This window comes from Panulirus ornatus, chromosome 57, assembly GCF_036320965.1.
Source record: "Panulirus ornatus isolate Po-2019 chromosome 57, ASM3632096v1, whole genome shotgun sequence".
Lineage (NCBI taxonomy): Eukaryota > Metazoa > Arthropoda > Malacostraca > Decapoda > Palinuridae > Panulirus > Panulirus ornatus.
Window position 1 is genome coordinate 23,395,220 of NC_092280.1, and position 288,358 is coordinate 23,683,577.

The 288,358-nt window shown below is 43.5% G+C and overlaps 13 protein-coding genes and 3 long non-coding RNA genes across 32 annotated transcripts; 9 read left to right on the forward strand and 7 right to left on the reverse strand.

Moving 5' to 3' along the window:
- Positions 1–2,478: 2,478 nt before the first annotated feature.
- LOC139766280 (organic cation transporter protein-like) lies at positions 2,479–56,538 on the reverse strand. The gene is given in 13 exon segments (XM_071694718.1): positions 2,479–2,619; positions 8,071–8,255; positions 9,355–9,462; positions 19,945–20,063; positions 27,477–27,601; positions 29,851–29,968; positions 32,439–32,565; positions 32,568–32,606; positions 32,775–32,929; positions 37,205–37,308; positions 43,950–44,187; positions 44,475–44,642; positions 56,430–56,538. Coding segments are annotated over 12 exon segments (1,605 nt in total). The 5' UTR covers positions 44,621–44,642; positions 56,430–56,538.
- Positions 56,539–58,217: 1,679 nt separating this feature from the next.
- Positions 58,218–69,416, forward strand: LOC139766281 (L-fucono-1,5-lactonase-like). The gene is made up of 7 exons (XM_071694719.1): positions 58,218–58,375; positions 58,561–58,719; positions 65,941–66,017; positions 66,821–66,984; positions 67,598–67,759; positions 68,086–68,152; positions 68,904–69,416. The coding sequence occupies exons 1-7, from the start codon at positions 58,336–58,338 to the stop codon at positions 69,093–69,095; spliced, it is 861 nt and encodes a 286-aa protein (XP_071550820.1). The 5' UTR covers positions 58,218–58,335; the 3' UTR covers positions 69,096–69,416.
- Positions 69,417–71,271: 1,855 nt separating this feature from the next.
- LOC139766283 (uncharacterized) lies at positions 71,272–82,925 on the forward strand. Of its 2 annotated transcripts, none has more exons than XM_071694722.1 (6): positions 71,272–71,409; positions 73,124–73,216; positions 73,775–73,998; positions 77,089–77,140; positions 79,166–79,699; positions 81,768–82,925. In XM_071694722.1, the coding sequence occupies exons 2-6, from the start codon at positions 73,144–73,146 to the stop codon at positions 81,917–81,919; spliced, it is 1,035 nt and encodes a 344-aa protein (XP_071550823.1). In that variant the 5' UTR covers positions 71,272–71,409; positions 73,124–73,143; the 3' UTR covers positions 81,920–82,925. The 2 variants fall into 2 exon arrangements, with proteins under 2 accessions (XP_071550823.1, XP_071550824.1); XM_071694723.1 differs by lacking the exon at positions 71,272–71,409 and adding an exon at positions 72,306–72,435.
- A 3,840-nt stretch (positions 82,926–86,765) lies between these two features.
- On the reverse strand, positions 86,766–98,613 carry Arp10 (Actin-related protein 10). The gene is made up of 8 exons (XM_071694721.1): positions 98,404–98,613; positions 97,135–97,287; positions 96,265–96,373; positions 94,753–94,928; positions 91,849–91,964; positions 90,732–90,961; positions 89,841–90,042; positions 86,766–88,093 (listed from the first exon to the last, which is right to left on the reverse strand). The coding sequence occupies exons 1-8, from the start codon at positions 98,490–98,492 to the stop codon at positions 87,957–87,959; spliced, it is 1,212 nt and encodes a 403-aa protein (XP_071550822.1). The 5' UTR covers positions 98,493–98,613; the 3' UTR covers positions 86,766–87,956.
- Positions 98,614–104,884: 6,271 nt separating this feature from the next.
- On the forward strand, positions 104,885–110,646 carry LOC139766460 (uncharacterized). Its single transcript, XM_071695146.1, has 4 exons — positions 104,885–105,425; positions 106,499–106,598; positions 107,654–107,814; positions 108,266–110,646. Exons 2-4 carry the CDS (start codon positions 106,517–106,519, stop codon positions 108,494–108,496), a joined length of 474 nt encoding a protein of 157 aa, XP_071551247.1. The 5' UTR covers positions 104,885–105,425; positions 106,499–106,516; the 3' UTR covers positions 108,497–110,646.
- A 1,072-nt stretch (positions 110,647–111,718) lies between these two features.
- LOC139766461 (uncharacterized) lies at positions 111,719–113,705 on the forward strand. 3 transcript variants are annotated; one of them, XR_011716904.1, is made up of 4 exons: positions 111,719–111,868; positions 112,504–112,595; positions 112,732–112,898; positions 113,332–113,705. XR_011716904.1 is itself a non-coding variant. In XM_071695147.1 (4 exons), the coding sequence occupies exons 2-4, from the start codon at positions 112,514–112,516 to the stop codon at positions 113,554–113,556; spliced, it is 483 nt and encodes a 160-aa protein (XP_071551248.1). In that variant the 5' UTR covers positions 111,720–111,868; positions 112,504–112,513; the 3' UTR covers positions 113,557–113,705. The 3 variants fall into 3 exon arrangements, 2 of the variants coding, with proteins under 2 accessions (XP_071551248.1, XP_071551249.1); XM_071695147.1 differs by having other exon boundaries at positions 111,720–111,868; positions 112,723–112,898; XM_071695148.1 differs by having other exon boundaries at positions 111,760–111,865; positions 112,502–112,595; positions 112,723–112,898.
- Positions 113,706–114,652: 947 nt separating this feature from the next.
- Positions 114,653–117,907, forward strand: LOC139766463 (uncharacterized). Its single transcript, XR_011716905.1, has 3 exons — positions 114,653–114,765; positions 116,151–116,295; positions 116,603–117,907. It is a non-coding gene; the product is annotated as an uncharacterized lncRNA (long non-coding RNA).
- Positions 117,908–121,740: 3,833 nt separating this feature from the next.
- LOC139766464 (uncharacterized) lies at positions 121,741–124,097 on the forward strand. The gene is made up of 4 exons (XM_071695149.1): positions 121,741–121,899; positions 122,670–122,771; positions 123,230–123,363; positions 123,698–124,097. The coding sequence occupies exons 2-4, from the start codon at positions 122,681–122,683 to the stop codon at positions 123,794–123,796; spliced, it is 324 nt and encodes a 107-aa protein (XP_071551250.1). The 5' UTR covers positions 121,741–121,899; positions 122,670–122,680; the 3' UTR covers positions 123,797–124,097.
- Positions 124,098–125,889: 1,792 nt separating this feature from the next.
- Positions 125,890–129,312, forward strand: LOC139766465 (uncharacterized). Its single transcript, XR_011716906.1, has 4 exons — positions 125,890–126,023; positions 127,958–128,059; positions 128,512–128,597; positions 128,923–129,312. It is a non-coding gene; the product is annotated as an uncharacterized lncRNA (long non-coding RNA).
- A 9,902-nt stretch (positions 129,313–139,214) lies between these two features.
- Positions 139,215–148,898, forward strand: LOC139766466 (serine protease Hayan-like). 4 transcript variants are annotated; one of them, XM_071695151.1, is made up of 11 exons: positions 139,216–139,425; positions 140,298–140,534; positions 142,003–142,122; positions 142,401–142,550; positions 142,743–142,813; positions 143,461–143,506; positions 144,323–144,473; positions 145,583–145,690; positions 146,396–146,550; positions 147,451–147,623; positions 148,456–148,898. In XM_071695151.1, exons 2-11 carry the CDS (start codon positions 140,453–140,455, stop codon positions 148,633–148,635), a joined length of 1,236 nt encoding a protein of 411 aa, XP_071551252.1. In that variant the 5' UTR covers positions 139,216–139,425; positions 140,298–140,452; the 3' UTR covers positions 148,636–148,898. The 4 variants fall into 4 exon arrangements, with proteins under 4 accessions (XP_071551255.1, XP_071551252.1, XP_071551253.1 ...); XM_071695152.1 differs by having other exon boundaries at positions 139,216–139,420; XM_071695153.1 differs by having other exon boundaries at positions 139,217–139,425; positions 142,006–142,122.
- Positions 148,899–152,612: 3,714 nt separating this feature from the next.
- Positions 152,613–156,861, forward strand: LOC139766284 (uncharacterized). 2 transcript variants are annotated; one of them, XM_071694725.1, is made up of 4 exons: positions 152,613–152,784; positions 154,492–154,650; positions 155,132–155,245; positions 155,876–156,861. In XM_071694725.1, the coding sequence occupies exons 2-4, from the start codon at positions 154,566–154,568 to the stop codon at positions 156,031–156,033; spliced, it is 357 nt and encodes a 118-aa protein (XP_071550826.1). In that variant the 5' UTR covers positions 152,613–152,784; positions 154,492–154,565; the 3' UTR covers positions 156,034–156,861. The 2 variants fall into 2 exon arrangements, with proteins under 2 accessions (XP_071550826.1, XP_071550825.1); XM_071694724.1 differs by having other exon boundaries at positions 152,627–152,783; positions 154,482–154,650.
- Positions 156,862–159,605: 2,744 nt separating this feature from the next.
- On the reverse strand, positions 159,606–167,778 carry LOC139766285 (melanization protease 1-like). The gene is made up of 11 exons (XM_071694726.1): positions 167,614–167,778; positions 166,292–166,508; positions 165,417–165,530; positions 165,079–165,249; positions 164,759–164,889; positions 163,897–163,939; positions 163,506–163,635; positions 162,541–162,648; positions 161,805–161,959; positions 160,032–160,204; positions 159,606–159,908 (listed from the first exon to the last, which is right to left on the reverse strand). The coding sequence occupies exons 2-11, from the start codon at positions 166,371–166,373 to the stop codon at positions 159,732–159,734; spliced, it is 1,284 nt and encodes a 427-aa protein (XP_071550827.1). The 5' UTR covers positions 166,374–166,508; positions 167,614–167,778; the 3' UTR covers positions 159,606–159,731.
- A 4,915-nt stretch (positions 167,779–172,693) lies between these two features.
- Positions 172,694–184,864, reverse strand: LOC139766286 (venom protease-like). Of its 9 annotated transcripts, none has more exons than XM_071694728.1 (13): positions 184,575–184,864; positions 182,434–182,622; positions 181,833–181,949; positions 180,828–180,944; positions 179,367–179,483; positions 178,969–179,214; positions 178,693–178,754; positions 177,871–177,913; positions 177,557–177,686; positions 176,481–176,588; positions 175,277–175,431; positions 174,615–174,787; positions 172,694–173,462 (listed from the first exon to the last, which is right to left on the reverse strand). In XM_071694728.1, exons 2-13 carry the CDS (start codon positions 182,510–182,512, stop codon positions 173,283–173,285), a joined length of 1,527 nt encoding a protein of 508 aa, XP_071550829.1. In that variant the 5' UTR covers positions 182,513–182,622; positions 184,575–184,864; the 3' UTR covers positions 172,694–173,282. The 9 variants fall into 9 exon arrangements, with proteins under 9 accessions (XP_071550829.1, XP_071550828.1, XP_071550830.1 ...); XM_071694727.1 differs by having other exon boundaries at positions 184,474–184,864; XM_071694729.1 differs by lacking the exon at positions 184,575–184,864 and adding an exon at positions 183,009–184,444.
- A 3,681-nt stretch (positions 184,865–188,545) lies between these two features.
- Positions 188,546–190,859, reverse strand: LOC139766467 (uncharacterized). Its single transcript, XR_011716907.1, has 4 exons — positions 190,732–190,859; positions 189,914–190,012; positions 189,230–189,354; positions 188,546–188,988 (listed from the first exon to the last, which is right to left on the reverse strand). It is a non-coding gene; the product is annotated as an uncharacterized lncRNA (long non-coding RNA).
- Positions 190,860–194,174: 3,315 nt separating this feature from the next.
- Positions 194,175–196,408, reverse strand: LOC139766468 (uncharacterized). Its single transcript, XM_071695155.1, has 4 exons — positions 196,320–196,408; positions 195,571–195,704; positions 194,905–195,041; positions 194,175–194,625 (listed from the first exon to the last, which is right to left on the reverse strand). Exons 1-4 carry the CDS (start codon positions 196,361–196,363, stop codon positions 194,530–194,532), a joined length of 411 nt encoding a protein of 136 aa, XP_071551256.1. The 5' UTR covers positions 196,364–196,408; the 3' UTR covers positions 194,175–194,529.
- A 3,696-nt stretch (positions 196,409–200,104) lies between these two features.
- Positions 200,105–212,894, reverse strand: LOC139766288 (trypsin-1-like). Of its 2 annotated transcripts, XM_071694738.1 has the most exons (10): positions 212,748–212,894; positions 209,924–210,113; positions 208,951–209,109; positions 208,651–208,739; positions 206,184–206,220; positions 205,943–206,042; positions 204,420–204,527; positions 202,633–202,787; positions 201,880–202,055; positions 200,105–201,189 (listed from the first exon to the last, which is right to left on the reverse strand). In XM_071694738.1, the coding sequence occupies exons 2-10, from the start codon at positions 210,009–210,011 to the stop codon at positions 201,025–201,027; spliced, it is 1,077 nt and encodes a 358-aa protein (XP_071550839.1). In that variant the 5' UTR covers positions 210,012–210,113; positions 212,748–212,894; the 3' UTR covers positions 200,105–201,024. The 2 variants fall into 2 exon arrangements, with proteins under 2 accessions (XP_071550839.1, XP_071550838.1); XM_071694737.1 differs by lacking the exon at positions 212,748–212,894 and having other exon boundaries at positions 209,924–210,128.
- Between the last annotated feature and the right edge of the window lie 75,464 nt (positions 212,895–288,358).

The following is a 288,358-nucleotide window of genomic DNA, read 5'->3' on the forward strand; positions in this document are numbered from 1 at the left end:
TCCTCTGGTGTCCCAAGTTCATCACCTCTGAGAGTATGGGACCTAAAATCAAATAAGAAATTTTATGGAAAATGCATTCCAATTGTAAAAAGCACATTTAAATTCTCATCATGAACACTGCCTCTTATAATCATCAAGGGTGTGCAGAAAAAGAGAGTGAACAGAGAAGGATCAAAAGAAAGACAGAGACAATCTGAGATGAAAGTTGGTAACAGACAGGATTAGCTTGATGAATAATACTGTTCATATCTGCTGTGATGCACAACATTCAACTTTGAGTCCTATGTGTATCTAGTACTGTCCAGTTTCTTTTAAACATCTGCACATGTTTTGTATTTGGCTTGCAAATATTTACAAATGTTTTGTATTGGCTTGAATAGCCTTTCCAACTTTCTTGATGAGGTCTCCTATATTTTTGTTTTGTATCTTTTAGGGAGGAGCCAAGAAGTAATTTCACCTTAAAGCCCATGTCATCTACTGGCACTACCTTGCTTCAGAAGAACTAGGGAAGAAGGTATAGAAAAAAAATAAAAATCTCTGGTATATTTCAAGGTATTATTACAGACTTAATTACAAGATTCCCTCCTTAAAGAAATGCTTTCTGGCCAAGCACACTGTCTCATACACTCTTAATTAGTTGCTAAGCCAGGACTATCATATATATTTCTTTGCTTCTTTCTAGGGTTTGTATGCAGCCACCATTACACTGTTAACCATCCCATGATTTAATTTCCATCAGGTTCTATTTTTACCACTTGTGAATACTAACTAAATCACTATACATTTCTTTTTGGCCTTCTGAGAATATGGCATTAATAATTCCAACAACAAATGCCACAGCCTGGAGAAACTCACTGGTAGAGAGATGGCATGGGATGACTTAAGATGCCTGGTTGGACATTCCTTGACATAGGAACTGGTGTCATCCATGCTCGGAGACTGAATGACACCACTGGCACTGGGGGTGCTTATACCCATTATTAAAGTAAAACTACTGATTGAATATTGTCTCACTTTCCCTTAAATCATCGTATAAATCTTGAAAATAATATATATTCATTTATCATACTTTGTCGCTGTCTCCCGCGTTAGCAAGGTAACGCAAGGAAACACAAAAGAATGGCCCAACCCACCCACATACATATGTATATACATACAAGTCCACACACGAATATATACATACCTATATATTTCAACATATACATATATATATCTTTTCTTTTTCTTTCAAACTATTTGCCATTTCCCGAGTTAGCGAGGTAGCGTTAAGAACAGAGGACTGGCACACATGAAATGACACCCCCCTCCCCCCACACAAGGTAGCACTAGGAAAAGACAACAAAGACCACATTCGTTCACACTCAGTCTCTAGCTGTCATGTATAATGCACAATGGATTGGACCAGGGTATGTGAAGCATCCGAGATAAACCATGGAAAGTTTTGTGGGGCCTAGATGTGGAAAGGGAGCTGTGGTTTCGGTGCATTATACATGACAGTTAGAGACTGAGTGTGAACAAATGTGGCCTTTGTTGTCTTTTCCTAGCACTACCTCATGCGCACATGGGGGGAGCGGGGTGTCATTTCATGTGTGGTGGGGTAGTGGTGGGAATGGATGAAGGCAGCGTGTAGGAATATGTACATGTGTATATATGTATATATCTGTGAATGTATATGTATGTATACGTTGAAATGTATTGGTATGTATATGTGTGTGGGTGGGCGTTTATGTATATACATGTGTATGTGGGTGGGTTAGGCCATTCTTTCATCTGTTTCCTTGTGCTACCTTGCTAATGCGGGAGACTGCGTCAAAGTATAATAAATAATATAAATAATATCATTATTATCATTAGTAGTGGTAACAGCAATAGTAGTTGTAGCAATAGGTAGTAGTAGTAGTAGTAGTAGTAGCAACAGTAGCTGGCATAAGTTAGAAGTATGCACTGAAAAATATAACTATGAAAATTAAAATCAAATACCAATCAGCTGATAATTTCTATGACCCCTGCAATTCTTAATACCAGACACTTTCCCCTATCATATGTCTTGATGCCAATCATATACAGTAAACCCTCAATTTAACAGACCAAGCAAATAATAATACATCAATTAATAATAATGAAAAAAATCTCAAAAGCCACATTATGCGCATTTCATATCGCACTTGTTTTGGGTAGCATGGGATATAATCACTTTGTTTTGGTTTCACTCTGCCTCAAGCTATCATGCAGTCAGGTTGTACACAAAGAATTGCAACTATATTCATTAAATAATTTTGCAATCCTTACAATTCAAAATGGCATCAAGTCACAGAGGAGTTAAAAGAAAGCATGTGAACTGTATATTGTATATTGTATTAAAAAAAGGCCCATAGGTTACATTCCATTTAATGGACTTTCGGCATCGTGATACCTCCTCCCTCACTATTAGTCTGTTAAATTGAAACTTTACTGTATGAGCAAAGAATCATGAGGAACTTACCTTCCAAGATGTAAAGCATCCTCCAAAGTCTCAGGAAGCTTGGTCTTTAGTGTTTCAGGCATTATCATGTTCAGTATACCAGCAATAAATGACAGCCCACCAAACACTATCATTGGAAGAGGGCCATATATCAAAGCCTAAAAAATAAGAAATAAAAAAGATGTTAATTTCATTACAATGATCAAGTAAATAATGAAAGGGTAAGAGAGATGTGTGGTAATAAAAAGTGTGGTAGAGATATCAGAAAAGGGTGTTGAAAAGATTTGGACATGTAGAGAGAATGAGAGAGGAAAGGTTGACGAAGAAGATATATTAGTCATAAGTGGAGGGAACAAGGAGACTGGAAGAACAAAACTGGGGATGGAAGGATGGAATGAAAAAGAATTTGAGTAATCAGGGTTTGAACATGCAGTGGGATGAAAGGCATGTATACAATAAAGTGAAATGAAACGATTATACTGGGGTCAATGTGCTGTCAATGGATTGAACTAAGGCATGCAAAATGTCCAGGGCAAACCATGGAAAGGTCTGTGAGGTCTAGATGTAGATAAGGTGCCGTGGTTCCGGTGCATTACAAATGAGAACTTGTGTATAGAAGTGAGTGGATGACGCCTTTCTTCATCTGTTTCCAGGCACTACTTCGCTGACTTGGGGAAGTTTGGCAATCAGGTGTTGGGGAGAAGAGGAGCATACATATGGTATAATTTCTTCCTATTCTTTTATGCATTTGTGCTCTTTCCTGTAAGGTAGGGTGGCAGTGGGACTGGATGAAGGAGAGCAAGGATGAATATGTTCATGTGTATATATGTTATGTATGTATGAATATATATATATTCATAGTTATTTATTTATTTTGCTTTGTCGCTGTCTCCCGCGTTTGCGAGGTAGCGCAAGGAAACAGACGAAAGAAATGGCCCAACCCACCCCATACACATGTATATACATACACGTCCACACACGCAAATATACATACCCATACATCTCAATGTACACATATATATACACACACATACATATATACCCATGCACACAATTCACAGTTTGCCTTTATTCATTCCCATCGCCACCTCGCCACACATGGAATACCATCCCCCTCCCCCCCCCTCATGTGTGCGAGGTAGCGCTAGGAAAAGACAACAAAGGCCCCATTCGTTCACACTCAGTCTCTAGCTGTCATGCAATAATGCCCGAAACCACAGCTCCCTTTCCACATCCAGGCCCCACAGAACTTTCCATGGTTTACCCAAGATGCTTCACATGCCCTGGTTCAATCCAGTGACAGCACATCGACCCCGGTATACCACATCGTTCCAAAACACTCTATTCCTTGCACACCTTTCACCCTCCTGCATGTTCAGGCTCCGATCACTCAAAATCTTTTTCACTCCATCTTTCCACCTCCAATTTGGTCTCCCACTTCTCCTCGTTCCCTCCACCTCTGACACATATATCTTCTTGGTCAATCTTTCCTCACTCATTCTCTCCATGTAACCAAACCATTTCAAAGCACCCTCTTTTGCTCTCTCAACCACACTCTTTTTATTTCCACACATCTCTCTTACCCTTACATTACTTACTCGATCAAACCACCTCAAACCACATATTGTCCTCAAACATTTCATTTCCAGCACATCCACCCTCCTGCACACAACTCTATCCATAGCCCACGCCTCGCAACCATACAACATTGTTGGAACCACTATTCCTTCAAACATACCCATTTTTGCTTTCCGAGATAATGTTCTCGACTTCCACACATTCTTCAAGGCTCCCAGAATTTTCGTCCCCTCCCCCACCCTATGATTCACTTCCGCTTCCATGGTTCCATCCACTGCCAGATCCTCTCCCAGATATCTAAAACACTTTACTTCCTCCAGTTTTTCTCCATTCAAACTTACCTCCCAACTGACTTGTCCCCCAACCCAACTGAAAATCTTGCTCTTATTCACATTTACTCTCAGCTTTCTTCTTTAACACACTTTACCAAACTCAGTCACCAACTTCTGCAGTTTCTCACATGAATCAGCCACCAGCGCTGTATCATCAGCGAACAACAACTGACTCACTTCCCAAGCCCTCTCATCCACAACAGAATGCATATATGCCCCACTCTCCAAAACTCTTGCATTCACCACCCTAACAACCCCATCCATAAACAAATTAAACAACCATGGAGACATCATGCACCCCTGCTGCAAACCAACATTCACTGAGAACCAATCACTTTCCTCTCTTCCTACTTGTACTCATGCCTTACATCCTCGATAAAAACTTTTCACTGCTTCTAACAACTTGCCTCCCACACCATATATTCTTAAGACCTTCCACAGAGTATCTCTATCAACTCTATCATATGCCTTCTCCACATCCATAAATGCTACATACAAATCCATTTGCTTTTCTAAGTATTTCTCACATACATTCTACAAAGCAAACACCTAATCGACACATCCTCTACCACTTCTGAAACCACACTGCTCTTCCCCAATCTGATGCTCTGTACATGCCCTCACCCTCTCAATCAACACCCTCCCATATAATTTCCCAGGAATACTCAACAAACTTAAACCTCTGTAATTTGAGCACTCACTTTTATCTCCCTTGTCTTTGTACAATGGCACTATGCAAGCATTCCACCAATCCTCAGGCACCTCACCATGAGTCATATGTACATTAAATAACCTTACCAACCACTCAACAATAAAGAGTGAGTTTGGTAAAGTGTGTGAGAGAAGAAAGCTGAGAGTAAATGTGAATAAGAGCAAGGTTATTAGGTACAGTAGGTTTGAGGGACAAGTCAACTGGGAGGTAAGTTTGAATGGAGAAAAACTGGAGGAAGTGAAGTGTTTTAGATATCTGGGGGTGGATTTGGCAGTGGAAGGAACCATGGAAGCGGAAGTGAATCATAGGGTGGGGGAGGGGGTGAAAGTTCCAGGAGCGTTGCAAAATGTATGGAAGTCGAGAACGTTATCTTGGAAAGCAAAAATGGGTATGTTTGAAGGAATAGTGGTTCCAACAATGTTATACTGTTGCGAGGCATGGGCTATAGATAGAGTTGTGCAGAGGAGGGTGGATGTACTGGAAATGAGATGTTTGAGGACAATATGTGGTGTGAGGTGGTTTGATCGAGTAAGTAATGAAAGGGTAAGAGAGATGTGTGGTAATAAAAAGAGTGTGGATGAGAGAGAAGAGGGTGTTTTGAAATGATTTGGTCACATGGAGAAAATGAGTGAGGAAAGATGTGTCAGAGGTGGAGGGAATGAGAAGTGGGAGACTAAATTGGAGGTGGAAAGATGGAGTGAAAAAGATTCTGAGTGATCGGGGCCTGAACATGCTGGAGGGTGAAAGGTGTGCAAGGAATAGATTGAGTCGGAACGATGTGGTATACCGGGGTTGATGTGCTGTCAATGGATTGGATCAGGGCATGTGAAGCATCTGGGGTAAACCATGGAAAGTTTTGTGGGGCCTGGATGTGGAAAGGGAGCTGTGGTTTCGATGTATTACACATGCCTGAGCCAGGTACCCATTCTACTGATCAACCCCTGAGGGTAGATGAACAGCTGGGGTGATTGTGGCCCTTCTGCCATAATCAGGATTTGAACCTATGCACTAAACCCTGGTCAACCTGTGAAAGCATCACAGTTGGGAACACTAGCTGCTGCACCATGGGAGTGTTAGACATGAAACAATATGTCACGAAAACTAGCCTTTAATAAAGGGATTCAATTGCTCAAATTCTGACAATTCAACCTCTAACAGAGTTTCAAAGAATATAACCCTTTTACAAGTCAAAATATAGGTGTAACGGGAGTCCCGGAGTTATGAACATCTGATGTACAGTCAACTGTACTTACAAATTAACTGAAATAAAAATCAATAATTTCCTCTCTTACATATGAACAATCACTCATACTTAGAAACCATGGAAGTCTTTTGTTCATGGCATGCATCTACTAGATGATCCCAATCCTGACCAAAATAAACACTCCACTGTTCATCACCATTTTGTAAAGAAACCTGATCCTCCCTTTGTTAACTGGCATATTTCCCTACTTTTGAGATGTAATTGATGCTGGTACACTGAGGGAGCATTGAAGCCTAACCCAATAGGTGAAGCTAACTAAATTAAAGTGGTCTACGACGGGTACAACTCCAATACAGACAGGGCACTCGTTAGGCCTTAACCATACTTTGACTGGGACAATCACAAAGGATAAAGTAAGAATTACTGAGCATGTAAAGGGATGTGTAATTATGAAGTTCACCACAATTACTAAAAAGAGGATCAGTGTCGTTGCTGAGAGGAAGAAACTTCTGACTGTGTGGCCTGAGAACCATCATCAGCATCTTATCTGTTAGTCACATCCTGGTTCCTGAGAAGGCTTAAAGATTCTATAGATCCTTGAGGGTTAAGCATGGTGACATTACTTGTGACAGTGAGGACGTCATAGTTATCAAGAGATGGTTGAATTGCAGGGCCAATTTGCACATAGTAAAATGAGTAGGGTTATTGCTCATGCTAATGTTAAAGCAGCTAGTGTGTTTCATAGTCCTTCAGCTGTCATAATTAAGACGAGGGATTATTGGCACGTGCCTGTCAAGTGTTTAATGTGGATGAGATTTTCATTAGCTATACTCACTTCAGATAATGATATCAACATGTATTATTACTGGCAGCATAAGAATATAGTCTAATTTTCTGCAAATTTTCAATACAGAATCTCGTTAATCTTTTTCATACGTACTTGATCATTGTTTCCTACATTGGCGACACAGTGCCAGGAACAGACGAAGAAAAGCCATATCAACTTACATCCATTCTTTAGATGTCATGTGCACTGCACCGAAATCACAGATCCCTATTTACAACCAGGCTCCACAGATCTTTATATTTCCTGAATTATGAAGATTTCAACATACGAACAGAGCCAGGAGGCAGAATTTGATTGTAAGGTAGGAAAAAGCAGTACTGTATCATCTTTTATCTCTTTGCCTATGTTTGATATCACTATAAACAACAAAGAAGCTGACAACGTTCCTTGTAGCACATCTGATACCACATACTCTACATAATACATGCACACAAAAAAGTCCACAGAATCTATCTTAAAGCACCAGCATAAAAGAACTATCAAGGCCCTTAATTCACTTCAATGAAGATCCCAATGGCAAAGCACATTTTGTAACATAAACTTTCTAGGACAACAGAAAAGGAGTATATGAAAACCTAACAAATAAAGCATCAATAATAAAAGTGTGTTTGAGCCTTACCTGATCATGTTTCACAATCAACATCAAACACAATCAAACTTAACCTGCCTGCATTTACCCTAACTGAGTAGGATAGGTTGCAAGATACAGCTATCAGTTGCTAATGTCCACTAATTGCTGGCCTACCTGTCATTTCATTACCTTAGACCTTTATCTTTTTGTCAAATCTTCTTTTAGCTTGCCCTATGCTGGAAGAACAAAGGCTACAACTATGACCAAAACAGACAAAAAGAAAATACTTTTCTCTGAAAAGTTATTACACTTGAACCTTATTACAGGAATAGATTAGTACTCTACAGCTACATTACAATACTTACCAAGCGACTGGAGAAGGGAGCCAACATAGCACCTATACGGGCAAATGTGGAACACAACCCAACTACAGTGCCACGAACAGAAGTTGGGAAGATTTCAGATGCAAACACATAAATGATAGCAAATGCACATGTTATGAAGCACTTGCCAAAAAGAGCTGGTATCAACACATAATCCTTGCTGTACTCTGCAAAAGAAAGAAAAAAAAATGAAGTATGAAATATTTTTGTTGGCACTGCAGATCACTCTGATAAGAATGCTTTAAAATCATGAATCATAAAGTATTATTCAAATAGCATAAAAACTAAAGACAGGAATACAAATGACTAACAGCATAACTGAAATACTGGCTCCAGCACATAAGGAAAAGCAGACGTGAAGGACGTATCAAACCATCTAACAAAAGGGTGACAGCAGAATTGCATATCCTCATTTCCTTCTTCCCTGATAATTTTCATTCATTCCTGTCCATACCACTCCTCCTTCCATGTCCTCCCATAACTTGCATTCATCCTTTCATTTTTCACTCCATACACTCTGCCCAAGGATATACGTTTCCCAATTCCCAGCACATCAAAACTATAATTTAAAATTCTCCCACAAACTTCCTTTCTTATTCTCACCAGCCATCTGAATGCAAATCAAAACTATAACTCAAAATTCTCCCACAAGCTCCCTTCTCTTATTCTCACCAGTCATCCCATTTGCATTCAGTGCCATCAACTTTAATCTTCATCTCTTTTACTCCCCAATATAACTGGTAGACTCTAGTACCACTTCTTAGCCTTTTGTGACTCACCCTTGATAGGCTACAGTCAGAAGGCAACAGGGTTCTAAAACTATCAGAAAAACTAAGAGCCCCAGCACACCTCAAGTGTTTCTCTGTATTTGAAAAAGAATGCACTACTACAATTGCCCTCATGGAGTTGGAAAATACCTTACCTTTCTGTTCCAACCATAAGGATGCAATAACAAGGTCAGCACAAGGAGGCAGGGTGAGACTTGGGTCCTCCAGAAAATTAGAGTATCATCTTGAGGCACCAATATTCAAAACCTTTCCCAATTTTGAGCCTGAACTGCATTAGCAGGACTTCCCAACCTCACTGGTTACAATACTGCCACTGTGCAAACCATTGGCAGTATCATAATCACCCCCCACCACATACTGACCTCAAACATTTCACTTCCAACACATCCACCCTCCACCACATATCCTCATATATTTCTTGTTAGTAACCAAATAAGATGGCTATACTAACTTAATACATTAGATTTTTGGAACTTACCAGAAACAAACCCTGCAACAGCACATGATATGCCAGCCAGTACCAAAGATACAGCCAGTGAGCCTCTTCTACCCCACATACTCATACCAATCCATGCCAGGGTATATCCTGAAATAAAAGTTAAAGCTTTTCACTTATGACCATCTTGATAAAACAGTATTGTTATATAACTACAGTGTTTTGTGCAAGTTTTGCAAAATCCATACTTTTGACTATCATTTCTGATGCTTAAAGTATTATATTCAGCAATAAGATAAATCAAATAAATAAAATTCACTCATTCTCACAACTCTACACTTCACTGTTCTATTTAGGGATCCAATAACTATTCTTCCTTGTGCTGCTCTCTCTCTCTCCTATATCTCCTTCCATACCATCAAACTTACCCTTAAGTAGCTCACAACTTTCCATAAAAATCACATTTTCATAAACTTTTTCTAATGCATAAGGTATGCACATAGCAATACAAGACAGCGGACTCCTCCTCCACATATTTCCAGACAAGTTACCACTGTATTTCATTATAAATACTGCAAAATACTTTTATTTCATTATAAATAATGCAAAATACATTTAGACATTACTCAAAAAATGCTTGAAAACGTGGGAATTCTGCAGAACTCAAATGCCCTCTTTTGGAGCTGACCCCTTACTTTACAAGTTATGAATTAGGACAGACTAAAGTTCGGGAAATTAGTTAAGAATTGGTTATATCAACATCAACTTTGACTTGCAATTGCTGGCTAATCTGACTTATTGTTATTCTAATCTAATGCCAGAAGACTGTGGAAATTGGTTTATGGAATGACTCAGACTCACTTAATATTTTCTTGGTTAACGAAATTAGAATAAAGCTGGCAGTTTTCCAGTGTACTGAGGTTTTGCTTGTAATGAATTTAATGGAAACAAAGTCTGAAAAAACTTGTATTTAAAACAATTATGAACCAAGAACATCTCAATGTATGTCTACTAAAGATTACTTTTCAGCCTTATAAATATCAACATAGTAAAATGAACCTTAAAATATCAGTATGTATCTAGGTATATGCTCTTTCAAATTATCAAAAATAAAACTAAAAATGGTGATATATCTAACAACAGAAAAAATATACAAATAATTTTTCACAAATCAAACACAAAATAAAGGGACTAGTTATACAGCTGCTGCCCAAAACACAACAGGGAAAATGAATATCTACCTGACTGTTGGTTTACATAGGAAATAATAATCAAAACATATTTTTATCCTTTATTCTAGCTTTGAAAATATAGATCAAGATTTGAAATTTGAAATTCTACAAGCCAAAAAACTCTCAAAATCCATAGACAAGTGCATTTAAAATTACTTCTACTTTCAATAAGAGCTCCCAAAGTTGGCAACTTTGAATTACACAATAAAAGCCTGTTATCATAATTTTTATTATTAACATTATGACATATAATCGATGTTTCCCGCATCAACAAGGTAGTGCCAGGAAACAGGCGAAGAATGGCCCATCCACTCATATACACATATATGTAAATAAATGCCCACATACATATACATATCAACATATACATACAAAGACATTACATATATATACATGTACATATCCATGCTTGCTTGCCTTCATTCATTCCTGTTGCTACCCCGTCCCACAGGAAAAACAGCATCGGTATCGCTCTGCTTCAGCAAGTCAGTGCCAGGAATACAGACAAAAAGGCCCCATTCATTCATACTCCATCTCTAGCTGTCATGTGTAATGCCTGTTAAAGAACAAATGAAAAAGAATTATTTGTTTTTATACTCGACTGCCATTTCCCACTCAAGCAATGTTGTGCAAGGAACAGAGGAAGACAAGGCACATCAAACAGAGGAAGACAAGCCACATCCACTCGCATCTATGTTCTAGCTGTCATGTAATGTACCAAAAATTCATCTCCCTATCCGCAACCAGGCCACACAAACCCTTCCATGGTTTAACCCGGATGCTTCACATGCCCTGGTTCAGTCCACTGACAGCACGTCAACCCCAGTATACCATATCGTTCTAATTCAATCTATCCCGTGCATGCCTTTCACCCTCTTGTACTTTCAGGCCCCAGTCACTCAAAATCTTTTTCACTCCAACCCTCCTTTTCCTATTTGTTCTCCCTATACTTGCTCCCTCCATGTCTGACACATATAACCTCTTTGTTAGCCTTCCCTCACTCATTCTCTCCATAAGTCCAAACCAATTTAGCACACCCTCTTTTGTTCTCTTAACCAAACTCTTTTTATCACCCCACATCTCCTTTACCCTTTCATTACATTCTCAATCAAACCACCTCACACTACATCTCATTCTCAAACATGCCATTTCCAACACAACCACTCTCTTCCACATAGCCTCATCATCTGCCACCAGTGCTGTATCATCAGCAAAAAAACAACTGACTCACTTCATCAGCAAAAAACAACTGACTCACTTCACAAGCCCTCTAATCCCCCAAAGACTGCATACTCACCCCTCTCTCCAAGACTCATGGTGACATTACACATCCCTGCTGTAGACCAACTTTCACTTGGAACCATTAACTCTCCTCTCTTCATATTCGCACACAAGCCTTACACCCTTGAAAAAACTTTCAATGCTTCTAGCAGCTTTCCTCCAACACTATGTATTTTTCAGACTTTCCACAAAGCATCTCTATCAACCCTATAGGATGCATTCTCTAGATCCATATATACTACATGCAAATCTATGTTTTTCTAAGTATTTCTCACTCATATTCTCTAAAACAAACATCTGATCCACCCATTCTCTACCTCTTCAGAAACCACACTCTTCCTTCCCAATGTGATGCTCTGTACATGCCTTCACCCTCTCAATCAAAACCTTCCCATACAACTTACAAGGAATATTCAAGAAACTTATCCTTTGAATCTCACCTTTATTACCCTCGCCTTTATGCAATAACTATACATCCATTCTGACAATCCTCAGGCTCCTCACCATGATACATACATACATTGGAAATCCTTACCAACCAATCAACAACACAATCATCCCCTTTCTTAATAAATTCAACAGCAATGCCATCCACTCCAGCAGCCTTGCTGCATTTCATCTTATGCAAGGCTTTCACCACTTCTCTCTTCACTGAACCACCTCCATGACTCTCCCACTTTGCATACCACCCTAAACAAATCACTCTACCATCAAGCATATCTAACAATCCTTCAAAATACTTGCCCCATTTCCTCCTCATTTCATCACTTCCCCTTTTGCCCCCTTCATCAATGTTCCCAATTGTTCCCTTCTCTTTTGCACATTATTTACCTCCTTTCAAACATATTTTCCCTAAAGTCTACTCACCCCAACTCTCATTTGTCTTCTTTATCAAACCCTACATCTTCATCCTGAACAGATGCTGCTTTTCTCTTATACATCTTCCATTCATTTGCACTCCTTCCCTGTAAATGCAGCCCATGTGCTTCTCTTTTCTCTTTCACTGGCAACTATACTTCTTCTTCCAACCACTTGCTACCCTTTCTAAACTGCCCACCTCCCACTTTTCCCATGGCACATACATCTCTAGCACATGCCATCACTGCTTGCCTAAATACCTCCCAATCTCCACCCACTCCCTTCACTTCATTTATTCTCACCTTTTGCCATTCTACACTTAATCACTCCAGGTATTTCTTTACTGAAGTCTCTGTTCCAAGCTCACTCACTCTCACCACTCTCTTCTCAACTATGTTTCCTCTTTTCTGAAAACCTCAACAAATCTTCACCCTCGACTCCACAAGATAGTGATCAGACATCCCACCACCTGCCCCTTTTTTTACCTTTCAATTAATATGTAATCCAATAATACCCACTGACCATCTCTCCTACTCACATATGTATATCTGTGTATATCCCTCTTTTTAAACCATGTATAGGTACACCACCAACTTTCCTGCACTCTTGGTTCTAATGCCTTGCCGAATTAACTATTTTGCCGGACTAACTGTGGTCACATAATAATTCATCAACACACCTCTAACCCACTAATTATACATCTCCTATGTGTCTAAAGTATACCATGGACTGCTAGAAATTTAAACAAATATTGAATGTAAATTGAATAAATAAATTAAATGCATTATACACCTACTCAGGACTGAGGTGCTCCTTAGCTACGAGTTTTGCAAATTCGTTCACATACTCAGCAGCTCCTCTGTGGCCTGCAGACCACTTTTCTCCGCACACTTTATTCATGGAAACTCCATTACACTTCTCGAATCTTCGAATCCATCCTTCACTATAGTCACGCTCATGTTGTAATCTAAATTCTTTATATAAAAAAACTTAGCCTGGTCCAATATCATGCTACCTGATAAGTCCACTCCATCACTGCGAAACTGTTGAAACCATTCCATCATCACTCAATCATGCTCAGTACTCTTACCATCTTTCAAAGTTTTTCTAATCATCATTTGCTTCTTGGAATCGCTGTCAGCATAGAATTTTAATATTTTCTCCCTTTGCTTCTTTATATCATAAACAGTTGATGAACCAATACTGTAGATGTCACACAGCTTACTCGATGAAACACCATGGTCCATTTTCTTCAACAGTTCTACTTTATCTTGGATCAATATGGATTGGTATTTACATGTGACACCATGACTGACACTCTTATATGTCTTAGAAGCCATAGCTAGTGTTAAATTTAAGCAAAATAAGCTAAGAATCTCACAGAATTGCCGTATCATTGCCAACAAGTACAGTATAAAATATGTAAATAAGCGCACCCTACACACAACAGCATCTGTGGACGCCCAGTAAACTAGTCTGGTGGCCGCGGTAATTTCAAATTCCCTTAAGTAATCTTGTCCGGACTTAAGAAGGTGCTGAACCATCAGTTGCTGGATAATCAGTGGTGTACCTGTATTCCCAATCACTGTTCCTTTTTAAGCACACAACTCCACAAGCTGTTCAACAGTTCCATTCATGAAACTGAATTCCCCATGCACCACAATTATACCCTCAAATTGCCACATTTCTTACCTTTGCATTTCATTCATCCATCAGTAATGCCCGGTCTCTTATATTAAAACTACTGTCACACTCACTCAACTGCCTCTTATGATCTCTCTTTTCTTGGCCAGCTGTAAAAGCACTAATAATCACCCCTCTCACTCCATCCTTTTTCAATTCTATCCACATCAATCTAGAAATTACTTCCTTTCACATATTACCCACATCAATCTAGAATATAGTTTCAGTAGTAATACTCCTCCTTCCTTAGCTCTTGTCCTGTCACCAACCCTTGACTTTACTCTTAACACATTTCCAAACCCAAAAATCTACTGTACTTATGGGTTTAGCTTTGAAGTGGCCTATAAAGGAAATACCACAAGATGCTTATTTGCATACTCTAATTAATGAATTTGAAAAGATGCATCACCACTCTCTAAAAAAATGGTAAAGTATTCAACCTAGTGTAACTACTATAAGAGAAAAGAATAACAAAAACTTAATAAATAATAAGATTAACATCCATTTGAGAAGCAAAAATGTATCTTACTCTTGTCTAAAAATATGTGAAAAAAAATAATGGAAAGTGTTTGTAATATGAAAAAATGGAACATGTTTCCACCACACATAATCCTTTATTCAACGTTTGAAGGAATGTGTCAGGAAACAAAGATATTGCTCATTCTATTTGGCTATCACAAAACTCCAATGGTTGAGTGTTTACTGGTATTTCAAAAGTGTTAGGTGCATGACTAGCACAAGTTTTAAAATTTCAAAGCTTAGCAGGAGTGCTCTGTATGAAGTTTTACATTGCTAATCACTCATAGTAATGAACCCTTATCAATAAAGCATCATTATCTGACACTCCTATTTGGCAGCGGGAACTTTTCCTCTAGTCTGATGCCATAAAAAAGAAATAATGCATCCTCCTTACTCACTGCCTCCCCAACCTTGCCAGTCACTGCTTCCCATCCTTCTGTCACTGCTCTCCATTCCTCCCTCGTCACTGCTCCCTACTCTACCCAGTGACTGCTCCCTCAGTCTCCCTGATCACTGCTTCCCTACCCTCCCAACTCATTGCTCCCTCACTGTCTTCACTCACTATGTTCCCATTCACTGTTCTCCCATCAACCAAACTAAAAGCTCCTTTACTCTCTCCACTCACTGTTCTCCAATCCTTCCTAATCACTGCACTTCTACCTGTCTTACATTCTGTTCCCATTCCTCTTCATTTACTGTGCTCCCACTCTCACCACTCACTGCTCCCTATTCTCACCATTTGTTGCTCTACCCCAATCTCCTTACCCAGTGCTCCTATATCCTCCCCATTTGTCGCTATCCCCGCCTTGTTTACCAAATGCTCCCTGATCCTTGCCTCACTGATCCCCCACCTCTCCATTCAATGTTTCCCACTTTCCCCATTTACCATGTTATAAACCTTGATAATCTGACATTTCATATATGAGGGAATATCTTAATGTTTGCACAGTATTGGGATATCTTGGGAATAAGCTTGTAAATAGCATTAATTATGCTTACTGAAAGGTGCTCACCTGCTTTGCTGTCTTATCATAAAAAATATACTATAGGAATTACAGAATTGCCACCCAGTCACCACATCTATGTAATGTTACCAGTAACTCCAGACTGGCTCTCTGATAAAACTGGCCAACAAAACTGAACATTTCTTTCTCGACAAGGATACAGTGTAACTTTTCTAGATCTATTCCCAATGCAGATTATGAGTTTCTAGTCCATTTTAGTATGACACATCTCATTTTCTTTCTATGGATACATACATTTTCAGTTCAAGTGCAGCTACATGATGCACATGCGAAGGTAAAGTGATAATTGTAACAGTTAAAACTTTTTATTGTAAAAATTCAGTATTCCTAGGTAGAAGCTATACAAAGATATTATCCAGAAAAAAAGCTGAAACTCTGAGCTTTTAACCTTCTATGGCACTCTTCACAAGCAACAAGTGCTGAGCTTTGGATCTCCTATGTTGCTCTGACTTAGGTTCATCCATGTATAACATCCAACAGTAATATGCAAGCATTCCTTCATTCCAGAAACCCTGGTATTGATGCTCCATCATGCTGATGCCCTGATGGAAGTGCTCTCCTGGTTCTTCAGACATTTCTCCAAAGTTCTCCAAAAAAACATCCAGATGTGAATGGAAAAAATGCACCTTCTGTTACATCATACATCCCATAGCAGCATAGGATTTCAGAAGTCTTTTCACATCACCTTCAAAATTCAGAGATCTTGTTTCCCAAGAAATTTTCACATAACCAACCAAAAGAGTTCCATGACTCTAGCTCCAAGTCATCAAGATGTGTGCTGAAACTGTGGTCTTTCAGGAGTTCCTTTATCTGAAGACTGATGAAGATGCCTTCTTTCAATTTGGCCTCAATGATCTTCAGGAATTTTTCCATCACACACCTGGATCCTTTCAAGTTTCTCTTGGATAGTGTTTTCACAAATTGCTTCATGAGACCAAGCTCTAAGTGGAGTGGCGGAAGTGGAACATTTTGTAGATCAACCAGAGGTATATCCTGGACACTTGAAATTCCTAGCTCACATGATCTTCGGTGAGGCCAGTCCAACTCCATATAATGCCTGGAAGTTGTTCGACTATCCCAGAGACATAAAAAACAGCAGTATTTCATGAATCCTGACTCCATTCCCATCAGCAGTGCGATCACTTTCAAGTCCCCACATATTTTCCAGCTGTAATTTTTGTATTTCACGGCATCTAGGAGTGCCTACATGTTTTCATAACACTCATGTGCACTGAATGCTCTACAGGAATGAAGGGTTTCCTGATCTCATTTTGGAGCAGCACCGCTTTCAGACTTTTCTTAGAGGACTTGATGAACAAGCACCATTGAGAGGGCTCATGCTCTTGGGATAAGCACTGGAAAAATGCGTCAATGTTGTTACAAAAACAGGGTGGCCCATCCATGGAAAAACGAGAAGTAAGAGTCTGACTCCTATTCCTGAAATAAGTAATGAGAGCATCCTTCTTATGCAGACATTTTTCTTTTAGACAAGATGCTAAAGCTTCAGCTTTATCTTTCGGCAGTGCCAAATCCCTCATGAAAAGTAGATGGAATACAAGGAAACAGATTGCAATTTTGAAATCAATGTCCAAGAGTAAATCAAGTACACCACAAGACGTGTAATGAAAATTAGTTGACGACCAGTGTAACTGAGGATTGGGCCCGCTCAAGCACCACTCTTTCCAGACACTGCTGGCATTTTTTTAAAAACACTGCATTGGGGAACTTCCATTAAATCAATGACTGTGGTTACTCTACATATGTTTAGAGCCTGCAGTGCAGCACTTTTCAATAAATTGGAAAAATCTTAAAATTTGAAACATCATTTTCTTCCCCCATATACATATCGATAAAGTGACACATTACTTAAATATGTGGTAAGCTTGCCAAATGAATATGAGTTCAGGTTGCAGCAGTCAGCCATAAAAATATCCCTCCTAATGGCATATGTGTACATCTCGTCATGCAATCATACTATTACTTCCAGTAATGTATGTTCCAAAGCAACAAACAAACTAAACACCCTAGAGATTAACTGGTACCAAATTTGGAAAAGATGGAAAAACCCTTAGTACTCTCAATAAACAATTCATCAGCTCCACTCTAACCTTCATCTGCTATATCATCAACCCTAAAAAAATGCAAACTTAACAAAGCAACAAATCACAAAAACAGAGCACTCAGAAAAATCAGTGACTGTCTAGCAAATACAAAGATTCAATACCTACATAAGTAAACAAAAATTCTCCCTACATAATTCCACCTCAGTACGCTTGGCACTCAGACTCTTCCCATTCAAACTACTCCATAATTAACCACTAACCCCCAAGTAAAAATAAAAAATTTACTCAAGTTCACACTTCAGCAAGCTATACACACAAATCCCACTACCCCAACAAACACAACACTGACAAAACACATACACAGTAAAATACCTAAACAAGCACTAAATAGTTTGCCTTCCTCCCAACTCAGTCTTGAACACAATCCTAATACACCCACCTGAAACAACACTTCCCAGATATGTATGAGTTACAATTTCTCATCCACATTCTGGACATCAACCCTGCCTGCAACATTATAAACACCAATTAAAGGTACCTTAAGAACATTCATGTCCATGAATGAAGACACTGAACACTTGCTATTCAATTGTCCTGCCCTTATCCCGCAGAGACATAACAAAGTATTACTGGACCTTATGACTTGTAGTCCCACCCATTTGGACACAGCCGACTTACTGAATGCAGCAGGGGCCCCGAAAGACGAGGGAGCTTCCAGGGCAGGAAGGTAGGTAGGCAGATATACATCTATATACATTATCTACATGCATTTTCTTTGCAGCCTGAGCAGCACAAAACTGATATTCTATCCTCTGAGGCATTTTGATGGTTACTGACCACCTGAGTTAAAAAGGGTAAAGAATGTGGAAACATTGCTTGAGTTGCCAGTAGTTATTTTCTGACTCATTACTCCACTAGTTATCATGCCTAAAATTTTTAAACACCTCAGGGACAACCATTCACTCATTTGATTATCTGGCTGTGAACCATCATTTCAAAAGGGAGGCACACCATCTCAATCCTCACAGCTTTTATGATTCAGAAATAAAAAGCATTCAAAGAAGAGATTTTGTCAATAGACAATAATCTAAATCTTGATGTTGGATTCTATATACTAAGTGAATTACCAAAAGTCACACTGCTGTCTTTAAATGAGATATATGTTTCATATACTTTACAATGAATATACTGTTCCTGATTTTAAGGCAAAAGTTTCAATGAACCAATTTTGTATAATGGCATTTGAGATGATGCAGGGGGGTCACTTTTGAAATGTAATCTCAAAAAATAAGAGTTTTACAACATATTCGCAAAGATACTGATTCTTTAAAGAAATTTTCTAGCTCCTCAATGAAAAAGTCATGTTATCCAACATACTGAAGGATAACTATCAATATAATGTTTAATTCCCCTTAATGAAGAGTCATCAGGAGCTATAGGTACCATTTATCAATGGCTGTCCATTCAATTACTGAACTATCATCCCTCTTATTCACACACCTAAATAGAAAAACAATTCTGATTGTGATATTTCTTTTGGTAACCTAATAAGTATGATGAAAAACAGAAAGTGTTGCATCACCTATCATTTTCATCTGTTCAGCCAAAGTGCACTATCAACACACTATGTGTGCTAGTAGAGACACTAAGGACTAAGGAAAGCACTTCTTTCAAGTGTAATGACATGTGATTAAAAGAATCTATGGAAGTTGGTTGCTGGATCACCTGTTATCACTTTCATTTGATTTTTTTCAGCTACTATTGCTAATGGTTGTCCATGTGAATTGTAGCTTGTAAGTGTGTGGCTGTAAAGCCTTTATTCTCAAAATAACAAAAAGAAAAAGTCTAATCAAAACTGTTTTATTTAGCTTTAATTAAGAAGACTTAGGATGTATTCATTTGTGTATAAAGAGAGGAATGAGTTATAGCCAGGGTGATAATAAACAAAGAGAAACATTATAATAAGCATACCTGGAAATTCAACAAGAGAGGTAAGTATGAAGTCTACATATGGCCTTGACGAGCTATCACCACTTCCAAGGTCAGAGGCATTCAAGCTCAGCCCAAAGTACACCAAGGTTGTGACAATCCTGGTAATGGGCCACATACATGAAATGAAATACTGATATAGAAACACACTCTGTATATCATTCTTTTTCTTACATTCTAAAGTTAAACCTCATTAAAACAAAGCTATTATAGAGACTATGCACTGTACTGGAAGAGAGCCTCAGATTAGTAAGTCAAACTGCTAAGGTTTGTAGTGAGAAGAAAGTTGATTATATATCATATATGACATGAACTGTGGTGGCTTGGAGTAAGAAAAACAGCACTGGTTTCCTGGCGCGACCTTGCTGAAGCAGGGGATAGCGATGTTGTTTCCTATGGAGCAGGGTGGCACGAGGAATGGATGAAGGCAAGCAAGTTTCAATATGTACACGTGTATATATGTGTATGTGCATTTATGTGTGTATGTATGTATGTATGTATGTACGTATGTATGTATGTATGTATGTATGTATGTATGTATGTATGTATGTATATATATATATATATATATATATATATATATATATATATATATATATATATATATATATATATCTTTCTTTTCTTTCATACTATTCGCTATTTCCCACGTCAGCGAGGTAGCATTAGGAACAGAGGATTGGGCCTCTGAGGAAACATCCTCACCTGGCCCCCTTCTCTATTCCTTCCTTTGGAAAAAAAAAAAAAATAAAAAGAGAGAGGGGAGGATTTCCAGCCCCCCGCTCCCTTCCCTTTTAGTCGCATTCTACGACAAGCAGGGAATATGTGGGAAGTATTCTTTCTCCCCTATCCCAGGGATAAAATATATACAGGGGAGAGAGAATACTTCCCATGCATTCCTCACGTATCGTAGAAGGCGACAAAAGGGGACGGGAGCGGGGGGGTTAGAACCCTCCCCTCCTTATATTTTAACTTTCTAAAAGGGGAAACAGAAGGAGTCATGCATGGAGTGCTCATCCTCCTCGAAGGCTCAGATTGGGGTGTCTAAATGTGTGTGGATGTAACCAAGATGAGAAAAAAGGGAAGATAGGTAGTATGTTTGAGGAAAGGAACCTGGATGTTTTGGCTCTGAGTGAAACGAAGCTCAAGGGTAAAGGGGAAGAGTGGTTTGGGAATGTCTTGGGAGTAAAGTCAGGGGTTAGTGAGAGGACAAGAGCAAGGGAAGGAGTAGCACTACTCCTGAAACAGGAGTGGTGGGAGTATGTGATAGTGTAAGAAAGTAAACTCTAGATTGATATGGATAAAACTGAAAGTGGATGGAGAGAGATGGGTGATTATTGGTGCACATGCACCTGGGCATGAGAAGGAAGATCATGAGAGGCAAGTGTTTTGGGAGCAGCTGAATGAGTATGTTAGTGGTTTTGATGCACGAGACCAGGTTATAGTGATGGGTGATTTGAATGCAAAAGTGAGTAATGTGACAGTTGAGGGAATAACTGGTATACATGGGGTGTTCAGTGTTGTAAATGGAAATGGTGAAGAGCTTGTAGATTTATGTGCTGAAAAAGGACTGGTGATTGGGAATACCTGGTTCAAAAAGAGAGATATACATAAGTATACGTATGTAAGTAGGAGAGATGGCCAGAGAGCGTTATTGGATTACGTGTTAATTGATAGGCGCGTGAGAGAGACTTCTGGACGTTAATGTGCTGAGAGGTGCAACTGGATGGATGTCTGATCATTATCTTGTGGAGGCAAAGGTGAAGATTTGTAGAGGTTTTCAGAAAAGAAGAGAGAATGTTGGGGTGAAGAGAGTGGTGAGAGTAAGTGAGCTTGGGATGGAGACTTGTGTGAGGAAGAACCAGGAGAGACTGAGCGCAGAATGGAAAAAGGTGAGAGCAAAGGACGTAAGGAGAGTGGGGGAGGAATGAGATGTATTTAGGGAAACTGTGATGGCTTGTGCAAAAGATGCTTGTGGCATGAGAAGTGTGGGAGGTGGGCAGATTAGAAATGGTACGGAGTGGTGGGATGAAGAAGTAAGATTATTAGTGAAAGAGAAGACAGAGTAAGAGAAGACAGAGGCATTTGGATGATTTTTGCAGGGAAATAGTACAAATGAGTGGGAAATGTATAAAAGAAAGAGGCAGGAGGTCAAGAGAAAGGTGCAAGAGGTGAAAAAGAGGGCAAATGAAAGTTGGGGTGAGAGAGTATCATTAAATTTTAGGGAGAATAAAAAGATGTTTGGAAGGAGGTAAATAAAATGCGCAAGACAAGAGAACAATTGGGAATATCGGTGAAGAGGGATAATGGGGAGGTAATAACAAGTAGTGGTGATGTGTGAAGGAGATGGAGTGAGTATTTTGAAGGTTTGTTGAATGTGTTAGATGATAGAGTGGCAGATATGGGGTGTTTTGGTCGAGGTGGTGTGCGAAGTGTGAGGGTTAGGGAGAATGATTTGGTAAACAAAGAAGAGGTAGTGAAAGTTTGTGGAAGATGAAACCTGGCAAGGGCAGCGGGTTTGGATGGTATTGCAGTGGAATTTATGAAGAAAGGGGGTGGCTGTGTAGCTGACTGGTTGGTAAGGATTTTCAACGTATGTATGGCTCATGGTGAAGTGCCTGAGGATTGACGGAATGCATGCATAGTGCCGTTGTACAAAGGCAAAGGGGATAAAGGTGAGTGTTCAAATTACAGAGGTATAAGTTTGATGAGTATTCCTGGGAAATTATATGGGAGGGCATTGACTGAGAGGGTGAAGGCATGTACAGAGCATCAGACTGGGGAAGAGCAGTGTGGTTTCAGAACAGGTAGAGGATGTGTGGATCAAGTGATTGCTTTGAAGAATGTATGTGAGAAATACTTAGAAAAACAAATAGATTTGTATGCAGCATTTATGGATCTGGAGAAGGCATATGATAGAGTTGATAGAGATGCTCTGTGGAAGGTATTACGAGTATATGGTGTGGGAGGCAAGTTGTTAGAAGCAGTGAAAAGTTTTTATCGAGGATGTAAGGCATGTGTGCGAGTAGGAAGAGAGGAAAGTGATTGGCTCTCAGTGAATGTCGGTTTGCGTCAGGGGTGCGTCATGTCTCCATCATTGTTTAATTTGTTTATAGATGGGGTTGTTAGGGAGATGATTGCAAGAGTTTTGGAGAGAGGGACAAGTATGCAGTCTGTTGTGGATGAGAGGGCTTGGGAAGTGAGTCAGTTGTTGTTCACTGATGATACAGCACTGGTGGCTGATTCGGGTGAGAAACAGCAGAAGCTGATGACTGAGTTTGGCAAAGTGTGAGAAAAAAGAAAGCTGAGAGTAAATGTGAATAAAAGCAAGGTTATTAGGTACTGTAGGGTTGAGGGACAAGTCAATTGGGAGAAATACTGGAGGAAGTGAAGTGTTTTAGATATCTGAGAGTGGATTTGGCAGCGGATGGAACCATGGAAGCGCAAGTGTCACAGGGTGGGGGAGGGGGCGAAAGTTCTGGGAGTGTTGGAAAATGTGTAGAGGGTGAAAAGATTATCTCGGAAAGCAAAAATGGGTATGTTATATGGTTGCAAGGCGTGGGCTATAGTTAGGGTTGTGTGGAGGAGGGTGGATATCAGAAATGAGACGTTTGAGGACAAAAAACTCTTGCATTCATCTCTCTAACAACCCCATCCATAAACAAATTAAACAACCACGGAGACATCACACACCCCTGTCTTCCTACTCATACACATGCCTTATATCTTTGATAAAAATTTTCACTGCTTCTAGTAACTTAACCCCCACACCATATACTATTAACAGCTTCCACAAAGCATCTACATTACCTCTATCATATGCATTCTCCAGATACATAAATGCTACATAGAAATCCATTTGTTTTTCTAAGTATTTCTCTAATACATTCTTCAAGGCAAACACCTGATCCACACATTCTCTGAAACCACACTGCTCTTCCCCAATCTGATGCTCTGTACATGCCTTTACCCTCTCAATCAAAACCCTCCCACATAATTTCTCAGGAATACTCAACAAACTTATATCTCTGCAATTTGAACACTCACCTTTATCCCATTCACCTTTGTGCAATGGCACTATGCATGCATTCTGCCAATCATCAGGCACTTCCCCATGAACCATACATACAATGAATATCCTTACCAACCAGTCAACAACACAGTCAACTCCTTTTATAATAAAATCCACTGCAATACCATCCAAATCCACCGCCTTGCTGGCTTTCATCTTCCACAAAGCTTTCATTACCTCTTCTCTGTTTACCAAACAATTCTCTCTGACCCTCTCACTTCGCACACCATCTCAACCAAAACACCCTATATCTGCCACTCTATCATCAAACATATTCAACAAACCTTCAAAATACCCACTCCATCTCCTTCTCACTTCACCACTACTTGTTATCACCTCCCCATTAGCCCCCTTCACCGATGTTCCCATTTGTTCTCTTGTCTTACACACTTTTTTACCTCTTTCCAAATCATCTTTTTTTTTCTCCCTAAAATTTAAAGATACTCTCTCACCCTAACTTTCATTTGCCCTCTTTTTCACCTTTTGCACCTTTCTCTTGGCCTCCTGCCTCTTTCTTTTATATATCTCCCACTCATTTGCACTACTTCCCTGCAAAAATTGTCCAAACGCCTTTCTCTTCTCTTTCACTTACAATCTTACCTCTTCATCCCACCACTCACTACCCTTTCTAATCTGCCCACCTCCCACCTTTCTCATGCCACAAGCATCTTTTGTGCAAGCCATCACAGCCTTCCTGAATACATTCCATACCTCCCCCACTCCCCTTACATCATCTGCTCTCACCTTTTCCATTATGCACTCAGTCTCTCCTGGTACTTCTGCACACAAGTCTCCTTTTCAAGCTCACTTACTCTCACCAATCTTTTCACCCCAACATTCTCTCCTTTTCTGAAAACCCCTACAAATCTTCACCTTTGCCCCCACAAGATAATGATCAGACATCCCTCCACTTGCCCCTCTCAGCACATTAACATCCAAAAGTCTCTCTTTCATATGCCTATCAATCAACATGTAATCCAATAATGCTGTCTGGTCATCTCTCCTACTTACATACGTATTCTTATGTACATCTCTCTTTTTAAACTAGGTATTCCCAATCACCAGTCCTTTTTCAGCACACAAATCTACAAGCTCTTCACCATTTCCATTTACAATACTGAACACCCCATGTACATCAATCATATCCTCAACTGCCACATTACTCACATTTGCATTCAAATCACCCATCACTATAGCCCAGTCTGATGCATCAAAGCTGCTAACACACTCACCCAGCTGCTCTCAAAACACTTGCCTCTCATGATCTTTCTTCTCATGACCAAGTGCAAAGTCACCAATAATCACCCATCTCTCTCCATCCACTTTGAGTTTTACCCATATAAATCTAGAGTTTACATTCTTACACTCTATCACATACTCCGACAACTCCTGCTTCAGGAGTAGTGCTACTCCTTCCTTTGCTCTTGTCTTCTCACCAAGCCCTGACCTTACTACCCAGACATACACATATATGTATGTGTATGTGAGTAGGAGAGATGGTCATAGGGCATTATCAGACTATGTGTTAATTGATAGGGATGGAAAAGAGAGACTTTTGGATGTTAAATGTGCTTAGAGGGGAAGCTGGTGGGATCACTATTTTGTGGAGGCAAAAGTGAAGATTTGAAGAGGTTTTCAAAAAACAAGATAGAATGTCAAGGAGAAGAAAGTGATGAGAGTAAGTGAGCTTGGAAAGAGAACTGTGTGAGGTAGTACCTTGAGAGACTGAATGTAGAATGGCAAAAAGTAGGAGCAATGATATGATGGGAGTGGGTGAGGAATGGAATGAACGTATGGAAGCAGTGGTGGCATGTGCAAAAGATGCATGCGGCATCAAAAAGGTGGGAGGTGAGCAGATCAGAAAGGAGAGTGAGTGGTGGAATGAAGAACCAAAGTTGTTAGTGAAAGAGAAAAGAAAGGTGTTAGGATGATACTTGCAAGGAAGGAGTGCAAATGACCGGGAGATGTTTAAGAAAAAGCAGTAGGAGGTCAAGAGGATGGTGCAAGGGTTGAAAAAGAGGGCAAATGAAAGTTGGGGTGAGAGAGTATCATTAAACTTTGGGAAGAATATAATCATGTTTTGGAAGGAGGTAAATAACATGCATAAGACAAGAAAACAAATGGAAACATCAGTGAAGATAGGAAAGGGTGAAGCAATAACAGGTACTGATGAAGTGAGGAGATGGAGAGGGTATTTTGAAGGTTTGCTGAATTGTTCGATGATGAGTGGCAGATGTAAGGTGTTATGGTTGGGGTGGTATGCGGTGAGAGAGTCAGGGAGAGTGGTTTAGTGAAGACAGAATAGGTGGTGAGAGCCTTGTGGAAGATAAAATCCTGAAAGGCAGTGGGTTTGGATAGTACTGAAGTTGAATTTATTAAGAAAGGGGGTGACTGTGTTGTAGACTGGTTGGTAAGGATATTCATTGTATATATGGGTCATGGTGAAGTGCCTGAAGATTGGCAGAATGTATGCATAGTGCCAATGTGCAAATGCAAAGGGGATAAAGGTAAGTGCTCAAACTACAGAGGCATAAGTCTGTTGAGCACTGCCAGAAAATTGTATGGGAGGGTACTGACTGAGAGGGTGAAAGCATGTACCGAGCATCAGATTGGGGAGGAGCAGCATGGGTTCAGAAGTGGTAGAGGATGTGAGGCTCAGGTATCTACTTAGAAGAACGTGTGAGAAATATTTAGAAAAACAGATGAAATTGTATGAAGCATCTATAGATCTGAAGAAGGCATAAAATAGGGTTAACAGACATGCTTTGTGGAAGGTCTCAAGAGTATATGGTGCGGAAGGTAAGCTACTAAAAGCAGTGATAAGTTTTTATCAAGGGTGTAAGGCATGTGTACATGTAGGAAGAGAGGAGAGTGACTGGCCCCCAGTGAAGGTCAGTCTGCAGCAGGGGGTGTGTGATGTCCACATGGATGTTTAATCTGTTTATGGATGGGGTGGTTAGGGAGGTAAATGCAAGAGTTTTGGATAGAGGGGGAAGTATGCTGTCTGCTGGGGACAAGAAAGCCTGGGAAGTGAGCCCGTTGTTGTTCGCCAATGATACAGCACTGGAGGCTGATTCAAGTGAAAAACTGTGAAAGTTAGTGACTGAGTTTGGAAAAGTGTGTGAAAGAAGAAAGCTGAGAGTAAATGTGAATATGAGCAAGGTTATCAAGTTCAGCAGGGTTGAAGGACAAGTTAATTGGGATGTGAGTATGAATGGTGAAAATTAGAGGAAGAAGTGTTTTAGATATCTGGGAGTGGACAAGGAAGCAAATGGCACAATGGAAGTGGAAGTGAGTCATAGGGTTAACCCATGGTCAATTACACCAAATCTGTCCTGTATAGTGGAATATGGCCTGCTAATTGCTTTGCTGAAAAAAGAATTCTGGTAGAAATTCTACTACAAAAATACTATGAACTAAATCCAAGGGTATAAAAACTTACCAAATAAAGAACATAGCGAATATTCTACTACATAATAGAGGAGTTCGTAAAATGTCCAACATAGTGACTGTCTTTGCATGGGCAGTAACTACATCAATGTCAGCTGAGGTTTCATCATTGTTACCCTGTTGAAAAAATTCTTGTTATTCATCCAAGGAAATTATATGTCAATGATTGAAAGTAAAAGAAGAAACAGACCATGAAAGACACTGAGAAAAGCGGTGAGTGAACAGGTTAGGCTAGACATATTTCAAAAGAAGGCTAGACATATTTCAGATGAAGAAGTCAGTACATTCATTTGTGATCATCAGCAAAAGTGGAGCTTTGTAAGAGAGTAAAAGGAATGAGTGGAGAAGTTAGTCTCTCTAAGCAAATCAACTTGCAGTGCACACAGCATAATCATTATCCTTTTTTTAATGCTGAGGGCTCCAATCACAGACAAAAGTCCACATCATGGCCAGGCCTTAATTGAAATATACAAAGCTTAATGAAAGGGAAGCAAAAGAGATAAGGGAAAGTATGCATGTCTTTCAAATGTGCCAAGCCATAGTTACTGGGAAAGACATGAGAAGGTAGAGTTCCATGGCTTCAAGGTGTTGGGAAAGAAATAGTTATCAAAATGGCCCACCCTTGAGTTGCCAACAGCCACACTAAAAAACCATTGCAATACCACAGTCTTGGCATACTCCCACTCATACAATCATTAATTCTGAAATAAGTGATGGTTCAATCTCAAAAGCCCTTAAAAGCATTCAGCAGTGTTCCACGCAGTACTTCTCTTGCATTTAGGTTTTTATTTGCAGTGCCAAATTCAAAATGAATTTACTAACCCTTTCAGTGATATCATCACCAATCTATGTGCATACAGTAGGGTGCTATTTGTGTCAACCTACATATGTAATTTCCTGCCACCTGTTAAATTCCACATGCACTGTAAGCTCTGTTGGGTGGCCTCAGATGGCAACCTAAACAAAGCATGAATCACTAAAACCTGCCTTGGGTCCTTAGTAACCAGCTAGTGACCATGGTGGGTAATTGTATGCCTTTTATTTGGACTTGGCACATCTTTGGCTCTCACCATGGCCCATAAGACTTACCACTGCACCCATGCCATCCTACTTAAAGTTGGCCAATCTGATAGAAAAAAGAATTTTCCTAAACTAGGAATGCTTAACTCTTACTTCAGAGTAAAATTTAATGGTTTTGCTAAAACAAAAAATGCAAGCTTAGAACTGTCCAATCTAGTAAACAATATACATTCCTAAATGAGGAATGTTATACTTTAAGTCATGAGAAAAGGTAATCACTTTCATAGTCCTGTAAATCTCTCCAAAAATCAAGGAAAAACTTTTGTAAGCACTGGGGTAGAAAAAAAAGATCCACAATGAAAGGTTTAAATTGCTCAGACATATTTGTGACAAAAGTTGCACAAAACCTTTTAATTTAAGGTATGTTTAATAATCTACATTTTTTTTAGTACAACTTGTAAAAACTAAGTCCCATCATCAAAAAGCTGCATGCACTCTAAAAAGCCCAGTGGTTCATTAACGGCCATGACGTCACACCAAGAAAGCTAACTTCTATGCAGCCATGTGACCCACACAGCATCAGTGATGGCTGTGTTTGGGATGTTCTGATACCTTGGAAACCATTACATTTTTCTACATTTTGGTAGTTAGATATCTTATTAAGCTGTATATGCATTTAGTTCCACAAGATTCTCACAGCTACAAAATGGTGAATGACTAGTTAAGCATGGTTGTGTTGGTATAAAATTGAACACACACACACCTATAAAGGAACCATCTGATTAATTCCATAAGTTATGCAAAATGAGCAATTCAAATCTACAGTAATGTTTACTGTAAAGCTTTACACAATACATCGTCTGTGTATTTTATCTCATTTCTAGTTTTCCCATTACTGAGTAATGCATCTGTCTATTTTCTTCTCACTTCAGGTTTTCCAATTATGGTAATGTGAATACATCCAATTTAGATATGAGAGTCAGACTGCTATTCTGACATGAAGTCAGGCTGTCAAACTTTCTTCCCCAAGTATTTCTCACAAACCTTCAAAGTAAACATCTGGTTCATACATCCTCTATCACTTCTGAAAACACATTTCTGCTCCCCAATCTCATGGCCTGTGCATGCATACACTCTCCTCTAACATATAAGATACAGAAAAGTAAGAGACATTAGCAAAACTCTGGCACACCAGGAACTGACTGTCTGCCAGCTGAAGCCTACATTTCAGCCATTCAAAGTGGATGTGCCACCCACCTTCATGCAGACTTAATTCTGGGTGTTAGAAAATATAAGACATAGTAAGAAAAGGGTGTATCACAGAGTATGAAGTAATAAACACATACCTGCAACAAGTTCGGGGGAATGGTTTTGCCATTTCCTCTAGCAACTTTCTCTAGCACTATCATCACCTCCTGGTTTCTACCTTGTGCTTGTAACCATCGTGGAGATTCAGGGATAAACCTGAAAGGGTATTTAAACTAGTGATGGTATGAAAAGCAAAACTGATCACAATGAAAAACTGTTCTGATGTGAAATTTAATTCACAATTTTCAATATTTCAGCAAATGTAGAACATGCAAGAAAAGCTTTATTACCAAGGATTTAACAAAATGGAAAGATATTGAATCTAGAATTTCTAATATCTCCCAACACAAATGTGCACTGAAGTAACCAGGATCCATATGAACTGGACTACTCTCTAATAATCTTGCTCTTACCACTACAAGAGTTACTATCACTGCAGCATAAGTGATGTTTAGTTTTTCTGGCTACACTTCAGTTGATACCTGCCACTATAGTGATATACATTCATTACATGTGCTAAATTGGAATTTCTCTTGATTTAAGAGGCAATCTACCCCCTTAATTGGACATCCCCAAAAAATCTTACTGTTTCATTATAAAGTGTGATGTCTGATAAATAAACAAAATCACTGGAATTACCTATATATGTCTAATTCTATAAATAACATATTCTTTCAGGGTGAGTAAGTTCTTCTCTTCATACTGCACTTAAAAATTCATGCTGATTCGAGTGAGAAACTGCAGAAGTTGGTGACTGAGTTTGGAAAAGTGTGAGAAAAGAGAAAGTTGAGAGTAAATGTAAATAAGAGCAAGGTTATTAGGTTCACTACTGTTGAGGGACAAGTATACTGGGGTATGAGTTTGAATGGAGACATGTTGAAGGAAGTGAAGTGTTTTAGATATCTGTGAATGGAATTAGCAGTGAATGGAGCCATGGAAGTCGAAGTGAGTCACAGGGTAGGGGAGGGGATGAAGGTTCTGGGAGCGATGAAGAATGTGTGGAAGGAGAGAACATTATCTTGGAGAGCAAAAATGGGTATGTCTGAAGGAATAGTAGTTCCAGCAATATTATATTGTTGCAAGGCATTGGCTCCCTATCCACATCTAGGCCCCACAGACCTTTCCATGGTATATCCCAGATACTTCACACGCCCTGGTTCAGTCAATTGACAGCATGTCGACCCTGATATACCACATCATTCCAATTCACTCTATTCCTTGCACACATCTCACCATCCTATATGTTCAGGCCCCAATCGCTCAAAATCTTTTTCACTCCATCCTACCATCTCCACTTTGGTCTCCAACTTCTTCTTGCTCCTTTTACCTCTGACACATATATCCTCTCTGTCAGTCTTTCCTCTCCATATGTCCAAACCAATTCAACACATCTTCTACTGTCTCAACTACACTCTTTATAATTCCACACATCTCTCTTCCCCTTTCATTACTTACTTGATCAAACCACCTCACACCACACATTGTCCTCAAACATTTCATTTCCAACACATCCACCCTCCTCTGTACAACCTTAACTATAGCCATGCTTTGCAACCATATAACATTGTTGGTACCACTATTCCTTCAAACATACCTATTTTTTCTCTCCGAAATAACTGTTTTCACTCACTCTTCATCGCTCCTAGAACCTTCACTCCCTCCCCTGCCCTATGACTCACTTCCACTTCCATGGTTCCATTCACTGTCAAGTCCACTCTCAGATATCTAAGGCACTTCACTTCCTCCAATTTTTGTCCGTTCAAACTTACATCCCAAATAATTTGTCCCTAAACCCTGCTTTTATTCACATTCACTCTCAACTTTTTCCTTTCACACACTCTTCCAAACTGATTCACCAACTTCTGAATCAGTAACCACTGCTGTATCATCAGCAAACAACAACTAATTCACTTCCCAGGCCTTCTAATCCCACAAAGGCTGTATACTTGCCCCTCTTTCCAAGACTCATTCATTTACCTCCATCACCACTGCATCTTTAAACAAATTAGATAACGATAGTGACATCACACATCCCTGCCGCTGACCAACCTTCTCTTGGAACCATTCACTCTCCTCCCTTCCTACCCATACAAATGCCTTACACTCTTGATAAAAACTTCTCACTGCATTTAGCAGCTTCTATCCCACACCATATATTCTGCAGACTTTCCACAAAGGATCTCTATCCCTGTCATTTGTCCTCTCCAGATCCATAATTGCCACAAACAAATCCATCTGTTTTTCTAAATATTTCAGTGAGGTAACCCCAGGAAATAGAAGAAGAAAGGCCACATCTACTCACATCCATACATGAGCAGTCATGTGTAATGCACCAAAGCCACAGGGTCCTTCTCCACATCCAGGCCCCACAGACCTTTCCATAGCTTACCCCAGATGTTTCACGTGCCCTGGTTCAATTCACCGATGGCACAATGATCACAGTCTACCAAATCATTCCAATTCACTCTATTTTGTGAATGCCCTTCACCCTCCTGCATGTTCAGGCCCTGATCACTCAATTTCTCATATCTGACACTGCTTAGGTCAGAGAAATGCCTGATAATAAAGCTCTTTAAAGAAGTCTGAGTACAGAAATTTTCTATACATTGCATTTATAAGATCTTACCACCAATAAAATATGAAGCAAGATACTGGTACAGAAATGACAAGCTGTGTCATCCTCCAGCTCTTGAGCCACCACGCCAAGAGACCAAGCAATACCTCTCCAAATGCGTAAAAATATTCTCCAAGAACCCACACATCACACGCTTGTCTGGTCCCACAAATTCCATTCCTGAAAAAGTTATATAATGCATAATATTATGCATACTACTGCAGTTCTAAACATTCATGAACCTTCACTAAAAACTCTATTACATGAAATTATTCAATAAATAATTTGTTCAGGGTGACTTCAATCAAATAGGAAAATAGTAAGCATTAATCATATCATTAGACTTACCTAAAACAAAAGCAGTCTGAAACACTGCAGTTGCTGCCATTGCATTCAAGAAGCGTATGACATTGAGGGTTGTGAGGCCAGCAACAAGTGCTATGTTTATTCCAGTTGCAGCCAAACTAACGATTCCGATAATCAGTATCAATCTGCGACCAATCCTGTTGAGAACAGAATCTAGGGAAAATTCTAAAACATACTTCCAGCATAATTTGAAAATACATGGAGAGGATAAACAAGGGGGGACTGCTTAAGAGGATATACCTGTCGGAAGTGGAGGGAACAAAGATGGGGGGAGACCAAGGATGAGTTGCAAGATGGAGGGAATGCAGGCTTTGAATTAAAAAGGGACTGAACATGCACAGAGGTGTAAGGCATGCTATGGATAGAGAAAACTGGAGCAATATCATACACAGGGGGCAACATGCTGTCCATGGGCTGAAGAGGGGCATATGAAGCAGTCATAGGAAACCACAAAAATATCTGTAAGGCTTGGCTGTGGACAGAGGGCTTTGGTTTTGGTAATTACCTATTTGCACTGTATGGGGAGGGAGTTTTATGATTGTTGGGACCCATCTCTAGAATACTCTCTGCTATCATAGAACCTCTTGAATTTCTGTCTACCGTCTGCACTAACCAAGCTTGTTCTCTGTCTATCTGTCCCATTCATCTGGTACCACTCTCATACAGTATCAACTATCTCTCTTAATCCTTATTTACAAGTTCCTTTCTTACTTTCATGTTATGTCCTCAGGTTGTGCTATCATTACATCTTTCAAGTACTGTCCACTGTCCACTTCGTTGCTCTCTTTTAAAAACTTAAAGGTTGTAATGAGGTCACCCTTTAGTCTTCTCTCTTCCAAGGTGGGTAAATTTAAGCATCCATCCTTTCCTTGTAGCTTAGCTCTCTTCATTCTGGTACCATCTTTGATACTCTCCTCTGGACCTTCTCAATGATTTCTTTAGGCACAGTGATCAAACCTGAGATGCACATTCTAGTTTTGGCCTTATGTAGGATATGAATAGCTTGCTAAATATTTCTTTATCCATACACATGAAAGATATTTTGACATTAACCAGTAGACAGTTTGTCTCTTTAGCTATTCTCCTGATATGAGACTCTGGTGGTAGGTTAGGGATGATGTCTAATCCCAAGTCTCTCTTGCACACAGTCTTGAAGCTCACTTCCTGCAAGTAATACTTATAGTGAGGCCATCTTTCTCTTTGTCCATCCTCATGTTTCAGACCAACTTTGGAGTCTGTTTAGGTCCCTTTGCAAGCTGATGAAATCATCCTCACTTTTCACTTCCTTTCTGACCTTTGCATTATCTGCAAATATATTCATGTAGGATTCTATACTTTCAGACGTCATTAAAATTAAATCAAGAAGAGTATATCATTCCCTCGCTTCATGCAGGGTTTATGTTTGTTGAAAACTTGCATAAAGAGAAACTGCATAGAGCAAACCAATAAACAAAGAAAGAAATGGAATATGGGCAACCCCTAAATGTATATTAACCAGAGTTACATCACATTAGTACATTAGGAATAAAAACAAAAGATTAACAGAAGTGTCAGTTACTAAATCTGGGACACAAGCTATGCTAAAAATAAATAAGGTCAGAAAGGTTCTCTTCCATTTAACTACTGTTTCTGGGAAAGGAAATGTTGCTGGATTTTTGGATGCCAAAAAATAAACACAAACGCAGTGGGTTAGAGGAAAACCACAGTAGCAGGTATATCTAAATCACATTAGTAGCAAAAATCCACCTACAATGGTGATAAGTGCAAAGGTGACCTGCTGGTGGTAACTTGGTGCACTCCACCCTGGGCCCACACTTACTCCATCTGCCAACCCTCACCGAAGTTTTGGCAAACTTTCTACTGCACTCACCCACATAGACGTGAAATGACCACACAGAGGGACTGGTAGAAGTGTGTCTATCTATGTATGTATGTATCTATCTATCTACATCTCTGATGCCTGTTCCCACCGGAAACTCCCTCAAAGGGGTGGCCACTGCAACAGTCTCCATAACCAGTGAACTCCCATGCTACTTCTTAGCCCTCATGCCTCACCCTTAACACGCCACTGGCAAAGGGCAACTCTAGTGCAGTGTTTGCAGAGGCTCCTACCTAATGTTCCTATTGACTACTACTACCTAATGCTCCTGCCTAATGTTCCTACCTACTACTTCTACCTCATGTTTCTACATAATTCTCCAGCCTTAATGTTCCTACCTACTACTTCTAATAATTTGCCAAAAGGCAGGGCTAGCATAAAGATCTAGAAAAATCTAAAGCTGCTAAGAATGAGCTATGTAAATGAAGTTGAATGGTCAAAACTTTGAGGTATGTTTCACTGTGGTATACTGGGGTCAACGTGCTGTCAATGGATTGAATCAGGGCATGTGAAGCGTCTGGGGTAAACCATGGGAAGCCCTGTGGGGCCTGGATGTGGAAAGGGAGCTGTAGTTTCGGGCATTATTGCATGACTGCTAGAGACTGAGTGTGAACGAATGGGGCCTTTGTTGTCCTTTCCTAGCGCTACCTCACACACATGAGGGGGGAGGGGGATGTTATTCCATGTGTGGCGAGGTGGCAATGGAAATGAATAAAGGCAGACAGTGTGAATTGTGTGCATGTGTATATATGTATGTGTCTGTGTGTGTATATATATGTGTACATTGAGATGTATGGGTATGTATATTTGTGTGTGTGGACGTGTATGTATATACATGTGTATGGGGGTGGGTTGGGCCATTTCTTTTGTCTGTTTCCTTGCGCTACCTCGCAAACGCGGGAGACTGCGACAAAGCAAATACATATATATATTATTATTATTTTTATTATACTTTGTCGCTGTCTCCCGCGTTTGCGAGGTAGCGCATGGAAACAGACGAAAGAAATGGCCCAACCCCCCCCATACACATGTATATACATACGTCCACACACGCAAATATACATACCTACACAGCTTTCCATATATATTATTATTGTTATTATTATACTTGGTCGCTGTCTCCCACGTTAGCAAGGTAGTGCAAGGAAACAGACGAAAGAATGGCCCAACCCACCCGCATACACATGTATATACATAAACATCCACACACACACACACACATACATACATACCTGTACATTTCAACATATACATACATATACATACACAGACATATACATATATATACACATGTACATATTCTTACTTGCTGCTTTCATCCATTCCCATCGCCACCCTGCCACACATGAAACAGCATCCCCCCTGCCCCCTCCAGTGAGGTAGTGCCAGGAAAAGACAAAAAAAAGGCCACATTTGTTCACACTCAGTCTCGAGCTGTCCTATGTAATGCACCGAAACCAGAGCTCCCTTTCCACATCCAGGCCCCACAGACCTTTCCATGGTTTACCCCAGACACTTCACATGACCTGATTCAATGCAGTGATAGCATATCGACTCAGTATATCACATCGTTCCAATTTAATCTATTCCTTGCACGACTCTCACCCTCCTGTATGTTCAGGCCCCAATCACTCAAAATCTTTTTCAATCTATCCTTCCACCTCCAATTTGGTCTCCCACTTATCCTTGTTCCCTTCACCTCCAACACATATATCCTCTTTGTCAATCTTTCCTCACTCGTTCTCTCCATGCGACCAAACCATTTCAACACACCCTCTTCTGCTCCGGAAGTTCCTTCTCCCTTTATGAGGCTCCTGCAGCACACATGAAGCTGATCACATCCACAAGTTGGGATCACAAGTCATAAAGCGTCGTGATGTAGTGTGTGACTATGTGCAAGGCAATAAACAGTAAGTGCTTTACGGTAGCTGCATCGGGGTTATGTAGTCCTAGGATATGCTAACATAATGTTTATAGTGATGTAATGTTCCATGATATTCAGAGCACAGACAGGAGAGCATGAATTATGTTTGTCTGAGGAATGTGGTTTCTGATGGATATTTGTCTGGCGGAATGGAGTTTAAGACTGAGCTGGGAAGTCAAATGTTTAGTGCTTGTCAGGTTAATTCACTGCTTGTGTGTTTTGATTGTGTTATACCTATTAAGGGTTGGGGATCTGACAGCAGAGGATACAGAAGTGTGAGATGAGGTAAGCTTTATATTTTCAATTGGGGGTTTGGGGTTAGTAATAGAATGGTTTGCTGGGAGAGGTCTAGTGCTGCTGCACAGAACTGAGCACAGAGCTTGCTGAAAAACCAAAAAAATGTCCATTTACACCGGACAGCTAATCCTAGGAAAGACTTCATTAGTTTGTGGCCTAAACATAAAAAAGAAAACCATTCTCCACATACTACAGAGTATAATGCAGATTCACACTAACCCTATGCACCAAGAAGCTCCAATTAAACTCACTTGTGTTTCAAACACTGCCACCATATGGAATTCAAGACAAAAACAAGTTCTCATTACTTACGCATCAGCCACCATACCAGAGGTGAGGGACCCAAAAAGAATCCCACCAAAGTATACTGTTTGCACCATGTTGGATTTCCAAGCATCTTCACAGGTTAAGTTGAACTGTTGAAAAACCATAATACAATAAATCATTTAAATTACCACACAATTTCAAACTAGACAATTCAGAAATATTCAAAGTCTCATTTTTAATCGTAACTATATTTCTATACCCATTATATCAATTTTCACTGTCTAGCATACCAGCTTACACAATATTTCCTCACTGCATCTCTTCTTCATAAATCCATACACTCCAGTAAACTAACATTACTTATCCTTGTAAATTTCCTCACTATATCATTTCATCTTGCTCTTACTCTACCTCTTCCCCTACATCACTTCATATTATTCCTAAATAACATCTCCATTAAAACATTCATCAACAAATGTCATCTATTTACAACGGTACATAATTTCTGTCATGCAAGTTATTTCCTGTAATTAGAGCAATGTGAGTAATCTAGAATATTCCTCAAACACTCTAATTTTCAACATCTCGCAAACTTTAAGACAATAAGACAGGCACTTCTTTCAGGTGACAGTAGTGTTCTGAGATGTTTGTGTGGACTTGAGAGGTTGAGAAAGTGGATCCAGGGCTAATCTCTTTGATGAGTAACATAAATGATGGGTCATAGGAGTGGTGCATATAGCTAATCTCTTTGATGAGTAACATAAATGATGGGTCATAAGAGTGGTGCATATAGGTATGGGGTACCACCTCACACCATATACAGTTCTTAAACATTTAATTTCTACCCTCCTCCACACAACCCCATCTATAGCCCATACCTTGCAACCACATAATATTGTTGGAACTACTATTCCCTCAAACATATCCATTTTTGCTTTTCAAGATAACGTTCTCTCCTTCCACACATTCTTCAATGCTCCCTAAACCTCTGCCCCCTCCCTCACCCTATGACTCATTTCCTCTTACATGGATCCATTTGCTGCCAAGTAAACTCCCAGATACCTAATACACTTCACTTCCTCCAATTTTTCTCCATTAAAACTTACATCCCAACTAACTTGTCCCTCAACTCAGCTAAACCTAACAACCTTGCTTTTATTCACATTTACTCACAACATTCTCCTTTCACACACTCTTCCAAACTCAGTCACAAACTTCTGCAGTTTTTCACTCAAATGAGCCACCAGTGCTGTATCATTGGCAGACAACAACTGAATCACTTCCAAGGCCCTCCCATTCCCCACAGACTGCATACTTGCCCCTCTCTCCAGTACTCATGCATTTACCTCCCTAACCAACCCATCCATAAACAAATCATACAACCATAGTGACATCACACACCCCTGCTGCAGACCAACCTTCACTGGGAACCAATCACTCGTCTCTCTTCTTACTTGCACATATGCCTTACACCCTTGATAAAAACTTCTCACTGCTTCTAGCAACTTACCTCCCACACCACAGATTCTTAAGACGCTCCATAAAACATTTCCATCAACCCTGTCATATGCCTTCTCCAGATCCATAAATGCCACATACAATTCCATTTATTTTTCTAAGTATTTCTCACACATATCTTTAAAAGTAAACAACTGATCCACACATCCTCTACCACTTCTGAAACCACATTGCTCCTCCCCAGTCTGATGCTTTGTACCTGTCTTCACCCTCTCAATCAATACCATCCTGTACAATTTTTCAGGTATACTCAACAAACTTATGCCGCTGTTGTTTGAACATTCACCTTTATCCCATTTGCCTGTATACAAGGGCACTATACATGCATTCTACCAATCCTCAGGCACTTCACCATGATCCATACATACACTGAATATCGTTCCCAACCAATCAACAAAGAAATCACCCTCATTTCTTGGTAAATTCAACTGCAATACCATGCAATACCGCCACCTTGCCAGACTTCATCTTCTGCAATGCTTTCACAACCTCTTCTCTTTTTACCAAACCACTCTCCGTAACTTTACATACCATCCCAACCCAAACACCCTGTATCAGCTACACTATCATCAAACATATCTAACAATCCTTCAAAATACTCACTCCATTTCCTGTTATCACTTCCCCTTTTACTCCCTTCAATGATGTCCCTATTTTTTCCCTCATCTTTCGTATATTATTTACCTCCTTCCAAAACTTCTGTTTAATCTCTCTAAAGTTTAATGATACTCTCTCATCCCAACTCTCATTTGCCCTCTTTTTCAACCCTTGCACCTTTCTCTTGATCTCCTGCCACTTTCTCTTGTACATCTCCCAATCATTTGCCCTCTGTCCTTATAAATGCCACCCAAATGCCTCTCTTTTCTCTTTCACTAATAACTTCATTTCTTCATCCCACCACTCATTATCCTTTTCAATCTGCTCAACTCCTACCTTTTGCATGCCACATGCATCTCTTGAACATGCTATCACTGTTTCCCTAAATATTTCCCATTCCTCACTCACTCCCCTCACTATATTTGCCCAAAGTTTTGCCATTCTACACTCAATGATATCTTTTTTCACATGTCTCCTTTTTAAGGTCACGTACACTCTTCTTCCCTACATTATCTCCTCTTTTTCGAAAACCTCTTCAAATCTTCACTTGCATCCACAAGACAGCTATCAGACATCCCACCAGATGCCCTGCTCAGCACATTTACACGTAAAAGTCTTTCTTTTACACACTTACCAATCAATATGTACTCTAATAATGCTTGCTGACCATCTCTCCTACTCACATACATAAACATGTGTAGATCTCTTTTGAAACCCAATCACCAGTCTTTTTTCAGCACACAAATCCACAAACAAGCTCTTTACGATTTCCATTCATAACACCAAATACCCCATGCACACCAACCATTATCTCAACTGCCACATTATCTACCTTTGCATTTAAATCACCCATCACTAACGCCCACTTTCAAGCACCAAAACTACTGACACACTCATTCAACTGCCCCCAAAACACTTGCCTTTCATAATCTTTCTCCTCATGGCCAGGTGAGTAAGCACCAATGATCATATATATAATCACTCATCTCTCACCATCCACTTTTGGGTTAACTCAAATCAATCTAAAATTACTTTCTTTCACTCTATCACACACTCCCACAAATGTTGCTTCATGAGTAGTGCTACTCCTTCTTAGCTCTTGTCATCTCACCAAGCCCTGACTTTACTCCCAAGACATTTTCCAAACTATTCTTCACCTTTACCCTTGAGCTTCCTTTTACTCAAGAGCCAGAATATCCAGGTTACTTTCCTCAACATACTACCTGTCACTCCTTTCCTCTCATCTTGGTTACATCCACACACAGTCATACACCCTAGTCTGAGCCTTTGAGGAGGATAAGCACTCCTCGCTTGACTCCTGTTTCCTCTTTTAGAAAATGAAATACAAGAAGGAGAGGGTTTCCAGCCCCACACTCCTGTCTCTTTTAGCTGACTTCCATGACATCCGGAAATACAGAGGTAGAATTCTTTCTACCCTACCTATCTGTTTTCCAAGCGCTACCTCAGTGACATGGGGTGGCGATGCCGTTTCTGTGAGGCAGGGTGTGGCTGGGAATGGATGAAAGGCAAGCAAGTATGAATATGTACATGTGTATATATGTATATGTTTGTATATGTGCATGTATGTATATATGTATATGTTGATATGTATGATGTGATTATTACATGAAAGTGCACTTGGAAACTTATCATGTTTCATTTTCCCCATGGACTCATAGGAATATATGTATATGTGTATATGAGTGGATCATCCACTCAGTCTTTCTTCGTATGTTTCCTGGCACTACCTCGCTGACAAGGGAAATGGTTTGGTAAAGTGAGTTTGGTAAAGAGTGTGAAAGAAGAAAGCAGAGAGTAAATGTGAATAAGAGCAAGGTTATTAGGTACAGTAGGGTTGAAAGACAAGTCAATTGGGAAGTAAGTTTGAATGGAGAAAAACTGGAGGAAGTGAAGTGTTTTAGATATCTGGGAGTGGATTTGGCAGTGGATGGAACCATAGAAGCAGCAGTGTCACAGAATGGGGGAGGGGGCAAAAGTTCTGGGAGCGTTGAAAAATGTGTGGAAGGTGAGAACATTATCTCGGGAAGCAAAAATGGTTATGTTTGAAGGAATAGTGGTTCCAACAATGTTATATGGTTGCGAGGCATGGGCTATAGATAGGGTTGTGCAGAGGAGGGTGGATGTGTTGGAAATGAGATGTCTGAGGACAATATGTGGTGTGAGGCAGTTTGATAAAGTAAGTAATGATAGGGTAAGAGAGATGTGTGGAAATAAAAAGAGTGTGGTTGAGAGCAGAAGAGGGTGTTTTGAAATGATTTGGTCACATGGAAAGAATGAGTGAGGAAAGATTGACAAAGAGGATATATGTGTCAGAGGTGGAGGGAACGAGGAGAAGTGGGAGACCAAATTGGAGTCAGAAGGATGGAGTGAAAAAGATTTTGAGTGATCGGGGCCTGAACATGCAGGAGGGTGAAAAGCGTGCAATGAATAGAGTGAATTGGAACAATGTGGTATACTGGGGTTGACATGCTGTCAATGGATTGAACCAGGGCATGTGAAGCTTCTGGGGTAAACCATGGAAAGTTTGGTGGGGCCTGGATGTGGAAAGGGAGCTGTGGTTTCAGTGCATTATACATGACAGCTAGAGACTGAGTGTGAACGAATGTGGCCTTTGTGGTCTTTTCCTGGTGCTACTTTGTGTGCGTGTGGGGGGGGGGAGGGGGTTGTCATTTCATGTGTGGCAGGGTGGTGACAGGAATGAATAAAGGCAGCAAGTATGAATTATGTACGTGAGTATATATGTATATGTCTGTGTATGTATATATATGTATACACTGAAATGTATAGGTATGTATATGTGCGTGTGTGGATGTGTATGGATATACATGTGTATGTGGGTGGGATGGGCCATTCTTTCATCTGTTTCCTTGTGCTACCTTGCTAACGCGGGAGACAGCGACAAAGTATAATAAACATAAATAAATATTGTTATGAACATGTGTGTGTGTGTGCCCACATGTTCGTGTATATATATGTAAGTGTCTTTATGTATGGTGTAATATATATATGTTTGTGTCTTTGTGTATGGTGTAATATATATATGTGTGTCTTTGTGTATGATGTAAGTGCTATTTCATGTTAGGACGAGGGCCAGGGCCTTCCTCTGCCATCGGCTCGGATTTCACTTCCCTGACTGAACCTTTAAACCTGCTGTCTTCCCACACCTCTTAAGTTCCAGATGGCAGCGGGTCAAGAAGGTCACGCCAGGCCATCAATCCAGTTAACCACAACACATGGACCTTTCATCCAAGGCACCAGGCTGGAGGGAGGTCAAGTTGGGAGGGCATATGGCCTCCTGTACACTGTCGTCACTGTCAAGACAAGAGGAGGCTGAGCCGTAGGCAAGATGTGGGACGGACTTAGGATCCTCCAGCTGACCAGCAGTTTCATGGATAGCCCCTCCTCCAATCACTACCAGACTCAAGGCCCTCCAGCCAAGTAGGAGTGGCACTTAGGAGCCACCCTCCTCCAATCACAACTGGATCTTAGGCTCATAGCCAATCAAGGGTGGCACTATAGGGTAACAGGGCAGACGCAAGACATTTCTACTTGTAATAAAAACCTCTGACACCCGCTGAGCCTGGATTCCTCTCTAACCCAATGAGGTAAGTGGTATTCCCTCTGTCCCAAAGCCCATAGACTGAGTGAAGTGTGCAATGTCAATTCTACAGTGATGAACTGCCTCTGTCATTTAGTTTTGAGTGTCCTAAGCCTGTAGCCTGAGTGAAGTGTGCGACACAGATTTTACAGTGTTGAACTACCTCTGTCATTTAGTTTCGAGTGTCAAAGAGTATTGTAACTTTTCACAGAAGTGTCTAACAATAAGTGTATCTTGAATCATGTTACTGAAGGTAAATTGAAGATAAATTGTCATAGAGGAAAGAGATCTCCTGGTTTGAAATCTTACCTGGAATGTTAAACTCATGTTCAGTGTTAACGTAAATGATTTGTACCTGATTCATGTGTTTGTTATTCCATACTCTTTAGTTCTTTTATTATAAGTAGCTTTAATGCTGGTGTTTGATTTAATCCCATGACTTTAAGATAGTGTTATCCTGTGTTGTGTAACAAAAAGAAATTGGCAACCCTGCCAGGACAGGATAAGAATCGTAACAAAATTTGGCGACCTTGTCAGGATACGATAGAATTTGTAAAAATATATACTTAATAAAAAAGCTTCAAGTAGGGCTTCATTTGCCTGCCATTTCAGCTGAATATTAGGTAAAAAATTAAAATTACAGTTAAGAAAAACATATACCAACATATGCAGAGATGAGTAATTCAGCTCAATCTCTGAACCTATGCAGAATACCACTGACATGATTAATCTTAGCAAGTCTAAAACCTATTAATTGAAAAATGAATTCTATGATGAATAATGTATAGATTTATGGATAGGGTTACATCATATGGGCAATCATATAATCAAATAATTCAATCATGTAACATGGAAAGTCTTTCAAAAAATTGGATGCTTTAGTTATTTGCTCTTTCACTTGTCCAACTAAGTTAGCTCTTTGCTCTTTCACTCATCCAAGTTCCTAACCCCAAAACAGCACAGGTACCTGGAATTTCACTGTATTATGTTGCCATACACAACAACTGAATCTAAAAGTACATTTTCACCAACTGTGAATTATAGTAACAAATTTACCTCAGTCACAACTGTAGTTAGATAAATATCTTTTGCAAAAACCTTTCCTTCTGGGCATTCAACTGTGATGTTTGCACTATAGTCCTCTGGCAAACATGAATCTTTGTTGTTTAATCGCTGATATCGATCGCATTTATCCCAGTTCAAAGATTTTTCATTATATGGAATGGTGAAGTTGAGAAAAGATGTATCATAAACAGGACTGGAGAAACTGAGATCACATTTTGGGACCAGGCATCTGTTTAGAAAATGTAAAATCAATAACAATTAAATCATTATAAAGAACTTAACTTTAGAGTGCATGCTGATTGGAATCTTAGCTTCTTACAGTTCAACATATTTCATGATTATATCAATACATCAGAGTATTATCTTCCTAACAACACTTAAAGCAGTTTAACTATTCTGCAGCTATACAATTAAAAAAAAAAAAATCACTGATTCTCAAAGCTTTACTTACAATTAGATTTAATCATACCTTTCATTTATTGAGCCCAAGCAATAATAATCTACAATAATATTCACCTATATTTTGGTGATGCTGCAATGAACACATATGCTAAGTTCGAAGCACCAACAAATATAACTGGAAGACACAGCAGAAAGAAGATCCGTCTCTGGTAAGGTCCAAAGTCCCCTATCTCCAGTAGAATGGAATCAACATTCACCATCGTGTCAGGGGATGCTGATCATCTAAAAATATATATATTACATCATACTTGACTGCCATTTCCTGTGTCAGCTAGGTAGCACCACGAAAAAGACGAGGAAAGTCCCATCCACTCATATAAAGACATATATGCATAGAAACATACATATACATATCAACATATGCAAATATGCATATACAGACATATATACACATGCACACATCCACACTTGCTGCCTTCACCCATTTCCGTTGCCAACCCTCCAAACATGAAATCGCATACCTGCCCCCCATGCATGCAAGGTAGTGCTAGGAAAAGACAACAAAGGACACATTTGTTCACACTCAGTCTCTAGCTGTCATGTATAATGCACCAAAACCAAAGCTCCCTTTCCACATCCAAGCCCAACAAAACTTTCCATGGTTTACCCCAGAAGCTTCACATGCCCTGGTTCAATCCATTGACAGCACGTCCACACTGGTATACCACATCGTTCCAACTCGCTCTATTCCTTGCTCACCTTTCACCCTCCAGTATGTTCAGGCCCTGATCACTCAAAATCTTTTTCACTCCACCCTTCCACCTCGTTTGGTCTCCAACTTCTCCTCGTTCCCTCCACCTCTGACATGTATATCCTCTTTGTCAATCTTTCCTTACTCATTCTCTCCATGTGACCAAACCATTTCAATACACCCTCTTCTGCTCTCTCAACCACACTCATTTTTTTCCCACATATCTCTCTTACCCTTTCATTACTTACTTGAGCTAATCACCTCACACCACGTATTGTCCCCAGACATCTCATTTCCAACACATCCAACCTCCCCCACACAACCCTATCTATAGCCCATTCCCCCTAACCATATAACATTGTTGGTATCACTATTCCTTCAAACATACCCATTTTTGCTCTCCGAGATAACGTTCTCACCTTCCACAAATCCTTCAATGCTCCCAGAATCATTACCCCCTACCCCACCCTGTGACTCACTTATGCTTCCATGGTTCCATCCACTGCTAAATCCACTCCCAGATATCTAAAACACTTCACTTCCTCCAGTATTTCTCCATTCAAACTAACTTGTCCCTCAACCCTACTGAACCTAATACCCTCGCTCTTACTCACACTTACTCACAGCTTTCTTCTTTCACACACTTTACCAAGTCAGTCACAAGCATCTGCAGTTTCTCACCTGAAACAGCCAACAGCGCTGTATAATCAGCAAACAACGACTGACTCACTTCCCAAGCCTTCTCCATTCACAGCAGACTGCATATCTGCCCCTCTCTCCAACACTTGCCTTTACCTCCCTAACCACCTCATCCATAAACAAATTAAACAACCATGGAGACATGACGCACACCTGCCGCACACTGACATTCACTGGGAACTAATCACTCTCCTCTCTTCCTACTCATACACATGCCTTACATCCTTTCTACATCCAGGCCCCACAGAACTTTCCATGGTTTATCCCAAATGCTTCACATGCCCTGGTTCAGTCCATTGACAGCATGTCGACCCTGGTACACCACATTGTTCCAATTCACTATTCCTTGCATGCCTCTCACCCTCCTGTATGTTTAGGCCCTCTTCTGCTCTCTCAACAACCGTCTTTTTATTACCACACATCTCTCTTGCCCTTTCATTACTTACTCAATCAAACCACCTCACACCTCAAATAATTAATTTCCAACACATGTACCCTCCTCTGTACACCCCTATCTATAAACCATGCCTTACAACCATATAATATTGTTGGAACTACTATTCCTTCAAACACACTCATTTCTGCCCTCTGAGATAACATTCTCTCCTTCCATAGGTTCTTCATTGCTCCCAGAACCTTCACCCCCTCCCCAGCCTTATGACTCACTTACACTTCCATGGTCCCATTTGCTGCTAAGTCCACTCCCAGATATCTAAAACACTTCACTTACTCCAATTTTTCACCAATCAAACTCACATCCCACCTTCCATGGTCCCATTTGCTGCTAAGTCCACTCCCAGATATCTAAAACACTTCACTTACTCCAATTTTTCACCAATCAAACTCACATCCCACCTAACTTGTCACTCAACCCTGCTGAACCTAGAAACCCTGCTCTTATTCACATTAACTATAAACTTTCTAATTTCACACATTTCTCCAAACTCATTAACCAACTTCTGAAGTTTCTCACTCGAATTAGCCATCAGAACAAAAAACTGACTCACTTCCCAAGCCCTCTCATCCCCAACAGACTGCATACTCGCCCCTCTCTCCAAAACTTTTGCATTCATCCCCTAACCATCCCATCCATAAACAAACTGAACAACTATGGGGACATCACACACCCCTGCTGCAGACCAAACTTCACTGGGAACCAATCATTCTCCTCTCTTCCTCCTCGTACATATGCCTTACACCCTTGATAAAAACTCCTCACCGCTTCTAGCAGGCTTAACTCCCACACCATAAACTCTTAAGACCTTCCTCAAAGCATCTCTATCAACTCTATCATACGCCTTCTCCAGATCCATAAATGCTACATACAAATCCATCTGTTTTTCACAGCATTTCTCACACACATTCTTCAAAGCAAACACCTGATCTACACATCCTCTACCGCTTCTGAAACCACACTGCTCCTCTCCAATCTGATGCTCTGCAGATGTCTTCACCCTCTCAATCAATATCCAACCATACAATTTTCCAGTAATACTCAACAAACATATGCCTCTGTAGCTTGAACACTCACCTTTATCCCCTTGTATAGTACAATGGCACTATACATGCATTCTGCCAATCTTCAGGCACTTCACCATGACCCATACATACACTGAATATCCTTATCAACCAATCTACAGCACATTCACCCATTTTCTTAATAAATTCAGCTGCAATACCATCCAAACCCACTGCCTTTCTGGATTTAATCTTCTGCAAGGCTTTCACTCTTTACCAAACCACTCTCCCTGACTCTCTCACTTCGTACACCACCCTAGCCAAAACACCCTATATCTGCCATTCTATCATAAAACACATTCAACAAACCTTCAAAATACTCACCCCATCTCATCACTTCATCAGTACCTGTTATCACTTCCCCCCTTGTCCCTTTCACTGATGTTCCCATTTGTTCTCTTGTCTTACGTGCATCATTTACCTCCTTCCCAAATATCTATTCATTTTCCCAAAAGTTTAATGGTACTCTTTCACCCCAAACCTCATTTACCCACTTTTTCAACACTCATGCCTCCTGCAGCTTTCTCTTACACATCTCCCAGTCGTTTGCACTCCTTCCTTGTAAATATTGCTCAAATGCCTCTCTTTTCTCTTTAACTATCAACTTCACTTCTTCATCCAATCACTCACTACCCTCTCTAATTTACCCAACTCCCATCTTTCTCATGCCTTATGCATCTTTTGCACATGCCATCACTGCTTCCCTAAACACATCCCATTCCTCACCCACTCCCCTCATGTCATGTGCTCTCACCTTTCATCATTCTACACTTAATCTCTCCTGGTGCTTCCTTACACAAGTGTCCTTTCCAAGCTCACTTAATCTCACCATTCTCTTCTCCCCAACATTCTCTCTTCTTTTTTGAAAACCTCTACAAATCTCCACCCTCACCTCCACAAGATAGTTATCAGACATCCCTCCAGCTGCCCCTCTCAGCACATTAACATCCAAAAGTCTCCCTTTTACATGCTAATCAATTAACACAAAATTTAATAATGCCCTTTGACCATCTTTCCTACTCACATACATATATTTGTGTATATCTCTCTTTTTAAACCAGGTATTCCCAATCACCACTCTTTTTTCAGCACACAAACCAAAAAGCTCTTTACCATTTCCATTCACCCTCAACTGTCATATTATTCACCTTCGCATTTAAATCACTTACCACTAATACCTGGTCTCGTGCATCAAAACTGCTGACACACTTACTTGGCTGCTCCTAAAAACACTTGCCTCTCATGATCTTTCTTCTCATGACCAGGTACATAAGCATCAATAATCACCAATCTCTTTCCATCCACTTTCAGTTTTACCCACGCCAATCTACAATTTACTTCCTTACACTCACACAACTGCTTCAGGAGTAGTGCTACTCCTTCAGTAGCTCTTGTCCTCTCACCAACCCCTGACTTTACTCCCAATACTTTTCCAAACCCATCGTCCCCTTTACCCTTGAGCTTCATTTCATTCAAAGCAAGAACATCCAGCTTTCTTTTCTGAAATATACTACCTATCTCTCCTTTCTTCTCATCTTGGTTACATCCACACACATTCAGACACCCCAATCTGAGCCTTCGAGGAGGATGAACACTCCCAGCATGACTCCTGTTTCCACTTTTAGAAATTGAAATACATAAAGGGGAGGGTTTACAGCCCCCCCCCCCCACTTTTAGTCACCTTCTATGCCATATATATATATATATATATATATATATATATATATATATATATATATATATATATATATATATATATATATATATATGTTTTGAAATGGTTTGGGCACATGGAGAGAATGAGTGAGGAAAGATTGACCAAGAGGATATATGTGTCGGAGGTGGAGGGAACAAGGAGAAGAGGGAGACCAAATTGGAGGTGGAAAGATGGAGTGAAAAAGATTTTGTGTGATCGGGGCCTGAACATGCAGGAGGGTGAAAGGAGGGCAAGGAATAGAATGAATTGGAACGATGTGGTATACCGGGGTTGACGTGCTGTCAGTGGATTGAATCAGGGCATGTGAAGCGTCTGGGGTAAACCATGGAAAGCTGTGTAGGATGTATATTTGCGTGTGTGGACGTATGTATATACATGTGTATGGGGGTGGGTTGGGCCATTTCTTTCGTCTGTTTCCTTGCGCTACCTCGCAAACGCGGGAGACAGCGGCAAAAAAAAAAAAATAAAAAAATATATATATATATATATATATATATATATATATTTTTTTTTTTTTTTTTTTTTTTTTTATACTTTGTCGCTGTCTCCCGCGTTTGCGAGGTAGCGCAAGGAAACAGACGAAAGAAATGGCCCAACCCCCCCCCCCATACACATGTACATACACACGTCCAGACACGCAAATATACATACCTACACAGCTTTCCATGGTTTACCCCAGACGCTTCACATGCCTTGCTTCAATCCACTGACAGCACGTCAACCCCTGTATACCACATGACTCCAATTCACTCTATTTCTTGCCCTCCTTTCACCCTCCTGCATGTTCAGGCCCCGATCACACAAAATCTTTTTCACTCCATCTTTCCACCTCCAATTTGGTCTCCCTCTTCTCCTCGTTCCCTCCACCTCCGACACATATATCCTCTTGGTCAATCTCTCCTCACTCATTCTCTCCATGTGCCCAAACCATTTCAAAACACCCTCTTCTGCTCTCTCGACCACGCTCTTTTTATTTCCACACATCTCTCTTACCCTTACGTTACTTACTCGATCAAACCACCTCACACCACACATTGTCCTCAAACATCTCATTTCCAGCACATCCATCCTCCTGCGCACATCTCTATCCATAGCCCACGCCTCGCAACCATACAGCATTGTTGGAACCACTATTCCCTCAAACATACCCATTTTTGCTTTCCGAGATAATGTTCTCGACTTCCACACATTTTTCAAGGCTCCCAAAATTTTCGCCCCCTCCCCCACCCTATGATCCACTTCCGCTTCCATGGTTCCATCCGCTGACAGATCCACTCCCAGATATCTAAAACACTTCACTTCCTCCAGTTTTTCTCCATTCAAACTCACCTCCCAATTGACTTGACCCTCACCCCTACTGTACCTAATAACCTTGCTCTTATTCACATTTACTCTCAACTTTCTTCTTCCACACACTTTACCAAACTCAGTCACCAGCTTCTGCAGTTTCTCACATGAATCAGCCACCAGCGCTGTATCATCAGCGAACAACAATTGACTCACTTCCCAAGCTCTCTCATCCCCAACAGACTTCATACTTGCCCCTCTTTCCAGGACTCTTGCATTTACCTCCTTTACAACCCCATCCATAAACAAATTAAACAACCATGGAGACATCACACACCCCTGCCGCAAACCTACATTCACTGAGAACCAATCACTTTCCTCTCTTCCTACACGTACACATGCCTTACATCCTCGATAAAAACTTTTCACTGCTTCTAACAACTTGCCTCCCACACCATATATTCTTAATACCTTCCACAGAGCATCTCTATCAACTCTATCATATGCCTTCTCCAGATCCATAAATGCTACATACAAATCCATTTGCTTTTCTAAGTATTTCTCACATACATTCTTCAAAGCAAACACCTGATCCACACATCCTCTACCACTTCTGAAACCGCACTGCTCTTCCCCAATCTGATGCTCTGTACATGCCTTCACCCTCTCAATCAATACCCTCCCATATAATTTACCAGGAATACTCAACAAACTTATACCTCTGTAATTTGAGCACTCACTCTTATCCCCTTTGCCTTTGTACAATGGCACTATGCACGCATTCCGCCAATCCTCAGGCACCTCACCATGAGTCATACATACATTAAATAACCTTACCAACCAGTCAACAATACAGTCACCCCCTTTCTTAATAAATTCCACTGCAATACCATCCAAACCTGCTGCCTTGCCGGCTTTCATCTTCCGCAAAGCTTTTACTACCTCTTCTCTGTTTACCAAATCATTTTCCCTAACCCTCTCACTTTGCACATATATATATATATTGTTGCCATATCCACCTACTAGAAGGTACACCGCATGTGAAGTCACCTTTAAAAAGGCTTTATCACTGGAATACTATCTCTTCTAAGAACTTCTCCCTTCAAGCAAGCCTTCATTTCCCTGCTACTTGAAGTAACACTGCAGGTGCTTTCAGAAAGGTCCTATCTAAAAGCTCCTGAATAACACCAGGCCTCTGTCATAGAAATTAGTCTTGGGTCATTTATGAATTAAATATATATATGAATTAAATATAAATATAAATATATTGTGAAGAGTGGTGGTAGGTATCTTAAGTTAGGGAATGGTGTCGGATGCTCTGTTCATGTCTACTAATGCTAAACTGTGTGAGAGGGGGATGTGGTGGGTGTAAACCATTTAGGATATGTTGTGGAAGGTCTATGTAGTGGAGAAGTGGGGTGATTGTCTTGCTTATAAGCAAGAATACTGGCCTTTTTGTCTTGGGCCACCTTCTTAGAACCCATGGTTTGTTACCAGTGGAGGAAAAATATTACCCAGAATATGTTTCCTTGTATGTTTCCTTGCGCTGCCTCGCAAACGCGGGAAACAGCGACAAAGCAAAAAAATATATATATATATATATATATATATATATATATATATATATATATATATATATATATATTATCCCTGGGGATAGGGGAGAAAGAACACTTCCCACGTATTCCCTGTGTGTCAGAAGACGAATAAAAGGGAAGGGAGCGGGTGGCTGGAAATCCTCCCCTCTTGTTTTTTTTCTTTTTTTTAATTTTCCAAAAGAAGGAACAGAGAAGGGGGCCAGGTGAAGATATTCCCTCAAAGGCCCAGTCCTCTGTTCTTAACGCAACCTCGCTAATGCGGGAAAGGGCGAATAGTATGAAAGAAAGAAAGAAAGAAAATATATATATATATATATATATATATATATATATATATATATATATATATATATTGGAAAGGATCACAATTTTGCGCGTGATCAAGATATTCCTATGAGTTCACGGGGAAAATGAAACACAAAAAGTTCCCAAGTGCACTTTCGTGTAATAATCACATCATCAGGGGAGACACAAGAGAGGAATATAACAGTCAGTTGATTTTTTTTTTTTTCCCAAAAGAAGGAACAGAGAAGGGGGCCAGGTGAGGGTATTCCCTCAAAGGCCCAGTCCTCTGTTCTTAACACTACCTCGCTATTGCGGGAAATGGCGAATAGTATGAAAAAAAAAAAAAAAAAAATATATATATATATATATATATATATATATATATATATATATATATATATATATATATATATGTAAATGTGAATAAGAGCAAGGTTATTAGGTACAGTAGGGTTGAGGGTCAAGTCAATTGGGAGGTGAGTTTGAATGGAGAAAAACTGGAGGAAGTGAAGTGTTTTAGATATCTGGGAGTGGATCTGGCAGCGGATGGAAACATGGAAGTGGAAGTGAATCATAGGGTGGGGGAGGGGGCGAAAATTCTGGGAGCCTTGAAGAATGTGTGGAAGTCGAGAACATTATCTCGGAAAGCAAAAATGGGTATGTTTGAAGGAATAGTGGCTCCAACAATGTTGTATGGTTGCGAGGCGTGGACTATGGATAGAGTTGTGCGCAGGAGGATGGATGTGCTGGAAATGAGATGTTTGAGGACAATGTGTGGTGTGAGGTGGTTTGATCGAGTAAGTAACGTAAGGGTAAGAGAGATGTGTGGAAATAAAAAGAGCGTGGTTGAGAGAGCAGAAGAGGGTGTTTTGAAATGGTTTGGTCACATGGAGAGAATGAGTGAGGAAAGATTGACCAAGAGGATATATGTGTCGGAGGTGGAGGGAACGAGGAGAAGAGGGAGACCAAATTGGCGGTGGAAAGATGGAGTGAAAAAGATTTTGTGTGATCGGGGCCTGAACATGCAGGAGGGTGAAAGGAGGGCAAGGAATAGAGTGAATTGGAGCGATGTGGTATACCGGGGTTGACGTGCTGTCAGTGGATTGAATCAAGGCATGTGAAGCGTCTGGGGTAAACCATGGAAAGCTGTGTAGGTATGTATATTTGCGTGTGTGGACGTATGTATATACATGTGTATGGGGGTGGGTTGGGCCATTTCTTTCGTCTGTTTCCTTGCGCTACCTCTCAAACGCGGGAGACAGCGGCAAAAAAAAAAAAAAAAAAAAAAAAAAAAGTATATATATATATATATGGATGAAATAAGAGCATTCAAAAAACAAAACACAGGAGTGTACTGTGCATGTCACATTAGGAGTGTACTGTGCATGTTACATTAGGAGTGTACTGTGCATGTTACATTTCAGAAATATAGTTTAATTGAAAAATCCATATTCATTTACATCCCATTGAATCCCATGTGATAAACTTATCATGTATCAGTAACATCACAGCAATCTTACAAATGTTTAGAGTTCACAAAAACAGCAAAGCTTCCTATAAGAGTAAGTTTTCAGAGACGAAAAACCTTTTCTCTCCATAGCAGTACCCTGTTATCATGCAATATATTACTTACAGAATATTCTGGTCAGGATTCGGCCTGCCCTCAATATTTTGTGCTCGCTATTTCCTGTGTGAGGGAGGTAACATGGAGTGAAAAAGATTTTGAGCAATTGGGACCTGAACATAGAGGAGGGTGAGGCATGCAAGGAATAGAGTGAATTGGAATGAGATGGTATACTGGGGTCGACATGCTGTCAATGGACTGAACCAGAGCACATGAAATGTCTGGGGTAAATCTTGGAAAGGTCTATGAGGCCTGGATGTGGATAGGGAGTTGTGGTTTCAGTGCATTACACATGACAGCTAGAGACTGGAAAGGTCTGTGAGGCCTGGATGTGGATACGAAGTTGTGGTTTCAGTGCATTACACATGACAGCTAGAGACTGAGTGTGAACAAACGTGCCCTTTTTTGTGTTTTCCTGGCCCAACCTTGCCGATGCAGAGGGTGGCAATGCTGTTTCCTGTAGGGTGGGGTGGTGCTAGGAATGGATGATGACAAGTGAATATGAATAAGTACATGTGTATATATGTATATGTTTGTATATGTGTAGGTATATGTATGTATATGTGTATATGATGATACATATATGTGTATGTATAAGAGTGGATGGGTCTTTCTTCATCTGTTTCCTGGCACTACCTTGCTGATGCGAGAAACAGCAATCAAGTATAATGAATAAAATGAAATATAATATAATAATTTCAGCTAAAAAAATCTATCATGTCATTACTTTGGCACAAATCAGACATAAACAACCACAATTTTTATGATCAAATTTCCAAGTCTCTGCCTCTGAAAGCTAAGAATTTGTAAAAGAAGCTTTGATGGTACTTTCTGTATTATCTATTGATTTTTAGTACTTGGAAAGAGCATGCATATGTAATTCTTGTCTCGTATACAATACCTACCTATCCCTATCTTCTATCTACCTAATGCTCCAGCCTAATGTTCCTACCAACTGCTTCATAAAGCTCAAGCCTAAATGTTCCTACCTTTTACTTCTATCTAATGTTCCTTCCAGTCAGCCAAAAGGCAGGGCTAGCGCAGTGTCCACCACAGGAAAAGCTGTGTGAATCTAGTGCTGTCAAGTGTTATGTGTGACAAAGAGATAGTAATAGTAAGTTTGTGGACATAATGCCAGAAGTCCAAGTGTGGGTGAAGCAGAAAGATAAGACAGCTACATGGGTCAAACACAATGCCAGTAGAACAAAAACAAAAATACTTGTGGAATAATGGGCAACTGTGGTAATGAAAGCTTCTAAAACTTTCTAGACTTAGTGCAACTCAGTAACTATTGTAATGTGACAGGTTTTCATGAGGTTTCATTCGGTTTGGTTTTATTTCAATAATTTCAAACATTTGTAACCAAGCAAAGTAACAAGTTTAAAATGCACCATCTCAGTCACTAAAAAAATTAATTAATTATACTTTGCAATGATTAAACTGTAACAGTATTATGAGACCGGCATTATGAGCATCATTTGTATTTTACAATGATGCATACAGCTATGGTGGCAAGTGCTATCATAAGGTAAATGTGGGATCTAATAATGCAAGAGTATGTGAAATACTTGTAGAAATTAACAGAAACTGTGAGAATCTCCCCTAACTTCCTATGGAAACCTCAGTACATCTGAAAAAATGATTGCTGTGGTCTGTGTTTATGTCAGGTTGTTGGCCATATTTTGTGCTCACATTAACCAAAAACATGAAATGGCTACTAACCTGATGTAAACAGTTCTGGAACACATGACAAACTCAGCTGTGACCTACAGAGCTGTTTACTAAAAATACTGACTAGCACTGAAAATCAAAGCAGATGATGCTTGCTAATTTGTGTGATACTTTCATAGGTTCTGCTGATATCTACATGTTTCATGTATTTCTATGCTAATTCACTTCACATTTTCACTGAATTTCATATGCCTTCCCACTGTCAGGTTATTCACTATCGTAAGGAAATTATGGTCAGGGTGACACCAGTCTCATTTTACCCTATATACAGAGGACTATCCCTGTAAATCCAAGCCAATGAATGTCCAAAGTGACCAAGGTGGTGTCCTTAATTTGAGACATTTCCTAAACCCCATCCTGATCAAGCAAGACGTAACCTAATAATAATATATGAAAGGCTTAAAAATCATATGAAATTTGACTGTCTTCAGGAGTACAAACTCACAATCCAAATTTTGAACACTAAAACTCAATTACTAGACTAATGAGGAGCCTGCTGACATATCAAATGGCCAGCGTGCACTCTAACAATGACAGAAAGTTGAATCAAATACGCCATACAAATTTAAGTGAATAGGCAGAACCCCAAACTATGCTTGCATATGTTAGATATGAACACTTAAAATACATTCAAAACGATTCAAACAGCTGCATGGAAACAGAGGTTATATTTTGATATAACCTCTGTTTCCATGCAACAAAATCTGTCACCCACATACAAAAAATAAAAATCTGTGGAGTAACACGTCATCTCGTGACCGAGTCCAAATACGTGCTAAATATGACACTGTCATACTACTTACATTCAAGTAAAACGTCATTATTTGAGACAACCCCGAAAGCCTGAAAATATACATACCACACCAGGCGAGGCACATGCATTATCACTATCAACATAATCTAACACGTAATAGATAAACTAAGCAGATGTACTGTTTTTGACAGAAGGAGAGATAAGAGAATATAAACATGATCAGTTGGTAACCCAGGCATGAAACATTGTAGCATTTAGTCATTTGACTGGTGATGTGTGTGGGTTGCCAGCAACATCTTTTTCATTTCAGTGAGTTCAGCAAGGACGATGGATAGGTTTGTACATTGTATGTTGTGTCGTCATTATCAGGGTGATAACGCAGTAAATCATGCACCATGATCAAGGATTCTTCTGATTTTTTGATATTACTGGTCCATTGTTATTCCTGCAACAACCTCCTAAATCTTATACATTTTCTTACTGGACGGAGGGAAAGAGAGTTTACTTTAATTGTAGTAAAGATTACAGGACTAAAACGCATTTCTTCTTTAAATGATTTGATGGCCCTCATAATGAAAAGACACAGATCTCATTACCTTTAAGGGTAACAGTTAATCATGCAACCCTTGTAAGTTTTACATTTCTCTTCTATGTGTCGACTGGTTTTTTGGAGTTGTGAAGAGATGCTTCCTTAAAAGTTTTTCACTTTGTCTTTTGGTAAGTCATAAATCATGTCCTTACTTATGAATTGAATTGAAATCTTATTCTTGATAGGGAAAAAGCTGAATGATAAACGGCAAATACTTCTGATAGTGTATGATACGTTGATGAAATGGTGGTGTTTGCTTAGATGCAGTGCCCTCCAATGGCTGATCAACAGGCGTTAAACTTGAAAAGGCACTGGTGTCTTATATTTCTCGTTTTCTCCTACTTCAGTATGTAGTGATACACCAATTGAGTTCTGCTACATGACTGGAAATCCGTTCTTTTAAAGGCATCTTGTAGGCACAGCGAAATGTCTTCTGGCTTGTCAAGAACACAGTCTTATTTTGCTTTTTATCTCTTTCGGGAAAGTATTCTATCACAGAAGTCCACATAATTCCTTATATGTGACTTCCTTGAGAACCAATGCTGCAGTTTCTTTTCTATGTAGGTTATTCATCAATTAGAGAATGTTTGTGCATCTCCGTGTCTCTGTATGAATAACGTTAAAAAGATATCGGTAAGAACTACGAATAATTTTCATTTGTATAAAATTTGATTCGATATTCATGAAATCATTGTATACACGTAGTTCCCTAGTACAAAGCTATCAGTATCACCTAGCATCACTTTAAATATTCGATCCTTAAGGCCCAAGAGTGCAAGATCATTATTCACAATGTAGCCCATGTCACTAACCACTTGCACACAAAATTTCTTACAAATCTGTACCTCTCAAGTAAGTGGCGGCGGATGAGTTTAGCAGAAGACTACACCAGTGTTAAGTCGGTACTGTACAGTACAAGTTTACTCATGGTCGTATACCCGCATCATTGAGTTGCCAGAACCCCTCAGGCGTAGAATGACGTCACCTTTAGGCATAATGACAACCCATTGGTCGCCAGCTAACGTATAAATATGACGTATGATGTCATCATGAATGCCACTCGATGCTTAAGTCACAGTAAAAGAAAAAAAAATAGTTTGTGTATTAAGGGGGGAAAAAAAATCGTACTTTCACCATGCCTAGCTCCTACCTAACTTGGCATCCAAGTGTTCTATTCGCTTGGACCCGGTAAGATGAACTGTTAGATCTGTTGTAAATCGGGTATTCTGTTTGGGATTCGAGCACGAAGGTTGTAAAGTAAATTGCTGCACCACCAGTTCTTTGTTTGTGCGTGCGTATCTGCATATATCATGCATGGGTGGGATTGGATTTCATACAAGTCGATAGTCCGCCGGCTCTTCCATAACTATCTTGGGACGAGCTGCATATTAGCAGTACGCACAAAGGAGGCGTTGTGTGAAGATGTCAGACTGGCTCGACAAAGTATTGGACTCGCACTGCCGTATGTAGATGTCTATTTATTACTGCTGTAGTGCATAATTTCAAATGCTAGATTTGTTATTACTGCTGTAGTGTATCATAATTTCAAATGCTAGATTTGTTCTAAATGTAGCTAAAGGTGCCCCTTTCCTGGCCTCACTTGTGTGTAGCCACACATGGTACAAGGATACTTTGCTGTACCGACAGACTTGTGGGAGCTGGAGAGGTTCCGGTACCCATGGCCCACACCTGGCATGGTCATCCACCGCGACCATCGCGTGGAGGACCTCTGGCTAGCTATGAGCCACACCCCCGTCAGGGACGTCGTCTTCGTCCAGTGTCTCAACGACTCCCCGGAAGAAGCTAGTAAGTGTAGGTGATGGAAAGAGGCTGGTGATAGGGAGCAGAGAACGACAGAGTGCAGGAACATGAGTATCAGATAAGAGTGGTAGAGACGGAGGGTCCTTGTACGAAGATAACAGAGATAAGGCTCATGGGATTATCTGCATGAGTGCTTGGGAACCAGCGCTGTCCATAGCCACAAGGGGCACCCTTCCTGTTTCGAAATTATAAGCTTCTTAACTGTTCTTCTCATTTCATGTATTACCTCATCTTTCATGGATACGTTGAGCAGTGTTATCTCGTCGTAGTCTGATGGAATATGCGTGTTAAATGGTCTGCTGAATGTGGAAATAAAGGCAGTCGGTCAATCCTAATGGTCATACTATCGATCTTTAGGTTCGAAACCTAACTACGGCTGTCGGTCCACAGTCAACCCACCTGTTCACTTCAACCTTAGGAGTTAGTAGGTAAAATGGGTACCTGGCTTAGGCTTGTATATATACATAAGTATACGTATGTAAGTAGGAGAGATCGCCAGAGAGCGTCACTGGATTCCGTGTTAATTAATAGGAGTGTGAGCGAGACTTTTGGATGTTGTGCTGAGAGGGGCAGCAGGAGGGATGTCTGATCATAATCTTGTGGAGGTGAAGGCGAAGATTTGTGGAGGTTTTCAGAAGAGAGAATGTTGGGATGAAGAGAGTGGTGAGAGTAAGTGAGCTTGGAAAGGAGACGTGTGAGGAAGGACCAGGAGAGACTGAATGCAGAATGGCAAAAGGTGAGAGCAAATGACGTAAGGGGAGTGAGGGAGGAATGGGATGTATTTAGGGAAGCAGTGATGGCTTGCGCAAAAGATGTTTGTGGCATGAAAAAGGTGGGAGGTGGGCAGATCAGAAAGGGTAGTGAGTGGTGGGAATGAAGAAGTAAGATTGTCCGTGAAAGAGAAGAGAGAGGCATTTGGACAATTTTTGCAAGGAAGTAGTGCAAATGACTGGGAGTTGTATAAAAGAAAGCGGCAGGAGGCCGAGAAAGGTGTAAGAGGTGAAAAAGAGGGCAAATGAGAGTTGGGGTGAGAGAGTATCATCGAAGTTTAGGGAGAATAAAAAGATGTTTTGGAAGGAGGTAAATATAGTGCGTAAGACAAGAGAACAAATGGGAACATCGGTGAAGGGGGCAAATGGGGAGGTAATAAGTAGTGGTGAAGTGAGGAGATGGAGTGAGTATTTTGAAGGTCTGTTGAATGTGTTTGACGATAGAGTGGTAGATATATGGTGTTTTGGTCGAGGTGGTGTGCGAAGTGAGAGGGTTATGGAGAATGGTTTGGTAAACAGAGAAGAGGTAGTGAAAGCTTTGCGGAAGATGAAAGCCGGCAAGGCGGCGGGTTTGGATGGTATTGCAGTGGAATTTATTACAAGGGTGTGACTGTATTGCTGATTGATTGGTAAGGATATTCAGTGTATGTATGGTTCATGGTGAAGTGCCTGAGAATTGGTGGAATAGTGCCACTGCACAAAGGCAAAGGGGATAAAGGTGAGTGTTCAAATTACAGAGGTATAAGTTTGTTGAGTATTCCTGGGAAATTATACGGGAGGTTTATGACTGAGAGGGTCATGGCATGTACAGAGCATCAGATTGGGGAAGAGCAGTGTGGTTTCAGAAGTAGTAGAGGATGTGTAGATCAGGTGTTTAAGAGTATATAGTGTGAGAGATAAGTTGCTAGAAGTAGTGAAAAGTTTTTACCAAGGATGTAAGACATGTGTACGAGTAGGAAGAGAGGAAAGTTATTGGTTCCCAGTGAATGTCGGTTTGCGGCAGGGGTGCGTGATGTCTCCATGGTTGTTTAATTTGTTTGTGGACTGGATGGTTAGGGAGGTGAATGCAAGAGTTTTGGAGAGAGAGGGGCAAGTATGCAGTCTGTTGTGGATGAGAGGGCCTGGAAAGTGAGTCAGTTGTTGTTCGCTGATGATACAGCGCTGGTGGCTGATTCGGGTGAAAAACTGTAGAAGTTGGTGACTGAGTTTGGTAAAGTGTGAAAGAAGAAAGCTAAGAGTAAATGTGAATAAGAGCAAGGTTATTAGGTTAATTAGGGTTGGGGACCAAGAGTGATTGGGAGACAAGTTTGAATGGAGAAAAAGTGGAGGAAGTGGAGTATTTTAGATATCTGGGATTGGATTTAGCAGCGGATGGAACCATGGAAGCGGAAATGAGTCACAGGGTGGGGGAGGGGGCAAAGATTCTGGGAGCGTTGAAGAATGTGTGGGAGGCGAGAACCTTATCTCGGAGAGCAAAAATGGGTATGTTTGAAGTGGTTCCAACAACGTTGTATGGTTGCGAGGCATGGGCTATAGACAGGGTTGTGCGGAGGAGGGTGGATGTGTTGGAAATGAAATGTTTGTTGTGAGGTGGTTTGATCGAGTAAGTAATGAAAGGGTAAGAGAGATGTGTGGTAATAAAAAGTGTGGTTGTGAGAGCAGAAAAGGGCGTGTTGAAATGGTTTGGACACATGGAGAGAATGAGTGAGGAGAGATTGACAAAGAAGATATATGTTAGAGGTAGAGGGAACGAGGAGAAGCGGGAGACCAAGTTGGAGGTGGAAGGATGGAGTGAAAAATATTTTGAGTGATCGGGGCCTGAACATACAGGAGGGTGAAAGGCGTGCAAGGAATATACTGAATTGGAACGATGAAGTATACCAGGGTCGACGTGGTCAATGGATTGAACCAGGGCATGTGAAGCGTCTGGAGTAAGCCATGGAGAGTTTTGTGGAGGCTGGATGTGGAAAGGGAACTGTGGTTTCGGTGCATTACACATGACAGCTAGAGAATGAGTGTGAACGAATGTGGCCTTTTTGTCTTTTCCTGGCGTTACCTAGCGAGGAGGGGGGGGGGGGATTCTATTTCATGTGTGGCGTGGTGGCGAAAGCATGAATGAAGGCAGCAAGTATGAATATGTACATGTGTATATATGTATATGTCTCTGTATGTATATGTATGTGTACGTTGAAATGTATAGGTATGTATATGTGCGTGTGTGTGAGCGTTTATGTGTATACATGTGTATGTGAGTGGGTTGGGCCATTCTTTCGTGTTTCCTTGCCCTACCACGCAAACGCGGAAGACAGCAAATAAGTATAATGAATATATATATATATATATATATATATATATATATATATATATATATATATATATATATATATATATATATGTATATATATATATATAGTTGATTCGATGGCCTTGATTAGGACCTCAGCTGTCTGTACCGTCTCTGCTAACATAAAGAAAAAGAACAAGAACAAGGATGTTTTCTATGTTATCCACAGTCAAATGATTCAAAAATCTTACAGCGTTTAATTCTAAGAAAATGCCCGGCAATTCGCTGAGGTTTGACCAGGCATTTACGAAATGATATTCGGCGGGTGTACAGTTTGCCTAACTCGTTTTTATGGTGATAGTAATAAGAGAGACAGCCAGAGTAGATTATATTGTCATTTCTGATAACTTCTACGTTATATGAGATAGATTAGTTCCTTTTGGGTTGCTAATAGTTTCTTGGGCTCACAAATAAGTATTCTTGTTCCTTTATCCAGCTTTACGGAGCAAGCGACGTCTAGACAAAAACCAGCTACATTCGCAGTCATGTAACCCGGTAGTAAACCATTCTGTACCCTTGGCTCTGATATGCTCCGCAACCGATCACTGGTGTGGCTGATATCCCTGTGTGTGTGTGTGTGTGGAAGTAATATGATGTTTTCTGCAGCCACATATCGTATTCGACTGTTAATAGACGGAAAGAAATTGAACGAAAGCCTCTAAACGGCATAGCATTAGCCTTTGTAATATATCAAACCCACAAACTGTATCAATGTACGCATGGCCACCAAAAATTCGGCGTCTCATTTGGGGATTTCTTTACATCACGAGCTACAACGACATTAACCCACACCATTACCAAGTGTAGATGATGGAAAGTGTGTAAACATCATATAAGACCACATATACAAAGAACACAGAATATTTGTGTATCGTAATAACATAGTCCAGGTATGATTATGAAGCAGGAATGAGTCACGAAACGAGGTATGATATTTCTTTAGTATGTTAGATGTAAGATTAGTTGGTGGGGGGGGAGGGGGGGATAGGTAGTGAAATTCATGTGAGACAATGTCGGGTCAGCATCGGCATTTACGTTTACCACAGGAGATTCGTTATCTGAATACAATTGTATCAAATATGTTGAAAACGAAACTGGTTCGACCTATATTTAGTTAAGCTTGGGAACGCACAGCAGGAATCGTAATGTTTTTTCAGATCAAAGCTATGTTAGACCAGATGAAATCCATGCCAAATAGGTTAACTGTGTCCTAGCAACAGGGGATTCCTACAGTAATCAGTGACAGAATCAAATGTAAAATAGATGCTGGTGAAACGTGTTTACCTTGCCTATGAAGCAGTTGACCAGCTTGGCACATCACCAGTCAACCTTTATATTTAATACTCTGTACAGACTGCATGGGTGTCGGTAGCTGCGGTGTTACTGTGCACAATGCTGTAGTGGTTAATCGGTGTTGTGAATCATAATTTGGTGCATGAAGCACAATCTGCACGCAGAGCCACTGTAAAACGGTATACATACCAATCACAAGCTGCATAGTAACAACTGGCAACTCAGCAGGCCAGGATACCAACCATGGCTCGTCTGGTCCGAACCTCAGGAGTTTTTTCAAAATTCTCGTATTGCGTGTCATACTGTATCTCGCCTTAAGGGCTCCGAAGTTTTTTTTTTATGGGGAGTACAGACAAAAAGTCTGTTCCTGGTTTACTCCAATGACTATTTCCATCTGGCGAAACACGATGAAAAGCTTGCCTTGACTGCATCTTGGAAGTTAGTAACTGTGACTACAGTGAAGGTTCATGCGTACTGTTGGTTTGGATCAAGGTTCGAATACTCCTCTTAGCTGATATCATACAGTTGTAATAAATAGATTTGGTCATATTAAGTACTATTTTTTTTTCTTAGATCAAAGTTTGTTGGTAAATATACGTAAAAAAAAAAAGTTTAGGAAATCCTAGATTTTTTTTTTTTTTTTTACCTTTCGCTCTGGAAATCCATTGACGTGTGTGGGGAATTCCGCACAGCTCAGACACACCAACTGACCACACATATTGTGCAAGGAAGCACAAGACCTGTATTTCATTGTATAATGTAAAATGACGATACTGTAAAATGTCTTTCACTGTATAATGTAAAATGTCTTTGTGTACAGAAAAATACTCTGAAATCAAAGCCTACCCTTCACAGGCAGGCCTCACACACTGCTTAATGGGTTACATTGATAATTTTAAAAAAAAGTACAGCAAACCCCTACGATGTGACAGTTTAATAACCATGTATGTACCAATATGAAGGTTCTTACTGTAGTACAGACAGTAAAAGCCTCTCTTTTCAGAACCAGTCAGTGGGCTGCACTCATATACGCTCCGAGGGCTGTGGAATGAACAATAAATAGTTCATGAATGGGGGAATTTTTATTGTGTTATATAGGCCATAATCCACAAGTCAATTACTTTAATGAGAACAGAGATAATGAGCGGTAACGACATTTGTAAGCATCTACCATATCCTTAGAAATCTCGAAGTTCGTTTAAGGCGCATTTGAGGGATTAAATGTGGAACCTTATATATAACAGTATTAGGCTATAAATGAAACAGCGAGAGTCGTGGCCGTGCATGAGTGAGGCTCAACACTGATTTGATATACGATTCGCGAGTGAAAACACCTGCTTGTAATAGAAGTGTCACGCTCTCTGTTGTGTGTGTGTGTGTGTATACAGGAAGACATGCATTAAAATGATTGCTATTATATTCAGTGTTTAGGATGTGTATATGGAGGTAACTACGTATACACGGAGGCCATGAATGCTTTAAGAAATTAACAGCTAGAGAGACACTAGGGACCTGGAGCTGACGAGCGAGCAAACGCTTTCAAGTTATCATGTTCCAATAACAGATAAAACTGTCAGTGTGACCTCTTTCAAGGTTAGAGGCGTGTAAGGCCAGCACTGATAATTTTTAACAATTCAGCGTCTAATTTTATCTATGATTTTTTGAAGTTTGGGCACATTATTCGATGATAATATCAAGGACACTTTTGTTTTTCAGTGACTATATGAAAGGGAGGAACTCCCAGAGAAATGAGTATCTACGTCTACATCAGTGATGAAATTTTGAGTGGATGATGATTGTTGACAGTGGATGATGAGTAATTTTTGATTTACAGAGCGGCTGATAAGCAATTTTCTATCTGTAAATATAATGAGGGTATAATTTCCTTGCTGTAAGGGTCAATGGGTAATATTCTGTTTACGCTGGTGACGTCAGTAGTCCAATTTGATATTTGGAAAGCTGGACTTGACAATAGCGTCACACAAGGGAGAAAAATTAAGCGTTCGCTGATTAGAAGGGGAAAAAGATTAGCTAAGGGTTTGCAAGATGTCTGCAGGAATGAATATGCGTCTCAGCCCTGGTGTAAAGTAATAAAATCCAAGTGTACTGAGGTCAGGATTGGTATAGAGAAATAGAGATGAAATGGTTTTCTTAGTTTGATTGGAATTCGGATGATAAAAAAAATGAAGATATGAGATTACGTGCTGTGTAGAATTAATCTAATCTGTGGTGTGGACAATGACTCATTATCTCTTGGGTTTTTTTAGGTGGGTGATGAATGAGTTGTGACGATTGTTTTGTGAAGTGGTTAACGAATGAGTCGTCGCTCTCTTAAATGAAGGGGTAAATGATTATTTTATAAGGGAAAACGACGAAAAATTAGTGTGAGCTCCTTTAGAGTTTGTAGACCTAACTGTTAAGAATAGAAAGGTAATAAGAGGGGAAAAGATGAAGAAAGGACGAGAATATCACAGCTTCACTGTTCGAGAAAGGAAGGGTGTATCATACCCATATAGGTAGTAGCTCCCATCCGGTGGCTGACCACCATCTACTGCAGTGGATGATGAGTTTCTTCATGTTTACAAGTGGATAATGATTGAATCATTGTTTGTAATGACAGACAGGACGACACCAGTTAATCTTACCCCTTAAAATTCAAAGGCCATCTCAGGTGAAAGGAATAAAGAGGGAGAAAAAAAGTAGAAATTATCAGGGCTCAGAAGATGATGAATGACACGATGAATGTTGATCTATGTTTTGTTCGGGGTGGGTGATGACTCACCCATGTTTTGTTTACAGAGTGGGTCATGAGTCTGGCAAGAGAACACCCACGCATCAAGGGCATTGTGGCTGGCCTTGACCCCTCCCACTCCCAGGTCAGTGTCGTTCATTTGAGGTCAAGCATTTTACTACGCTACACCGGGGACACTTAAGGCCTAGGTCAAAGGGCAATGCAAACTAGGACTGCAGTTGACCCTGGTGCTTGATTAAGACTCAGTCCAAATCAAATGACCCTTGTACCAACTCTCGACATCTTGTGGGAGAAATATTGAAGCCTTAAGTAACTTATTCATGTGACGAACAAATTTGAATTAAAAAGCTAAGTTAAAGGCACATTTGAAGGGCTAAACGAATGCTAATTATGGTAACGTTGTTCATGGGTAACATTAGATAACGAGGTGTTGTTGAAAGCAGTTTATAATGTCTGAAGGACATGAGAGCAGTTTCAGGTAAGAAGTGCTGAAGTAGCAGGTAAGGGGTGGTGTGTTCCTGTAACGTATTGTAAATAGCGGTGTATAAAATGAGTGTTATGGGACAGTTTATAGTAACCTTGTATTGTTCTGGGTGGTTTTGAAACCGCCTTGAGGTATTGCAGCGGATGTTGCTGTCAGCTTATGACAATAAGAATTGTACTGAGCAGTTTAGAGTAGTGTTGTAGGGGTGTGTGGGTTCGGAGTTGCTGAACTGTTTAAGTGGTAATATAAAGTGGGAGGGGTTGGGGGTCAAAGAAATCAGTGGTCACAGGTAGCCGATGCGCTAGAATTACTAGGTTTAGCGGAAAATCCCTTGAGCACAAAGGTCGTACCGTCGTGCTTAAGGGTCGTACCGTCGTGCTCAAGGGTCGTACCGCCGTAACAAAGAGGCGATTAACTGACCAATTGTTTGTTGTGCTGGGTAGTTCGAGAGTCGTCTGGAGGCGCTACAGAAGGAGGTGCCGCTGCTAGTGGGGGTACGACACATCCTGGATCTTGAACCCCGTGAGAAGTATCTCTTGGAGGAGAGTCTGCCCGCCGGCCTCAACGCTCTCCACAAACGCAACCTTACTTTCGACTTGCTCCTCAGGTAAGGAAATATAGGGAAGGTGGGTGATAAGGCATAGGGAAGATGAGCGAGGAAGTATATGGAAGATGGATGGGTGATCAAACTGAAGTAAGACATGTGAGGAGGCTTAGGTCAGATATGTGGAAAGGTCAGGCAAGATGGATGAAGTGGGTCAAGCAAAATGGGTAGGTAGTCTCTCTACCATGGAGAAAACACGAACGATTTTGCACCTAACATCCGGATTCTTATCTCCCTAGCAAACACCTTGCTCTCACAAGACGTACATGTTTACTAATTCAGTGAGGCAGAGAGCAAAACTTTATTTCGCTATTCGCCATCTACCACAGCGCAATTCTTAACCCAAAAAGTGATATCCTTCTGGAATTTGAATAGATAGTAAATGCCCTCTACAAAGCGATTCTTCAGGTACTGTAACCATGACTCAGTTCCTGAGAAGGATATAGAATATTTATTTCAACCAGATTCATGGTGGTTGAGCACACCATAAAACATACCTGAAAGTCACTGTTACTAGCTAATAATAAGTTTTTTCTATTAATCATTTATCTTAGCACAAGATAAATGGACAGAGGTAACGCTGATGCTTATAAGATGTAACATTTGTATGTTTTAGGCCACCGCGTGTAGAGGACGCCGCGGTGCTAGCCAGTCGGGTCCCTGAGGCCAAGATGGTTGTGGACCACCTGGCCAAGCCTTACATCGCTGCTGGAAAGCTAGACCCCTGGCGTGAGCATATGGCCGCTCTCGCGCGACATCCAAATGTCTACTGCAAACTGTGAGTCAGCTATTGACATTTACCAAGATACTCCCAACAGTGATACTGTGAAACACATTCCTTTAACTAGACAATCAGACAGACGAAGATGAACATTGGCAGGCGGCAGATAAGCAGAGATAGCAGGCGGGCTACCGATAAACACAGAGATAGCAGACGTTTGTATTGACACACACATAATCACGACACTAGTCTACACATCTCACACAAGATGACATTGCCCTCAACTCCAAAGAGATAACCCGCGCTGTTTCTGTCATAATGTGATAATAAACTGCTACACAACACGCCGGAGAGTTACTCACGTTCCTATACTTTGTCAACAGGTCAGGTATGGTTCCCGAGGCTAACCTGGACTCGTGGAAACCTGAAGACTTCCGTCCGTACGTGGAGGTGAGTGTCGAGGTCGTGTGCTGCAATGGAGAGGTGTGTGGTTACCTTGTGGTAGCTTGCTCGCGATCCATCTATATTTCAGTAAAAGAAACATTATTGTACGAAGTACAGTAGCATCACTTTTAATCTGTAGTCTGGAAGGATAATTTGCATGTTTCGTCTCAGTGTTGTAAAACTGAGATTTCTACTGAAGAATTACTTGAACTTTTTTCATCGGTAATGATACTTGTACTGTCACTCTAGGTTTAAGGTAATTAGAAACTGTGAATATACGAGATCTTTGGCTCATTAATTCTCTTAACTTCGGGAGCACGAGGGTACGACCCTTACACGCGAAGGTACAATCCTTATACACGAAGTACGACCCTTGAACATGACGTTATAATCCCTATGTATAATGGTTTGGCCTTTATTCTGGTCTTACTCAAGGGGCGTACAATCATGCTCAAGGTTCATAACGCCAAGATGAAGACGGTAAAGACTACACGATAGGTACAGCTTACGATAACATCTAAGTTCAGAGGATTGTGAGGTCGACTGATCCAGATATATCCAAAAAGAAAGAAAAAAAAAGTAAGTGGACGGAAATTCCTGGATTTATGTTGGACTTGTACTGGCTTTATTTGTATTCTTGTTTTCATTTCGCCTCACGCATCTGTTTACTATCATTTCAATCCTTCACCAGACCGGCACTGAACCGCTGGATGCATGACTCGATAACTTGAAGGAAAACAATCTTTCTCTTTCCCAGCATATGTTGTCGGTGTTCGGCTGCGACCGACTGATGTTTGGATCGGATTGGCCTGTGTGCCGAGTGGCTGGCGAAGGCACCGATTACAATGAAGTATTCTCCACCCTCAGGCAACTCTTGCAGCACCTCCCCGACCACCAGCAGGAGAAGATCTTCTGTACCAACGCTCGAACCTTTTACAACATACAATAACTCTCGCTTGTGGTTAAATGCCCATCACAGAATAAGGGCTCCACCGTGCTAAACCACTCATAGAAAGCTATCAAACCTGGTGTACTGTGAAAGCGGCTTTTTACGCCCTGATTTACCATGTGCATTATTTATCAACGTATTCATATTATTTTGTAGAAAAGACCAACCACGCACCAAGCGTGCTTAACGAGTCTCTCATTTTATTCTTAACGCAATAGGTTATAATATTGACTGTCTAGGCCTGTGGAAATATTCTGAAATTCTTGCCGGACTTGTAAACCGTAATAGGGTTTTCTTCCTAAGAATAAAGTGTAGTACATATGCATATACTTTTATTTGCCTTTGAATCTGAAATGTTTTGGGTTTATAAGTACACAGAAGGCTTGTGAATGTGCCTGCTTGTTGAAAGATAGCGACCAGAGGAGGAAAGGAGGGCAAGGAGAAACGAAAACGAAAATCATTGTTTAGGAATGATTCTAAAAATCTGATGCATGACGACCTAACACCCTATAATCTCCATTCCCTTATTTACACACGATAAACTAAAAAAAAAACGCACACAGGAAATGAACTGTTTGTAGCGAAAGTCCTCTTAAAAAAAAACAAAAACATTCTGATGTTTAAACATACAAAGGATCAGATCTGGTAGCTAGGCTAAACAACGGCTGGGATGCGATGTGCAACATGAGATTGCGGACCTGTTATAACGCTCCGTCCTGCTTCTGGGAGGCAACATCAATATTTGTGAAAACTTTTGAGTTTATACTCTTGTTCTATTGATATATTCATAGAGGGAGCGGGGGGCTGGAAATCCTCCCCTCCAGTTTTTACTTTTCCAAAAGAGGGAACAGAGAAGGGGGCCAAGTGAGGATTCTCTCTATAAGGCTCAGTTCTCTGTTCTTAATGCTACCTCGTTGATGCGGGAAATGGCGAATATATATATATATATATATATATATATATATATATATATATATATATATATATATATATATATATATATATATATTCTAGCATAAGGTAGGTATCCAATTTATCAACCACTCCCTAAGATTAGGAAGGATGAATAGTTGGGCAAATTGTGGATCAACTGTTGCAATGAAGCGAACCTATGTGCTCGACCTGGGGCGGTTCGTAAATGCATTACAGTCAGCGATGGCAACCACCTCACAACATGGGTCCATGTGACATAGCTCTCATTGCCACTTTTCTCTACATCCTTCCCTTGCACCGCTCTCCACCTCTCTCTCCAGTACCCTGACTTTCTTCTCTCCTCTGCCCCTCCTCCCTGCGACAGCTTTTCCTCTTATGAACATGTCCTTCACTGCCCTTTTCTCTTGGTTCTCATCTTCCCTCTGTCTCCCCGTTCCTGCAGTCTATTCTTCTCTGCCTCCTCCCACCTCTCCCATGCATCTCTCCTTACCACCGCTGTATATCCTTTTCCTCTATCTTTCCTTTCTTACCTAATGCCTCCCTCTCCTCTCTCGTTCAAGTTCCCCCCTGCATCTACTCTGCCGCTATTCCCGTTCATTTTCCTTGTTTTCATCTTTCCCTTCAATGTATCTTTCCTTTCCTCTGATTTTGCTCTATTTAATTTTCTCTCTCCTTTCACTTATCATCTACCTCTGTGTCTTACCTGTTGTCTATTCTCTCCTTCCCTTTCCTTGGCTGTGCCACTTCTCTCTTGCATTTCGCGTCCCCTTCTCTGTTTCTTTTCGTGTTAATCTCTCTTTTGTTCAGCTTTACCTTTTTCTCTCCATCCATTCCGTCTTTGTGCTCCTACTTTCATCTCGTTTTCAGGTAGCAAACAAGCTAGCAAGCAACATGCTCCACTCCTCACTCCCTCCCCAAGCAAACATTCATCACTGCGGGGTCCCCCCAACACCCACTCCCCTCACCACCGGTGCGCACTTACTCTTTTTCTTCATTACTTCACTCGGGAGTATTGCTTTTTTAACCTCTGCATCAAAGAGTGACAAAAAACAACCTGAATACAAATGATCGATGACAGACGTCGTCATTCATCCACCGTGGGACAGAAAAATGTGTATAAACAGTGCAAGAAAGCAAGCAAGCACTTGGCCAAGCATCTTTACAAGGCCTCAGTGCATGGCTGAGTGTGCAGCAAGAAGCAGTGGCGACCAGTGAGTGAGTGAGTGCCTGAGAACGTACACCATCTGTTGCCAACACTGCCCTTGCCCGTGGACCGTCTTTACCCTCCGCGCCGCAAAACACTAACTTCCCAACGTCTTACCATAGCATACAACACAAGAAGATTGTCTTGAGGATATCCTCTGAGTTTTACCAGGCGTAGGTAAGATACGATCGACAGTTTTACATTGTTTCCCCTCTCGTACCTTGGCAATTTGGATGTAAACATTTGTGCGCTATTACAAGGTATTCGCTGCTTGCCAGGAATACTCAACTAGCGTATGCCTCTGTAATTTGAACACTCACCTATTATACATTTGTGACAGAAGAATAAAACTGAAAAATTACCGAAATATAAAACTATCAACTAAGATACAGACAAAAATTATAAAAACTGAAACAAACATAGGCTCGTGGCTGGCTCTTCAAGCTAATGTGTGTTACAAAATCTAGAAAGGATCAGTGTAATAAAAATTTGAATGGAAAAAGAAGAAAAGTATAAAATTTATGAGAGTATGTGACTTACAATCTACACAGATGAAGGTTAAGTGTAGTGTACGACAGGAGATAAAGGATAGCGGTAGAGGAAAATGGATGTGTTGATGCTTTATTGATGGAGATAAACTGTGACCATGTAGCTGGAAGTTTGGTTATAGAGATCACTTGCAGATTTGTATAAGGATATAAACTCTTGCATTGTGGAAGGAAACAGTGAGATGCAGTCTCACGGATGAAGTATACTGCATTTACTTCAATGGTTCTGAAAATGCGCTATGTGCAAGAAGCAGCTACGTTGATACTGAATTATAGTTTTATAGGTAGTGGTGATATCTTGAGTTGTCGACGGAAAAGTGTAAACAAATGTGTTGAAGTGTGACCCATACTGGTGGTGAAGTTGCACTAGCCACACCGACAGCACGGTGATGTAGGGGAAAAATCCCTGCCGTCCGGCGCCTCTTGGGGGCCCGAAAAAGGGGAGTGAAACCTAAAAATATTACTGAAGCAATTGATCAAACAATAGAAAATATAACTAATAAACAGATTTGATAAATATTACCATTTTTTTTTTTTTTTTTGCCATCTTCCCTGTCGCGTGGGCTTCCCAGACCCAACTCTCTCGTGTGACTCTGGGGGGTGCCAAGGCTATCCCTTCTTCAGGGCCTTCGTCAGTTCATAGCGTCCCTGAAGTGTAAGTACATCAGTAGTGAAGAACTGTACCCATATGGATAGTAATAAAGTGAAGTTACAAGAGATGATGGCGAAGTACAAACCCATATAAATAATGAAGTGGGGGGGGGGGGGGGGCGGCGTTAATTTTTCCACTGCTTTCATCCAAACTTCGAATGTTCCATTCTTGTCCCGGTACATATTGCTACAGTTTTCCAAGCTACTCTTTGTTGTGTGCTTTACGGACGCCAGTCCCATTTTCCTTCGTAATAACCTTGTCTACCTTTATCTGCTTGGATTGATACTAAATTTTTTTGTTTTTGTTTTATTATCAGTAAACACCGACAGGTTCTTGTGATGGTCCAGTCGTTCATGGGTAAGAACGCTGCCCGTGTGATTTTTACGTTGTGAACACCAGAAACTTCCTAAATTAATAGTGATTAACGCAAGTATTCAAGAGAGATGGTGGACTGAGATCATCTATAATATACAATATCGAAAATATTGGTGAATTGTTGCAAAATATTGAGATTGTTTCACAATACCTGGCAAAGTACATTAAACTTGTATTACAACAACAAGCAAATTGTATCAAATGGTTGGTGCTCACTCTGAGGTCAGTTGTTTACAAATACCGCATGTTGTTTACGTAACTATATTTGTTCCAGCTGAATGTTACGAAGTTGATAATTTTGTAAACCTAATTTCAGGTGCTGAATTTTTGAAGGGAATGGCTGTACTGGAACAGTGTTTCCCAGTGGCCACGATGGTGGCTCTAGCTGTGTTGCTGCAGAAATTCGCTGGTATGTACTGAAAATTTTCACGGCAGGTAGTAGCGGGTCCGGAGTGTGGTCGTGGTCAGCAAAATGCCGAGGTTAGGAAGGGGTTAGATTCTCCTACCACACTTCTTGGCTGAATCTGTTCGCCCCCCCCCCACCCCCATCCTCCCCAACTCCTTCCTCGATAAAATAAATTCATATTTGACTGTCAGTTGCAAGAGACTTCTTCATTACATGCTAATCCAAATCTAGTAATGATTTTACTTATTATATTGAGATGCAACGTTGGGTGATACAACTCCTGGAAAGATTACAGTGAAAGGTTTGAGAAATTTAGTCGGAGGAAAAAAAAAATATTGGGGTATGTCTGACTATAATCTGTTTAGGTAAAGAATTATTTCAACCAATACCTGATGACTTGTTCCTTACAGGGGAAACAATCACACGTGTGTGTTCTTGACATTTGTTTACATACACTTTTGGCAAGCAAAACTGCATTGAAATAAATAGATTTTCTATCCTGCTTCTAATGCTATATTTGCTGACATATACGGCTGGAAGGTTTAATTCTTGCACTTTCAGGTGGAGAAGAAGCATGTGGTTGCTGGGGCTCGAACAAAGTCTACGTGCAGCACAAGGCTCCAGCAACTGGCTGGTACACTTCCCTCTCTGACAAGTTTATATATGAACGAAACGTGAAAATCTTCGGCGATGACATACAGTATTTACTCGAATACAAGCCAAGGTCCAAGTACTGGGCGCTGTTCGAGAGGAGGGTGAAACAAACTAATCACCCTCGCGGAGAGGTAAATTTGCACACACACACACACACACACATATATATATATATATATATATATATATATATATATATATATATATATATATATATGGTCATATGGTTGAGGAATGGGCTATAGACAGGGCTGTGCAGAGGAGGGTGGATGTGTTGGAAATGAAATGTTTGAGGACAATACGGGGTGTGAGGTGGTTTGATCGAGTAAGTAACGAAAGGTAAGGGTATATATTAATGATCACACTAGTCCGTAATGATAGTTATGAAGGTGGAATCGCAATTCAGTAGTTCATGTGATTTAATGTAACGCAATTTTTCTATACATGTGGTACAACAATCCGCCTCTTAAAATCCCAACACCACAATAAAATTGCCGTCTGACCTCAGCCATCATAGACAACACACTGGCCTGACCGACAGTGACCGTTAAAGGGAAAGTTGGGGCGTTACGCAATTCCCATTAACCACATGGCACCCCTCCCCCCTCCACTGTCACCCTCCTGCATGTTCAGGCCCTGATCGCTCAGATTCTTTTTCACTCCATCCTTCCACCTCAAATTTGGTCTTCCGCTTCTCCTTGTTCCCTCCACCATACATACACACTGAATATCCTTACCAACCAATCAACAACACAGTCACCCCCTTTCTTAATAAATTCAACTGCAATACCATCCAAACCCGCCGCCTTGCCGGATTTCATCTTCCCCATAGCTTCACTGCCTCTTCGCTCTTAACTAAACCATTCACCCTGGCCCTCTCACTTCGCACACCACTCCGACCAGAACTTCCTACATCTGCCACTCTATCATCAAACACATTCAACAAACCTTCAAAATACTCATTCCATCTTCTCTTTGTCAATCTTTCTTTACTTTTATATAGTCTAAACACCACCTTTCTAATGCGGTATGCTTTTGATGAATTGGGGAGTATGTCAACCTCCACGTCCCTGTATTTGTAGATTCAAATAATATATTCTCAGCTAACTGTTAAGAACTGGTCTTGTTCCACTTCACAGTCTTGCATATGTTTTCACTATCTTAATTATTATGTATTTTTCACATTATATACAAATATATGCATTTTTGATAACTGCCCTTTTGACAAGTCACTGAGCAGTGCTTTTGGGCACACACAAAAACACATATCATCCTCATTGGCCTGTTGGATGTTTCTGTGCAGTCCTAAAGATTTGGTATGTAATCATTAGGGCCAAGAGCTTTTCAAGAATTTACATCCTTCAAAAAAGTACTCATATTTTGCCTATTTAGTGACAAATCCCATCTACTAAGTGTTGGTAGAATACACTTTAAAAAATTACCCTCAACTCATATATTTCCTTTTCTATTTCAAGAATCCCTCCTTCATTATTATCACCATGAATTCATTCTTTAGTACCTTATTCCTTATCACTCCTTATAGACCTGACTTAAAAGTGGAAAGGTTATAGCACTCCTTATAGACCTGACTCTTAAAAGTGGAAAGATTATAGCACTCCTTATAGACCTGACTTTTAAAAATGGAAAGGTTATAGGAAAAGGGAAAATTAAAGACTACAGAGAATTCCACATCTTTGCTGTTCAAAGAGAGGTGTTTTATATAATAATTATTCTAATCCTCTGGCTAAGAAATGCGTGGAAGAGCTACCCATATATTTAAATAGTATTCCAAACTGGAAAGAATGATACCTGTATAGATATGAAACAGATGCTCATAAAAGGAATAACTTTGGCACTTATACAGCATCCCCATGTTTTGGAAAGCAGGTTTTGTGATGTTCATACATATTGGTCAGGATGGGAGAGAAAGTGAGTTGTAAGGGTGAACAGGATTAAGGTTGATTTCTCCAAATAATCTTGGCCTCAACCCTTAGTCTATCTGGCCATCATCCCTTATTATCTCACCTCATTCATTATTCCTTTGCCCTCATCCCTTGTTACCTCAGATCACTCGCATGTAACCACTCCTTGTTCATTATTGCCTTCCCTTTGTACCATGTTACCATGCCCTAATCACTTAGTCTCATGTCCTTTCTACATGCTATATCATAGTCTTACTGTCATCAATCACTGGTCATCATTTCATCTTCACCATTTATGAATATGTCCTTAGCACCTATGAACTGACTTTAATTACCATGTCCTTTTTGCTTATTTTCTGCCTCTCACTAATCTCACCATCATTTACCATCTCTTTTTTATTGCTTTATCTCACCTTCATCACTTATCTCTTCCCTACTGTTCACTTACTGCTTTATCTACATCCCCCATTTTCTCTTATTTTTCAACTACTACCTCTTACTCATCACTTTCAACTCTTATCATTTTGTTTTCATCAGTTATCACTGAGTATTATCATTGCAGAATCTCAGTCAGTTGGCCTCATTCTCGTCATGTATTTTATCCTTCTCAGATATTACTTCTTCGTTACTTATTACTTGATCTTTATAAGTTACTGCCTATCCTCATAACTTATCACTTCATCTGTATCAGTTAATGCCACACCCTTCATCTCTTACTTTATACTTATCACTTTTAGGAATTGTTACCTTTTTCAAATCACTTACATCCTCTTCTTCACTAATTTACTATCATCAACACTTGTACTGGCTTTGCTTATTACTTCACGATCACTTACAATCTCATTTTCATATTCATTATCAAGTCATATCATCCCTGATTAAACACACACAAAAATATTACTATTCTGTGGTTTATCATTAACAATTGGTTTTGTTATGTCCTGAAATCCTAGAATATTATTTCCATGTGAAAGAAATTTTTTTGCTCTAATAGATGATTGGTATACAGAGTTATGTTTAACATTATCTTAACTGTCATATCACCATATCACTTTTGTTCTGTATACATGATAATTTGTATATCACACAATTCTAATTAAGCACAAAGTGAAAGATAAAGCCCTGTCATTAAAAAATTGCCATAAAAAGAGTAATATATTTTGAGTGATATATATGCAGATGTATACCATGTGGATTCAGCTTGGCTTGCATATGCTTAGATGTAAATCTACTTGGAAGTTTTTGTGCACAATGACTGGTCAATTTTTCTTCATTTATAATCATCTTTTGCTATTCCAGACTCTCTTACTCAGCAACCGGAAGGTCAAGAAGATAATAATTTTATGTCCAAGTGAGTCTCCTAATTTGTGCAGACTATGGATAGAACTCCAGGCTGTTTATTGCTAAGGTAACCGACCCAGTAAATTTTCATGGCGAAAATTACCATGCAAGTACTTAGTTCCTATAAGCAGGTGTTTCAGATGAAATTATATCAGAGTTTTCAGTAACAAATAGACACCAAAACCTGAGTGACCAGGTCAGCCAAAAAATGTAAGCGACACCATGCACACTAAGAAATGTAAAGATCGCCAATTAATTATCCCCTAATTAGAAGTAAATCTGAAAAACTCATGAGAGTTTAACACATAAATAACTGGACAAAGAGTTCTTCATTTCAGCATCCCATACATTCATGGCATTGTTGCATTTTTCTTTTTCACTTATTCTAAAACCTTCCTGTATTATAGGCCATAACAAATAGCCCTGAGTAGGTCTGATTTACTTCTTGCACATTTTATAGTCATGACAATGTGTGTAAAAAAATTACAAAGCTCACACTGCATCTGGTTCTAGGTTCTTTGCTATTTTAGTTCCATCTGAGAAAAAGTCTACTTGAGTACTTTAAGGAGGGATATTGAAAATAAATTAATCTAAACGTTTCTAGTACACTTTTGGCTGGAAGAACTAGCATCCATTTTTCAAAAACACTTTTGACTTGAACTATCATTTCCAATATCACTAAGGGAATGATAGGCTAAGAATACATGTCATCAAGAGACAGTTTACAGTCAGAGTTCAGTGCTTCATGAAGGATGGAAAATGTCATTCAAGGATAAATCAGAATGTTAGGCTGCAATATACGAGCAACAATGAACGTGCTTGCTGACACCCAATAATACAAATTAAGTATCTTAAAGTCTTGAAGTTGAGGCATTGATAAGATATCGCTATGAATCTCTAGGAAAGACATTTCCGTAAGCGGTATTGGTGCATGTAATAAACTTTAAAAATCCTCTCCTTTTTAAAAACCATTTTAGTATCCCAAAGTATGACGACTTAACAATGCAAAATTCTATGAAGCACAGCAACTTAATCTCTTTAGTACAGTGATATACCTTACTGAGTAAACTACAATGATCAGGGCTACCAATGATTCTGATATTCATCCTTTCTTAACAATAACTTTAATGGTCTTATACTAATAATTTAACAATTTAGGTATGAGCTGCTCACCTAAATATGCTTTCTCTTGTAAATGCAATGGCAACTTAAATAGGGTAACAAAGATATGAACATGAAGCTATGTGCAGTGAAGAGCAAAACACCAGAAGAGTACCTGAAAAGTTTGACCACAGAAGCACTTTCAATATACACAGACACATGACTGTGAAAGAAATGCAAAAAGTCCTGACTGGAGTGACAATAGCACAAATGTTTAAAGGAGAGGAAAATATATGCAGAACTCAAAAGGCTGCAGTTTATACAACAAAGGAAAACCAGCTGTTCAAACACACTGAAATATTGACCATTGACTCACAATAACTTATGAAACTGGAAAGAAGCTAATAATGTTGGATGACCTTGAAGTGGTAAGCATTTTTTTTCATTATTAAGTTATGAATGTTTGGCATTAGTGGTGAGAGACTGCATGAAACTCTAAACCTAAAACCTAAGAGCATGGACTGGGTTATACATTATCTATCCACATCTTTCTATATGCTCTAGTTCTAATGACATTCATAGACAGTATAACTAAATAGTTTTTGTTTTTTCTAATGATGCAGAAATGATCACATTAATACGTTATGCACAAAAAAAATTAGTCTTTTCTTAGCACAGTTTCATAGAGAAATATCTATTTCTATATATATTGTATTTTCTGAACTGAACAATATTATAACTCTAGTAAATTTTGCTAGCTAGATGAAGGTTAGTTATAACTTTGTAAAAACTACAAGATATATAAGTTACAACTACATTTTCCAGGCACCACAATCATAACCTTCATAATCTTGGGAAATAATGCTTTTCTTTAAAAATGTGAATGCATGGAAATTATCTATCACTCACTTTGGCCTCTTCTTTTCATTTACAGCACGATGCTCTTGTCAAAATGTTTTTGTACAAGGGACAGCATGCTGGGTAATAAATGGTAATTATATCAGGAGTGATATCTTAAAGAAGCAAAACAGTACCTCGAATTTGAGTCCTAGTACATGGAGTTCTTCCCAGAGTGACAAATTTTTTGATTTAACAACTGGGAAACAAGGAAACACTGATGTAAATGTTTCAGAGACAAATGTCACCAACCCAAAACTGACAGAAAATTCATTAAATAAAATAAAGGGCATGAGCATTCTTGAACAGTCTAACTGTTTGTTGGCCAAACTTGCTGAGTGCATAGATAGTCAAGATAATGTCAATAGCAAGTCCTCTGATGATCAAGAGGAAAATGGTGGGAAGGATGATGGCTGCCAGCAATATATCAGTGTTTTAGCTAACAGCACATGGCAAGACAGTGGAATGGATACTGATCACACAATAAATTCTACTGCAAAATATATACTGGAGGGAAAGAAAAAGGATTACATTTTGACACAAGATGAAGATGGAAACTTTTGGTGGATTGGTGAGTATAATGTTTTCTCAGAGTTGTTTCTGTATTAAAAGTATTTACCCTTTGGGGTGATGTAGCAATTTAAGAAGGAACCTTTCCATCAGTAAACACTGCATCATTCATTATGATACCCACAAAACCACTGCATACAAGAAGTACTAAACATATTACAATAACGTGTATACAAACATAACTTCTGGCTTCTATCACTTTCATCAACTGATCTTAATTTTCATATTACTGTCCACTTTAAAAGAGGTTGGGGATTTCTGTGTTTTCATTTTCTAATGTTTTAATATTTCTACAAGGTATTAACATCAAACAATTTCTAACTTTATGATAAAGTGACCCTTATCCAAAATATATAAGCAAATGGAGATCTGTGTGTACAATTCTCCCAAGCAGGATTGTTCAAAGCATCAACCAGGTTGTGGAGGATATGAAAAAACTGTTTAAAGAGAAAACAACACAGCTTAGCCACAGACTGAGTTGAAACCACTGTAAAAGATGATGATCATTTTGCCTGAAATGGCATGTGAATATCAAACACAGCTTCACATTAAAATCTTTTGAATTTTCTGATGCCACGAGGACACCATTATGGAAATATCAATCTTTGTGAAAAACTATTGAATTAACAATGAAATCAATGTGATTCTAAATGCCAAAGATATGTTTTTATGGTCAAGAAATCTATATCTTTAAGATCTGAATCATTGTCTGGACCTAGGACACCATTACGCCACAGATGCCCCCCTTCAAGTGGCACCCAAGGCACCTACCCTACCTACCAGACCCTAGATATGCCATTGGATTCAAACAATCTAAGGACAAACTTACCATTTTAGGGTGCTTAAACATTTAATATGTGTTTAATTTAAATTTCTAGCAGTCCATGGTATACTTTAGACACATGGGAGATATATAATTAGTGGGTTAGAGGTGTGTTGATGAATTATCATTACGTGACCAGGTTGGGCCGGCAAAATGGTTAATCTGACAAGGCTTTGCAACCAAGAGTGCCGGAAAATCGGTGGTGTACTGGTGCTAAACTTTCATTTACTTTCTGTTTAACATTCTATTTCCCATTCAGTTCAAAACTTTAATTTCATTCTTCTTGTTTCTTAATTATGCAAATTACCTTTCCTTTTCTTTTGTAACAGAAATAAACCAGTCATGCATATCAACATACACAGTAATATTCTTAAGTCTTACATTATCATAATGCCTCTCCTTTAAAGCTGCATTGTATTATTTCAATAACTGTTTGTTACATGTTTAATACAGTATATATATTTACATCTGCGACAATCTAAGAATAATATTCAAACCCATATAACGTATACAAACACTGTTACAATACGACAAAACCACTAACTGTGGCCCATTCATTTCTAAAATCAATAGAATTTGAATACCTGGCCATTGCTTGGTTCCAAAGATTCTACCTGCACTGTGCATCTAAGGAACAAAATAGATTTCCTTATATGGCAAGTGATAAGCAAAGAATATAATGAAAAACCTAAAGGTAAACAGAAAAAAAATCATATAAGCTTGTAAAACTCAAGATTGACCATTATATTGATAAAAAAAAAGGTACAAGATCTCTAATCTTAATTTCGTGGGACCGAGCACGGCTCATATTTCAGATTTTTTCAGAAAGTAGATACCATACCTCCCAGTTCTTAAATATTATCTATAAATGATTGATGTAAATATATACTATATAAAAGACTCATACCTCAAGCATGAAGATTACAAATTATCTATTGCATGTATCAGTTTTTCACTCTGTTGTTTATCTACAAACATTGCATTGTTTTTTGGATGGAAGGAGATGCAATGCCATATATACAGAATTTGCTTATAAAAAGAGAATGATGTATCTGTAACCAAAAAAAAAATTGTCAGGAAAAAAGTATCCAGGAAATGCTTTGCAGCATTAACCTGGTATGACAGAAAATTATGGACGTCCTTTAATTTATTAGCTATGAACATAACTCTGATGCCATTCTATCCAGTGAAAGTAAATGAGAACAATAAGGCAAGCAAAAATCAACTTTGTTATTTCTATCCACAGTGGACCAAAATGAGGTGTATGCAGTGAGTGATGAGGCGGGACCTTGCCCAGACCAGCTCCCTAGTAGTAAGTGGACATCAGTGGATGAGAGCCACAGAAATGCAAAAATTTCTGTCACCTGCACTGACAGGGACACTCCAGAAGGAGACTGAATTAACTTAGGGTTAAGTGATGGATGTATTGAATCATTGCTACAACTATGTCTTTCTTTTTTCTTTTTACATTCAGAGGATAGTTTGGCATGTAAAATCAGAAAATATGAAAAAATGAACCATTTGCCTAAGAATCTACAAAGTTGCTTTCTGTCTATCTATCTATTTATCTATATCTCACATGCCTGTTCCCTCCGAAAACTCCCTAAAGGGGGTGGACAGAGCAAAAGAGTCTCCATAACTAGTGAACTCCAGTGCCACTTCTTAGCATTTAGTGCCACACTCTTAACAGGCCACTGGCAGAAAGCAACTCAAGCAGTTTTTCCAGAGGCTCCTAACAACTACTACCTAATGTTCCAACCTCCTACTTCTACTTAGTGCTCCCACCTTAATGTTCCTATGTACTACTTCTACCTAATACAGTATTTCTACCTAATGGTTTTGCCTTATGTTCCAACCCATTACTTCTGTCTATTGCTCCTACCTTTTTGCCAAAGGGCAGAGTTAGCTCATGGTGCTCACTGTAGGAAAATCTAGTTACAAAGAATGAGTTGTGAAAATTAAGTGTTATGTGTGAAAAAGAGAGATTTCATGTTTGTGGACAGAATGACAGCAGTTCATGAGTGGGTGAGGCAAAAAGAAGACAGCTACCTGGGTCAGACAAGTGCAAATTGACAACCACTTTAGTGATGGCTGACTATGTAGCTGTTGTTGACATAGATGCTCTGTGGAAGGTATTAAGAGTATATGGTGAGGGAGGTAAGTTGCTAGAAGCAGTGAAAAGTTTTTATCGAGGATGTAAGGCATGTGTATGAGTAGGAATAGAGGAAAGTGACTGGTTCCCAGTGAATGTCAGTTTGTGGCAGGGGTGTATAACGTCTCCATTGTTGTTTAATTTGTTTATGGATGGGGTTGTTAGGGAGGTGAATGCAAGAGTTTTGGAGAGAGGGGCAAGTATGCAGTCCGTTGTGGATGAGAAGGCTTCGGAAGTGAGTCAGTTGTTGTTCACTAATGATACAGCGCTGATGGCTGATGCAAGTGAGAAACTGCAAAAGCTGGTAACTGAGTTTGGTAAAATGTGTGAAAGCTGAGAGTAAATGTGAATAAGAGCAAGGTTATTAGGTTCAGTAGGGTTGAGGGACAAGTAAAGTGGAAGGTAATATTGAATGGAGAAAAACTGGAGGAAGTGAAGTGTTTTAGATATCTGGGAGTGGATTTGGCAGCGGATGGAACCATGGAAGCGGAAGTGAGTCACAGGGTGGGGGAGGGGGCAAAAATTCTGGGAGCATTGAAGATTGAGTGGAAGGCGAGAATGTTACCTCGGAGAGCAAAAATGGGTATGTTTGAAGGGATTGTGGTTCCAACAATGTTATATGGTTGTGAGGCATGGGCTATATTTAGGGTTGTGTAGAGGAGGAGGATGTGTTGCAAATGAGACGTTTGAGGACAATATGTGGTGTGAGGTGGTTTGATTGAGTGAGTAATTAAAGGGTAAGAGAGATGTGTGGTAATAAAAAGAGTGTGGTTGAGAGAGCAGAAGAGGGTGTTTTGAAATGGTTTGGTCACATGGAGAGAATGAGTGAGGAAAGATTGACAAAGAGGATATATGTGTCACAGGTGGAGGGAACGAGGAGAAGTGGGAGAGCAAATTGGAGGTGGAAGGATGGAGTGAAAAAGATTGTGAGTGATTGGGGCCTGAACATACAAGAAGGTGAAAGGCGTGCAAGGAATAGAGTGAATTGGAATGAGGTGGTATATTGGGGTAGCTGTGCTGTCAATGGATTGAACCAGGGCATGTGAGGCATCTGGGGTAAACCATGGAAAGTTTTGTTGGGCCTGGATGTGGAAAGGGAGCTGTGGTTTCGGTGCATTATACATGACAGCTAGAGACTAAGTGTGAACGAACGTGACCTTTATTGTCTTTTCCTAGTGCTACCGTGCATGCACGCGGGGGAAACAGGGTGCCATTTCATGTGTGGCGGCGGGAATGGATGAAGGCAGCATGTATGAATAAGTACATGTGTAAATATGTACATCTCTGTGTATGTATATGTATGTATACATTGAAATTTATAAGTATGTATATGCGTGTGTGTTTATGTATATATATATGTGTATGTGGGTGGGTTAGGCCATTCTTTCATCTGTTTCCTTGCACTACCTGGCTAATGCGGGAGACAGCGACAAAGTATAATGAATAGATAAATAAATAAATATGACCAGTTTCTATGAAAGAATCCTTGTGTTATTCAGAACTTTCCTAAAGCTTCTGCTGCCCAAAATTGTGTAACTTCCAGCAGCAGAGTCTGGTAACACTGCTTTCTGTTGAAAATCTAATTTACTGATCAATGTATAAAGCAAAATAGTAAGCGTGGAGCAAGTGATAATAAGAATATACTTTATAAAGCTTAGGATATAGAATACTGTAATGACTATGTGACTGCACTGAGTTTAGAATTTCAGTAAGACTGATAGGGTAGCAGGGAAGAGTGCCAACAGAAAATATCAAAAGGACAAAAGATACAATACAAGTTTCCATTTGATATCTCTATACCTACCTCACAATACAAATTTTATAAAAAAGTTGTATAACTATGTATACAAAAACCAAATATGAGAAGAAGAGTGATTATACTGCAAGCTGCCAAAGTAATGCTTTGCACTAAGATCCTGTGTGACTCAGATCTGGTATTACGCTGTGCTATTTGCCAACAAGAAACTTCTGAAATGCAGAGAACCGGTTGCTCTGTCATGGACTAAGTTAGCCATTTTATTTCTGTAGGAGGCTGCTACCAACTGGAAGTGGGAGGTGTCAGTGTGTTATGTATTTATCTTGAAAGAGTCACTAGAAATTAATAGATTTGAGCTAATTAAGAAAAATGAAATGGTTATAATATCAAACCACTTAATATTCACATCACTCATTTAGGGTGTGGTGGCCAGGGAGAGAGGGTGTGGTTGAAGGGCATGGTTGTGCTGAGATGGTTAAATTCATGAAAAACTGAATTTTGGTGAAAGGTGTGGAATAAGGAGTGGCAACTGAACCTGTATTTTGAATGCAAGTCATCACAAATATTTCCTATTATACTTATAGATTTGGATCTTTGCTCGCTTCTAAAGATGCCTGCCACATCCTCCCTCACTACCACCACCATGCTTTCCCACCTTGGTCTCCACACCCTCCCGCACAACCACCAGCACTCCCTCCCTGGCTACCATACATCCTTCTACCATAATGGCCTTCACCCTGGCTACCACACCCTTCCTCACCACCATCACTCCCTCCCTCTCTCATAACCACACCCTCTTTAACCACCATCACTCCCTCCCTCTCTCATAAGCACACCCTCCCTCCTTCTCAACTACAGTCTGCCTCTTCATAACCATGCCCTTTCACCAAACCCTCTCTAAAGCCCTGGCCACCACACTCAAAATGGGCAATGTAAATTTTAAGTGGTTCCAAGTACTTCCTCTGCCATTTTTCCCCTCTCCATATCTCCATATTGCTGTCATAACATTCCTGCTCAACAGTAAAATATTTTCCTGAATCTATTTCATCCCACATTTTTTTTTTTTTTTTTTTTTTTTTTTTTAAATTTTCCAAAAGAAGGAACAGAGAATGAGGCTAGGTGAGGATATTCCCTCAGAGGCCCAGTCCTCTGTTCTTAACGCTACCTTGCTAACGCGGGAAATGGCGAATAGTATGAAAGAAAGAAGCTAGGAACATCTATTCTGCCAAGGAAATGGATGAATTATTGGCAACTATGTATAGAGGATAGCTGTCATGTACCTAGCAAATTCCTTGCCATGTCTACAAAGGATGGTTGTTGAAGAAACAGGCGCGAGTGCCTTTTCAGTGAACAGACTGGTTCCCAAATATATATGATTTGGCAAGTTTAAGATGTTCTGAGCACTTTTGGATCATGTACTGTTGCTATTAGGAAGAGGGAATTCTTGTTAGACACCAAACAGAAGTAATGAGTAATGTTTGTTCATCATCAAAATATCCATACGGCAGTACATGAGAAAATGCAGACAGAATTGTATGCTTAACCATAAGAAATGGAGGATTAAGAGTCTAGGTAAGATGTAAGAAATAATGAGTGTAAAGATGCATTCTGTTTAAAAGAAAAACATGTTTAACAAAAAAGTAATTCCACTGCTTATGAAGATCAGAAAAAATATTTTAGTTGTTGTTGGCATTGTGTCATAAAAATGAGAGAAATTAGAAACTCTAATGATTTACAAAATACACAACTTTTGGAACCAATTTCTATGCAACTCAAAATCTGCTGAAGGCTAAATAAAGATGTATGAAGTATGCCTAAGATTCTTATAATCTGATTTCATGATTCTGAAATGGATTTTATTATAACAAAAGGTTATTTGGTATTTTAGTAGTTAAAGTTAAATAATGCTGACCCACACGCAAAAAATGTCTACAGTTAATCATATTCAATGTAGTTTACTAATGTCTGAGCAAGACAAATGGAAAAAATGACAGACAGATATGATCCAAAATGAAATGTCCAGAAACGTTTGTAAAATATGTATGTTCTCACTACAGCTGTCTGTTGGACAATCACACTTCAAAAATGAAAAATTCATGGTAAATTGCATCAGGACTGTTCCATATTCTTAGTGTTATCATTTCATCATATCAATACTTGTGGAAATTTTGGTCTATATCTCTAAAAATGTATATAGGAGGAGGTTGCTAAAGTGAATGCAAATAAAAGTGTTGTAGTTTTTGAAAGGGATGGTAAGTGATAGTGTAATATCAGTTTGCATACTGAAGAAACAGATGTAGATGAGTTTAGGAAGGATGGCAGAGGTAAAGCTGAAGTTGAATTTAATGAAAAGTTTTATTTCAACAGACCAGAATATTATCAAAAATTGTTCCCACATCTATTCCATGTTACTTAACAAAAAGCTGCCACATTATTGGGCTTTTCATTGGAACCAACTCCCTTCTGAGTAGTGGAGACTCCTAAGACTTTTCCCCTCTGGTTCAAGTGGATATATCTATATGATGGTAAGCAATTCATTTACTAAAAACAGTGAAGCGTCAAGGGATATATTTCACATACACCACTTATATTAAAGCCAAATCATCGAAAAAACTGTCACATTGATAAAACCAATATATTAATAAGAACAGATATAAATAGAGCCCATGGAGTGCAAAATGTAAGATCAGTATCTATAAAAAAAACAAAATGCAGTGCAGGTTCACTACATAAAATTACTAGATCTCATCTTGTTATCTAATTCAGAATAAGGATAAAAGCAACGGCTAAGACTTTCTAAGTTATCCATACCATGTATGCCACATCTTGCACTCAGAGTGATTCATCTTCATCCAGCAGATTATGCTATCATAATGGCTACTTTGCATAAAACTGTAAGGTTCCCATTTGAATTGCCTAAAACTTTAGGACACAGATAAAATAATACAGTATAAATCATACTACCTTTAAAAAGCAGTACTCTTTAAGCTTACTTCATCCATATCTTTAATACAGCTGGCACTGTCTATGATTATCTAAAGTAAGTGCATAGTCATACAGATATCAAAACAACTTATCATTGAGTTCCATACTACTTCACTGTGCATCAACTTATAATCTGTAGTCCATACATTCAGTAAATATATAGTCTATGTGACATGATTATAGAGCCATTTCTTAGATATATGACATAATAGTCTTAAATGCACATTTCACAGGAAGAAATTAAGAAAATGTGTTTACAAATGGGGAATACTTGCTGTAACTGCTGCATGTCATTTTAAGACAGTTAAATATTTTTCATCAAAAGAATGTTATCCAGTGCACTCAATAATATGCAATAATGTCTAACTACTTTAACTTGTGTATGCAGTATCTTCTGCAAATACTAGCAACAGCATTTAGCAAAATTCATTACGTGTAGCATTTAGTGAAATCCCTTATGCATATACAGTTACATCTTTAGTGACGTATTCATATTCACCTTACTAAACACAAGATTTCCCTTTTGTGGAAACTAGAGTAGTTTATACTGACTTTTCATCGTGTTCCTCTTTCGTATTAAAAGCCAAATTACACCAGTCAGGAACAATGTCATTTGTGAGGTATTGGTCACGCGGCAGAGAGCGAAGAACAACGGCTTCTGTTCCTCCCAGTATTGCACCTGATGAAACAAGAAGAGAGAGAATAAAAGATTCTCTTCTTTATGGTACTAGTAGTCATGAACTGGTGCCTACTCTTTTCCTAAGCTATGCTAACTGAAGAAGCAGCAAGTAAAAATAAACAGATGGTCACTTATGAGGTCAATAAACATATACATGTAGTGCAATCTTAAAAGTGCTCAACCCACTCTGTTACAGAGTTCTTAAGTATAAACTATAAAAACACCCAATTAAAAGTGAAACACTTCCACCTTTCTTTTAGCCAGAGTGGAAACAAAAGTCTTCCAACTTATCAACTCTCCTTTCATTGCTCCTAAAGCATCTTTTACTGTCCACCATGATTTTATTTCATCTTAGTTAAGACAGTATGGGAAACTGAAGCCCTAATTAAGACCATCTCATTAATGTGTGCATATAATTATGTACATGTATATACAGATGCTCCTTGACTTATGATGGGGTTACGTTCCAATAAACCCATCATAAGTTGAAGATACATTTAATACATCTAATACTGTACACCTAACCTAATGAACATGATAGCTTACCCTAGCCTTAAACATTCTCAGAAGACTTATATTAGCCTACAGTTGGACAAAATCACCCAACACAAAATATAAAAAATGCTAGCAACAAAGTACACTGTAGAGTAATGTTTGTTTACACTCATGATCGTGCAGTTCACTGTTGCTATGCAGCATAACAAGGCAGTATCGAACCACATATCATTAGCCCGGGAAAAATAAAAATTCAAAATTTGAGGTATGGTTTCTACTAAATGAGCATTGTTATCGCACCATCGTAAAGTAAAAAAAATTGTAAGTCAAACCATCGCAAATCTGGCGAGGCAGTGGATTTGGATGGTACTGCAGTTGAATTTATTAAGAAAGAGGGTGAGTGTTGTTGACTGGTTGGTAATGATATTCAATATATGTATGGATCCTGTTGAAGAGCCTGAGGATTGGCAGAATGCATGTACAGTGCCAGTGTACAAAGGCAAAGGGGATAAAGGTGAGTGATTGGCAGAATGATATGTATATATAGTGCCACTGTACAAAGGCAAAGGGGATAAAGGTTAGTGATTGGTAGAATGCATGTATAAAGCCACTGTACAAAGGCAAAGGGGATAAAGGTGAGAGTTCAAACTACAGAGGCATAAGTTTGTTGAGCATTCCTGGAAAATTGTAAGGGAGGGTATTGAACAAGAGGCATGTACAGAACATCAAACTGGGGAGGAACAGTGCAGTTTCAGAAATGGTATAGGATGTGTGGATCAAGTGTTTGCTTAGAAGAATCTGTGTGAGAAATACTTAGGAAAGCAGATGGATTTGTATGAAATATTTATGGATCTGAAAAAGGCATATGATGGGACTGATAGAGATGCTTTGTGGAAGATCTTAAGAGTATGTGGTGTGGAAGGTAAGCTGCTAGAAGCAGTTAGAAGTTTTATCAAGTATGTAAGGCATGTGTACAAGTAAGAACAGAGGAGAGTGATTGGTTAACAGCATAGGTCAGTCTGCAGCAGGGATGTGTGATGTCCCCATGGTTGTTTAATTTGCTCATGGATGGGGTGGTTAGGGAGGTAAATGCAAGATTTTGGAGGGAAAATATAATGAGAAGGTTCACTTCAAATATGTGTATATTCATGTAATTACACAACCATGGATCTTGAGTATGTTAATTCTTTATCTCCTGTGTAATAAATCCAAAAAAAATTCAAACAATATTTGTATATGAAAAGTAACTAACCTCCCAACCATGCCACATAGTTGTCTTTTGCTGGTGGATGATGAACCTTAAAAGACTTGATCTGCAGCACATCTGAGAATGGTGGAGACATGACTAGTGCCCGAACCTCTGACAAAATTCGATGCTTCATGCCTTTCAGACTGGCAGTACCACCAATAAGAACCATATTATCAGCTAGAGCATGTCTTGTATCAATGGGACACTGAAAAAAACAATAAAGTATTTCAAACTCTCATGTAAGCTGTTGGCTTATAAAAACAATGTATGCAATCAAAGAGACTAACAAGTGACCATTACCAAATATGAAAACATTACTAAACATAACTGAAGAAAAGATTTAAAGTACATCAAAAATTTTTCTTTCACAATCTGACTCTCAAACTTCAACTTTTCCACTGCCAACTATATTGATAATCACCTCAATGTCCCACACTCCTTAAATAATTCTTCTCAGTTCAGTCTAGAATTTCATAGAGACCTCATCTTAAAAACTGAAATCCATGCTCATGGCAATGGCTTCTTTTCTCTTAGTAATAGTTCACTTTCTCAGACACATATTTACTGTTCAGAGGCATTTCTCAGATCTGTCAAACTCTGCTTAAATATATCGTGATTAGTATTATCTCCTGTATCATTTTTTTCTTGCCTTCTTTTCCAGAAAAAAAGTGCAAAGTACATCTGATCTTGGGATATACCTTGACAATGCCAACATGCAAAAAGAAGGGACTGTTCACAGAATGAGAAGATGTCTGTATCAATTTGAACGGAAAGGAAGTGTGCATACTGCTGAATATTATTTCCTTAGATAAAGGAGGAAATTAGAAAAACACAACAGCAAGATAAGAGTAACTAAAAGACAACAACACCAAGGAACATATACCGTCATCATACCTTTAAGAGAGCGTCAAGTATCATGGAGGGGACACTAAGTAAATCCTCATCTCGTTCAAATAGAACTTCAGTTGCCATTTCTCTAACAGTACCAGGAATGGTGAGAATGCGGCTACCAGACATTGGGTACCGGACACTTGGTGCAGGAGGAGGAGGCTCTACAGATCTGTCATACTTATTACTTTGTAAGCGACCACTACGATCAAGGGTGGTCACAAAGCAGGTGCGAACTGTTGGGAAAGTACTGAATTACTATAAATCCCAAAAGCTCACATGAAACCAATAAATGATCTGTTTTTCATAACTTACCATACAGAATATATATATATATAACCAAACCAATCAAGCTAAAGATGTGATCCTGGAGGAATCAGTTATTCTCAAAAATACATTTCTGGAGTTAGTCATAATATGGGTCCAATCGAGATACATAAGAGTTCACCTCCGACCAGTTCCTCCTATATGACTTCAACAATTTTCTAGTTTCCATTTGAGCTGTGGCTTTTTTCACTGTTAGTGATATATACAAAAGAATGTACAATAAATGAAAAAGTCAAGCTAATGAAAGATTAGCTTGAAAAATACTCTGAATAATATCTTTACTAAATGCTGAAGAGTGGAAGATTGTGGAAGGTTTGTACTATAGAGAACTGGTGGTAACTAACTGGTTGGAGGCATTCAAAAATTCATAATCAATGTACAACTTTTCTAAAAAATAATACTTCTTTGCAAAGGTACATATGTAATTTCATTAAACATTCATATGTGTAAAAATCTTTGATATTTTTTTAAAAGACTTCCTGCCTTAGCAAGGCAGCATCAGGGCCAGATGACTAAGAAGAAAAAAATCCTCATACAGCTCTTTCCAATGTAACATAACATATGAAACATCCAACTTAACACATTTTTGGTTATAAAAAAACAAATGTCTCTGGATCCCTTTAGTCTAAGAGTTTTGGGATCAAGTCAGCCCTAAGCACTAGAGATTGCCTATGAAAGGGGTCCTTCAAGGTTACAAGAAAACTGTCCTCCAACGTTAGGTAAAACATATTCATATAAGAAATTCATAGTAAACACAAAGCAAAAGACAGTACTAATGATGCAGGCAGTGAGATACCTTTAATGTCCTCCAGAACATTGTCTGATAAATCTTCCATTACAGTAGATAGTCTCTGCTCTTTCCCATCCTCTCCTACAGTCAAGGCACGATCTAACAATAGCTCACATAATGATCTGTTGGTACAGACAAATGCAAAAAATTAATGTTGCTATCACAAAAGACCAATTTCTATGCTCAAAACTTTACTAATGCAAAAGCACTTGCTGTAGCTAGTCTTAGAAATCAATGCTTAAGCCACATTCCCCAAATGAACAAACTGTTTTTCTTAAGTGACCCACACGGCATGGGCAAATAACATGCCCCAATTATGGCAAGCTAGGATAAAATAGGTTAAATAGGAAGATTTTAAGAATTAAATGGGGCTCCACGAGTGTTGTATACCTGTCTCTTAGGGGAAGAAGGGCTATATGAAGAGGGAAAGACAAAAGGAGAAAGAGAATTCCACAGCTTAGCTGTTTATGGGAAGAGGGAGGTATCATAATAGACTATCCTTGAATGGCTGGTCTTCACACACAGCTGTTGAAAGTAGCAGCCAAACATGTGCCAAAGGTCCAAAACTTGTAGGTGGGAACACATGCAGAGAGTTCATGAGAACAATGACCAAATTTAATACCAACAAAACAGTGAAAAAGTGGCAACATCACAGTGTAGGGAAAAGGGAGGTTGAAGAGAGGTGATGCTGGGAGAATGAATGAGATGAAAGGCATTTGATTCCACTCTGGTTAATAGGAAGGTAGAGGATGAGTCTTTACAAATGTGTAAGCAGTACTCTATACTTGTGCATAAAAACTCTATAGATGTGAAACAGCTGCTCACAAGAAAAATAATTACAGCATAAGGCACTCCCAGCTTTTGGTAAGCAGAGTTTGTGAAGTAGATTATGTGGGGTTTCCAAGACAGAGCAGATGATATATTCATGACCATGATAATACTTTTACAGGTTAAATTATCTTGTTTTGAAACTGTGCATGGGGAAACAAATGATTCTTAAAAAGAGGCATAAGGAGATATGTGTTTTAGCACTATCAAATTCTACAAGGTTACTGCTTCTCCAATCTGAATCTGTACAGGTCTGAAATAAGAGAGGATATATGATCAGAATGAGACAGATTGCAAGTATTAAAGGAAGGAAAGGAAAAATGCTGTATATAAAGTGGAATCATCATAATAAGACTGAATATGGCTAGCAGTACAATAGAGAAGATAACTTATTGTGAGAAGAAAGACAACAGGTGATAGGACAGAATACTGAGGAACACCTCTATTGATGGGATAGGAGGGAAAGTTACTACATCAATGAATACTGCAATGGAACAGTCTGAGAGAAAACTATGCATGAGAAAACAATGAGAAGCAGTGATGCTAAAGATAAGAAATCTAGAAAGCAAAGACTTATGCCATACTCTGTCAAAATGTGTTGATGTTGAGGGCTATGGCAAAAGTTTCACCAAAATCCCAGACAGAGGAAGACTAGAGGTGACTTGTATAGGAGAGAAGATCACTAGTACACCACCTGATAAGTGGTCAAAGAGTCCCAAGTTGACTGGCTTCCCCACTCAAATAGAAACCTACTTAGCTAAGCTCAACTGAAGAAAGTATTTGGGACGGTTAAGTGTGTCAGAACTCTGAGATGTAATCAAAGAAATGTAGGTTCTGCTGAATGAAAAGTCTTTTTCTTCCCCTGAGGCAGTATCCCACAAAGAGACATTCCACTGGATATTGCAATGAAAACCAAGGTTAAGACCTTCCAACCCACAGCATTTTCAGTAAGGAAGCAATAGCCATTCTGACCTTTCCCTACTCACTCTGCCATGTCTTTAGCAGCTCATATACCTTAGGCCTGCCCTCACTTAAAGAGAGACTGCCACAGAGATGATATCATTAAACTACTCATTCCTGGCCACTTAGCCTTAGAATCTGCAGATCGCAGGCATTGATAAAATTGGTCATGGTTAGGTGAACAGATGAATCAGAGACAAACCAGAATCCATCTCCTCTGAAGTGGGGATCTCCAGACCAACACATACTTCATCTACAGCATCTAAACTAAGGTACCAGCTGATGAAGGTGGTAGAAAAGTGTACAAAAACTCCTTTTCTTGATTTCTGAAGAAAATTAATACAGTCTACTTTCCTCTATGTTACCATTTACATTTCTTTTTCATGGCATTATTTCATACTATTTACATCATGCATGTATTTTCTAAGATAGAACTTTATTTACTTGAATTAATGAACAATAAACTTATTTACATGAATAAATGAACAAATAACTTAATTTGCACCAAAAACAAAACCCATACCCAAGAGAGTTCTATTCTACTCTGAAACTAACCACAACAGTGGGGTTTGACATCCAGCATCAAGCCCAGATGACACTATCTTTGACTTTCTGTGGGTTATTGAGATGCATTATATTTCTTCCAGTCAGGGTAGTAGGCAGCTCCTGACATTCATCTATAATTGGTGAGCAAATATCAGCTGGAATTCTAAATAGAGTCAGCTTTAAATCATCATGTGATGCTGGGAGCAATCAAACAAGATCCTCAGAAAAGGATGTAGGAAGACAAAGGATTGATGCTAAGTTATGAGTATTCATGAATTTGGTTAAGTTTCAGACAATTCTTAAATATCCTTTGAAAGAAGGCAAATTTTGATGTTATCACTTGTGATCTTTATGGTCAGGACAATCAAATCGTATAAGATTAGGAAAAAATAAATGAAATATCCTGCATAACACACAGCAGGGAACAGCCTGACACTCTGATATTTTCTAACAAGTGAAAATGGTGGAGCACAAAAGTTCATTATGTATATGTATGAAATACTACAAAAATCATGTTTAAATTGCACAACTCACTAATATCTAGTAATAAAGGAACTGTTAAGATAATGATAGTACCTGTGAATGGCTCTGCCTCCTAAGGGTAAAGCTTGCCAAGCTTTTAATACTGGTACACCCTCATAAACAGGCACAATTGTAGCCTCTTGGTATCCCAGATCAACTACAAGGCCTGTGGTTACTCCTAATGTCATCAGTGATACTAAGTGGGATGGAACAAACACCACACACAACACCTGCAAGTGTATTCATGAGATACAATATATCTAAACATAATTTACCATCAGTTCATTAATAACAGTAAATTCAAGTAAGGTCATAACAATAAATATGCAATTAAACTTTCATTACAAATGTTTATTAGTAAAGATACCAGTATGTCTACATTTGCATCAACGACACACTGCAATATCTTAAGCTTCCAAGATATTATGAAATGAGTTAATTCACCAGAAAACTGTTCAGACTGAAAGAATGATACTCCAATAACCGCTAGGTAACAAAACATGAAAACCCTAACCCTAAGTTTCTTCTCTAACAGTTCCCCCCAAATCTTTACAAATCAAACTGCACTAAAAGTTTCAAGTACATTTCATCAAAGGATTTTTATGGTCACCGTTCAGAGGTAAAATGCTTATGACCTTAAAATGAACATAGGCTACTTAGCAATTATACTGCTTCTTTAATTACTTTCTTTGAACTGTACGATGAATTGTGAAAGAAGCCAACAATATTCATAGCAATTCAACCCTCACACCCTCCAAGGTGTAGTGATTAGCATTACTGACCAAGAGTCCGCACATACCTGCCTGGGGTCAGGCCCACAAGTTCAAAACCTAATAGCACCATTCAGTCCATACCAAACCCAGGCATGCATCCTCTCCTTAGAACTAGTCGATAAATGGGTACCTGGCAGAGGCTGGAAGTGTGTGTAAGTGTGTGTGTGTGTGTTTATACATACGAGCAAATATATGGTACATATGCATGAAAGGAATAACGGCAATGCAAGTGTAAAACTCTCTCCTTGTAACATAAAAATGGCAATCACACTAAGGGCCTTAATTGCACAAAGTAATAATAATTGCCCAACTATTCTCAACATATATATCACCAGTCCTGAACAGATCTCTCACTGCATCAAGTCCATCTTGTGCATGGTTACTTATTCTGTGCATACCTCAGTCATATTACCAATATTGTTTTTTCTATAAAACCATTCATCTACCATATATACTACATATCTATATGCTCTTTGTGTGAATTCATTCATGTGCCTTTCCACAGATTTTTTGACACGTGTATCTCTCTCATTTCCTCAGCCTTTACTTTACCTGTTATCCTATTTTGAACTACAATAACAGATTATCCAATTTTGCTGATTCAACTTCTTAAGACCTATGCAAGCTATGCATCATATCTGGGACAAATATTCTGAAACCTTCACCAATCACTAACATTTTATATGACTGAGCTTATAAAATCTAATTGGCATACATCAGATGAAAACATTTCCTATGCTAGGTACAAAAAAAAAAGCAAACAAGAAAGAAGAATTTGTTGTTCAGGGAATACCTCATAATGACGGAAGAGTACTTTTGCTAATGTACTGCGCAATTTAGTTGGACACAAGAGACTTTCCACAACCACAACACGCCTATCCTTTGGGTTGACAAGAAGGTGTCTGCAATATGAAAATTTAACTTGGCATTACATTTTATCAAACAACACTTCTCACACTTAAACAACAAGATACATTCAAAATTGTCTACTAAAATGAATATGTATTCACACACTTTCTTCTAGCAGAGACAGTATTTGCATTCAAAATGTTTGCCACTGGATGATGGTAAAGTATCTGCCTCCTTCTGCTGTCACTAAAAGAAGTGAAGAGATAAATATTATTAAGCACATCATGATGCACCAACAGGGGAAAGGACCTCAAAATGATATAGGAAAGGAGAAGGTGTGAAAGTAAGAGTGCTGACTGGAAGTAGAAGTGTTTGTAAACAGTTAGCATACCTCTGATCATGACCAAAGGTTATGTTAACAACAGAGGTCGATTTTGGATACAGATTTATGGTTCCATAACTGATATCATAAGTCAAAGTGGAATAGAAGGCATTTATATGAAATAATGACATAAAAATGTTATCACTTTTTATGGTGGCATGGCATGAGCAAAATATGCCCCAGTCATGATGTTTAGTAAGAAAAAATTTGTAATCTTGCCAACTGTTAACAGAAACTACAAGAAAGAACTTGAAGCTCAGTAGAGATAATCTAAAACCTAAGAAAGCCCTGATAGTAATGACTCTGACTATTTCAGTAGTAATATATTACATGCATGGCAACACATTATATCCTATAACAGTATCTAAACGTCTTGAGTGTAACCGTGTATAAATACCATACAACAAAAACTGCTGTTGCTAATAGGTTTACCTGAAATACAGTTTGTGGATAAAGTCAACCAAATGATGTCTCAATTCATCATCATCTCGATACTGAAATACTGGAACAAGCCTCCCACTCTCTCGACATTTAACTTCTGATTTAGCAATTACACGCGGGCCATTCTCTCCTGCAAACCCAGCTCTGAAATTGATATGTAATTTCAATGCATCTGTTTTGGAAAATAAAGCTGTGTTGTAATGATGTGATACTATGAAAAAAATATATGTAATTCTCAAACATTCTAAAAGGCCTTCACAAAACCTTTATTGCTATACATTAATTTCCAGAAAACAATATGATCACAGTTTTTAATGCTGTAAGGATCTATTATAATAGAAGTGGTGTCTGTCTGAAAGAAAATATTCATGTAAGAGAGTGGTTGTATTACGTCTCTACAGGTACTTCAAATTTCTAACATTACATAAGATTAGAGTGGCAGTAATGTATTGTTGCATTATGTTGGAATAGAATGGAAACTACTACAGTTACTGTTCACAGGTGATGATACTCTATTACATGTATTCTAAGAATCTGATAAAATAACAAGTTTTTTGGTGGTGTTTAAGAGGAAGATACCACGCAAAAATTAAATGCACGTAATCAAAAAGTTTAAATATGAAAGTAATAATCAATTACAACAAAAGTTGAAAAGTAGTCATTTACAGGAGATCTAGATGTGCCTTAAGCACTCGGTAGAACAGAAAGAATCCAAATGTAGAGTGTGCAAGGACCTACATGAGAGAGATCTTGATCAAACGCCTAAATGTAAAATAAGGTTTAATAATAGTTAAATGCTAAAATATATAGCCATAGAATGTCTATCTATTCCCTACTATTATGAAAGCATTATAATAGAATTACAGTGAGATACTGTTATTGATAGAATTGGGCTACGCCATAGACCCACTAGGCAGGTGTCCTTTCATGTCTCTATTGATTTTACCAAGTATACTCTTTTCATGAATAATCTGAGCAGACTATCATTAACCTCATATTTCTGACCTTCATATCCTCCTAATATTGACCAATCCTTTTTCGATAAAAAATACACTCTAAATCCCACTGCCCGGGTCTCGATATACTATCATTGTAAAAGATGATCATTGGTATTCCTCATTGATTCTGCTGATCTATTTACTTCATAATTATTACACACAAAATCGGCATAATGCTGTCTGACCTAGAGATGTCGATATATCACGAAAATAACCAGCACATATTTTGTATAACGACCCCCTAGAAAGTCGTATTACTCACTTGGTATAAGCTGCTCCAAAGTCAAAAACGACGGTGGTATTCTTTTCGTTGATTAAACTTAGACTACTTAAACCTTCGTAGAGAGGCATTTTGATGTAGGTCTATATATATTTATATGTATTAAAATATAACAAGAGTCCTGTCTTCCTCCTCCCCGCTGAACAGGTGATGTTTACATCTCAGTGCCAGTCAGTGAGTCACTCACCCAACCTTGATGAAGGTTGTAAACATTTCCAGCGATCAGTTTCGGTAGCGACTGAATTCGCCGAGATACTCCGGCCAGAGGCTTACTCGAAGTCAATCGTTCGCAAACATTTGTATGAAAGTGGTGTGCTCAGCTTTTCTTTCCACTTGGAAGTTTAACTGTACTGCTATTTCCCAATTCTTTTCTTTTTTTTTTTTAGATATTTCGAAAAAAATACCAAAATGCTTGTATTACAAATCTTCGAGTTAGATTACAACATACTACGATACATCTGTTCCTTAAATAATTTATAATTGGCTGATAATAGCAAAATGAAAATATGTGCTTTGTTCTTGGTAGTTGGTAGAGCTCAAATTTACAATTAGAATGATAAAGATAATTATGTAGTAACCCATGGGCACCTTAATGACGTCGTCATCAGCAGGGTACAACTTGTGGTCGCACCTGACCTAATCCTCGGAAGAATGTGTTTGATGGCTCATCCTCTATATCTGCACCTGCAGCATTCAATCCCTCACACCTACACTTGTTGTCAAGTGGTGAGCCAACTGCCTGACAACTTGACTGCGGTGATACACGGACCTGTCCCCATTCAGCAGCCGCCGCACACTCCAGGAGCCGCGATGCGGGCCACACCCACCACCTCCTCCTACAGGAGTACTAGATTGACTCGGCAGCCGCCAGGACCCCTGCTTCGTATTTCTCGTCCTGTCACGACTGACCTCTTCTTCACCATAATCCTACATCTCCAGTAACTTACTGTCTTCTGTCACCTCACTTTGTACAACCTATCTAAAATATTGCTGCTTGACGTGTTTCCGTGCTCCTCTCTCAGATATACCACACCAACAAAACCCTACCAGAACACCCCACTAAAATAATGATAATAATAATGATAATAATAATAATGATAATAATAATAATAATAATAATAATAATAATAATAATGATAATAATAATAATAATAATAATAATAATAATAATAACAGTAAAATAATGATAATGATAATAATAACAATGATAAAGATCAGACCTAGATTTATAGTTCCAATGAAGTCAACGGAAATTTCGCAAGCGGAAGTCTGTAGAATTAAAATACCACGTTCTAGTCACTATATATGGTGTTTTTGCTTGCCATTTAGCCTATCCATATCCTGAAAAAGGAGAAATACATATCATTGAAACCAACAATTAACTTTAATAGAGATAAGTCACACTCAGGTAAAAACTCAGAAAAAGGCAGGAAACGTTTACTGAGTGCATGGCTCTCTTTCTTTTATCTATCATAAAAATGACATATGAAATTGATGGCATTTCATGAAATCTTAATGCAAAAACTTACCTTTGTGGGTGTCTATATACTTAATATCTTTGACCATAAAGAAAAGGGTACATGATACAAAAAAAGAATAATTGAAAGTACTTTACATTGCTGAAACACTCCTGTCTTCCCTACCTTTCCTACCACTTGTTCTAGGTCATTAGACTCCTGATGATCGAACCTATAGGAAAAAAGCCTTTCACTGATGGTAAAGTTTTCCCAGAGTTTTATGTCATCACCCGGGGGTTCCCCCGCTCCCTGCGTCAGCTATACCGCGTCCATCTTCCCCCGTAGCTCCCGGGGGCTCGCGCACTCAAACCTAAATCTGATTGATCCAATTAATTAGGGAAACCTTTACTCCCGATGAGCCTAAATGAGATTTAGTTCTAACTATTCTCGTTGATAATGTTCAAGAGGGAGAAAAGTTTGGTACAAAGTGATCACCAGAAAATTATTTTCAAGGTCGACTTCAACGTTGCATGTAATGATAATCCGATGACAGTCGCGAAAAAAAAATAATACCCTATTCTAAACATGAATATTTTAATAGTCTTCCCATTGCTCGTGATAGGCAAAAGTAAGGATGATACGGTCATTGAAAACGACATAAAAGTAGCTTAGAAAAAGCTTCAGCAAAGCTTTTAAAGCGTGATGAGCCAAAGCATTTTTGCTCCTCCTCAATAAATTAGGACTTCGTCCAAGCATAATGAAACCCTCTTATTATAGGCTATGGAAGAACTACGAATTCTTTTTTATTATTAGATATTCGGTATCTTTCGGTTATTGTACGACTCTATGATGGTCTAGGGGGCTATAGTTTAAGATCCACACAGACTTCAGACACGAGCATTCTTTGTGCTTGCTTGAACACCAGCAGGAGATGCCGTAACTGTAAATGGTAACCATGGTTGGTCATAGGACATCGTCTTAGATACACGTAGGTGTTGAACCTCCACCTGATAGGTCTTGGTCTGATCTATCCCTTGTCTCATTTCTCGTACATGTTCTTACGTCTTAACCCTACGTCATATAATGCCGGGGGCAATGTTCTGGCGACCTCTCGCAGACGCTGCTGGGTAAGTGCGTCACGGGTCAGCTGAGTTTTCCCATTTTTTTTTTTCTTTTTCTCTTGTTGGGGAGACGCGTCTTGGAAACCCGTTTTCTAAGCTTTATCGTCATAGGGTGAGCGTAAACTTTCCTGATCCTATTTTGTACGGTGAAATATGTACTGTTCACCGAAGAGTTAGAGAAATTCAAGATAAATGAATGTTTACTGTATGTTTGAATAGGTTGATTTCAACTAGGGTTCATATAAGCTTTAGGTCCGGAAATATCTATCATACTGGTAGGAGCTATGCACGCGAATGACGTCACGGAGTGTTGTAGGTGACCGGGTGGCCGCTCAAGGCGCACGAATGACGTCATGGAGCTATTGTGGATGACCGCCCAAGGCGACACTTGCTCTTTACTTGACCTCATCAGTGATCACGACGAGGACACGTGACCTGATAATTGAATACATGAAGTGGAAAAGCATTTTTTTCCTCCCTACTAACCTTTCCACGCGCTAGTACTGTTGACGATAATTTCTATATAAAAGTTGTTTAGGGTAGAAGATGCACATTTCAGCTATTATGAATGGAGTGGTGGAAAGTCGTCTCACCGAATTGTAAAATATATCATGCAACTGAAAGCTACATTCCACGCTCACACCCTGACGACTTGAGCAGTGTTCAAAATGACAGAATATGGTTTCGTTATGTTTGTGACAGAAGTAAGTGTAGGGGACAAGGTCATGAGAGTGACCACATTGGAAATGGAAGGATAGAGTCAGTGAATTTTTTAATGTTCGGGGCCTGAAGATGCAGGAGGATGAAAAGCGTGCATAGGATGGAGTATATCGGAGCGGTGTAGTATACCGGGGGCGACGTGCTGACTATGGACTGAATCAGAACACATGGAGCAGCCGGCGGAAACCACAGAGAGGTCTGTAAGGGCCTGGTCGTGGATAGGCGGCTGTGGTTTCGGTGCATCACACTTGACAGGTGGAGAGTATGGAGGCGAGCGAGGCCTTTACTTCGTCTGTTTCAGGCGCTACCAAAAAAAAAAAAAAAAAAAAAAAAAAAAAAAAAAAAGTTCATTTTAGGCGGGTGTTGGTACGCTGACGGCCTCATTCCTGAGAAAACCTATGTCTGGGGTTCTGGGGTTCCTGGGGGTAGGGTGAGGTGGATTACTATGGGGTCAGAAGGACCTGGACGATCATGGATACTTCATTCCCTTTGCTGACGGACGACCATACGCGCTCGTCCGAGGATGACTCCTTGTCTGAGGTGTTGCCGACTCGCGCGTGTTTGCCTCCTCCTCCTCCTGTCGAGGAAACGCTCATGGTGACCCGTTCTTGCGTTCAGGTAGTGGTAGTGATGGAAGGCTATGATGTCCAGACTTCGATGTAGATATATGACGTCGTGGGGGGACACGTGTGGCCCATGACAGACATCACGAGTGGCCCGTGACATCACCAGTGGCCCGTGCCATCACCACTGGCCACGTCTGTCTACAGTGGTGGGGGGAAACAATGTATAATCGTGAGGTAGGGTAGCCAAGGTGGATGACATCCTGGGGGCCGGGAAGGCAGACTGTAGTGGTGAAACTTTGGGCGTCTGGCTGCTGGGTCGTAGATGGCCGACAGGTGAGATCCCGTTGGGGAATATCTGGCTAACCGAGGCGGGAAGGGGCTGAAGGTGAGTGTCGTTGGGTAAGTGGCTGCAGGGAATGGAGTCGGGGATGTGATGGGACAGGAGGGGAGGAAACCCTGCTCTGGTCAAGCTCCTGGTGTGTGTGTGTGTGTGTGTGTGTGATAGAGAGGGGAGGGGGGCACTCTTGTCCGGCTGACTGTGTTTACAATACTCGCTCACTTGCCCATACCATCGCCACAAAGTCATTCATGGTTGACAGTCATGAGTTCGTGAGTTCATCAGTGTTGTGTCAGAAGATGAAACACAAGTGTGTGTGGAGGAGTGGCCATTTTGGCTCTGCTGCGTCTGTCATGTTGATAGTTCCTTTCAAGTATGTTCACCGAGTAGAAATGCTCCACGTAAGCAAAGGTATTTACTCTATGAAAACAAGGATCACACACACACACACGCGCGCGCGCGCACACACACACACACACACACACACACCAACTCCTTATTTGGTTCCTCCTGCTGTTACCATTTTTAGAAAATGGATACAGGAGGGAAGGACTTCCAGACTTCTCTTGCTATCATTAGTCGCCTTTGACGACACACAGGAGACACTTGGGTAGTATTATGTCTCCCCTCTCCCCAGGGATAATACCTGGCTACCTCAACCCACGTCCCCTCTCATGTGGTAATGGTTATGGCTAATTACAGTGTGATAATAGTGAGAGTGAGCGACACCCATGGTTAGGGCTGGCCAACGCGATCCACCTTTAGTGTTGCCTCTGTCGTCCAGTCTATACTTAGTTGTGTAAACCAGTGATTACTCCGGGTACCACATAGCCTCGAGGTTGCGCCCCGCTCAGGAACAGGGCAAGGTAGACACGCCTGTGGAATCTCTGCCAAACGTATTCATGGGTTTTGGCCATTCACTCGACAGAATCACGCTCTCTCTCTTTTACACAACATGTGTCTCACATCCTTTATTTTTGACAGGTAATTAAAGTTAGAAGTGGAAGCAGGGAGTAGGGACCTACATTGTTTACAAATTTTCTGAGGACGAGGCTGTCCAGGGCTTCCTGTAGTACAGGAGATGATGATAAGGGATCTGCACTCGTGGGGCTGGTGAGAGATGTGACTGTAAACAAAGGAAATGGTATCGTACCTGTCTGCAGATGATGCCAAACGGATAGCAGAAACTGGTGACGCGAGAGCTTTTGAGACATTGCAAAAGGGAGAGAGGGGGGGTGGAAATGGTCTGGTAGCACGGATGAATAGGTGGGTGATGTTGTGTCATTTATTAGGATGGAGGATAGAAGAGCAGCAGCAGCACGACCTCGGTGGAACTATGGGTTAACTGGGAAGGTGCTTAGAGGAAGCAGGTGGCGAGAAAGATCTTGGGATATTACAAGACAAAACATCTTATCATCGGACGACAACCCTGGGGAGAATATTAATCTTACAGATTACAGTCATATATATAAGAGTACTACTGAGAATCAGGAACGAAGATATGATTAATAAAATATCTGCTTTGTATATGAGACGCTGTTTACTGTAGCATATTGACAGGTTGGAAGATGTACGACAGCGTTGAGTCAGAATGGTGTCCGAATGAAGGAGTCTGGGCTACAAAGAGAGGAAGGTTGTAGATAGTAATTTGTCTTGAAAATCTAGAAAGTGATAACTAGGATCTTATTATGACTTACAAGATTCTCATTGGCCTGATCATTCTTAATACCGATGGACTATTAATTCTTCCAGCAGATGATGGGGAGTTGGAGACGTGCATCCAGACATAGATAAGAAACATAGAAAAAAAGGTAATGATATGTCTTTACTTCTCTTTCAGTAATAGAATAACTGAGAGTTCGAATATATCAAGTGAGAGCAAGAAAACAATCTTCTCAAAAATAAGGCTGGACCAGAAGATATGTTTGAGGGTTGGGGCAGTATGAATCCTTGATCACACTTCATAACTCCAAATAAGCTGACTTACACACACACACACACACACACACACACACATATATATATATATATATATATATATATATATATATATATATATATATACAGTTACAGATATTTCGTTGTGACATGTGGACTTGATAAATCAACATTACAAATACAATGTTAAGTATGTCAACTCGTGCAGATCGTCACCATAACTGGAAGAACCTGTCCAGGCGGCTTGGGGTGTGAGGGGCAAGGGCTGGGGATGCAGTCCCCTAAATCTGGGGGGGGCAGTGTGTGTGAGTGTGTGTAGCTGTGAGGACTTGAGGGAGCAGGTCCCCCAGAGCTGGGGGCAGTGTGTGAGGGGTACTATACATTAGTATCGGCTAATGGCAGAGAGCATGTTTTTCATAGCTCTTCTTGCTCCTGAGGAACGTATCAGAGGAACCTGTAGTTTGACGCATCCTCACAAGTTATCCTGTGGGACGCAGGTCAGTGACGTCCTGCGGTTTGTGCTTTCCTGGAAGTGATGGCAAGGCTGGGGAGAACCCTGGCTGTGATGCTGGGCAATAGTGACTAAGGTGAAAGTAAGCGAGTGGCCAGCCAGCATGGTGTACATAGCTCAGTGTTCCTCTTAACCTACACTCACTTGCGCGTCGTGTTCAGCGGAGGCAGCACAGAACATTGTGTTGAACGTACTCCAAGGAACACTTGCCCCTGTGTACGATACTTGCCTTGGACATATATGTCAAGCTTGTTCAAGAACAGTGGTCGGTGGATTTACGCCAACGTTGTAAAGTGATTGCTTGCTGGTCATACGTCAAGTTTCTACTCTTAAAATCGAATCAAATATTGTCAGGTAAGTTTTTTGATTTTGGTGAAAAAAGTAAAGAAAATGGCAGACGCCTTACGCTATTCTGTGTCTTTGAAATAGATTATTTACTTTAGGACGACGAAAAAGATTCTGTAGAATTTCATCAATCAGGAACAAGACAAACGTATTTCAAATGATTATGGTGACAACAATGTGTTGGCTGGATGGGTCGTATGGAAACTTTGCTCCGACAATCAGACTTCAATGCAAAATCAGTTGTATTTATCATTTCCCTCAGCCTTAAGATGTGACGCAGTGTTGTGGATAAGTGGGCCGCGCTGCAAGGTGTGCCGGGTGTTGGCATTCTGTCCAGCTCCCTCACCTAAAATCTGTACGCTCGTGTGATTAACTTTATGAATAAAGGTTTATCGATAGAATTGAGGCAGTAAAGATGAAAAGTTGGTGAAAGAGCCACTTGATACCATAACTCCCTGTGTTGACCAACATAGCTCCCTGTGTTGACCCCCATAACTCCCTGTGTTGACCACCATAACTCTGTTTTGACTACCATAACTGTTGACCACCATAACTCTGTTTTGACTACCATAACTGTTGACCACCATAACTCTGTTTTGACTACCATAACTGTTGACCACCATAACTCCCTATGTTGACCACCATAACTCCCTATGTTGACCACCATAACTCCCTGTGTTGACCACCATAACTTGCTCCGTTGATTACCATAGGTCTCTCTTTTTGATCACCATAGCTCCCTGTGTTGACGACCATAACTCCATCTATTGACCAATAAATGAACTAATGAATGAGCCACACTGAGAGGGCTCTATGCGCTGTGCTGAGAGCCCAGTTCCGACACTGGGCCGCTCCGACTGAAACCAGTCCTGCTGAGTGATCCTCGTTTTCATTCCAGCCTGACAAAATGTCATCAAATTCACTCCACGGGAGGAGGTTCCTGGACACTTCATCGGCATATCGCAGTAGCAAGACGAGTGAAAGTTGTATCAAATGTCTGGCCCTGTTAGTGTGTTGAGGGGTATAGAGTTCTGTGACGTGTGATGAACTCTGTGTAATCTCTGATATCTGTTCGCTTCCAGATCTGTTGCACATCCCGTATGGCTGCCCTCTCGACCCGCATGCCGTGGATGCTACTGCTGCTGCTGGCGGTGTGCTGCATACCCACTTCTGCTGCCTCCGGTAAGGCGTCATTTCATGCTAACAGCATTCATGAAACTCCCATTAGATTCCATATTTCCCAAACTCCATTTGATATGCTTTTTGACCTGCTGGTTGGAGACGAAATGTGATTCAGACATTCTAACGTTATGCAAATGGTATCCTCACATCTTTTTATGGGCTACAGAGTTGATGAGTACAAATATAAACGTTCCTTGGGATATACGACACTCCCTAGTACATCACTATATAACCAGCAAGAGAATTACAAGCTCCTCAGATAAAATAACTGTGGGTGAAGGGGTCGAGCTATCTACCTGGGACATTAGGTGTCGTAAATCAGGTTTATGACCTTTACTTTCAATAAAAATGATTTAGAAATACTTATATTTCTACACACGCGTCCTCGTGTGATCATTTGAGAGGGAGCACAGCTTTATTTCCAGCGTCTCGTTATCATATTTGCTACATAATCGATGATGGTAAGACACATCTACCACTGGTGACTAGAAACCAAGACCTCAGAAAAGGGGGAGAACTCAAAATACTTGATAGTTTACTGTCATAATCTCAGGAAACACCAAGTGATCACACCAGGTGGCTTGCCTCAACACCTTCCCAGAAAGAGGGAAAAAGAGCTTTGGTTACAGGTAATGTAGTAATAAGCTAAATCTCCCTAAGCTACAGAAATTAACCAAGTCTCTCCAAGCTGTACAATGATGTTGTACTACAATAAGATGTACAGTGATGTAGTATTACACTATAGATAGGTCTGTAAGGCGTGCAATAGCTGGTAAACTCATGCCAATCCCAGGATGAGGTATGCCCAGCTAGGATAATTCTTGCCGCTCATTATGTACTGAACTGACGATATACGCACGTCAGAAATATCTTACGCAAATGAAAGTTTCTTATATTGGAGCAAAGACTTCCCTTTCTCATTATTTACATCATCTACATTATAGACTTGAGGATTTATCACCACCCAAAATGCTCGTCATCGTATCACCTCCAGAATGCATTGCGTCCTTGCCAAGTGTTATGCAAGGTGTTCATGCATCTGGTTTCACCCGCAGAGACAGGGGAGGTGGCGGCGGAGGGTGAGGGCAGTGAAGAGGCCAAGTCGTCGAGGGAGGCCGGCCAAACCAGTCGTCACCACACGACCTCTGCAACACAAGACCCCGTCGTCTTCCCTGATAGATTCACAGGAAGGCCCGACGCACGTCACCCAGCCATGGTATAGTGATAATGATTATGTGTTAACGAAGAATAGGATTGTAGTGTACACAGTTGTTCTATTCATTATCAGTAATTATAGTCAATACAAGGCGATGAAGTGAAAACTTTTGGAACTTAAAATTTACTGGCATTTTTTCATATATATATATATATATATATATATATATATATATATATATATATATATATATATATATATATATATCACCTGAAATTTCGTACTACAATTATTTCATCCCAAATATCTTGTTAACAATTCACATATAAAGATATCCTGAAATGTCTTGAAGACAGTTTTCTTTGATGCCCGTTCTTGGAATGGAGAACAAACGTAAACAGCGCCTTGCTTACTATCAGATAATCTAGTGGCAAATCATCTTGTTGGTTTCTTGGAAGATGACGAAACTAGCTAACTCAACCAACTTTGAAAAATTCCCGCACTGTTTCAGGCCTCCTTGCCGAGCTACTTTCCCTTCTGGCCACCATTACGTCACGCGGACCTCCGGCCAGAGCTTTGGGAGGAGGCAGACGACCCTCCAACCTTGCAAAGGATCCCACGTCACTTCCCGTTGGTTCAAGCCCGTCATCAACGCAACAACCCGTGGCGCCAGGCCCGGCAGCAGGGGTACATGGCCAGGGGACAACCCCAGCGAAGCTCATCACTCTGGTACTGGGATTAGGGTAGGCCCAGCCCAGCCCATCATCACTGGGGTACTGGAACAAGTGTAGTCCCCAGCTCAACCCATCACTAGGGTACTGGGACGAAGGTAGCCCCAGCCTAGCATATCACTGTGGTTTTGGGACAGTGTATGTAGTAGTCCCCAGCCTAGCTCATCACTGGGGTACTGGGACAAGTGTAGTCCCCAGCCTAGCTCATCACTGGGGGTACTGGGACCAGTGTAGTCCCCAGCCTAGCTCATCACTGGGGTACTGGGACTAGTGTAGTCCCAGCCTAGCTCATCACTGGGGTACTGGGACAAGTGTAGTCCCCAGCCTAGCTCATCACTGGGGTACTGGGACCAGTGTAGTCCCCAGCCTAGCTCATCACTGGGGTACTGGGACCAGTGTAGTCCCCAGCCTAGCTCATCACTGGGGTACTGGAACAAGTGTAGTCCCCAGCTCAACCCATCACTAGGGTACTGGGACGAAGGTAGCCCCAGCCTAGCATATCACTGTGGTTTTGGGACAGTGTATGTAGTAGTCCCCAGCCTAGCTCATCACTGGGGTACTGGGACAAGTGTAGTCCCCAGCCTAGCTCATCACTGGGGGTACTGGGACCAGTGTAGTCCCCAGCCTAGCTCATCACTGGGGTACTGGGACTAGTGTAGTCCCAGCCTAGCTCATCACTGGGGTACTGGGACAAGTGTAGTCCCCAGCCTAGCTCATCACTGGGGTACTGGGACCAGTGTAGTCCCCAGCCTAGCTCATCACTGGGGTACTGGGACCAGTGTAGTCCCCAGCCTAGCTCATCACTGGGGTACTGGGACCAGTGTAGTCCCCAGCCTAGCTCATCACTGGGGTACTGGGACTAGTGTAGTCCCCAGCCTAGCATATCACTATGATTTCTGTTTGCTCTCACCGCTACCAGCGGTTGACTGTCGTGCTGGCGGTCCTCTGGATGTTAACGGGCAAAAATGACAAGTCACAAATCATTTCTTTTAGAACGACCATCAGAGGCAGATGATTGTAACATTGAATATTTCACTGTTGGTTCAGTATGTAAACTTACAGTCATTTGACATCAGTGGCACATCTGGATCCTGTAATTAACAAAGAGGTGCTGTGTCATATCTCGCGGTGTGTGTACACTTAATGTCTAAATGGTTAGGTTTTCTCACAAACTTAGGCATAGCGCTCTAGTGAGTGTCCATATATCTGTCCACACGCATTCTACACTCATCATTAACTCCTCCAAAGAAACAAAAACGCCAATAGTACCTATAGCCTGGCATTAACTAGCAATGACATTTTTTTTTCATGTTTTACTTATATTTTATGATGAAAAGTAGATCTGCTAGTGCTTATTTGTACTGACTTCAAATACATGTTCGTTCTTCTCTGATTACAACTTTTACATTTCTGAACGACAATCTGTTGTTGTTCAGCAACATTTCTATCAATAGGAAGATTAGCTAAGGCATCAGATCTGTCGTGTTCTCGATGTATGAGAGCGAGGGAATCCACGACAGTTTGATGTGAACCTGTCTTCCAGAAATCTGGATTGACCGTCATGTTATAATCTGGTCTCAGGGTGTCTAAAGCAAAGAGCAAGGATATTAGAGATGATTATAATATCTGTGGCTGTTTGAAAACTCGAGAGAGGAGAGTATGGTGCAATTCACTTTGTAACGTTGATACCCAAGCATCTTTCCCAGCAACATTGTTCTCTGCTCTAGTACCATTGGTATGAGTTGCAGTGGCAACACTTCCAGCTTATCTCTCCCAAGTAGCAGAATTAAGAGTCGTCAGTACTGACGTTTTGCTAACGAAGAGTGTTGAGACTTTGCGTGTGTTAAAGCATGTTGCCTTTGGCAACGTGTAGAAGGTGAAGATTTTGTGTAATTAGTTTCTTAAGTTAGGTGGGTATGCTGATACCAAAAGCAGTTATCTCCCAGTTCTATACAGTTGATATGATCCAAACATTTTCTTGTGAGTGGCTGTTAACTGGATCCATTTAGATGCAGTTCTTTCATATGGACGTCACAGAATTGCTAAGGTACATACCATATGTGCCTTATCAATTGTACCCTTAAACTAGGATTATCCTGGCATTATCTTTATGTAATAAACATTTTCCTCGCCTCACACCTGCACTATATATATATATATATATATATATATATATATATATATATATATATATATATATATATATATATATATATATATATATATATAAACAAAGAATGAATGTGTGTATAAGTCCGATGTTAGAATATAGTTCCTAATGCAGTAATCATCTTAGCATTATACGAACGGTTTCTAACACAGACTTGCTGTTATGAATGAACGAATGAACACCAAAGAGATGTCTGTGGTCTCAGGTAAACAGAAGCTTTCCCGTGATATGTAGAACGTATTTACTGTGATATGCCAGTTTATTTAAAGACATTTTATATGTTTGTGTACCGTTACTATTATTGCTAATTCACTTTTAGAATTATGACTGAATGTATTACGTGTCTGTATTTCGAACTGGGCCATTAAAGTATTATCAGTAGAGATGAATTTTTCTTACGCGGACTTGAGATCATGAATACTGACTGAATTTGATGACTATCTGAAAGTTAATTTTGTCGTCAAGCATCAACAGGGTCTTCGTCAGACCCCAGAGGCCAGAGACTGTAAAAATAACTTTAGATGTAAACATTTTTTTACGTAAACTAGCGAAAGGGAGTAAAGTCTCATGGAAGACCTCACTCCAGCATTCCCCTGCTACTAGACGTAGCGCAACCTTGGAGCTTAACGAGATCATGGGAATGGGGGTCCATGAATATCAACAGGGTACGTTTAAGAAAAAAAAAAAAATTTCGTACTGTGTGATGATGAAACTGTACTTGGCGAATTCCTGTCCCAGCACGAACGAACCACAGCTTATAGTCTCCTTGTTAGCGGATCCGATATTGGAAAATCTTTGTTTGATAATGCTGTATAAGGCAGTAGGTTCACACGTATCACAAAAACTTAATATATAGATAGATAGATAAAAGAGAAGCACGAGAGACGAGACGCCTGTGGTATGAGCTGCATTACTGAGGAAGGCGCTGCAAACATGGTGCAAGGGAATTCCCCCACAGAAGGCAGTGCATGGTTTTTAGTCGTTGATAGAGCTGACGATCACATTGCATCTTAGAGTCTCGTTGATCCTCGTGGGTCTTCGTCTCCAGAAGAAATAAGATTTGCCAGAGGACAGGGGTCCCGCCTGGGGTATATATATATACATATGGAAGGAGCGTCTGGGTCCGCCAGTGCGTGGTGAGAATCCGTTCGCTACTTGCTTCCGTGTTGGACTTCCATCTCCTGCACCGCTGCTATAACCCAACGACACACAGGTAAATGTCTTACGTTAAGCATGGCTCTCTGGTACTTTGGTCGTATAATGAATGAATCTTTTCACCAGGTTCGTTAGAATGAGAAGAAGGAAACCTTCACTTTCTAACTAATCAGTTTCGTAAACTCGTATAATCAATAGTCTAACTAGGAGTCAGTAGATAGTAGACGTTCCTTAAGTACAGTATGGTGTATCTTTATTGATGGTAGTGACAGTGCTTCGTTTCTGAAATCCTTTGAGCTTTGGCTGTTGCCGCTACAGTGGGAGAGAAAAACAAAGATTCCAGTTTACTTCAGGTGGGATTTGGGATGGTTGGCTATCCCATCACGGTGAAATCCCGGCACACCTTCAAAGATGCCCCGCCCCCCAAGCCAGGCACGGGGTCCGTGTCTTAAGATGTATATGTGAAAGCAAGATATACAGAGTCATTATACTTTACTTAGGTTAAATATTGGTGGCCATTGGTTCTGAAACGAGTTCACAGTGATGTGAGGTAACCGTGACAGTCCAGCCACCGAGACGAAACGTCAACAGACGAACATCAGGGCAAGACTCTCGACGCATCATCTCAGGTGTTGGTAAGTGGGCGAGTTGGCATGGAACTTACTGGCTCCTTCTTCTTCTCCTCGTTGCCAGAGTGAGGAAGATGACCCCGAGCAGCCGAGCGTGCCTGGTGTGGATGCTCTTGCTGGTTGCTGTAGACTGCACACGAACCTCTGCGAACTCGGGTAAGTCACTCACCAAGGTTGCGTGATTTTAGTGAAATGGAAATTATATATACACACACATCGTACAACATAAACAGAAATGATTGAGGTCCCTGCTGATATCCTCTCTCTCTCCCTTCGGGGATAGTGGTGGCAGGGGATCCATCCCGGAGCCCCAGGGTCTCTCGTCAGGCAGGAGGCAGACTCTCAGGGTTGCTGGGCGCCGTGTCACAAGCCGTGAGGCAGGTTGGCTCCAACATCCCAAACAGAGGTGCTCCCAGCTTCTTCTACAGAGGAGGTCAAGACGGCGTCTCGGGACATGTGGTACGATATTTTTCTGTCCTCCTTCGAGTAATCACACTTTATCAACTGTTTATCTACTGTTACTGACATGGCCGAATCCCCTGTAGGGGTGGAGGGAGTGGCCCTACTCTTGTAAAGTAGGATCTGAAAACATTTGACGTGGACGAATGTGAATCTTTGTAAGGGGATACGATCAGACCCATGTCTGTGGGATGGGACCTACAGCTGCGCGAGGCCTGCTGAACCACTGTGGTGCTAGTATACATATAGGGTTCACACACTAGGATAAGATTGGATCTCCATTTACATACGTCACAGAAGAAGGAGGCACACATCAGAGAGCAAGTGGCTCAGATGTTGTTGCCATGTTGATGCGACGCCCCTCGGTGTTGTTTTGTCCTCGCGATGTTGAGTTAGAGAAACACGGACGTTCAATGGTCACTTTTCTCCGCAGGGAACTCTGCACAGTCGCTTGCCCAGTGGTCGTCAGTCAGGCCACCGCCAGAAGAACCCGCCGATAATATACGGTTCTCATTACCGACGAAACGACCCTTGTTCCCGGGAGAGATATGACCGCTGGGGTCGTCTCGTATCTCAGTACTACCGGCAGCAGACGTACGACCGGTGGGGACGACCCTGCCCCAGGAGGAGCAGCTTTACCAACTCTCGGAGGGGCTGAAGTTTTGCTACGTGGTTCCCTGAGACTTCAGCGTGTCATCTTCATGGTCCTGAAGCATAACTATTGTTTCTCGACCACTAGACACGCGTCATTTGTAACCTGAACTCTGGTTAGAGATGATCACAACATAATAAAGTGTATGAAGACATTTTTCAGCCTTTTCTTTTTTAATGCCACTACAGTCACCGGCGTGAAGGATCTGTTGTGACAGAACGATTTCGTATTTTCTTCCATATTCCTCATGCAATGTGTGTGTGTGTGTGTGTGTGTGTGTGTGTGTGTGTGTGTGTGTGTAATAGCTACAGAATGGTTTGGGTTCTGTGAAATCTGACCTAATAACCGTCAGCGATTTCCTACATTGCAAAGGCAAGACGTCAATTATTTTCTTACGAAACTTATGTTTAATCTGAAAGAAAGAAAAAAAAACACGAGGGCAATTTTATCAACACTTACATTCTTTTTTTTTTAAGTGCAGGAATAATGACAGTGGAGACCAAATACCGCAGGTCACATGTATTCCTCCGCCGCTGTTACACACTTCATCCTGAAAGCATTAACCTATAGCGCGAAAGATTATGTAAATGGTGGAGCATTATTGGTAGATGTACTTACTGAAGGAGGGAGGAGGGCGTTAGCTTCACAGAGGCTGCGCTCAGACTCGCTGATGTTGTCTGCCAATATGTTTATCACCCAGCAGGTTCAGGTGAAGGCCGTCCGTCCTTCGATATATTCTCTTCCAGACTGAAGGCCTTACTGAAGAGGGTGTTCTCGGAGCCTTTCAGAAGAAGCGATCCTGATTTTTTCGTTTTTTATCGTTACTTCTGAAAGGAAGAACAAAGTAGCGATATTCTATACAAAATCTCTTCCCATCTTTCCCTGAGTTCGTCGTCAATACCCTCCCCGCAATGTCTATAATAGATAGACAGATTGATAGATAGATTACAGCAAGTTTAGATTTATTCCTGTCTCTCCCTCCATGACGTCTGGGAACTGGCAGGCAAGTTATTTTCCCACTTGGCTACTTTCTATCAGTTCACCTTGAAGGCCCCCGCGTACTGGCTCACTTGATATAGTCGCCACCTCCCGGCAGCAGGTCAGTCCAGTGAGGAGCAGTTGTGAGGTTGGGTTACACTGGGTAAACACTCTCCTCCCCTTCCTCAAATCGTCCAATAAGGACACGTCCGCTGAGATAGCTGGTTCAGTCGTCTTGTGAGTACCGTGTCGTCTACTGCCGACCCTCTCGATCGAGAATGCACCCACACGTATGCTCATGACAGCATCCATGTTGTCGTTGCTCATACCTACACCTTACCTTGGTGTATTACATCTACTCATACTAATATCCTTGGAGACCCCACACCCATACCTGGAACTCATCCATACACTCTCATCCATGCAAACAAGACCACACCCACCTAGAGACAATCACTAGCTTCTCTGGCCGACCATCGTAAGGGGAAACGTCTTCACGGAAGCCAACACTTGGCCATAACACAGCCAACACCACGGTCTCCTCGCCAAGTTCTGTGACAGGAACCTTGACTTCAAATACTTAACCACCTTGAGTACGATGAATTAACCCCTTGAGTACGATGAATCAACCCCTTGAGTACGATGAATCAACCCCTTGAGTACGATGAATCAACCCCTTGAGTACGATGAATCAACCCCTTGAGTACGATGAATTAGCCCCTTGAGTACGATGAATTAGCCCCTTGAGTACGATGAATTAACCCCTTGAGTACGATGAATCAACCCCTTGAGTACGATGAATCAACCCCTTGAGTACGATGAATCAACCCCTTGAGTACGATGAATCAACCCCTTGAGTACGATGAATTAACCCCTTGAGTACGATGAATTAACCCCTTGAGTACGATGATTTAATCCCTGAGGTATGACAACTTACTACCTTAAGTGCAACTATTGAAATCTTTCTAGATAATAACAAAACTCCTGAGTTCGGTGATTTAACCTCTTGAGAACGACGAACTGGCCTCTTGAATATAGTGATTGAACCCCTATGACATGATGACCGAGCCAATGAGTGTAAAAAATTTACTCTTCACATATCATGGCTCCCTACATGTAAGAGCTTAATTCCGTGACAACCTACTGAGTACGATGATTCAGTCCAGTGTGTACGATGGCAAAATCTTCTAAGCACAGATGATCTGATTTACTGCTAATCAGATTTACTGCTATGAGATCTTGTCATATGTTCATTGATCTAACAGCTGCCAGAAAGTTAATGATTGTAAAGCCAGATGAATGTGCATCGCAAATTAAGAACACCACTAAATAGGAGACTGACTTATGCGATGGAATACGATACCACAACAGGGCGCCACAACCCTTTGCAACACGGTACCGAAACCCTCCACCGACTCGCAAGGTTCTTTGAAGCCATTTGTTTCACCCTCTCCTTGTGCTGAATATGACAATTTCATCCCCTTCAGTCTGACGATGTGGTGTTACTCAAACATAGGAACACACAAAGTCCAACGCTGTCGTGAACATGGCAGTCTTCTAACCAACATCCCCTTTATGTTATTCAGTAAACTAAAGACCATTTTTATTTCTTATCCCACCAGTCAGTGGGTCGAGGCTACGTACACATCAGCAGCAACACCATCGACCTCGTACAGTATTTGGCGATGGGGATCGGCGCGAAGTGGTGGGTGATGGCGTGGCTGCTGCTGCTGCTCCTTTGCTCGATGGTCCCACCAGGTGCTCCAGGTCAGTAGAACTCGATGATTCGTGAGGAAGTCCGGGTTTTACGGAAGGTAGAATGTTTGATCGCCACTGTCGTTCTCCGGGGAGATCCCACGGGCCCGCAGCACCATCGTGGTCTGTGTCTTCGTAGTGAGAACGTTTGCCGTTTGGTGCACTTATGTTCATATAGGGGAGTCCAAGAACGACGGCTGTGTGGGTGGGTGTTTCAGATAGACGCATGGAGAGAGAGAGAGAGAGAGAGAGAGAGAGAGAGAGAGAGAGAGAGAGAGAGAGAGAGGACCATGTCTTTAATATGCTTCACGTTTTCCAGCCAGCGTTGGGAGAGCGGAGCCGCAGCAGAATCCACTGGCGCACGGTCTCCGGTTCCTTGACTTCCTTAACTCGTCTCTCAAAGCCCCTACACCCAACCCGTGCCCGTGGCCAGTCAGTCTCATCTGCGCCTGGATAGCTCCTATAGGGCAGAGGTTTCTGCACTCGAAGCAGCTGGACATTCCACTTGATATCTGACAGAAGTCGGAAACAATGAAGGTTGGAGCTTGAAGCGAAGACAAGCTCGAGGGAAGGAATGAGGAGGAGGAGGAGGAGGAGACGTGGTCTGCATGAAGCAAGAGGAAGGAATCCCTGAATGAAGCAAAAGCCAAGAGCAACTCTGTTCGGATCAAGCATTGACCACATTCGTGAACGAACGAGCAGCTTGGAGATGGACACTGAGACAGGATTCATGTTCGGGACACAACAAGAACTGCTGGAGTAGGTGCTGAGGGGATCAGCAAGCGAGTAAAAGGGTCTCATGAAATGTTTGGTTAATACGTTTGTGTTATCTTGTTACAAAAAAAAAAACAAAAAAACTCGTGGCTGTGTACTGAATAGAAAATGACTGGTTAGAGATAAGGTTAATGTACTTTACTTCTTACCTGTGGTAACCTCCCTCAGCAGGTCATGTAAGAAACTAATATCTTCGATTGTAGCATTGATCATCTGAGTATCTTCAGGCCAGTATCCAAAGGAAATGTAGCAGGATTTAAAGAAAATGTTGCAGGATTTTGTTTTCTAGATAACCTCATCACACGAGTGCCGTATATGAACATCTATCATTAACTTACACCTGAAGTAAGCTTGAGTATACATATATATGCAAAGAGTGTACACATTCACAGGACATGTAATGCCCTCCGACAACAGGATTCGAACCGCTACCACTTATGTGGGAGCTGGGGATGATACCATAGCTCTCCATATCCTAAGCGTCGTCAGCGCGCTCTGCTCCCACTTGAATAGTAGCGGTACGAATCCTGCTGTCGAAGAGCATGATACACACTTGCACACTTGCGCCTCAGGCGAGGTCAGCATCTCCACCGCGCCACATGCCCCCGGATGTGGTCACTAGCTTCCTTTGTGCCGAGGGAGACCCATTGGCATGGGGTTTAGAGGTGGATTGGGAAGGTAAGGTGGAGCATGTGATTACCAATCTCATTATACAACTTGAGGACTCCAATCATGGGACTCTTGCAGCTTCGCGTTTATATTCCACTCAGCAGCAGGGGAGTGGCGGACCCTGCTGGTGTGAGGTTGTAGACTGGACTGTATTTCTTTAAGTACACAGACGATAGCGTAATCTCGCTCGCTTATTATTCACCTACGAAAGGAGTTCGGTAGTACTAATATAAATAAATAAATAATCATATATATATATATATATATATATATATATATATATATATATATATATATATATATATATATATATATATATATATATATAGTTTTTATCAAGGGTGTAAGGCATGTGTAGGAGTAGGAAGAGAGGAGACTGATTGGTTCCCAGTGAAGATTGGTCTGCTGCAAGGGTGTGTGATATCACCATGGTTGTTTAGTTTGTTCATGGTTGGGGTGGTTCGGAGGTAAACGCAAGGGTTTCAGAAGAAAGGATGAGTATGCAGTCTGTTGGAGATGAGAGGTCCTGGGAAGTGAGGCAACTGTAGCTTTCCGATGGTACAGCACAGGTGGCTGATTCGAGAGAGAAACAACGGAAGTTGGTGACTGTGTTTGGAAAAGTGTGTGGAAGGAGATTGTTGATAGTAAATGTGAATAAGAGCAAGGTTATTGGGTTCAGCAGGGTTGAGGGACAAGTTGACTGGGATGTAAGTTTGGATGAAGAAAAATTGGAGGAAATGAAGTGTTTTAGATATCTGGGAATGGACATGGCAGCGAATGGAACCATGGAAACTGAAGTGAGTCATAGGATTGGGAAGGTGGCGAAAGTTGTGAGAGCGATGAAAAATGTATGGAAAGAGAGAAAGTTATCTCGGAGACCAAAATAGGAATGTTTCAAGGAATAGTGGTTCCAACAATATTGTATGGTTGCGAGGCATGATCTATAGACAGGGTTGTACGAAGGAGGGTGGATGTGTTGGAAATTAAATGTTTGAGGACGATATGTGGTGTTAGGTTGTTTGATCAAGTAATGAAAGGGTAAGAGAGATGTGTGGTAATAAAAACAGTATGGTTGAGAGAGCAGAAAAGGGTGCGTTGATTGAAATGGTTTGGACATATAGAGAGAATGAGTGAGAAAAGGTCGACAAAGAGGATATATGTGGCAGAAGTGGCGGGAACAAAGAGAAGCGGAAGACCAAATCGGAGGTGGAAGGATGGAGTGAAAAAGATTTTGAGCGATCGGGGCCTGAACATGAAGGAGGGTTAAAGGCGTGTGCGGAATAGGGTGAATTGGCACGTTGTGGTATACTGGGGTCGAAGTGTTGGATTGAACTAGGGCATGCGAAACGTCTGGGGTAAACCATGGAAAGGCCTGTTGGCTCTGGATGTGGATAGGGAGCTGTGGTTTCGGTGCATTACACATGACAGCTAGAGACTGAGTGTGAACGCATGTGGCCTTTTTTTTTTTCGTCTGTTTCCTGACGCTACCTCGCTGACCCAGATGGTGGCGATGCTGTTTTCTGTGGGGCGGGATGGCGCCGGAAATGGGTAAAAGCGAGTAAGTATGAATATGTGTATATACATATATGTATGTATATGTATGCATATATGTAGTATAAGTTGATATGTACATGCATATATATATATATATATATATATATATATATATATATATATATATATATATATATATATATATCTTTTTTTTTCTTTTATACTATTCGCCATTTCCCGCATTAACGAGGTAGCGTTAAGAACAGAGGACTGGGCCTTTGAGTGAATATCCTCACCTGGCCCCCTTCTCTGTTCGTTCTTTTGGAAAAAAAAAAATGAGAGGGGAGGATTTCCAGCCCCCCGCTCCCTTCCATTTTAGTCGCCTTCTACGACACGCAGGGAATACGTGGGAAGTATTCTTTCTCCCCTATCCCCAGGGATAATATATATATTTTTTTTTTTTTTTTTTTTTTTTTATACTTTGTCGCTGTCTCCCGCGTTTGCGAGGTAGCGCAGGGAAACAGACGAAAGAAATGGCCCAACCCCCCCCCCCCCATACACATGTACATACACACGTCCACACACGCAAATATACATACCTACACAGCTTTCCATGGTTTACCCCAGACGCTTCACATGCCCTGATTCAATCCACCGACAGCACGTCAACCCCTATATATATATATATATATATATATATATATATATATATATAATATATATATATATATATATATATATATATATATAGATATATATAGATATAGATATATGTACGTGTGTGAGCATGTATGTATATATGTGTGTATACGAGTGGATGGGTCTTTCCCATCGCTCTTGGTTCGACCACTGTGAGTACTACAAAATAGACAAGGACGCAGTAGGTCGTTCAAGGTATAACTGACCCAAACAGGAGATGTCAAAGACTTTAAAGCCCCCCCACCCTCCTCCCCCACCCACCTCCTCCCTCCCGACGTTAGCCCAGTAAACCAGCTCTACGTAAAACTCACACGACCACTCGTGGTCACATCCCCACACGGGCGACACCTTGACAAGGTCACACAGGAGCTGTCGCTTCACGCACCTCCTGACCTTCTCCTCCGATGTGGCCTTACGCTTGCCGTTCAATGGCACCCGGGGATCCCTTAGTGAACGAAGGATATCCCAAGATGATGTTGCGTGTAGGGTGGCTCGGCTGAGGGATCCTCACGCACCTATTTTTTTTTTAATATATATATTAGACTTACAGGAGAGTTTGTGATGGTGTGGGCTATGGAGCTCGGTGTAAAAAGGGCCAATAAGATTGTCAGACACATTTAGACGCTCTCTTGAGTAATTGCCTCCATGTCCCGTATGTTGTGTGTGTGTGTGTGTGTGTGTGTGTGTGTGTGTGTGTGTTGGTCTGTATGTGTAATTCGAGGCCTGCGATCGGCTGGGAAGAAGGTATTACATTGACGGGGTTCTTCCCCGCTCCCTAAACTTTTATCGATCTCATATAAAAAACATCACCTGAAACATGTTCTGTGCTTTCTCCTAATTAGAGAGCTTTCTCTCTGCTAGAAAGTGTTCCTCCTGGACCAACGTGGAATTCCAGATAATCTATCGATCTCCCTTGACGGCTGGAGTCAGAGGTTGTGTGTGTGTGTGTGTGTGTGTGTGTGTGTGTGTGTGTGTGTGTGTGTGTGTGTGTGTGCGTGTGTGTGTGTGTGTCTACTTCCCTATCTGTGATACCCTATTCGTATTGTACAGGGAGGGAGTATTACATCTGTGGGGATCCATCGTGATCATTTCTTGTCATCATACATTTTCTAAACATCTGTATATTCTCAAGTCATCCTTTATTCTTTTCTCTTCCACGGAAGACAAATGAATGACCTTTAACCTTTCCCTATAACTCGGATCTCTTGATTCCATTAGTCTTTGAATTCGAGAAGGATTTCCTTGAATGATCACTCATCCACACAGAATGCTCTCCTGATATTTGCCAGACGACGGAGTGTCTCCTCGAGCATGTATCCAAGGTAAGGATATGGCGACAGGTTGGCTATGTACACAACGTCGATTCCTAGTATCGCAATGAAGCCCCCCCCCTTTTTTTTTACCCAGGCCCATCCTCACACCTTTGAATACATTCGGGTTAACTTTCATCACCCATGTATCAGAGGCCAGCTTTGGAGTTTATCCAGGTGTCCTTGCAAGTTGACGTGGTCCTTCTCACGTGTCACTTCCCTTATAGTCATGGGGACGAGAGTCCAACACTTTCCATCAAATCATTTACAGCAAATGATATATCATTGGCACCAAGATAGATCCCCTGAGGTACGCCACTGGTGTCTTCAGCCCATGTCCAGGAAGCTCCCGTAACAAGATTACAGACAACCCTACTCTCCCATCCCCTTTTCCTCAGCCGACGTTACCGGGAACACCCTCCATTCCACCACACCCAACGTGTCCACGATATTGTCAGCTTACGTGTTTTCCGAGAAAGCACCTGAACATAAGTACATATAAGGGCCAGCTACTCCCTAACCCACCAGTGTGGATAGAGCCTTCGTTGGCTCCGGACGTGTGTGTGTGAGTGTTCTCCAACCCAGAAGGGCCAGTGGAGACCTGCTGGGCCACTGGTTGGGTCACATATGACACATTTGTTACCTGTGTGATCTTCATCTTCAGACGTTGGTAAGTTCCTTAGGAAGTTTCAGTATTAGCGCTTTACAAAGTTCTATCTTTTCTTCTTCTTAACTTAGGTTAATTCACTGTCCATTCAGGAGTTCTATTCTTCTTTGATTGAAATATTTGCAGCACTGACTTACTACCTCTGCCCCCGATATATCACATGTCACTGCTTGTTTCAGTTTTACTAACATGATCAGATTAAGAGGTACGCCAACATTTGTGTGACGGGAATGACCTGTCTGTTGCTAACCATGTGTCCAGTTCGGGGAGAAAGTTCTGCACTTGGAAGTCCTCAGTTCTGGAACGCGCATGCGCGTATGTGTGTGTGTGTGTGTGCCAATACTTATGTGAGGGTTAATACGATCCATCTTTGGAGGTTGCCGCAGTCCTAAGCACTCATTACTTCACTTATTATTATTATCATCCATAAACACATTCAGGCAGGGTTGAACCTCTTCATTCTGGCCGTTCATTAACATAGATCAGGAATAACAGCGACCCTACGGCCGAGGTTGTTCGATCCTCTTTAGGTAGATCTCCATCCTTCAAATCCCTCTCTTCAACTAGATTTTGTTTCACCATATTGTTACATATGATAGCATCAAACTCCTTTCAGGCAGTGTAAGAGCACACGATCCCTTCAGACATAGACTTTACAGGGCCTCTTTTCTTGAACCTATGCAGCCTTTGACATAAAGTTGACTTTCTCTTACATGTCCGTCAAGGATAGAAAGTTGTCATTTATTGCAATTTACCTCCGTCTCTTTCCTCAGAGACAGACCCTATGATGCGTGTGGCCGCCCGTGTGACCTGCCTGATGTGGGCGTTGATGCTGCTGCTGGTGTTGTGCTTCACGCCTACGATGGGAAGACCCAGTGAGTAGACAGACACCACTACACTGTCTGTGATGTCTGGTGGTTTGATATGTTCTTCAAAAGTTGATATGGATGCCTCAAATGGCGTCATTTTATGATAATTATCTCACGTGCTCTACTATCATTGGTGTTTGGAAAAAGAATCAGCGGTGATTGCCATGGTGATATGGTCGGTGTCTTACGGAGGACAATTGTGATGGACTTGATTAATGTTGCAAGGGTAGAGTAATGCCTAGGATCGTGAAGAACAAAAGTATTCCAACACCTGTTGTAGGAACCCTCAGATAAAGAACATCTGACCACATCTGACCACTTATCTAAGTTCACGGTTACTGTATAAGGTTGCTCCTCCTCTGCTGTATGAGTGAGTCACTAGGCCACAGGAAGAAAAGAGTAAGTTATAAAACCATTTTCCATTTATCATATGAGACATTTGATTCCCCTTTTTCTACTTGTAGGTTCTGGGCTTCTGGGCCAGTTTGCCAACAGATCCGTCAGGAGCGCCAAGCGTCAACAGTACCCCAAGAACACTGCGGATGATGTCAATGTAGTGTCTTTCGTCGGAGGCAACCCAGCTGGCCAGCCTAGCACTGTAAGGTCATCACTCAGTGTCTCCCTGTAGGGTAGACTCTACAGTGGAGGAAATCTAGATCAATTCCTACGGTGGAAATAAAAATGTTAAATGCTAGAGTCTCTCTTTCCCTCTCTCTCTCTCTCTCTGTCAATACTTTCAACTATACTACATCCGTCTGGGTGATACCGCTGTATGATGAAGGTCTAAAACAACTTCATAGATAAAGAGATTCCTTGATCATGTAATCAATGCCTTTTGCGGAATAGGTCATCATCACATTAACTCTGCTATAGTACACTGCTCAGGAAACACTACTTGTGTTCCTTAACTAACCACCTCATCTGCTTCCCAGGGAGCGATCATCCACAAACCGTCGAACAGGCCACCTCCACCTATCCGTACTGGTCCTCGACCCAGACCCCGACCCAGGCCATGGTGGCAAAGGGGATAAGATGGTGTGTCCTCAGAAATTCATCACAGAACCAGTCGTCCGTGTACCAGGTATGAGTATCAGTTCAGCCAACATCCCGGTCTACTGGTACTGGTGCAGCGACGGTACTGGTAACTTCACAAGCTCCTGGTACCAGTACCCAGCCTTACGGACTGGCCCAGTGCCTTTCTTCAATTACTGGATCTTTTGGTTAATGACCTGCTGATTCTCGGTTTTGTTATGTGTTTTTGTTTCCTTTGTTTTGCGCTCTAAAGTTGTACTAACCACGGCTTAATGTAACAAGACTTACCATGCAAGTAGATTTCTTGTTTTACTTATTCCTGTGTTCCTGTGGATCATCAAGATGCCTTCTGCAGGATATGGTGGTGCGTGGGAGGCGAGGGGCGGCTCGTATCTCTACCTTCTGGTCCAGAAATACAGACACACAGAAGAATTAACTTTTTTATGGTAGATATTTCTTATAGAGCGATCCCGGGTTCGATCCTGGCTGTTGGAGGTTTGTATATATATATATATATATATATATATATATATATATATATATATATATATATATATATATATATGTGTGTGTGTGTGTGTTATTGTTGATCGCCGTTTACCGCGTTAGCGAGATGGCGCCAGCAACTGACAAAGAAAGGCCGTATCCGCTCACATCCATTCTCTGTTTCTGAGGCAAACCGCCCTCTCCAGAACTCGACCTTGGGCGGGCCTGTGTATCATTCACCTTGAGCAGCCAGCACTTCATCATGGAGACTCACGTAAGCATCATGGTGATACATATAGCCATGTAGAAACATATGAACCAAAGAACAGCACATTAAGACGCCTGAATCCTTTGATTCCAAAACCTAACACATTTTTATCCAGTTCAAGTAAGGAAATCATGAGATCAAGAACGGAGTTATAAACAAAGGAAATAGAATCGCGTCACATATAATTGCCAAGTTCCAAGGTGATGCTCAGAAGACAATCTTCCAGGAGGGAGTTAACAAAGGCAACCAACTGTAGTTAACTACCGTTGACCATTACGGGATTTCCTTCCTTGTATTTCCCCACCATGAAAACAAAGAAACGGTTAAGTGGTCTCGTAACGTAAGTACTGAACATGTACCTGTGTCAAAGACCGTGTAATTACGCCAGACACCGTGATGTTATGACTGCCAGAATACGTTCAAGGTGTCAGGGCTGTGTAGCAAGAACTAAGATCCTAAGCATTCCATACGTACGCTCTGCTCTACCCCCTGGCAAACACTCTCTTAGAAATGATAATATTCAGTGGCGTAGAATCACTGATTACAGGCCTCAGTGCCACTGAGTGTCGAGAACTTCAGTGATACTGATGAACTTGAGTATTGTCTAACTATACTCAAAAGCTGTCGAAGCTCTGAGTTATATCCGGAGCATCAGGTACATATACGCGTCAGTCACTCACTTTGCTAACATCACTCCTTCCCCTTTCCCGACGGATGAGGGTCCTTGTGCACGTGGTTCACTTGGGGCCTGCCATCACGCATGATCCCTCTCACCACCTGCTGTAGGAGATGAGGTCGTGATGAGGCATTTTGGTACATGTACACAGCGACTGAGGCATTTTGGTACATGTACACAGCGACTAAGGCATTTTGGTACATGTACACAGCGACAGGCAAGTTTTGATAGACATGAGAACCTTTCCTCACCGTCTGGTTACTGTGAGATTGCCTGCCAAAGGGAAACCCCGCTGCTCACAAGTGGAAAATAGAGAAAATATTTCTAATATAAGATTCACGGCAACGGTTGTGATGGTGTGGGCTATAATGCTTATTACCGGGTAAAGACCAGAGAGAATGTCAGTTTACAGATCCAGAAGTTTACGTTTGTGGGTATGTGTGTGTGTGTGTGTGTGTGTGTGTGTGTGTGTGTGTGTGTGTGTGTGTGTGTGTGTGTGTGTGTGTGTTTTACCTTGTTCACCTCGCATAGCCACCACAAAGAACATCACCTCATCTAGCATGCCGTCCACACACACAACATACGTATAGGTCAACTAAAGAACTCGTTTTCCTTCATGATGCAACGCCTACTTCCCCGAAAGGCGTTGGATACAAGTACTTATAATATGAAGCCGTTGCCTGAGCCACCAGTTCAGGCGGGGCTTTCCTTAGGGGAAGACGTGTGTGTGTGTGAGTGTGGATGTGCGTGTTGTCTTCCCCAGAAGACCTTCACCAGCGACGAGTCTGATCTCTTGGTAAGCTCCTTGATCATTGTTAGATTTAACCTTATAGATGAGGAGGTTTGTGCCTTCGGAAGATGTTCCTTGTGCGTGTGTGTGCGTGTGGACCAGTCTCTAAGGTTCTGTCATACATCTACTTACATTCCAGTAGTTTTTCACTGTTGGCTACACTTACGTTGTTCGTCTAATTTCTCCACATGTTCCGCAGGCGAAGCGTTTGTTTCAACTCTAAAACTTTCAGCCAATTTCATTTGTTTACTAATCATTTTATGTGAGGGGGTTCGAGCTAAAGTTTCTCTCAAGACTCCTCGAAATTTACGTTGTGATATCGAGTTAGTCTACCCATTACGTTTGCCTTTTGTTTCTTCCACCCTTTCACTTGTTATACGCCCATGTACAGCACTGTCAGTTGGCTGGGCTGGTCATGGCTTCCCATGTCAACTGATTATCATCACAAGAGTACCTGTGCCTCTCCCATCAGGTTACGGGTCTTCTATCAATAGCGGCCGAGCAGGCCACTGTGTAGACCAGCTGCCACACAGGGACTGTGGTAGGAAAATCCACATCCGCATCCTCTTCTGGCACCTCACATCACTTGTCTTTAGGTAGATCCTTTCTCTCCCTCCGTCCAGCCCTATTTGGCTCATTCCCACAAGCCGTGAAGTAAGGAGGTAGTTAAGACACCCGTGGTCCGCATTGCGACTTGACTCTGACGTGCCCCGTGATAGGTGGTGTTTCTGACCATGTCCTGTTTCTGGTGGTAGGGTTAGCGCCATGTCAGCCTAAGAGTTCTGTTTGTAGAGACGTCTCTCCCACAAGATGGCAGTAATGAGTAAGGCCTTATTTTGCCGTCCAATCTTCTCCACTTTAAAGTAGTATGGCTGGTTTAAGGTGACGTTCGACAACTGCGTATCAGACCAAAATATAGATCTTGTATAAACTCCTTACGCAGTCCTGACCATTTCTTACTTCTCTGATCCTGATCCACAAACACGGTAATGGTTGAGCCAGCCACTTCATTGGGTCAGTTCATCAACGAAAATAAGGAATAACAGTGATCTTGAGACCGAATCATGAAGAACACCGCTGAGTAGAACACCCTAGCGTGAAAAAGAACTTCTGGCATATGCCCTACGTCCCTCCCTACATAAATAGTTGTAGATCCAGCAAAGTAGTCCCCGTCTCATGCTTATTCTCTTGCCAGCCTCCTGTGTGGGATAGTATCGAATTCCTTTAGTTAGTCGGAGAAGACAGAGTCCGCCCATGTCATGGTCTGTATGATGGCTGTTATCACAGAAGTGTACGATAATTGTCGCGCAAGACCTCTCTCTCTCTTCCCCGTGTCTATGTTGCCTGTGACTCAGGTCATCTCTCCCTGTGCTTACGTGTTGTCTCATTACGTTTGTCAGCATTGTGCAAGCCACGCCCGTTAGGGATAGCAACCTAATTTTCTAGCACATATTCCTTCCATCTTCTCTCTCTCTCTCTGAAACAGATATGATATCAACTCTTCTTGTTCTTTGATACTGATTTATTCTTTATATCAGCTATCGGAGGAACGTCTCTAGTGTCTTGTGACGTTTCTTGAACAACATCTTTCTATGTAAGGAGAGATTTCATCAAGTTCATGAGCCATATATTGAACATGAGTCATCCCCTGTGAACTTATGTCTCGTCTAACAATCTCAAAGTTATCCAAGGTCTCGCCCTCATCCTTATGGAACTTAGGTTTCTCAATCTAACCTGTATCCTCGCATGGTTCAGACACCCACTTCATATGATCCTTGAGTCTGATGGTCTGTTTTCTTTTTGTATCTTCTATCTGATAATATGGTCCTGAGAAATGCTTAGAATTATCAGCCGTCTTGTTTAGCGACTATATGTTCCTCTGATGCCTTCCAACTTTCCTATAAGGATTGTATGACTTTCAAATGTTTGGTTCCCCTCAGCGACAGGCCGTATGATGCGTGTGGCCGCCCGTGTGACCTGCCTGACGTGGGCGTTGATGCTGCTGCTGGTGTTGTGCTTCACGCCCACGACGGGAAGACCCAGTGAGTAGACAGACACCACTAGACTGGCTGTGACTTCTGGTGGTTTGATACGTTCTTCATCAGGTGAAGGATATTTTGAATGGTGTCACTTCACGTTAAGGATAATGAGATTCAATCGCCATTAGAATAGAATTTTAGGACGAATTTTCAGTGATTGCAATGGTAATACTTTGTCTTAGAATCTGTTCAGTCTATTTTTGATGCACTCTTTTCTTGTTGCGAGATCATCGAACGGTAATGACTTTGTGAAACATGATAACAAAGATGATGTTTGCGCATATGTTGCAAGAGGTGGAGGTGTGAGGATGATTCATAAACAATTTTGTTGAGTATACATTGCTGCTCCTATTACTTAATGTGTTCACAGTCGAGGGTGAAAGATATAGAATTCACAGTGTATGTTCCTCATTATACAAGACTTTGATTTCATTTTCTTTTCCTTTCGTTCTCAGGTTCGAACCCTTCGGGTAGGTCCCAAAACGTAAACCAGCAAGGGGTCTTCTTCACTGGAGGAAATCCCGCTCACATACCCGGCTCGGTAAGGTTGTCAATCTAATCTAATTGTTTTGTGAACTTCAACTGTAATGATAATTAGATATGAGAAATGTCTTGTTCCTTTTTTCCGTATGTATATAGTTTCATGTATAATTTGTCACTGAAGTTGATACTTTCAAATGATCAAGACCAGGATGAAGTTTATGAGTTATGACAAGGATTGGTCATTGTTATGGCGTGTCTGAGAAACATTATGATCATCATATCAACTCTGCTACTGAAAAGTCTCAGTCATGTAGGTTGGTATAGTACACTGCTCAGGAAACATTACTTGTGTTCCTTAACTGACCACCTCATCTGCTTCCCAGGGAGCGATCATCCGCACACCGTCGATCAGGCCACCTCCACCTATCCGTTTTGGTCCTCGACCCAGACCCCGACCCAGGCCATGGTGGCAAAGGGGATAAGATGGTGTGTCCTCAGAACTTCATCACAGAACTAGTCGTCCGTGTACCAGGTATGAGTATCAGTTCAGCCAACATCCCGGTCTACTGGTACTGGTGCAGCAACGGTACTGGTAACTTCACAAGCTCCTGGTACCAGTACCCAGCCTTACGGACTGGCCCAGTGCCTTTCTTCAATTACTGGATCTTTTGGTTAATGACTTGATGTGTCTCGATGTTCATTTGTATTTGTTTGCTTTGCCTGGAAGTATAAAGTTGTATTGACCAAGACTTAATAAAACATTGCTTACCTTGCATATTGACTTTGTGACCTTCTTCAACCTGTTTTGTTGCAAGCCTGCAGAGGTTCACTGGAGAGAGAGAGAGAGAGAGAGAGAGAGAGAGAGAGAGAGAGAGAGAGAGAGTGTGTGTATGTGGGTGGGTTGGGTCATCCCTCGTCTGTTTCCTTGCGCTACCTCACTAACGCGGGAGACGGCGATTAAGTATAATAAATCGATAATAAATCAACACGTTTTGAAATTCTAGCGTTACTGAGAATTTCGTAAAGTTCTTATACACACACACACACACACACACACATATATATATAAGATATAGAAAAGAACTAGTTTATCTCAGTGTTCCCTTTATCGGCCATGGGCAACGAGTGCTAACATTAAACAGCTTATTTCTGACCCTCTAATTCAGGTAGCGCCTTTTTTTTTTTTTTTTTTGGGGGGGAGAGAGAGAGAGAGAGAGAGAGAGAGAGAGAGAGAGAGAGAGAGAGAGAGAGAGAGAGAGAGAGAGACACGTGTGTGTGTGTGTGTGTGTGTGTTTTGCCCCTTCCTGGGAGGCCACTGGAAACCAGCCAAGCCAAGCTGTTAGATGGATCACTCACGACACGTGTGACCTGGGTGTGACCTTCATCGTCAAGGTTTGGGAAGTTCCTCAGGAAGTTTCAGAATTACGTAGTCCTTCACGCGGCGAGTTCTATAACCTCGTGAACATAAACCAAGCGCTGAGTTCTATAACCTCGTGAACATAAACCAAGCGCTGAGTTCTATAACCTCGTGAACATAAACCAAGCGCTGAGTTCTATTACCTCGTGAACATGACCAAGCGCTGAGTTCTATTACCTCGTGAACATGACCAAGCGCTGAGTTCTATTACCTCGTGAACATAAACCAAGCGCTGAGTTCTATTACCTCGTGAACATAAACCAAGCGCTGAGTTCTATTACCTCGTGAACATGACCAAGCGCTGAGTTCTATAACCTCGTGAACATAAACCAAGCGCTGAGTTCTATTACCTCGTGAACATGACCAAGCGCTGAGTTCTATTACCTCGTGAACATAAACCAAGCGCTGAGTTCTATTACCTCGTGAACATAAACCAAGCGCTGAGTTCTATAACCTCGTGAACATAAACCAAGCGCTGAGTTCTATTACCTCGTGAACATAAACCAAGCGCTGAGTTCTATTACCTCGTGAACATGACCAAGCGCTGAGTTCTATTACCTCGTGAACATAAACCAAGCGCTGAGTTCTATAACCTCGTGAACATAAACCAAGCGCTTGTTCACAAGTTTAGGTTGTGTATGTCACACGGTGAGGTTTTACGTTCGTTGAGTTCCATTTCTTGTGTATGTGCGTCTATATGTGTATCTATATGGATGTATATGGGTTGTATATGTTCATATGTATATGTATGTGTATCTGCGTGTATGATTATATATGTATGTGTGTGTATATGAGTGGACGGGTCTTTCTTCGCCTGATTTTTGGTGCTACCTCGCTGACGCGGGTAACAGCGATCAAGTTTGATAATGATAAAAGATTATATATATATATATATATATATATATATATATATATATATATATATATATATATATACATTTTAATTTTCCAAAAGAAGGAACAGAGAAGGGGGCCAGGTGAGGATATTCCCTCAGAGGCCCAGTCCTCTGTTCTTAACGCTACCTTGCTAATGCGGGAAATGGCGAATAGTTTGAAAGAAAAAAAGAATATATACATATATGAAAAAGGAAAGGAACGTAAAAGGAGTTACTTAATTCTGTTCAGCGACTTGTGGGCTGAGAAGCTGGGAAAGAAAAAAGGTCAGAACCTGTTACATGGTAAGGTATTCCCCAGCACTGACGCCCTCAGCTGGAGTGAGTGCGACAAGGGAACTTGTTTCCTAGTGTGGCGAATATCATTAGCCGACCCCACAGTCCAGCAGGGCAGCGAGAAGGAGGAGCCCTCCTCCCTCATGGCAGGAGGGCTGTCAAAAGATGCGTCTTCGTCGTCAGTATTAGAATATCCTCATCCCTCTATCTTACAGGGAGAAGCACAACACCATGCACTGTGGCACAGGAGAAGACGGTAGTCAGTCATGGCACCATATGACGTTTTATTCCCTCCTCCACCACACCCTTCCTCTGAATATTCTTTACAAAAATATTGTCTTTTCAAGTGATTTTGTGCCGATGTAGTTTAGGTTGACATGAGAGTTTCCTTTACCCCAAGTTACTTACTTGTGAATGACATACTTAGTCCCTCAGAAACATACTCCTCTTCCAGATACCCTGCTATAGTTTCTCAAGCAACCAATCGTAAACGTGTCTAACGTTTCAGTCAGCTGGATAAGCGATGCGATCCAGACTACTTACAACATCAAGAAATGGGCCCAAGTTAACATACTCATTCCGTCTCGCTTTCTAAACAGGTAAAAGTTGAGTTTACATGTTTCTTCTCCATTTCCCCCCCCCCCCTTTTTTTTTGTCTCTAAGAATCAACAAGAGAAATATTTGATTTTTTATATATATATATATATATATATATATATATATATATATATATATATATATATATATATATATATATATATATATATATATATATATATATATTTATATATATATATATACATATATACATATATATATATATATATATATATATATATATATATATATATATATATATATATATTTTTTTTATTCTATTCGCCATTTCCCGCGTCAGCAAGGTAGCGTTAAGAACAGAGGACTGAGCCCTTGAGGCAATATCCTCACTTGGCCCCCTCCTCTGTTCCTTCATTAGGAAAACTAAAAACGAGAGGGGAGGATTTCCAGCCCCCCGCTCCCTTCCCTTTTAGTCGCCTACTACGACACGCAGGGAATACGTGGGAAGTATTCTTTCTCCCCTCTCCCAAGGGATAATATATATATATATATATATATATATATATATATATATATATATATATATAGGCCAACCCTCGTATAATGGCTCCAGCAATCAGATGTTGAGCTTTGGCAATGATACACAACAGGGTATATCATCAAACTTGCTTTTTAACATAAGATCCTACGACATTCTTGACCTCTGACCTGGGCCTAAGTGTCAGGTCAAAGGCCAGAGTAGGATAGCCCCAGGGGGTCACATCGTTGTCATCCCAAAACCCTCAAGAGATTAACATGTTACTAGTTTAAGTTGCCATTGCCAGTTACTCTCCTGCATTTAAATGGTCGTTACCCGTCATGCATCCCATCCATCTCCCTGGCAACCACCACCAGCCAAGCACCGAGTCCTCCTCATTCGGCGAGGATCCTTGATCGAGGTTATTGACTCGTGAGGTAATGCATTTCATCGACTGGCCAGACAAGATGGGCAAGGCTGCTCCTCTTCCTCGTGCTGATACTGTCCAGATTATATATATATATATATATATATATATATATATATATATATATATATATATATATATATATATATATATATATATATATAAAAGAATCATCTCTTATCGCCTGGCCTCAGGGTCCTCTACAACCATGTCTTAGATTTCCTCGCTAACCTGCTTGAAGAAGGAGAAACGTTTGGTACCGAAGGAACCCAGTTGACCGCGCAAGTCATTACAGCGTCTCTCTCTCTCTCTCTCTCTCTCTCTCTCTCTCTCTCTCTCTCTCTCTCTCTCTCTCTCTCTCTCGGTGGATACAAACAGCCATTACGATCTTACATCCTCTGTTAGCTCCCCATCATGGATTTTATGAACCAAGTTACAGTTAGTTTTCCCCACCAACCGAGACCGCTGTTCCTCCCTATACCATGACCCTTCTTATGAGGATCAGGTGTCCAATCACTGAGAATCTTGAGGTGCAGAAGGTCCTCCTTCACCGCTGGGACAACTCGTTCCTCAAGAAGAGAGATCATGATTTCATATTACAAGACCCTATGGTACTGGTACTGATCCAGATTTCTCAAAAAAAAAAAAAAGGTTTTGTGTCTGTTTTACGGACGATGTATACAGAGCATCCGACAGACACATCTTGGAAACCAGTTCATGTGCTCACACATGATCACACGACCTTGCTGTTCATGTGCTCACACATGATCACACGACCTTGCTGTTCATGTGCTCACACATGATCACACGACCTTGCTGTTCATGTGCTCACACATGATCACACGACCTTGCTGACCTGGGACTAACAGCAGCCACTTCAGTCAGGAGGAACAATATCATTGTGCTCTACTGATCAAACTGGCGGACCTTCTTTCTCTCATCTTCGGACACTTCCTCTCTGTCTGTCTCTGTGGTCCTCACAAATCTTGGACGAACTATCCGAATGCACTTTGGCGGTAGAATATGAGCAGTGTTTTACAACACACTTGTGAAGTCTGGAGACGCACGCTCGAGTCGTCCTTGAAGAATCTTGGAAGTCACAGCTGGGAATCCCAACGTCGCGTTTGGGAGTGGAGTGGGACCTGCCAAGGGAGATGAAGGAGTGGGTGGGAGTCAGTGTGTGTACATCCACGCCGGGGCACAGCGAGGGGACGCAGGAGGCAAGTCTACCGTGGGGGGGAGTCAGTGTGTGTACATCCACGCCGGGGCACAGCGAGGGGACACAGGAGGCAAGTCTACCAACTGCATCTTCAGGAGACACTTCTACTCCAGTGTGGTGCTGAGTGATGAGTCGCATCCAAGGGAGATGAAGGAGTGGGTGGGAGTCAGTGTGTGTACATCCACGCCGGGCACAGCGAGGGGACGCAGGAGGCAAGTCTACCAACTGCATCTTCAGGAGACACTTCTACTCCAGTTTGGTGCTGAGTGATGAGTCGCATTAGCGAGGTAGCGCCAGGAAACAGACGAAGAAAATCCCCATTCCCTCAAGTCCATTCTTTAGCTGTCTTGTGCAGTGCAACGAAGCCACAGCTCCCCATCCACAACCAGGCCCTACAAACCTTTTATGGTTTACCCCGGCCGTTTCACATGTTCTGGTTCAGTTACATGACAGCTTCTCGCCCCCTGTATACCTCATCGTTCCAATTCACTCTATCGCGTGCACCTCTTTCACCCTCCTGCACGATCAGGCCCCAGGCACACACAATACTTTTTGCTTCATCCTTACATCGGTGTTACCGGACTAAGCCATCACTTGGAGTACAGTCTCGTCAAAGAACTTATCACTCAAAAGGAGTCTACATTTCCCCCCTACTGGAGGTAGTGCAGCCGTAGGCTGTAGGAACCTTTAGAAAGGACCTGGATAACAACAAGATTCTCTTATAAAAATTGGTATTATGGTAACAATAAATGAAAATATTCTAGAAAGAAAGAGTCTAAATACTGTGAGGATTGTCTGGTCGTAGACCGTGGAAACACTGAGATCCCAGCCAGCATTTCTAGTGGGCAAGACCTTGTGTGACCTCTGGTCATGGAGACGACTGTGTCTCCTCCTCTGCATACCTACCAGGCGCCGCGAAGCAGATGAAACGCGCCGTGCGGCACCGTGTTCCTCAGCAAAGACGAGGAAGGTAAAGTAGGAAAGATTTAGGCCATGTTATGTGAGAGGATATACGATGGAACAGATGCTTGGTCTGAAGTAGGAGAGGCAGACAGGAGTATTACGTGGTCTAAGTGTACTGAAATATGAAATAATAATGATCTCTTGACAGAAAGGAGACACAGGGAATATAAGCGTCTTAGTAAAGGAAGAAACAGAGGTTGTTTAACGATGAAAAAAAAAAGAGAGCAAAGGAGAAATCAGATGTAAAGATAACGAAGACAAAGTGGTTGTCTTGAAGAAAAATGGATGTCAGTTTCAATGAGAAGCAAATTATAAGAGAAAGAAAAGGCTGGTTGATTAATAATTTGATTTTTCGAATGAAGGACGTTACTTGAAGTTAAATTGTCATACGAAGTTTTATGTCTGTCTTCGCAAGAGGAGTGCTCTTCGTCGAGAGGAAAATGACGAAGAAAAAGTGAAGAAAGAAATGAACAACGAAGGAAGAAAGAGACAATCCTTATCCCTCTTCCTTTCCCTCATGGCTTCGGCAGACATCATCCATCAACATGTTCGAGAATGACTCTAGTTCTTCTGACATGTCAGTTACAACGGCCCCAGGACCAAGCCCTGCAGGACACCCTTCGTAACCCCGATCCTTACCGTCAACGCACCTTAAATCACATCATTCGTTCCCTTCCACTAGGCGCGAGATTGTTTTTTACTCTTCTTTTGTCACTGAATGAGTCTTTTCCATTCTCCCTGTCCTGAGGATTCAACTTCTTCATTAGCCTTCTGTGTGGTGTTAATTACTTGCTTGGTAGTCTAGATACATCCACACAGTTTGTCTAGCTTTCTCCGTTGTATTGTGAGTGAGCAATCGCCAACGTCTACGAGGTTTGTTAGACATGACCTCTCACTGAGGTATTTTCTCCTCTGTAGTCAGTCGTCTATCTACTTCCACCAGTGTCCTAGGTCGATAGTTCAGTGGAGCTTCCTTCTTTCCTTGCTTAGCTGTGGGTAAAACACCCTCCCTATGCCAATCTTTCGGGCCCCTTTCCTCTCCTGGCAATGAAGTCGTGAACAGGACTATTTCGAGCCACCTGTCAAGCGCATTTGTATACCTCACCAGAAAATCTGAGGAAGTATCATCAAAGTCATGAGCCCTTATATGGGTCCAGATCCTTCCAGGAATGTGTTTATATATCATGTAACAACTCCTACTAAGACATCTTCTATCCTCTGTCTCACCGATGATGGAGTTAAGTCGTCGTCCGCTGTAACCCAACTTGAGAAGTATATTTAACTTTTTGGTCGATAAGGGTCTTACTTATGTGTGTACTAGAGGGCTGTTCTGGTACCTGCCAGCAGACAACTTACCTCCTTCATCATGTTCTTAAGGTGGTACACTGTTCTAGGTCTGGTCCATGGTCGACTGGCAGCTCCCTCCCTCCCACACACACATATATTCCAGCAGCTTATTCTCTGCTGGATGATGATCTTCGTATACGTGCGTAGATGACTGAGTCGTAGAAGAGAAAATTGGGTCTTTTCCTTTCTCTGTTCCATAATTGAGGAAGTGATAATACAGGAGGATTTCAACAACCCCCCCCCCCAGTCAGTCATATAAGTGGGTAGTCCTCTTTATGCTCTGTCCTGAGGTCTACTACTAGTACTACTTCTACTACTACTACTACTACGTCTACTACTACTACTACTAGTTATAATAATGATAACAAAAAAGGTGATAATGATGAGAATGATAATGATGATAAAATTAATGACGACCATTACTACGGATAATGATAATGATGGAAGGCTTACGTCATGAAATGAAACCAAAGACTCAAATCATACATGGAAAATACTTGATACGTTGGGCCATAAGGAGAGAGAGAGAGAGAGAGAGAGAGAGAGAGAGAGAGAGAGAGAGAGAGAGAGAGAGAGAGAGAGAGAGAGAGAGAGAGAAAGAGTGTGTGTCTCTCTCTGGCGTGTTTGTTGGTGGGAATACCCGGCTGGTCAAAGGGCACGCTGCGCTTCCTTCCTTCAGGCAGGTCCCAGACCGGTCCTCTCGGGCCATCTAACTCCTCAGAGGATAATCCTGAAACGAGGAAATGTAATTCTGAGATCCTCTCTCTCTCTCTCTCTCTCTCTCTCTCTCTCTCTCTCTCTCTCTCTCTCTCTCTCTCCGTTTCTCCTGGGCCGCCCTGGTGGAAGGTGCAGATGACAGGCCGGGGAGGGACGTCTTGCGTTGACGTCACCAACTTAATGCTGTTGTTGTCACGATATGGGGGAGGAATGGAAGGGACGGGGGGTGGAGGGGAAGGGACGGGGGTGGAGGGGAAGGGACGGGGGTGGAGGGGAAGGGACGGGGGTGGAAGGGAAGGGACGGGGGTGGAAGGGAAGGGACGGGGGTGGAAGGGAAGGGACGGGGGGTGGAAGGGAAGGGACGGGGGTGGAAGGGAAGGGACGGGGGTGGAAGGGAAGGGACGGTAGTGGAAGGGAAGGGACGGGGGTGGAATTATCATAAATCTTATTATTACTAGTATTATCATTATCATTATCATTATTAGTACAGAGGGAAAACAAGTTTAAGTCTGCCCTGTACACTCATCTCATTATCGTCTTCGAATGTCTTTATCTCTTCGTACACCAGAGAGTCTTGGGTGCTCCGGGAAGTACCTCCCTCCTGAATCAGCAGTGTTGAAGTGCTGTCCGGAACCATATGGAATGGAAGCATGTCTTACATTCCTTCCTCATCCACACCTCGTCTAAGATCACCTCTTCATCCAGTTCGTAGTTCAGTCGTTCCTCTTCTGAGGCCATTCAGTTGAGGGACCTGGCATAGCTGACGTGTTGAAAGCTCTCCAATCCCCCAACACCCCACCTCCCCACCCGAATCCTCCACCACCACCACCATGGCCTTTGTCATCTCGACCAAGGTGGATGGAGCAGCAGCCAAGGGTTCCTCTGAGATAGGCTAGCACCCATGCGTGCTCGTCTGTCATTCCCCTGCTTAAAAGAAAACGTGTTTCTCCTTGAACACAAGCAGTGGTATATCCTGTCCCGCAGAAGGGAATCCATGTACCCTTGACTCTTTTTAAACCTGCTCGTATTCCTCTCTGGCTTGTGCTATTTCCGAAGTCTTCAAATCTCTCACCAACTTTCATTTCCTGAAGCGTTTTGTACCTCGGGAGACGACAGTACCCTTTCCTTTGTTACAACTGGCGCGTCACCTACGGAGCACATCCTGTGGCTGTTGCATCCACGTGAGTGCTGTTGGAACCAGCCCTCCCTCCCTCCCTCCCTGTTTCTCCACCGTTGGCTGTCCTTCAGTATCAAGTCATGTTTTCCTACAATCACACCTTAGCTCTACACCTGTTGAGGCCACACCACAGCTATACTTGTTGAGGCCACAAAACAGCTCTACACCTGTTGAGGCCACACCACAGCTCTACACCTGTTGAGGCCACACCACAGCTATACAACTGTTGGGGCCACAAAACAGCTCTACACCTGTTGAGGCCACACCACAGCTCTACACCCGTTGAGGCCACACCACAGCTATACAACTGTTGGGGCCACACCACAGCTATACAACTGGTGAGGCCACACCACAGCTCTACGCCTGTTGAGGCCACACCACAGCTCTACACCTGTTGAGGCCACACCACAGCTCTACACCTGTTGAGGCCACACCACAGCTCTACACCTGTTGAGGCCACACCACAGCTATACAACTGGTGAGGCCACACCACAGCTCTGCACCTGTTGAGGCCACACCACAGCTCTACAACTGTTGAAGCCACACCACAGCTCTACACCTGTTGAGGCCACACCACAGCTCTACACCTGTTGAGGCCACACCACAGCTATACAACTGGTGAGGCCACACCACAGCTCTGCACCTGTTGAGGCCACACCACAGCTCTACAACTGTTGAAGCCACACCACAGCTCTACACCTGTTGAGGCCACACCAAAGCTCTACAACTGTTGAGGCCACACCACAGCTCTACAACTGTTGAGGCCACACCACAGTTCTACACCTGATGACGCCACAGTAGCAGGCCAAACCACAGCTCTACACCTGTTGAGGCCACACCACAGTTCTACACCTGATGAGGCCACACTAGCAGGCCACACCACAGCTCTACACCTGTTGTGGCCACACCATAGGTCACCAGCTCTCGGGCCAACTGCTTCCTAAATTTAAACTTCACAAGACAATAGAATGTAATTAAAATTCTTCTTATTATGAGTTTGAATAAAAAAAAAATATATTAATGATGTTGAAAAAAGAATAGAACTTCACGTCACTATAAAAGATAGCCAGTAACCCCATGAAGGTGTTTGGGGGGGGGGGGTCAGTGGCGAGTCAAGAGCAGCCATGTGTGTGGGGATGATCCACGTAACTGTGTGTGTCAGCAGTAGGAAAGCGCAAGGGGCCGTCCCAGTGTGGGTAGGTTGGTAGGAAGGAGCGGGTTGGCGTTTGAAACACACGGTCAGTCATCCTTCTGCAAGGCCAGGGGTGCGACGCAGGTCCTCGAGCCTTCCCACAGACAGCGGGGTCACGTTGCACAGACCTGCAGCAGGAGGCACAGTGGCGTGTTCCAGGGCTGAGGAGGAGGAGGAGGTAAGGTGAGGGGACCAGAACGTTCAAGTTGCAAACGTGAGATGCTGGTGAGGGTTTGGACAATACCATTTGGAATCGAGATATATATATATATATATATATATATATATATATATATATATATATATATATATATATATATATATATATATATATAAAGAAAAAAAGATTTTCCTATATGTATATTCATGAGTCTCAGGTGAGTTCCTTTTTCCACTTCTTTGGTACATTATTTTCATTCACGTTCATCAGCACGACTGGTCGTAAGACGTGGGTGACTACCAAGGCGCTTTACCACCAGAACCTCACATTAGAAGGTGGTGTTGACTCGTCCATTTGTATCAAGGACACTTTATGTCCATAGTGATAGACACTGTTTACCACAGTGCTTCAGGAAACATCTCTGGATAGACAGGTTGATAGATAAGTTGAGAGAGAGAGAGAGAGAGAGAGAGAGAGAGAGAGAGAGAGAGAGAGAGAGAGAGAGAGAGAGAGAGAGAGCTGGCGATCGAGTGGTACCATCACATTGGTTCTGCAATACACTCTCTCTCTCTCTCTCTCTCTCACCAGCGTTTTCCACATTCAGTTTATACAGAGGGTCAGAGCAAGTGGGACGCAAACCCAACCACGCTCAGCAAACGGTTGCGGTGGAGCACGTCTATGAGGCCCTCAACTCCTGTGTTCCACCCCGAGTGTGTGCTCCACCCGTTATCAACATCAGAGTCTTAAGAGTGACAGGTTATCCTCGAAAGCCACATGCACTCTGCCACTTGTACAAGTCTTAGGTTAATTCTTAACCGTAGTTGGTGACTGTGACTGAAATGTTGAGTGTCTCGGGACATTAAACCTTAGATCATAGCAGGTATCTATTGGCCAGACTAGTGAAGGAGGAGGAGCGTTGATGAGAGCCGCCTCACAACCACGCACTCAAGAGACCACCACACGCCTCTTCACCTTCAGCATCTCCGTGGCAACTCACCCAGCTACTTCACGTGAAGACCGAGAGGAAGGGGTCTTCGTCCTGCCCTTGTGATGTCAGGGGCGCGAGGTGTGGTGTGGGCGGGTATAGTGTTGGCCACCGTCTTCTGCTGCCTGGGCTCACACGCCAGTTCAGGTAAGCATAGACCATATCCTATATATTTCCCATATCGTTCTCATCATCTTCAGTTAACTCCAGTGTTCTCAGGTTTGCTGATGAGAGGCGCAGTTGATTATGATCTTGGTGAAGTGTAGATATTTTTCCCTATATCATTCCGTCGGGTATGATTTACTTTTAGAATGAATAACATGACGATTGTCAGGCCTGTGTTAAAATGATAGCATTAACTGTAATGACTATGGAGGACATTGTTCATTCCACTCCATCGCCAGTGCAGAGGGAGAACTGGTGAATCTATTTCTACCATCCTGTTTTCTACATTTGCCGTCGTCAAATGAAGGCCTACCTCACTCTACACAAGGTCATCTTAGATGACCTGACCTCTTATGCTCACCGCGCTTCAATATTCCCGACTTTGCAGGAAGTGTTCACGACCAGATGATAACCTGCTTGGCGGTCCTCCCGCAGCTGGAGGCTGTGAGGAGGACCGCCACGTCATAATGTGTGGGAGGTGGGCGGCCACGGGCTGGTGACCGACCCGCCCCCAGTACATGCAGGAGACCTGCAGCCACTTGTGTGGTGGTTGAGACTCTCCCGGGCTCCTGTTACACAATCTCTCTCTCTCTCTCTCTCTCTCTCTCTCTCTCTCTCTCTCTCTCCCTCTCTCTCTCCCTCTCTCTCTCTCTCTCTGGAGTTGGTTTCAGGAATGCTGGGTACAGCCCTCACACCGAACTCTTCCTTACCTGGGTCAATGGAGGGGGGGAGTTACCGGGGGAGAATTCCCGGCCGCTGGTTCAGGCGCCTCCTGTATACCGGGACAGAGGTCAACTGAGCTCCACCTCCGTCTGCGCGTCTAAGCTTTCTCCGTCTCAGCTTTAGATCATCGTGCTCCTCTCACGCTCGTTTACAGCGTCTACCTTTCGCGTCATCATGTTCACTTGTTTCTGTGTGTGTCTCTCTCTCTCTCCGCTGTGGTAGATAAAGTTGAGGAAGCTGACGAAGTAGTGGATAGTACAGGAGGCCTTCATGACACGAACTTCCTAAAGGTCTTGTGGATCTTGTAGGATCTAAACCTCTATTTACGTTGGAGGCTTCACTCACGGAACATGAAATATAGAAAGGATTGCAAAGGTAAGAAAAAACAAAAAGAGAGAGACAGAAACAAAGGAAAAGTATTTCCGGATTCTGGAGGAAGTGAAAACTGTGTCTCACAGACTGGCTTGAGGATCACCGTGATTGCAATGGGTCGTCATGCCCCGAGCCTATGGGTTTCTTGACTGCTGGAACGGAGGGATCAGTACCTTCTCATTGCTGGAAAGTAACACTGTTGATGGATCAGTGGGGTCTAGCTGGCTCAGTGGTCACTCCTTGTATAGTTTTAGGGGTGTCATTGTGTGTGTGTGTGTGTGTGTGTGTGTGTGTGTGTGTGTGAACCTGTTTTGTTATTTGAGAGGATATATATGTTATAGTCACTATTTACCAGCAGGAGGCGGCTGTGAGGACCACGTCATGATGTGTGAGCGGTGGGCGGCCACGGGCTGGTGCCGGTCTCGCCCCCGGTATATGCACAAGAGATGCCGTGTCAGCTGTAACTTGTGTGGTGGTGAGACACTCCTGAGTTGACCCTCGTCTGTGGCATTCCACCTCAAGTCGAGTTCATAGTCGTCTCTCGTTCTGTTATGATGAGTCAGGTCAATGCTACAAGGGGAGAGAGAGAGAGAGAGAGAGAGAGAGAGAGAGAGAGAGAGAGAGAGAGAGAGAGAGAGAGAGAGAGAGAGAGAGAGAGAGAGAGAGAGAGAGAGAGAGAGAGAGAGAGAGAGAGAGAGAGAGAGAGAGAGGTTTCTGTATACACGCGTCTGATCAATCAGTTTGTCTTCACAGTTCCCGATTGCTTCGACAAGACTCCCTCCTGTGCTTCATGGGTGCTGGAAAGGTCATGCCAGACTCAGGAAGTCCGGGACTCCTGCCCCCACTCCTGCAACGCCTGCGGCCCCCCCACCCGGAGGAAGACCATCATCAATCCTGAGTTTGGTGAGTTCGGTAGTGAGCAACGTCTCGTCCTTGTCCCTGATCATTCTGAGAACCTGAACACTGAAATGGAACGTCAAACACCAACCGCAGTAGCTGAGAGAGAGAAGAGAGAGAGAGAGAGAGAGAGAGAGAGAGAGAGAGAGAGAGAGAGAGAGAGAGAGAAATTCTGACATGGTTTTCATATCCTCACAGAGTGTGGGGGAAGACGTCCACCCAGCGGAAGTAGGGACTTCGTCCACGGCACCGACAGTGGAAGGCCTCAGGTACTGACTGAGTCGTCGGCCGGAGCGGCTCTTCCCCGAGTTAAATTAGTATTTCCTGTGTAGATATACAGCCACATACACTGCCGTTAAAACATACCCCTATCATAAGTGTCAGTGTGTACAAAGCCTTGTGTGTCTGGGGGCCTCGTCCAAATGTCTTCTAACATACGATTTTCTAACCTTTTTTTTTTGGTTTCATGATCATTACATTTATTCGGCCACTTCACTCCCATGTATGATGGATTCATGATTCCGTTGATATCCCAGCCTGGGAGACTCACTTCCTCTCTCTCTCATTGTGGCACCCTGAGTTGTCCACTGTGGTACTCCAGTGTCCAATGTATATAACGTACCCCAGTGTTCAATGTGATCTGTTTACTGCGGTACCCCATATTCACTGCGATACCTCAGATCCACTGTGGTACCCCCAAGTCCACCGAATTACCCTCACGTCCACTGTAGTACCCCAGGTCCACTGTAGTACCCCATGTCCACTGTAGTACCCCATGTCTACTGGACTACTTTCATGTCCACTGTAGTACCCGAGGTCCACTGTAGTACCCCATGTCCACTGTGGTGCCCAAAGCCCAGTGTGGCTGTGTCGGTACCGAAGTCAACTGGTGATGTTATTTCTTTTGTCTCGACAGGTGACACCGGAGAGGACCAACAGAGTCTCCAGACCCACGATGCCAGGTAAGGTTACCCTGCGTCCTGTGTTACAACTATGTCATCATGTTACCGTTCTACAGTGTACACCTATTGTACCCTCTCAGGATACATCTGTGTTACTATGTTACCATCTCAAAATACATCTGTGTTACCATGTTACCCTCTCAGGATACATCTGTGTTACCATGTTACCCTCTCAGGATACATCTGTGTTACTATGTTACCATCTCAGGATACATCTGTGTTACCATGTTACCCTCTCAGGATACATCTGTGTTACCATGTTACCCTCTCAGGATACATCTGTGTTACTATGTTACCATCTCAGGATACATCTGTGTTACCATGTTACCCTCTCAGGATACATCTGTGTTACCATGTTACCATCTCAGGATACATCTGTGTTACCATGTTACCCTCTCAGGATACATCTGTGTTACTATGTTACCATCTCAGGATACATCTGTGTTACCATCTCAGGATACATCTGTGTTACCGTGTTACCATCTCAGGATACATCTGTGTTACCATGTTACCCTCTCAGGATACATCTGTGTTACCATCTCAGGATACATCTGTGTTACCATGTTACCATCTCAGGATACATCTGTGTTACCATGTTACCATCTCAGGATACATCTGTGTTACCATCTCAGGATACATCTGTGTTACCATGTTACCATCTCAGGATACATCTGTGTTACCATGTTACCATCTCACGACAATCCTGTGTTACCATCTTGAGTCTATTTCAACAATTGTCTTAATATTACTCTTACAAACGAGGAACATGACCTACCACATTATGTCCTGATGACCGCAACTCCTCGTCCTGGACAGGTGCTGTGTCCACTGTCAAGCCCCACAGTCCGCGCACGGTCGAAGTCCCGGCGGTGGAGGTTAGCGTCCAAGACACCTTCTGCGGGGCGACGCCCATCGCGGACCGCTTCCTCCTGACGGCGGCCCACTGCGTCTTCGATCCTGACCGACCGTAATGTTGAAAATGTTATATTTTGTCTCACTGAAATGATACCAAAATCTTTTTTTTTTTCTTCTATCATTTCTATGGGATACATATTACAAAAACGATTTCTAATTTCTTTAAAACATAATTTCTTTTCCTGCCGCATCTGGAAGCATCATCAGGAACAGTAGACTAATGGCCTCCATTGTGCATGACCTGTGTCTGTTTGTCATGTATCAAACATCGAAGTCAAAGCCCACCAGCCACAGATAAGACCTACAACCTGCTCAGTGGTCTTACCATGAACGTTCCATATATCCTGCTCACGTCGCTGCCAGCACTTTGATCTCATTCGTTCTATCCCAGGCCTCACTCTCATGGAAAAAGTTCAGGCCCCGATACCCCAAAGTCTGCTTCACTCCATCTTTCCGTCTTCTTCTTAATTCCCCCCCTACCCCACCTCCCACCCCCTTCCCTTGTTGCCTCCACTCCCAATGCTGCGTTACACTCAGTAGCAGGGGCAGGGATGGGCTTCCTTGAGGTGGAAAGTTCCTTGACGAGACTGTACTCTTTCGTCGACTGCAGATGTGAGAGCCTCGCTCAAGGTGACTTTTCACTCGCGGCATAACCCCATGTACAGCGGACTCCGGACAGTGGAGCTAATAGTGTGGCAGGACTCTGTCTGTGGGGCCATTCTGTCTCCACAGCGGTGGATGCCCACCTGTGTCTCTGCATCCAGGTGGCAGACTAGATTGTGCAACACAGTACACTAGGAAATCCCGTCCCCTCCCCCTCGCACCAACAACTCTCTACGCAGGGTCTCTATACCGCGGGGGGGGAGGGGGTCTCCCTCCCCCTGACATTGTCTCCAGACCTCGGTACATCCCCCTGTGTCTTTCACACCCAGTTAGCCCCCACTGGTTACGTGCGCATGCGTCAGTGGTCGTCACCATGGCCATGTACATAGGCCAATCCTGGTGAATTATGTTTTATGCTCCTCAGTGGAAGGTTCTTGTCTTGATACTGGATTGTTCCCAAAGTGGTTGATATGTATACACCCCAGTGGGGCTCTTAAACCTTTATTTATACACGGTTCGTCCCATTGGCTAAGTGTATTTTTCCTGGGAATCCCACAGGGTGCGGACGGTGAGGCTGGGGGAGCTGGACTTCGCCAAAGAGAACGAGGAGAACTCCAGACCCGTCGACTACGAGATAGAAAAGATCATCGTCCATCCTAAATTTGAGTGAGTGGGGGAGATGAAGAAGGGAACCATACGTGTGTGTGTGTGTGTGTGTCATGAGCCGTTCCAAAGACATTCTTTTTTTACTTTGCTCGAGTGTTTTCACCCTGAGGAACTTTCCGCCTTTGTGTCATGAAATCTAACTACAATATCCTTAAAACCAGACCACTCCCCCACGACCTTATCCCTCACTTCTGTATACGTGGGTTCTCCTCATTCCTAACTGCCAGTGTAGCCAGTTTCACTTACTCCCATGGTTCATACCTTAATTGCCTCAGTTCTCATCGTCAGAGACTAGATCTTGTTTCATCGTCCCTGTAATAACCGCTTCGTCCTGTCCACTCTGCAGGGGTGTTCCGTCCAGCTTAGCTATATCCCCAGCGCGTAACGCCGTGCATATGCAGTGCCCTTAGGTCCCCTCTGAGAGCATAACCCTAGGTAGTTATAGTTATCTTTTGCCCTAACTACCATATCCTCAGTCTCATCGACGCCCTATGTCAGCCCAACCTGCCCAAAGTGTACTCAGTCTGAATTTATATTCTCTGTCTTCTCTCTTCCCAGTTCCGTGACCTCCTTCAGGAGAAAGCCACGTACGTCTTCAGTAACCAGGTCCCCGACGCAAATTTCTGTGTTTCTTCCAAGGATCCTTGTTATCCTAAGCCCATCTTATCCTTCTGTCCTCCATGGTAACCACCCCGTTGTTTTCAGCCCTAACAGCACGGTGAGGTACAACGACCTGGCGATCCTGCAGACGGTGGAGGTGATCGAGTTCAACGAGGTGGTCTTCCCGTACTGCCTAACGGACCAACGTCCGCCACCCAAGACCATCGTCACCGGCGCTGGCTTCGGCTTCGTCAACGCCAGTGAGTTTTGTGCCGGATTTATCTTTAAGCTCTTAACCTTTCATGTCTTAGGTCTCTACCTCCATCAGAATTATATTCCACACTATTTCCCATCACCGTGGTCACTAAATATCATTCCCGTAGCTTTGTGACGGAGATATTGGCAATAATCTTACAAAGGTGTGTGTCTCCAAATGCTGGAACCTTCAGCCTTTGAGGTACGTGAATTTCATTTCACATGACTCGATGGGACACGTTATTCTAATACAGTCTCTCTTGATTATATATTTCTTGAATTTGCCATATGGCTGACATGAGTTGCCATAGTAGACTCGCTGTGGAAACTAACACAAGACAGATGGTATATTTCATATGATAATCTTTGGGGTTTATGTATATGGGAAACAAAGGCAACAGAAGAACTGGTGTGGTTGTCTGCCAGATGCCAGTGATAGTATCTCTGATTCTTGATATATGTCGATAGTGAAGCAGGAGATTCTCCATAAAGGATTCCCCTGATTAACAAAGTTCCTCGAGGGTCTGAGGGATCGCATCATCCTCAGAAAATCATGACAGTGTCTTCGGGGTCGAAGCTTCGTCGTCTCTCTTGCTTCCCTCAATACCCACGAGGCTAGGCGGCCAACGTGACCAACGGACGAAAGAAAAAGAAACAAAGAATCAACAAGCCTTTTTCAAATGACGTGTAACACCGGTTTTCCTACATAGCGTCTGGTTTGGGACTATGCTTAAGCAATGGACAGAATACAGTGAACTGTCTGTGAACCAACTGCTTTTAGCATCCCTCAGTTTACAGTGGCGCTGTATAGAGTTTTGTGTGTATCCTCCGAAAGGTGATTGGATCATGTACCCAAACTCGTATGTATAGCTTAGCCATAACCAATGTTGCTGTTCTTCCTGCAGCACACCAGTCGAGCAGGCTACAGGAGGCCGAGTTGGAGCTGGTCGACACGACAGAGTGTGAGGACATCTACCGGCGGGAGAGCCACGAACCCCACCTGAGGGTCAGGTACCCTGACCTGCTACAGAACAGTGACGTCATGTGCGCAGCTTACCCAGAGAGGGACGCCTGTGAGGTGAGTGTCGAGATGCCTGTGAGGTGGGTGTTATGACGCCTATGAGGTGAGTGTCATGTCTCTCGCTGCTGTAAGTATTAGAGAAATGCGCTTGGAAATTGCATCTCCTCGTCATCTTTATCTTGGTATGAGAAACAAGAATGACTGAGGTCATACATAAGTCCTTTGTTATGTTCCTATGACTGAGACAACTTTACTCACAGCGTCGTCTGACTCGAAGAATGAGAAACATGTCCTTAAGATATGGCAAGTATTTTATTCCCCAGAGTTTCGGTCAAACAAATGTCTCAATCATCCATTATATGCAGATGTTTCCTATGATTTTGCCGTTTTCCTTACGCCGGTTATTTTGATGGCAAACTTAGTCATTTAGCCATGTTTGGTATATTGCGTTTCTTCCTCTTACAAATTCTAACTCAAACGTTAATCATTTACCATCGACCATCGCTAAGTCAACACGGTGATATACAATCATCGTTTTTTGACATCCTTAGATTCGCAAAAGACATATAAAAAGAAAAAATCACAAAAGTAAAGCGATGAATTTATCGCCAATTTGAATTATGTTGCTGAAGTTCACAGTCGAACTCTACATACTTGAGGGAGCCTAGTCTATAGCACTCAACTCTCCCGGTCTGTCAGGGGAGGCAGACTGAACAAGATGTTCTACGATGAGGTGATTTATTAGAGAAGACTAAAAATGTCATAGGTTCCTGATGTATGAAGTCAGGGTAGCAGTAAAGCGACAAGGCTAAAGAGGGCATCTGGTATGGGGCAAACGATAATACTTTCTTTCTCTTTTCTTCCGATTTCCAATGATTCTGTTCCCCAGGGCGACTCTGGCGGGCCGCTCTTCATAGACAAAGACGGTCGACGGTTCCTGGTCGGGGTGGTGGGCAGCGGTGTCTCCTGCAGGGGCAACAGCGTCTCCATCCTGCCGGGTCTCTACATCAGCGTCGCTGACAACATTGACTTCATAGACAGCGTCGTGTACGGCACCACCAGGAATTAGAGAAGATAACATGGACATTATGATGTTTAACGTCAGGCGGATATAATGATTTCTGGATCATTTGAAAAGACGGATCATGTACCATGTGCTATAGGTCTTGTTCACAATGATCGAGACCAGTCAGTCTCTAACATGTTTTTGAGTTCACGTTAGCAACTGTTATCAACATTCATATTAGAATGTCATTCATGATGATGTATATATATATATATATATGGAAGCATGTCATGCATACATTTCAATGCATTAAATATACAGCGGAACAAACATTTCCTCGTCATTTACTCCTTTTTTATATCTTCATCAATATATATATATATATATATATATATATATATATATATATATATATATATATATATATAGAGAGAGAGAGAGAGAGAGAGAGAGAGAGAGAGAGAGAGAGAGAGAGAGAGAGAGAGAGATAAGAAAGAGAAGGAGCCCTATGTATACAAGCTAAGGTAATCACAAATTTGTAATTACACACACAAGTAAAAGAAAAGAAGATGTGTAATTCAAAAACATACAAGTAATTTATCTACATGTGCTTACTGTTCGACTCACTTAAAACAACAGTAGTTGAAGGAACACCTCACAAACCATCTCTACTTCCCTTGACCTGAGAGACAATGACGTGGCATGACCTGCTATTCTCTGGGATGACCCGGACTCTGCCCAGGTCACCTTGCGCCATGAGTCAGTGGATCCCTAAACCTGTTTGGTTGTTGTCAGTCATTCTGGTCAACTACCCGAGCGCGACAGGCATCATCTCTGGTCACGGTGGTACGACAATAGGGCAGGATGATGGCTTAGGCTGGTCCTTGTACTCAAAGAGTTGTACTATCGCGTTCCAGGGTCGTACCGTCGTGTTCAAGGGCTGTACGTCGTGTTCAAGGGCCACACCGTAGTGTCCGAGGGTTGCACGTCGCGCGCAAGGGTCGTGCTGACGTGCAAAAGGGCTGCACGTCGTGTTCAAGGGCCACACCGTAGTGTCCGAGGGTTGCACATCGCGCGCAAGGGTCGTGCTGACGTGCAAAAGGGCTGTAACGTCGTGTTCCAAGGGCCACACGGTCATGCTAAAGTGTCGTATCGTCGTGCTCAGGGTTGATGATACCTGAAAAGAAAAGCGTTTTGGTTACAGTGGGTGACGAGCCTGGTATCTGGAATGATGGGTGTCTGCTGGAACAGTGATGTCTGGAACGGTGGTTTCTAAAGAGACTTCGTCTGGAACAGAGGTTGCTGGAGCGACGGCGCCTGGAAAGGTGGTGTCTGTAGAATGATGATGTCTGGAAATACTGTGTCTGGAATGATCATGCTCGATCTAAGGGCATTTGAACGTTTCTGTTTTTAGTGTCACTGTTTCTCTTTATATATATATATATATATATATATATATATATATATATATATATATATATATATATATATTATTTATTTATTATTTTTTTATTATACTTTGTCGCTGTCTCCCGCGTTTGCGAGGTAGCGCAAGGAAACAGACGAAAGAAATGGCCCAACCCCAACCCCCCCCCCATACACATGTATATACATACGTCCACACACGCAAATATACATACCTACACAGCTTTCCATGGTTTACCCCAGACGCCTCACATGCCCTGATTCAATCCACTGACAGCACGTCAACCCCGGTATACCACATCGCTCCAATTCACTCTATTCCTTGCCCTCCTTTCACCCTTCTGCATGTTCAGGCCCCGATCACACAAAATCTTTTTCACTCCATCTTTCCACCTCCAATTTGGTCTCCCTCTTCTCCTTGTTCCCTCCACCTCCGACACATATATCCTCTTGGTCAATCTTTCCTCACTCATCCTCTCCATGTGCCCAAACCACTTCAAAACACCCTCTTCTGCTCTCTCAACCACGCTCTTTTTATTTTCACACATCTCTCTTACCCTTACGTTACTCACTCGATCAAACCACCTCACACCACACATTGTCCTCAAACATCTCATTTCCAGCACATCCATCCTCCTGCGCACAACTCTATCCATAGCCCACGCCTCGCAACCATACAACATTGTTGGAACCACTATTCCTTCAAACATACCCATTTTTGCTTTCCGAGATAATGTTCTCGACTTCCACACATTCTTCAAGGCCCCCAGGATTTTCGCCCCCTCCCCCACCCTATGATCCACTTCCGCTTCCATGGTTCCATCCGCTGCCAGATCCACTCCCAGATATCTAAAACACTTCACTTCCTCCAGTTTTTCTCCATTCAAACTCACCTCCCAACTGACTTGACCCTCAACCCTACTGTACCTAATAACCTTGCTCTTATTCACATTTACTCTTAACTTTCTTCTTCCACACACTTTTCCAAACTCATTCAACAGCTTCTGCAGTTTCTCACATGAATCAGCCACCAGCGCTGTATCATCAGCGAACAACAACTGACTCACTTCCCAAGCTCTCTCATCCCCAACAGACTTCATACTTGCCCCTCTTTCCAAATATATGGCGGTCATTCGAACGCAATGGGTAGAAAAAAAGAGTCCCATATTTTTTTTCTTACTGTCCTGAACCTCTAGACAAATGGGTTTACCCATTACCTCATAACGTCCACATGTATCCAGTCAGTCTGGTGGCGTGAAGACATACGTGGTCACACACACACACCTGAGAAACTAACTGATCGAGGTGACCTCCTTGTCCAGGGGATTCCCTCAGAACTAACTAATAATCTTCACAATTTTCTGACATTATTGCTTGAGGTTCGACACTGCCACCTAAACACCCTCGTCGTGCATGGAGTAGGCCATAAATATCACATTTTCATTTAACCTTTTTTCTTCTTACGAGTCTGACTTCTGAGCAGCAGGGTCTTTTCAACACTCGCGTCTCTACCACCCGTCGTGTCAAGGCCTAGTCTTTGACCTTACCCGTCTAGGGTCAGGTCAAAGGCCACTCTACCAGGACGACAGCTCCAGCACTCGTGATGACGATGAGATGAAGACTACAACAAACAGACTGTTAAGAGAAAAGCTGATCTAGGAATCGAGAAGAATGACGGCCAAGACCTACAACAGCGATCGTGTTGTGGGCGATCAGTAAAAGATGCTTCTCCGGTGGCAAGACTTAGCGCTTGGGAGGCTGTTGGATGTGGCACTGGGACTTCCCCACACGCCCTCTGGGTACAGTGGGGGGGTAGGGTGCTAGGCGGTAGAGATCGAGTGGAATCAAAAGGCTTAAAAACAAAGAGGGAGTTCAAAGTCTGTCGTATGGAAGTAGGTGGTGGGTGGGTGTCGTCATGCTTGCCTGGTGCTCCGTCCAGGTCATATACGTACGGAATCATTTTTCTTGGGCATAAAGACGTGTTTGAGCGGCCTGGTGAGGGTGTGCTCCTTCGCGCCGCCAGGGTGCTTCCGACGGCCTGGGTCTGACAAAGGGTCGACATGACCAAGTGTAAAAATCTGAAGATGATGTGACCATGCGATCGGCCCAGAGCAAGGACATCCCAGTAAGACTAGTAGAGAAAAAGGAGCTGCTCAAACATCGCTACAGATTGCAACATCTGGAATCAAATCAACGACGAAGTATCAATACAAAATTCCAGTAAAAAAAATAAAATAAAATTGCCGCAAATGATGTATTCACATTACAAAGCAAATGACGACCAAAGAAAAATGTGGACGGCTGGACCAGTGGCCAACTGAACGCCAAGATTAGCCACTTTGGCACAGTGAATGGTTCAGTTTCTCTATGTTTCGTCCCCCCACCACAACAGTTCCTTCCCGTTATGAGAAAAGGTCTTAAAGTCACCGGGAACAGTGAGAGATGTGATGGCCGGGTGTGTCGAACTTCACCACAGTACTGGAGGCAAAAGACAATGACAGTGGCTTAAAAAAAAAAAAAAAAAATCGAGTTTGATACCATAAGGCAGGTGTGACATGGTCACCCATGGCGTCTATGAGCCCCGTGAATCTAAGCAGCCGGGAGCGAACGATGAAGGAGCAGACAGACAGGTGGTCAGTAAGTCTTGGCAAGTCGTCCCTCTAGTGGTGGTGGTGGAGGCGACAGGGGGCGCAGAGACGAGTCAGTCTCTGAGACGTTAGCCGAGAAGGACGCTACGGAATATCTTCCTCGAAGCTCGCATTGTGACGGCTCGTCCAATCGCCACAGGTAGGTGTTTTGTAAGTAGGAAGTAGGTGTTGGGTAATGTGGTGATAAGTAGGAAGCAGGTGTTGGGTCATGTGGTGGTAACAGGAGATGCCTTGTAGGTATTTAAGAACATTCTGGTGTGAGTGGTGGCAGGTGTTAAGATGAACTGGCAAGTGTTTTCTAAGGGGGTTTAGGGTAAGGGAGGTTAATGGTGGTTACTGCCAGCCACCAAGGGGGTTCACTGGGACCACTGGTGTTAGAGTAGTGGCACGTTATAAGCAGTGGAGCAAGTGTCCCTGGCAAGACAGTGGTGACCATCAGCGACGAATGTGGGTAACTGGGACTTGTGGTGTTGGCAGTGGTAACCACAGTGTGAACTGTGGCTCTGAGGTGGGTAGCTATGAACGGGGCACGTATACCACACACAAGGAAGGAGGGGATTGATCAATGAGAAGTCAGGTCCAACCAGACTAGACTGACACAGAGATGTGTATATCATTACACATGATACACTATTCTCATGATCAAGTATTCCCATACTGTAGATGTACATGAGGCACAGTGTGACACTGTAGATTCTAAACGTGCTGTAGAGAGGATAAATGTCAGATTACGACGCTCGCAAAAAGTCGTAAGTATTGAAAAAAAAAAAAAATTAACATCCATTTATAGCAGTGTCTTTTCTCTATACACCTCAACACTGCAGTGAAGACTACTAGTGTATACATAGCTAAACCGAATCATATTTCTATTGGAAAACAAGTCGAGCAAAGGAACCTAAAGATGAAGATGGAACCTGTGTGAATGAGCCAGAGTATCATAAGTTACGTTTCCCACACACCGTGACTGAGAAATTCCTGTACTTGTAAGCATTCTTGGCATCACGTTTGTGTGTGAGGAACATGGCAAGGGAGAGAATGCATAGATCTGCTCAATGAATATGGAGTACACGAACAGGTTCTCATTACTATGTAAAGACGGAGACTGGGTACGGGGAGTGCAGGACCAAAATGATAATGTGAGGAATACATATTGTGATTCACATAGCGTCGCTTGAGACAAAAAGAAAGTCATACCGATAGAATGACCCCTCCTCCTCCTCCTCCTCCTCTTCTCCCGGAGACTAGAATATAAATGGCATGAAGGACAAGGAGGCGGACCTTGACTGGAGCCGAGCTGGTAAAAGAGAGTATTTGGAAATTACCCAAAGCACATCTCTCTCTCTCTCTCTCTCTCTCTCTCTCTCTCTCTCTCTCTCTCTCTCTCTCTCTCTCTCTCTCTCTCTCTCACCTGGTGCCCTACGTACACACACACACACTAAGCCAAGAAAACGTTCTACCGATCCACACACCTCATACAATAAACTGGAACGTAAAAAAAAAAAAAGAAAAGGAAGTCAGAGAAAAATAATGGGAAGATCAAATATGTGTGTGTGTGTGTGTGTGTGTGTGTGTGTGTGTGTGTGTGTGTGTGTGTGTGGGGGGGGGGTGGAAGAAGGAGTTGTTTAACGAGTTGCTGGCAACACTGCTGGAACACAAGCAGACCCGGAAACCCCTGGGGACTTCCAGGTCTCCGCCGCTCTACTGTGCAGGTGGTTGAGTTCCTCAAGTAGTGTTATAAGCATCCATATGAGTTGGGGAGGAACCGAATGGAGAGGGTACATGGTGGCTCGAAGATATCGACACATCCAGGTGATAACAATCATCTCCCTCTCCCACGCACCTGCAGGAGACATCAGACGTCCATCACCGCAGCTCGTCTCGTCGTCATTCGCGTGAGGGTCCAGCTCCTCGTGTTGCCTCATGATGTCAGGGAGTCGAGGCGTGGCGTGGGCGGTGATGTTGATGGTCGTGATCGTCCACTGCACGCCCTCACACGCCCACTTTGGTAAGTAGGGAGAGTGCTAACACAAGTTTGTCGTCGTTTACTCTCTCTCTCTCTCTCTCTCTCTCTCTCTCTCTCTCTCTCTCTCTCTCTCTCTAGGATCCCCTTGCTCACTCCTGTGCGCCTCGACCTTGGCCCTGCCACCTGGACGCTATCTTGGCGCCCCTCCTAGGGTTCACACCTCCTGACCCTCCCTGCTCCCTGCACTGTACTGCCAACAAGACACTTCTTCATTATGGAGTCATTTCCATTCTCAATACCTGCCATTCTGATGTAAGCAAATGTCTCTTAGCCATGCAGAGAAATTTGGGAACTTCATTTAGAATAGGTGATTAGGTAGGACACTGTTTCGACAGACGTAGTCAACTTCTTGTAACAGGTACATGTTCTTGGTGTAAACCAATTGAGTGAGACATTCTTTTTTCAATTTTTTTTGGTAAAACCTGAAGTGTTGTGTGGTAACTGTCGGGTCCTCCTCCTTCAGGTAGCTGCGAGGATCACACGCCGGAGTGCCTGCAGTGGGCCCTGGCCGGCTGGTGCCAGAACAATCGGCAGTACATGTTGCAGAACTGCCCCGTTAGCTGCAACCTCTGTCTGGGTGAGTGAGTGTGCTGTCCTTCCTCCTTCTCCTTCTTCTTCCCTCCCACACACACACCCGCACACCCACCTCACTGTGTGGCAGAACTGCAATCCGAACGTGAGACATTCAGTCTGGGGGCTTGTGTATAACCACCGTGATGGCTCATGTCGATTTATATATCTTAGTGTTACAGCTGTAATCCTTCACCGGGTGAAGTAATGGATATTTCAACATTGACAGTTACAGAGATTTATCAAAGCATCATCAACACGTATGTATAACATCGCTGGTTTCTCCTGCGATCATCAATTGTACAAATGATGAGTCCCACAGACTGTGTGTGTGTGTGTGTGTAATTCCATAAACAGGTGGTATGAATAAGATCCTACATCTTACAGTAGACTGTATTCACTTGTCCTTGAGAGATCCTCACACCTCGACCAATATCCGTCATAATGTTGTTAAGGACTCCAAGTCCTTTTCTCAATGAAGACTTGAGACGCTTTTGGAATAGTTCTCAAGGGGTCATACCATCTAGCCCGAATGTACACGCCATGACACTTCATTCAAAGAAGAACACCTTGTACTGGATCGCTTGGTGACGTAACTAACCTCCTCTTCGTCTTTTTTTTTTCCCTTTTGCTACAGATCCCGACTGCTTCGACGTCAGCCCCTACTGCGACTACTACGTAAGGCGAGGAGGGTGTCGCAGAAGTGACGTCCTGGCCAGCTGTCCCCACTCCTGTGACTCCTGTTCCATTGGCCCGTCTCCACTCGGCTCTCCAGTTCTCCCAACTCTCTCCTAGATGTGACTACCTCAGTCATCACTTTCCCTCATCTGTACTCGTTCTTGTGGATGATGCGTCGTCTTTTTAAGTGTCTGTAGAGTGCCATCTTGTAGAGCATTCCTTCTCAAGGATCAGGACATTTACGTGTGAAATAGCACGTTGGCTTTTCTTAAAAAAACCTCTCACGAAACTGGACTGTCTCGTTATCTTGTAGGGTATTATGAAGTCCTGTATCATACCCCGAGTGAGGCATCATACTTGAACTTCAGGATGATACTCTATAATGTACGGAACAAGTACAGAAGTACTTCAAGGAAAGCATTACGGTAAATATCTTGTCTTAAAGTATGTATCTAAATCTTTCTTTTCTTCCACATTCAACAACACAGATATAAACAATCGGTTCAAACTGCTTCTCAAACTTCAAAAACTTCTACAAAAAAAAAAATGTCATAATTATCTTATAATCTCAATGTCTTGTCGTACAAGAATCTTAAGAAGTTTTGTGTCGCTATCGCTAAAGCATTTCAGAAGATTTCAGAGAAACGATATACGAGTAATTCTCAGACCAGCCCAGACGTAGGTTGCAAAACTGCGATGATGTTAACTACGGTATCACCGTCTTACCTGTCTCTTAACTGTGATTACGACTCACCAGACGGTAGCGAAGGGAGAAAACAAAAACATGAGATTATTTTCTCTACAATCTTGATGTGTATTTCCATTTTACAGTCTTCCTCAGAGAAATGAATGATGATACCGTCTGCTATTTTCTCTCTCTCTCTCTCTGTTCAAGACAATGTTTATTTCTCTCTGTACTTAAATAAAAGATGAAAATGTTTAAAAGAGTTTCCCTATCTTCCAACAAAAAAATTTCAGTGTATATATATATATATATATATATATATATATATATATATATATATATATATATATATATATATATATATATTGTTACGAACTCAGTACTTATTGGAGCAAGGTCGCCAGTAACATATATATGTTACAAATACTATGCTGGTCCTCGTTCTTTGCAACGACGGTAGATTTGTAATACAGCACAACTCAGGATAACGCTATCTTAACGTTATAGGGTTAAAACAAAAACCAAGGTTAGAATTACTTATAATGAAAGAATTCAAATGTACAAGGTGAACACATAAATCAGGCACGAATCATTTACGTTAACACTGAACATGAGTTTAACATTGAACATGAGTTAACATTCCAGATAAGATTTCAAACCAGGAGATCTCTTTCCTCTGACACTGTTCGATAGCATTACATTTAGTTAGACCTGACACGGTAAACATATCGTTACACTTAGTTAAACTTGACGTGACACAGTAAGCATCTTACAACCTAGGGCAGCGGTGGCTACGGGGTTCGAGACAAGGAAAGCCTACACTACCTTGCTGGGCTCGGGACTGTTGAAGGAATCAGCTCTCAGACGATCGTCTGAGCTTTTTATGTGAAGATCCAGCAAGGCAGGAACAGCTAACCACGCCTCGACCCGCCACCTGATTCTACTATAGGTCAGAATGACACAATTGCCCTTGATAGGTCAAGAGACTGATTGTCACGCCCTCTTCTTGACGTGATTGGTTGAAGGAGGCCTAAGGTCCGGCCTACATATGTGGCGTGCATTCAAAATCCTTTGTTCCTCTGTCCACGACAGCAGCGAATGCACGTGACGACACACCGTAGCAGTTCCCATGGTTGGACCTGACGCCGTTGACCTGACGCCGTCGACCTGACGTTTGGGTGCTAGAGGACTGGTCAAGGTCTGGGTCAAAACATAATTACTAAGGCAATCAACACGGTCAGGGAAGGTGAGATCCGAGCCGGTAGCAACCGCTCCCTACACCCAGGCACGCCATACACAGAGATACACCAAGACACATATGCGAACATGTGGACACAAACACACGTGTTCGTAACAATATATATATATATATATATATATATATATATATATATATATATATATATATATATATATATATATATATATATCAAACTTGATGTGTGGGTCAAACAAAATGATACGACATGTGCAGTATACAACTTTCTGTAATATAAATATCGAAAACAAAACCATTTATCATTTTTTGTCTGTTAGATACAACTGAATTAATTCTAACAACATAACGTGTGTTGCCTCGGCTCCAATTGTTAGAAACACCACACTGTATGTATACTGTAAGTATCAGGAATGATGTATACATATGATGTATGCATATACTGTATGATGTATGCGTACACTGTATGATGCTGAGATCCGAGACCTTCATCTGCCGAATCCTATTATGTTAAGCAAAAAGTATACATTCACTCGACCGTCATTAGGATGGCGCAAGTAATTCTGCTTTAAGTACATGTTAAGTAGATTACTTATAATCCTAGCAGGATTGGGGTCTGTGTTCCCTGAGTCTTTACGAGCCATACGCCGTCAGCTTGCGTTGAAACCTTACATCATGCGTAGAAATATATAGACAAATCCATTGCTTCCGGTCCACGTCTGTCTTATACTATTTGCATACCCACAGTTAAGATAAATGTGAAGTAGACGTACAGTTAGTTAATCATCCTCAAATCACCCATTTCTTTTCTGATGTCTCATCACACACAACTTGGAGAGAGTGACACATTCCAAGCTGTTGCCTGTTACATCCTTAATATTCGTCGACGTCTTTGTCCAAGACGGGAAGTGACATCGATAGGAAATGTGACGGGAAGTGGCATAGATGGGAAATGTCACGGGAAGTGACATAAGTAGGAAATGTTTTGTGCTGCGCGTCCGTCATGGCCACAGCCTAGCTACAGGAGGAAGAAAGACAGAAATGTACCGGAAGGACATATGACTGGCCGTAGGTACGAGGTAGACAGACAGACAGACAGACGGACGACCTACGTTACGTTCCACCAATTAGGTGATGACGTCTGTCCACGCAAATGGAATAGTATACGTTGGATTCTCGAACGTCAATTGAGGACGGAGAGTGAAAATGAGGGATCACTGGTGCCAGGTAAGGACATGGTGGCTAGAAGGTAGAGTTGGAACACCTAACCAAACCTGGGGACCAAGTTATATCCCGTGGAGATGAAATATGACCTTCTCTAGGATGAACACAGGCACGAGAAGTGACACTGGCCGTAATGACAAGAAAACTTTTCTAAGCAAATTATTATAATTATCATTATCATTATTAATGTTAATATCATGATCATCATTATAACAGTTTTGATTATATGGAGAGGCTGAATGAAACAATAGCTTGTGGCTAACATGAGAATATTCTATCAAAATCGAGGCAGATGTGTGTTGATGGTTGAAGAGGGTTGACAGTGGTCATCTGTGAACAACTGGCTCGTGTGTGTGTGTGTGTGTGTGTGTGTGTGTATCAGCAATGAGGTATATAGTTCCAGTATGGTGGAGGGGCGGTCTACCTTCCTCTATACGAGGAGATTCTGCCATGATGGCATAAATAACCATTGATTTGTTAATGTATTTGTTCTCACATACAGGTTATGTGTTATCACAAACTCACATCCCCTCAGACGAGATCATAATGGAAGGAAAATACACGTTGTCATAATTTCAATTTATTGTATATAGTTCCCTCGAAGGTGAACCATAGATAAAATAACAATGATAACGATACGGTGTCTTTCATTGCCCCAACCCACCCCCACCTTCCCACCCACACACTCCCTTATCTGAAGCCGCCGTACACGACGCTGTCTATGAAGTCAATGTGGTCGGCGACGCTGATGTAGAGACCCGGCAGGATGGAGACGCCGTTGCCCCTGCAGGAGACACCGCTGCCCACCACCCCGACCAGGAACCGTCGACCGTCCCTATCCAAGAAGAGCGGCCCGCCTGAGTCGCCCTGAGAAAGAGGTCCTCTTTCAGCACATAAATCTACAAGCTCCTCACCATTTCCATCACTAACATCCTAGCACGCTCCAGACTCACGCTTCTGAAACCACTTGATGGAGAAATATGACCTTACCTGACAGGCGTCTCTCTCCGGGTAAGCTGCGCACATGACGTCACGGTTCTGTAGCAGGTCAGGGTACCTGACCCTCAGCTGGGGTTCGTGGCTCTCCCGCCGGTAGATGTCCTCACACTCTGTCGTGTCGACCAGCTCCAACTCGGCCTCCTGTAGCCTGCTCGACCGGTGCGCTGCAGGAAGAACAGCAACATTGGTCATGGTGGCAAAATGTGTCACATTAACGTACCCTCATCTTTCTCCTTGATGATCCCTCTCCTCTATGGGGGTTTCGCATAGCTTAGGAAGTCAACTACGTCTACCGGGTGGCGCCACAGGTCAAGGAGCGGGATAAAATAAAGTACCTGTCTTTGTCGGTGAAGCACAGGGCAGTGGAAATATCAGTATCCATCGTCTTCAGTATGGAAGCTGTACAGATTGGGTGGGTGTTCACAATGGTGAAAGCGTCACTCGTACATGACTTGGGAGGAGGGAGCAGTTTCACACTGAGCTAGCTAGTGTCGCTGGGCCCTAACTTCAGGTGGCGCCATCGCTGGATGGAGAAGAAAATAAGTACCCCCCTCCCCCCAGCGAGGCTGACGTAGAGTTAACGGAGCAAGGACCACATGACACACATCTTTTCACAACATTGGAGGACTGTATCGCGTGGGATATGTTTCTCTTTTGTGAGTGTGTTAAAGTACTGGCGGTTCGCGCCTGTATGAATGGCCACTGGTTCGGTACCTTTATAGATTGCCACTGGTTCACTACCTGTATAGATGGTTATAGGTTTAGTATCTATTTAGATGGCTAATTAGGAGTTGGTCGCAGACTTTTTGACGTAGATAAGACCTCTTACTGTACCTTGGGTCAAGAACATGGCATGGCAGACCATTTATGTCCCCTAAATTTCACTCGGGTCTTCCTCTATCGCAATAACGTAACTACTGTGTCTTCTCAAGTTTCAGTGATCTCGGCATCTCTCATCATGTCTTCACCCAGCACCCTTCTCTCTCCTAACCCACTAGGTCTCCTACCTTCTAGTTGACCCTTGTTGACTTCTGTATGTCCAATGTGTCACCTATGTAACCTGTTCCGCTTGCCATGGGTTTTCATGAGCCATTAGCGGTGTCATAACACCGACGACAAGATTCGACAGGAAAATGACACATGCCGCTGTAGTCACAGAACAGACAGGGGAATCATCTAACGTATAGTAAGAAGTGACAGTGAGATGATAAAGTTAAGGGTTTTAAACGCTGTCGCTGTCCACAGGGGGGGAAGGTGTGCTTGCTCGCCAGATAACTCCTCCTCCGGTGTATGCCACTGTCATTTGCCGTTTTCGACACCCTCTTCATGGGCATGTCAGGGCCACGTGATCCTGTTAATCATACGGACGACATAGTTGGATTCTATGTCATGTCGACTCATTCTTCTCCCCCCCCCCCCCCGTCTGGCGTGTTGCGGGGAGAGGGACTTTGCTTCGCTATCTCTTTCTTCCACTGCTTTGAAGAGCATTGTATATCTTTTCCAGTAAGGGCCAGACCACTTCGCTTGGACCTTGAGAATAAATATGTGGTCTGTGGCATCTACGTAAATATGTTAACTCTATTGCGACCCTTGACTGGTGAATATTGAAGTCTATGGGACAAACATGTTTCAATAGTTGGAACAACATTGAAATCCTTCCTAAGTGTATAAAAAAGTATCAGTCATATGACGCGGAGAGTTCGCGAGCCATTTACACGACTGAAGCCAAAATAATGAGAAATACGAGTGTGACATGGAACTCACTGGCGTTGACGAAGCCGAAGCCAGCGCCGGTGACGATGGTCTTGGGTGGCGGACGTTGGTCCGTTAGGCAGTACGGGAAGACCACCTCGTTGAACTCGATCACCTCCACCGTCTGCAGGATCGCCAGGTCGTTGTACCTCACCGTGCTGTTAGGGCTGAGGAACGGAAAAGTGAGGGAGAGGCGGGGGTAAGTTAGGTGGTGCTTAGAGGGGTGGGGCATGAACATGGATGGGGTGGGTGGGGGAGATGGGATTGTGTGTGGAGATGTTATGTAGGTGGGGTTACGACTGCTCTACGCATTTGCTATGGTCACACACACACACCAGCAGCCTCCCAGTATCTCCTTTCGACTCATCATCACCTGTCTCGCCCGGACCCTTAGCTCAAGAGACTCTCTCTCTCTCTCTCTCTCTCTCTCTCTCTCTCTCTCTCTCTCGGGTGTGTGGACCCTGTGAAAGCTATCCTTCCACATTCGATCTTCTCCGAGTGCCATCTCACATGTCTCTATCAACATCAGTACATTAATATCCTCTTTTTAATGACCTAAAGTTCTAGATGAAGAAGAAGGAAAGAAAAATGGTATTGACAACTTTCATTAACAAACTGATCAATTGTAGAATCATAATAATTGCATATATATATATATATATATATATATATATATATATATATATATATATATATATATATATATACCTCCAGCAGTTCTTAGTTTACGTTGGTAGTCAACACTTACTCGAAGTCGGGGTGGACGATGATTTGTTCCACTTCGTAGTCCACGGGTCTGGAGTTTTTCTCGTTATCAGTACTGAAGTCCAGCTCCCCCAGCCTCACCGTGCGCACCCTGTGGAACGAGTGAGGTCAAGAGTTAACCCCGTAAGATCAACCAGGGATAGGGACTCTCCCCCGGGGATTAGGGGACTCACCCAAGGATTAGGGACTCACCTAAGGATTAGGGACTCACCCAGGGTTAGGGACTGTTAGGGGAAATGTGGTCACGTAGAGACCACTAGGGTACAGACACAGCCAGGGGGTAATCACTAGGGTTAGAACACAGCCAGGGGGACCACTGGGAGAGAGAGAGAGAGAGAGAGAGAGAGAGAGAGAGAGAGAGAGAGAGAGAGAGAGAGAGAGAGAGAGAGAGAGAGAGAGAGAGAGAGAGAGAGAGAGAGAGAGAGAGAGAGAGAGAGAGAGAGAGAGAGAGAGAGAGAGAGAGAGACTGACTGGGAAGCCGCGGGTACTGCTGAACTTAAATCACATAGGGAAAACCGTCAGGTTTTCTTTCACTCATTAATCAGCACCTGTACCAGCTTGGGGAGATAAGCCCGTGCACTAAGCGCATCACTGCATGCTGAAGACACACACACACACACAGACACAGACACACACAGACACACACACACAGACACGCACACACACACAGACACACACACACACTTTCACAACTGTGAGGCATTAGTTACGGCTTTGGTTTCACCTCTTCTTCAGGAGATGAGAGCAAAACCTCTTCGGTAAAAGGAAGGTGTGGAAGTCGGGAAAAATAAAGAAGAGAAAGGTGTTCGCTGTGATCTGTCCGAGGAAGGAAGGAAACGGACTTCGAAGTGGCAGATTCTCCATGCTGGCACGAGCAGCCAGAGGGAAATCGACAAAAAGGGCCTCGTCGACAGGAAAGGGAAAGAAAATGAACTGTGGGGAACCTACGGCCTGTCGGGGTCGATGACGCAGTGGGCCGCCGTCAGGAGGAAGCGATCGCAGATGGGCGTCGCCCCGCAGAAGGTGTCCTCGACCTGGACATCGCTGGTGCTCTCTGGCGTCATCCTCTTCACTGAACCTGTGGGGAAGGACAACGGGGTTGTGTCAGCTACCGGGACTCTGGGGCATGGGGGAGAGAGAGAGAGAGAGAGAGAGAGAGAGAGAGAGAGAGAGAGAGAGAGAGAGAGAGAGAGAGAGAGAGAGAGAGAGAAACTGATGAATAACATATGACTCAAGTAACAAACTCATTTTTCACAGTAACAACAACGAAGGTACTACATATATATATATATATATATATATATATATATATATATATATACACACACACACAACTTACTTGGTAACATCATGATGACATCTGAGGGCGACTTCTGTTTCTCCTGCAACAGGGAGGGAGGAAGGTGCTGTTAACAACGCATCGAAAAAAAACACCAATAAATGGATCACCTCCTTGCTCTACGTACAGTAGAGGGTCACAGGTGACCCTTAGGACGAATAAATTAGACATAGGCAACTACTGAGCTTTGAGCGAATGATAAATGATAATGATAATGATGATAACTGACACTATAATCAATGAGAGATTGGGAAACACGGGATAAAGATTTGTTGCATGTGTGGAACAAGATTTAGTTCACTAAGTCAATAAACGAACGCCAGGATGTATCTCTCTACCATGGAGTTAAATGTGAACATCGTTCAAATTATTTTCGTTTCGGGAAACTGGTTGAGTTTAAGGGGGAAAAAAGGGAATATATTTTCTTAGCAGACCGGTATAAACCGTTTAGATGACCTCTCTCTCTCTCTCTCTCTCTCTCTCTCTCTCTCTCTCTCTCTCTCTCTCTCTCTCCTCTCTCTCTCTCTGAAGAGGGCAGCAAGTATGAACATGTACATGTGTATATATGTATATGTGCGTATGTGGGCGTGCATGTATATACATGTGAATGTGGGCGGTTTGGGCCATTCTTTCGTCTGTTTCCTTGCGCTGCCTCACCAACGCGGAAGACAGCGACAAAGTATAAGTAAATAAATAAAAAAATATACATATAAATGTGTGTATATATATATATATATATATATATATATATATATATATATATATATATATATGTGTGTGTGTGTGTGTGTGTGTGTGTGTGTGTGTGGTAGGGGGTCTCAGCGATCCTGTGACTGTAGCCAGCGTGAGGTCTCTACTGTACCTGTTGGTTGAGGTTCTGTAAGGGGACGGGCGTGTCCTTGTCCAGTAACCCAGCCACTTCGTCAGGGAAGACGATCTGCCGGGCCACCCTCTTCCTGTTGGCTGCGGGAGCCGGGATTCCTCGCCCACACTCTGGGGGAAATAGAACGGAAAACATGACTAAATATCCGGCAAAGAAAAGGGGAGGGAGAGTATTGTGTCAGGGAGGGAGGGAGTGTGTGTACCTCTCTCTCCCTCTCTCTCTCTGGAGTATGTCACGCTCCGCACAGGGCCGGCGAGTGAGGCCCTTAAGAACAAGTTCCTCTCTGTTGAGACATTTACCGAAATCAGGCCTGACGATGGTTCGTCCCTGGGTGAGGGTCTGCAGCGAGGGGACATCGATGACACAGGCGTCGCAACTGTGGGGGCAGATCTCCTTCACCTGAGGACGCTGACAGTGACCTTCACTGGCCCATTTCCCACAAAAGCGATTCCTATCGTAGCATCCTTCATCTGTCACGAGAGGTGAAATCCTTTGATGAACTGATACAAACATATGCCATTATTAATGCCATCATTATTTCTTCTTTTTTGCGATCTGAATCAACAGCAGTGGTTTGGAGGGCGTGCGTTGAGGAGGGATCTCAAGGAAGAGAGAGGTGAGCACTCTGGTCACTTACCTAGGCAAGTGTCGCATGAGACTGGACAGTTCTGTAGCATGAATTGTTGCATCTTCCGGCACAAGCCATTGGCCGCATACGTTCTGCACTTCGGCGTGTGATCCTCGCAGCTCCCTGTCAAACGGCACCGGCAGGTGAGTGTGGGGACTTAGCATGTCTTATAACAACACATTATGCCACGTAGTCACTGGGAGTGCAGGTGTAGGGAAGACATATCCGTGCATGTCAAAGGCTATGAAGAGAAGATAAAGGAAATGATGGATAGACGGAGGGAAGTCGTGGCGGAGGGAAGTTGGGAGGAGGTAGAGATGATCAAACAGCCACCAGACCTCACGAGGCGGAACCAAGTGAAGAAGTGTGCTGGAGGAAAACATGATCAGAAATGATCAAGCAGCCATCAGACCTCACGAGGCGGAACCAAGTGGAGAAGTGTGCTGGAGGAAAACATGCAGAGACAGAAGGTAACCTGACGTTTGATATCTTTAGAGGCGGACGAGAGGAGTTATCGGGCAGTGACCGAGTTCCCAGGTGGTCTGGGTGTGAGGGAAGGGCACGACCGAAGCAGCGTAAGGAAAATGACTAAAAGCAGAGAAGCCAAGAGCCCTGATTGGCCCAAGGGCCTAAGCTACTGTCAATTGCTTTGCCCTAGACACACTGCCCGACTCTCTCAAGGAAAAGATATCAACAGGAACTTAATTCACTTGCTTATAAGTCATGCAAATATGGTTCCGGCACAGACAAGTTGCCTAGCGGGTCTCACTGCTTCGTGATGAAGCAAAACCTATACAAAATAAAGCTTTGTCATGAGATTAAGAAGATGGCAATCCTTATTTCAGTAAGATTAAGATTAAAAGCAAAGTCTCCTTTTTACTTACCGAAGTGGGCGTTTGTGGGCGCGTGCCAGAGCAGGACCATGAACAGCAGTCCCGCCCACATGACATCTCGAATCCCTGACATCACCAAAAAAAAAAAAGGCGGCGGGGGAAAAAGGGGGACCTCAAACGATGATACGATTCCCGACGTCACTGGCTGGTTATTACTTGTTGAACGGCTGACGTCAAGAGGACTTTGATGTCTTCTTCCGCTTGATGTCTGAGGTAAAAGTTGAGCATCATTAATCGTTCGGTCGCTCGTGACTGTATAAACGAAGACGACATTTTATCATAGACCAATTTATCAGTGTAGGGGAGGGAAGGTTCCGATAACTGTGGATATCTGTAGTTTTCTTAAAGGAGGAAGCACAGAGTGGTGTGTGTGTGTGTGTGTGTGTGTGTGTGTGTGTGTGTGTGTGTGTGTGTGTGTGTGTGCCGGGGATATCCCCTGGTCTTTCCCTGTCCGGACACACTTCTAGTCTCCCTTTTTTTATATAGATATCTTTTTTTTTTTTACATCACCAACGCATAACTCAATCCTCCTACATCCTGTCTTAGACAGGAGTGTAGAAGACATGGGCGGCAGCAGATGATGGCCTACTTGCTCCATCTGAGGATTGTCTGGATCTGATGATGACATCAACCATGGGGTAGTTCAACAGGGGCCACCTTCTTCCACCTAACCTCATTGTAATTTGACCAAGAAATTCTCGATTTCCATAAGGGATTTAGTTAAATATACCGTCTGGATGATGTAAGCAGTAAACAGTGTTCGAACACACACACACACACACACACACACACACACACAGGGCTGGATTAGGGCAACACGAGTCTAAAACTCTCTCCCCGTGACACACAAATAAGTACTCACCAATAGTAATCATCAACAGTCCTACCACACAGGCGAGTAGGCAGGGAACCAATGTGGCCAGGGAGGTACTACCCGACTGAGTATCTAGACGTACCTGACACCCCAGCGCAACGAGACAACACTTCAGTAGCTATTGAGGTCCCTCTCTTGGCCCAGGTTGCTGTCTCTCTCTCTCTCTCTCTCTCTCTCTACCTCACGTAACATGACACAGCGACACTCGGCAACACGTAACTCAAGCCACATACGTGTTGATCCTGACCCCAACAGGTGGCAAAGATATTTCGCCGTGTCTGTCCTCTTTGGTAGGGAGGCGCCCTTAGCCTATGACTGATGAAGTCAGCACCCAACCATCATCCTTAGCACCAGTGTGTGTCATGAACTACCTACCATGACCGTCGCTAAGTGTCATGCAACGAACGAAGACAGACACAAGCCACCTGCCAATACTGACCTTACACCGGGAGGCGAGCTACGATCCTCCTCCTCCGAGCTTGGTAGAGACGCAGACTCACTCCCTCGCTCAGACACTCTAACACGTCTTCAACGCTCGCTGGCAGGAGCTACACTGGCCAACACCCACTCCGCCACCGCCTGATGTACATCGCTCGCTCCCGGGGAGTGAATCCCGGGGAGGTGGGGGGAGAAAACGTGGGGGGCTGGGTGGGGGCGGAGTCAGGGTCACCCAAGGTGCGTGTCAGAACACACACACACACACACACACACGGAATTGGCGCTAACTCGGAACACTTATTATTTCCACCGGATATTGAGGACTTCTCTGATCATATCCCACGTGATCTCGTCCTGTGTATATTACGTCCCTCAGAACAGGGAATAAACTTTGTCAATCTTCTTCCGAACGGTCGGATTAATAAGACAATGATTTCTTTTTCTTTTACTTCTGTAGACGATAAGTTCCCTGGAAATGAAACCCCACAGAAAATGGGTCGTAAGCTCTGGACGTCTTCCAAGCAGCGTTCGCGATTGTCTCTTGTTTACTTACGTTCGCTTGACTTGTTCAACTCCGCTGTATTGATTGTGCTTGTGTTTGTTTCAAGTTTCCTACACATAGACTGCGACCGTCTCCTTTGTCTGGTTGAGAGAGAGAGAGAGAGAGAGAGAGAGAGAGAGAGAGAGAGAGAGAGAGAGAGAGAGAGAGAGAGAGAGAGAGAGAGAGAGAGATGCTTATCTGCGGTGAGTCTTTATGCTCTTCTCCCGCATCAAATTTTCTTTTAGTTTGTATCGAATCGGGTCAGGAGCGACGAGGTTTGGTTTGGTAGCGATGTTTCGCCTGCTTCATCACACGCCATCCGTAATAAACCCGTGGATCTGGAAGGAGCCGTTGCGTACCCCCGAAGCCCTGAGCGAACTCTTTAACTTAACCTGCGAAGCCATGCACTTTAACCAGCCCGTTACACGCTCCTCTAGTGGCTTAACTCTGCCTCCACACCTGCCTCTAGGAGTCGTGACCCCCTCCCTAGCGCAGTCCAACACTACATCAGGATCTACATCAAGCAGGAACAGATGTTCGTCGCTATCTGGAGGGGTGACAAAAGGCTTCAGTGACTCAGCGGTGACTGTCCTCGCCGTGATGGTATGTTGCTGACTTAGTGTATACTGAGGTTTAGACTCTGTATTCACTCTCAGTTGAACGCCCTGTTGATGTCTGGACAGAAGCGCTGGTGCTCTTTGTCTCGGATGATGTTCACAATTTGTTCATGAGTCTCCACAAGGATGACTTTTCAAAGTATTTTCCATCGTTTCTGGGTCTTGGGCATCCAGACCTGCTCCAGCAAGTTTGCACAACATGACAACGGGTGTTCTGTTTCAACTCGTTCCAGCACTTCCCTGGACGGTGTGTGTGTGGGGGAGAAGCGGTGAGGCATTTTCCTGGATTATCATAATTTTTCTTGCTGACGCTGTGCAGATTCGACCCTTTCGGTATTTCCAGACCTTCCAGCGTGTCGCCTGGAAGTATAACGTGCCTCACATCTAGTAGGTTATTAGTTCATCATTTGACTTCCCTACCTCGCTTCCTGGAACTCGACTCAGGGAAATACATGATAAATGACACTTTGTCTTGACGTCTTAGTGCTTGGCAGAATAAAATGGTTATTCCCAAGTGCATGATTATCTAACAGGAGTTTTTCCTTTTTTTTACATGTCATCCGCTAAAGGTCACTTCTCCTCGTCTGTTATGATCTAGCCCTGAGGAAAACCCCGGCTGGAATTCCAAAACTGTTACTCCAATGTCATGGCAAATGTTGATGGTTCTTGAGGGGCCAATAAGGTATACAGTGTTCAAAGCTTAGTTCGGTCAGATAGAGAGATTTAGATCGCATATGCAACAGGATGCGCTGCTTGTTCGACCTGAGGCTTCTTGAAAACACAACGGCGGAAGTGAGTCATGACCATCCTTTATATACGTTTCTCTCGTGCTGGCTTACGTCATGCCACGCCCAATTGCATTCAAAGCCCAGACTGAAAGCTTATTTCCATAAGAGTACAGGATTGAATGCTAAAGATCCTACATGTTCACAAGGTGGAACCCATTGCAAGCAAGGTTTTCGGCCATAACACGACCACTACGCTGGTCAGTGGTCCGTCTCGATGATATTATGACAAATCAAACATCTATATTCTCGCGTCTCTAAATGGGACCCCCATCCACGCTACGGCGCGATGCCTGCATTATATTAATGTCAGGTGCAACTGGTTTCACACACGTAGCCATGAGCAACAGCTTTTGCATGATTGGTTTATGTTGTTGCTCATTATAACGGTAACTGCAGCCGAAATGCTTTTGATGTGTCAATTAGAGATGAACGCATTCCTGTCACTGGAATCATTTGTCAACTGGGTTGGCCGAGGCAGCTGGGACAAACCATGAGTGTAGAGGAAATGGGTGGATGAAGGTGCCTGCAGGAGACACCTTCATCACCGGCTGGTGTCCACTATAAGTCCCCCCCAAACTCAAGAATAGAAAATCTGATATCTTATATTTCTGTTTTGTATCAAGAAAAGATCCAATGCTGATGTTTCATCACTCTTTCTGCCTCAGATGTGTTCAGTGTCACGTTGATTCAAGAAATATTTCTTCACATCAAGCATTTCTCTCTCTCTGACTCCCTGTCATTAAGAGAACTGAAGTATTTCCAATCTGTTTCCTTAGAATGATATCTCCCATGTACCATCCCTGAGGAGTGTGTTATACCTCGCTGCCTCCTGCACCGAGTTGATTCTGTCCTCACCAACACCTTCGAAATTCTTTTCTGTGTCGCAAGTCGTCTCCAGAGCACAGCATGGGAGGCAGTGAGTCACCACCAACCTATACTATCACCTGGGTAGTGCTGGCTCACTCTACGTCGCACCAAAGAGCATGTCATAAGCTCAAGGTTGAAAGGGTTACATCCTCAAGGTTTAAAGGATCAAGTCGTATATTGTACTAATTGCAAGCAAGTCTTTCGAGGGTAATACCACTACTACTAGTATAGTGATTGGATCATTGCGAGAGAAAGTAGATCAACGCCTCTTAGCCTAAATGGTTCCATCTTTTTCTTTTTTTCTCGCTCCGGATGGCTATAGTGAAGACTGCTGCGGCGGAAATGTTCCTGATGCGTCAGTCACAGATGGACTTACAACTGTCACTGGAAATGTTTGTCAACTGGTTTAGCCGAGGCAGACGGGATAAACCTAGAGTAGAGAGGAAACAGGTGGTTGGACGTTGACTGCGGGGGACGATTTCATCACTAACTAACGTCAGCTTAACTCCCGCCAAAAGAGAGAAGTAATCTGTTTATTCGTGTTCATAATCTACATGAATGTTTTATTCTTTGTTTTCGTCATGTGTATTCGCCGTTTCACGTGTTAGGGAGTTAGCGCCAGGTATAGAACGGTGTCACTTGTTATCATTCAGCCTCTTTCATTTCATTCTTCTATCCCCTTCTTGGTTTTCCCCTTCCTCTTGCTCCATCCACTTCTGATATGGAGATCCGTTTCGCCAGTCTTTCTTCACTCATCCTCTCCATATGACCAAACCATTGCAAGACATCATGGCCCCCTCTATGAACCATATTCAGATTTTTTTTTTTTAAAGTTAGCTGAGACGGCATGGGCAACCGAATCCTCTATTCAAAGTCGCGACATTAGGTTAACAGTGGACCAACTGCCACAACCAGGATTCGAACGTGAGCGCTCGAACCTGGGCGGCCCTTGAATGCGTCACGGTCAGCGACGCTAACCACTACACCACTACATTGTTATCCCTTCCACCATCAAGCTTTCCCGACTGCCCCTATTGTTCTCAGGCATTCCATTCCCAAACTACCGACCATCTCGCGTTCCAGTGTAATTAAGGGTCTAGGGCTCGAACCCATATACTACCGTGAGAATTGCTGTGCCCTTAGAACTCCCAGAGATCTAATACACTCCATCTCTTCCAGATCTTATGTATACTACCGTGAGAATTGCTGTGCCCTTAGAACTCCCAGAGATCTAATACACTCCATCTCTTCCAGATCTTATGTATACTACCGTGAGAATTGCTGTGCCCTTAGAACTCCCAGAGATCTAATACACTCCATCTCTTCCAGATCTTATGAAGGGAAAGCAACATATTTAGCCTACAGACATAACACAACAACTCTAGTTTTAAGTAAAATAAAACGTTGTTAAGGAAATCTCTGAGATAAAGTTTGGGACAAATTCTTGATGTTACAAGACCTGTCCTCGCCATGTTGTGTGTTGACCCCATCACCAGCTGCGGTCAGGAGAAACGAGCAAAAAGACACTAGATAGCTGAGGTCAAAGGTCATCGACAGACAAGACAATGCGTAATATAAAAGTGAAGGTCAGGAGTTCGCAAAGAGGTGACCTTTTCTCAGTCGTAGGAACCTTGGAAACAACATGTTGTTATAATTGCCACAACCTTGATCTTCTCCATCTATTCTTTCCTTATCTTTCTCCAGCAAAGTTTTCTGGTTTCATAAGCAGCTCCGTGGCCAAGCCGAGTTGAGGGTAAGGAACGTCTGTTTTATGAATTATGAACTACTTGGCTTCCATGTTTGTTTGCATTTGCTCTTTCTTTGACTATTACAGACATTCGTGGAAACCCTGAGGGATCTTCGTGGACTCCTTTGGTTCACTGGGGACCCGGCTGAAGAAGAAAACACTGACCTAACAGTAGAATATCTCCTGTATTCATGTAAGCACAGACTTCCTTCGTCTTCATCCATGTGTCCTCCATCAGACCTGAGCAAGATGGCCCTATTTATTTTACATCCGTCTTGAAGGAGTTGCCAGGTCTGTACTTGTATTATTCTTTTATCTCGTACCAGAGAGATGGAAGGGTATGGATAAGCCAAAACATAATGAAAACCAATTTAATCCATTGCACACGTAAATAACAAGAATAGGAATCTCCTGAAGAGATATGAGAATGAATGAAAATATTACTTTTTTTTTGTTTTTGTTCGAAAGTAATTTGTCTGCTGACGGTTCTGTCTCCATCAGGAGAGAGAGAGAGAGGAGAGAGAGAGAGAGAGAGAGAGAGAGAGAGAGAGAGAGAGAGAGAGAGAGAGAGAGAGAGAGAGAGAGAACCTTCAACCTCTCCGTCAGCTGGACGAGTCTCTGTTACCCTCTCATTATTCTGTTCCGCAGCGAGTCTTGGGCAATGGTATTTTTCGACGACGTTACAAATGATGAAAAGTAAATGACAGAGTGAGTCTTTCACGATGATGTCTTGGGGATGTCGGTCCTTTTTTTTTTTTTCTTCTGCGTTCGGCGATCAGAGAAATATCCTCAAAGATTATTGATTCCGGGGTCCAAGGACGGCGAGTCTGGGTTAACTCGAACTTATCATGTGGGCTCTTTAGTGATGACCAGAGGCTACATACACAGCTACACACCCATCCTGCCACACGACAGACAGAGTCCGAATTGTGGTTTAGATTCTATCTCTCTCTCTCTCTCTCTCTCTCTCTCTCTCTCTCTCTCTCTCTCTCTCTCGACGGTGTGGTACGGGACGTTGGATAGAGGAGCGAGTCTCATACCGCCACTGATCGACCAGAGTCATATGTCGGTAGCTCATACCATACACACACCAGTGGCCAAGGATCCTCTCTACTTCTTGGTGATGCCGTACACGACGCTGTCTATGAAGTCAATGTGATCGGCGACGCTGATGTAGAGACCCGGCAGGATGGAGATGCCGTTGCCCCTGCAGGAGACACCGCTGCCCACCACCCCGACCAGGAACCGTCGACCGTCTTTGTCTATGAAGAGCGGCCCGCCAGAGTCGCCCTGGGGATGGGGAACAACAGGTTTACAAATCTTGCCGTAACGCTATACGTTTTCTGGGCTCCACTTTTCCCTCATCTTCTGGTAGTGTGTAACAAAAAAGATTCCTATAGTAAAGTATAAGTTCATATATGACGATTTATTAATAGCTTTTCTAAAACTTGTATGAATGAACTAAGAGTATGTAATAGCATTTAGAATGACACTTCCGAGTGGCATTGAATATTCCAATAGCACAAATCACACGCAAGTCTCCCAGGGTTTCAAGAGCATCTTGGATCCTATAACTAAGTTCGTTGGTCGTTATCTTAAACCAAAATTTGTAAAGATATCTAAACACAACTTACAACTTTGGTAAAGAGGGCACAGGTAGACTTGAGGTAAATCTCGCGCGAATAATTGATAAACGGAAGAAATTGTTATTCTATCCGTGGACGAAAGATTTAGATAGAAATAGAAATACGGTGATGTCAAATGACTGACGACAACATTGTGATGCTAAGTGGACGGCGGTGTAACTCAGGGTTACATTACTGCGCACGGTGGCAATGGGACGCTATTGCAGTTTAATATCAGTTTGTTTGATATGTTGTGATTCAAGGACTCTGATGTCTAACTCACTATCAAATCATCGTTAGATCATAGGTTAGGTATCCGTACCATTGGGCAAAACCTACAAATACATTTGGGATGGGTTCTGCTATGATTATATACCTTTAAACGGAATGGTAAACGAAATTCGAATTCTGGATAAGGATGGCGCTGTGTAAGGACTGTAGTTCGGGATCTCAAACATAGATGGCGCCATAACATCTCAGTTGGTTTTCGTACAGTTACCAACAGGAGTGTGAAAGGGGGTCTTATTGTTCGTGACGACAGTTCTCATACGCTACAAACCTCAATTTCCTCTCTAAAATATCATTGATACGAATCAGTTGCTTGAGTATCCAACAAGTTAGTTGTACTCGAGGGACATGGACCTCTCAGTCACGTCTTGAACACTCAGCTCGCCGCCTCTCGTACTGAGGACCAAGCTACGCCTGGCTGAGATTCTGTCAGTGGATAGTGACACTAGATATAGCCACAGTTCTCGAACACAGTGGGAAGGGAGGGGTGGTTACAGTGTCGGGATGGACTACGCTGGGCGGTACTCACCTCACAAGCGTCCCGCTTTGGATGCGCCGCGCACATGACGTCACTCCCCTGCAGCAACTGCGGGTACCTCAGCTTGAGGTGATCCTCGAGATCTGAGCGCCGGTAGGTCTCCTCACATGCTCCAGGATCCACCAGTTCCAGCTCCTTCTCCTTCAGCCTGGATGAACGGTAGGCTGCGGCCAGAGCATGAACAGTGTCAGAACGAGGTATATAACCTTCAGACCGTATAGGCATATCTTCACTGAACGTAACAACAACAAAGCGGGATATAAAGCAGTAGTAGTAGGAAAGAGGTGAGGAATGGTACCCCATGCTGTCCAGGAGACACGAACGGAAGTCTGGTCTAAATACTAACGGACGAGCAGGACACACTATCCACAATGGTGAGGAGAGAGAGACACCAGGGTTCGACTACCTTAGATAAGAGATGTGTGAGAGACAAGGAATAAGAGAGAAGAAAAGGAAAATTAGAGAGGGTCGTCAGTCTTACAAAGTTCCATGCAAGAGAGAGAGAGAGAGAGAGAGAGAGAGAGAGAGAGAGAGAGAGAGAGAGAGAGAGAGAGAGAGAGAGAGAGAGAGAGAGACGTAGTCAAATTCTAACCACAAGAACAGCGACGGAGGGTAGGGAGGTATGACGAGTTCACATGGCTGGCAATACTGACTGGCATTATAAAGGCCGAAGCCAGCTGTGGTGACGATGGTCTTGGGTGGCGGACGCTGGACGGACAGGCAATACGGGAACACCACTTCGTTGAAGGCCATCGGCTTCACCGTCTGAATGAGCGCCACGTCGTTGTAGCGCACTGCAGACGCGGGGCTGAGAGGATGTTGAGGCGGGAAGGAGGTGTCAAGACGGAATTTGGTGAGAGGGGAATACAAACAGTTATATAATCCAGAGTGTAACGGCTAGACCCAATCTGACTACGTGTACCTGATGATCGCTGGAGACACAGTGGGTTCCGTATGACGGCACAGGGAAGATACTGACACTGAGGGAGATTGGGCACTGGGGACATAGAGAAAGGTATCGGCTGAGGACATGGAGAGGATTACGGTCGAAGGTAGGAGGCAGGTTGAGCGGTTGGTTCTTCTAAGACCCTACAAACACCCTCTCGCTGTCTGGAAGGCCCTAGACATTGGTGACGCGGTAATCAGGAAAGCGTAGGAGCAAGACGAAGAAAAAATTGAAGCAAGAAATGAGGTGCTGAAGAGAAGATGAGTTGTCAGGGAGGATCATAAGGTAGGTACTTACCCAGGGGTACAGACAGAGCGGGTAGACAGGAAAGGTGACTCCAAGATGGGTATACAAGACAGAGGTAAAGACGGGATGAACGAATGCAAGGAACAAGTCACGTGAGGTCTAGGGACAAGGAAGGGACTCGACTGCTAGAGTCGAGGACGCAGATCGTGGCGCGAGGACGCGAGATGAGGTGGAGGATAGAAATGTAGACAACCAGAGATAAAGAAAAAAGATGATAAGGGGAAAAAAAGAAGCAGGTTTGGCATAACAATGATGTCGAAAGCTCAAACAGAAAACGCACTTAAAAGCTGAGGATTTCAGATGAACATTTCAAAACAGGATGATTGGTACGTAAGATAAATAATCAGGATTGAAGACATCATTTCTAACTATAGGAACATTAGAGATAATCGTATCTCAAGCTGTACATTTCACAAGATTCATAAAACATATATTCTGTATCATGTATGACTCATGGAAATACCTTGCTCGCAGCTACTGTTAAAAAGGTAGGGTAATGGTTAATTAATCTATGAGAAGTTATGAGACACACACACACACACAATGTACTATCCTTCCTGTATGTCCAGCTCACACACTAACATACAGCCTCAGTCAACACTCACATAAACTCAGGATGAATGATGACCTTTTCCACCTCGTAGTCGACGGGTCTGGAGTTCTCCTCGTTGTCTTTGGCGAAGTCCAGTTCCCCCAGCCTCACCGTCCGCACCCTGTGGGACCACTGAGTTACAGAGATGAACAGGAGGACCACGGAGGCAAAACAACACAGTCAACGGAAGACCACAGGTATAACCAGAGGGTGTACCCTTGTGGTGATGGGATATTCCCAGGGGATCAAGGTCAAGTAGAGACACAGAGAGAAAGGGACCACTAGCCTATAGCCGGGACGACCATCGTGGTACAGAGACACAGCTAAATGGGCCATCCATGTGTACAAACGTAACTGGGAAGACTGTCTGTTTAAACCCAAAGCTAGGGGACCACTGGTCTTAAGGGATAAGCAAAGGGAAGACCAAGGCATAAGATGAAGCCAACAGGAGTTGAAAATGCAGTTAAGAGAACTGCCACGGTACACAGGCACAGCCATGAGGACGACTGTGCTATAGAAACATAGCTATGGGAGCCACACTTGTACTGAGGCAGTAGAGGGACCATTGTGGTATACGAACCCAGATAAAGGACCTCGAGGCAGGAGCAGGAGGGGACCACTTTGTCTAGGAGGGGCATAAGGGTATGAAGACAGCCTTAGGAACGACTGGTCTGCAGGAATACAACTATGGGGGACCAGGAGGGTACTGGCACACAGCCAAGGGGATGACTGAGTTCTCAAAAAAAAAGGAGAAAGAAGATCCTTTAGGACCATCACGGATGAAAGGACACAGCCAGAAGGATTATCCAGGTATAAACAAGGAGGAGGAGGAGGAGGAAGAGTAGATCATCTTCCAATAATGACATAGCTATGAGATGCATCAGTCTTTAGGGATACAGATCCAGCGGCATCTCAGGAGGTGGGTGAGGGGCACAGATAGGGCAAGAACTTAGTTCAGAGACATAGATAAGGGAACCCCCTCCCCCCAGGGAAACCACCGCGTGACACAGAGACACCCACCGTACAGAGACATAGGCCAGGAGGCGTCTATGATAAAGGAGAAACAGAAAACGACTGTTGAGGACGTACGGTTGCTTCGGATCGATGGCGCAGTGGGCCGCCGTCAGGAGGAAGCGGTCTGTGATGGGCGTCGCCCCGCAGAAGGTGTCGTGGACGCTGAGCTTATTAAACCTCGTCTCCAGCATCATGTTGACTTTCCCTGTTGGGGGTACAGTGGTCCTGTCTGATTCTGCGAAGGATCCTCCACACATCGTGATGGTGTCAGTCATGGGTCAAAGTTTGTGAAACAAATGTTGGAATGACATGATTGATATCTGAAGTTACCTGCCCGTGCTGTGGGAGGCTAGGGGCCACAGAGCACAGCATAAGGATGGGGACATTACCTGGTATCATCATTAACACGCCCGACTTGTCGCCCGTCGCATCCTGTCAATGTGAAGGGGACAATAGTGAACCTTCGCGTCAAAGCAGGAAGCGCTAGCAATAACATTTTCTTGGTGTATAACTTTGAAAGAACAGGCCACTAAGAACTCAGATTGTGACGACTGCAGGTGAAAAAAAAAGTTGAATCATTCATATGCAGTATTCCTAAATATTGGATGTGTTTCCTTTAGTTACTGTCACGATTTATTCCTAAACATTGGATGTGTTTCTTTAGTTACTGTCACGATTTATTCCTAAATATTGGATGTGTTTCCTTTAGTTACTGTCACGATTTATCACTAAACATTGGATGTGTTTCCTTTAGTTACTGTCACGATTTATTCCTAGACATTTGATGTGTTTCCTTTAGTTATTGTCACGATTCATTTGTTTGCTTTTAATGTAGTTTCATAGCCAAATAAATCAATAAGAAAGGCACATATCTACTTTTCAACCAAGGCTTAACCAGCCTAGACTACTTAAATTCCTACGAGACATATAACAGCCACTTTATAAGAGAGAAATATAATGACATCTGAGGTTTCTCTACTAACCAAAGCGATTCTGAAAATTCTGTATCATTCTTCAAATTCTGTCAGATGGTATTCTTGATACATACCTCACGACATGGACGGTTCGTCTACACCAAATGTTTTGAAAGAGACACGTCAGAATGATCATGTTTACTCTACACGACTTCCTACCATCACTAAAAATGATTGGTAAAGTCGTTTGCAAGTGGCCGACACAAATGAGAGATAACTGAACATGTTTCTCTTTACCTGAGCCGTCCTGGTTCCGCTGTTGATCACGCCTCCGGCAGGTGGGTATCCTTGTCCACACACTGAGGAAATACTTGGTGTCAGGTTCGTTTTCATCATCATCATCATCGTCATCATTCTCTCTCTCTCTCCTCTCTCTCTCTCTCTCTCTCTCTCTCTCTCTCTCTCTCTCCAGTCAGTATGACCAAACATACCCATCATTTCCGTCCGTGAGAAATGACGAGACAGAGATTCATCCAAGATATACCAGTTTCCAGTTGTCCTCCACAAACCTACCAAATCCAGGGTTGGTGATGGTTTGCACCTGTGTACCAGGCACGACAGGACGACCAGGGACGTCGGCAGTGGAGCCTGGTGGACGATCAGACGTGTTGAAGACTCTGACGTCCACAAGAAATGCAGTTTGATCACATGCGTCGCAGGAGCGGGGGCAGGTGGCCACCATTTGCTCCCGCTGGGTCGCACAAGCGCCTTGCTTGGCCCACGCAGCACACTCTGCTCTCCGGTCGACGCACTCGGGACCTGTGTGATGCACCTAGAGTGGACATGACAGCCAGAGAGAGCAGTAACTAACACCGACTGTGTCTCAACTGTGTCACTATAACCAGCAGCAAACAAACATGGGAGCCACAGACTTGAGTTCGAAGGTCCCCAGACAACGGAGGAAGTCTCACCACCACACAAGTTACAGCTGACGCGGCAGTTCTCCTGCATGTACTGAGGGCGGGTCAGGCACCAGCCCGTGGCCGCCCACCGCCCACACATTGCGACCTTGTCATCACACCCGCCTCCTGCAGGAGGAAACCGAGCAGGGTATGAAATTACATTTGTTTTGCATCAGATAAAGTTGTCATATTTTTTTGTCAGATGTCAAGTTGTGAGACCAAATGGTTAGTTGATTAAGGGATTGGACTTTGTAGATTAAGGTATGAGACACACACACACACACACACACACACACACACACACACACACACACACACAGACACGCACGAACACAGAGGGATAAAGAAGATGGACAACGGGTCTTGACTGATGCAGAGCTAAGCAGGGATAAAGGACCACTGACAGAGTAATGCAGTACATTAGTCATTCCACCCGGACGGAAGGCGCACCATCGGAGCGTTGACTAAGGCACGATACATCGAGCTCAGCGCATGAAAGCAAACATGGGAAACATAGAAAGAAGAGCGGGCGTGAAGCTGGTCGAATCTTCACGTCAGGATTTAGCTAACGAGTGACTTAGGGCAACACTAGAAGGGTTAGTCATGCGGGAGGTTAACAGACGTTCGTCGATGATGCCAATGACGAATTTTGAAATGGAGAGAAAAAGAAAAGTATTCCAACAAAAGAAGAAAATATAATAAAGAGAGAAAAAAAAAGGTAACATAATTTCTAGAGGCTACAGACACGAGAAAGAACATTTATGAGATGAAGTAGAAAAAAAAAAAAAAACAGTGGGAGACGAGGTTCCTGAAGGTGTGTGTGAAATGGACTCTCCAGTGTCGACATAATATTACCTCTGTAAAGTCTTTAAGGAAGTACAGTGTATGTTGTTGGTTATGAGAACTACAGATGAGTATCTGGATAAGAAAATGTTCAATATATAGTTCACAATTTATATTAGACCTGAAGTAGATGTTCATATCATGTTTTCGGTTAACCTCTTGCCCGTAGGACACAAAGATCTAGTAGAGAAGGTCAAGAGGAGTGCAACAAGAATACTACCTATGATAGGAAGAGGCAATAGACATGCCCAATATCTAAGAGATGAAATGAAAGGAACAGTCTGAGAGTATGGTAAATTAACTCATATCTTTAAAGCACGTAAGAGGATGAACAAGTAAAGACAATAACAAGAAACTTTTTGGAAAAGGTGTAAAACGAGTGTTCCCACAGTGCCCAGAACTGTGGCTGACTAGGAAGGAGGAAAGCAGCTAACGAGTCTCTATGATCGTTAACAGGACTGAGACGCTGAAAGAGAAACAAAAGATGGGAGATAAAGTGTGAGGGATGTGGCCGCTGGAGGGGGTCGTACCCTCCCTCTCTTTCTCTCTATGAAAGCAGGTAATTACGACATGGTAATTACAAGCAGATGCATGATAACATAGTAAGGAGGTCTAGGAGTGTCTCACCACCACACAAGTTACAGCTGACACGGCAGTTCTCCTGCATGTACTGAGGGCGGGTCAGGCACCAGCCCGTGGCCGCCCACCGCTCACACATTATGACGTGGTCCTCACAACCGCCTCCTGCAGGAGGATGCCAAATATATATATATATATATACACACACACACACACACACATATATATATATATATATATATATATATATATATATATATACACATGTGTGTGTGTGTGTGTATGAATTTCCGCTGGAGAATCGAACCCAGGTCACTGAGAGTGGTCGGCGGACAGCTCTCCCCCATGGACCACCGATGAACTATAAGCTCTCTCTCCTCACCTCCTGCAGCAGCATTAGATCCCTAGTCCCACACTCAGAAATAGAAAAAGATAGAAGACAATATGCGTGTAGGTCCCGACCCATATGGGCTGCCATGAGACTATTTGTGAGGCCACGCAGCCTCACGAGTGAGAAATGTGAGTTGACAGGGGATGCATGTAGCGAACAGCAACGGGAGAACAGAACACATCAGGGTTAGCTTAATTGATCACATGACAATGGCTAGTTGGATGGACCCCGACGAAAGTGAGATGGGATGAACAGGAGGAGAAGAACTTGACAGAAAATTGACAGAGAAGTCAGAAAAGAAGACGAAAGGTCGTGCCCATTTCCAAGATGGGAGATAGAGAAATTACATCGTATTCCGGTCGAATATCTGCGACGAACGCCATTTGTAACTAAGGTTCAATGGATAGTTATTTGAAAAGAAAAAAAAAAATGCCAACATGAAAAGCAACATGAGAGAAAACTGGTATTGGGTAAATAATCTTCCAGTACTCTATGACAGAGTGAGCTCTGTCGCAATGACAAGTTGTAGTGAAAAGAAAGTTCGATAGACGGGTTCTTACGAGTGTCAAACTCCCTCCCTCCCTCTCTATCATTGAAGAACAATGAGTAAATTTACAGAATTTGATTGCTGACTAGTAAGGAGGAGCCTGGGAGAGTCTCACCACCACACCAGTTGCAGCTGACGGGGCAGGTCTCATGCATGTACTGAGGGCGGGACTGACACCAGCCTGTGGCCGCCCACCGCCCACACGTTGAGGCGAGGTCCTCACAGCCGCCAACTGCAGGAGAATATCAAGAACATCGTGGAAGACCTCCACGAACTCGAAGAATATCGTGGAAGACCTCCACGAACTCGAAGATACACATAATGACACATTAGTAACTGGGTTCACACATTCTGTCAATAATACGGGGTGTCTCTGTCTCCTTCATGAGACCCGATCTAGAGGGCACAATAGATCATATTCAGGAACTGGTTTACTGAGAGGATCTCATCTGCATAAGACGAGCATAATGAAGAGCAATAACATTATCAAACCATAGCTTGACTTTCGTATCTATAATAAGGAGGAGAGCCCAGGTTCTTCCCCATTCAAGTCTTCTCATTCTGGCTACCATATCACCTTAGGTCTCTTCCTGGGAACCAACTTGATATACTTAATTAACATACTTAAGACACCTACCACACGACACTTATGTGAGTATGTAAGGTTGAAATAAGATAATGAGAAGAGACGAAACAGCCAACTCTGACAGACTCACTCGTGTGGGTGTGTGTGGTCGTACAGCAAACGACCATCACCACAGCCGCGGACCACGACACACCTCGAACCCCTGACATCACGAAGGTAGGACGACGACCCGGACCTCACGTGATGTAACTGGGTGACGTCACTGGTCACGGGCGAGACGTTCTTGCGTCGATGGTCACCTGATGTCTCTCGCTGACTTCTGTGGGAGGTGAGGGGCAAGACATCAGCCTTGTGTTCAGAGAGACATTGTTGACGTAACTGGGTAATATGCTAATGTCCTCAAACCTCCATAGTAGTGTGTATGTATGTAATCAATTACGTATCTGCAGTTACCTATTTGTATACGGCACGGGGAGGGTGTTTTACACTCATGGGGCCCCAGCTCTTGTTTCCTCTCTACTGTGATGCATTTTCTTAGATTTATGCATGTGTGTGTGTGTGTGTGTGTGTGTGTGTGTGTGTGTGTCGTGCTCTTTAGACACGTCCAGTAATGTTTTTTTTCTTTCTTTTTTTTTTTTTTTTTGCCCGAAGCGGTTAGACTATTTCCGGGGATATGATCAACTTGCTCAACACTTCTCAGTTTACCTGAACCTTTTCTCATGTACGTTCATCGTTCTTCATCATAATGTTCTTGGAGTATTATGACTCTTTTCTTAACCTCTTGAACATAGTACGGGATGACCCTTCCTCAAGATGGCTTAACCCTTGACCTGACCCTTGAATATCGAAGGGTAATGAGAGGACCTCAAACACATCTCGATGAGGCAAGAGACGACCACATTCTCTGCGCCTCTCCTCACACCACCTGCAGAGGTTCGGTCGGGGGCACACCATCCCCCGACCACCACAGCGCACCACACACGCCTGCTGCACCAGGCAGGGACACCACCGTCCGCCAGTGTGCTCCTCACCCTGCCACCTCATCAGTACAGCAGGAGGCTTTGAGGAACCTGTCTCCACCGTGTCGGCCGGGTCTGACCTTGGGGGAATACCACTCGGACATTCTGATGACGCAACGCTACACGGAATTAAATGCCCTCTTTTTTTTCCCCCCTCTTCTAGTAGATAGGTCTGGGCTTGTGGGGTTTTACGACAGCAGAATGTAATGTCAGTAATCCTGAAACGCGGAAGGTGTCAGATGGTTTCTAGGCATCACTTCAACACTCGTATGTCAGGTGGGTGAAACTGCCCCTGGGTTACTGCTGTCTACAGCTTACCGACAAGGATAATGCGCATTTTTTCGTTTTCCAATCGCGTGAGTTCCGTTAACTGTCCTCCTCACGTACTCCCGTGTAAGTCCCTCCGTCTTCAGCACCTCCAACCCAGGGTCTCCACGTCCTCAACACCGTCAGTCCTGGTACCCCCTGTCCTCACCACCAGCACTCCAGGGTCACGCAGTCCTCACCACCACCACCACCACCAACCAGCCCAGGTCTCCCTGTCCTCGCCTGACGTGTTCCTCTGTCCACTGGCGTCTTCCTGTTCCTTCCTCTGTCTCGACGAACCTCAAATCTACCAATATGACACTGTTTATCATCCCAATTTCCTGGATTAACATCATTTCTGTTTGGATATTGAAAGACAAATGCTTTTAACCCGAGTCGCTATGGTTTGTCTTCAAACTATGTAAGATTCCGTATGTATATTGTTACGTTTTGTTTTCTTTGCTCTTTAAAATGGATGCCCGATCGCTGAGCCACTACTGAAAAAAACCTTTGTTCAGCTTGTTCAATTGCAACACCCTTTTTTTTTTCTTCTTCTTCTCGTCCATCATGTGTTACTGAACAAAGGTGAGCAAAGTCATTAAGCGTTGGGCGGGATGGGACGAAAAAACCACTGGTCATATTCGGATACTTTATTCCCATTTTGATACCTGAGTGCGTCTCCTGTGGCTGCAGGAGGGAAGAGGGGCTCCTCAGTGGTGGGACGTGGCACCGACATACGTAATACACTAACGGAATGATCAGTTGATTCACTATTCCCCTCCCCCACCCCCTCTGCCACTACCTGCGGAGATCCTGCCGCCACTAACACAACACATGCCACTTACCCTCCAACGACACACAATGTGTTACAACCCTCCACCACACATCGGCCACGTCCTCCACGCCTGTGACCATCAACATAACACAACCTCTCTCGTATCCACACCTGGAGTGGAGGGAGGACCCACACAGTGCTCACTCCTCACCACCGTCGTGAGCAACACTGGTCGAGCGTGGATACCTCCTGCCCTCCCAGTACGTTCGGTTCGTGGTTCTCCAAAACTCGACATCCGGAGTCATCGCCACACACGGACCTCACCGCCGAGCAGAAATGGCCGCACCCGAGATAAAAGAAACCTCCCGCGATTGTGTGGGGTTGGTCACCTTAGGTCATCCTCACATTCCGTGCGTTGACAAAAATAGTCAAGATGAGGAGCAACTCGCTCTGTGTGTGTGTGTGTGTGTGTGTGTGGTGCATGAGACTTAAAGAAACTTGAGCTATATACAGTGACGTTCTGGGAATCAGGTACTGGTGTTGGGGGACGGGAGGAAGAGGAGGAGGAGAGGTGGGGTGGGGTAATGGGATGCTTGGGACTTGTGGGAGGCGGGAGGGATGGGGGTTGAGCCTTGGGGCGTATTGGGGGGGGTGAGGTAAGTAAGGGTGCTTGGGGACTTGTGGCAGGTGTGGGCAGAGCCTGGGTGGGGAAGGGGGGGAAGATGGGGCAGGCCGCGAGGTGGCGGTAAACTGATGTCTCTCTCCCTCACAGAAGGAGGAAGTGGAGTACGTGTTTTACGTTGACTGTCGGAAAGTGGCGTTTAAACTGCTCTAGTTCCGCTAGTGTCTAGCCGTTCTTCCTGGATCATTTTCTTTCTTCTTCTTCATCTTTTTTTATCTCCTTGCTAGGAGGAGGAGGGGGCGACTTCTGTCTTCCCACCTCCCCTGGGAAGACCTAATCCTCTTCCACCAGTCATGGGTGGAGCGTTTTTTCCAATTTCGAGCCATTAAGGCAGCAGGGACCAATGTTGTCCACATATTGGACACAACGTAGATTCTCTGCTCGTATACGTCTGAAAGACAGTCAAAAATGCAACTCTTAGAAGAAACTTTGGATGAGATCGATTTAAACCACCATGCACGAGCAGGGTACAGGACTCGGTCATAGTAAGAAACATAGACACCCAGGCATGATGTTTATCAATGAGTCTGTCAACGAGCGATGCAGAGAACCAGCTCAACGTCGGTCAGTTTTGCAAGATGGCAAAGACCGTGGACATGCCAGACTAGACGTAGGGAACAGAACCCTCGTGGTTACAATGACAGAGGCAGATTCACCGCACGTACAGATACACAGACCAACAGCAGCATAAAACAATTGGCAATAAGCATGCACACATGCGTGTAACACAACAGGACGCAGAAAACAGACCACAAGCTGCATGTGAGATAGGGCGTAGTGGCATATTCCAAGCAAGGTCCTTAGATCGGCCGAACTCTGATCATAGAGATAAGCTGTCTGCACATAGAGGTCTAGCCACAATGAGGAGACAAAACGAAACCCAAAGCAGGGAGCTCAATCCTGGCTACAGTCACAGTCACATGCAGGGATAGAACTAAGATACAGTTAAGATACAGACGCCCCTCACAAGCAGGAGGCAAACTGCACTCAGCCGCGAGGCATAGCGATGGCCTCAGACGAGAGAAAAGAGACAGTCAGTCAAGGTAGAGAGGTAGGTTAAGACAGCAGGCATCATCAGGCCCCAGGCAAGGTAGGGAGAGAGGACATTAGTGGCAGTCAAGGGTGGACCACAAGCAGGAGAGGATGGGAGGAGGCTAGAAACACGGTTAGAGGCAGGGTCCAGGTTAGGGTAGGAGGGTGCAACTCCGGCAGGGGTCAGAGTCAGGTCAGAAGAAGGGTAGGGAATGACACAGGCTGGGAGGAGGATAGAGTCAGGTCTCGATCATGTGAAGGAAGCAAGATCCCAACAAGGATGAGATCCTGACCAGGTGAACCACGATGGTAGTCCAAGGGGCGTCGACCACAGCAGGAGGAGTAGGACGGGTCGAGGGCGACGTGGACGTGCGGCGAGGCAACTTTTTACACCTAACTCCTGCCGGTCACAACCTGAGCCTCCAGGGGGTTGGGGAAAGTCCCAGTGGACATCCCTCCCACTGTCAGTCCCTCCAACTCCCTCCCTCTTCTCTTCCTTCCACTCCCTCCCTTTTCTCTTCCTTCCACTCCCTCCCTGTACTCTTCCTTCCGCTCCATCCCTATTCTCTTCCCTCCACTCCCTCCCTCGTCTCTTCACTCCCTCCCTCTTCTCTTCCTTCTACTCCCTCCCTCTTCTCTTCCCTCCACTTCCCCCCTCTTCTCTTCCCTCCACTCCCTCCCTCTTCTCTTCCCTCCACTCCCTCCCTCGTTCTCTTCCCTCCACTCCATCCTTCTTTTCTTCCCTTCATTCCCTCCCTCTTCTCTAAACACCACCACAACCACACTACCACAAACAACGTTCTGTCATGCAAGTGTTCTCTCCATCTTTGTCTCAATTTGATTCTCATGATATGAGTGAATGAGAGAGATGCCTGCATGACAGAGATGCCTGCATGACAGGGATGCTTGCATGACAGAGGTGCGCCTGCATAACAGAGATGCCTGTGAGACAGAGGTGCTTGCATGATAGACGTGTTTGCATGACAGAGGTGCCTGCGTGACAGAGATGCATGACAGAGATGCCTATGTTTCTCAGTGAGCCAAGCCACTATGCATGACAGATGAGGTGGGTGGGCGATGCGCCCTTGATAAATAGGTTTGTGTGTTTGTGTTGCCGCTTCTCTGATTATCATGTGTGTGTGTGTTTCGATTTCTGACTAGTTCCTCGTCTTAAGCTTATGATCATCATTTAATCCAACTTATAAACAAAAATGATACATTAAGACTATATATATATATATATATATATATATATATATATATATATATATATATATATAAATGGATTTTGTGGCATAAGAATGATCCTCCGCTACCTCGCTACCGCGGGAAACGGCGATCAAGTCCTAGAAGGGAGGGGAAAAAAAAATATAATGATCCATAGAGTTATATATTCTAGTCTTCCTGGAATATCCCTCGTGAGGTTTAAACCAGTGAGGCCTGACCCTCACAAAGTTGCAGGGTAAGTTGGTTCTCCTGACGGCGCGTTCTGGTGGAAAATCCCCACACACACACAGCCGGTCGTGGCTGCGTCACAGCCCAGCACACTCTTGCGTCACAAATCACCAGACGCATTAGAAGTGTATTGACGTACTTTTATGTCTATCTATCTATCTATTCATCTAATCTATCTATCTATCTTTTGGGAAATGATAATACAGGAGGAGAGGGTTTCTAGCCGTTCGCTCCCGCCCGCCTTCTGTGTTACAGTGTATGCAAAATGCTACCCACCCCAGCACAAGGCAGAGCGTCACATTCAAAATGTTACTATCTCAAGACAGACACTCGGACACCCGCTATGTAATAGAAGTTCATCAATGTAAATCGAGAATATCTTTTACACTGACAGCAGCTCAGCACTACGTCAGGCAATTATCGAGATATACTGTCAAAAAAGTACGAGAAGACGACGTATATATCGTGCCAGACTTCCCAACTGGGGGGCATCACTCGCTCTGCTGGATTATGTTTTCTGTCCGTCCATAAAGCTGGGGTTGACAGCGAGAGAAAAGGAATGTGGCAGACTTTTACTGTCATGTCTATGAAACAGGTCACTGCTAAGGTCATCATGGGTCATCAAAAAAAAAAGCTGTAGACGCATTGTTTGCTGTGATGTCTGGCGTTATTTCCACTGAACTAACGCCTTCATCGTGTGTTTGTCTTTGGGAAAATACATTCGGAAGTTTCTCCTCTTACAAGATATTGAGTGTATGATACAACTTCACTTTTGGAGGGTCTTTTGGAAAGGGTTTCTTGAAATAGATGTGAGAAGGTGTGGTTTAGCTGGGTAATATCATCACTGGGACCTCCTGTTGCAGGATTTTAACATAACGTCTGAGATGTTTTAATTTTGTCTCTGACATTCATGTCCTTCATTGCTCTTTACTTCTGTGTCCCTCTTTCTCTGGCAGGAGTAGAAAGGCTTACATGCATAAATAAGTAGGAATCTTTATATCAGTAACTCAATACATTTATGATCAACCTATTTCCGCATAGTCTACATAAGTAACTGGACATTTGACACAAGGAAGTGGTGTATTATGCGCAAGATACATCAAGATATGAAAGCAAGGATGTGGGGGCTGTGTTAGCTGGTGATATGGGGAGGAGGCCCGTGCTGTGTTATAGCTGGTGGTATAAAGAAGGCAGCCCAGGATGAGGTATAGCTGCAGACGGGGAAAAAGTCTGGGTTGCGCCGTAGCTGGTGGTAGAGAGGTGGGGTGGGAAGGCGAGTGGAGCCACGAGTGATTGTAAGGTCCAGCCATAGGTTCAGCACCTTCTCCTGCGAGACCTGGAGCGTGTGCAGGAGCCGTGTTGAATGCGGGATCTCCTCCTCGACCCGCGCCCCGTGGGAACCCTGCTCCGAACCCCCTGTGGACAGATTGTAAAAGTAATTAGGGCAGGAGGTCGTCGCCCAGGTGGCTGCCAAGATTAAGTCCAAATGCAAACACCGTGGAGCCAGTTGGCACTACTAGTAACTATTTTCATCTTTGTGTGTGTGTGTGTGTGTGTGTGTGTGTGTGTGTGTGTGTGTGTGTGTGTATCTAGGAAGGTGCTTCACTAAGGTGAGGGCGAGGCACACTCAAACTTGGAACAGTGTTGTTCGCCTTACCGACAGAGGTCTCCTGGTTCTCCTTCCTGGGAAAATGAGTTCTCTGATGATCCCCAGACTACCGATCCCCCTACGGATGACGCGGCTCACGTCCCTGGTCACCCTGCTGGCCTCGCCGGGGTCGTCTGTCATCACAGATACAAAAAGCAAAGGATAATAAACCTCACGTCGGAATCGTGTGGTTTCGTCTCGACTGTGATCTACAGTGGGTCAAGTTGACCACCACAGGTTAGTACAAAAAGTTTTTTTTATGATTTGTAGAACTGAAACGATTATCTTTTTAGCTTAACTCCTACGAGCACGAAGAAACGACCCTTGAGTACGACGGTATAATCCTTATATCCAAGTTGAGTATGAGCTATTATAACTCATGGGTCGTACCATCGTGCTCAAGGGTCGTACCGCCGTGTTCCAGGGTCGTACCGTCGCGCTCAAAAGTCGCATTGTCGAATTCAGAGGGTTCAGAGGAATATGATGGATAGATAATCTACCCACAGGGATAGAATAGATAGGTAATTTATCCACAGGGATAGAATAGATCGATAATCTATCCACAAGGATAGGTTGGTCAACAATGAAAGAACAAGACCCTAGTGAATCTAACATAGTGAATCTAGGCTGTCACCAACAAGATGAGTGTATCTTACAGCTGTAGCTAAAACTTTATAAACACAAGAGACTCACCAGGATCGGGTAGGGCCAGACTGCAACTTAGTGCCACTACCATCATCCCCACCAACACGACACACGCCAGCTTGACCATCCTCAACTGTCCCTCAGCTTCTGCGGAAACACAAATAATTCCTTTTTCTCACATAAGACTTCATCAAACTTTTCTCTAGGATGAAAGAAAGGATGATAGTATAAGACATTCATAACGTGACGAAAGTATTTGCGTTGGAGAGTCTTAAAATTATGCAACACTTGTCATTCAGACTTTGTGATAGTAAACTGTAGAAAGCAGGAGTTGGAGTGAGTCTCAGTGAAGCTGTGTTTCCAAAGCTGGGTAATGGAGACCAGCGCTTGTCTCCTGCACCCAGACACACCAGGTGAAGAGGAGAATATTTCCACTAAATAATTAAAGGTAGAATTCACCACAGAGTTTACCTAGACGTGGAGGTAAACCTACATTTGATGCAGAACACACCTTTCCATGGATATTGTTATAATTAATGGCTACCCATTCCTTTGTGTGTGTGTGTGTGTGTGTGTGTGTGTGTGTGTGTGTGTGTGTGTGTGTGTGTCTGTGTATTTTGATTACTTTATACAACCCCCAGGACCCTCTTTTACGGGGCGTCTGCAAAACTGCGCTCCATTCAGATGCTGGGGAATGGTGGCACTCCTCTGAAGCGAGAAGTTCCTCGACGAGACTTTCCCCTTCTTTGCCCACTGACGAAGGTGAATCTTCACCCGCGATGGAACCACAAGCAGCCAGAGTCCGGTAACACTCCTGATACCTCGTAAAAAAGAAAATAAAAAGGGGGTCTTTGTACAAAGCTTACCTCAACTATCGTCCTAGTGCTGGTCTTCTTCACCCGAGATCTGCTGGTCTCAGACTGGCGAGCGCGAGAAGATCTTCCTTTAAGTAAGTCCTCCCTTGCGCTGTGGCCTCCCACCGACACTCGAGTGGCTTGATCCTCCAAGTCCAGGAAAGGTGGAAATACCCACCTCACCGTTCCTCTAACCCTCTTGAGGTGAACGTACAAATCTCACCCCATCTCCTACATATTCTGCCTATAATATCCGTACGCCAAGCGAGGGTACGTAAGACAACACGAGAAATAAACAATACGAAAATGATCAGTTCCTGCAGACAGAGGATGACGTCTCTAAAACCTGTCTTGTCAGCTCCAGACTTCGGAGAACTTGGAACGTTTTGAGGTCTTTCCTGCTCTTCAGGAAACACCTGCCTGGCTGACCCTTCCCTTACGTCTAGCTAGCACTTTACGTAAAGTCCGTATATGTATATACCAACATTTGATTTAAGACAGTTTTTATCATAGACATAAAACAACTGTGGTGAATTCTGTAGCGGGGTTTGTTTCTACGACATTTCAAAATAAGGATATAGAAATATACATATATAATAGGAATATCGAAATGTATGTTTATATAGTGTCTATTTTCTTGTATGATGTGGGAAGCGCTACGCGCTGGTTTTTTTTTTGGATCGAACCTCATCGTAAGCATTGGTAGATAATCTTACACACACACACAGTTGGTCTGATCACCTACAAGCAGAGGATAATGTGAGCTTGTCATCTTGTAACCTGTAAGACAGACAGTTTAGCTTGTATCCATTTAGTAATTAAGGGTCGGGAGTGATTATATTTTGATATGTAAGGTAATTAGCTTGCTATTATATTTGTTATGTAACAAGTGTTCATAATTCTACTACCCTTTCACTTTAAGGAAAACAGTGCACGGGGTAATCCCCTGGGAATTCCCGTCCTGGGTGTGACAAAGACAACTTGGGCTACCGATCATGACGTGTGTGGAGAAAGACAAAGTGCCACAGGGGAGGGGAAGAAAGCCCACTGTCAGACCCATCTGTGTGATAGGAAACAGGGAGTTTGCACTCAACTACAGACGAGTCCCTCTGACCAGTATGGTCTGCCAGGTACTGGTGAAGGATGCTTAGAAAACAAATGGCTGACGGAGAGGAGATTATCCAAGTGAGTGAGGACATAGGTTCAGGGGAAAACAGATAATGTGTAACAAACCTTTATCATTTCTGAGAGAGAGAGAGAGAGAGAGAGAGAGAGAGAGAGAGAGAGAGAGAGAGAGAGAGAGAGAGAGAGAGAGAGAGAGAGAGAGAAAAAAAAAAAAAACTTAATGGATTATTTGTATTTGGACTGCCAAGAAAGCTTTTGACGCTGCACCGCACTATAGGATGATTAAAAAGCTGCGCCTCAGCAGCCTGGTATGATGGAAAGACTCCTCAAATGGATAGATTACCATAGTGGAAGGTAACATCAGACACATGTAAAAAGAACCTTTATGAAATGCGTTAAGGTTAATAACAGAGTACCCCAAGGATCTGTCTTGGGACCATTATTCTTCTTGATCTCTGTGAATGACTTGCCAGAAGGTGTACGGCTTCTAGCGGAGTGAGTTTGCAGACGATGCAAATTTCATGAGGGAAGAGGAAAGCAATGAGATTTGCATTAGCTTAATCGATAGAACTCAATCAGAACATAACTTTCAGGTAATGATGATAGGCCACAGCGAAGGAAATCCTCAGTATGGATACTGACTCGCAGGAAATAAGACAGACTTGGGAGTTGACATTGTCCCTTACCTGTCGCCAGAGTTCCACAATAGGAGAACAGTTATAGAGACAAACTGTTTACTGACAAGTAACAGAACTCCGTTTATGGATTAGGAATTCATTTAGGAAGCTCTCCACTTCCTACGTAAAGGCCAAAAACTAGAACATATTTGTCAGGTTTGGCCACCTCGCCTGAAGACGGACAGTGCTCGAGGAGAGAAGACCTAGTGAAGGGCAACGAAGGTGACACAAGAACAAGGAGAAATGAGTTATACAGAGACCTTAGATTCGTCCACCATGGAAGATAGAAAAGTAAGGAGCGACCTGATGACAACTTAAGTCTTTTAAACACAGACAGTGATAAAATTCTTTAAAGGATGCAAGAATAGAACAACCAGATGATATAATATGAAATCAAGCGTAAATACTTGTTCGAAAAGATGGTAAAGAAGAACTTTTATAGTATGAGTTATGGATCAACCACGTAAAGTGGGTGGAGATATAGTAAATGAGGCCAGCATACAGAAGTTCAAAAAGTATGATAGTAGAGAAAGTTCAAGAGAAGTGGCGAGGCCTTCACAGCTGTAGAACTCCCTCCCTGGAAAGTTCAAACAGGTAATGCCACGCAAGCATAACCAGTCCAACATGATGGCATACGTCCCTACAAGGCCCTCTATAACTGAGTGATTTGAGAGATACGAGATACGAAGATTTCATACCATCCAACCAAGGTGCAACAACTGAAACATTGCGAGGATCGCCAGTCGCATGGATGAAAGACGAGCGGTTCGGAGAGAAAGAGACTATCTCCTTCCCTTACAGTAGTCATCCCTTCAGTGATAAAGAAGCTCAATTCATTAACAGCCACAACGTCAACATCTGCCTCAGTAACTCCCTTCCACTTGTTTCCTACTCCTCATACCCCCAGCTGCTCCTGGGGACAGCCTAAGAATGTGAACTCTCAAGCCAGTCTAGCCACCTCAAGGTAAACCGCTTCACTGCACTCTCAGACTTTTCAAAGCTGTGTACGGAGTCCCTCCCTAAGCTAGCCAAAGCCCTCTGCATCTGTCTTCAATATTTCTCTCCATCATGTCATAATAACCCCAGCTGATTGATTTCTGTATTAATGTTGAAGTCCACAAACCTAACCGTGTTTCAGTGAGCACCATCCACTGTCATTACCAGTAAACTCGATCAAAAGTCTCATGTGTGATGGAGTCTCAGAGGGACATTACCAAGTCCAATCGAACCCTCAGTAGTTTGGTAATAAGAGGACCTCCTCCTCTACCACTCATTCCCTTGTTCACTTCCTGGACTTGATCTATCAGAACTTTGAGAGACGGAAGGCTTCTGTGGCGCCCATTCGCACTGACATCACTCCTAACATAGTCATCCATGATCTATTCATTACTCTAACCATAAAGATATTTGGGTTTGTGGAGAAGACATTCACCGTGAACAAGGTCAAGCGGTAAGTTTCACCTGTGGCTTCCCACAAGGTACAAGGATGGCAACCTCGTATATCCTTACCCTGACTAGTACTGCTGTTGGGGCAGTTGTAGAAGTATTACTAGCACTAGTTTTCCAACTCGGGTACAATGTATTAAGCACAATGAAGGTTTTTTTCTTATACAAAACGTCCTCAAATAGGTGCTTAAAAATTCTATTTCACTGATTTTTTTAATTGTGTTTATTTCGTTAAAAGCCCACGGTGTTAGAGAGTGACCGATACATCATCAGACATAACCCTACAAGCAGACAAGATCTGCAGGATGACTGATGCAGTCGTGGTGGTGAGGAGGTTCTTGGTGAAGGACACAAGGAGAATGTGCTATGCTGGTGCCACAGCTGGTGGTGAGGGCTGGAGCTGTGATGTGTTGCTGTGTCAAATGTTGGAGACGTGACGAGTGGCCGTAACCAAATGTTGGAGACGTGACGTGTTGTGCCAAATGTTGGAGACGTGACGTGTGGCCGTAACTGTTGCTGGAGACGTGACGTGTTGCCGTAACCAAATGCTGGAGACGAGGCATCACGCGAACTGCACCCAGTCTCGTGAAGGACGTCCAAATCTAATCGGTGGGGTTCGAAATCCTGATCCAGGTCGTGGCCTGCTGCTTAGCGCCGCCTGCGGAGTGACACAACACCTTGATTACCCAAGAAAGATAATACATGAACAATCCAACAACCTGTTCCCTCTACGGCTTAACTCAGGCAATAGCGTGTCATGTGTACTGAAATCGTGCAGTATGGCTTTGTAGGGAAGAGGTTTAATGAGAAAATACAGAGGGTATCTTCCCGACATTATCAACTTTGACAACGATATCAAAATGTGTGAGTGTGTGTGTGTGTGTGTGTGTGTGTGTGTGTGTGTGTGTGTGTGTGTGTGCAGATATGTGGTTCTTACGGCTGAGGGGTCATTTGCGTCCTTCCCGCCAAAGATGATGTCAATTCTCTCGTGATCGTCGATCCCAGGTCGGAAAATTGCGTGGGAGATTTGCCTGGCCACACGAGACCTCCCCTCTGTGGCCAGACCTGGGCGACCTAAGGACAAAGGAGAACACAGTCAACGAGATGTTTACGATGGCAACTCTTACACCAGCGTTCAGGGATAGGGGAACATTCAGCGGGCTATCTACTCCCTACATTAGGTCAAAGCTGGGATATACTTCCTCATATTAGGTCACCGTCTTAGAAAAAGTGCAAAGTGTTAATAGAGAAGGTCCAGAGAAGGACAACAGTGATGGTACACGAATCAAAGAGAGCTGAGTTACAAGGAAAGGCTGGAGGCTTTGAGTGTCTGCCCACAGAGGAAGAGAGAAGATTTTGTGATACGACTGCTATACAGCACTGGAGAAATGGTTCAAGAAACTGGGGCCCTACGAGCGTAGAACTCCCTCCCAGTACAGCACAAATAGGTAATCTGTCTCTCTGTCTCTGTCTCTCTCTTACACACACACACACACACCTGACCATGACTCACATAGGTCGCGAAAAAAAAAAAAAAAAAAAAAAACAGGAAAGCAGAACCAGTTGGGAAGGAGTTGGTGTCGTGTGGAGAACAGTTACTTACCCGGGTCAGCCAGGACTGGATCTAGGCAGAGGAAAGACGCGGCCACCACCAGCAGTACACACACTGTGTCCACGATCCTTCCCTTCCGCACCATCCTCAACACACACCAAGGGGGCTTTGCTACCTCGGGGCCTCTGTACGGGTAGGAAATCCTCCATAAACGTCTACCAGATGATGTCAGAACGACCACGCATGACGTAGAAACATAATCATCATTTCATGCCAATTTCCCAATTTATCATAGCCATGAAATCAAACAGTTCAAGCAAAATGTTTTCCCAGGGGAGGCGGGCGGAACATAGATTCATCTGACATTATCGCAAGATGTTCATAAAACAACCTTGACTTACAAAGGACTAGTGAGCGACGGAGGATAAGCATATGTAACGCTATATCATTAATCCTCCACCTGGCTGAGGATTTTGAACGGATGCCCACCATGTAAACATCAACCATGTTGGAAGCAACGCTATACAGTATATGATTCGCCTGCTACCCTGTTCAAATATTCGTCCAACAAAAACCTTCTTCTGATTATGAGAACAACAGTCAAGTCTGCGATTCCATTCGTACTTAAACACAGCAAGAAATAACATTAGTCTTACCCCCAAAACAACAATCTCAAGCCTCAAAGATGTACAGAAATATATGAAACACACACGCAAACATAGCCACAAAAGCTCAGGCCTCTATCTTTTGAACTGCAAAGATTATCCTCTCGTGGCTTTCCTTCTACTGAGAAGTTTTACCTGAAGTTGGATCCTGCTGGGCTAACCTCCTCAACCTCTGGCATGCAGCAGGTGACTGGCTTGACCTGCTGGGACGGCCCTTAGCTATATATCAAGCAGTCACAGTGGCGCATCCAACACGCATGTGGAAAGGGGGAGGGGAAAAAAAAAATGTTTGCTTTGTGATTCAGCCTTGCTGGGCCGAGACGCCCTCAGCTTTGTCATGCTTGCTTATCTCTATTGCAATGTCTGTCTTACCTTTCATTTTTTTGTTTGTTTTCTGTTTGAGTCACCAGCTTATCAGACTGTCATGAGCCATTTTGCAGTCAATCCTCTTCACTCGTTCCTCGCCTCATACTCTTTGGATAGTTTGTTTTGTGTCTCATCTTCTTCTTGTGATGTCTTCTTTCTGCGTGTTAGCCAACTCTTGACACCTTCGATGCACCTCACTCTCGGGCGTCCAGCTGTATGTTTTCCTTAACTGGTCCTGTTCTCATAACGCTTGGTACATCCCAAGCCTCTACTCTTCGTCCATGGCCACACCGCCTTACCTTGCTCCTCACCAACCATTTCGGAGTAGCATTCACATCCTACTCTTATCTCGGTGTTGCTTATCCATTCTCGTAATTTCTCTGAAGAGTCTCAGGGTTATTATTATCTCTGCAGCCTGGACCTGTGAACTTGTTGTGGCTGTGAGCGGCCATACCTCTGTTTCACAGGGCAAAGTGGATCCATCCTAGAATAGTGATTTACATATTATTAATCTGCGTTACCATGCTGCATTTTGATCTACCAATGTAGGATGTTGCATCCTGAAGTTTGTCTGATATTAGGTAATTCTGTTGTTTATTTCTACGTGTGGTTGTATCTTCAACGTCATATATCACTCCCAGGTATTTTGAATCATTCACTTGTCGTAGCTGGTGATTCATACGTGTGATTACTCGTCTCTCTTTCTATTGATAATCATCAGATACGTTTTATTTCTGAATGATTTTCACGCCGTCTCAGTTCAAAGAAATCTGGCCACATACCCACAGAACATGGTAAGTCTATCTCGTTTTCAATTTTAATGGCCGCATCATCGGGAAAAACTAACGGTACGTCTTTATTTACTTTTGAGAATATTTCTCCTGGACTATATACATATATATATATTTACATACACACTAACACACATACACATTAGTTCTTTGACAGATTAATATGCTTTAAGTTTACATTCATTTAAACAAATGTGAAATGAAAAACTTCATACTTTTCAAGTCTAAAAATGTTTGTCGTTCCCAACTAGACAACGAAATGATAGCTTTTCAGTTGATGTTTCCCGACGCTATTTAATGTCTTTTATTTAAGCCATTAGTCTTGACAATAGTGTTTACTGCTTTCATGTTCATAAACTAATAGTTTTTGGATCTGTGTTATGAAGCACCACAATATACTCAGTATATACCACGTAAATCAAAACATCTCAACTCAGCGTCTTTAAAAACACTGAAGGCTCTATAGACTGGATGGTATATTACTAAGTAAGAGTCGTAGATGAACGGATTTTTCAGACTATGTATCAAAGGTAAAATTCTATTATCCAGCGTCTGCCAGATTTAAGCAGTTCCAGATGTAAGTATTTGCCGGTTTAGATTTAGAGAGATTGTTAGACAACATATCAATTTGCTGTTATCCTGTATTTCTGTGACTGCCTATCATGAGTCTCAAGTCTAACCACCCATCCAACCAAACCAACCAACCCACCCACCAACCAACCATCCAACCCAACCAACCAAGTAGTTGTTGTGGAAGAATTGGACTTAAAGAAAAGGTAATACAACAGTTTCTCCTGCAACCTCAACAAACATATGTAGGTTAGACGTCACACACACACACACACACACACACACACGCACACAAACACACACTCACCTATTGCCAACCTGTCCGTTCTTGTAACACGTACACTGTTACGTTACATAATGAACACAGTCAAGTCATTCGCTATCTGTGACGTCAGCTTATAGATACTGTCACATCACTTTATTAGATACGATGCCAAACTATTCGGACGCTGTCTAAATGGCGTCAGAGAATAGATTATGTCATATTTCACAGCAAAATAAGCGAGATGGACAACACCACTTGAGTCTCCACATCGCACAGTTCAGGTGTGTGAAGACATAACACTCTGGAGAACATAACAAAACAAGCTGGTGAGAACAATTTCTTCCTACTTATTCTGGGCAACAAAGGAATACCAATGTCTAGACACACAGGACGCGTATAGAATATGGCTTGTGGTGATGTTATTCTAGGAGAATTTTGGTCCTGATTCATCACGCCCTTGGCCACGACCGACCCTCGTGCCCTCGTCCAAAACAGACTCGTGTGTGTGTGTGTGTGTGTGTGTATGTGGTGGGGGAGTCATGCTCGAATGGCCTCTCTGTCTCTCTCCCCCCTGCGGTAGACGACCTCCCTTGCGCCATGCAAGATCGACGCCAGACATCACCTGCACCCACTTGCCTGATCCCTCACTGGTCCTACGTAGACGAGGGAAGAGGAGGAGGAAGATGGTCATCCTCCACTTAGCGGACGTGGAAGGTCCACTTGGTGACGAAGTCTGGATAGACTACGTGGAGGGCGTTGCCCCACACGTCATCCATATGATTTGATGGGAGGTGGTGACCTTACGTATCTCCCTTCGTCATTAAATCGGTGACCTTACCTTATCTCCTTGCTCTTTAAATCGGTGACCTTACCTTATCTCCTTGCTCTTTAAATCGGTGTTCTTACCTTATCTCCTTCCTCATTGAATCGGTGACCTTATCCTTATCTCCTTCCTCATTAAATCGGTGACCTTACCTTATCTCCTTCCTCTTTAAATCGGTGTTCTTACCTTATCTCCTTCCTCATTGAATCGGTGAACCTTACCTTATCTCCTTCCTCATCAAATCGGTGACCTTATCCTTATCTCTTTCCTCATTAAATCGGTGACCTTATCCTTTTCTTCCTCATTAAATCGGTGACCTTATCCTAATCTTCCTCATTAAATCGGTGACCTTATCTCCTTCCTCATTAAATCGGTGACCTTATCCTTATCTCCCTCCTTATCAGTCCCTCCAAACCCCTAAATGTGTACTCATCTACCATACGAAGACTGGGAAATATGTACAAATTCATTCTCCTTTTTTGGAGGGTGACTTTACTGTTTTTGTCGACACGTTATGGCCTGTTTACTCGTCTTGTGATTTCTGTTGTCCCAATGCTGCGCTACAATCAGTTGCAGGGAAGTGATGGACGACTGTGAAGCGAGAAGTTCCTCGAAGTTATTGCGCTTACTTTCGTTAACTGAAGATCACACAACTTCGGCCAAGGTGACTTTTACGCTCTGAACTGATTGGATTGAAATATAATGGGGTGTTGATATACATAGAACTCTACTGTTTCCTGTAGCTCATGTCTCGTTATGCATCAGCCAAGCAGGAACTTCGCCTGTGGTGTCATACCATCCGCCTGCCCCTCTCTCAGACGCCTGAAGTTATACCACTGAGGTGAACCTTAGCGCGGGGATAAGAAGGTGGTAGTGTTGGCCATCATCAAGTAACCTGGCATTATACAGGAGGGGAGGGAGCATTGATCGTGTGATTGATACAATTCAGCTAATTCCTGTCGGCGCTAGAATTTCTAAGTTTCGTAGACGCCATTATAAAAGCCGATCAACTAATTCTTGAACAACATATACAGAGATATAACAAGATTAGACCTACATCAACAGTATACGTTAGGATTGGATGGGGAATACAAAAAAAACCACGTTTTCTTGAAAATTGATATGTTTTATGAAACCCTTATGTGTGTATATATATATATATATATATATATATATATATATATATATATATATATATATATATAAACACGTTATGCATCACTATAAAATCTAAATCAATACTTCTTTATAATTCTAAAACAATGTGTACTGTTGCATAGACATCTCCCTGCACACCTGATACAGACAAATGAGAAGGAACGTCTATATTGCTCTGACTGTAGTCATATACTTAGATCTAGACGAAGAAAATATCGTTTAAGTCTGACATTCTTCGTTTGCATATATCCATCTTCTGTGGAGTTCTTTAAGTTTCATAGATCACATAAACTAATGCTAAATAAACCCTCTCATTCATCATTATCTAAACACTATAATTCCTCATAGTCATTACATCGGTTGGTGACAGCGAACAGTAGAGACAAGATAGTGAGACATGGTTTTCCTCCCTGTGTTGAGCTGCTGGTCTATCCTAGGTCTTCACATTCCTACTGCCAAGTGGGACTTGGAGATCATCTTCATTAACATTTTGAGACCGTGATTCCGTCTGTGTTTCTCATCTTAACTAATACCTGTCACTTCCATTCATCCCTGGGTTTACATTCCCTAACTGTCTCTTTCCTTCGTGTGTATGTGTGTTGCTGAGGCAATCCCCAACACTCACACTTTCTTATTTCTTATCGTCTCTTATCTCGTGGTTGTTTCCCCTTGTCAGTCAAACCAAACGGCTTCGTGAGTACTGGCCGAGGGAGTCTTCGACACTGGAAGGTGTGGACATGATCGGCAATCTAAGCAGTCGAGAGGGATTTGAAACTATCCACACCACTTGGCATGCAGGAGAGGACATAAGTCAGAGAGATGGTCCATGCTCAGCTACTCTTCAGAAAGCGTCTCTCTTTCTATGGTCTAGATGCCGTAGAGGACGCTGTCGATGAAGTCAATGTGATCTGCGACGCTCATATAGACGCCGGGCATCACGTCACCGTTGTCGCAAGAGCCAGTGAAGCTTGCGATCCCCACCAGGTAGCGGTGTCCCTCGATGTCTGAGTACAGCGGGCCGCCTTCATCACCCTGACGGAGGAAACACTTCGGTCAGAATAGTCAAAACAAGATTCAAAATATTGACAAGGTTCCTCAATTGTTTAGACGTGTTTTAGTTTATCAAATCTCTTTTGTTTGGCTAAGAGAATTGTAGGCCAGCTTATAACATAAAGGAACTCGAACAGGAACAGACCATTGGATTCTACTAAGGATATTTGTGGTAATCAAAGAGATTAGAAACATAGAGCTTAGTGTGTGTGTGTGTGGAGTTAGTAAGAAAACAGAGATGACTTAAAAGATAATTGCCCGTATCTGTTTTTAGCTACGGAGGACGCAAATGATATCAGTGAAAGACGATGCACTAATGTACTCTCTTTCTAAACGAAATAAATCATAGTTCTCTAGTCGTCCACAGGGAGCGCTGGGGCTGCTACCACACACCCTACCATGGGTGCTACTGTTAGAAGAGTGTAAGTATAAACATGAAGTATGTTAGTAAAGATTCGACACTTCTTACTCACTAATTCTTTGCTTATAACTATTATAGTGTCAGGACCAAGAGAGAGATAACATAAGCTTGAAAACTTTGTACTTCACCCGTATTTAACTTTTGTCAGGGGCATGAGAACCCCGCCTACTGTATAAGTAACACCTGCCTTACAACGTCCCCCTGCCGAGGTATTAACATCGCGTCCTTGTGACTAGGAATGGGAGATTTACCTTACAGGGTCCCCTGCCGGGGTATCCAGCACACATCAGGTCGCTCCCTTGCAGCAGGTCGGGGTAGTCCTGCCTCAGCCGCTCCCACTGAAGGGGTTCGGAGTTGTAACGAGTCTCACACTCGGCCGGCGTCATCACCAGCAAGTCAGCCTCCTGCAGGATGGGCGACTGGTGCGCTGTAACATGGCAAAACAACACTCTTAAGTCTCTTGAAACCAACTACTCTTACCTTAAACAATCTCGTTTTCTCTCTCCGCAAGCACAACAAACTTTGGTATTCATCGCATACATGATTATAACCTTAGGTTAGATGTTGTGAACTTCATCCATGACTACAACAGATATACAGATGACCTTAAATGCCCATAAAGTTTCTTGTTCAAGTATAGCAATTGGCAGAAGAGGAGGAACATGAAATCCATGAAACATTAAAAGGCCAAAATTCTAGGTTCTTGTTTGTTCTTCGTCTCCAGAAGCTCTGAATATTTTCAGGCATCTGGAGAAGTAGAGGAAGGGGGCGGGGGGTCATCTTCTCCTTAATATACTCCAAATGGCGATTATTCTAAGTCAAACAGCTTTTTCACCCTGGCGGAGGCCAGAATGTCTCCCAAAGTTCGCAAAGTTATGTCACAGGATTTAGAAGACATACGAGCTTACAGGTGGATCTGAAGGCAAATTAGTTATATAAGAATAGAAAATAATTCCCTGAACATATTACAATGGGCAATGTAAGGGTGATTGCAGAAAACTTACTGGCATTTACGTAGCCAAAGCCAGCGCCGATGACCGGAGTGCTTGGTTGTGGTCGTACGCCTGGCAGGCAGTAGGGGAACACAACATCGTTGAACTCTATCTTCTCAACCGTCTGGAGCAACGCTAAGTCGTTGTACCTCGTCTTGGAGCTCGGGCTGAGGACACAAATTAAATTAAGTGATGAAGACAACGTCTCAGGACTGAGGATTAAGGTTTTGGTCGTTGGGAAGGTCAGCCCAAGACATTCAGTCCCCACTGACAACGGGGGTAAGGTAGTTAGGGCTATGAACATAGTAAACAAACGGTTGAAAAAGAAAACACGGCACCAGAAGTGGAAGATGAGTGGAACAATTAGTGGACTGATAAGACTTTCACTGTGGTGAGGGCTGCTGAATAGGAGGACATGTTCGTTAGGAGTGTGAGCATATGATACAAGAAGCCAGGATAGGTAATGTATAAAGCCAGGGGTGTAGAGAGCCATAGGGGCTGAGCAAGGGCTTTGGATAGAATGTACAGAGAGGCATCGGTTCAAACGTCAAGACCTTATATCTAAAGGATCTTAGGGTCTTGCTCAAGGGTCGTCCCGTCGTGCTGTAGGGTCGTACCGCCATGCTCAAGGATCGTACCGTCGTGCTCAAGGGCCGTACTGTCGCGCTTAAGGGTCGTGCCGTCGTGCTTAAGGGTCGTACTGTCGTGCTCAAGGGCCGTACTGTCGTGCTTAAGGGTCGTACCGTCGTGCTCAACGGGTGTACCGTCGTGCTTAAGGGTCGTATCGTCGTGCTTAAGGGTCGTATCGTCGTGCTCAGGGGTCTTATCGCCGTGCACAAGGTGGTTAGCAATGATGGTAAACAATCAGGCTCCAAACACCTTATGGTAATGAATGGGTGGAAGTACAAGAGATGCTGATGGACTGGACCAGCAGTGGATGAGACACATGACCGTCAGTACAACGAGTAAACCCAAAAGTTATTAAAACAGTAAGACAGGAAGCTCTGCTGTCCTATGTATACCACTTAGAACATCTTTATAGATAACCTCGTTATGTACCCTAGGTTTCCTGCTATTTGTTTTAACCATGTACACACCATAGTACTAACTGGTAGCATATCTGTACGTAAGACCGGATTTGAAACATGGGGATGTAATAAATAGAAAGTCTATTGAATGTGTTTACGAGAACATGGCTCATGTTAGTGGCAGCTTCTGTTCATGGTCTACACAAAAGACTTACCAGAACTCGAATCTTGGCTGAACATGTTTGGTGATGATGAGACGTTTTTGAGTCTTCCGGACTGGAACTACTTAAGGGGAGACTAAAGGCAGTCTTCAGCCTTGCTCAAATAGTAGCCACGCCAACGTAAAGATGATGGGACAGAATGAAATGAGGTCAGGGGATGGAAAGGACAACACCAACAACCTTTCCCATGTTAAGAGAAACATGGAAGAGGAGAAACGTTATTGCACTATTAGAATTCCTCAGTCGTTGGGTCGAGGTCATTACTATGAGTACATCTGGGAAACAGTGGGGAACCCTGAAGAGACAACGGAAAACGACGCAAGAAAACCGTAGGAGGGGTGACATTAAGAAATTCTTCAACGGTACGTGAATGGAAAACACCAAGGGAGGAAGCAATGATCTTAAAGAACGCCAATGTATAAAAGCATCTTACAATGGAAGAGATTAATATATGGTATTTCAAGTCTTAATTTCCCTCCCCGCAGGCATATAGATTACTCTATCTCTCTCTCTCTCTCTCACACACACACACACACACACAAAGACTCACTCGAAGTCGGGATGGACGATGATCTGCTCAATAGCGTAGTCCACAGGGCGGGAGTTTGCTTCGTTCTCCCTGGAGAAGTCCAGCTCCCCGAGCCTCACGGAGTATATCCTGTTGGGTAGAGGGAGTCAGTTAGTTAGTATGTGCATCAGGTGTGTTTACACGCACTCTCCTATCTCTTCGGGTTATATATATACAGAATATTAAAGTGTGTTGGATCTATTTATGGATGCCAAACGTTTATTAGGGGGAAGGAGTGTTTGAAGCAAGACTCTCGATGCGTTTCCACCATTCAGGGAGTAATTATTGATGTAGGTTCACCAGAGACAAAATTCAAATGAAATTCGCTAAGAAATTCGTGAAGTGTCTTAAAGATTCTCTGTGAACTTCAAGGAAATACGTGTGATGCTTCTCATTAAGATATCCCCTGAAGGAAATCATTATTTTAGCGTTATATACATACAAATATGACATTGAACAAACACACTATACATACTATACATTATCTTATCCTTCATGCCTATATACATACTATACATTATCTTATCCTTCATGCCTATCTTAGTTATGAAGGGTCTTGTGATATGTTGAATTGGTGTTTGTAATGTTGCAGACTAAGATGAAGTCTAGAACGCAGACGAGAAAGCATAACTCGTTCATGACTGGGGGATGCAGATTCAGATGGGTGTGTGTGTGTGTGATGGAGTAAAGCCTATGACTTGGTTTGAAAGGTCGGTTGTTTAGCGCTTGTCTGCGAAGAAGGGATCTTTAAGTATAGGTTACTGAAGACTGAAGTAGGAGTAAGCTTGTTATTGATATCTGAGGTTGGTAGTTGGTTATGAAATGGTTTGAACTAGGAAGGGTGGGGTGGGGGTGGCTTCTATTGCACTGGAATTATTTCTGTTTCGTTGTGTAAATGTTGGATGTCTGTAAAGCTTGGAAATCATGATTCTCGTCGGTTAAGAAATGACGGCGGATTTTTGTAAGATATATATATATATTGTTTTTGAGTTAGCCAACGCTGTCAATCCATAATTCAATGTTCCATGTCTGTTGTTGCTTGAGTGTTGTCATTGTGCTGTGATATGAGTGTGTGATCATTTGCACATGAAAGGACTTTCACCTTGCAGTCTGCAGGTGATGGCAGGATATGTAGGAGCGAGTGAAGAGGGTTGGAGAAAGAAGTGCTTCCTGGAGAACTCCTCTGTAGAGCCTTTGGATTTTGGGGAAGTGAAAGCTTGAGAGCGAACAATGAAGCTGGCTAACAATGTCTTTTTCTCTCTAGCTTTATGAAGGAAGGTGTCAAGTATCTTGTGCTGGAGAGTATGTCAGGAGACAGTGTCGAATGCTTTGATGAGACATGGTGTGTAAGGTTCGCGTGTTGTGTGTGTGTGTGGAGTAATTGTGACCGAAGCCATATATATAATATATATGTGTGTGTGTGTGTGTATGTGTGTGCGTGTGTAAAGTGTTGCCTTTACCCTAAGGAATATATCAGTATGGCAAGACCAAGCTTATAGACGTACGGTTTTTTGAGGGCGCAGTAGGCGGAGGTGAGGAGGAAGCGGTCGGAGATGGGCGTCGCTCCGCAGAAGGTGTCGTGGACGCTCAGCTGACGCTGTGGTCCTGCAGGAGGGGGAAGAAGATCCCGATAAAGATTAGCCAGTAGTGTTGTTGGACGTCACATTATAACAGTGGTAGGTAGAGGAGAGAGATATATTCCTACATGAAAAGGTCATCACAAAGACTGAGAAAGGAACACAGTACCTTGTTGTCCGCTGGTAGTAGCTCCTTGTGTCTCGGCCTGGAAGAAAAGAAAGAAAAAAAAAAAGGCGTTAGTGTGTAGGCTGAGTGTACGCGTCTGCATGCTGATGAGGTAGCGGGACCAAGGGAACGTCAGGCAACCATGAGTCTCCGCTCTCCTCAAGGGCAAACACCCCAAGAAACAAACACAAAATCTGTTTATCTTTTTTTTCCTTAACTCATTCTCTATAGCTCTCCTGGTTTTCCTCGAAGCCCCATCGACTTTGTTTTTCCTTACGTGATGATTTTAGATTTATATCACGTGACTGTCAAATAGTAGGAATCTTGAAGGAAGATGACATTAAAGTGTTTTCGAAGCAGAGGGAAGGATCACGTTACGAAACTTTTATGAATATTAAAAGTTTTCATGATTTTTTAATTATGACGTAAACAGACTTACAACCGTCAAATTCGTTGCGGCCCACATGGACCCCAGGTGCCCTTCTTAGGGGTTTAGAAAGCTGTATGACCCGTCTAGTGTTGAAAGTGCCATTTGTAAACCAAAGACATTTTATGTTAACCTTATGAGAAGTTGTAATACAACTGGTTTTGTGAAATTTCCATCGAGAAGATTAAGACTACAATGGTCATTTTGTGCCACGGTCCAATCTGACCCCCGGATGCTCTCGAACTCGTAACTTTATATATTAACGTGTTGATGAGGAGGGTTGTTGACATGACCTAATTAGCAAAGCTTCCCTGTTTTGTTCTTCAAACCACAACCATATTTACTACTCGTCGTCATTCACCACTTGCGAGAGATCGTCACAAAATGCTGTATCGTCCCAGGGTTAAACCATCGTTTTCCAAGGTGTCGTAAAGAACCCTTAGGCGATTCGAAGTCTGTGCAGGTGAGGGTGTTCGGTATACACACACACACACACACATTTCAGGCGTCGTCTTCAACGGGTGCCCAGTCCCTATATACATATATACTTACTTTCGAGTGCTTTGAGCGCCACTGTATAAGACATCATACACACCAGAAGACCTAATTTAGGTTCATGGTCATCTGCATACAGCAGAAGTAGTTAACAAATGTGTGGAGTCCACAAACCCATGCCTTCGACCTGCCTGACGTGTGTGGAAGACGCTGAGCCAGTGGTGGGAATTCATGCGATGGTAACTGTGAACCAGTGGTTAAAATTTATAGATTGGTGGTATCTGCTGACTCAGTGAACGAATCGTATCTTGAAATCCGCTCAAGAAAAAAGAAAAAGATAGCCATAAAAACTCGTTCTTGCCCTGTAAATGTCGGGTTGTATTTATGTTTAATTTTCTGATGGTGCATTAGAATCACTTGTATACGGCTAAGCGACTGCGAAGATACAGGTACAATATATGAATTTTCAGGTCAGGAGAGTCGAAGGCGTGACCCGGACATAACTCCGGCAACATCGTGTTAGTGTAGTATGCGCGTGGAGGCGGGGGAATTCATGTCAATAAACTCCGTTGTTCTTCGTTTTGTAACGCCGACGCGAAAACGTAAACAAACCTTGAATTTCTCTCATAGAATATCGATTTTCACCCCAAATGTATATAGATCGTATTATTTATTTACCGTTCATATATCACAGAAATTCGGGAGAGAGACTAGAGACGAGGTGGTACGTACAATCGTCTACCCCACCACCCCCTCGTCACTCCTAACCCACACCACCCCCAGCCTCCAAACCATTGTCTGGGGGTGGTAACTCCGGGGAATCTCAGGGGATTTCCATGCCAAAAGGCAATCTGGGTATTCCCCCCCCCCCCCCACCCCACACACGAGATAAATTACCTACCTACTATGAGGTGTGTTATACACACCTCAGGTAGGTAGTTTGGGAAGTCCGGGTAACGCCTGTGAATCTGTGGTCAACATAACAGCATATATATATATATATCACATTTAATGATCGACTGAAGCGGTTCTTAGCTAAAAACTAGCGAGCCAGTCATGTGACCAATTCCACTCACTGCTTCAGTAGACAGGACGGCCACGTATCGTAGACTGTTCTTTGTTCCTTGAGACGCTAATTGTATTTCCACGTCTGGCAGATAAGCCTACCTCTGCCCACTACCTGGTTTAATGGACAGTACTGATGGCTATGGGCGATAGCGACCTGACATGTTCACATACCTGTCTCATGACCCTTTTTCCTTTTGAACAAAGGACTGGGCCTTTGACCCTTTTATGTATATATATATATATATATATATATATATATATATATATATATATATATATATATATATATATATATATACGAACATAGTACATACGAACGTGTACTTTCATAGAACACACAATACCCTCCACCACCCAGGACTCGAACCCACGACCTTTGCATAGCCGTGGCGACCATAGCCGAGCGGTTAGCGCTCCCGACTGCCATGCAAAGATCCTGGGTTTCGAGTCCTGAATAACATTTACCATCGCTTGGCTCACCTGAGGTCCTGGTGCGGGGTCGGGATTGGCCTCCCGGGTGTTCCTCCTGCTGCGGGGCACGCCGTTGGAGGCGTACGGTCGACCACAGTCTGGCAGGAAGACACGAACATTGTGTTACAGACTCTTGCTACGTAAGTGACACACTCCCTCTACTACACCAACACTCAGCAGGTACTTTAGTGGTAGTGGGTGAATACCTTTCAGATCCTCCGCCACGATGATTAGGACATTGTTTTGACAATATATTGAGTCACACACACACAAGCTACGGCCGAAAGGATCAAACAGAAAATGGCTCACCGAAGTCAGGGTCGGCGATGGTAGGCCATGGGTAGTCACAGGCGTTGCAGGAGACCGGGCAGTTGATGAACATCTCTTGCTGATTGCTCTCACACTCCCCCTGCTGAGCCAACTGCTGGCACTGCGGGTTACTGTCCTCACACGGCGGGGCTTCCTCAGCTTAGGAATATACATGTATACATAAGGAAAGAGAAAATGACACACGTGTGAAAGAAGTGGTGAAAGTAAACATGTACGTATGTATATATGGCAGCAGCGCTTAACTATGCATGTGAATTAGTTTATGATGGGATGTGGATTTGACAGAAGGTAACGGTGTTGTTGGCTGGTTAGATGGGCTGTGAGGTGAGGTACCACGATACTGGCTGAATGCATGTACTGTACCTTTGTATAAAAGCAAGGGAAACAAATATAAATGTTCGAATGACAGTTACAGGTCCGTTAAGTGTACCTGGTTGGGTGTTTGAGAGAGTGGCAATTGAGAGGGTGGTGTAGTTAGCAGAGCAGTTGACTGGAGAGGAGCAGTATTATCTCTGGAGAGGTATAAGGTGTACTGACCAGGTATAAAGTTTTATAGAATATATGTGATTGCTAATTGGAGAGAGGGGCTGGCTTGTATGTGGCATTTATGGATCAGGAGGAATTGTATGACTGGACTGTCAGAGATGCCTGACATGGAAGGAGCTATGGATATACTGGGTAAGGAAGAGGTTACTGCATGCAGTAAGGAGGTTTTACTGGGAAAATGAAAACGTACGTGCGAGTCGGAATGGAGAAGAGTGAGTGGTTCCCGGTGTGTGTGTGTGTGTGTGTGTGTGTGTGTGTGTGTGTGTGTGTGTGTGAGATGATTGATCCATTTTCACCGAACACAATTAATATTAACTGATATTCATGACATCCACTGGAATAAAGGCATTACATCAGACATAGCAATACTCCCAGAGAAATACAAGATGAGGCGGGAGACACTCACTGGTCTGGGCGTGTGTGGTTGTGCAGTAGCAGACGAGGGCCATGACCGCCACCGCTGCCCACGACACACCTCGAACCCCTGACATCATGAAGGAAGGACGAGGACCCGGATCTCACGTGATCTAGCTGGATGACGTCAGTGGCTACTTTGTGCGAGACGTTCCAATTTCGTCTGATGTTGTTGTTGACTTCTGGGTGGTGAGGGGGGGAAGTCAACACTGAGTTCATTGAGATATTCATTGCAGAAGTAGGTTCTGTGTTAACCTATTTAATTAAGCATGTAGTCAGGTATTTGTGTATGGTGTTGTGCGTATATGTAGTATGAGTGTGCTTGCGTTTGTTTACATATTCATGTATGTATGTTACCACACTGACTCCTTCTGTTTGGAGTTAATTGATGGTAAAGAGTGACTTCAAAAGAGTCCTCCCTGTCTCTGCGAATGAATGTAGCGCAGTATTAGAGCTGCAGGAGACCCTAAATGGGGCCAACACATATCCTCTTTGTCAATCTTTCCTCACTCATTCTCTCCATGTGACCAAACCATTTCATACACCCTCTTCTGCTCTCTCATCCACACTCTTTCTTTGACCACACATGTCTCTTACCCTTTCATTACTTACTCGATCAGACCACCTCACACCACATATTGTCCTCAAGCATTTTATTTCCAACACATCCACCCTCCTCTAAACTGTCTTATCTATAGCCCATGCCTGGCATCCACATGATATAGCTTAGATTATCATTCCTTCAAACAAGCCAATTTTTGCCCTCCCAGATAACATTCTCATTTCACTCACTCTTCAGCGCTCCCAGAACCTTCGCCCCCTCACCCACTCCATGGTGATCACTTTCGCTTCCAATTCTTCTCCAAACACATCCCAACTAACCTGTCCCTCAACTCTGCTAGACCTCATCAGTCTTGCTTTTATTCACATTCACTCTTAACTTTCTCCATTTACAAACTCTTCCAAACTCATTACCAATTTCTACAGTGTTTCTAAGTATTTCTCACACACATTCTTTAAAGCAAATATCTGGTCCACACATCCTCTACCACTTCTGAAACTTACTGCTCCCATAATATGTTGCTCTGTGTGTGTGTGTGTGTGTGTGTATATATATATATATATATATATATATATATATATATATATATATATATATATATATATATATATACACGAACACACACACGTCTGTGCCAGGTGTGTGTGTGTGTGTGTGTGTGTGTGTGTGGAGTATGCTAGGCCCTTCAAAATGTCATAAACCCTTACCAACAACCATTTCTCTGACCTGACCCACAACAACTTCAAAACTTTGCTAACAACAACTTCTCTACCGTACAAAAAACAAACAAAGTTATAGTGGGTGTTTGATGGGACGTTATTAACTCCAGCGTTGACACTTCCCGTGTTAACAACCCTCTTACTCATCAAGGTGAACACGTAGGCTTCAAGAATCACGATACGTCCTTAGTCTTACGATACATATATTCCAGACACACACACACACACACTTTCACATACCTGACATGAGACGGCTTTTAAGATATCCTGTCGATAGGATGCAGGCAATCAAGCGCTTGTGAGACAACATAATTCACTTTTCAGAAGAGTTAGTAGTCTCCTCTGTACGAGCAAACATTTTGAGGAGGACGCGGATTGGCCTTTTCTTAATGTTGTTGGAATTCCCATTCCTCCTCCAGCAGTCAGCCATGACGTCCTGTTACGGCGTGGCTCCGCGTCAGAAGTTTTCCTAGAGTGGTGTGAATGACGGCTTTGGGAGGGAGGATGGGGGGTTAAAGGGGACGACCTCTGTTTCCTGGACGGGGGGGGGGGGGGGGGGGGGTAAGGTGGTGGTCCCCCCCCCCTCAGAGGTGTCTGAGGAGGGGATACGACCCCCCCCCCACCATCCCTCCCTCCAAAGGAGGTGTGGTTCGTAGTGGATCAAGATAGTGACTGGTAGGGTTTTCTTGCTTACTTAAAGTCGAAGTTTCTCATCAAATTTTCTTTATATATCTACACACACTCACACACACACAAATACACACATGCACACACACATACACACAAACATACACACATACATACATACACACACACACACACATATACACACACACACAAACACACGCACACACACACTGCCTCTCTCCATACAGGCAGTTCAACCACATCAGAAATATCACTGAGTTCATACCTCATTGTTGTCAGTCTCTTAACCCATTCCTCGCTGGGTAGAAATAAGAGACACCAGTGTCTTTCCGGTCGAATTACCATGGCCATAACTCCGCCTTAAACGATGGTTCCCGTTATCTCTTACAATACTAATAGTGTCTGGAAAATCACTTAGACAATGTGCTTGTTAAGATCTCTCTCAACACCTCTCGATATGTCTACAAAATTGAGTGTGTATCTTTGGCTTCTCATTGATAAACTTTCAACTTCAGTCATCAAGTTTTCTTTTGCAACGTGTATCAAATGCCAAGGGCAAACCTATACATATACACATACTCGCTCACCAACACTCATACCTTTATACAGTCATACACAAACCTCATTCGGACACGTATACACAGACACCTACACACACACTGACACTATACATATTTTATGTATAAGAACGAATAGAATGTACAATATATATATATATATATATATATATATATATATATATATATATATATATATATATATATATATATATATATTTTGCTTTGTCTCCCGCGTTTGCGAGGTAGCGATATATATATATATATATATATATATATATATATATATATATATATATATATATACACAATACAGCAATACCTACTCACAGGGTTTTCTGTTGGTGTGTTGGTTGGAGGAAATCACAGAAGCACGTCCTCTGTCGCTACCGTCAGCACCACGACTGATGTGCTGCCTCGCCACCACTTCTCCACCACACACCACCTTCCTGACACCATCGCTCGCCCCCGGCGAGTGATACGTCAGGGACTTTTCCCGCTTGGGTTGCCTAGGTAAACAGTAAGGAACACTTAACTGATACCGATGTTTGATTTTAAGGGGTTTGGTTCTGAGTGTCCATCAAGGAGGATTAGGATTAGGAGGAGGAGGAGGAGAAGAAGAAAGGGGAAGAGGAGAGTATGCATGATTAAGATCTGTTGCTGAGGAATATCACATGAGGAGGGAAATGACCATGAAAGACGAAGAGAGTACCTGGACCTGTCTCTCACATCCACTGTTGAGAAATTTGTTGCGTACATCCTCACACTCATGCGGCTTCCTGGAACCTTGAGGGCTTGGGAAATACGAGAAATATACTTTTTAAAGACATTTATTTACCAAGTCGGTGTTTATCTAAACACTCCTGTATCTCTGAGTCATCTTAACGTAAGAAGTTGATCATGTCCTGAAGATCGTCTTAGGAGAGAGTCCAAGGCAGATGGGGAGGTGGGGAGAGATCACCATACAAACAAGGAGACAATGACCACTCGAGTTTTGATATCTTGTGACGAACATCTCCCTCGCCCATACATGATGTGATTATTACACAAAAGTGCACTTGGGAACTTTTCGTGTTTCATTTTCCCCGTGGACTCATAGGAATATCTTGATCACGCGCAAAATTGTGATCCTTTCCAATATATATATATATATATATATATATATATATATATATATATATTCCGTGTTCGTTGGATTACCCAGAATCGTAATTCATTTCTCTTGTCGCATTCAAGTCACGAACTGTGAAGAATCAGATATGGAGAGAAAATGATGATTGTTGGCAGGAGTGGCACCCAAACTCGACCCCCTCAGTGCAGGACGGAGACGTCTGCCACCTGACACCTTCATCCGACATCTGGCACAATGGTCTGCCACCTGACACCATGATCCGACACCTGGCACAATGGTCTGCCACCTGACACCTTCATCCGACACCTGGCAAAATGGTCTGCCACCTGACACCTTCATCCGACACCTGGCACAATGGTCTGCCACCTGACTCCCTGGTCTGCCACTCGACACCCTGGTCTGACAACTGAAACCCTGGTGTGCCTCCGGACACCGGTGGTTCTCTGGCTAGATACCACAGTCCTTAACCTTCGAGACCACACGTAAATCCCTCACATCCACACACACCAAAGACTGAAAGTCCAAGTTACTGAGCGTGTCAGTTATATAAAGAGAGTAACAGATGGAGACACAATAATTGATTACCAGTAATTGTTGTATTACCAATTTCTCAAACTATGGACATAAAACTGCTCTAAAAATGCCGAGAACAGTAAGAACAATGAGAACACTTGGTAACGTCGGTGTAATGCGTTACTAGAACACCTATTATGGTAACGCTGTGTTAGGAGTCACTATCCACCACAAACATTCATAACATTATACTATCCTATATATATAAGTGTGTTCGGATATAAACATCCTTTCATTTACAAGACTTAGGTTAAGAATCTGAGGATTCTTATTACTTTTTGGCTTCAATACGTCATAGAAACCTGTGTGATTTCAAAAAATGATTTACAGATAGTATATTGTAATAGCAATCTTATTAAAGGCGAATCTTCACATGTGAATAACATGAGTATATATAAGTTAAATCTCATAAGTTTGAATGCTGTCATATAAATTGTAGTCATGAACATCAGATAAATTCAATAGGGTATTTTCTTTATAAACACTTGAGACAAAAGCCTTTCTCAAACCAGAGATAATCAATCTGTAAATGAATAATTTTCAAGCAAAATTCCACACACACAAGATTAGAGGATTCTTTCAATAGCAAAATGAAGAATAGAGAGATATTTATACCCTGGATACTCAGTCCCCATATGGTCTTCCTCTCCTCCTTTCACAATACATCACATCCCCATTCCACCTTGAGAAGTGAGTTTGAAAGGGTTACTTAGACCTGTGGGAAAAAATATATACTTTGCAGTAGTTCCTGCTAAAAAGAGAACATGTAACAATTTCACTTTACAGACAACGAATGTGTAAAGAGGGATAACTAAAGTCATAAGCATAAGAAAGCTAAATGCCACTTGTAAAGCGTAGTTTGAATGCATATTGATGTCACTATGCCAAATTTAACAGCTACCCTGAAGAGATTTAAAGTATAAGCTGAAAAAAAATGGAACTGACAGATATGGCACTTTAATTCCAAAGTATTTGGGAAAAACAGAACATACGCATCGAGAAGCTTATATAGGCATATATTGTTCCAGCTAAAAACTAATTTTTTCCAGCAATGACACGTCCGGGAACACCAGTTACGTAAAATCTCAGGTCTTTAAATTATACATATTACTTAAATGCAATCTACACAGAGCTAAAATAGATCGTAATAAATAAATCAAACCCACCTTTAAAACTCCATTCCGGTAAAGAGATAAAATTACCGAAAAACTGGCCTGGGACATTGTTCTCAAAATCTTAGCTCACATAAAATGATATTCATTACTCGAATTGATTATCATCTTAATGGCAACAAGGAAAGATTCACAAGTAAAACATCATGCTCAAAACAACATTCGACATGTCACCTTATGATGTTGAAACACAAAAATAAAAAAAAAATAAAAAAATGGCCATATCAACGTCATACAAATTCATTCAGACAGCAACATACCATTCGATCGTAGCGAGGTTGTTTGTCATAGTTGAAGGGGGAAAAAAATCTATGGATTATTGTGATAAGAGCAGTAAGACATTCAAGCCTTTCAATGAAAAATATTTACATTTTCTACATAGTAATTCACTCTTACATAATGTCAGTCGTGAATATGAAGCGACATATTTGTCAGATATATACTAAAAAACGTATCTATCTATGGTACTCCTTACAAGTGTTCTAATTGGTAAACCATCTCGTGTGTTAACAATCCACTTGAAGAAAAACTATTTCCCTTCATTCGAAGTACAACATTTGCCTATGAGTTTACGTCCATTACTACAAGTGAAATTAGGATATGACCTTAATTGCCAAGCAACACCCAACATATCAGCTAAGATCAGGTGAAACAACTTGGCAAAATAGATGGATGAATAGTAGTTGTGTCTTACCTTCCGCCAACATATATAGTCCATAATCCGGTGAAACACAATTGTTAGACAATATCCGACCTGTTAACTATAACAAGGTGGAACATCATGGCTAAACAACACTGGACATATCAACAATAAACACATTAAACATCATTGCCAAACTACTTGATAAACAGTAATTACGTCACTTACCTTCCACTGGCACATCACAGTAAGTACATCACTTAACCTTCCGCTGTCACATCACACATAATCAGGGGAAACATCGTGGCTAATTAACATTAAAACATGTTCACTATAATAATCAAGGGAAACATTATAGCCAAACAAGAAGATATAATTATAATTCTGGTACTTACCCTCCGCCAGCCTTCACGTCTGCAAGGGTGGGTGGAAGCCATCACTCACACGTAGTTACGACGTCAAATAGTAATCACTTTACAAATGAAATTAATCACTTTACAACTTGGCTATAATCATGTTCTATAAATGATTTCTGAAGCCATTTCTTATCACTATGTATCGCAATGTTTCGTTATATCTCAGTAAAAACTATCGTCACTCACAGTCGTCACACTTCCACGCACTGATCAACAAATTCATTATTATTTGGCAATGATATACTGCTATTTTTCACTATATTGTTCACTAATCACTGATCTACACGACTATGTTAACTACGTTCACATACATAAAGATAATCACTTGATTTTTCGTACCAGAAAAATGTCATTTTGTCTCACCGGAAGCACGTCTGATCATTTCAAAGTTTGGTTAAAATCACTTGTATAATCATTTTCCCGCAATATAACAACACACTGATATTACAGGACATTTTAACACTCGCGGCGGAGGCACTTCACCGAAATTCGCGTTAATATTTGCTATATTTAACATCACTAAATAACACAAACAATGTCTATAGTTTTAAGTCCATCTCATCTCCAGCAACGGCTGGGCAGGACTGATCATGTCATCGTCCAATATCCGGGTCTTGGCCCAGGTGGGCGGAGCCAAAAATCAAATCAAAATAGTTTGAAATGCAAAATACAAATCCCATTGGCTGATGCCGCTGGCCAGTAAATCAAACAAAAATGTATTTCTTATCGTTACTACAAGGTTTAAATTTGTGAGACTTATGAGTATAGGGCAATATATAATTTGCTAAGGTTACGTTATATGGCTGTGTATCAAGATATATATAGCTCTAAATCAACATATATATAGCTCTAAATCAACATATATAGATCAACATTAATAGGCTGTAGGCGGAGCAAACACTTGTTGCCAAATGTAGATAGACGGTGTCACAATTCTAAAAAAAAAAATGCCACATACGTCTATGACATGACATGACACGCCGGTGTGGAGTGTCACGTTTGCCCGTGTCAGGTGTCATGTCATACCGCGTCGGTACATACATACATACACACCTTCCCCGCCACACACTCACCTACGTACACACAGAACTCACCAACTATGACGGTTGACTGTATAAGGTGAGGAGCTGGGCACCGTGCCATACACCCCACTTCAGTATGCTCCAGCAATGGGAATTTCGGCTTAAACAACTGATCTAGGTGTAATAGCGAAACACTTGTAAACAATGCTATCTAGAGCCCCGTACGAAGCGTTCAACTCAATTTGGTGGATATCACATTCGTAGAAATAATGTGTAGTTTTAGCTGGGCTGAGACCCTTGTATATGTGTTCCAAGATCTTGTATTACTAGATAAAAAGCTCTTTTTTTTCTGAAGGAGTTGGTGAAGTTAGGATGTAAATAAACAATTTGTCATTATCAGCTTTTCCAGTTTTTTTTCTGATTGTGTTGGTTGTTTTCGTACACTTGAGTGCTTAAGTGCGGTTGTGGTCGTTTCCATGTTGTTAAAATACATGTAGGAATCCCGTCCTATAGACGTATAAACTGGTCGTAGGAGATGATATTCCTAACGAGTCTAGTTAATGGGTGATCAAGTGTCTATTGGTCGATAACCTGAGTAATGAGATGATTAGCGAACACCAGAGAGACAGATTAATGTCAGATTATAATCATACCTCACTAGTATTCCCTTCATAACCTGTAGCCTATGTCCTAACCATACCATCAGAAAAAAAAACTGGAAAAGCTGATAATGACAAATTGTTTATTTACATCCTAACTTCACCAACTCCTTCAGAAAAAAAAGAGCTTTTTATCTAGTAATACAAGATCTTGGAACACATATACAAGGGTCTCAGCCCAGCTAAAACTACACATTATTTCTACGAATGTGATATCCACCAAATTGAGTTGAACGCTTCGTACGGGGCTCTAGATAGCATTGTTTACAAGTGTTTCGCTATTACACCTAGATCAGTTGTTTAAGCCGAAATTCCCATTGCTGGAGCATACTGAAGTGGGGTGTATGTCACGGTGCCCGGCTCCTCACCTTATACAGTCAACCGTCATAGTTGGTGAGTTCTGTGTGTACGTAGGTGAGTGTGTGGCGGGGAAGGTGTGTATGTATGTATGTACCGACGCGGTATGACATGACACCTGACACGGGCAAACGTGACACTCCACACCGGCGTGTCATGTCATGCCATAGATGTATGTGGCATTTTTTTTTTTTTAGACGTGACAACGTCTATCTAGATTTGGCATCAAGTGTTTGCTCCGCCTACAGCCTATTTATGTTGATCTATATATGTTGATATAGAGCTATATATATGTTGATTTAGAGCTATATATATCTTGATACACAGCCATATAACGTAACCTTAGCAAATTATATATTGCCCTATACTCATAAGTCTCACAAATTTAAATCTTGTAGTAACGATAAGAAATACATTTTTGTTTGATTTACTGGCCAGCGGCATCAGCCAATGGGATTTGTATTTTGCATTTCAAACTATTTTGATTTGATTTTTGGCTCCGCCCACCTGGGCCAAGACCCGGATGTTGGACGATGACATGATCAGTCCTGCCCAGCCGTTGCTGGAGATGAGATGGACTTAAAACTATAGACATTGTTTGTGTTATTTAGTGATGTTAAATATAGCAAATGTTAACGCGAATTTCGGTGAAGTGCCTCCGCCGCGAGTGTTAAAATGTCCTGTAATATCAGTGTGTTGTTATATTGCGGGAAAATGATTATACAAGTGATTTTAACCAAACTTTGAAATGATCAGACGTGCTTCCGGTGAGACAAAATGACATTTTTCTGGTACGAAAAATCAAGTGATTATCTTTATGTATGTGAACGTAGTTAACATAGTCGTGTAGATCAGTGATTAGTGAACAATATAGTGAAAAATAGCAGTATATCATTGCCAAATAATAATGAATTTGTTGATCAGTGCATGGAAGTGTGACGACTGTGAGTGACGATAGTTTTTACTGAGAGATATAACGAAACATAGTGATAAATAGTGATAAGAAATGGCTTCAGAAATCATTTATAGAACATGATTATAGCCAAGTTGTAAAGTGATTAATTTCATTTGTAAAGTGATTACTATTTGACGTCGTAACTACGTGTGAGTGATGGCTTCCACCCACCCGTGCAGACGTGAAGGCTGGCGGAGGGTAAGTACCAGAATTATAATTATATCTTCTTGTTTGGCTATAATGTTTCCCTTGATTATTATAGTGGACATGTTTTAGTGTTAATTAGCCACGATGTTTCCCCTGATTATGTGTGATGTGACAGCGGAAGGTTAAGTGATGTACTTACTGTGATGTGCTAGTGGAAGGTAAGTGACGCAATTACTGTGATGTGACAGTGGAAGGTAAGTGATGTAATTACTGTTTATCAAGTAGTTTGGCAATGATGTTTAATGTGTTTATTGTTGATATGTCCAGTGTTGTTTAGCCATGATGTTCCACCTTGTTACAGTTAACAGGTCGGATATTGTTTTAACAATTGTGTTTCACCGGATTATGGACTATATATGTTGGCGGAAGGTAAGACACAACTACTATTCATCCATCTATTTTGCCAAGTTGTTTCACCTGATCATAGCTGATATGTTGAGTGTTGTTGGGCAATTAAGGTCATGTTCTTCTAATTTCACTTGTAGTAATGGACGTAAACTCATAGGCAAATGTTGTACTTCGAATGAAGGGAAATAGTTTTTCTTCAACTGGACTGTTAACATATGAGATGGTTTACCAATTAGAACACTTGTAAGGAGTACCATAGATAGATACGTTTTTTAGTATAGATCTGACTAATATGTCGCTTCATATTCACGACTGACATTATGTAAGAGTGAATTACTATGTAGAAAATGTAAATATTTTTCATTGAAAGGTTTGAATGTCTTACTGCTCTTATCACAATAATCCATAGAATTTTTTCCCTTCAACTATGACAAACAACCTCGCAACGATCGAATGGTATGTTGCTGTCTGAATGAATTTGTATGACGTTAATATGGCCAAATGTTTTTTATTTTTGTCATGTTTCGACGGATCATAAGGTGACATGTCGAATGTTGTTTTGAGCATTATGTTTTACTTGTGAATCTTTCCTTGTTGCCATTAAGAAGATAATTAATTCAAGTAATGAATATCATTTTGTGTGAGCTGAGATTTTGTGAACAGAATTTTCCAGACCAGTTTTTCGGTTATTTTATCTCTTTACCGGAATGGAGTTTTAAAGGTAGGTTTGATTTATTTATTACAATCTATTTTAGTTCTGTGTGGATTGCATTCAAGAAATATGTATAATTTATAGAGCTGAGATCCACGTAACTGGTGTTCCCAGACGTGTCATTGCTGGAAAAAATTAGTTTTTAGCTGGAACAATATATGTCTATAGAAGCTTCTCGATGCGTATGTTCTGTTTTTCCCAAATACTTTGGAATTAAAGTGCCATATCTGTCAGTTCCGTTTTTTTTTAGCTTATATTTTAAATCCCTTTTCAGGGTAGCTGTTAAATTTGGCATAGTGACATCAATATGCATTCAAACTACGCTTTACAAGTGGCATTTAGCTTTCATGCTTATGACTTTAGTTATCCCTCTTTACACATTCGTTGTCTGTAAAGTGATATTGTTACATATTCTCTTTTTAGCAGGAACTACTGCAAAGTTTATATTTTTTCCCACAGGTCTAAGTAACCCTTTCAAACACTTCTCAAGGTCAAATGGGGATGTGATGTATTGTGAAAGGAGGAGAGGAAGTCCATATTGGGACTGAGTATCCAGGGTATAGAATATTTCTCACTATTCTTCATTTTGCTATTGAAAGAATCCTCTAATCTTGTGTGTGTGGAATTTTGCGTGAAAATTATTCATTTACAGATTGATTATCTCTGGTTTGAGAAAGGCTTTTGCCTCAAGTGTTTGTAAAGAAACTATTCTATTGAATTTATCTGATGTACATGACTACAATTTATATGACAGCATTCAAACTTATGAGATTTATTTTGTTATATCATGTTATTCACATGTGAAGATTCGCCTTTAATAAGATTGCTATTACAATATACTATCTGTAAATCATTTTTTGAATAATCACAGACAGTTTCCATGACGTATTGAAGCTAAAAGATAAAAAGAATCCTCAGATTCTTAACCTAAGTCTTGTAAATGAAAGGATGTTTATATCCGAACACACTTATATATACAGTATAGTATAATGTCTTTGGTGTGTCTGTGTGTGTGTGTGTGTGTGTGTGTGAGGGATTTACGTGTGGTCTCGAAGGTTAAGGACTGGTATCTAGCCAGAGAACCACCGGTGTCCGGAGGCACACTAGGGTTTCAGTTGTCAGACCAGGGTGTCGAGTGGCAGACCAGGGAGTCAGGTGGCAGACCATTGTGCCAAGTGTCGGATGAAGGTGTCAGGTGGCAGACCAGGGAGTCAGGTGGCAGACCATTGTGCCAGGTGTCGGATGGTGTCAGGTGGCAGACCAGGGAGTCAGGTGGCAGACCATTGTGCCAGGTGTCGGATGAAGGTGTCAGGTGGCAAACATCTCCGTCCTGCACTGAGGGAGTCGAGTTTGGGTGCCACTCCTGCCAACAATCATCATTCCATATCTGATTCTTCACAGCCCCTTACGTGGTTGATCCTTTATGCCAATAAAGTTTCTTCTATTTTCGCGATATATCACTTTATAACTTCCTATATTCGCGATATATTATTGTTCAAGTTCGCTAGGTATCACCGTATATCTACATTTCACGGTATATAGTTATGTAACTTTTTATCTTTGTGATGTATCACCAGATAACATCTTATCATGATATATGATTATCATACAACTTTGTAACCGCGGCATATCATGATATCTACATAATCTTCATGATATATCGCCATTTATCTCCACACCTCTACGGCATATCATGATATATCCGTTATTTCTTCGCCTAAATGGCAAAATTTAATTACTATATCTTTGCCAGTACTTCTTCTGGGGGCATGAAACCCACAGTATGGTTGAAGTGAATTACAAAACAGGATGCACCACAAGACAGGAAGTGTAGCGAGAGGTTCGCTAAACTAGTAGGAAAAAATGTTCACTTGGAGGACGTTCTACCACTCCGGTTTTGTTTTTCATGCTTTAAAGTGATATTTTCTCCATTATTATAGTTTTTAAGTGTTCTCCAATATATCATTATTATGTCAGGTGCTATGATCACTATATATAAACAACCAAAACCTTCATTATCATAGCATTGTCTCATATTTAGCCATACACGTCAATTTGCTATAGTTACCCATAGCACTCAGCTTTTAAATTTCCGTTTTCTCTAAATTGTTGAAGCCCACAGAGAACGGACTCGCTCTTGGCGCCGTTGGCTGAGACATTGAACAAAGGACTTGCTTCCTCTTTCATAGTCTGTATCGAGGGAAATGGTCGCGTGGCCTTCCTCGTTTCTTTCGAAATCCTGTTGTTGCGTAATTGTTCAAAATGGTTGAATTAATGACGATTACATCGGCGAATCGAGCAACAGACCTCCTTACCTGAAAATATTTGGGTATTATAATGCTGCCACTATTATGGCGACCATAAAATGGTGCAGGAGAGGAATCTTGAGCAGTAATGATATGAGTGACAGTGACATTGTTAAAGGAATTATCCGACGTGGATGTGATCACTTGTTAGGTCAAACGACGTTAGTTGTTACGAGCGAGTGACTCGATAACCCCCTCCATCTACCTCTCTAGTGCTGTAGGGTAGACATGAATCGTTTTACCAGTTGCCGAGCTTAGGGGCAGCCAGAGAAAAATTCTTGTACTTTTCTGTATCTTTGCCCATAGTTATAAGAATATGAAATATATATATATATATATATATATATATATATATATATATATATATATATTACTGAAAATTAATTTTTCTTGGCCCGAAGTCCTGGGATGGTCCCAGTCCAGGGCCCAGCGGGATAACACGAGATGATCCAGTCTCGTCATCTGGACGACCTGAACTAGGCTGTTAGACTTTTGTAACGGTGAGGTGTGGTGTTGTTGAAGGTCACCGTACCAGACGCACGACCGTTGGCGCTCGTTATGCTAACGTTATTGTGTGTGTGTGTATATATATACGTATATGTATATATATATATATATATATATATATATATATATATATATATGTATATATATGAGTAAGAATTATATATATATATATATATATATATATATATATATATATATATATATATATATATATATATCCCTGGGGATAGGGGAGAAAGAATACTTCCCACGTATTCCCTGCGTGTCGTAGAAGGCGACTAAAAGGGGAGGGAGTGGGTGGCTGGAAATCCTCCCCTCTCGTTTTTTTTTAGTTTTCCAAAAGAAGGAACAGAGAAGGGGGCCAGGTGAGGATTTTCCCTCTAAGGCCCAGTCCTCTGTTCTTAACGCTACCTCGCAAATGCGGGAAATGGCGAATAGTATGAAAAAAAAAATTATATATATATATATATATATATATATATATATATATATATATATATATATATATATATCCTGGGAGCCTTGAAGAATGTGTGGAAGTCGAGAGCATTATCTCGGAAAGCAGAATAGTGGTTCCAACAATGTTGTATGGTTGCGAGGCGTGGGCTATGGATAGAGTTGTGCGCAGGAGGGTGGATGTGCTGGAAATGAGATGTTTGAGGACAATGTGTGGTGTGAGGTGGTTTGATCGAGTTAGTAATGTAAGGGTAAGAGTGACGTGTGGTAATAAAAAGAGCGTGGTTGAGAGAGCAGAAGAGGGTGTTTCGAAATGGTTTGGTCACATGGAGAGAATGAGTGAGGAAAGATTGACTAAGAGGATATATGTGTCGGAGGTTCCACCAAGGCTTCGAACCAGAGACACTAGTCCCGAGTATGGAGCGATATTGAACGAACCAGTGTTTCATAAAGTTGTTGCTGAACGCGTAACAAGGTCTCTCGCCCCAGACATACATACATGCGTACACACTCCTGGTTACCTGCGGTACAGATGTCACACTGTTACCGACTTCACGCGTTATCGTTTCTTCGTCGCGACCAGACGTGTGACTTCGATGTTAGGGTTTATTAACTATATCAAAAGACATACGCACGCGAGATATGCAACAACCTCCCCCCCCCCCCCCTCCATGAAAGTAGAGTTCCTCCTAGTACATGAAATGAATTACTGGAGTGTTACCGGACTCCGCCTGCTTGTGGTAACCCCGTGAAAGAAGAGTAGCCTTCGGCGAGGCTGTACCATCGTGAACTACAAGCGAGTCCATGATTCCTCTGCTACTTAATGTAGCGCAACCTCGAAGGTGTCAAAGCTGTGTAAAATGAATCGTGAAAATATAGAATTGCCAAATGGCGTTCCTAGTTACGTCTCTTCGTTTTATATCAACTGACTGTTATATTTCCCTCTTGTGTCACCCCTGATGATGTGATTATTACACGAAAGTGCACTTGGGAACTTATCGTGTTTCATTTTCCCCGTGGACTCAGGAATATATATATGTATATATATATATATATATATATATATATATATATATATATATATATATATATATGTATAATTGATTAATTGATAGATATGGCTCGATTATTTCCACGGGTGTAACGTCCTTCACCCCCCCACCCCCTTCCCCCTCAAGTGTCGTCATGGGATGAGGAGTTGAGCCGTACTCCCCCCCCCCCACACACGCCATACCCTCCCCTCCCCTCCCCTCCTAGCGGGAGCCGGATGCCTGACCCGATACGGTGGCGGCGTCGGTGAGGTCACCACGGCCGTTGTTCTCCTCCCGTCCCTCCAGCAGGAGTGTCGTGGCGTCCATTGTGTGTGTGTGTGTGTGTGTGTGTGTGTGTGAGTTTCCCGGATGATACGGCTGTTACGCACCTCACCCCGTCACATCCTGCCGCTCCTACGCTCGCCACCCACTCATTCATTCACTGCGTAACAGGTTAACTGGCTGGCTGGGCGAGGAGCGGAGTTAATGATAGTCATTGACAAGTCTGGGCGGGGGAAAATTGTGGTCACACAATCATTGGTGATGAATTATGACTCTTGATAGATTTATTGATTAATAAGAGTTCGGCTGGTAGATAGACCGATCAACCGATAGAATATCGACCCACCAAATTACTCGCAATCATATACACGACCCATCTCGCCTGCCAGTCAACCAGGTTGGAGAAAATGATTCAAAACAAAACTATGGTGGTGTCTGGCAGCTCTGACAAGAAGTACGTCACCAGCCCGAGCGTGTGAGAGCGTCCCAGTGACTGTTGTCTTTATTGTTCTTCTTTCGAACACTTGATGTGTGGCTGAGATAATGTTCTTGTGACTTGCTGATGAAGACGATGTTATTGCTTTGTTATTAGCTGTGATTGCAGTCTTGGTTCTTTATATATATATATATATATATATATATATATATATATATATATATATATATATATATATATATATATTGTTATAAACGATGCATAAACTTGAAAATTATATGTTATTTTTTGGCTCTTATAATGATCGTTGATGTATGTATTAAGTTGGTTATTTTCAGTGTTGTTGTTATTGCTGTTACTGTATGCAGATGACATTGTGAGCGCCATTACCGTTTTACAGCGCCTAATACTGTTGTTATTGTGAGATTCTGTTAACGGTGCTGCTGTTGTGGCGGTAGTATAACATTGTTCTGCAGTTGTTCATAGCTCCTGTTATTGCTGTTGTTGTTCTGTATCTTCGATCTATCTCTGTACTGTTTACCGTTGTGGCCTGTTGTCCTCTGTTGCATTCCTGCCGTTGTTAACGTTGTATCCGCCTCCTGTTGTTGTTGCTGTTGTAAGTTACGATGGTCTTATATGTGTCTTTCTTTCTCGTTGTCTGTGTTATGCATATTTTGGTTGTTATATTACGAAAAATAATGGGTAGCGATGCAGGGCGGGGTAGCGCCGGGAATAGATGAAGGCAAGCAAGTATATCTATATACATGTGTATATATGTATATGTCTCTGCATGTGTATGTATATATATTGATATGTGTATGTATGTATACGTGCGTGTATGGGCGTTTATGTATATATCTGTGGAAGCAAGTGGACTTTTAAGTACTATCTAAGCTACGTAAAGTTATGGATAAAAGTCCTTACGGAAGTCAGACCTTAAAAGGAGAAAATACGAACAATCTAAAGGGGTTTAGGGGAGGTGGGAAATCTATATTTTTGGGGGAAAGGCAAAGAAATGTTGATCGTAAGAACTACGAAAAAAATATGTGATTTATGCTGAGAAAAAGATGATGGGGAAAAAAAAAAAAAAGGAAGTGAAAATGTAGGACGTAGGTATGAGAAGGGTAGGTTTATGGTGGATATGAGAAAATGTTTGATGAAAGTCTAGCGTGACAGCTTAGTTTGAATGAGAGAGAGAGAGAGAGAGAGAGAGACTTTGTGTGTGTAAAGCCAGCATTCCTGACGCGGAGGGTGTATGAGATGGCTCTGGCCATCACTTCAACATTCCTCTTTAAGTCAGAAGGGTTGTTACTGCCTCCCTGGGGCGTCTGCTGTCCACGTCCTACTGACCTCCCATCATACATCTTTCTTCACCCCATTTCATTATGCGGTCTGCTCTATTCATAGCTTCGTCGCTCGCTGACTCCACTCATGCATAACCCCTGACGCGTATCTGTACATCCCTTCGATCAAGAGTGTCGCTTTAAGATTTCGCTATGACCTCTTCACATTTCACTGTTGACCTCTGACCTCTTCACATTATGTCTCAGCCTTGTCTTAGAGCTAGAAGATTGTGTCAGTGAGTCAACCCCCCAAATCGTCTCTCTTCCAAAATGGGAAGATGTTTGGCCCCCCGGAGCCTCTCACCGTATGTGAACTTCCTTATCTCCTCATACCATCTGGGGGAGACATCCTGTCCACTTTCTCTTATCAGGTCTTCGTGCCCCATTAAGTGTGGCGGCCAGCCATGAGACGCTTATTACAATATTAGTTATTATTATTATTATTATTATTATTAGTTGTGATACTGTTCGTTAATAGTTTAGTGAACATTTCAGTAGGTGAACTGTCCTCTTTAAAAGTCCCCTAAGGTGGCGTTGTGGTGGCTGGCTAGGGGGGCCATGTCGATCCCCAACAGATTTATGTAGCTTGTTTTCCATAATATTATAATATATATATATATATATATATATATATATATATATATATATATATATATATATATATATATATATATATATTACAGTATCCCATCTTCATTACGTTGCATTTACATTAGGTTGGGCTTCCTCCTCTACACACCAGACCATCTGCGGAACTTCTCAGTGTCTCTTCTCTCTCTTTTTAAGTTTGGCGCAGTCCTCATCGTTCCTCACTTGGCACACTTGCCTGAGGGTCATCCGTAAACAGGGACTCGATGGTTTGATCCTGTTCGTCCGGTAAGTCGTAATTGACACCAGGTCACCCACCACCTCCTCCAACACCCACCAGTCGTCCAGCACGACGCCGCTCGTCACTCACACTCACTCGTAACTGCTCCTCCTCAGACCTGCGTCTTGTCTTTACGTCTTTCGATGGTAAAAAGTTTCCGATCTGGTGAAGGATCCTCCTCCTCCTCCTCCTCCTCCTCCTGCTCCTCCTCCTCCTTCTTCTTCTTCTTCTTCTTCTTCTTCTTCTTCTTCTCCTTCTCCTCCTCCTCCTCCTCCTCCTTCTTCTTCTTCTTCTTCTTCTTCTTCTTCTTCTTCTTCTTCTTCTTCTTCTTCTTCTTCTTCTTCTTCTCCTCCTCCTCCTCCTCCTCCTCCTTATGTCTGCAGGACAGAGTCAAATGAATTCTTGGCCGTTCGGGGAACACAAACACTCCCCACCCACCCACCCACCTATCTCTTCGTCCACACAGGTCTTACTTTATCATAGGAAATGTGAGGTTTTGATTAGGCTCGATCTCTCTTGCTTACAAGTTGTTGTCTAATATTGTCTCGTCCAGGGTTTTACGAGCCCATTTCGACTGAGGATTTGCTCTTTAGCTTAGTTCACATCACACAGTCTCCTTTCTTGAAGATAAGTACGACATATGTCCTCTCTCTCTCTCTCTCTCTCTCTCTCTCTCTCTCTCTCTCTCTCTCTCTCTCTCTCTCTCGACCTTATTCTCGACCTTATTCTCGACCTTAACGTACGTACTGGAAGAGAAAATTGTCTGAAAAAAATAAAACAACCATCAGGAAGAAATAGTTTTAAGAAATCAAAAATATAGACGGATGAAAATTTTGCAGGGGAAAAAAAACTTTTTTCTCTTCGTTTTGGGAACCGTAAATGGTATTCACACACACACACACACACACACACACACACACACACACACACACACACACACACACACACACAACAGTGAGCACCCTAACTGTGTTATCTTGACTCGTTAACCCGCAACTGTGTCGGGTTAAAGGTCGCTGGTGACGAAGGTGTAGTGAAGATGATCTTAGAGGTGTGTGTCTCCTCTCCAAAGTGAACATGATGGTGTGTGATGGTGAGGAAGGAGACATACCGTGTTTGTCTGCAGATATTGCCGTCTCGTGTTCTCTCTACATGTCGTATGGAGCTTAATCAGTACAACCTGTAGTGAATGACACCATTGATGCCTGAGTGGCTTTGGTGTCCATGCCACTATCATGGGTCATGATCGTTTATAGATGAAACATTTTGAGGAAGACAAAACGACCTTTACAAAGGTGTCGTACTAAAGTCGTACTTGAAAAAAAGAGAGGTTTAGAATCTTTATCTCTTACAGTTGGACTTCGTGATGTGTAATGTAAGGTTAACATTATCAGCACAAAGTCACCAGATGAATTCGCGTCTCTCATCATTCTGAATTGCCACACTTACTGTAAGGATGTCATAGTTAATCTCATCACTTGAGTATCGTGTTACTTTTTTTTTCTTCACTGTTTCTACTACTCCAAGGAATATCTAATGATCTTGTCATTATTCGAAGATATTTGAGTTGCTCTGACGCTTCTGGTTCCAGCTCACTCTGGGGAAGGTCTTGAGGACATGAAGGGTTTTAGAAAGACCTCGAACAATACACATGCAATGTTGAAGTGAATAAGTCAACAAAGAGCAAAAGAGGTTTTATGAAGGCTACGAACGAGATAGTTCCGCAAACAATACAAGGGCAAATAGAACTCTTGTGTCTATATTTACACGGATACAATATATCTTTAAGATATATACTAACCTTAATGTAGATATATGTAAAGATAATTTCATGAAACAAAAGTTGAATACCACAGGATATGATACACATCGTCCTAGTTAGACTAGAAATTTCAAGTCGATGTTCCGGTTTGGTTCGAAGCGCTTCGTGAACCCCCGAGGCGGTGGCTTTGCCGCTCAGACGTTCTCCCTCTCCCTCATGGGTCGTCTGTGAGTCTTGTCAGATCACCAGGGCTGGCGTGAGCAACGAAGAAAAATGTTTAGACAATAAACTGAGGAATAGTTCACCCTGACCTTGTGAACACTCTGGGTGTTTTACGCGACGTTGCAACACCGAGAGAACTTCATGAACAAACAGGTTCAATATCGTCTCGAGGCCTTGTCTTTATCTTCACACACCACACCCCCTCCTCCTCCTCCTCCTCCTCCTCTGGACATTTATGACAATCAACAATAAAAAGAAACTTTGCCACCGGGACGCCGTGGCCTGGTCGGGCCGAGTCCTTGGAAGTACAGACAGAAGGGAAGGTGATAATTAACGCTAAAGTGAGGAGAGTCGAGAACAAGTGACCAGGAGCCGTAGACGGTTCGTGATGGTATCACCCACGAACGTGTGTGTGTGTGTGTGTGTGTCATTCTGAGTGTGTTTTTTATCTGTGCCACAAACACTGGCGTCGCTGTATTGCTGTGCCATTGTCCTCCCACTCTTACCCCAGTACTACTCCCGTCAGTTGCCACACAATAGTAGCTTCCACTGCCGGTCGCCGCCACCTCCACCACCACATCTGATCCTTCGATATTAAGGGAAGATTTAGCCCGACGACAACACCTTCAGGGACGCCAGGCTTCGGAGTGTAGCTCATGCCTTCGTCAGATCACTCGGCGGAAGGTCTCCACCATCGTCCCGGGTACATCCCTTGATAGCTCTCGTGTCGTCCGGGAAAGTCTTCCTTGCCGGACGACACTCGCGGAGGAATTTGAGACGTCCGGTCAGATTCCCCGTGTGTGCCAACAGCAAAGCCGAGTTCGCACTGAAGACTGATACGTGTTCCTCCGCTGCCTTGATCGGTAGAGACAGATCTCCTCCTTATCTATCTATCTATCTATCCTAATCGATCTATCCTATCCTTCTTTCTCACTCCCTCCATACCTTCCAGTAGAATTCGATCCCCTGTTCTGTTGCAGCAGGCAGAGGCGTGGACGAGGAATTATCTTTTGATTATATTACTCACGGGAGACTTGCGTCAATTGCTCAGCCAGCTTCTCTCACTGGCAACCATTCTTCGGCTCATTTCGAGGACCTGCTGGCTGCTCTTCGAGTGTCAGGTTGATTCAAACAACTTGCAAGGTTGTGATCATGGCTTTTCCACCCCTCCTCCTCTCTCCTCTCTCTCCCTTCCCTTTCCTTCTTCTTCTGTTGGCCGGGATGGGGGAAAGTAACAGTGGGTGACGTCTCCCTGTGGCTCAACACCCCTGGAAAAACGTTACTCCCATTGTTGTTTCCCCTCCTGTAGAAGTAGTACGTCCCTCCGACGCTTTGATCACAGTAGAGATAATCACCATACTTCCGTTTCGTGTCTTAATTATACTCTAAATGGTTTTTCTTTTTATTTATCACTTCTTTATTCATGTATTTATGGAAGTTTTGTTATTGGTAGTTATTTAAACTTCATTGATGAGCCGTTACTTCCTGATGTGTTGTTATGGTTATTGGTTGTGTGTGTGTGTGTGTGTGTGTCAACCATGAAGTTCCTTCCACGTTTGGTGTGATTTGTTTCTCTGTATAACTGGTCCTGTGTCGCGTACGTATCTCTGACCATGTGTGTGTGTGTGTGTGTGTGTGTGTGTGTGTGTGTGTAATACACAAGAATGATGAGTGGCTGTTGACGTGGTGACCTTCGTATCGTGTAGTGGTGATGGTGGTGATGATCTCCCTCCCTCCTCTGGTGTGTTGGTGATGCCTGGGGAGGAGGAGGGGAGTGAGAGGTGGTGGTTGGTGTTGGGGGGGGGGGGGTGAGGGGAAGGGGTGACTGTTGGGTGAAGGTGGCGAACGTCTTGAGAGTCGTGGTCAGCGGGACGTGTCGGGTGGAGGTCACGCCCCTGGATATAAAGCGGCCTTCCCTCCGTTTCACGCCACACTCCCTACCCAGCTCTCGTTCCGGCCGCCTCCTGTGTCGCTGCCACGCCCGTCGGACGACTTTTAACTGCCTCAGACGACGACATCGCCAGCAGCGCCTCCTCCAGTAGAATACACCACATCGTCGGAAAACAACCTCGAGACACCAGATGGGCGGGACTCGCGCGTATTCGGCGGCCGTCGTCGCCCTCCTGGTGGCGGTCTTGGCGAGGGAGGTGAGGGGCGACGCGGCCTCCCAGCCCTCGCTACAACCCTCCGGTAAGAGCTACGGCGGCTACAGCAGCACGTCGCACGACACGGCGCGGGACGACCACCAGCACCACTACCTGCACCATCTCAGTTACCCGCGCTACCTCCACCCGTACCCGTACGCCCTGAAGGGCGGCGCCCTCCACGGCAGCCTGGGTCTGACGGGAGGTCTGGCCAGCCCATACTCGCTCCTCGGTCTGGGTGGCCTAGGTAGCCTAGGAGGCCTAGGTGGTCTGGGCGGGTATCACGGCGCCTACGGTGTGGGTACTTTAGGTGGCTTAGGCGGCCTGGGCGGCCTAGGTGGCTTGGGTGGCTATGGTGGCTTGGGCGGCTATGGTGGCTTAGGTGGCTATGGTGGGTTGGGTGGCTTAGGTGGCTATGGTGGCTTGGGCGGCTATGGTGGACTAGGTGGCCTGGGCCTGAGCGGGAACCTGGGCTTCTCCTACGGCTGGTGATGCTGACGACGACGACGGAGGAGGAGGAAGGTGTCGACGACCTGGTGAGCTGTGGTAGTGAGGGGCGGGGCGGCCCCACACCGAGAGCAACTAAGACACCTGGAGAGAGAGAGAGAGAGAGAGAGAGAGAGAGAGAGAGAGAGAGAGAGAGAGAGAGAGAGAACCTCGACCACTTTACTTGAAGAACACTGACCATAAATCCTGTGGCCAGCGGACCCTCGTTAACGAACCCTCCCACCTTATAACCCCCCCCCCCCCCCCCCCCCCCCAGCAGTAGAGACACCACCCCAGGACCAGAGGAACCTCAGGACTTGGGGGGGGGGGGGTGGCGGGGACAAGTCCCCCCCTCCTCCCGACGACATCCACTGAAAAAGAAGTCATTATTTCCGCCATTCAAAAACAGTCATAACACCAGCTCGGGGACTCGGGTTTTCCTTCATCAAGGTCGCCACAAGACAATTTCACACAACGCTTCAGGGACGCATTGCGAACATTCTCCAGAGTGAAAGACCCTGATTGAAAAATGCCTTCTTAACCAGCCCCTGAGGGCGGGAACTACAGCCCAGGCCCCGGCGGGAGAGAGAACCCAGCAAGTGTGGCATAAAATCTCTATAAACAACCAATTTAGAGGGAAGGTCGTGTGTGTGTGTGTGTGTGTCCCCTGTCCTGCCCAGCCTTTCCCCCGCCTTAGGCAACTATTTTTAAGGACACCGACAGTATTAACCTCCCGGCACATGGCGCCGCCCCCCGGCGCCCCCTCACCTCCAGCCATACGCCGTCGCTGCCCTGAGGCCTGAGACGTCCGACTGATCCAGGAGGATGATAAAGGAGTGGGCAAGACCCCGAGGTCTGCACATTGGCGCGGCTGGAAGGCTCATAGCACTGAAGACTCTGCTACACTGAAGTGGACCAAGTGGCTCGCTCGAAACTCGGCTCCTCTGACCTTCATCCTCCAACTGAGCTTTTAAGGAGTCTCTGTCACTGTAGATATTGTTGTGACTAAGGTCACTGCGTACTCTTTTTTTTGTGTGTGTGGTAACTGCCTGGTTTTGTCTTGACTCCCTGTATTTGTCAAGCAGGACTTTTAATGTTAATATGGAACTGCCTCTTTTCACCAATTCCCTTTAGGAAGTTCACTTATATACTGCATGACACATTAACATGTCATTGATCCGAGGGATAGAGTTCAAGTCATTTAGTGGTTACATTCTTGAATGGCTTGGTACATAAAAGGGGAAATGATATATGTTATTTTTTTGTATCTGTCGTGTCTCTTCTCATGATCAGGTTTTTCTGTTGAAATGTAATACAAACAATCTATGTTTCTGTGTCGACACTTTACTCTCCCATAAAGTGTCACGAATTTTTAATAAAACTTTTGATTTTATTCGTGTCTCATTATCACCAAAGTTTCCCTCAATAAATTTGGTGAACTGCATTTTCATAGGCACTGTTTGGTAATGGAGATTCCTCCACGGTTTCATACTACATTGGATTATCCCAGATACATTCTGTAAAGTAGATGACATGGTTCAGCTTCGTATGTTCTTATGGCATGTTGGTTGCAAAGATTAATGTCATGATATATACATCAGCTATGGATTATTTTTGGTAAAGTATTTATGAAGTTACATCCTAGCTGCCCATCTTGATATGTAAGTCACATATTGCCATCCATCACTGGACTCATACCTTTTCATTGACACTTTCCACATATACCGACCGTCAGCTGTGTTCTTGTTCGTGTTCAAAAAATAAACTGCTCGACTCTGATTGTGTCGTCGACTGACTACTGCTTCCTCGTCTGCTTTTTTGTGGCACTCGATCATGTACTGGTGTCGGAGGGAGGGAGAAAGTCACAGTATTGGAAGTGACTTGAAAGTGGGAGAGACAAGAGTACACGTGAGATTCCATAAGTTGTACGACAGTAAAACATTGAGGGGTTCCTCAGGACTCAGTGTTGGATCCACTCCTATTCTTACCTGTTTGGGTCATCAGATGGGCCTGAACTTATACCACGACTTTTTTTGATGTTTGTTGAACAGGTTTGCAGTGAGACTGGAACAAAATAGATTAGTGACCAAAGTCACGAGTGAAGTTTAGTGTATCTAAAAGCTCAGTACAGTGGAGGTTGGGAGGGGGAACTTCCACTACCTATTGGGTAATATATTACATAAATAAAAGTATGGGAAAGAGACCGACTTACCAGTAGGAATATCACAGTAGGACTGTCATTAGGAAAGTAAACTATATGTTGATTATTGTTCAAATTCTCGTTTAGGAACATGGACGAAGGGACCTTAAAAAGCTGTCTGTTATATTTGTCTGACTCTTAAAAGATTGTGGAAAAGCAACATGATCTTTTATTGCCCCGAGGATACTGACGGAGGAGCTGCAGGAGATGCCAGTGAGTGGATTCGAGGAGGAGGAGGAGGATTTTGGGAATGAATAATAAGGTTCATAGTCTCCTTCAGTGAGGAGAGAAAGGGCGTGCGCCTCTCTCTCTCTCTCTCTCTCTCTCTCTCTCTCTCTCTCTCTCTCTCTCTCTCTCTCTCTCTCTCTCTCTCTCTCTCTCTCTCCCCCACTGCTATCCTACATGGCTGGGGGAGACATCACTTCTGTAATGACAGATGGAAACACTCACAGATCTCTGACGTTGGAAGGGAAACCCTCGAAATAACGGAGACTAGACGAGAGGAAAGTGAATGAATGATACGACAACCAGCGTTGAATTTCCACGCAAGCCAGGATGGTCTCAACACACACACACACCACTGCCATGTCCACGACATTGTGGCGTTGAGAGCACGATGGTTGAGACGCGAAGGGTGGGGAAGGGTGAGTGGACATTCCCAAGTGCTGTGTGTCGCACTGGAGGCTATGTGGGGCAGGATGAGTGAGGAGAATGTGTGAAGGTTAGTAACGTTGGGAAACACAAACATGTATGTGTGTGTGTGTGTGTGTGTGACGGAAATGTGGTGCGAAGATGTGGGTTAGGTATGCAGAAACGCAATTTGGAAATACACATAGATACACAAACGTATATACACACATTCACAGACTCATTACAAATGTACATCGAGAACACCAATCCACCCGTAGATGGATATATATGAATGAATTTATGTAATTTATATATTATGAACTCAATTTCACCAGTGCATCCTGGGGTTGACTTCACAAGTATTTCAGCGTAGAATTTGCGAGGCGATTGCTATGGCCTTCAGGCCTGAAGCTGCTTCGTGGCCCCAGATGCAGGTGACTTGATGATGATATTCATGATGTAGACCACTTCAGAAAGTGTGTGGAACGCGTCATAAGAAAGAATGGCCTTTCAGAGGTGTGTGTGTGTGTGTGTGTGTGTGTGTGTGTGTGTGTGTGTGTCTTCATTAAGGTCTGAAATAAAGATATTCACTTTCTCATTTCGGGTCAGATCATATCATATATATATATCTCTATCTTCGTACCGGGTGGTGACGTCAGCGTGTCCCCACCACACGCCACATGCATGCAAGATGATGATCGGCTTGGGGCGGCGGAGGGAGGGTGGGTGTTCCTCTCACCACCCACCCACCCTCCACACCCTATATATATATATACCCCCCCACACACCCCCATGTACCCTGTTGCCTCACCCTCTACACTCGCCTCCTGTTGGAGGTGTGGGGTGACGAAGATCAAGATAACGTGGATGGCGGGAGATGTTTGCGGAAGATAGCGAGGTGGTCTTCCCCCACCCCACCTCCGACGGCTCGCGAAAATGAGACGGATGCGAGCGAGAATGGGAGAAGGGGTGGGTGGTTTAGGGGTGGGGGGGGACGAAGAGAGGAGGGAGGGAGGAAGATATGTCGACAGAGACTTGCTTGATCGTATCTTGGAAGAAAGTCGGGATTGTTGTGGCTACCGTGGTGGACACGTGTGGTGGTGTATGATGTTCTTGCCTCCTCCTCCTCCCCGACGTTGTTGTTGTGTGTGTGTGTGTGTGAAGGTTTTGGTGAGATTCCTCCGTTTTCTCTTTGTCATCGTCGCGTGCGTGACTCCGGTACGGACGCGCGGTGAAAGTGGACATCCAGCAGCGGTAGCATGCATATATATACATAATATGTATATATATATATATATATATATATATATATATATATATATATAGATATATATATATATATATATATATATATATATATATATATATATATATAGAGAGAGAGAGAGAGAGAGAGAGAGAGAGAGAGAGAGAGAGAGTGATGGGGTAGATAGATAGATAGATAGAGAGATTGATAGATAACTAGGTAGGTAAATAGAAAGATACATCCATAAAGAGATGAATTATTCATAAGCCTTATCACAACAGGTTCGTTCTCTTTGAGTAGACGCTTCATCTGCACATCTACTTGGCTGATGATTAGTTCACCTCACGTTTCATATAAATAAGAACTTGATTCTATGTTTATATTTTTACAGAAGTATAGAGTTTCGTGGTCAAGACTCGAGCCTTCCATGAACCTCCCATACATCGCAAGCCCGCCCTTCCATCAGACGTTTTCTGTGGAGGCGTCGAAGAGAGACCAATTTTCGGGACAGTAAGCGAAACCCACACGAGACAATGAAACGCGGGCAGTAGTTCCCACGGCGGGCATCAAACGTTGCCTGGAACCCAGGGAGCTGGTGCTGCCAGCCGCTGGAAAATGTCGCATGAAATAACCAAAAAATTCCCATAGCATTTTACGGTGGCAGACGCGCAGTTTACAAGCATATCAGAGATGGGCGGCTTCGAACCCGCGTCTCGATCCTTCTGAATTCGAGATGACGCCAACGATAGAGCAAGCGGCCACTCCCGCGAGAGGCAATCTCTCCCACTCCATATTTAATGGAGTTCCCAAGGATGACGTTATGGCCTGGCTACACCAACCCTCCCTCCTTCCCTCCCTCCTTACCCTCCCTCCCTCCTGGCTAGATGGAGGACGGGGGTCTTATTGGAAATTCATGATCTGTTATCGGAAACATTTTCAATGGATATCCTCCTCCTCCTCCTCCTCCTCCTCCTCCTCCTGCTCTTCCTCCTCCTCCGCCCTCTTATGTGTGTGTGTGTGTGTGTGTTATCAAAGAACATGTCCACCTTTTTTTCTCTCTCTCTTTTCATCTTTCTAATCTTATGCATCATTCAGATTGATGACTTCCCTCCTTGATTGACAGGTTTATCATTGCATTTCGCAGTTTCTTTAATTCTGATGCGAATTCTCCCATGAATTTATATACCCACCCGGCCCGGCCCAGGAAGTACACTGTAATGAATACATAATTATGTTCGTGGGAAAAAAAAAATACACACACACGAGTTAAGGATGAATATGAAATTGTATATATATATATATATATATATATATATATATATATATATATATATATATATATATATATATATATATATATTCTCACCTGGCCCCCTTCTCTGTTCCTTCTTTTGGAGAGTTGAGAAAGGAAAAGAAGGGCAGACAGTATGAATTATGTACAGATGTATATATGTATATGTCTGTGTGTGTATATATATATATATATATATATATATATATATATATATATATATATATATATATATATACATTGAGATGTACAGGTATGTATATGTGCATGTGTGGACATGTATGTATATACATGTGTATGTGGGTGGGATGGGCCATTCTTTCGTCTGTTTCCTTGCGCTACCTCGCCAACGTGGGAGACAGCGACAAAGTATGATAAATAAAATATATATATATGTATATAATGTGTGTGTGTGTGTGTGTTTTACTGTGTCTGGTTTCTCCATTTCCGTGTGACGGCCGAGATAACATCATATAACAGTGAGACGGATATAGAAACACAATGATTGGAAAGTTAGTTATGACAAAGCAATGCCAAGGAGAGAAAGTATGTGACCTGCTTGATGGTGGAAGGTGAGGCCTGCCTCGATCTCTAGTGTCTCTCCGAGGTCCAGAATGTAATTAATGTCTCGTCGAGGCCAAGAATGCAATGTCTCGTTCAGGCCAAGAATGCGATGTCTCGTTCAGGCCAAGAATGTGATGTCTCGTTCAGGCCAAGAATGTGATGTCTCGTGGAGGCTAAGAATGTGATGTCTCGTTCAGACCAAGAATGCGATGTCTCGTTCAGGCCAAGAATGCAATGTCTCGTTCAGTCCAAGAGCTTAATGTCTCGTCAGTGCCATGAACGTAATATCTCGTCGAGGCCGAGAGAGGAATGTCTCGGATGTTGTGGGAACTGATCCAAGACGGTTGTCGTGATGTGGGGAATGAACGAACGTAATGTAACATCTCGCGGAGGGTTCGAGAACCTTAGCTTCTAGGATACTATACTAGGGTCTCTCTCTCTCTCTCTCTCTCTCTCTCTCTCTCTCTCTCTCTCTCTCTCTCTCTCTATTTGAAAATCTCCCTTTTTTCCTTTTTTTTTTTTTTTTTTTTTTTTTAGCTATCCACTCCATCACTCTCACCCCGGAGAACATCACTTTCACCCCTGATACCATCTTTATCACCCCCTGAGAACATCACTGTCCCCCCCCCCAACCATCACTCTCCCCCTGATAGTCACATCCGTCACTGCATCTTGTCTCCCCACCTCTTCCCTATCATCCCTAGGACAATTTCACCCCGTGCAATCACCACTTCAGCAACCTCTCCTCCCTCACCATTTTCCCTCACCCTGCTACCACCCTTCCCTCCCCCTCTGAAACCCTACCACCCTTCCTTCCCCCCTGAAACCCTGTCACATTCCCTTCTCCCCTGAACGCTCTACCACCTTTCCCTCCCCCCTGATACCCTACCACCCTTCCCTCCTCCCCTGAAACTCTGTCACTTTCCCTTCCCCTCTGAACACCCTACCACCCTCCCTCCTCCTGAAATCCTACCATCCTTCCTTCTCCCCTGAAACCGTACCACCCTTTCCTCCCCCCCTGAAACCCTACCACCTCCTTCCCCCCTGAACACCCTGCCAGCCCTTCCCTCCCCCCTGAAACCCTGTCACTTTCCCTCCTCCCCTGAACACCCTACCACCCTCCCTAACACCCTCAGGGGGACCTTCAGTGTTAACTGTGTGACGCCCGACACCGTGGGATTGTGGGCGTGACGCCCATGCATCTGGGATGGGCGGTTGATTCCTTCATTAGAAAGGGTCGGTCAGCCACCATTTAACGCCATAAATGTTATTGATGAACGTGTGTGTGTGTGTGTTTGTAGTGTGTGTGTGTGTGGGGGGGGGGGTGTGTTTGTGTGTGTGTGGTGTATGTGTGTGTGTGTGTGGTGTGTGTGTGTGTGTATGTATGTGGTGTGTGTGTGTGTCTTCAAACATTATATATATATATATATATATATATATATATATATATATATATATATATATATATATATATATACATATATATATTCACCAATATTACTGAAAACTGAATCCGGTAGAGGAACAGATTTTGTCTCGGGTTTTCATTTGATATATTCTTATAAAGTAATTCTGTTTTCTGTAATGGCTCGGATAATGATGATGAATATCAGATGCTGAACTTTAACTCGTAGACTTAGTTATTCAGTTATGATAGGTTTATATCAGGCAACGATGGGTTAAGATAGGCTACTTTAGGTTAGGTTAGAATAAGTTAGGTTAGTTTTAGGTTAGGTTAGTTTTAGGTTAGGTTAGATTAAGTTAGGTAAGGTTAGTTTTAGGTTAGGTTAGGTTAGATTAAGTTAGGTTAAGTTAGATTAAGCTAAGTGAGGTTTGGTTAGGTTAGTTTTAGGTAGGTTAGATTAAGTTAGGTAAGGTTACGTTAGAGTAAGTTAGGTTAAGTTAGATTAAGCTAGGTAAGGTTAGTTTTAGGTTAGGTTAAGTTAGGCTAAGTTGTCTAATTTCTAATGTAACTTAGTTACTTTTTTTTTAATATAGTTCCACCGGAGAAGATAGATAGCGTACGAGGTTATGACTTATTAAATGATAACTGATAATTACGAGGTTATGACTCGTTAGATGATAACTGATAATTACGAGGTTATGACTCGTTAAATGATAGTTACGAGGATATGACTCGTTAGATGATAACTGATAGTTACGAGGTTATGACTAGTTAGATGATAACTGATAGTTACGAGGATATGACTCGTTAGATGATAACTGATAATTACGAGGTTATGACTCGTTAAATGATAACTGATAGTGACGAGGTTATGACTCGTTAGATGATAACTGATAATTACGAGGATATGACTCGTTAGATGATAACTGATAGTGACGAGGTTATGACTCGTTAGATGATAACTGATAGTGACGAGGTTATGACTCGTTAGATGATAACTGATAGTGACAAGGTTATGACTCGTTAGATGATAACTGATAGTGACGAGGGTATGACTCGTTAAATGATAACTGATAGTTACGAGGCTATGACTCAATAAATGATAACTGATAGTTACGAGGCTATGACTCAATAAATGATAACTGATAGTTACGAGGCTATGACTCAATAAATGATAACGGATAGTTACGAGGCTACGACTCAATAAATGATAACTGATGGGGTAAGGTCGCCAGGTAGGAGATGTGATGGTTACAAAAATATTTGATTCTGGACAAGTCGAGGAAGACGACGAGTGATTTGTCTTTAATTATTATTATAGATAATTATCGGGGGGGGGGATGGAGCAGGGAGGGGGGGGTACTATTATACCAGTAGCCGTCTTCATGGTTCAGTCAAAAAGTGTGAGAAATGTGATTTTTTTTCTTTTTTTTTTTTTTTTTTTTGAAAAAGTCTGTCACGTGTCTACTGGATTTCGTGACACATTCTCTCTCTCTCTCTCTCTCTCTCTCTCTCTCTCTCTCTCTCTCTCTCTCTCTCTCTCTCTCTCTCTCTCTCTCTCTCTCTTTGTGTGTGGGTGTAGGAGAAAGAAACGGAGAGAAAGCGTGTTGAGTGGCCCGTGAAGTTGGACGACACACACACACACACACACACACACGGTACGACCCTTGAGTACGACGGTACGACCCTTTTGGTCATTAGACCCTTACCAAACTGGACGATTCCTGAATATATATACATATATATATATATATATATTTTTTTTTTTTTCTTTTAAACTATTCGCCATTTCCCGCGTTAGCGAGGTAGCGTTAAGAACAGAGGACTGGGCCTTAGTGGAATATCCACACCTGGCCCCCCTCTGTTCCTTCTTTTGGAAAAAAAAAAAAAAAAAAAAAACGAGAGGGGAGGATTTCCAGCCCCCCGCTCCCTCCCCTTTTAGTCGCCTTCTACGACACGCAGGGAATACGTGGGAAGTGTTCTTAATCCCCTATCCCCAGGGATGATATATATATATATATATATATATATATATATATATATATATATATATCAAGTTTGAATATCTTTGTTACCCTGTATCACCAGGACAGTGTTATATACATAACTATAATTATTTTGACGTAAGAAACGTATGGCATTATAACCACTGAGCATTATCATGTAACCTCCACAGTGAAACAGGCAAACATACCCACCCACCCGGGAAAATATCACACGAGGGCGGAGGAGCCTCCCTCCTCCTCCTCCACCTCCACCTAGCTTCAGTGGGACCACAGCCACCCCACCATCAGTAATTACCCCCACCCCCCCACCCTTTTACCTCAGATAAATGACCCTCCTCGACTTAATTACCCCATAGGGGAGTATTATCCCCTTTAATGAAAACATAAACTCGATTTAATGTGTGGCCACGAGACCTGAAGATTGCTGAACACTCGCTCCTGGGGTTACCACATTCATCCACAGAGCCCCCAAATAGTTGACCAGATTTTCTTTTTTTTTTCCTTTTCTTTTTCTCTTTCTGTCACCCTTGATTCGCCGCTGGACTGTTTGGGGGGGAAGGCAGGCAGGTTGCACGCCCCGGTGTCTCTTAACCATCGTGTCTCCCCTGGGAGAGAGGACCTCATCATAGACCACCTGGTTCCTCTGTTGTCTTATTTCCATTTTTGTTTCTGTTGGTTCCGGCCCCCCAACGACTCTCCGTTTTCTCTAACGTGTTACACTATGTTTTGCCTGTGTGCTTGTGTGTGTGTGTGTGTGTGTGTGTGTGTGTGTGTGTGTGTGTGTTACGGGAGGGGAGTTTACACTCGTGTTGTCCCGTCTCATGACCTTGTATGTATTGTGTATACCATGTCTTTACTCGTATGTTTGTACACACACACTCACACACACACACACACACACACACACACACACACACACACACACACACACACCAGCCTAAGCCAGGTTCCCATTTACCGACCAGTCCCAGAGGCAATGATGAACACTTAGGTTTTGAGTGGGCCAGCTGTCGCGTCCTGGATTCGAAAACCACAGGTAGGCCCGTGCGTAAGTCATGGTCAGCAACCGTGTGTGTGTGTGTGTGTGTGTATGTGTATCCTCGCCCTCATTAGCTGGTGATTAACGCGCTCTTAATTTGAATAAGATATTAATGAGCATAACCTCTTGTTAATGCCAGTATATACATCCCCCCACAGTTGTGTATAATAATATCTACAAGGCGTAATGTAGATAGCCTGAATCACCTGCAGATTATTGTGTTTGCTACCCAATATTCTCTACAGGAATTAACAAGCAATTGTCCAAAACTAGACTCCAGACAATACCAGAAATGACAGAGGCGCCATACTCTCTCTCTCTCTCTCTCTCTCTCTCTCTCTCTCTCTCTCTCTCTCTCTCTCTCTCTCTCTCTCTCTCTCTACCAGCCACCCCGGCGGCGGTACTCGACAACTGGCGAAATTTCGTATTTGATTGAATATATTTCACACTTTAAATCCGTTCCGAATCACCAGCTGGGGAGCGTAAGGTTGAAGATGGCCCGGCCCCGAGCCTGGTACAGAGGGGTCCACGTCGCCCTTATGGCCGTCCGCCTCTAAAAGATCATGTGTGGAAACGGATTTAACAAATGCGAGATGCGACCGATGCCAGACAGCGCTATATGCTGCAATACGTTTCTCTGTGTGGGGTTTTCTTCCCTCCTTTACCTGGGCCTGATTCCGTCGCTTGTTGGGCCCGTTGTGACCACCGCCTGGTTAAGGCTGATAGTCAGAGTGAATGTAATTCCACCATCTTGCCGGTCATAGTCCCCTAAAGTTCAAAATTCTCCCGCGATTCCAACATTCGTAGCTCCTCCACCACCGCCCGTGTATAAATAAAGCGTCAACAATTCGAGGATCCAAGAATCCTGACCCTAACCTCTTTCAGAGAGGACAGAGATATATATATTAATTCCAACGAGGAAGAAAATGCATTAAGATGAGTACAAGTGATGGTGACGGAAGAATAATAAAGCTTTGCGAACGTGTATGCTGACTTTTATTACGTGCTCACGGTGTGGCAACACCGGGGATGGTGGCCGACCCGACCCGACGACCCCAGCACAGGATTACCAACATTTCTCTCCGATGAATTTTAAATCTGCCCCCATGATTTGCGCCCTCCGGCCCGAACGTAAAAAAACAAGATCTATTAATTCGGGATATGGGGAGCCAAAGACCTCTAATAGGGATAATTTATAGGCGTTATTTTAAGGGTTAGAGGGCGCGGGATACCTTTATTTTTTTTTTTCTTTTTTCTATGGTTGTATTAAGGGGGTGTTCAAGTTTAATTGGATACTGGGGTGCGTGTGTATGTACGTTCATGCACTAGTATATATATATATATATATATATATATATATATATATATATATATATATGCAGCTCTTACAGTATATTGTGTGGGTGTATATATTCTTTAGCAGACACGCGAAAGTTTTAAGTATTTGAGTGATTTTGTCTTTTTTAAAAACTTATTGGGCTATTAAGATTTTCTTTGGGTGTAAATAATGAATTCTGACATCATTCAATTTTCGTTTTTTGATCAGTTACTTGTTTAGCATAATTGCAAACATACTCATTTTCATGCATATACACACACACACACACACACACACACCACACACCACACACACACAAGCTTAGATATACGCACCCAGATGTGTGTGTGTATATATGTATATATATATATATATATATATATATATATATATATATATATAGAGAGAGAGAGAGAGAGAGAGAGAGAGAGAATCCCCATAACCCAAACCTATTCTTAACACTCCTCATATATCTATACCCAAGCCTTACATTCCTCCCCATGATCTATTCTCAATGCATAAAATCCCTCCCCATAACCCACATTAATTCCCCATACTCCTGTATGTAATCCTTACCCGTTCTTCAAACCCTTCCCCCGTTATATACACCCTCGCTTTATGCTCTTACCCGGGTGAATTGCCCATTTCGTACACCCATCACCCATGATTCGTATACATCCTCCTTACACAACCCATGAGTAGTATTCGTACATCCTCCCCTATACACGTTGCCCGCTTCCCATACCAGACATCTCCCCATGATTCATACACAGTCGCCACACTCCCTCCCCCCCCCATGAAATACACACCCTCGTGTCGTATAACCCATTTCATAGCCCCTTTCTCTTGACCCCTACCAACGCTCACACCCTCTCCCTGTGATACCCCATAATCTTCCCTAAACACCCCATCCCCATTTGAGAAAACTAAGCCCTATCATCACCCCCCCCCCCCCATGAACCATCTCCAGTCTTCTGCCATGACCCATACTCTCATTTTTCCCCTCATATAGTCATTTGTTAATCATCTTTCCCTCCACTCCTCCCCAGCAACCAGCCAGTCTTCACACCCTCATGATTTACCATTCCCTCTACCCATTTGACCCCCATGTTTCCACCCACCCCTTCTTCCCTCCCTCCCTCCCTCCCTCCCTCCCTCCCTCCCTCCCTCTGCACCGACACTATCAACAACAGAGGCGTTCCTCCTGTGACAAGGGATAAGCGTTATTGTCATGGCAACAGCGTAAGTAAAGTGCCGTTGAATCAGCTGATATGATAAACACGAGTGGCCTGAATCAGCTGATATAGTAAACACAGCTGGGAGGAATCAGCTGATATGGTAAACACAGCTGGGAAGAATCAGCTGATGTGGTAAACACAGTCAGCTTGAATCAGCTTATATGATAAACACGAGTGGACTGAATCAGCTGATACAGTAAACACAGCTGGGAGGAATCAGCTAGTATTGTAAACATAAGTGACCTGAGTCAGCTGATATGGTTAACACAAGCGGGGTGACGCAATTCCGTTGGACCAGGGGTCGATGGAATCAAATAACGTTAAGACGTGTGTATATACTCTCATTTTATGTATTGAAAAGTGTAATGTTACTTATGTATCAGTGAGTGTTGCGTGTGGCGGTTTGTGTATTTTCCCCTCTCTCTCTCTCTCTCTCTCTCTCTCTCTCTCTCTCTCTCTCTCTCTCTCTCTCAAGAACTAATCACAGGATCTGTGAGAGCAGAGAAGGGGAAAGCAATGGGATGTTCCAGTTCCTTGCTAATTTTGTTATTTTTATTTCATATGTTCCAAGTTCACAGCTGCTGCTGCTGCTCTCCCACTCAATTAAAAGCCTAACCCTTATTACTTATGTTCATTTAGTGAGTAATTAAGATAGAATTTGTGTAATGCCATTGTTTCTGTAAAAGCTCAGTTGGTTTACTAGAGTGGTTAATGATGATGATTGAGTGTATCTACCAGTTTATTAATTACTGTTATTTATGACAAGTTTGGGTGGGTTCAGATTGTGTTCTGGCCACAAGTAAATTGGTAGTTTCATCTATTCAGAGGATGTGGCTAGTATACTGTCCATCTGTTGGATAGACAAGTCCCGTATGACCTCGCTCCTATCAACCATTAGGTCTCATGTTATCTCTGCCTTCCATGCCCAAGGAAGGCAGAAGATAAGGGATGATTCTATTAAAGAAAATGGCTCGATGCTTTTTGATGAAAACTGTTGTTTGTTTGTGTTACTTGTTGTGTTGGTTTCCATGTGGGTTCCCCCCCCCTCCCTCTCTCTCTCTCTCTCTCCAGAGGTAGGGAAATCCCCATCCTTCCTAAGGTACATAAATCCTGCTTCCTCCCAGTTACATAAATCCTCTTTCACTAGAGGTAGGTAAATCCCCCTTCCTTCCTAGAGTTACGTAAACTTTTTCCCAGTTTTTTTCCCCCCGCGTTAGAATGAGGTTAATCCCCCAACTTTTATTAAGAGTTGAGCAAATCCTCCTCCTCCTTCGAGAGTTAGATCAATTCTCCCGTGTTCCAAAGTTGCATAAATCCCCTCCTTCTAGAGTGAGGTAAAATCGTCCTCTAGGGTAAGGCAAGTCCTTCTTTCCCACAAAGGGTAGAATAAAGACCTCCCCCCCCCCTGTACAGATAGGTAAATGAAGGTCGGGACTTTCCCCAAGTCAGACATTACGGAACCATGCGATCATGACGCGAGTTTCAGGCAGGTAACTCACCAGGGCTGACCCATCGCTCTCTCTCTCTCTCTCTCTCTCTCTCTCTCTCTCTCTCTCTCTCTCTCTCTCTCTCTCTCTCTCTCTCTCTCTCTTTACCTACCTACCTACCTTCCTACCTACCTATCTATGTCTATCTATCTATCTATCCGTCCATATCTATCTCTCTCTCTCCAAACGTCTTTACCCCCACTTTTTTTTTTTATCATCTTGTCCCTTTTACTTTAACTCTCCCGTTTCCCGTTTACTATATCGAAAGACATATTCCCTCTCGGTGGGGTAGTCTATCCTAAATAATGTTACACCCTCACGACGCGCGGGCTACTGAGCCAAAACCCCCTGACAAACAAAGGCAATTTGATGGTCCACATAGACTCGGGCGAACTGATGCTGTGGTCAAGGGATGTGGGCAAGTGGACCTCGATGGAATGGTACGGTACGATCCGGCGCAGTGATTAGCAGCGAGCTGTGGAACTCACTGTACGTTGGGTTTCACTGCCAGGCGCGTATAGTGTGTGATACGGAAGACATGGCGCTTATTTCTACACAAGGTCCTGTCGTTAGTGAGGATTTACAGATACGCTCTTCAGTTTTCGGTTGCTCGTGTATTTGTCCAGTGCGAATGAAACTGGAATGAGTACAGAGATGAGCATCAAAGCTAATTCCATTGTCCAGTATTACATATTGTGAAGAGGGAATCGTAAATATAAACTGATTCATTTAAAGAATGAAGATTTCAAAATACTTACTTGAGAATTTTGACGATAGGACTCACGACAGTGTTTGTATACTTGAAATACAGTGAAGGAAAGTAATGATGTGAATAGTGAAAACGAAAGAAAATAATGATGCAGACGCTTGCAAAGTTCTCTTGAGAGAGCAAGATTATGGAACACGAATTGAGGGTGTCAATGAACACTTCACAATACATTTAAATCACATCTTAGCCAATACTTGAACGATGTTCATTATCATAAAAATGTTCAAGATTGAGAGTGTAATGAACACCTGTTTCAACTTCTTTGCCTTGTATATATCTTGAGCCTTGAATATTTTTTTTTTCTTTACTCCCAGATCCCAGAGGTTGTGATTAAATCACAGTGTGTTGTATGTTGTGCTAGGGTGTGTGATTGGGGTGGGGGAGGAGACTTCTGCTTTACTGACCTGTCTCCATCTATAGTGGTGGGTGGGTAGGGAGGAGACTTCTGCTGTACTGTCCTGTCTCCATCTATAGTGGTGGGTGGGTAGGGAGGAGACTTCTGCTGTACTGTCCTGTCTCCATCTATAGTGGTGGGTGGGTGGGGAGGAGACTTCTGCTTTACTGACCTGTCTCCATCTATACAGATTAGAAATGTTCAATACTATTACCTCGTCATAGACCATCAAGTCTTCTGTTATCTGGCTTTCCCACGTACCCCCACATACCCCCATCTCATGGTGACGTCACACCCCTCCCCCAGCTTCCCCGCCCCCCCGGAGCGCGCCATTTAACCCCCTCCCTCTCGTCTCCCCCCCTCCCCCCTCCCCGTCAACACTGTACTGATCCAGCGGTCTCACTTAACCGCTTGTTAGTCGTCACGCGTCCGCAGTTCGGCGTGGCCCGAGGGTAGTTGTAACGAGGGGAGACTCCCAATTGTCACGCCCTCACCGCCTGGTACCCTTTGATGGTGGGGGGGGGGGGGGGGAGAACGGGAGGGGGAGGGGGACAGGGGTAAGAGGGAGAGACTGGAAGGTGTGAGGAGAGGAGGGTGGTGTAGGGGAGACAGAAAAGGGGTGAAGATAGCAAGGGGTGAGGGCGGTGACTGGAAGGGGTGTTGAGGGGAGAGGAGGAGTAGGGGTGAAGGATCGTATGGGAGACAGAGAGAGAGAGAGAGAGAGAGAGAGAGAGAGAGAGAGAGAGAGAACAGAAGACCTAGTGGTCTATGACTATGTAATAGTATTGAACATTTCTAATCTGTATAGATGGAGACAGGACAGTAAAGCAGGAGGCTCCCTCCCCACCCATCACTATAGACGGAGACAGGACAGTACAGCAGAAGGCTCCCTCCCCACCCATCACTATAGATGGAGACAGGACAGTACAGCAGGAGGCACCTCCCCACCCACCACTATAGATGGAGACAGGACAGTACAGCAGGAGGCACCTCCCCACTCACCACTATAACATAATCCGTCAGGAAAAAATTGATAAAGATGCTTCCTGTTGTCTGGAGAGAATATAAATAAAGTTATGGAAATTCTTACGTGTAATAATGTGGAAAACAAATTTGATTTGATCTGACCCACCAGATGCTCCGAGCAAGAAGGAGTTTTTTTTACGTTTTCCACCAATAGATAGATGTTCAGTTATTGGAATGTTGTATTAACATTCTTATAGAAAGACTTGTTCATTGATGTAACCGATATTATTAAAGTATATACAAAGCTGCGATCTAGATGCACTGATGGGCTTTTTATCTTGCCAATACGTTTGTTCTCCCCAAACGTTCTGTAACTTGACCGATGAGAAACGTTTTTCCATGTTTCTAGTACATGTTGCAATTGACGTCATAGCTGTTCATTGTATTTCTGTCAGACACGATGAAATCATATCGTCAAGTGTTGTTGTTACAACTGTTAAGTCTATTGTAAACTTTTGTCAGTTTTTTGTTAAATTTTTTTTGTTATAGAATTATTTTATTTGTTATGTGACGGAATTGATTTCGTTGCTCTTCTCAGCATTTGTTCTACTTGATCTTCGTCTCTGATCAGTTATGGTGTTCTGACTGGGATACAGCAAGATAGGAAGGGGAGAAGAGGGGAGTGTAGGAGTAGTGGGTGAGGGGAGTAGTAGAGGGTGAGGGGAGTGGTGGTAATGGGTGAGGGGAGTGGTGGTAATGGGTGAGGGGAGTGGTGGTAGAGGATGAGGGGAGTGGTGGTAGAGGGTGACGGGAGTGGTGGTAGAGGATGAGGGGAGTGGTTGTAGAGGGTGACGGGAGTGGTGGTAGAGGGTGAGGGGAGTGGTGGTAGAGGATGAGGGGAGTGGCGGTAGGGGATGAGGGGAGTGGTGGTAGAGGGTGAGGGGAGTGGTGGTAGAGGGTGAGGGGAGTGGCTGTAGAGGGTGAGGGGAGTGGTGGTCGAGGGTGGCGTGAGTGTTGAGTGCCAGGACGAGCAGAAGCAGTGCCAACAATCCCCCCCCTCTTTCCCCCCCTTCCCCCCCCCCCCCGCCCCCGTTTATGGTCGTGACAGTGGTGGTGATGGTGGGGGGGGGGGGCAGTGGCACCACCATCAGGAGAATTAATGGGGAGTCAACCATGCAGGGTGGAGTGAAGGGCGTGGCCTTCAGGAGAGGAGCCTCGTCCCTGGTAGGGAAGGGGAGAAGGGGCGTGGCCTCGTCCCCGGAAGGGGAGGGTAGAGGTCGTCCCTGACAGGGAAGGGGACGTGGCCTCATCCCTGGTAGGAAAGGGGAGGGTCGGTGAGTGAAGGGATGGGGGGGGGGGGGTGCCCTTGGCTTCGTCCTTGGTAGGGGAGGAGGGAGGAGAGGTGGGGAGGGGAGGGGGGCGTGGCCAGGCCCATGCCCTCCGGCTATAAGATAACAACCTCACAAGACCCGACCGCCCGTGACACCCCACCCCGCCACCCCGCCCCGCCCGCCCTGGCACATCCTACCACCAACCACCTTCTTCCTCTAAGGTCCATTCCCACCTTCACCCACTGGCGCTCCACTGGACCTTACCGACACCTGCTGCATAGCACTGTCATGTTCCCCCCGGCTGGGGTGGGTGGGATGGGTGTGGGTGGGTGGGTGGGTGGGTGTGGGTGGGTCCAGACTCCCTGACGACCTCGCTCACTGGGAGTGTCGGGGGGTGTGTCTCCCAGTCTGCTGGGGTGGCGGCCGTGCTATATCGTCCTATAGGCATATATAAAGCGGGGGGACACATATATCTCCTCCCCACAGGTCGGTGATCTGTCATAGTATGTCATCATATAGGCCTACAGCAAGGGGAGGACATGAAGACCCCCCTTTTCCCTCTACATGAATGAGCCTTATCTCTTAAGCAAACAATGTATTATAGTTATATCTATCTATCTATCTATCTATATCTATATATATATATATATATATATATATATATATATATATATATATATATATATATATATAATGGTTGAAAAAAGGCCAGTAATACAATGTCACTGAATTAAAGTTTGGAAATATTTCATTGTCATATGACAAACGAGAACATGATACATATTATGGGTAGATTTGATGGTCAAGTACTGTCTTTAACTCCTTACAGAAATCTACCTTCGTGCATGAGATATATCAGGGTATACGGGTCAGATACATCAGGGTATAAGGGGTGGTGTATGGGACTCACAGGACCTTAGGGTTGCTATAGTCTTGGACCTTATAGAAGCATAGGATCTGATATTGTCTAGGTGCCGATAAAGGAGATTCCACACCTTCATAAGGCGATTCCACATCTCCTTAAGACTGTTGACCCCTTCGGTATCTGTTTAGTTCCCCCTCTGGTGAGGTGAAGCAGTCCACTTTCTTCGCTCCCTGACTTCCCTCATGATCTTGGCATCATCTGCAAACGTGACCAGGTGGGAGTGGCCAGACCCTGACGCCAGGTGGGGCATTTGCATGGGTCTGTGCCACGTATGACACGGGAGTTAGCTCTCTCTCTCTCTCTCTCTCTCTCTCTCTCATAACACACCCTTTCCCACACTCCTCTCTCTCTCCCTTAACTGTCACATCTCCTCCTCCGTTCTCTCACCACTTCCCATCCTCTCCTCTCCCCCCCTCTTGTAGACACGCCTCCCTGGTCCCCGCCCACAAACATCGAACCCTCATTTAACAAGATCAATCCCCGCCCGACGCGTCCTGAACACGTTCTGACCCCCGGGGTCATCACCACCACCACTAGTTGCCGACGGGAGGGGAGGGGTGGGTAAGAGGGAGTGTGGCAGTAGAGAGGAGGGGATAAGTCATCGACAACATCAAATTGATGTTGACACGTAGATGGCCATGTAGATAGACTGTCTATTTGAAGGACAGGTTGTCATATATATATATATATATATATATATATATATATATATATATACATAAGGGCTTCCTCCTCTTGACACTCTTGAAGCAGTCACTCAGTCAGTCAATCAGTCACTCACTCAGTCAGGTGTCCCACGCACACACTTTCTCCCTCCCACACACACTAACCACAGTCTGAAGTCGTGTAACGCACCTGTCCCTCAAGTTCGCCATTACGACCCCTTGAGCACGACGGTACGACTCTTGAGCACGACGGTACGATCCTTCAGCACGACGGTGCGATCCTTCAGCACGACGGTACGATCTTTGAGCACGACGGTACGACCCTTGAGCACGATGGTACGCCCCTTAAGCACGACAGTTCGACCCTCGAGGACGACGGTACGATCCTTGAGCACGACGATACGACCCTCGAGCACGACGGTACGACCCTCGAGGTCGACGTTACGACCCTCGAGGACGACGGTACGATCCTTGAGCACGGCGGTACGACCCTTGAGCACGACGATACGACCCTTAAGCACGACGGTACGACCCTCGAGGACGACGATACGACCCCATGAGCACATCGGGACGACCATGATGGCCTGACCTTTGACCTGATGTTTGATGACCCGCTTCATGCACCACCTCAGGAAGGTCCTCCACTGGAAAGACATGAAAAGACGCCATCTCTGTCCACTTTAAGGCACTAATTACCTTAGTCTGTGGGCCGATGAAGCTCCCCAGCTCCCACAAGGGAGGATGAACAGCTGGGTTGACTGTGGGCCGAGAAGAAAACGGCTGATGTGACACAGTGGTCGCTGAAATCTACCATACTGTGAGATCGCCGTTTCCCCCGGGGGTGGGGGGGGGGGTTCAGCTGCTGCATGCGTCCCTCCCTGGTAAAGATGGGTACCTGGCAGGTGGCGCCACACACACACACACACACACACACACACACACACACACACACACACACAGAGGGGCCTCCGTGGCGTAGCGGTTAGCGTTTCTGACCATAACCTCAGGACGGGCTTGGAGCGGGAGTAGGGAGTCCTGAGAGCGACAGTCGGTGCACATCCACCCTAGGTGTTCATCCTCCCGTCGGCGCTGGTCGGTAAATGGGTACCTGACTTCAGCTGGTGTGTGTGTGTGTGTGTGTGTACACATAGGAGTAAAGCTCATGGTACATAAATTCATACGAGGTTAAGAGACACGGGGCAAACTTGACATATACTTGAGAAAATTAACTCAAAAACTATATATATATATATATATATATATATATATATATATATATATATATATATATATATATATATATATATATATATCCCCTTTTTTTAATAGGGGGAGAGAGAAACAAGGAAGGGGTGCCCTAACCCTACCCATCCCCCCTCTCTCTCCAGGGATTACCTCCCCCCTGGCTCACCCCACGACCCCCGGCAGTTTGTCTCCTTATGGTCGTCCTGGGGTAAGAGTTAGCCCGGGCCCACCACTGTGGCAGGACCGCCGCCCGGCCTTCACAAAGGCTCCCAGAAAGAGTATGGGGCCCGGGCGCGCGCTCGCTCTAAGTCTAATGGCGGACGCGTTAACAATTAGAGAGCACAAAGGGTTCTGGCGTGTCCGAGACCTTCCCGCGTCAGCACGTCTTGGATCACATTTTCCCCATATTTCACCTACTTCTGAGACGACTGTAGATCGTAGTGATCTCCTCTCATCTTCTAAAATGGAGTTGAAAGATACAGGAACAAGAAGGGACGGTAGATACGAGTGGAAGAGCGAGTCTTATGTGACCCAAGCCGGAGTCGTGTGTGAGGAACGGGATGCGTCCTTGGCGGGTCGAGGTAGGTGGATGAGAACGTGTTAATGAGCGAAGCAGCGGAGTGTTGGAGAACGATTTTTCCCCCGCGGTCTTTTGAGGGGTGACTGGCCAGGAATGGCGACACACCCTGGGCCAGTAGTGGTGTTGGGCCCGGGTGGTGGCTAGCTGGCCCTGCCTGGCTGGCTGGCTGGCTGGGTTTGGTTGGCTGGACGTCTGAGGGAGAGAGAGAGAGAGAGAGAGAGAGAGAGAGAGAAGAGACAGGCCATAAAGGGTTCGTCAACCCGCATCACAAGAGATGTTTTTCCCTGTGCTCGGGAGGACGGGATCAAAGTGGGCCGCGAGTTTTAACGTCCAGGTGGCGCTGTGAAGAGGCCTGGGGGGGGGGGGGTTATAAAGGGCCCCCCCCCTCCTCAGGGCAACACTTAACACTTCCACACACACACACACAACGAAAGGACACTGACGATATGTTCTAGATTATACATATGTGTGTGTGTGTGTGTGTGTGTGTGTGGTTAAAACCGCCCCCGAGCGCGTGCCGAGAGGTCACATCTCGTGTGACCTCTCGTGGTCTTTTGTAGAGGGGAAGGGTGGGGGGGGGCGGTATGGTCATAGGTCAGGTACCTGGGCAGGGTGTCAAGCCTTGGATCCCCGCTCAGGACGGAAGATCCTCCCGCGCGTTCAGACTTTCCGTCTGTCGACGTCTTTCCGGAACCTCCCCTGACCACACGCACACCCCCACACGATTAACACTGTTGGCGTGGCTCCCACCTCCGTCAACCCGGTAGCCTGCTGGCTCCAGGGTACAGTGGACACCCAAGCGCTTGGAAACCTCAAACAGGTGACTCATGACCCTCTATGGTAAGGTCTCTGTGGGGCACCTCATCACTCACGGCCCCTGCCTCCTCCGGTAGGAGGACCCCCGTAGAACATCGCCAGAGTCGGTAGGCTTCTTTCACGGCCTCCTTTGGCGGGAATCATGTGAGATATTGCGACCATCTGTTGCGAGAAGCAGCTCGAAAAATGGCCACCAACGGCCTCGCCCTCCTGCAGCACAGAGCATAAATGGAAACCGCCCTCGCACCAAGGACGGAAGCTCGTCTCTCCCTCCTACAGAAGCACCACGAGACCCGGCAGTCTCTCACGCACCCCGTTCCAACGAGGTGCTCTGCTCCACCTCCCGCGCCCCACGCCAGCACCGCGGAACTCCTGATGGTTCCATCCTCTAACATCTCGCCTTATCTTACTTACTTGACCTCTCGTTACTCTAATCCTACACCAGTATGACAGTACCAGCTCATAATTACTCCAGTACAGCACTGTTTTGTTGTGTTTCTCTGTGTAACTCCCCTCAAACAGTCCTTCGACAATCATAAACGAACCTAACTAAGAGCATTCTGAAAAAAAATATATCATGTACAGGGAATAGACAGGGCCTATAGTGGTGTGGGGATATACCTATTATCGTGGGAGTCCCATGGGATATGTGTGTCAGTGGGAGTCCTAGAAGTCCCAGTTCCTCTGCAAGAATATGGAGTTGATAGGACACACCATTAGTGTTGTCAAAATTATAATCTAATTTTTGTCGTTCCTTGGCATAACTCCCACGTATATATATTTATTTATTTATTTATTTATTTTGCTTTGTCGCTGTCTCCCGCGTTAGCGAGGTAGCGCAAGGAAACAGACGAAAGAATGGCCCAACCCACCCACATACACATGTATATACATACACGTCCACACACGCAAATATACATACCTATACATCTCAATGTATACATTTATATACACACACAGACATATACATATATACACATGTACATAATTCATACTGTCTGCCTTTATGTATTCCCATCGCCACCTCGCCACACATGTAATAACATCCCCCTCCCCCCTCATGTGTGCGAGGTAGCGCTAGGAAAAGACAACAAAGGCCCCATTCGTTCACACTCAGTCTCTACTGTCTGTAATAATGCACCGAAACCACATTTTCATATAAAATATATATATATTATATATATATATATATATAAAAATTTTTATATATAAAATATATATATATTTATAATATATAATAGGGTCCCCCCGGCCCCGTATACAATAGAGGGAAATCCCCCAACAAAAAACAAAACCCCCAAAAATAGGGAAAATTTTTTTTAAACATCTTCCAGATCATGACCCATACGACAGCCCGGAACTGAGACACACAAAAACCACACACACACACACACACACACACACACACACACAACCACACACACAACCCCACACACACACAGATACATACACACGTACATACATTTGGGTTTATTTTGGGGAATAAATTTTTTAATTTTTCTTTATCAACATATATCATCAGTGTTGCTGCATAACCTCTCATAGAACTGAAGGGAAAATACCAATGATTATTATTTTTTTTTCTTCTGTGTTTTGTGGACACAGTGGCATAGAAGTGGCCATAGACCGTAGTGTTCGTCGACCAGCCGACGGTGTGTGGTGGCACAGTCAGCCGGGGGGCTTTGCACCACTACCCTAATATACCGTAAAATTTTATTTTTAACAAACGCCCACCCAGAAAGGCCCGGGGAAAAAGAGAAAAAAAAAATTGGCGGTGCAGACGAAAACGCAGCATTTCCAGTGTCCCAGGATATAAATTTTACGTTTGGGGGATACGCTGAAGGTGGGAAAATATTTCACGTTAGTGAATATACTATGGGGGAATATATTTCACGGTTTGTGGGTATACTGATGGGGGAATATATTTTTACGTTAGTGAAATACTGATGGGGGAATATAATTTTTCCCTTTGGGGGAAAAACCGATTTGGGAAAATATTTCACTTAGGAATATACTGATGGTGGAATTTTATTTTACGTTAGTGAAATACTGATGGGGGAATATATTTCACGTTAGTGGATAACTGAGGAATATATTTTACTTTTTGAATATACTGATGGTGGGAAAATATTTCACGTTAGTGGATATACTGATGGAATATATTTCACGTTGGTGGATACGCTGATGGTGGAATATATTTCACGTTGGTGGATACGCTGATGGTGGAATATATTTCACGTTAGTGAATATACTGATGGTGGAATATATTTCACGTTGGTGGATACGCTGATGGTGGAATATATTTCACGTTGGTGGATACGCTGATGGTGGAATATATTTCACGTTAGTGGATATACTGATGGTGGAATATATTTCACGTTGGTGGATACGCTGATGGTGGAATATATTTCACGTTAGTGAATATACTGATGGAATATATTTCACGTTGGTGGATACGCTGATGGTGGAATATATTTCACGTTGGTGGATACGCTGATGGTGGAATATATTTCACGTTAGTGAATATACTGATGGTGGAATATATTTCACGTTAGTGAATATACTGATGGTGGAATATATTTCACGTTGGTGGATACGCTGATGGTGGAATATATTTCACGTTGGTGGATACGCTGATGGTGGAATATATTTCACGTTAGTGAATATACTGATGGTGGAATATATTTCACGTTAGTGAATATACTGATGGTGGAATATATTTCACGTTAGTGGATATACTGATGGTGGAGTATATTTCACGTTAGTGAATATACTGATGGAATATATTTCACGTTAGTGAATATACTGATGGAATATATTTCACGTTAGTGAATATACTGATGGTGGAATATATTTCACGTTAGTGGATATACTGATGGTGGAATATATTTCACGTTAGTGAATATACTGATGGTGGAGTATATTTCACGTTAGTGGATACGCTGATGGTGGAATATATTTCACGTTGGTGGATACGCTGATGGTGGAATATATTTCACGTTAGTGAATATACTGATGGTGGAATATATTTCACGTTAGTGGATATACTGATGGTGGAATATATTTCACGTTAGTGAATATACTGATGGTGGAATATATTTCACGTTAGTGAATATACTGATGGAATATATTTCACGTTAGTGAATATACTGATGGAATATATTTCACGTTAGTGAATATACTGATGGTGGAATATATTTCACGTTAGTGAATATACTGATGGAATATATTTCACGTTGGTGGATACGCTGATGGTGGAATATATTTCACGTTAGTGAATATACTGATGGTGGAATATATTTCACGTTAGTGAATATACTGATGGTGGAATATATTTCACGTTAGTGAATATACTGATGGAATATATTTCACGTTAGTGAATATACTGATGGTGGAATATATTTCACGTTAGTGAATATACTGATGGTGGAATATATTTCACGTTAGTGGATATACTGATGGTGGAATATATTTCACGTTGGTGGATACGCTGATGGTGGAATATATTTCACGTTGGTGGATACGCTGATGGTGGAATATATTTCACGTTGGTGGATACGCTGATGGTGGAATATATTTCACGTTGGTGGATACGCTGATGGTGGAATATATTTCACGTTAGTGGATATACTGATGGTGGAATATATTTCACGTTGGTGGATACGCTGATGGTGGAATATATTTCACGTTGGTGGATACGCTGATGGTGGAATATATTTCACGTTGGTGGATACGCTGATGGTGGAATATATTTCACGTTGGTGGATACGCTGATGGTGGAATATATTTCACGTTGGTGGATACGCTGATGGTGGAATATATTTCACGTTAGTGAATATACTGATGGAATATATTTCACGTTGGTGGATACGCTGATGGTGGAATATATTTCACGTTGGTGGATACGCTGATGGTGGAATATATTTCACGTTAGTGGATATACTGATGGTGGAATATATTTCACGTTAGTGGATATACTGATGGTGGAATATATTTCACGTTGGTGGATACGCTGATGGTGGAATATATTTCACGTTAGTGGATATACTGATGGTGGAATATATTTCACGTTGGTGGATACGCTGATGGTGGAATATATTTCACGTTGGTGGATACGCTGATGGTGGAATATATTTCACGTTAGTGAATATACTGATGGAATATATTTCACGTTGGTGGATACGCTGATGGTGGAATATATTTCACGTTGGTGGATACGCTGATGGTGGAATATATTTCACGTTGGTGGATACGCTGATGGTGGAATATATTTCACGTTAGTGGATATACTGATGGTGGAATATATTTCACGTTAGTGGATATACTGATGGTGGAATATATTTCACGTTAGTGAATATACTGATGGTGGAATATATTTCACGTTGGTGGATACGCTGATGGTGGAATATATTTCACGTTAGTGAATATACTGATGGAATATATTTCACGTTACCCCCCCTCCCCCACCACCACGACGACCACCACGACCTGGTCGTCTCCCCATTGCCACGACAGGTCGCCCGCCCCACACCGCCCCCCACCCCACTCTACCCACTCCGGTGTTCTTTCACTTATCAGTTAACCTAATTACCTTCCCGCTGGTCTTTTATACAAATGTCAACGCAGGTCGCGAGGGGTCGGCTCGGCTCCTCCCTCCCCCCGTTTTCTGTCACGGTCCAGCGAGCGGGGCTGTTGCCATTCGGAGAGGACGTATTTTGTTGTTTTTTTTGTCCTTCCCCTCGTCTTCTTCACTTATTTGTATCCTTATCTTGCTCTCGTAGGCTTGTGATAAGCGAAGACAAAGTCGAGGATGTGACGATGTCGCGTTGGGCGACGAGGCAGTAGCTGTAGAAAGGCCTGGAAGTGGAATATCGGGACAGAGGGTGGGAGTCTTCCCCCCCCCCCCCCCCCCCGGACATAATTGACTCACACGCTTGTCGTTCGTCAGTTTGAGGTGGGTGAGCAGCGCCATCACGGCCAGCTGGGCCCCCCGTCAACACCGTCCCCTCTGCCTATGCTACCTGCAATTATTATTATGGCCGGGGAAATATCCCCGCGTGTGCCTTTTATTTTATTCCATGATTTTCAGAGGTTTTGGATAAGTTCGTGGCCTCTTTTCTTTGTCTTTTCTTTTTTTTTCATATACGAGGGAAGGAGTGGTAGATTTTCAGAGGTTTTCAATAAGTTCGTGGCCTCATTTCTTTTTTTTTTTTTCATATACGAGGGAAGGAGTGGTAGATTTGTGTTAGGTAGGGAAAAATAATGATTTGAAAGGACGCGTTGCTTGATTTGTAGATGTGATTCTTTTAGCTTTCGTGCGGTCGTCTCTTTAGCTTTATCCTGTTGTTCTAATGATTATGAAAATAAAGCTTAAAAGTGAAGCTTGATATTTACGAACATACAAAAAAAAAAAAAAAATGAAGGAAAACAGAAACGTAAATGATTAAGGTTCACTGAAGGGTTTAGTGGCGTTGAAATCTATGAACTTTGCCCTGAATTGTACCCATTTGTTAAGCCATGAATGGTGAGATAGCTAGCATTTCTATCTATCTCTCACAGGTAATAAGCATTTCTGTCTTAAGATAGATGGCATTTCTAGCTATCTATCAGCGTTGGGGACGGAGATACCATGAAGATATTGATGTAGGTTCGTCAGAGAGGGTAAGGTCCCATCGCCCCATATGGCGAGGGTGTGTGTGTGTGTGAGGGGTGAGGGGGGGTGATTGACTTCGTGGGGTGCCATAGTCTCCCTGGGTAGGGGGTGATGAGGGAAGTCAGGATGGCTGGACCCTAGACCTAGGGTGGTTAGGGCCTCCAGGCGACCTAGATCTCATCAGGTGTTGAAGAAAGGCACAGGGATGTCCCCGGCTGGGTTTTGTGGACGATGTCCACTCCGGTCTAGGTGATGTCCAGGCCGGTCTAGGTGATGTCCAGGACCCCCCCTGGAAATGACGCCAGGGCTTGTACACGTCCTCCTGCCCCCCGTGCCTCCCACCTACCCCAGAGGTGACGCCCTGGCACCCTGGTGGGCGCTTAGGTAGACCACAACAGAACGTCAAGTGCACAACGACCCTAGTTGACGAGGCCCCCTGCTGCTGTTCCTGCTGCTGCTTCTGTTGCGCCCTTTGTCATGGGACCTTCCAAGGGGAAAGGGGGAAGAGCTAAGGGGAGGGGATGGGAGGGGTGGCCGGGCCTTGGAGAGGGCTTCTCTCCTCCGAGGGGTTAGTGGGGGTCGAGGGGGAAGGGGTGTGTGTGTTTCAAGGGGTGAATCATTGTGGTAATTGATGGTTTGTTTGTTTTGATTCAGTGATCATTGTGAGTGGGAGATGCACGCTGGGCTGAGTGAGAGATCTGGTGAGCTGACCAGCGTCTCGTGTGGTGCTACGGACGTCTCTTTTAACCAGCGACCTTCATGCGGACGTCTCCTTTTACCAGCGTCCTTCATGCGGACGTCTCCTAACGAGAAATTGTTCGCGACAGAAATTCATTGTGGTTCATGAAGATTGTTCATGACTGTCACGCTGACCGGGGGGGAGTGTGTACATGATCCGTGTTCATGACGGTACAGGATGCAGAAGACGGGGGGGGGGGGGAAACAAAATCTGTCATGAATATGAAAGTGTTCATGGTACATGAGGGTCGAACCATGACTGTGGCAGATGACCATGAGTCTCTCTCTCTCTCTCTCTCTCTCTCTCTCTCTCTCTCTCTCTCTCTCTCTCTCTCCCTTCGTTCTTCTCTCTTTCATGAACTGTGTATTCCCCTCTTCCAACTATCATTCTCTCTCTCTCTCTCTCTCTCTCTCTCTCTCTCTCTCTCTCTCTCTCTCTCTCTCTCTCTCTCTCTCCCCGCTGCATCTCACCCTTCTTCCCGCTGCCTCTCACCCCGCCGGCTCCCCTCTCCCCGGCCCTGCTGGTGGCTTGTTCTCTGTGTTCATCCGCCGCCCTTCTGTCGTTCACCTGTTGTTCATCACGCTCACTTGTTCTTCGGTTACCTCTTGTGCGTTTGTGTGTTATGCCTCTGTCTATCTATCTTATGCATCAGCCTCTATCTGTACAGATAGATAATGATGTAGTTGATATGATTAAGTAGATAGATTGAGTGAGTGAGTGATATGATATCATTAAGAAGATAGATTGAGTGATAGATTGATACACAGTTATTCATAAATGTAGATATGAATCTGTGTATATATATAAATAAGAGACTGTCCTGACCCCCCCCCCCAGGAGCCAGGTTTCATGTTATATAAACAATTCCCAAACGTCCTTTAAACTCCTCCTCCCCAGCCTTCCCCAGGGCCCCATGTCCCCCAGGTCCACTATCCCAAGCTGCCTATGCCACCAAGGCATCGTCCCAGGCCGTCCCCCAGCCTGTGTGTGTGTCCCCAGGCCGTCCCCCAGCCTGTGTGTGAGTCCCCAGACTGTCCCCTGTGTGTGTGTGTGTCCCCAGACCGTCCCCCAGCCTGTGTGTGTGTCCCCAGACCGTCCCCCAGCCTGTGTGTGTGTCCCCAGACCGTCCCCTCAGCCTGTGTGTGTGTCCCCAGACCGTCCCTAGGCTGTATGTGTACCTAAGGCCGTCCCCCAGCTTGTGTGTGTGTGTGTGTCCCCAGGCCGTCCCCCAGCCTGCGTGTGTGTTCCCAGACCGTCTCCTGTGTGTGTGTCCCCAGACCGTCCCCAGCCTGTGTGTGTGTCCCCAGACCGTCCCCCAGGCTGTGTGTGTACCTCAGGCCGTCCCCCCCAGCCTGTATGTGTGTCCCCGGACCGTTCCCCAGCCTATTTATATGTCCCCCAGTCCGTCCCCAGGCTGTGTGCGCACACGTCCCCCAGACTGTGTGTGTGTGTGTGTGTCCCCAGGCCGCCAGTAACCTTCCACATTACTTCTCCACCAAACTCCACCAACAGTGGAGTATACGTGGAAGGAACCCCCACCCCCCCACATGAATATGTGACGATGTGATTCCTCCGGGGGGGGAGGGGGAGGGAGGAGAGAAAGAGAGAGAGTAAAGAGGGTAAGAGAGAGCAAGACAGAAGAGAGAGAGAGAGAGAGAGAGAGAGAGAGAGAGAGAGAGGAAAGAGGGAGTAGAGGAAGTGGCGGAAACAGCCATTGGTCAGCACTAAACCCGGGTCGCCACACTGGCCTCGTCCTTTGATCATATTATTACCAGAAGCGGGAGACCTTCTGCTGGGGGCGCCCCCATAATTACACTGTCTTCGGGGGCTAGCGGGGCTGGGGGCCGGGCCAGCCATGCCCCTCCTGGGGCCTGCTTCAGGCCGGGATGTTGAGCTTGAATTAGTGACGGGTACTGGAGGCGGGGAAAGGTTACGTAGAGGCGAGGGGCTCGATAAATCGGGGTTGCGCTCCGGTAATCTTAAATCGATAACATTCAATCTGAGGAGAACCGAGGGTGGCTGGCGGGAGGAGGCCACGGCCAGGGAGTGAGGAGAGTGAGGTGGGTGAGGAGGTGCCAGGGAGTGCGGTGGGGGAGTGAGGAGGTGCCAGGGAGTGAGGTGGGTGAGGAGACGGGGAGGTAAGGATGGATATACGATTGTCTATTGGTCAGGCAAAGGATAATGGTGGTTACAGAGATGAACACACAGGGTCTCTTTGGTGTCGTAACTACACGTGGACACCACACACACACACACACACACACACGCCCCCTCCTGCGATTGGTGACCCACCCACACCCCCCCCCTCCGCGTGGTGACCCACCCCACGTCATGACCCCGCCTGTGGTGACCTCTACATAGGGACCCCACACAAGATGACCCCCCCCTCCCACATAATGACCCCCCCCCCATATGGTGTTGACCCTCACATAGGACCCAGGCAAGGTGACCCCGTTGACATAATGACCTCATGCTGTGACCTCTTCATACTGACGCGACTGTATGTTGACCCCGATATGGTAAACCCTCGCATACTGACGCTAGTGTGTTGACCTCCACATAGCGACACACACACACACACACACACACACACACACACACACACACACACACACTTACCGACCCCGATGTAGTGACCTCTACATCACCACCTCGTTCAGTGACCTGCAAATACTAACCTGGTGGTCACCACGTTGTGGCCCCCCCCCCAAAGGTTGTTTGATTTAAGACGTAAGGGAACGACCAATTATGGCCGCGTATGCTTTTGCAGTTCACTGTACAAGGGGTACTCAATCAGACTGAGGAACTTGAGTTAGAGGGGGAAGGGGGATGTTCATCAGATGTGAGTGGCCCGGGGAAGAGTGGTTGGGTGTGGGGGAGCGAAGAATTGCAGTGGGGGAAGGCAGAACTGGAAAAGACGCCACCAGTTGAGGTCAGACGAGAGAGAGAGAGAGAGAGAGAGAGAGAGAGAGAGAGAGAGAGAGAGAGAGAGAGAGAGAGAGAGAGAAGAGGAACGTTAATGGTTGATTACGTCACAGTGACCCTTACTGTTCACACAGATGATGCCGGATTGGCAGTTGTGATGGTCAGGAGGTGGGGGTGAGGGGAACTCATTTGGGGTGGAGGGGGTTAGAGAAGCCAGGACCTGATATGTTTGAGCTGGGGGAAGCCAAGGTGGCGACCGAAGGGCTTCGATACTTCATCCTTTTCCCCGTCCAGCGTAGTACATGGGGGAATGATAAGGAAAGAAAGATGAGACAAATGAGGAGGAAAATGATAAGGAAGGAAAGATGAGACAAATGAGGAGGAGGAAAATGATAAGGAAGGAAAGATTAGACAAATGAAGAGGAGGAAAAAGATTGGTTCTTGGAATACGATGATCTTAAGTTTCAGGAAACAGTTGTTGTTTGTTGTTTGTTTGTTTGTTTATTTGTTGGCCCATCCCGAAGATACACAATGGCATAATTGTAGGATGAAATTGTATCATGTTGTGTCGATGTGGTCACCCAACGACCCAGAACAAGCAGAGAGTGATAAGGATGAAGGAAGGAATCTAGGTGTTACAGGAAGCGGCGAAACACACACACACACACACACACACACACACACACACACACACACACACACACACTTGGCAGATAAGATACAGTGATGATAAATGAGGAATTCAGTTATTGATAGATAGACGGGGGGGAGGGGTGAATCTGGATTCTCATGAGAACACTTGGTCTGACCAGTTTCGTCAGTGAACACTCTAGGATGTGAGGGATTAGGGGTGGTGCCCAATGAATCTCGTTTGCACGGGTTCGAATCCTAGGAGCGGCTTGCGGCCCACAGCCCAACCCAGGTGTTTGTCCTCCCTTCGAGGCTGGTCGACGAATGGGTACCTGTGTCTTAAGTACACGTAGGGGTGAAGACATAGGTACATATATACAAGGTTAAGAGTCGGGGCAATATAAGTGTAAGACCCTCTTCCTGTATGTTCTACTGACGCACACCTGCTGATGTAAACAGCTTGTAAATAACCTGTAAAAAACAGATCCATTAGCGAATTGGGAATGATTTACAGATGATCTGTAAACTACATACCAGGACCCGTAAGTGACTTGTGTAAACAACATGTAAATGGCTTGGAGACGAACTAGAAATTATATGTAAACAACTTGTAAATTGCCTGCAGTTTCCTGTAAACTTAAGAGACTGACTAACAAATACCGTAAACAACTTGTAAATTACATGTAAACAACCAGGTAAACGACCGTGACCTAAACGCCCTGTAAATGATCTGTATATGGCCTTGCAGTCAGCCTGTAAATGACCTTTAAACAGTAAATTACCAGCAAACGTCTTGGTAAGTTAATTGTAAATGATTTATTAACAGTATGTCAGCGGCCAGTGGCGAGTCTGTAAATGTTTGTAAATATGTAATCCGTCTGTAAGCGACCTGTAAAATAGATTATAAATGAGCATCTTTACCGTAAGTGATTTACACTTCATCATTGCTCTAGGTTTCCCGTTTTCATCGGGGGTGAAGGGGGGGGGGGGAGTCAAGGGTCATATTGACCTCCTCTGACCACTTTGACCTATACCCGTTTTCTATTAAATATTTTTGTCCATAGTTTGAATTTTTTTTTTGTTTTTTTGATGTAAATGATATTGATAGGGTTGACGTGGTCCTGTGTATACAGTCATAATTTTGATATGAAATATATTTTTGTATTTTTTTTTTATTTTCCCAGAAAGATCATTAGAAATATATTCGGATAGAAATAGTTACCCCTAATGGTGGTCAAATGGTAATATACATACATTTCTTTTTTCCTCTTGCGGGGGGGTTGGGGGGTAACTAAATTATTTCCTTGTTTGTTTCTAGATGCCGGATCCAATCCCAGGAGCTCTTTATTGGAAACCTATATGTTGTCAGGGCCACAAACATTCCAAAACGAGAACACTGGAAAGAAAAAAAAGAAAAGAAGAAAAAAAAGGATATATAATAATTTTTCTAACACCTGCTTACAACCTACGCTCTCTGGGAAATTATCAATATTTTCCTAAGTCTAAATTTCACCCATACTTTTTTTTTTTTTTTTTTTTTTGAAAGTTTTGATAAGGAATTTTGTGTTTATAATTTCAAAAGAGTTTTTCTTTTTTTTCTTTCAGAATTCCAAGTGTTTTGTTTCCCTCGCGCGTAGCGTTCACTACACTTCGCGTTTGATGAATGATATTATTGTCTCTCTACGTTCATTTACGTAAGAACCAAGTATGGGATCATCTAGAACTGTTTTTAACCATATGGCAAAACTTCTTTTGAATGTCACTTGTTGTTCTGTATTTGTTTCTTATCACGTGTGTATATATATATATATATATATATATATATATATATATATATATATATATATATATATATGTGTGTGTGTGTGTGTGTGTGTGTGTGTATGTATGTATGTATGTATGTATCGTATTTTGGATATTTTTAAATTTTTTGTAGTTGCTAATTTCGTTAATTTTGGTTTGATATATTTTTGATATATACACCAAGACATGATTGTTGGTTTGATACTTCTGTTAGTTCCTTTCTAAGGTACTTTCAGATGCTGGGCAATATATTTTTCAATGGTTAGTTTCTGTCTTGAATTATCATTTGGTTTTCTCTTCTTTCTTAGATATACAGAGAACGAATTCATTCACACTCTTGCGGCACTTCACAAGTCCCGTTGTAAAGTGTTTCTAAACACACACTCTCTCTCTCTCTCTCTCTCTCTCTCTCTCTCTCTCTCTCTCTCTCTCTCTCTCTCTCTCTCTCTCTCTCTCTCTCTAACTTTTCTTATTTTGATTTGTTTTGGCTGACCTTACGGCACTGGAATATCAAAATCTTCGTTTCTTATAACGTGTACAATGAACACTACCGACACGAGATTTCTCTCTCTCTCTCTCTCTCTCTCTCTCTCTCTCTCTCTCTCTCTCTCTCTCTCTCTCTCTCTCTCTCTCTCTCTCTCTCTCTCTCTCTCTCTCTCTTATCATGTCACTGAAGTGTGCTGGGTAATTAGGGAATAGAGTACAGTGTATACATTTGTGTGTGTGTGTGTGTATGGAGGAGACGATAGCCGGGGGTTGTTAGCGTGAATAACGAGGCGTTAGTTGACCCGGTAACGAGGACACCCAGGTCGTTAGTGGGCTCGCTAGTTAAGAGGGTGATACACCATTGTTGATGGACCCTTGTAAGTTTGGGCAAACGATGTGTGGCAAGACTAACCACTTTTTGTTGATGGTTGGGTATGGGTTACGCCCCCCTGGTCGCACCCTCGTTCTCAGAGGTCGTACAGTCGTGACGACCCCCCGCAAGGATCGTTCCTGCTGGCGTTCCTCGAGGGTCGTGTCCTCGTTGCTGAGTGTGGGTTTTTTTTCCCCGCCAGCCTCAGTGGGTCGTGGTACCATGATCCTCAGTGGGGCGTCCTACCACCATCCTCAGTGGGTCGTACTACCGCCATCCTCAGTGGGGCGTCCTACCACCATCCTCAGTGGGGCGTCCTACTACCATCCTCAGTGGGGCGTCCTACCACCATCCTCAGTGGGGCGTACTACTACCATCCTCAGTGGGGCGTCCTACCACCATCCTCAGTGGGCGTACTACTACCATCCTCAGTGGGGCGTACTACCACCATCCTCAGTGGGTCGTACTACTACCATCCTCAGTGGGTCGTACTACTGCCATCCTCAGTGGGTCGTACTACTGCCATCCTCAGTGGGGCGTCCTACCACCATCCTCAGTGGGTCGCACCCCCACCATCCTCAGTGGTAGTACCATGATCCTCAGTGGGGCGTCCTACCACCATTCTTAGTGGGTCGTACCACCACCATCCTCAGTGGGTCGTACCGCCACCACCATCATCAAGGGTCGTCATATCCTGCTCAAAAAAAAAAGCTCAAGATTTCTCCTCCCTCCCTCCCCTCTTCCCCCCCCAGTCTCTCCAGACCCCCCTCCCCACCTCCCACCTGGCATGCCATGCCACCCGCCTCCCAGCCTCCCCTTCTCCTCCTCCCCTCCCCCAGAATTGCATTACCAGACTGCATCATCAATTCACCCTTACTCCCCCCCCCTCCCCCTCCCCCCTCCCCGCCTCTACCCTAATTACCACAAACATCCTGAACCCCCCACCTCCCACACCACCACACCCCCACACCCCCCCTCCCCACCCTCCTCCTAAAAGTAATTATCCCTCGCTATTGTTCCTCCTCCTACACCGATGCTGTGCCCTCTTCTTCCTTCCTTCCTTCCTTCCTTCCTTTCCTTCCTTCCTTCCTTCCTTCCTTCCTTCCTTCCTTCCTTCCTTCTATCCCCCGGCTACGTGGTTGGTGGCGTCCTAATTCTTCCCTCCACACGTCCCCAGAGAACACTCATTCACTGGCCGCCAGCACCTCCCAACAGTTTTCCGATACCTGGCCACACCACACCCGTCTTGCCCCTGTCAGTTTTTGCCCTCCCTCCTCCTCTCCCTCCTCCACACCACCCACTACAACCCCACAAGCCCCCTCCTCCCACTACCCAACCCACTATTTTTGTTGCTCTACTCTCTTCAATTTCCGCGGGGGGTAGGGTGTGGGTGGGTGGGGGCGGCCCCGACACAATAACACTTGGGACTTTTCAAAGGTATTTCGTTACCCCTCCCTCCCACGGCAACGCGCGCGACGACAGAAGGAGAAACTCCTGTTTTCCGTTGAGGATTTCAACGGCGACGGGGAGAGGGGAGGGGGGGGTGTGGTGTGGAGGGGGAATGAGGTAGGGGTGGGTCGGGGGAGGGGGAGGGGGTGGAGTAAAGAATTTTGAATATCGTTTTCTTTGCGCGTACGATTAAGTCCCCCCTCCTCTCTCCTCTCCTCTCATCAGCCGGTCGTATAAATGGACCTAGGAACCCGTCCTGAAGTACCTCTTTTAATTTTTTTTTTCATTGCTATTTTTTGTTTTTTTTTACGATATCGGGTTGATATTAGTATTGCTACACCCCCCCTAAACCCCCTATAGTATAGTAGACGGGCGCAGGAAGATTGTATATAGACAGACGAAGGGACACGGACGGATGTAGAGAGAGAGAGAGAGAGAGAGAGACAGAGACAGACAGACAGACAGGCACCCACCTACCACCACCCTCCTCCTACGCATCGTTTGCACCTAATCAGCGGCTCTGATATACGGCGCACGTCAGGGATTACCCAACAATACAAGTTTTGATGCCCGAGATTGCCGCGTAAATCTGACGGTGGGGATTTGGCGCGCAAATCTGTTTTGGCGGTAATTTTTCCCGCCAACTAGTCCCCGGGGCCCGCTCGTTCATCGCCCCCTCCCCCTCCCCCCACCTTCCTCCTCCTCCTGCTCCTGCTCCTACCCCCCTCCCCCCCCTCTCCCCTGGCCGCGCCGCCTGGCGACCTTCCCGCCGTAACCAGACCCGCCGGCCGATAATGCCGTTATTACCTATACCAACCTGCCTCCTGCTGGACCGTACGGGGATTAAGACATGACACACACACACACACACACACACACACACACACACACACACACACGATACACACACACCTATATATATATTCCTATGTGTCCACGAGAAAGTGAAACACGGTGTTCCCAAGTGCACTTTCGTGTAATAATCACATCAGGGGAGATAAAGAAGACATAACAGTCAGTTGATATACAAGGAAGATACGTAGCTAGGAAGCCATTTGATATATATATATATATATATATATATATATATATATATATATATATATATATATATATATATATATATATATGAGTACATATTTCTCACTATACCAGGGAGGTATGACACCGGTAAGGGAAGACCGAACCGAGCCAGCACTTCAGTGGTTGTCAAGTTTCACGCCTTCTGCCCAGGTTGGTGGCTGTGCTTGCTGCATCACACACGCATGTTGTGGCTTCTGAGACATATATAATCTCTCCATCTCACACATAACAACATTAGCATTGTCCTAAGTACATATTGTTATTATTATTATTTTGAAGTGGTTTGGGCACATGGAGAGAATGAGTGAGGAAAGATTGACCAAGAGGATATATGTGTCGGAGGTGGAGGGAACGAGGAGAAGAGAGTGACCAAATTGGAGGTGGAAAGATGGAGTGAAAAAGATTTTGTGTGATCGGGGCCTGAACATGCAGGAGGGTGAAAGGAGGGCAAGGAATAGAGTGAATTGGAGCGATGTGGTATACCGGGGTTGACGTGCTGTCAGTGGATTGAATCAAGGCATGTGAAGCGTCTGGGGTAAACCATGGAAAGCTGTGTAGGTATGTATATTTGCGTGTGTGGACGTATGTATATACATGTGTATGGGGGGGGGGGTTGGGCCATTTCTTTCGTCTGTTTCCTTGCGCTACCTCGCAAACGCGGGAGACAGCGACAAAGTAAAATAAAATAATAAATTATTATTATTATTATTATTATTATTATTATTATTATTATTATGGCTATGTAACTCTAAGGACACCCATTTTTGTGACTGCAAATTAGAGGTTGCGCTACAGTCAGTAGCAGGGAAAAGATATGCTCCTTTGGAGCGAGGAGTTTTTTGACGAGAGTATTCTCTTATAAACTGACCATATATATATGTATATATATATATATATATATATATATATATATATATATATATAGAGAGAGAGAGAGAGAGAGAGAGAGAGAGAGAGAGAGACCATTTGTGTGTGTGTGTGTGTGTATATATATATATACACGTACCAAAAAAAAAAAAAAAACGAAGCTCCCATTGGCAGACGTGTGAAGAACAGATCTTGCGCGGGGGCAAGATGAACAGCAAATAACCCAGAACAGGGAGAACAGACGGCCCTTCCAGCCGTGAGAAACAATCGTCTGTAACCAGCCCCCCCCCCATCCTCCTCCTCCTCCCCAGGGGGGGTGGGGCACCCACGGAATTATGGCTGTACAAATTTTTACACCAATTTTATCGCGTGATAAATTCTACGCATTCTCGCAACCGCATTTTAATATATAACCCGCCCCGTAAATCGCCAGTGTTGCTATGGCCGCGTGGGACAGACCAAGAATAGTTCTGTTGTCAGGCGTGGTGGCCTACTGACGAAGGGCGTGGGTGGGAGGGCGAAGAAGGAGGAGGAGGAGGGAGGGGAAGGTGGTGGTGAAAGAAGGTTCTGGAAAGTACTGGATTCTTCAGTGGGAATGGTGAAGGGAGGTTTGTGGAGGAGGTGGAGAGCCGTTCTTCCATGGGACCAGAAGGTGCTGGAAAAAGTTCTCGGGTTCTTGGAGATGCCTCACGTATGGCGCTGGGGAAGAAGAGGAAGGTTCTGTCCTCTGGGAAGGTTTCGCCCATGGAAAGAAAAGAGTTCTGGATTCTTGTGTGGGGGGCGGGCGGCCTTCTGCAGCTTCTGGAAAGGAAGGTCCTGGAAACAGTTCTACACCACTGAGAAGAATGGACATCCTTGCGGAAAAGAAGAAGGTTCTGGAAGGTTCTGGAGTCTGGAAGGTTTCCAGTGGAGGGAGAGAGAAAAGTTCTGGATTCTTGTCGAGCCTTCAGATACTGGCACACACGGTTCTGGAAACATTCTAAACTGCTGAGAAGAATGAATGAAAATCCTTCAGGAAGAAGAGGAAGGTTCTGGAAGGTTCTGCTACGATCACATGACGTCATTATTCTCGCCTTCCTCATGTGAGTACGACGACCTAACCCCTTGAGTACGACAACTTAACCATTTCAGTACGACTACGTTAACTTTTTGAGTACAACGTAACCACTGGAGAACGAAGACTTCAGTTGGTGTTAAGTTAACTTTGATAACCAAGTGGTTAAGCTGTCGTACTCAAGAAGCTGAGTTGTCATACTCGAGGAGGTAAGTCGTCGTACTAACGAAGTTAATCAGTCTTCACCACACACACACACACACACACACACACACACACACACACACACACACACGGCACAAAGGAAGATTTTATGAACATGGGAGATAATTGCTGGAAACGTCATTATAAAGTCATGTATCAGAGCACGTGAAAATTGCATTTGGAATTACTTTCTAATTATATTGATTGAAAATTACATACGCAAGTACTACCGGGACACGTACATGTGTGCACGTGTGGTACGAGTGTGTGTGTGGGTGTGTATGTATGCCTCCCCCTTTCACCACACCTCCCTTAACCTCCCCTCCCCCCCTTACAGTAACCAGAAGAACTCCTCCCCCCCCCCCCCTCTAACCAAGACACAGCCCCTTTCCCCATCACCTCATCTCGGCGTCATATACTTCCCCCCCTCCTCTACCCCCTACCCCCCACCCCTCCACCAACGTCTAATCATATAACCATTACCTGAGTAAGGCTCACTATGCTTCCTTCCTTATACTAGGAAAAAAAATATTAATGGCTCCTCCATCCACGTTATTCAGATAGGCCTCGTTGGAGTTTTCAGTAGATGATGATTTTTTTTTCCCGGAGGATGGGAGACGCGTTGTCGGTCGTGACGTAAGAGAATGTTTACACGAGTCAGCTGATGGAGGTGATTTTATTATGCGTTCGTTCTCTTGACATTCTCTCTCTCTCTCTCTCTCTCTCTCTCTCTCTCTCTCTCTCTCTCTCTCTCTCTAAGTATTTCGTAGTAAAGTCTGGTAGGTAGGGGTTAGTGAGGGGGGGAAAAGTGTGTGTAAAAATAGAGATCAAACGTAAGTATGCAAATTAAGAGGTGCATTATTTTTTTTTCGTTGTTGTGAGTAGAGGATTAAGGAATGGATTTTGCATGAGGGAGTATACACGACCCCTGTGTGGTGGTGATGTGGGGGCCGTGAGACACAGCTGTATATAGGTGAGGAGAGGTCAAAGATAGTCTCAGTACAAGTGGATAGTTCACTTTAAGACCGTGGGCATGTGTGTGTGTGTGTGTGTGGAGTAATAATAGTAAGGTAGATAGATAAATAGATAAATGAGTCGATTATTATTATTATTATTTATTATTATTATTATTATTATTATTATTATTGTTATTATTATTATTATCATTATTATTATTATTATTATTACTATTGTTATTATTATCATTTCATTATTGTTATTATTGTCATTATTATTATTATTATTGTTATCAAGACAAGTGTTCAAGATTATTTCTCGCTTTGTTTCAGATTTGACCTAATTACTCACTGGATAATGAGGCAATTAAGGAAATACCGTGAGCACATGACCACGACTGAAAGTTGCAGCGTCTGTTTTATGACCTGGCGAAAACTGTGAGAAATAACGAAGATTAAAGAAACTTTTCGAGAACTGAAGTAATAGATGGCCTCTCCATTTTGTGTGTGTGTATATATATATATATATGTATATATATATATATATATATATATATATATATATATATATATATATATATATATATATATATATTGGCAGTTGTGATTTTGTCTTAATATTTTTCTTTGTCGAAAAATATAAGGTTCGCGCGTAGCGCTCACCGCATAGAGAGAGAGAGAGAGAGAGAGAGAGAGAGAGAGAGAGAGAGAGAGAGAGAGAGAGAGAGAGAGTATAGCCGTGGCTGCAAGATGCCGCCAAGGTGTGGGAGGTGCCCGGCCAGGGGGGGGCAGGCTGCGTCTCCACACATAAAGACATCGGTCCCTCCTGAAGCCTGCGGGGATGACACAGGGCGATTTTATGTATTTTTATAATCCTACGTCCCTCCCAGGACAATGGCTCCCTGGGTCCACCTCCTCAACTCTGTCTCTGTTTGAGAGAGAGAGAGAGAGTCAAACGAGAAAGACTAGGTTTTTTTTTTTTTTTATCGTCTTATCTCTGAAGTTCTGTCTTCGAAAATGGCTAAAGTGAAGTGACCTGAGGGAGTGAGTTGCGATATATTCTCTACAGTGACGCTTACCAGGGGAAGGGAGTCTCTCCTCCTTCCTAACGTGATGACATTACTGAAGAAAATAACAAAAAGTTCTGTCCAGCGAGGCCAAGCCGACCGCGTCACCCCCTCCTTCCTCCCCCATAGAGAGAGAGCGAGAGCGAGGGAGTGTGTAAGAGTAAAGGAGAGAGAGAGGGTGTGTGTGTGTAGGGGAAAGTTGCTTAGGAGGGCAGAGTGAGGTCTGCGCGTCGTGCTGGGGATCCGGGACTTTCATGTTCACCGGCCGAGAATAAGAGGATAACTTTGGCAACTCCGCCGCGTGAAGTAGTACGATGTTTACACCGCCGTGTTCCCCCCGCGCTCTATCTCTCGCGGCCCGGCTTCCTTCCCCATCTCTTATATAAGAGTGTGTGAGTGTTTTTATTTATGTAAATGCCCCGGTGTGTGTGTGCGTGTGTGCGCGCGCGCGCCCCCTGCATCCCGGAGGATGGTCGTCTCGTATATGGCTAGGTGGCACCTGGGCTCTTCGCGTCATAAAAAGCGCCGCGTGTGCTCTGATACATGGATCCCGCGGTGTTGCCCACGCGCCATCGACGATTTATTATTTCCTTCAAGTATATATCTATATCGCCTACACCACCACTACCCCCACCCCAGCCTCCCTCCCTCCCTCCCTCCCATTACCCTACCCACCACCTCACCTCCCCCCTCCGTGCACCCCCCCACCACCACCTCCTGCAGACGATGCGATAGGAGAGTCTTTCCCCCCCTCCCCCTCCCCCCTCCCCCTCCCCCCTCCCAACCCATGGCGACTGAAGGACGCAAAGGGGTATTATTTTTCCTTCTATTTGTATAGGATTTCCGCCGTTTTTTTTTTTTTTTTCCGTCCACTCTTACGCCGTTCTTCACCCCCGCCCCCCACCCCCCTTCCTCACTTCCTTTAACCTCCCACCAGCAGCGCGCGCGGCAGTTCGTAAGACCAGAGGATAATGCCAACTCTCGTATCATCATTTAAAAACTTGCAGCCAGCAGCAGGAGAGAGAGGGGAAGGGGGGGGGGGGTCGGCCAGGGTGAGGGGGGGGGAGAGCTTGGGGTGTGAGGGGGGAGGAGGGCGGGCTAGCCTTGTTGTGGGGGGTTGGGTGGGGGAGGATCTGTGCTGGACAATAAAGTAATCCTAACAGGTTAGCGAAGAGGAGGAGGAGGAGGAGGAGGGAGGAGTAGGAAGAGGAGGAGGGAAGAAAGTTGGGGTAGGGGGAGGTGACAGGGGAGGGAGGGAGTTGGGATGTGGAGAGTGGGTTGTGGTGGGGGGTAGGGGTAGGGGGAATTATCTGGAGCGCCCTAAGACATCTACATCTACGTAAGGCTTAACCCCGGGCCATCTCTCTCTCTCTCTCTCTCTTCTCTCTCTCTCTCTCTCTCTCTCTCTCACACCCCCTCCAGGCCCATCCCAGGATGGGAGCGGGGGGGGGGGGCACGGCACCCTGGGGTTGCCAACTGGGGGAGGCTGGGGGGTCAGAGCCCCCGAGGCTGTGTGTGTGTGTTGGTCGCGGAGGACACACACGGGGGAGGGGGTCTCTCTCTCTCTCTCTCCTCTCTCGGTCCTCTCGTCCTCTCGTCTCGCATCTCTCCCTCTCTCTCTCTCAACTCTCTGTCTTCATCTCTCTCACTTGGGGGGGGGGGGGGGTCTAAGGTTCACTTCGTAATGGCGGAGAGGTCGAGGCTTATCAACTGGAAGGGCAGGGGGGGGGGGGGGGGGGTTTAGTGGAATTATTCCAATTAATGCGAATTTTCCTTGTAATAAATAACGGGCCACATTAAAACCCACATAAAACAACTAGGATTATTTTACCCACAACACACAACACACACACACAGCCCACGCAGCCACACGACATTGACACACACACACCATTCACACACATATATAAATCTAATAACAAACAACACTGTACACCAATCCACACACACACACGGACACCCACACACTCACACACACATCCGACACGACCACCGTAGCAGCGCCGCCCCTCCCGCCCGACATATCCAGCCCCGTCCGAACGCCACGCAGCACCGCACGCGCCCAGGACTACCGAATAATCTAGATCAGGGTACAGCCGAGTTTACCATGGATCCTATAAGCGTGAAAACCGCACAGCTGATTAAGTCCAAGTTCCTCGCGGCGTCGTGTACAATTGACACCTGGAGGAAACACCCCGTGTGACGTGTTGCCAGCGCCTGGACGCAACGCCAAAGGAGGACCGCTCCGAACCAAATCATGATATTACATTCAATAAAAAACCACTATACACCAGCTGACACAAGAAGCAAGATATAATATATACCCAAGTAAGGAACGAAACCAATGCCAAGTAAATGATGAAGGCCCGTTCAAAAAAGCCCCCGTTAAAAAAATAAATAAAAAATACCACTAGTCCACCGAAACGTAGGCCTCGATCACAATCACAAACACACACACACTCACACACACATCCTACACCACACACACACAGCACACACTACTCGACACACACCATCACACACAACAAACAAACCATACACACAAAATCAAAATGAAACCACCCACAACTCCAAATCCCGCATTCGCTGAGACGCGTCAGCACCAAGCTGCCCGAGCCAAACGCTAGAGAAAACCTCACAAGGAAAGGGGTGGACCCCGATTCTCTGTTCCCCCCATCATTATGCCCCCGCCCCCCCCCCCCCCCGCCCCCCCTATCCCAGCCCGCCCCCCCGCCCCCCCCTCCCCGCAAAATACCCCCCTCCCCTTTTGGTCGCCATTTACAACACCAGGGAATACGTGGAAGTATTCTTTCTGACCTATCCCCATTGGATCATAAAATATTAAAGTAACTAAGTACCCTCCAAAAAAAAAAAGGGTTGTGGACATCTGTAATTGTAAATATATTTCCACTATACAACAAACTCGATCTTTACTAATGAAAATTCCATTTCACAAAAATCTGGCAAAATAAATCAGAGAGAGAGAGAGAGAGAGAGAGAGAGAGAGTAGAGAGGCGAGAACGAGAGCGAGAAGAGAAGTGCGTGCGCGCTCGTACTGCTCTCTCGCGCGCGACCTTCCTCTCTCGCTCTCGCTCTCTCTGCTCCTCTGCTCTCGCTGCTCTCTGTCGTAGTCTCTCTCCATACAATCAGTGTGACACCCCCGATCCGTCCCATGACCCAACAGCACCCACACCCAATCCCCACACACGAAAAATCGCATACCCCGCAAACAGCACCGGCCCACACCCAAGACCCCCCAACCCGCCCGCCGCACCCACCCACCGCAGTAAACCCCAAAAACGAAATAATAGACTTGCCCCCCCTTGAAAAGAAACACCGATGTGAGACATATTGATTAGTTGCCTGCACAATCAAAGCCCAATGACAAGGAATAATAATCTACCAGAAATGGTCGAATAAGCAAATCAACCCAACTTGATCCGCTTTACGACCCATAAATTGAAAAGGAACCTTGAGGATTACTTACCTCCTAGATTACATGCTCCAATCAACCTAAGGCTTACTTCATCGGATAACTTGGCTCACTCACAACCGGGGTGAATTACTTATTTTGGTATTGACTTCCCACACCCACCCCTGCGATTACTCAGCTTGGTAGGGGGGGTAGGATGATCCCACTGTGGGAGTAGGTGTGGGAGAGAAGCGTCTCCCACAGTGGGCGGTGGCGGGCGGGCGCCCCCTTGTTCATCATCTCCCCAGACACCATCCGATATATTCACTTTTTGCTCCCCAGAGTCTGGGGAGACAAGGATGGGAGGTCTGTCCACTGCTAGGGCTGATTTGTGGTCAGCCTCCACCCCCCCACCCCCCTCCCTTTGTTAGATGGTTAGAGGCCCTCTGGTTAGTGGTTCGAGGCCATTCTTTGTGGGCCTATTTGTTAGTTATATGGTCTTTGGGGTTAGAAGATGAAGGGGTGGGGGGTGTCTGTGTGGGATACAGGATACAGTACCTTGAGAAAATACAGCTGCGGATACATCGGCCTTGATACACAACAGGGAGATGTATCGCTCTTGAGCATACAGAGGGATACAGTAGATAGATACAGTAATGACTGATGTCTGCCACACAGCAGTGATACAGTACAGGAGGAATACAGTAGCTGGATACAGTGCTGGTACAGAACACACACACACACACACGATAATTCTTATAATTTTTTTGATATTCTTTGTCATTTATTAGTTCACTAAGAACGTGTGTGAAACTGAGAAGCGTGACTGCAAAGCAAGAGTGTGTTATAGGGATAAGACAACACACTCGCATGAGTGTACTACCAGGTTAGGAGAACGCACTCATATGAGTTCGTTCGTTCGTTGGTTCAAGAACCAGCAAAACCCAGAGAGTCGATACACTGGGTGCAAGATGAAATAGGCAAACATCAACAGAACTCACTCTGTGATTTCTGATATAAAAAAAGGAAGACATTCTCTTAGATACAACTGAAGAAAACTAGTGTAGAACACGTAACAGAACAAGTGTGTGTGTATGTGTGGTGTGTGTGTGTGTGTGTGTACAGGAGGGGAGGGAGAGTTCATCAACTAATGCTGGGTTCGTGTCGCTCCATCGCCACGAGTACCCTTTAACCCCTTACACCCCCCTCACCCCCTTCCCCTCACCCCACTTACCACGCCCCCCTGGTTCCTCCATCAACCCCCCCCTCCTCTCTCTCTCTCTCTCTCGACTCATAGTCCGGAAGTCTTTCTCTCTCAGCATCTCTCCAACCCCACGTCAACACTCATCATCCTCTCATCAACATTCAACCTCCACTCTAATTACCTTCGCCTCAAATCGACTCCTCCAAGCTCTCATCTACCGACTCTCCGGAAACATCTGGGGGGGGGGGGGGGGGGGGGGGGGGGGGGGGGGGGGGGGGGGGGGGGGGGGGGGGGGGGGGGGGGGGGGGGGGGGGGGGGGGGGGGGGGGGGGGGGGGGGGGGGGGGGGGGGGGGGGGGGGGGGGGATGGAATCTCGTATTCTCCAGATCTCCACACTTACCACCCCCATACCAGACCGGGCTACTTTTTATCCGGGAACGGTGGGTCACAACACACGTACCGCACGCACACACACCCACACACCACAAGACGACACCAACTACCACGACTCCGCCCCCTAATAACCGGTTGCCCTACCCCCCCATAATCCTACACTGCCCTGGCTCACAAACGGTTGGATGACAACCCGACCCCCCCACCCCCCCCCCCCCCCCCCATAAGAAAAAAAAAAACACACCCCAGAGAGAAAAAAAAAATAAATATACGGGGTGAAACCAATGTTACGACAAGTGACGAATTCAGAGGGGCGTAGCGCGTAGCGTTCACCACATATCTTGCCACCACCACCACCATCCACCTCCTCCTGTGACTCATTCCTCGACTCATCTGGAGCTTGTATTTGATGACCCACGTTCCGGGGGGGGTTTTCTGCTGGCATGTTTTCTCCACATCATCTCTTCCTCCTTATCAAATATCTGATACAGTGTTTCACTTGGCAGGACGTGAGATAACGCTTATCATCGGTAGCACATGTGATACCGCTTATCAATCTTATTTACTGGAGTCTCATCAATTTTTTTTTTGCCTTAAATAATCTTTAATCTTCTATAGGTCAAGTTCATGATTCATTCTATGTTACCTTTCCTTTCATTCTTTGAGATCTTCCACTTTTTTTATTTATCTTCTTCTTGGCATTGAGGATGGCAGTACGACCCTTGAGCACGAAGGTACGACCTTAGGTATAATGCCTTGGCTTAAAGGTCGTCCTCAGAAACCGACATGGTACGAGGGTCACACTTGCCTCATGTTCCACGGGACATATGGTCATGTGTCCAGGTGTCGAACTCCTACAATGTCTATGTTCCTATCTAGGGTCGTACCCTCTGTTCCAGGGTCGTAACCCATGTTCAAGGGTCATAATAGCTTTCATGTTCCACCAGGGTACGTACCCACCGATGTTCCAGAGGTCGTACCGTCATGTCCAACCGGGGTCTAACCGTTATGTCCAGGGTTCGTACCTCTTCAAGTTCCAGGGTCGTACCCTCATGTCCAGGTCTTACCCTCAAGTTCCAGGGTCGAACCCTCAGTGATCCAAGGGTCGTACCCGTACCCAATCGTGTTCCACAAAGGTCGTGACCACTCATGTTCCCTTTCCACCAGGGTCCGCCGGTAACCACTCGTGTTCCAGGGTCGTACCCTACGTGTTCCAAGGGTCGTACCCTCGTGTTCCAGGGACGTACCCTCGTGTTCCAAGGGCAGGGTCGTACCCTCAGATGTTTCCAGGGTCGTACCCTCAGAGTAGTTCCAGTGTCGTACCCTCATGTATTCCAGGGTCTACCTTTGTACTTTTAGAGGAGTAACAAAATGAATCATCTCTTTTCCTCGATACATATCTTCAAATAACCTATCGGTAACTATTTAAATTTTGTTAGCTTATCCACTTAGACGGCGGCCCAACCCTCCTCCTGCGTGGGTTATATGGCACATGTAGAATACAGAAGATAACACTATGGTAACAGAATACAGAAACTAGCACTATGATTACAGAATATAGAAGCTAGCAGTATGATTACAGAATATAGAAGCAATGCAGTCATGATTACAGAATATATATAGAAGCTAGCAGTAATGATTACAGAATAAAGAAGCACTAGCAAAAAGAATTACTAGGAAAAACAGGAGTAGAAGTATTATTACAAAAAAAAACATAATACAGGAGCTAGTCAGTGAAGATTTCAGAATAACGAAACTAAGCACTATGATACAGAATATAGAAGCCTAGCAGAATATTAACAGAATATAGAAGCAAGCATAAGATTACAAGAATATAGAAGCTAGCAGTATGATTACAGAATATAGAAGCTAGCAGTATGATTACAGAATACAGGAGTTATTAGTAGAATAACAGAAAACAGAAGCTGGCAGATGATAACAGGAATAACAGAATCGGCATGTATGCATTACAGAATACAGGAGTTAGTAGTATGATTACAGAATACAGGAGCTAGCAGTGTGATTTCAGAATACAGAAACTAAGCACTATGATTACAGAATATAGAAGCTAGCAGTATGATTACAGAATATCAGAAGCTAGCAGTATGATTACAGAATATAGAAGCTAGCAGTATGATTACAGAATACAGAAGCTAGCAGTATGATTACAGAATACAGGAGTTAGTAGTATGATTACAGAATACAGAAGCTGGCAGTAATGAATAGCAGATTACAGAAAGCGGCAGTATGATTACAGAATACAGGAGTTAGTAGTATGATTACAGAATACAGAAGCTAGCAGTATGATTACAGACTACAGACGGGTTGTAAGACAAAACCCCTTCCCACACTGACTCTCTAACTCTATATTTTCCAGATACACAAATGAACATCAATTTTCCATCGACCATTTAGAGGCCTTGTTACCTGTACGAGTTATATATAAGGAAAAAGTATTCATACCCTTTGTACTTTTCTCCATTATTTTTTTTTCCTTCCCCTTTTCTTTTTTAAATACAGAATTGCATTTATTATTATAATCGTGAATATATACAGAAAGGGCAGTATTGAGACCAGATTGAATACTCGAGGAATAGGGAGGTGTCACAAATCGTCAAATTGCTTCCCATGAGGTCCATATTGCAACTACTCTACGTGCGGGTAGGGGAGGAGGTGGTCCCCGGTGGTTTAGGTGAAGCCGTCGACCCTATATAACGTGTTGTGTGTGTGTAGTGTTGTGGGCAGGCCCTGGCCAGATTATTCCACTGTCTAAGATGGTGAGAGGAGGAGGAGGAAGAGGTGATGGTTGTGACTGAAGAAATAAAAATTTACACCTTTATTGATATCACAGCGGTGATTGATTAATCGAGAGGGGTTGATTCTCGCGTATGGCATGGAAGAGTCAGAATCCCTCCCACGAGAGAGAGAGAGAGAGAGAGAGAGAGAGAGAGAGTCTATCTCTCCGCACAAGTGGAGTTCATTTTCTTTAGGACGGGCGCGTTTTTTAAAATATGCGTTTATTTCATTTTTCTCTGCCGACCCCTCCATACTGAGCTGCTGCCTCCACCCTCGCCAGCACATCCCAAGCCTGGCTGTTCATGCCTCACCCCTCACCACTCTCTCCACACAAACAACACACACCACACACACACAGGTACCACACACACACACACAATACAACCACACAGCAAATAGACCCTACAACACACAACAGAGAAGACACACACACCACACGACACACCCATCAGAACACACACAGATGAAGACACACACACACAGCGACACACACCCACGCCATAAACAACACACACCAACACCCACACCAACACACAACTACACACCCCACACACACCACACACACACAACACACACACACACAACGAATCACAGTAACGACACTGTTATTTTCCACCTTCGTTCACACTCCTTGCCATTGTTATCGACCACTGACCTGTCTTTTATAGGGGTTATGAAACAGACTCAGACCACTACAGTCATTCTAACAGTTTTAGAGGGTGCCCCATAAGTTATTTGTAACAGCCTCTAGGAGTTCTTCATACAGTCAGTCCAACGCTCATCAGAGTCCCTTGATACAGTTTATTGCTACAGTGTGGTGGTGTACTATAGCAGCTTTATTTCTACAGGTGAGGGTGGGTGTACTTATACAGTTGTTATACAGTGCAGGAGTGTCTCTACAGCTGATTATACAGTCTTAAGAGTCCTTATACACTTATTCTGCAGCTAGGAGTGTCTACAGTTATTTCTACAGTCTGTAAGTCTTCCGTTCTACATTCTCCCGAACATCACAATCTACAGTTTTTAAAATCCTAGCCTCAATAGCTCTATAAAACCCTTCAAAAACTCCCCATTTACCTCCTATCGTCCCGTTTCCTCACCATTTTCCCGTTACCCCCTATCCCTCACAAACAAACACCTCCCTTCCTCCTTCCCCTTCCCTTCCCCCACCGTCCACTATACCTCCGTGTGGAGACCCACGACGCTGTTCCTTCCATCGGAGACGCCATGGCCGTCCTCGAGCCAGACCGTCCTCGAGCCAGACCGTGTCGACGGATGTGAGTTGTCCCTCGAGGGAGGGGGCCAGCCGTCCTCGAGCCAGACCGTTCTCGAACCGGACCGTCCTCGAGTCGGACCGTCCTCGAGCCGGACCGTCCTCGAGCCAGGCCGTCCTCGAGCCAGACCGTCCTCGAGCCAGACCGTCCTCGAGCCGGACCGTCCTCGAGCCAGACTGTCCTCGAGCCGGACCGTCCTCGAGCCCCGAACCGTCACTCGAGCCAGCCCGTTTCGCATCTACTACACGTTTTCAATCGACATCTATACTTTTGTCCTGCCTGACCTGTTATAGCATCTCACTCTCTCAGTCGTCTCCGGCTCAGGGATTCTCGACTTCTCCTCCCGTCGACTCGGTCTGTCTCCGTTCCTCAGATCCTTCGATCGACTCACTCATCTCATCGCTGACAAGCCCCCCGGATGCCCCAGAGGTTCCCCCCCCCTTCCCCAGTTAACAGTGACCTCCCAACAACATGTCTTTATGTCTTCCCATACCTCCTTATTATTTTTTTTATTTTTTTAACTCCACGATTAAAATCCCTCTCTCGTCACCACCCGTGTCCTCTCTCCTTCTCTCTCTCTCGACGCTCTCATCCTCCCTCTCCTCCTCTGGATCAGGTCACGCCCTAAAACGTCACACTGGCACCACAACGACGCTACACCCGCGTGACGACACACGAGGATCACACGCCCACGGATGGGTACCACCAACTCCTAGCACACAACACCACAACACACCACCAACCACACAAACCTCTCGCAACCCTAATCCTCTATTTCACACCCCATACCTCAAACTCCCCACAAATCATATCCACCACCTCCTCACCCCCCATCCACATATCGTCCTCACTCTTCTCTCGTACTCCCCACAATATCCTACTCTTTACACTCGACCCGCGCCTACCTCTTTCTCTCATCGCCCATCCACACTTTCTCATATACCCCTAACCTATCTCTCTATAATCTCCCTTCTCCCCCTCTCATCGAGAATACCACACGCGACCTTCCTCACTCACCCCCCTCCTTCCTTCTCGCTAGTTATCCTCCATCTCTCCCTAGTTCCTCCTGGTCCCTCCCTCAGGTGGAGGGTGTGAGGCACCTCGCCTCCCCCTCACTATGACGAGTGAAAACGTCCCCCCCCCCACTTCCCAAACGTTGAGGAGGCATTGGAAGAACCAGTGCAGGGGGATGGTTCCTGCCGATCCCCCTGGCCTCCCACTGCCTGCCCCAGCAGTCCTCCTGACTTTACCTTGCTTACCCCTTGCCAACATCGATCTGACTACTCCCCCCAGCTTCCCCCGACGTACCTTGCATCCCCCCTCTGCCCCCCTCTGCCCCCCCCAGCTTCCCCCTCAGACTTACCCCCTCTCTTGCTTTTTATTGTTTAGGAGATGCTTAGCCAAACTCTTATCCCCCGACTGAAACTGCCCCCCCCTCGGCCCCCAACAGCTCCCCCCACTCGTACTTGCTTCCCCCCGCCTCGCCTTCTCCCCCCCTCTCTCTTCGATCACCCCAGGATCCATTTATATGGTTAATATCGTCAGTCTCTCTGCTTCCTCTCATCCCCTTCCCCAACCTCTCATCCTATCCTCACGGAATTCGACGTCCGACCCGGCGTCAATAGCGAGCGATTCAAGTCTCGTTCTCATCGGTCCATCTCATCCTCCTCCTCTCGATCCACTCCCTCATCACTCTCTCACTACTAAAAAAATTCTCTAATCTACTCACACATAACACACGAATAGTGTTAGTTGAGACACACACCACACTACTCAAACACACGACAAACCACACGCACACCACCTCACTCACACACACACATCACATCACACCAACCAATTATATCGGAACACGACACCTACCACAGGCTCACAACTTGCCTATCACCCCCCCGACACCCATAACAACACCTTGCCCCCCACCCCACTATCTACCGAGCACCAGTCAAAGACAAACCCAGCTACCATTCCCCCCCAGCCACCCCAGCTGACAGCCGCAACCAATCCCCCGGCTGCCAGCCCGTAGCGGCCCAAGCCACCTACCCCAGGCCCAAGACCAAGACCCGCCCCACCCAGCCAACCCACTAGGCTAACCACCCCAGCACCCGCCGCCCCGAGCCACCAGGCCCCCCCCGGCACCAACATCAGTAATGCGCCTCTCGTCCAGTCATGCTTAAAACAATACTCGAGAAGACCGACCCACGCCTCCGTAAACCCCCCCTGTGAACACAGCCACGACCCTCCTCCTCCTATCCTCTCTCGGCTCTCTTCCTCGAGCTGGTCTCCTCTCTCCCTCTCATCGCATCATCTCGGACGCCCCCCCCTCGCCGTCGCCCATGTCGATCAGTCTTTATCGCCCACATCACTCGCAGCGACGGTCGCCTCACTAACACCTACTCCACGGGACCCGACTACTCTACCTCACGTTATTTCTCTCCATCCCAACCCTCGCCTCGGAAGGTCTTCGACCATCACGCAGACTACAACCCACACCGCATCTCTCTCCTCATTCGATCACTCATCTCTCTCACACAACATACTTATTACTTTCCTCGAGTAGAACTAATAAAAGAGGACGTAAATAGTTGTTTATTAAGGTCGTTACAGAAGACAATCAAAACCATGTGCCACAACCGGTGGCCGGAAGAAAAGACGAAGTAGTGGAATACACAGTTGACCGCAAGGGGTCCATGTTTGCAAGCCACACGTGATTCTACAGTGAGAGTACCGCATTTTGAGATGATTGCAGCCATCCACGTGATGAAAATTGCGCGTGAACCAGTTGGAGCTCCAGATGATCAGAGGCATCTTAAATAACCTCAACAGTTTTCTCCAGCCTGCGCGGCGTCAAGCGTCCAGTCGGCAGACGAAACAATGGCCCTAGATATTGCATACAATCGACCACCCTGGTGTCATGACTGGCAGGCCTGACAAACCCTCTCCCTCCCACTCCCTCCTCTGCCGCTCCTCCCTCCACCCCTTCATCTCGTTGCTCCCTCTATACCATGTCACTCCAAGTCTTTTTTTTTTTTTTTTTTTTTTTTTTTTATCTTTCACATGCCGCACCTGCCTCGCAATGCCGCTCGCCCTTCTGGATGTTCGGATCCCTCTACCCCAAAGCCATCTTTACTCTGCGCCTGGAAACCATGCCCATCCTCTCGATTTTTATTTTTCACCTTTTTCCTCCCCCTCCTGCTATCCCATAGGAATCCTTTTTTTTTTTGGGACTTAGGTCTTTCCTCCTCAAAATCCTCTCCTCATGGGGTGCCCTGTAACCTTTCATAACACCCTTGTCAGCCCTCTCAGTCCATGCTATGCTCGCTACGTCTCTCTGACGCCCTCTCCCTAAACAGATCAAACAGCCATGGTGACTATAACACATCTGGAATTATACTCACCCTCATTCATACACGCGTAACTTATTCTCGTGTTAGAAATCCTCCGCATCATAGCCACTTCCCTTTTACTTTGGAAAACCGTAACACCTGTTATCATGACAGGAATTAATTGATGGTGACCATTATCAATTCGAATGGATGGCGAGAGCATTTTTAAGAGTTGGTTGAAGAAGAAAGTTGAAAGTTAATGTAAATATGGAGGGTCAGAAGGGGATGTGGGAGTGCCATGGTGCCGCGGAGAGATGTGAGAGTGGGAGCTGAAGGAAGTCTTAGGAATGGGAAGAGAGGGGGTGTGCAGGTCATGGTAACGGTAACCGCAGTGTGTGGAAGTGAAAGCAGACGTCATTGTTTGTGAGTGGGGAAAGAGCCACACGTGCATGTCTGAGGGTGTCACACTCCCCGATAGAGCAGAGTGATGCGCATCATGCCAAAGCTGGCTAATAGGGACAGGCAGAAGGGATAGACGCACGCACAGTCTGAGGCGATGTGTCCATCATCCACGGGTGTTGAGGCTGACGTGTTACAGGAGGTCAAATTGGCGATGTGATGATGGAGGGAGGAGGATGACCCAAACAAGATGGTAGTTTACACACCTAACTGGGTCCGACCCCCGCCCCCCTTCCCCCCTTCTTCCCCTGCCCATCTACTTACCACACATCACCTGCTTCTCCTCCAACACTTGAGGAAGAACCTACCCCTTACCATCTTCGCCACCGTCACCTCCTGCCACTTGGGATCCCTCGTTCCCTTAGTTGTAGTTCGACACCCCCAACTCATTCGTACCCGTAGGAACAGCTTTTCGATGGAATGAATTCGGTAGTCATCACACACACAACACACGACCAGCACACACACACACACACACACACACACACACACACCTTGATCTCAAACACTTTTATGAACAGGTAACCCGTTACCATTATGGCCTCCTAGCTCTGTCCTGCCCCGAACATGCATTCCTCTACCCGGAATGGCCACTAGTAAATTCAATAACCCCGTTTATATTTTCATCTATCTACAACCAAACACCCACGGTACTACCTTCAATTAACCGTCGCGATCCATTGTTTAATTCACCACCCCACCCTTATAATTACAACCCCTCCCGTCCCACCCCCCCACCCCCCACTATGCCGCCAACCACTACCCACACACAGTCCACCCCCACCGCCCCCAAGGAGGATCAACCCACGATCACCACGCTCCCCCTCTCCACCCCTGAATACCACCTCATACATAGACAAATAATCCTTTGTTGACGACGTGCGTGGGGCCGGAGGGCCGAGCTCTTAATATCAGAGGGACTGCCGCAACACTTATGGACCCCTCGAAGACCTTAGCCAGAGAAGGCCGGAGCGAACCCGGAAATAATTAACATATAAGGCATACGAAAAACTGGGCCACGTGGTGGGAGTGTGTGTAGGTGTGGTGGCAGGTGTGTGTTTGTAGTGAGGGCGGGCAGGTTGGTGGGAGTGTGAGGGTGGGCACGTGTGTGGTGAGGTGGTGTAGGTGAGGGCGGGCAGGTGTGTGTGTGTGGGTGGGCAGGTGTGTGTGTGAGGGTGGGCACGTGTGTGTGTGTGTTTGAGGGCGGGGGCGACGTGTCCAGTGTGTGTTGTGATGGCGGTGCAAGGTGTCTGTGTGTGTGTGTGTGGCTATACGCAAGTGGGAGGTGTGGATCTAGGCCTCACCTTCTTCTCGTTTCTCCCCTTCACCCCAGGCACGAGAAGATCTAAGACGTCCGCCCCCGTCGCAACGCAAAGTGGGGGTTGTACGCAAACGAACCTCAGTCGGCAGCCCCCGACCCTGTCATCGTAAGATGATAACTCCACGGGACCAGCTCCCGTCGCAACACCCGTCGTAACATATCCCACACAGCACGTCGGGGGGGGGACGGAACCCCCCCCCTTCTTTCTCCTACTCCTCTCCTCCCGTCCTATAAACGACCTCTTCCGTAAGATATCGCACACAGACACGAACGACAACCGGGGCAGATGATGACGTCCTCTCTCTCTCTCCTCCACCATA

What these genes read in the sequence shown, in the direction of transcription:
- LOC139766468 (XM_071695155.1), bottom strand. Translation starts at nt 196,363, where the DNA reads ATGCCAGAGGTTGAGGAGGTTAGCCCAGCAGGATCCAACTTCAG. An exon ending in TCCAGTCCTGGCTGACCCGG is followed by an intron (nt 195,042 to 195,570) that starts GTAAGTAACTGT and finishes CTTTGTCCTTAG; the next exon opens with GTCGCCCAGGTCTGGCCACA. An exon ending in ACGCAAATGACCCCTCAGCC is followed by an intron (nt 194,626 to 194,904) that starts GTAAGAACCACA and finishes GTCACTCCGCAG; the next exon opens with GCGGCGCTAAGCAGCAGGCC.
- LOC139766466 (XM_071695151.1), top strand. Translation starts at nt 140,453, where the DNA reads ATGTCAGGGGCGCGAGGTGTGGTGTGGGCGGGTATAGTGTTGGCCACC. An exon ending in CTCCAGACCCACGATGCCAG is followed by an intron (nt 143,507 to 144,322) that starts GTAAGGTTACCC and finishes CGTCCTGGACAG; the next exon opens with GTGCTGTGTCCACTGTCAAG. An exon ending in CTTCGGCTTCGTCAACGCCA is followed by an intron (nt 146,551 to 147,450) that starts GTGAGTTTTGTG and finishes TTCTTCCTGCAG; the next exon opens with CACACCAGTCGAGCAGGCTA.
- LOC139766286 (XM_071694728.1), bottom strand. Translation starts at nt 182,512, where the DNA reads ATGTCAGGGGTTCGAGGTGTGTCGTGGTCCGCGGCTGTGGTGATGGTC. An exon ending in CAGCTGTAACTTGTGTGGTG is followed by an intron (nt 179,215 to 179,366) that starts GTGAGACTTCCT and finishes TGCATCACACAG; the next exon opens with GTCCCGAGTGCGTCGACCGG. An exon ending in CTTCGGCCTTTATAATGCCA is followed by an intron (nt 174,788 to 175,276) that starts GTCAGTATTGCC and finishes CTCTGGCCGCAG; the next exon opens with CCTACCGTTCATCCAGGCTG.
- LOC139766288 (XM_071694738.1), bottom strand. Translation starts at nt 210,011, where the DNA reads ATGATGTCAGGGGTTCGAGGTGTGTCGTGGGCAGCGGTGGCGGTCATG. An exon ending in TACTACCAGCGGACAACAAG is followed by an intron (nt 206,043 to 206,183) that starts GTACTGTGTTCC and finishes CCCCTCCTGCAG; the next exon opens with GACCACAGCGTCAGCTGAGC. An exon ending in CCGGCAGGGGACCCTGTAAG is followed by an intron (nt 201,190 to 201,879) that starts GTAAATCTCCCA and finishes TTCCTCCGTCAG; the next exon opens with GGTGATGAAGGCGGCCCGCT.
- LOC139766285 (XM_071694726.1), bottom strand. Translation starts at nt 166,373, where the DNA reads ATGTCAGGGATTCGAGATGTCATGTGGGCGGGACTGCTGTTCATGGTC. An exon ending in CATCGTCAGGCCTGATTTCG is followed by an intron (nt 164,890 to 165,078) that starts GTAAATGTCTCA and finishes TATTTCCCCCAG; the next exon opens with AGTGTGGGCGAGGAATCCCG. An exon ending in CTTCGGCTTCGTCAACGCCA is followed by an intron (nt 160,205 to 161,804) that starts GTGAGTTCCATG and finishes TTCTTCCTGCAG; the next exon opens with CGCACCGGTCGAGCAGGCTA.
- LOC139766283 (XM_071694722.1), top strand. Translation starts at nt 73,144, where the DNA reads ATGGCTGTACTGGAACAGTGTTTCCCAGTGGCCACGATGGTGGCTCTA. An exon ending in CTAATCACCCTCGCGGAGAG is followed by an intron (nt 73,999 to 77,088) that starts GTAAATTTGCAC and finishes TTGCTATTCCAG; the next exon opens with ACTCTCTTACTCAGCAACCG. An exon ending in TGGAAACTTTTGGTGGATTG is followed by an intron (nt 79,700 to 81,767) that starts GTGAGTATAATG and finishes TTCTATCCACAG; the next exon opens with TGGACCAAAATGAGGTGTAT.
- LOC139766281 (XM_071694719.1), top strand. Translation starts at nt 58,336, where the DNA reads ATGTCAGACTGGCTCGACAAAGTATTGGACTCGCACTGCC. An exon ending in TTGACCCCTCCCACTCCCAG is followed by an intron (nt 66,018 to 66,820) that starts GTCAGTGTCGTT and finishes TGTGCTGGGTAG; the next exon opens with TTCGAGAGTCGTCTGGAGGC. An exon ending in CCAAATGTCTACTGCAAACT is followed by an intron (nt 67,760 to 68,085) that starts GTGAGTCAGCTA and finishes CTTTGTCAACAG; the next exon opens with GTCAGGTATGGTTCCCGAGG.
- LOC139766460 (XM_071695146.1), top strand. Translation starts at nt 106,517, where the DNA reads ATGGCTGCCCTCTCGACCCGCATGCCGTGGATGCTACTGCTGCTGCTG. An exon ending in ACCCACTTCTGCTGCCTCCG is followed by an intron (nt 106,599 to 107,653) that starts GTAAGGCGTCAT and finishes TTTCACCCGCAG; the next exon opens with AGACAGGGGAGGTGGCGGCG. An exon ending in ACGCACGTCACCCAGCCATG is followed by an intron (nt 107,815 to 108,265) that starts GTATAGTGATAA and finishes GCACTGTTTCAG; the next exon opens with GCCTCCTTGCCGAGCTACTT.
- Arp10 (XM_071694721.1), bottom strand. Translation starts at nt 98,492, where the DNA reads ATGCCTCTCTACGAAGGTTTAAGTAGTCTAAGTTTAATCAACGAAAAG. An exon ending in TGTTCTGGAGGACATTAAAG is followed by an intron (nt 90,962 to 91,848) that starts GTATCTCACTGC and finishes CTTTCCCAACAG; the next exon opens with TTCGCACCTGCTTTGTGACC. An exon ending in CTATGTGGCATGGTTGGGAG is followed by an intron (nt 88,094 to 89,840) that starts GTTAGTTACTTT and finishes TTGTTTCATCAG; the next exon opens with GTGCAATACTGGGAGGAACA.
- LOC139766284 (XM_071694725.1), top strand. Translation starts at nt 154,566, where the DNA reads ATGATGTCAGGGAGTCGAGGCGTGGCGTGGGCGGTGATGTTGATGGTC. An exon ending in GCCCTCACACGCCCACTTTG is followed by an intron (nt 154,651 to 155,131) that starts GTAAGTAGGGAG and finishes CTCCTCCTTCAG; the next exon opens with GTAGCTGCGAGGATCACACG. An exon ending in TAGCTGCAACCTCTGTCTGG is followed by an intron (nt 155,246 to 155,875) that starts GTGAGTGAGTGT and finishes CTTTTGCTACAG; the next exon opens with ATCCCGACTGCTTCGACGTC.
- LOC139766461 (XM_071695147.1), top strand. Translation starts at nt 112,514, where the DNA reads ATGACCCCGAGCAGCCGAGCGTGCCTGGTGTGGATGCTCTTGCTGGTT. An exon ending in ACGAACCTCTGCGAACTCGG is followed by an intron (nt 112,596 to 112,722) that starts GTAAGTCACTCA and finishes CTTCGGGGATAG; the next exon opens with TGGTGGCAGGGGATCCATCC. An exon ending in ACGGCGTCTCGGGACATGTG is followed by an intron (nt 112,899 to 113,331) that starts GTACGATATTTT and finishes TTTTCTCCGCAG; the next exon opens with GGAACTCTGCACAGTCGCTT.
- LOC139766464 (XM_071695149.1), top strand. Translation starts at nt 122,681, where the DNA reads ATGATGCGTGTGGCCGCCCGTGTGACCTGCCTGATGTGGGCGTTGATG. An exon ending in GCCTACGATGGGAAGACCCA is followed by an intron (nt 122,772 to 123,229) that starts GTGAGTAGACAG and finishes TTCTACTTGTAG; the next exon opens with GTTCTGGGCTTCTGGGCCAG. An exon ending in CAGCTGGCCAGCCTAGCACT is followed by an intron (nt 123,364 to 123,697) that starts GTAAGGTCATCA and finishes TCTGCTTCCCAG; the next exon opens with GGAGCGATCATCCACAAACC.